Genomic DNA, 288358 nt, shown 5'->3' on the forward strand with positions numbered 1-288358 from the left:
ACAAAGAACCCTGCACTGCCCTGCTGGCCCCTCATTGAAAAGGTGATGCCTTTTAGGCCATCATAAGTTTAAACCAGAGGGGCAGGTCCATCGGATCTCACCACATCCCTGGATTGTGACGAAATTGCTCGTCATAGCGCCAGGCCTGGAAGAAGGGGGCCCCTCTTCATCCCCAGAACTCCACCCTCAAAAAAACTAAAAAAATGCCATCAGGTCTTGCCCTACTCAATATCCCAGTCAAGGCCCACTCTGGCCCATTCTGGCCCCCGTGGACATCGTTATTTAAAAATTGTCTAAAAACATGCCTACCACCTACATAATTATTTCATTCTTTGCTACAATGCTATTTAATATGGTTTATCCAGACAGCACTTAATTAAAATTTAACACACAAAAACATTAGGCAGCAAATTTTATTCTGTGATATTTTTCAGCAGTTTTTTCGTGCAAGTGATAACATAAAAAAACCCGTAAAATTTCATTTTAAAGAAAACATCATTACTACTTAGCAAAACTATATATATATATATATATATAGATATATATATATATATATATTAACCATTAAAAGCCCATTGTACACACTAAGCATAGAAAAACAAACCTTTTATGAAAATACAACCATGTATGTAGAAATATATTTATGCTGGTTTTTCTGTATAACCTTACAGTCAATTGAAAATTTTTATTACATTTTACATTACTTATTTTCTGTGGTTGCTCATGAGGTTTGTTCTAAACATATTTTGTGGATTTATTTTCCTGTTTTCATGTCAAATAGATTTACATGACAAGTAAACTTGGTAAACACACAATTCTCTGATGAAAAGTTACATTTTTCTGTAGCCAAATCACATCATGAGTGCATTGAATTAGAACATTTCTTTTTTTTTTTTTTTAGTATGAATTAAAAAAATCCTTATACATCATTTCTGCAACTAGTGCTTCAGTGAAGAGCATGTTTTTTTAAGACAATGTTGGTTATTTTTTAAAATTATTTTTCCTACATCTTAGGTAATAATCATTGCTCCCTTATTTTTGTGTAAGGCCACAGGAAAAAAATGTCCTGAAAGAGAGCTTTCTTAAGCTAGATTTTATATTGAACAATCCTTGTCAGATTTAAGTGCTTCCTCAATTTTGACTTCCGATGTGCATGTTTTATGCCCATGAAATTTCAAGCAACTGGCTGACTGGAGCAGAGATTCATCTGTAACGCTCGTTGACTTCAATGTGCAATTTTCAAACACGTCAGGTCTAAAAAGGCAAAACAGAAAAAGTAGATCCTGTGAATGTGGTTCATTGAAATATTATAGCCTCATAGACAGACTATTCTGCCATTAACTGTATATATATATATATATATATATATATATATATATATATATATTTACTAGTGATCTAAACCAGAAACAGGACCATAGCTTTGTGGACTGTGAGATAAACAATATCACAAAAATGTAAGACTTTATAACACGATATGACCAAGAGTATGTGGACACCTGATCATCATATCTACAGTATATGAGCTTGTTGGACATCCCACTCCAAAACCATAGGCATTAATATGGGGTGGCCACCTCTTTTTGGCCTCCACTCTTTTGGGAAGGCTTTTCACAAGCATTTGTGAGGTCAGGCACTGGTGCTGGCAATGCATGTCAAAGGTGTTCTGTGGAATCAGGGTCAGGGATCTGTGTAAGCCACTTCAGTCCTTCCATACCAAACTTTTCTGTCTTTTTAGTCTTTGCTTTTTGCACAGGGGCACAATCATGCTTGAACAGGAAAGAGCCTTCCACAACCTGGTGCCACAAAGTTGGAAGCATACTATTGTCTTAAATTCCCTTGTATTCTGTAGCATTAATATTAGCCCAAACCCAGCCCAGCCCCAGACCATTATGTTTCCACCACAAAACTTTACATTAGGTACTATGCATTCTGATAGGTAGCAATCTCCTGGCAGTTGTCAAACTCATTTTGGAATTTTGTAGCAAGTGATGCAAGTGAAGCAAGTGTTACGTGTTACGTGTTACACAGTCAGCACTCTGTGGCCTTGCTCTGTGAATGGTCTGCTACTTCATGCCTGAGCTGTTTTTATTCCTATACACTTCCACTTCACAAGAACAGTGACCCAGGGCAGATCTAGCAGGGCAGGAATTTCACAAATCACAAACATGTTAGTAATCTGTTTTGGGAAAACACCTAAACTCAATAATTAGGATGGTTATCAACATTCTTTTGGTCTTATAGTGTACATAGTTGCCAACATTAAAAAAAAAAATTCCAGGGACACTTTGCAGCATAGCTTGAAAATAGACCACACCCACTACCCCAAACCCCTACTTACTCTACCCAACCCACACAATTAGCATCATTTAACTCTGCCTGTTTATTATGGCACAGGTTATATTAACAGATTGCTACCAATACTACCTTACATCCTTGGTATGTGGTAGAAATATTTGCAGCATGTGCCGCATGTTAGGCAGGTGAATTGTATCACCTTTACAGAGGTTATGTTAAGGAAAGTAGTTAAATAAACTGCAGAGAATTAAAAAATAATAGTAAAAAAAATCCCCAAACTCCCACACTAGCATATTAATGCTAGTCAAGGCCTGAGCAAGTCTTTTTCATGAGCTTAATGGTATATTAGGGACAACGGGGCAGTAAAGTAACCTTTGGCACTTTAGAGGTTGTGTATTATAATCCCCATTATGCCTGTGCTGGTGTTATAGTATAGCCTTCATCAATACAGTGAAGGAAAAAAATATTTGATCCATTGCTATAATTTTAAAGATAGGTTTATTTGAACAGTGAGTGACTGTGAGGGTCTTGAGGGTTAGGGATGAGAAACCCAGTATGCAGGAATATCACAGCCAAGTAGAAGTAGTAGGGACAGATGCGCCACGTGCAGCGAGGTCCAGAAACGTAGTCAGGGTAAGCAAACACAGTCCAGTATACGAAGCCAAGGCTCAGGGTAGGAGAGATCAGCGAAGTCCGGATAACAATAGCCAGGGTCAGGATAATTGAAGTCAGCAAAGTCCAAAGGGAATCTGAGGTCAGCAACAAGATCAATCCAAAAACAGCAATACGCAGAGGGAAGCTCAATAAGGTACAATATCTGAGCACTGAGTACAACTCAGTGCTGGTTTATAAATCCACCACTAGATGTCGCCATGCCTCTTTGTACAGCGTCATCAGAGCGCGTTCCCCGCCATTCAAGGACTGGAAGGGTTAAGTTGAGGTGGGGGCGCGCGCCTAGAACAGACTGCAGATGGAGCCGGAGAGGAAGCAGGAGCAGCAGAAGTGGCATTGTGCCCGGCACTCACGGGTGCCAGGTATTCAGGTGAGTTGCTTCGTCGGGGTCTTAGCTGTGGACCCTGACAGTGACAGAATAACAACAAATAAGTTATAAATTGATTTGCATTTTACTCAGTGAAATAAGTATTCGATCCCCTATCAATCAGCAAGATGTCTGGCTCCCAGGTGTCTTTTGTACAGGTAACGAGCTGAGATTAGGTGCACTCTCTTAAAGGGAGTGCTCATAATCTCAGTTTGTTACCTGTATAAAAGACACCTGGGAGCCATACATCTTGCTGATTAAAAGACACCTGTCCACAGTAGCAATCAATCAGATTCCAAACTCTCCACCATGGCCAAGACCAAAGAGCTGTCCAAGGATGTCAGGGACAAGATTGTAGACCTAAACAAGGCTGAAATGGGCTTCAAGACCATCGTCAAGCAGCTTGGTGAGAAGGTGACAACAGTTGGTACAATTATCCGCAAATGGAAGAAACACAAAATAACTCAATCTCCCTCAATCTGGTGCTCCATGCAAGATCTCACCTCGTGGAGCTTCAATGACCATGAGAACTGAAGGCAGCTGGTACCATAGTCACCAAAAAAACAATTGGTAACACACCGCGAAGGACTGAAATTTTTCCCCACAAGGTCCCCTGCTCAAGACAGCACATGTACAGGCCTATCTGAAGTTTGACAATGAACATCTGAATGAATGAATTCAGAGGAGAACTAGGTGAAAGTGCTGTGGTCAGATGAGACCAAAATCAAGCTATTTGGCATCAACTCCCCATGTTGAAATGCATCACGTCAACAAAGACAACGAGGGGTTAACGACAACATTTGAGTATAACCCTACATTACCCTGGCCAGAAAACCCTTCTAGAAACATAACCTATTGAAAACAGAAACAAGCATAGTGAAAACACATCCAATAACTCACTGACAAGTTGCGACATAGCGAGTAAGAAAACCCTGCAAGGATCGTATGAAGAAGCCCAAGCGCATGCCTGAGCCCAGAAAAGGCGACCGGCAGGTGAACAAAGGATGTGGTAGGCAAAGCACCTAACCCTAAAAGCATCTTCTCTGCTGTTATGCAGCATAGTATATAAATATGTACCCTCCGAACAACCACAACACGATTAACAATAAACTCACCAAAAGGCACAATGCCGGAAGAAAACATGAAATCAGACTGTTCAAAACTAAACGAGAAGGAGCTACCGCATAGATTGACTCACAGCAAATGCCGAGGTGAGGGTCCAGGTAGAACATACAGTGAGGAGTACGTATTCGTAGGTGTAGTAAGTACCGTGCGTTGTGCGCCAGAGTAGGGGGTTTGAGAATATAGTATTGATGAGAATCCCTCCCTGCTGTTAGGAAGATAAAGGCGGGTTAACAAGTAGCTGAGTGTTCCGTCAGAGACGGACCGCCAATTGTATAAAAGTGTAAAACGACTAGCTTGCCCCTGAAGTGTGGATGTGATATAATCTTGGATATGGTGGGGGATTTTTTTTTTTTTTATATATATATATATATATATATATAAGCAGGTGCACTTTACCGGTTATGAGTATGCAGCTTCCAGTGGAGGTACTGATTAATCTTGTAGTGTAAGCTAATTATGCATTGTAAAAACTTAGTAACATTAGTTTGAAAATCGGTCAGCAGAGGACAGTGTGTAACCATAATATGCATTAAAACCACCGTGAAGAAGAAAGTAACGTGTTAGAAGCAGAAAGAGTGCACCGGAGCTTCTCCCTGCTACAGAACAGGTGTAGAACTGCTGGGAGGAACAGCTGCCTAAACGCCGTCGAGACAAACTGCTCCCGAAACGACAAAAAAAACCAAAACGCTGGACTGCCGGAAAAAAAGCGCCGCCGCAGTGGAACCACCGCCGAAGAGCCGGGATCAACGTGAGTATCCCTTCCGTACAGCGTCCTCAACGTCAGATGCTGAAACGTAGCTGTGGGAGGGAGAGGTGATGGTTAAATAACCATAGCCCCTCCCACAACTACAAGCTAATGTACATTAGCCTTAACATAAATCTCTTTTGTTAATATTATCCAATTGTTTTTGCGCCAATTTTTATTTGAGATATCCCAAGAAATAAGGAAAAGAGTGCTCATGGAACCCAGGTTGTGTGTCAACAATTTTTCAAGGAGGCAGTAGGTAACTGGATAAAATGTCCTGTTTATTTATCTCCTCCATAGCTTAACTGGCAGCTGCATGAGTCAAATGGATGATTTACTAGAGTTAAAAAAATATTTATAGTAAAAGTTTGCAAACATCAATAAAACTTTAAATTTTATGGCAAGACAGGATGCTTCATAATTGCATCATCTTCTTTACTAAAAACCTCCAGCAGCAAAGAAATACTTAATAACAGAAAACAAACAACCAATCAGAAATATGCAGCGTCCATAAGAAGGCCCACAGAACACTGTACTTCCTCTTAGTGATGGGAAGTTCGGATCAGTAAAGTGAATCGGATCATTTCGAGTCGTTCATTGAAATGATCCGATTCATCATCCGATTCATGATCCGAATCTTCTAATCATTCACTGTGACTCACAGGAGTTACTGTTTCCAGCAAATGTTTTGATTCCATTATGTCTAATCTCTGTAACTAATTTGGACTTTTTAACATTTAAAATTTGTCAAGCGAATTAAGACCAATCCGATATTACTGGGGGCCTCACAGTACCAATGTCTTAATCCTGCCCTGTCAGTAACAGTTCCAACAATCTGAGACCAAGGTCATATTGTACTCAAGAATTTACCTAAAAGTTGCATAGAATATTGGGTTGACTGTAAGGGGTATAGCCCTAAAAATATTTCTCCATGGGGTATTGGGTTTTGATGGACACCATGATCATATTCTATCATCAATGTCATTACTTTGTCAGTGTGTTACTACACTGAATGTGCATATAGAAGAAATTCTATAGAACTTACACCTTATTAACCTGTAGTATGCTCAGTGGCAAAACATAATAGGTGCAATTCTAACAGAACTTGAGGCAGGTGCTCGTTAGCCTAGTACTAAATGTACATCCTACAATACCTGAATAGTTCTGCATTTAAGGTCTCTAGAGTTTTATGTTCTTCTTTGACATTTTCTTGCTGAATACCATCTTCACACTTCAGATACTCCTACAATTATAAAAAAGATGATTTGTAGAACTGCATTATATTTTTCAGAATACAAGATCCATGAAAATTTTAAATGTTAATTCTATGAATACTCTCACATTTTTACCAAATTTTGGAATCACTTATGTGCATACCTGGGAACTTCTACTCGGAGCCTTCCCTTGCAGGACGTGGCCAGGACTGCTCACTGACGACAGCCGGCGGTCCCCCTGACGTTGGGGCGTTCCTGCTGACGTTGGGGGAGTTCCTGCTGATGTCGGGGAAGTTCCTGCCAATGGCAGCGGGAAACACCCCCATTTAAAGGGAAAATGGGCATGGAGCGGGGCGTGTTAAGACCCCGCTCCCGCGACACAGAGGATTTGGGTCTTGACACAGAGAAGCGGTGCTTCACCCGGCAATCTCCGGGCAAACCTGGAGAGTTCCCAGGTATGCTTATGTGTGTGGTCATGAAGAATTTTTATAAAATAGCTGTAAATATACTATCGGTCCCACCCGCATGATTTCTTGGGAGGATCCGGTTTCTACGCCCATGCTCACACTGTTACGTATTGTAGGACAAACGAAGGTATACATTACATACTGATGCAGAGGACCTGTGTATAAAGTTTTCCAGCAACTTTTGTTCTAAATTAAGTCTGCATATTTTACACAAGTGCATATTATAGTTGAAATTTCCAGGTTTACTACAAAATTAAGAAACTTTAATTTACAATTGGTTTAGGGATTATAACTAATCATATAGCAGAAGATACATTGTTATGCAAATGTGTTGTTATAGTTTTATAGAGATACAATATAAGTTTACCTTCTAAATTAATATGAAATTAATATAAAAATAATGTATAGACAATAATAATGATACTAGTGCTGTAATAAATGTAATCCAGTTTTTTTATTGTATACCAACAGAATTTTTATATATTACCTCAAATAGTGGGTTAAAATAGAAACCAGAACAAGCCTCAAAGTGAAATGCATCATAGTCTTCTTCTGAGTTGCAAACTGACTTTGCTTGAAGTGAGTGGTGAAGGCTGTTTGATATTGCATTTAGCCGAAACAAAAGTTCGTCAATTAGGTCCTCAAATTCATCCATGTAGAAATTCTTTTGGGAAATAATATACAGAGGCTCTTATATGAAGAATATGTGGTTTGTACAGCAAAACAACAAATGCCTAGCAATTACATTTTTGAAAACCCTTTTTTTTGCTTTGAGCAGCTAATTTGGAAAACATGTAACAGATCAAGAATTCAAAAGTATGATGTTACTGGTGCTCCCCCACTCTCAAACCTCTCCTCCTATTTATTATTACAAAGCAGGCTAATGAGTTTCTGTGGACAACAACTTCCATCACCCCAGCCAGAATGATGACAAGCAGAGTTGTAGCCCCAAAAAGTGTAAAAAGCTAGATGTTATGGACATGAAATGGTGCTATTTGTGCTTTTTTTTACTATTCTATTTAATGTTTGCATGTATGTTTTTTTTGTTACAATATGAGTGTTTAATATTTTGTTACATTACCTAACATTGCTTATTAAACATTATTAACTTTGTCGGTTCCTGGGTGATTGTTAAGTTAGTAAGGGTCAACTGCTAGAACAAGATTGTCACAGATCTGGCTAGTCCCACCGACTACCTCCGCTGACTTGTTCTCCCTTTAGCCTGGGACAACACACTCTTTCCCCGGTTTCCCAGTCACTAGCCGAGACTCAGCGTAGGGTATAAACCAAAACGAAGACTGATTTATTTTTCACACACAGGACTGGATAGATCCAGTGAAACACACATCAGCATAAAACAAGATATTGGGATACAAACCGCCCCCTAAATCTGCCTCCCAGAGACAACAGGGGCAGTAGCAGGATTAACAATACAATTGGTTCCCAACCTCCACTTACCGGCCGAAATCAGTTCCAAGGTTTGGCGGGGGTAAAAATGTCTGTAGTGGTGGAATTGGGTGAAGGGGTAGACTGACTTATACAACATTAAACTAAAACAATGGTGCTCACTCCCTGGTTGCAGATCCTGGCTGTCTGCCGGAGATTATCCCCTCAGCAAGTGATGGGATGATATACTGCTGGGGGTAGCTACAAAGTCAGGGCCCATAGTCCGTAGGGAGGAGGCTGGCTGTCAGGCCTCTCCAGTGGCCCCAGTGATGGAAGGTTCTGTCACAAAGATATTTGCTGCCAAAATACCTGGTACATCTTATAGTATTTCTTTCATAGTTGTACAAAACTAATCAGTGTTTCGGGCTGTTAAACGCATTTGGGTCCTATAAACTTAGATTTTGCCTTCTGCCTGAGTTTCACATGCTCGGCAGCCATCATGGGACTCTGAACGAAAGAGCACATGGTCAGTGGCCATCTTTGTTTAACACAGGAGCCCTGTAAGGCTGAAGCAGTACCAGGGAAGACAGATGGAAATCAGTGAAACAATCCCTGAATTGTTGATAACGGTTGTAGTTTGGCCTGCAATAAGCCCCTTTAATACTACTGTGTTTCCTGTAAAAAAATTGGTGTATGACATTAGATTAAAGGGGACTTAATAGAGTGGTACTGCCATTGAGTGATGCAGTCCCCAATATCGTCTCAGTTGTTGAGGACATAGCCAAACAGGCCAGGGAGCGAAAGTGATTGATCTTGGGAATGCTTTCTTTTCAATCCCATTGCACCAGAGTCACAAGACCAGTTTGCATTCACTTGGGAAGGGCGTCAATATACTTTTCAGGTGGTGCCCCAAGGATACTTACACTCCCCCACCATATGCCGTGGACATAGATTTAAGCCAACCAAACCTGTTTTCCACTACATCGATGACATAATGATTACCGGAACTACAGAAGAAATAGAGCAAGCATTGACTGTTTTGACTGATCATATAGTTGCCAGAGGATGGGCTGTTAACAAAGACAAAGTGCAGGGTCCCGCCTAGGAAGTCACATTTCTCAGAATGATCTGTGCCGGTCCTGTTCGCAAGATTCCCCAGCCAGTACTCGATACAATACAAAATACTACATCACCAAAGACCTTGAAAGATGCACAAAATATTGGAGGTCATTGTTTATGGGACTTTTGCTACGTCCCATATACAATGTAACACGCAAAAAAAATTCTACATTTGTTTGGGGCACAGACCAAGAAACAGCGTTTTCAGCAGCCAAGGAAGCAGTTTTACAGCACCAAGGTCTTGGTCCAATCAAACCCAGATTCCCTCTTCAACTTGATGTGATGATGACCAACAATGTGATGTTGTGGGGCTTGTGGCAGCCAAATGAAGTTAAAGGCCAACGAGCAGTACCAATTTGGTTCTATTCCAAGCAACTAACTGGAGCTCAGCAACGCTACTTGCCCCTGGAGAAGAACTTATTAGCTGCCTATACGGCCCTGCAGCATGTAGAGACTATAACCCAAAAGGCCCCAGTCTCTGTGAAGACAGACTACGAGATGAGGACGTACCCATATGTGCAGAGGTGGCCCAAAGTCAAACTCTTGTGAAGTGGTACCTACAAGAACGCGGTGGAGTGCAAACAGGTGAAGTGAATGATTTAACTTGTGACATACGAAACCTTGTCACATCCAAATACCTGCAAGATAGCTGTGCTTCAGCCTTCTCCCATAAAGACTGCCTTACCTTATGAGGAATTACAAGACTGCCAGAAACCAAATGCATAGTTTACAGATAAATCAGCTGTGATGACCCGCAAAGGAAGACAGCTATATCTCACAATCCAGATGGAGAGGTGGTGATCCAGGAACAAGGTGCAGGTGGCTAAAGCCAATATGTGGAACTTGTTGCCATAACCATTTTGCTTGAAGAAACGGATTCCCGGGAACTTTTCATTTACACAGACAGTTGGACCTTTTACAAAGCTTGTGCTACATGGAGGACTAACCAGTATGGGGAGGTGTTGAACTTTGGGAATTGATTTGGGCAGCTTCACAGACAAGACAAATTGGGGGAAGAAAACCCTAATAAGTTAGCAGATGTTACCTCCTCCGTTGTACCGCAGGCAGGGGAGCTGAGACGCAGCCCGTGTGCCCAGCCCCCAGCTCGTTCCGGGAGCCCCCAGCTCGTTCCGGGAGCCGCCGCTGGGTCCGTGTTGCTGGTTGACAAGCGTCCCCGCAGAGATCAAGGGATCTGTTATTTTCTGAGCATTGCTACATTCCTGATTCTGCTGTACATCTCCGTGCACTGGTTGCTGAGCTCTCTATCTCCGCTAGGAGGCGCCTTTTCCAATTTCTGTAGTGTGGATCCGCTGCCAGTACCGCAGTCTTGACAGTTATCACAGGCCCCAATATAGATCCCGCAGACTTGGCAAGGATGTCCAATCGTCAAGACAGACAGGATCCTAGCGGCTCATGCATCCCAGCTCCAATCCTTGGAACGGAAATTTGATGTTGCAGACCTTCTCAATGGCTTCTCAATGGCTTCAAATCTGCCCCCCACCATCACCCAAGGTGTATCATCTGATTTCTCACCTCCGGCTCCAGGATTAGGCACCTAAAATGCCATTGTCAGACAAATTTTCCGGTGATCCACAAGAGTGTAGGGTTTTTGAATCAGTGCACTCTACACTTCCGTGCACATCCTCAGACCTTCGCTTCTCATAATAACAGAGTGACTTTATTATAAATGCATTAGCATGGGTCTGTTGGAACAGAACTCACCCATTTTGGAAGATGCTGACACCTTTATTGCATTGTTTTTTATGCCCCCGGGATGCGAGAAGCAGCTGAATCCAATTTGATGGAAATTCAGCAGAGAAGAACTGTGGCCGTAGAATTTTGTACGTTAGCATATGAAATCAACTGGAATATCAGCGCTTAAAAATCCGTCTTTCACTGAAAATAATTTGATATCGACGTTTATTAGGGAGATAGGGCGATAGCTTTTTACGTCTTCTGGATTCTTATCTTTTTTTAGAATAGGAACGATGTTAACCTGCAGGATTTCTTTTGGGCATGTACCAGTGTTCGCAATTTCTTCAAATGTCCCTAATAAGTGATCTATTATATTTGTTTTAAACATTTTGTAAAAATAATTTGTGAATCCATCTGGACCAGGGGATTTGTATTTCTGCAGTTTATCAATTATGATACTTAATTCCTTTCTCTCCTGATCGGTCTATACAGAATTTCTTTTTGTTCAGCCGATAGTGCTGGTAAATTAGCCGTTTCTAAATAGTCGTCTATTAACTTATCATTTACTTCTGTTGGAACGCTGTAGAGTTTTTCATAATATAGCCTAAATCCTTCTGCTACATCTTCTGGAGACATTCTTGTTTTACTGTCCAATACGATTTTAGTTATTTTATAATTTGCTCTTTTTTTTTTTTTAAAGTTGGTTGCTCATTATCTTATCTGGTCTATTGCGTTTATAATAATAGTTTACTTTAAGTTTATTCATATAGTATCTTGTTTTTTCTAACTCTTTTTGATTGATTTTTTTCTCTCAGAGATTGTAGCTGGATTTTAATTTCCTGGGTGGGATCTAATTTAGCTTTTGTAGCTAATTTGTAGTATGATATATATAATTTGTTTAATGGCTGTTCTCTGTTTTTTTTTTCTCATCTTATTCTTTATTTTAATGAAATCGCCTCTTATGACTGCCTTGTAGGCACACCATCTAATAGCCTGAGTTGTTTGTTCTACTTTACTCTGAAAAAAAGGCTTTAGTCATCTGTGATATATACTTTCTGTTCTCATCGAAATAAAGACTATGATCATCCAGCCGCCACGTTGTAGTTGGAAATGGATCCCACCTATCTTTCAAATCAAATAAAATATAGCTATGGTCTGACCAGATGTTTTCTTTCATCTTTATTTGCACTACTTGGTCTATTGCTTTTCGGTCTCCAAAAATCATGTCTATTCTAGAAAAGGTGTTATGGACTTTTGAGAGATGTGAATAATCTCTTGTCACAGGGTGTTTCAATCTCCATAAATCATAGAGGTCCGCTCTTTGTATGATTTTGGAAAAGGATTTGTCTCTTTTTTTAAAGTTTTTTGTAATAGACTTATTTTTTCCAATCTTTTTATCTAATTTCTCATCTAAGATGCAATTGTAATCACCTGCCACAATAAGTATTCCTACTGTTATTTTCTCTACTTTATCCAAAATCTTTTGCAAATGTAAAAAGGGCTCTGTATTGGGGAAGTAGATATTTACCGATGTGTAGTTTACATCGTTTATTGTACTGATCCATATTAGGTACCGATCGTTACGACCTTCACTATCTTGTTAAAAAAAAATCATTTTGATCCGTACTCTATTGGAAAATTAGATTGCTACTCCTCTCTTTTTTTTTTTATCTGGTAATGATGCCTGATAAGTAGATGGATATAATCTGCCTCCCCATCTAATTTTGTCCATAGTTCTCCAGTGTGTTTCTTGGAAGAAGCCACATCGATTCTTTCCTTACGTAAACAGGAATACACTCTGTTTCGTTTGATCGGCGAATTCAGCCCCTGGGTATTCACTGATATACATTTAATCCCCATTTAAGTACAGGTATTTTGATCTTTAACTGGTCTGCTTCAGAGGCTGTTATTCGACCGGAATCATAACAAACTGTTGTAACCTCAAATAATACTACTCCAGCTCCATCTTCGAAGCATACATAAAAATGGTTAAACATACAAAGAATATACACAAAAAATTATACATTAACAAAGAAGGATGTAACTTATGTATCTTAATGACAGAAAAAATATCATGATACATACTTAAGTTCCAATTGAACCTAAAGGAGGAGTATGGATGGAAAACCAATCTGATGATATTATTCACAAAGGAATCCGTATATCTTTCAATTATATAAATAAACAGGAAAAGAGGAAAAAGAAAAAAAAAATCGAATTAAAATGAAAATTATAAATATTGAGGAGCAAAACTTTAGAATAAATTAAGAATGTTTGTCCTGTAACGATAAAGTGCTTATATAGTTAAGATAATACAAATTTACTTTACTTCCCCTAAGTTTGTTGATTATCAATTTCGAATATCATTCATATGAGTTTACTACCGTGACAATTATTCATTAATATCTTTCAAGATTTATCTCCATGATATAAACGTAATATAATTTATATATCATTTATATGAATATTTGTTGCCGTAGCATTTATCCTTGGTAACAATAAAGATTTATCTCCATAGTATCTACATAGTGAACTGTGCTTAAAGGAAGAAAAATCATATAGATATATATTTCATTGAACAAGAGAGAATGCCTTTAAAGATATTGACGTACCTATCTCTAACACCAATTCCAATATAAATATTACAGCCATACAGTGCTTAGAAAAGTGCATAGGTTTAATTTATTGATCTAAATTTCATGAAGTATTTCTGTATGAACTTACTTTATAGTAAGTAACAATGAACGGCATTACTGTATAGATTTTTTTCTACGTGATATATACAAATAAACGTAGTGGAATATAATATACTGAGAAAAAAAAATCACTATGGGTCTCATTTTAGTGAGTTTATAGATTGTTCCATATGCTTGAAATTAGGGCTGCAACTAACGATTATTTTCATAATCGATTAGTTGGCCGATTATTTTTTCGATTAATTGATTAATCGGATAAAAAAAATGAATGTAAATTTTTCATTTATTTAAAATAATGTAATAAACAAATGATGTTAAATACAAACAGCATAATAAAAAAACTTTGATAAAATACATTTCTTGTCTTTATTTCCCAACCAGCCCCCCCCAATTTATGCACATTTGAGCACAGGCTTGCCACGCTGCCTCCCAGACATGCCACGCTGCCTCCCACATTTGCCACTCCACGCTGCCTCCCACATATACCACTCCACGCTGCCTCCCACATATACCATTCCACGCTGCCTCCCACATATACCACTCCACGCTGCCTCCCACATATGCCACTCCACCCCCACATATGCCACTGTGCCTGATACGCCTTATACCCCCTGATACACCACTCCATCCTCCCCAGGCATGCCACACTACCTCCCAGACATGCCACGCTGCCCTCCCCACATATGCCACTCCAGTCTACCCCCAGATATGCCACTGTGGCCCCAGATATGCCTTATACACCCTGATACACCACTCCGTCCTCCCCAGACATGCCACACTGCCCTCCCTACATATGCCTTATACCCCCAGATATGTCACTCCGTCCTCCCCAGATATGCCTTATACCCCCCAGATATCTCATAGTCCCCTCATAGAGTCACAGACCCGTTCACAGCACACTGACACCATACTTTTTTAAATAAGTACTGGGTTAATCTTCACTGCCCCCAGGATTTAGATTCCCCTTAGTTTGGCCCCCCTTTATCTCTAACTGCACCTTAAGTTAACTTTATTAAATTAATCAAATTAACCCTCAGTCCTCATCATTAAATTAACCCTAAACACCCCATTAACCATAACTGCCCCTAAATTAACCCTAAACACCCCATTAACCACAGCATCCCCTAAATTAACCCTAAAGACCCTGTCAACCACAACAGCCCCTAAATTAACCCTAAACATACCATTAACCACAACTGCCTCAAATTAACCCCAGACACCCCATTAACCACAGCTGCTCCTAAATTAACCCTAAACACCCCATTAACCATAGCTACCCCTAAACACCCCATTAACCATAACTGCCCCTAAATTAACCCTAAACACCCCATTAACCATAACTGCCCCTAAATTAACTCCCACCTCCCCTAACTTTCAGCAGCCCAAATATTAATTTTATACTTACAGTTAGATGAGTGTCACAGCCATGTGGTTCTGGCCTTCTGAGAGAAGGAAGGGGCGGGGCCAGTTGTCACAGTGATTACAGGGAGGGGCTGGTAAGCAGGAGCTGCTGCTGTGAGTCAGACTAAACAGATTATATAATGAGGGGTATTTTTCAGAGCGTTTGCTCTGAAAAAACCCTCATTTTATAATCGATAAAAATCGATTCAACTAATCGATAATGAAATTCGTTGGCAACGAATTTCATTATCGATTATTATCGATTTTATCGATTAGTTGTTGCAGCCCTACTTGAAATCCAAAGTTATTATGCTACTCGATGTATCTTACCAATAGAGGGCAGCATTCTGCCCGAAGATATATTAGCCATATGGTAGTGTGCTCATTTGCATTTATAAAAAAAAAAAATATTCCCATGATCCTTTCGTCTAACAGTTTAATACAAAAAAACCCCAAAATAAATAGAAAAAAAAAGTTTGCAAGTTCGACAGAATTAATGTCCGCGAGTGCGGACATTTAACTGTTGCAGCGGGGAGACCAGCGGATCATGGGAATATATTTTAATAATTAATAAATGAAAATGAGCACACTACCATATATGGCTAACATATCTTCAGGCAGAAAATTCTTCTTTTCTAAAATCTAAAACTTTTGTTTTTGTGTGGTGTGACTGTCACTGTTCGTATAATAAACCACACTGATGATCACTAGATCCCAAACTTACACCTACAGAAATATCCGTTAACAAAACTCCATGTCAACACTAAATCCTATATGGCCTCCTTACGAGTTGGCTCCTCAACTCTTGTTTTAAAGATAATCCCAGTAGGGAGTTCAGTATATCTGCACTCCGGGCACAACCAGCTACTTCGGTTTTCCAGTTCACATCAGGGAGATTAAAGTCACCCATGATTATGACATCCCCCTTCACTGTCATTTTAGCTATTTCCTCCACTAGTAGATTATCTAATTCTTCTACTTGTCCTGGGGGGTCTATAAATCACACCTACACGAGTTACTCTACTTTTGCCAAATTGTACTGTAACCCAAACCGACTCTGTGTTCTCCTCACCAACTTCTGTTAAGTTACATTTTATGTTATTTTTCACATATATGGCCACCCCTCCCCCTTTCTGTCTTTTCTATATATAAAGAGTACCCCGGTATTGATATGTCCCAGTCATTTTTCTCACTATACCATGTTTCAGTTGCCATAACTGTTAGAAGTTCGTGGATCTTATTACCTAAACCGTGAGCATTTGCAGACATGACCTTTAGCTTGTCATTTAACACTAAAGCTGCAATCGCTTTCTTTGCTTGTTTTGGGGGGCAAAATATATGCTTCTCCCTATTATGTGTATAGACCAAGCCCTTTCTATACTGTCTAGCCTGTAATGTATCCCCCCCATTCCTAGTTTAAAATCTCCTCCAACCCCAAGCACATTGGACCCTCTTGCATTTAGGTCCAATCCTTCACGACTATAGAGATCATACCCCAAAGCAAAATCAGCACAGTGTTCTAAAAACCCAAAGCCCTCCTTCTTATACCAAGATTTCAGCCATACATTTAGCTGCCTAATCTCCTTCTGCCTTTCTGGTGTAGCGCATGGCACAGGTAGTATCTCTGAGAATACTACCTTGGAGGTCCTTTTTTTAATCTTACTCCCTAAATCCCTAAAATTACCTTTTAGGGCACTCCATCTTCCTCTTACTATGTAATTGGTGCCAATGTGCACCAAGACACCTGGATCTTCACCAGTCTCTCCCAATAATCTATCCACTCTGTCTGCAACATGCCGAACCTTGGGTCTCGGTAGACAGCAAACCATTTGGTTGCTGCGATCAGAGCTACAGATTACCCTGTCTGTTTTCCTAATTATAAAATCCCCTACCACAACAACCTGCCTGGGCTTCCCTTTCTTTCGGATCCCCTGCACACTGGATGAGCTGCTCTCCTGGCTGCTTTCCGGAAAGCCCATCTCTGAATCTGCCTCCCAACATGCTCACTTAAATGGGCAAATTTGTAGGGATGGAGAAACTCTGGGCTGGCTTAACTCTTACTCTTCCCTCCCCCACTGCAACCACGTCTTACTGTCACCCAGCTATGTGCCTGACTCCCTTCTGACTGATCTCCTCCCTCATTGCTAGGGGCCCTATCTAAACTCTGCTCAGTGAGGAAGAGACTCCTCTCAAGATTGCCAATCTCGCTCAGTGTTTCAATGTGCCTCTTCAGAGCTCCAACCTCAGCTTCCACTTGCCACAGCGATATAGACCCAGGTCAGGGAAGGGTCATCCTGCGGCTGGCTTCCTTCCAACGGCTGGCATCTATCCCGCAGTCAGCTAGCACCCCGTAACCAGCTATCTGACTCACGACCTACCATCCCTCCATGGCCTACCACCGCCCCACTGCCTACCAACACTTTGCGGTCTGGCAATGCCCGGGGAACTGCCGGCTGTCACACAGCGGCCTGCTTTCATCTGAAGAGCTAGTCTGCCCATTAATGGATGATTATTATTAGATGGGTTCTTGTCTGCCAAAACACATTCTATCCTAAGGCCTATATCATCCAATCCTGCAAGGCCTAGAATCACAGAGAAGCACAGGACACTTGGAGGGATCCCAACCACGGAGGGCTCACCTGTCAACACGGAGACCTAAAGGAGCTAAGGGAGCTCATAAGTCGTCTATCTGGCATAGTTTGACCAGAGAGTAAAGCGCAATACAGGAGCCCAAAGGCCACTGCAAAACATGCACGTAAATGAGGTTATCACCAGGGTCTTTCATAGTGCCCACAGTCAGGCCTCCGCTCACTTCTGTAAGAGACTGCTTATTTTTTGGGACAATACAAACGATCATTTGTTCAGAGACTATGTTCTTATTAAGGGGTGGTGAACATTTCTCTGTACTAGAGCTCTAGTTACCTGCAAAATGTATATGGATTGACGGTTTCACTAACATTTCAATTCTAGTCATATTTCTGATTGCAACGGAAGTTCGGGGTCTTTCTTTCTCCAACTACACTTTGCTGTCTCTAATGGTTCTTAATGTGAACAACTTGTGAGTAATGCTACATGGAGTTCGACAATGCTTTAGAAATATATATGTTTGACTGTAGGACCTCACGGGTTGTTACTTCAGTACACATAGGTACAGATGGATCTCTGGCTTCCCCACCGCTCCACTTCTATTCCTCTTTTTTCCCACCAATTTAATCTGCAGAGTCCTTCTGTATGGAGACTTCAGACATTGGATGGCTAACTGGAGGATATGAGTTCACACCCATCTGCACCTTTTCTTTGCAAACTCAGGGACAGTTAGCACAGATGGTGTTAGATTATTTATATCCTATTATGGAGGGAAAATTAGGTGAAATTCACCACACAATTGAAGCGATGAGACAAGATCCAAAAGCCACCATTGACATACTGGAGGAGGTAGTGAACCGGACAAAATCTTTTAAATCCAACCTTCAATACTGACAGTTCACCGGCAGGGATTTAAAAATTCCATGACCTAGGGGATACATCATTGGTCCTCAAGGACAATTATTTTGTGACATAACCCCTATGTCACCAGTCTTTAAGGGGTTAAAGATCTGTTTGTTGTTTAACTCAATTTAATTCTTTAATTGCTGTAACGATTTAATTGTTTAAGCAATCTTTTGATTCCTTAGTTTTCCAAACTATTCAAGTTTGGACAATTCACTTCCAATGAGACCACATTTAGTTTTACACAATCAATAATGTCATTGTGCAAACCCAGATAACATTAATTTTTTTTTCAAAATTCCAATACATGTTGCAGTAATATCGCAACATCCTTCAATTTTATTTTCGCTTACCCATAGAAGTGTTGCCATCTCGGTTAACCCCTTAACGACCAATGACGGGCCAGGCACGTCATGCAAAAACCATCACTTAACGTCCTGGCATGTCATGGCATTAAACAAGCTTAGGAAGTGACCTCTGATCACTTTCTATGATTAAAAGGTGTTGCTGTACTGCTTCGATGTCAGGGCATTCAGCAACACTGAGATTTCATCAGGGGCCATGTCTGGCTCCCCTCCCCGGGGCATTAATCTCCGACACACACTGTATGGAGGTGGACGCCCATTTTAAAAGAGTTTTAAACTTCAATGGTGTCGTTGAAATGCTCCAATAGCAAGGCATTCAGCAACACTGAACACCCACGCCAAGACGCGATGTGACCGTTCCAGAGAGTGGTCACAACTTCCACTGCGTGAGACTTTACCACTCACAAGATGCGGGCGCTTCCCTTAAAATAACCAATTTGTGAAAGTTTCAAAGAGGAAATAATAATAAAAAAAAAATATGGAAAAAAAAGAAAAATGTGGTAACATTTAAAAATAATTATGCAGTGATGTTACCATAAGGGGAAACATTCAGTTCCTGCAAAATGTAAAACAAAAGTCCAAAAATAATAAAAAAATAAAGTGCAAAATTAAAGTGTCTTCCCTGACATGGAAAGAGATAAAAGCATTTAAAATACCCAAGGGGTGTCTACTTTAAAAAAATTACCTGGTTCAAAGACAGGGCCAAAGGGGTATACACAGACTGACCAAAATGGGAAAAAAGCACACTTCCCAAATGTGGCCTTTTAGCCCCCAAACAAGCAAACATGCATGGGTGATATCACTGTAATTAAAAGATGTTGCTGAACAGATATTGGGGTGTTATTTGACAGTGACCAGGAGCTGTAAATTCACAAGGGAGGGAATTGATGGCAGGCATCTTAACCATGTTTCAATGAGTGCAAGGAGGCTGAGGTATAATCGATTATATGGGTTTTATTTGGTGGATTCTACATGTATGTCATATTTATATGCCTTCACTGAATTTAATAAATGCTGAACCAACTATTTCATACATGCATCTTGACAATCTATTATTCTAGTAAGAAGTTGTTTTATTAGTCAAAATTTTGTCTTATACCTTTTATTATAATTTCTAGCTTTAGGAGATCATCTAATTTGTGTTTTTTTCCTCAATCAAAATGTGATGAATTTTATATTTTATTTCAGCTAACTTGTTTCGTGGAAATGCTATGCTTTATTAATTTTGGATAGTTGATAATACTTTATTTTATTTTAATAAAATACTCTCAAACTTTAGCTTTATAAACACTCCAAACAATTATGTCCTTAACTATACCATTGTAATTTTTCTGAAAGAAGAAATCTGTGATTTATAAAATGTTGTCAATGATTTCTTTATTGTTCAATAAAAAACATTCAATCTCTATGAAGGTCTATATATCAGATTACTTTTATCCTTAATTTGCATTATGATAATATCGTTATCTCACCATATTGTCAATTTAAATTTATCGTTGCTACATTACCCAGAAACATATCAATCCGAGTAAGACTAAGAGCAGTAAGATTTTAAGATGAAGTCTCTCGAATGACTCAGTCTCCAAGGATCTAATAATCCTGCTTCGGAGATGATCTTTAAAAAGTTTTTGGCTTGATTTAAGAGATTACTATTTTTGCCTTTAGCCATAAAGGATGTTTTTTTTTATCTAAACCAACAGGTGTAACACAATTATAGTTACAAAACACATGTTTTTAATTCACATATTAAAGACAGAAGTGTTTTGGGTTTTTATTTTCTCCCTTCGTGACAATTGCTGTTAGCAATTTTGTAGTGCTCATGTTTAGCTGCAATTTTCTTCTTTCTCATTTACTGAACCCATTGAAGGACAAGAAGTGCCTTCTTTAGATACCATTATTTTGATCACATCATAGAATTAACTATAACAAAAAGTATAAAATATGGTAAAAAAATTAGAAAAAATGACTTTTTTCTGACTTTTACTTGAAATTTTTTTTATTCATATACAAAAGTTAATGAAAAAAACTGCTAAATAGATTCAACAATTTGTCCTGAGTTTACTGTAGTTTGGGGTAGCCGTATTATTCCAGTGTATAAGAATGCAAAAAAACAGAATGTTGCAGAATCTTGTAATACCTTTTTTATTGGACTAACAGTATTTAAAATAATAGACAAGCTTTCGGGAGTCCTCCCTTTATCAAGTCAAAAGCAGATTTTTTTAAAATCTAGTCTTACTGTCCCCATGTCCTATTTGGACAATTTTGAAACTGGTCAGTTCAATTTACACTATTAAACCATATATGTTTAAAAACTAGACACCCCAGGGTATTTGAAATACTAGTATTTTAACTCTTTCTGTGCACTAATTCTACCACCAACCTTTGCGAAGGTTGGTGGTAGTAATTTATTTACACAAAAAATGACTACTAAAAAGACTAGTGGTAGTATTACTGCATGGACAGTGTTGAAATATAACAATTTTCTTGCCCAGAAGATAAGCGACTGCTGAAAAAAGACACTATTTTATGTTCAGCAGTATCCCCAAGGTTAGTTTTGCTGCCCTCCTGTTCAGATCACCCCATATTTAAAAAAAATAGCCAGCAAGTACACTCTCTTTGAATTCTATGGTTTTACATATCGGGACATAACACCATTCATCATTTTCTTAGCAGGTCAAAAAATAAGGTAAATACCACCACAGATGAACAACGACACAAGACATATTACATTGTGTCATGATTTATTCAACAAAAATAAAGTCATACGGGAAATAGCTTTAAGAACCACCATTAGCAGCAATAACTTGAAGTAATCGTTTTCTGTATGACTCTTTATCAGTCTCCCACATCGTTGTGGAAGAATTTTGGCCGACTCTTCTTTACAGAGTTTATTCAGTTCATTGAGGTTTGGGGGCATTTGTTTATGCACAGCTCTCTTAAGGTCCAGCCACAGCATTTCAATCAGGTTGAGGCCTGGACGTTGACTGATCCATTGCAACACCCTAATTCTTTTTTTTTTCCAGCCATTCTCTTGCAGATTAGGTAGTATGCTTGGGATTATTGTCCTGTTGCATGCCAGCAGCCGCCACCAGGATCCTCCTTCTGCCTCTGACGCATGCTTTCTGGCACGAAGTGCACGCGCTCCGCCGTGTGGCCAATATGGGCTGTACGGAATTGCGTCTTCTCCAGGACCCGTATAGCCTCCTAAAGGGACATGTACCTTATGCATTCCATTTCAAATTCATGGCAGGGAAACCTAATGCAAGGACTATTTAAACCTGGTTCTGATGCTGTGTCAGTGCCTGTGATAGTGCCTTGTGAATTTGGCTTTGAATAATACATTTATTGATCTTTCCTTGATCAATAAATGTATTATGCCTTATTGATCAAACCTGGTTTGTTTGACGTTCCTGTCTGTTTCCTGCGTTTGACCTGGCTGGTTATTCTGTCCTTGTTTATCCTTGACCTTGGATTCGTGTACTGACTACGCTAACTGAACGTTTACGTGTTCAAGATTCGTTCAGCTTTGTGTTCATACCTGCCCTATTTACCTGGTGGTGTCAGGACCCAGGCAAGCAGGTCAGGCAGGAGCCCAGTTGCAGGGGATGCTAGAGGCTCTGTCATCTAGCCGTGACATATTATCACAGGCCTTACCATGGACCCCGCAGACTTAGTATGTGTTTCCTCTAATCAAGACCATCTCGATCAAGTGCTAGCATTGCATGCTTCTCATCTTCAGTCGCTGGAACAAAAGATGGACACTGTTACAGAGTTACTCTGAGTTCCATCTCAGAGTTCCATCACTTATGTCAGCGGCCTCGGCGGCAGCTCCTGCAGTTCCTATTTCTTTTGAAACAGACAGCCGGACAGAAAACCCCCTAAGATGCCTGTACTAGAGAAATATGCAGGAGATCCTCGTGAATGTAAGGGATTTTTGAACCAATGGCAACTACATTTCATTAATTTCAGCTTTGCGTTCCTGCCTACCCTATTTACCTGGTAGTCCTACACTGCTGGTCGTGAAAATGGTTCCCAGGTCCTGTGACCTAAACAAGCCCGAATCATCACCCTTTCACCATTGTGTTTGACAGTTGGTATGAGGTGTTTGTGCTGATATCCCATGTTTGTTTTTTCGTCAAACATGGTGCTGTGCATCATGGCCAAACATTTTGGTCTCATCTGTCCATGCAAACTTAACCCGTGGTGCCATGTTCTTTTTAGAGAGAAAAGGCAACCCTTCCAAACCAACCTTGTTGAGTGTTTTTCTAATTGTACTGTCAGGAACTTTAACATTTAACATGCTAATTGAGGGCTGTAGAGTATGAGAAGTAACTTTTGGTTTTTTTTTTTTTACAATTTCTCTTGATGCGGAGGAGAGAGAGGGGCGCCTAGCAACCGCTCGGCGCCCCTCATTCTCTTCCACGAGGCCTCTACCTCCGTCCCAGTGCCGGCACCAGTGAGCGGCTTTTAAACGCTGTCTTTTTTTTTTTTGATGCGGAGGAGAGCTCGGTGTCCCTCGTTCTCCCCCGCATCAAAAAAAAAAAAAAAAGACAGCCTTTAAAAGCCGCTCGCTGGTGCCCGCTGCTTCAGTGCAGAGCGCCGAAATATGACATTATATTAAGGCGCTCAGCAGTGAAGCAGCGGGCACCCCAGCAGTGCAAGAAGGCAGAAGCCTCGTGCTCCCGTCGCTGGACCTCAAGGTGAGAACTACAAAGGGGGGGAGGGGTTAGGGAGTGATAAGGGAGGGAGATGGGTTAGGGAGTGATAAGGGAGGGAGAGGGGTTAGGGAGTGATAAGGGAGGGAGAGGAGTTAGGGAGTGATAAGGGAAGGAGAGGGGTTAGAGAGTGATAAGGGAAGCAGAGGGGTTAGAGAGTGATAAGGGAAGGAGAGGGGTTAGAGAGTGATAAGGGAAGGAGAGGGGTTAGAGAGTGATAAGGGAGCGAGAGGGGTTAGAAAGTGATATAAGTAAAGAGTGGATTAATGTGTGCATGCATTGAGTGAATGAGGGAGAGCATGAGTTAATATGTGAATGTATTGTCTGAATGAGGGAGAGCATGAGTTAATGTGTGGATGAATTGTCTGAATGAGGGGGAGCATGAGTTAATGTGTGGATGAATTGTCTGAATGAGGGGGAGCATGAGTTAATCTGTGGATGAATTGTCTGAATGAGGGACAGCATGAGTTAGTGTGGATGAGTTGTCTGAATGAGGGAGAGCATGAGTTAATGTGTGGATGAATTGTCTGAATGGGGGAGAGCATGGGTTAATGTGTGGATGAGTTGTCTGAATGAAAGTGTGAATTAGTGAGTGACAGTATTTGTGTGTATCATAGATGTATAATTGTGGAAGGGCAAAGATGGCTCTAGCAGGAGGTTTGAGCCTTGGGGACCAAGATGGGACAGGCAGGGTGTATATGGGACAAAGATGGCACAGGCCAGACTGTTTGGGGACAAAGGTGACTTGTGCTGGGCTATTTGGGGACAAAGATGGCAAATCTGTGTGTGTAATTTGGGTGCTGGTCAGGTTCTATGCGGGCAGTGTGGACGCCAGGGCTGGCTTTGGGGTGTGCAACCTGTGATCTATGTCTGTAATTTAGGGGGTTTTAAATATATCTTTTAATGCCGTGTTTTTATGTGAATTCCAATTGATTTATACCTGCAAAGCTGGGTTTTTGTAGAGGCAGAGTGGCATTAAGGGGGTTAAAAGGCATTTCACAGAGCACTCTGCCTCCAGAAATGCCTTATGCCCCCCATTTAACACTCCCCCCCCAACTTACCGGTGCTTCTGACTTCCCTGTCATGTAGCCGGGGCAGCGTGTAGATCCCACGCACTTACGCTGCAGCCGGAAGGTGGCGTGGCTAGCAGCAGGGGTTGTCTGCATCCATCGCACAGACCTTCCCCGACTGTCAGAGATCAGAGTACCCCGCACCGGTGCAGGGAACTCTGATCTCTGACAGCCGGGGAAGGTCTGCGCGATGGACGCAGACAACCCCTGCTGCTAGCCACACCTCCTTCCTGCTGCAGCGGAAGTTGTCTACGCGAATCGCATAGACATCTACACGCTGCCCCAGCTACACACCGGGTCTCAGAAGTACCGGTAAGTGGGGCGGGGGGAGACAGGAGGATCCAGGTCCCCTGCAGCTGCGGGGGATCTGGATCTTAGTCGTCTCATAGTCAGACCTATTTGAGGTCTGATTATAAGATGACCCCGATTATAAGACGAGGGGTATTTTTCAGAGCATTTGCTCTGAAAAAAACCTTGTCTTATAATCGAGCAAATACGGTATTTATTTGATCTATACCTGCGATGCTATGTTTCATATAATATTATTGTATACCTGCAAATATAGGATTTGTATGTCTGATTCTGTTTATTTGATATATACCTTCAGTGCTGAGATCACAAGTGAATTTCAATTGATCTGGGTTTGTGTGTTGATCTATACCTGCTATTGGTGTATATATATATATATATATATATATATATATCGGCAGCAGGGACTAATATTTATATATATGGGCAGCAGGGGCTAATAAATGGGTTTTAGATATTTGGACAGGGGCGCAATTTCAGTGCTTGCCATAGGCGCTATTTTCGGTAGATACGCCTCTGATTGAGTGGAATATCACAAACTGCTGTTCTCCAGAAACGGATATCCTAATATAGAGTTATTACAAACAGAGCGCTGTTTATTTATCTTATGTTTGTTTTACTGTCACATAGGGGTTATGTGTTAAGTGCTGGCAGCTATATTTTATATTCACTTTATATACTTTATTTATCCATATATCTATTAGAAGTGCCGATATTAATTTTATTTTTGTACATAACTTCCACTTGGTGTGAAGGGGGGTGCTCCAGTAAGCGAGCTTTCTGTGATGTCACCCTTCCCAGGAGCATTCAAAAGAGTTCCCTGCTTGCTATAAAGGCACATGGTGTATTGTCTCCTAGTGTCTTGAGTTTGTGAATTGTTGCTGACCTGTATTGCTCACCGCTAACACTGATCTCGGATTGCTTTTTGGATTTGCTGCTTCTCTGGTGCCCCAGACCTAGGCTATGTTAATCATGTACCTGCTGTGTATCTACTGTTTTAATTTACGGACTGCTGTTATACCTTGCTGCACATCTATAGTGTCCTGCAACCAGGCCCTGAACGTTTAAACCTTCTGCTGCCAGCTACTTAAAACGTCCTGCATTCCTGCACTGAGCAGTTAACCCCTTTGTGTCCGTGTAAGTACCTTTCCGGCATACTGGGCTTCTTCTGAACTTTGATGTTTACCAACCAATGTGGTAAACCAGGATCCGCAAAGGATTCAAACCAGCAACCTTGTGGATTCCAGGTAAATCACCTATCCACTACTCCACCAAGTGGATCTGGGTTTGCTGTTTCTTTCTGCCTCTCCTTGGCCAAGTTATTCCGGCATGCTCTTGACACACCTGCCTCTTGTTCGGGCAGTTAGCACTCAATATAAACTGGGAATTATCCTAGCATCAGTGCTAGAGCATTGTGTTCCTGGCCTTGTACACTGAGCTACTGATTAGCTGCATCTGATCCGTCTTCTGCGTTCAACCTTTGGGTTTGGCCTCTGATCTCATTCTAGTGTTTGTCCCTTGGTACCCCACTGTGATAATCTGGTTTCTGACTTTTGGCTTGGACTGCGACTATTCTTGGGATCATCCTCTATACTGTGCATTGGTCAGCATCCACTACCACCAGCTGGCGTGCTGCTATCTGTCTGTTTCCTGCTGATCTGCTGCTGTCTGCCAGTCTGCTGTTGTCTACCAGCATCACTGCCAGAGGGCTTCTAGCTGTGCTCCTGCCATTTGCCCTGCTAGAGGTCACTAGAGTTTATTGATGATATGACCGCTGACACATGTAACCAGATGAATTTTGGAGTGTATATGGCTATACTATCAGATCAGATTCTGTCAAATGTTCCAATACTGATAGAATAGAGCATCAAAATACATAAGCACATCGACCCAAAACATACCGCAAAAGTAGCCAAAAGAGCTTTTCAATGAAAAGAACTTTTCAATGAAAAGAACTGGACTATTCTTCAATGGCCAACTCATTTACATGAACTCAACCCAATTGAACATGCATTTCACTTGCTTGATATGACTGCTGACAGAAGAAGCAGGATTAACTCAATTGCATATGACTATATTACCAGCTCAGATATTATACAGATGGACAATAACCCAAAAACATACTGGGAATAATGTATATTCTTCATGGGCTAAGTCACTCAATTAAACACACATTTCACTTGCTGAAGATAAAACTGAAAGCAGAAGGACCCACAAACATGACAGCTGCATTAAAAGCCTCCATCACTAGGGAAACCCAGAATTTGGTGATGTCGAATGACTTTGTTCATTGCAAAGGATTTTCAACCAAGTATTAAAAATAGTCATTTCGTTTATGATCTTGTTACTTTGTCCAATTACTTTTGAGCCCATAAATGGGAGGACTATTAATGAAATTCATACAATGATTTTGTTAAATCCCTTGAATTAAACCTGAAAGACACATCCATTGTGGTGGCATATAGAGCCAGAATTTTGAAACTTGTGTCTCTGGTCAAATAGTTATGGACCTGACTGTATCACTATTGTTGAGGTAGGGTGGAAACAATAAGAGTTGGAAAAAGACTTTGCAGGAGAGTTATGCTTTCTCTTGAGTATACATTCTGAAGGTCCAACTCCAAGATCTTCTGACTCAAATAAAGACCGACTAATCCTCTAAAAATGCATACCTCACTGATATGACTATGCATTATGCAGGGTCAGTTTAGCCCTTCTTGCATGAGAAGCTTGCTAGGGATGGACCTTCATAAGCCATGATGAATTTAGGGAGCAGAAACCACAACTCTCCTGCCCAATTCTCTTTAGATATCAAAGACTACTGCAAAAAAACTTGCAGACAAATTGTGATTTGATGACTCAGGACTAGGTGCTGTAGCAACTAAAGAAAGTTAATGTCAACAAAGCTCCAGGGTCTGATGGTATTCACCCACGAGTACTTAAGGAGCTAAGTCTGGAAATAAGTGAATCTCTGTTTCTAATCTTCTGGGATTCTTTTCTTTCAGGAATTGTACATGAGGAAGGCAGATGTGGTTCCTATATTCAAAAAGGGTTCAAACTCTTTGCCTGGAAATTATACACATGTGAGCTTAACTCCTGCGGCTGGGAAAATATTTGAAGAGTTATTAATGGATAATATTCAGGAATTCACTGGCAAAAATCAGCATGGTTTTATAAAATATAGGTCATGTCAAACTAATTTAATTGCATTCTACGAAGAAGTAAGTAGAAGTGTAGTTCAAGGTGTTGCAGTGGATGTAACTAACTTGGATTTTGCCAAGGCATTTGACACGGTTTCACACAATAGGTGAGTATTCAAAATTTCGAAAGAAATTGGCCTAGATGCAAATTCGTGTTCTTGGGTAGAACATTGGCTTAGTGATAGAGTACAGAGGGTTCTCATAAACGGTAATTTTTCAAGCTGGACAAAAGTGGTAAGTGGTGTCCCTCAGGGTTCAGTTCTGGGACCAATTTTATTAAACATATTTATAAATGATCTTGCAATGACACTAAACTCTGTAAAGTAATACAATATGAGCAGGATATTAGTTTGCTGCAGAGGGATTTAGATAGACTGGGGGACTGGGGGCACAAATGGCAGATTCAATTTAATGTACAAGCAATTTACACACTAAATGAATTAGAGATAACAAAAAATGAGAAGGATTTGGGAATTGTTATAGACAACAAACTAGGCAACAATGTGCAATGTCAGTCAGCTGTTGCTAAGGCCAGTAAGGTACTGTCATGTATAAAAAGGGTCATCAATTCACGGGACAAAAATATAATTTTTTCTATTTATAAATCAATGGTAAGACCACACCTTGAATATGCTGTGCAATTTTGGGCACCTATTCTAAAGAAGTATATTATAGCGCTGGAAAAGGTGTATAGGCGGGCTACAAAATTAATAAAAGGAATGGAACATGGCAACTGGATGAATATTCGCAAAAACATAATATTCAGGGATCTGATATTAAAATTTTGGGGAAACAGCTTCTTGATCCAATAAGAGATCTGACTGCCATTCTGGGGTCAAGAAGGATTTTTTCCCCTCTAGTTTGCTCTAAAATTGGAAAGAGCCACAACCGGGTTTTTTTGCCTTCTTTTGGATCAACAGCAAGCAATTAACAGATATGGGAAAGGCTGAACTTGGTGGAAGCATGTCTTTTTTCAGCCTATGTAACTGTGTAATATAACATGCGTATTGAGATATAGCATACAATATTGTAGGATAAGTGAATGCAGTATATATATATATATATATATATATATATATATATATATATATATATATATATATATAGCATTCTATATAAAGTTTATGGCATGTCACCTTGTTTATTACTTAAAGATAAAATAGTAGATGCTTACATTGCCAGTTACATGCATGCTGTCCACGGTCTTCGGTTTTGGAATACCAGTTAATAATACCTTCTCCTTTGTGAATGAAATAATCTCCTTAAATGTTGCCAAGTGTTTAGATGGATGAGCTTTCTTAACTTCTTTGGCCACTGCTATGAGGATTCCTCTTAACTAAAAAAAATATATATATATATATTAACAATCCTGTTTCATAACACATCCACGCTATAATTTTTTAAAATGAGTAATAATATTATTAACAATAGTAATGAATAATAAACAAAATATTGAAGAAATTATAGTGTGCAATCATTAGGTTATGTGGAAACTCCTGGTTGACCAGATGTCCAACCACATTAGGACCCAATGCACTTTTGCTGTTTATTCTACCACTATACCAGAATTGTTCTTTTCTGTGATAAACGCCAACTGCAATAAATTTTCAAAAAGAGATTTGTGGGACCTTGCACGTAACACACTCTTTCCATGAGAACAGGTTAATCAATGCCTAAAACAATAGTTTGTAATGGACTATGCACTAAATTCTTGACTACTTAATTTGCTCCCTCCCTCCTTGAAACCAACCTGTCATAAAAGATGTGAGTTTGGATTGAGATGGCCACAGCTTTATTACCACATAACATGAATATTTTACATAGTCTATTTAGACCATGTGCGCTGCAGGACTTCAGGGGATTATCACACATCAAGGCAGCAAGGGTTAACTTGGCTCCCGCTGCATTAGCTATACTGTAGGAAAATGATGTCCTCACAGAAAGGTTTCCTCACAGGAATGGTTGTACTTGTGGACAGTGTTTCACAGGGATTTTTTCCTATAAATAGCGCTGCACTAGGTCCATCTTTTCAAAGCCTGGAGGTGAACTGTACCTGCTTCTGACTAGATTATGGTCTAGATAGCAGCTACAAGAGAGCTGACAGCTGAAGAGGACTAAAGAGATAGACCAGCTCCTGGAAGAAATAAGAGAGAAATCAGCAGCAAAGGAGTTCATTGGCTCCTGAAGTGTATTATGACAGTCCCTTCAAATGATGTAGATCCCTGCCTGCTAAGCCAGCTGAGGAGCAGGCTGGTAGAAAGAAAAATTCAGAGGCGGGAGCTGCTGAGTGATAAGAGTCAGAGTGACAAAGAAATGCAGCACAGCTCTGGTAGGAGGAAAAAAGAGACTGCATGACTGATAAATTGTCAATTTTGTGGGCCCTGGATTTCCAATACCATAACCCCCAACCAAATAAACACATGGACACAAAACTGTTTGGATAGAATTGGCCACCGATTTTCATATGTATGGGAAACAAAACACAAACAATTATTAACACAATAAAGTCGTTGTCAGAATTGCCACAGACAAGCTTGAAACCACCACCCATTATTCCACCCCCACCTTACACTGATCAGCCCTGCCACTGTGACACTGATGAGAAGACCCTTGGTCACTAATAACAGGGAGGGTGGGAAGATTCATGTAAGAAAAATTGACTAGAAGTGACACAAAATGGAGGGACCTATTTATACAGGACCTCCCAATGTCCCTTAACCAATGTCCCTAAGTCCACCTCCTCACCCAGTGAAGGCCCTTCCACTTAGCTGCGCTGTTCCATGGGCTACAAACTCAGAACTCAGCTAGTCGTAGATATCAGGAATAACAACATGCCAGGCAGAGTCAGTTACATTACCTCTGTGGGGTGCCTCAGGGTTCTGTCTTGGGACCAGTTCTAACTTATTTAAGAATGATCTTGAAATAGATATTGGAAGTCACTTATCTTTGTTTGCTGATGACACAAAATAAGGTAAGGTTGTAAAGTCTGACCAGGATATAGCTTTTCTTCAGAATGATTTGGATAAACTAGGGGACTGGGCAAATAAGTGGCAGATGAGATTCAATATAGAGAAGTGTAAGGTAATGTACTTTGGTACCAAAATTAAGCATGCAACTTACACTCTAAAGGGCATTGCATTGGGAAAAGCAGAAAATGAGAAGGACTTAGGTATAACTGTAGACCATAGACTTAGCAACAAAGTGCAGTGACATTCAGCGGTCGCAAAAATCAGTAAGGTATTGGCATAAAGAAGAGTATTAAATCACGAGATGAAAATATAATTTTACCTCTTTATACAGCAATGGTGAGTACCAGTTTTTAAGAAGGATGTTATAGAGCTGGAGAAATGCAGAGGTGTGCTACAAAGTTAATTAAAGGAATGGATAATTTTAGTTATGAAGAAAGACTAGAAGGGGTTAATATGGGGTCAACCAATGAAGCGCACCTATGGTCTCCCCAGGCCAAGTTGCGCCGTCAGGAGTAAAAGGGCTTTGCGAGTGATTATATTGTTCGCCTGCAGGAGCCTCCTCTGGCATCGACCAGGACTCTCCGCTCTGAGAGTTAAAGGTCTGCACGAGCGACTCAATTGGTCGCTGGCAGACACCTCCTCTGCCATTGGTTGATGGCAGCCGAACCCCCTGCCGGCGACCAATAGAGTCGCTCGTACAGCCTTTAAAAATTCTTGTGCCACAACTTGGCTCCAAGAGATAAAGGTCCGTACGAACGATCAATAGAGTCGCTTCTACAGACCTTTAACTCTTGGAGCGGGGAGACACAATGCACAAATCTAGTTATTACTATATTTTTAGTCCAAGGCTCAACAATTTGGCCATTCTCCTGACACATAAAAAATGTATTTTGTCAACTACCTTTTTTAAAAAAGTTAACAGAATTGAAAATGAAGTTTTTTTCAGTTAATAAGGGTGGAAAAGACTACTGTTAAGAAGTTGCAGTCTGTTTTGGGCCTCTTGAACTTTGCTGCTCGATTTATGCCAATAGGAGTTTTTTTCCCAGAGATATGTTCAGATCTATTGCAGGCATGAACACCCCACATAGTCACATGCAAGTTTCCAAGCAGATTAAGGGGGTGTTTCGTATCCCAATATCTCGATTTACAGGTTTTGAATGTATTTCTTAAATGACTATGGTACCACTGTTTTGCAATGTCGAGCTTGAAGTTAGACGCTTTCTCAGGTGCAGGTGGTTCCAAGGGAATGGCTCTGGAGATTTGGGGGACTGACTCAGCTAATAAAATAATCACTTTTTACTGTAACAATATAGGGGTAGTGTGGGTTATTAAAGCTGCTGTTCCACAAATATTTGTTTCCAACATTCCTAGACTGCATTTAAAGTAAGCTTATTCCTTTTTTTAAACAATATTGTGCTGTATTTTGTTGTTGAAAATATTTCACTGGGGCCTCTGACAGGGGCGCACCTAGAGTATGTGGCACCCCCCCCCCACACACACACACTTTAAAACTGCAGAGCTTCTATCTTTATACTGGCGCAGACACTGAAGGTGGTACATCATTACTGTTATCATTATATACTGAGGCAGACATTGACGGTGGTACAGCATAACACCTTTCACTATATACTGAGGCAGACATTGAGGGTGGTACAGCGTAATCCCTATCACTATACATTGAGCCAGACATTAACAATAGTGCAGCATAACTCCTATCACTATATACTAAGCCAAACATTGATGTGGTGTAGGCCTACCACTTCACTGTCTGGCTTAGTAGTAGGGATGCACCAAAACGAATTCTAGACTGAAACTGAAAATGCAGCATTTACCTGTCCGAAAGCGAATATGACTCCCCACCATAAAAAAAATCTCACACTTTTATTTAAGGTAAGTAAAACACCAAAACAGGACAAAAAAATGTAATAACAATATTAATATATAAATATGATTGTTAACAGCAATCACACTCCTATCATGCCCAGGCATACCCAGATTCCAGCATGTACTAGCTGACTTGGCATGATAGGAGTATGATTACTAACATTAATGCATTCTCACAAACTCATTAATTATATCCCTCATTCAGACAATTCATCCATTCTCTCACTTATTCTCACATTCATTTATTCTCTCACTCATTCTCACTGTTTATTTATTTATTCCAATATACTATTTCTACCCCCCCATTTCACTATCTACCCCCTCCCCCTCCCTTTAACTGAATGCTTTCCTACCTTTCCTCTGTTTCTTTTCTCCTTTCAGCATTCAGCTCCTTTTCCTCTTCTTCGCTCTTCTTCTTCTGTTTTCTTCCGTCTTCTTCTGGTTCAGAGGGCACGGACGGCGGTGGGCGCAAGGGAGCGGTATCGGAGGTGCGGCTCCCTTGAGTGATTTTAAGCCAGATCTTAAAGGGAGATCCTGTCACGTACCTATACCCCGAAACTTAAAACGCCGCAACTTCACCCAGAGTGATACCAAATGGGAAGGCCCAAATGGAACACCAAGGAGGTATTGAGCAGCCAGAAGGCAGGGTATAGGCAAATAAATAAAAGCAGTCTCTGAGGAGTAGATGGCTGTAGCGCAGACAGTGGAGGTAGCACCGGAACTGCAAAACGGAGTGTAGAAATCAAGCCAGGATTCGGTACACGGAGGAGTTAATCAGACAAGACAGGATTCGGTACACGGAGGATTTAATCAGACAAGCCAGGATTCGGTACACGGAGGATTTCATCAGACAAGCCAGGATTCGGTACACAGAGGAGTTAATCAGACAAGCCAGGATTCGGTACACGGAGGAGTTAATCAGACAAGCCAGGATTTGGTACACGGAGGAGTAATCAGAGTAGGAGCAAATAGCAGCACGTCAGACTCGAAGACCACACAAGGGTAAAGTGCAGCAGACCAGCAGGCCTTTTAAATTAGGAGCCACACCAAGCCACGCCTCCGGAACTGCAATGGAGATTGCCCAAGCAACAACGCCCCCAGTCATCTCCCAGCCTGGTCACGCCCCCTCCTATGACTCACACGCAGGTTGCTAGGAGACATGTGGCTAGAAGCAGCTACACTAGGTTTGCTGCTATGCCGCAAATGTGAGGGACAGCGTCTGGACAAGGCTTCTCCGGAGAGGTAAGTTGTGACATTACCCCCCCTCTGAGGGCCGACCGAAGGTCGAGATGGCCCAGGTTTAGTAGGATATTTAGCATGAAAGTTCTTAAGCAGCATAGGGGCGTGTAAATCTTTATTAGATATCCAGGATCTTTCTTCAGGGCCATATCCTTTCCAATGGACAAGGTACTGTAAGGAATTCCGAACTCTCCTGGAATCAATGATAGACTGAACTTCGAATTCAAGGTGGGAATCGACAATTACGGGTTTAGGTCGACACTCTTCTTGTAAAGCTGTTACAGGTAAGAGGTTTGAGTAGAGAGACGTGAAACGCTCTTGGGATCCGAAGAGAATTAGGAAGGAATAATTCATAAACCACTGGATTGATACATTTTAGAACTCGAAAAGGACCAATAAAACGGGGAGCCAGTTTCATAGATGGAACTTTCAGCTTGACATTTCTTGTAGATAACCACATTCTGTCCCCTCTAGAATAAGAAATGGCCATCTGGCGATGACGATTGGCTTGGCGTTGATATTGTATAACCGTTTTAGACAAGGATTGTCGGACCTTATTCCACAGGGTAGGAAGTTGTTGTACATAAGTGTCCACAGCAGGCACCGAAGACTCAGGGAAGGAAACAGGTAAGTCCTTTGGATGATAACCGTAGGTGCAGAAAAAAGGTGAAATCTTAGTAGCTTCATGAGGCATGTTGTTTCTAGCATATTCAGCCCATGGAATAAGACAAGACCAATTGGATTGGTGGTCATTAACAAACAAGCGAAGAAATTGTTCAAGAGACTGGTTAGTGCTTTCGGTGATGCCGTTAGTTTGTGGGCGGTAGGCTGAAGAGAACGCTAAGTAGATATCCATGGAAGAACAAAATGCTTTCCAAAAGCGAGCCGTAAATTGAACTCCTCGGTCAGACACAATCTGAAGTGGAAAGCCATGAAGACGTACAATTTCACGGATGAATATAGGAACTAGTTCCGAGGCGGTAGGTAATTTGGGTAGTGGAATAAAATGTGCCATCTTGGAAAAACGATCGAATATAACTAAAATAACAGTATTTCCCTCTGACGGAGGTAGATCTACTATGAAATCTATAGCCAGGTGAGTCCATGGGTGAGTGGGGATTTCGAGCGGATGAAGTAGTCCCTGGGGGCGAGTGTGAGATGTTTTGCTAGTAGCACATGGAATACAGGATGGCACAACGTTGACGCAATCCGTCACCAAGTCTGGCCACCAAAAGTGTCTGGAAATAATGTCTCTGGTACGGCGAGCAGAAGGGTGACCCGAGGTATGAGAAGAATGAGCCCATTTTAACACGTTCAGTCTCTCAGAACTCGGAACGAACAAGGAACCGGTAGGCCATTTGCTGTGTACAGGCATGCGAGCTTGATTCTTTAATATTCGTTCAAATAGTGGAGAAGATACTAGAGTAGTGACTGTAGCAACGATGCGAGAGGGAGAGACTATAGGTTCATGGTCAAGCATTTCATTAGTATTATTGACGAACTGCCTGGATAGGGCGTCAGCTTTAATATTTTTAGATCCCGGGCGATATGATATGATAAAGTTAAATCTGGAGAAGAACAAGGACCATCGGGCTTGACGAGGATTCAGGCGTTTAGCTTTACTTAAATACTCTAGGTTTTTGTGGTCTGTGAGAATTGTAATAGGGTTTCTGGCTCCTTCCAAATAATGTCGCCATTCGTGAAGTGCTAAAATTATAGCCAGGAGTTCCCGGTAGCCAACATCATAGTTGATCTCTGGAGGCGTTAATCTCTTAGAGAAATATGCGCAAGGATCAGTTTACTCTGGAAGTCCTTTCTTTGAGATAATACTGCCCCAACACCGATCTCGGAGGCGTCTACCTCGATCATGAAAGGTTTGGACATGTCGGGATGGACGAGCACAGGTGCAGACGAAAACACACTCTTAAGCTTCTGGAAGGCCTGTATAGCCTCCTCTGACCAGTGGGAACAATCCGCTCCTTTCTTGGTCATAGACGTAAGCGGAGCCACTATTTTGGAAAAGTCTTTAATTAATTTTCTATAATAATTGGCAAAGCCTAAAAATCGTTGGAGGGGTTTCAGAGCGCCAGGCTGAGGCCACTCAGAGATAGCAGTCAATTTGGCCGGATCCATCTCAAATCCATCTGCCGTAATAATGTATCCTAGGAAGGAAATACGAGGAACTTCAAACAGACATTTCTCAAGTTTGGCATAAAGATGGTTCTGACGAAGGCGTTGAAGTACAATGCGTACATGTTTACGGTGGGATTCTAGATCAGGAGAATGGATCAGTATGTCGTCTAGGTATACAATCACGAATTGTAGAGCAATATCACGGAAGATATCATTAATGAATTCTTGAAATACCGCTGGGGCATTGCACAACCCAAATGGCATAACAGTGTTCTCGTAATGGCCCATACGGGTATTAAAGGCGGTTTTCCACTCATCCCCCTCACGGATTCTGATCAGATTATAGGCACATCGTAAATCTAATTTAGAAAATATAGTAGAATTGCGTAGGCGGTCAAAGAGTTCTGGGAAAAGAGGCAGCGGATATTTATTTTTGACAGTAATTGACGGTAATCTATACAGGGCCTTAAACCCCCATCTTTCTTAGATACGAAGAAAAAAACGGCCCGCAGGAGATGTGGACTTACGGATAAAGCCCTTGGTTAGGTTATCCTTTATATACTCCTCTAAGACAAGTGATTCTGGTAACGATAATGGATAAGTACTGCCCCTAGGAGGAATCGTACCAGGATATATTTCAATGTGACAGTCATAAGGGCGGTGAGGAGGAAGAACATCAGCTTGCTTCTTGTCAAAAACATCTTGAAAGTCAATATATGGAGTGGGTATGAGTTGCTGTTGTATGGATCCAATGGCTGAACTATTGGGTAAAATTTTTGGAAGACAATGGATCTGGCAGGTCTTTCCCCAGGACCTAATGTCTCCAGTGAGCCAGTTGATGGATGGATTATGCGCTTGTAACCAAGGCAGACCCAGAATTATGGGACATTTGGGAGAGTCTATAAGAAAAAATGACACAGATTCTTGATGTAATAGCCCCACTGTGAGAAGGAGAGGAGACGTCTGAAGGGTAATGGTGGCTTGGTGTAATGGAAACCCGTCAATGGCAGAGATGGGAATAGGAGGATCCACAGAACAATTAGGAATATGGTATTGTAAAGCAAAAGTCCGGTCAATAAAGGATCCTGCAGCCCCAGAGTCGATCATCACTGTGCTGGAAACAGAGCTGTTATTCCAATAGATGGAGACAGAAATCAAAAAACGGTCTTTAACTGATGTAGGAGCCGACATAGGCTCACCTAGGCTAGACTCCTTCACAGGACCTAGGTGCAGAACTTCTCCCCGTTTGTTAGGGCAGGAAATGGCAAAATGTCCCTTAAGACCACAATAAAGACAGAGTCCCATGGAACGTCTGCGTTGTTTCTCCTCCATGGACAGCTTAGTAGCTCCCATTTGCATGGGATCCTCAGTAGATGATCCAGATACAGAGGAGATAACGGGTTTATACATTGGGAACACCGTACGTCCCCACCTCTTGTTCCTCTGAAGGCTTCTTTCTCTCATACGATTGTCGATCTTTAGAGCCAGAGATACAAAGCCTTCATATTCTACAGGTAGATCTCTGGTGGATAACTCATCCTTCAGCCATTCAGAGAGACCGTCATAAAAAGCGTCTATAAGAGCCTCGCTTGACCAATTAACCTCTGCAGCAATGGTTTTGAATTCTATAGCAAACTCGGCCACAGTACGGGAACCTTGAGAGACATGCAGCAAAGATAGAGAGGCCGTAGCAGCTTTCCCCGGAACGTCAAAGGTCTTGCGAAATGCAGAAACAAACGAGGAACTGTGATAAATCAAGGGAGAGTCATTTTCCCACAGTGGAGAGGCCCATGCTAAAGCTCTTAAGGATAATAAGGAGATGATGTATCCTACCTTGGCCCGTTCAGAAGAAAACATCTGAGGAGATAACTCAAACTGGATAGCACATTGATTGAGGAATCCTCGGCAAGCATCAGGATCTCCATAGTAGCGACTAGGTGCAGGAAGTTTCAAGGAGGCTGGAGCAGTGGGAACAATCAGTGCAGAGAGTGTCTGGGTAGTAGTGGATCCAGGAGCTGTAGTTCCGGCAGAAGAGGTCATACCTGGATCTGACCTGGATAACAGGATCGGTATAGCCTGAGATAGTTGTTCCATCTTGTCCTCCATACCCTGGAAGCCTAACTCGTGTGATTGCCGTAACCGTCCTTGAAAAGCTAAAGCCTTGTCTAGCTCAGAGGGTACCATGACCCTTGTGTAATGTCACGTACCTATACCCCGAAACTTAAAACGCCGCAACTTCACCCAGAGTGATATCAAATGGGAAGGCCCAAATGGAACACCAAGGGCCAAAGAGGTATTGAGCAGCCAGAAGGCAGGGTATAGACAAATAAATCAAGGCAGTCTCTGAGGAGTAGATGGCTGTAGCGTAGACATTGGAGGTAGCACCGGAACTGCAAAACGGAATGTAGAAATCAAGCCAGGATTTGGTAGACGGAGGAGTTAATCAGACAAGCCAGGATTCGGTACACGGAGGAGTTAATCAGACAAGCCAGGATTCGGTACACGGAGGAGTAATCAGAGTAGGAGCAAATAGCAGCACGTCAGACTCGAAGACCACACAAGGGTAAAGTGCAGCAGACCAGCAGGCCTTTTAAATTAGGAGCCACACCAAGCCATGCCCCCAGAACTGCACTGGAGATTGCCCAAGCAACAACGCCCCCAGTGATCTCCCAGCCTGGTCACGCCCCCTCCTATGACTCACACGCAGGTTGCTAGGAGACGTGTGGCTAGAAGCAGCTACACTAGGATCTGTGGCAGATGTTTTTGAGAACCAGCTTTTCTCAACAAACTTTATCCTGCGTTCTTTGGGACCTTTACGGTTAGTGAGCTGAATTTGGTCAACTAGCGTCCAATTTTGCGACATTCACCTGCATGGTGATAATTTGCAAATCAACGTGCAAGGTAAGGGTCGATGTGTGCAGTTGGGCACCATTAACTCCTTAACGTCCAATGACGGGCCACATCATGGCATTAAACAAGCATAGAAGGTGACCTACGATATCGAGGCATTCAGCAACACCGATTTCAGCATCAGGGGCCATGTCTGCCCCTCCCTGGGGCGTCAGCAGTAGAAGACGTTTTAAAAGAGCTTAGGAGGCGATGAATGATAGCTTCCTAAAGTTAAATGGTTTAGCTGACATGCACCGAACACCCACGCCAGGACGCGCTGTGAACGTTCCGGAGACCGGTCACAACCACCATTGTGAGTGATTTTGCCACTCGCAAGATGGGTCTCTCTAGACTCCCCTTGCAGGTTGAGCACAGGTACTACATTCGGCCATGAAAGTCAAGGGAGCACAGCTTTCTAATCACAAAAATAAAAAAATATGGAAAAAAATAAAAATAGCTTAAAAATAAAACATGTGGTAACATTTAAAAATTATTATTCAGTGATGTCACCATCAGGGAACCATCCAGTTTCAGCAAAATGTAAAAAAAAGTCCAAAAATAATAAAATAAATTACATAAAAAAAAAATAAAGTTTATTATAATATTTATTATTATTAAGTGCTAAAATTAGCTCTGTGTCCTCCTAAGAATCTTGACATGGAAAGAGTTAAAATAAAAGCATTTCAAATACCCAAGGGGTGTCTACTTAAAAAAATAAAAATGAACGGTTTAATGGGGTAACTTGGAGTGGCCGGGTTGAAAGATAGGGCATAGGCACAGACTGACCAAAATGAAGAAAAAAAGCGCACCTGACAAACCCATGCATGGGTGGTATCACTGTAATCAAACGATGTTGGGGTGTTGTTTGACAGTGACATATACCAGGAGCTGTAAATTCACAATTTGTGTGATTAAAAAAAAAATACTACCACAATCTTTGACAAAGGCTGGTGGTAGAATCTTATGCATGGAAAGGATTAAAATACTTTGGGGTGTCTAGTTTAAAAAAATATATGGTTTGATGGGGTAAATTGAATTAGCCAGCTTCAAAGATGGTTCCAAGTTAAAACATACTCACTTCAACTGTAATCGAGAGATATTGCTGAACACATATTAGGGCGTCGTTTGTACATGCATTGCCGCGAAAACACCGTGATCGGGGGCTTTGCAGCATCCACGGAAGCCTCACAAGTGAGGCTGGCCGTGGATCATGAGAGGAAAGCCTTGCCCGGAAAAAAATGACAGCCGGCTAAAACAGAGCTTAGGAAGCGATCAGCAATCGTTTCCTAAGCATAATCGGTGTTGCTGACATGCTTCGATATTGAGGCATGTCAGTAACAGAACCTCCTACCCTGATTGCCTTGTGAATGCAACCACATGCGCCATCAGTAAATGGCAATCCCCTGACCCTCCTGAGAACTCAAGCTTCATTCAACCATGTAGGTCAATGGAACCCAGCTCACTAATCACAATGTGATTAGTAAAATAAAATAAAAAAAATTGGTAATATGTAAAAATAACCCCCCAAAGTCACAAAAAAGTCCAAATGTGTATGTGTATATATATATATATATATATATATATATATATATATAAAAACACAAAAAAGTTTTTTACGAGCAAGTCCTACAAATAGAATACAGTTCTAATACACTCCTACAGTTAAAATATTGGCATTTTAAATGCCCATGGGGTGCCTAGTTTAAAAAAAAATTATGATTTAATGGGGTAAATCGAATTGGCCGGCTTCAAAGATGTCCAAAATATGGGACATGGGCACAGACTGACCAGATGTCCAAATGCCAGAAAATGCACACCTCACAAAGTTCGCAAAGTATCTCCCAAATAACCCAACAAACCCATGCATGGTGGTATGTGACAGGGCCAGGCTAGCTGGCTCATATGTTTGTGTGAAGTGTAGCCAGTTCGTGATACCATGGCCCGGTAATATTTTATAAGGTGTTTTATTGTATAACCGGCCCAGAGACTGAGTGTGGCTGCAGCTCCAGCCTTCAAAGGAACAATCAGGTAACCTGGCTGGGGCTCTTAATCAGCCAGCACAGCCCTGTTTGCCCAGACGGCACCTGCACTACAGGGGGGATAACACAGGTGGGGGAAACCCATTGTATCCCTTAATCCCCTCACCTGATACATCGCCTGTATACTGATGGGATTTGTGATGGGATGTGGGTGATGGGATTGGGGGTTGGGTTCGGTGCACATTGAATTGAGATTATATATAAATTCTGTGTGTTTGAAATAAAGAGAGTCCTTGTTCTACTACGAATGGTGGTCTGACTGGATCCGTGGATCCGTGGATCCGTGGATAGCAGGAGCTATCCGTATGAGGGTACCGACTGGTGATTCCTCAGCCCTCAAACAGGGGTACCCAGCATTGGGTACGGTGACCCTGTAACAGGGTATCACTGTACCCGGGAAATGTTACTGAACATATATTGAGGTGTTGATTGACAGGGACATATACCAGGAGCCGTAAATTCATACCTGAATTAAAATGCGTGTGGAAAACGCATTAGTCTGCTTTGTCCCCAAACAGCCCGTCCCATCTTTGTCCCCAAACAACTTGCTTGTGCTATCTTGGTCCCCAAGGCTCAAACACCCTGCTTGTACACATCTATGATATGTAAAAATACTTTTACAGTCACTCACTTATTCACACTTTCATTCACATAATTCATTCACACAATTATTTATTCTTTCACTCATTTACACATATTCATTAATGCATTCTCACAAATTCATCCACACATTAATTTATACTCATTCAGACAATTCACGCACACATTAATTCATTCATTTTCTCACTCATTCTCACTCTTTATTTCAATACTCTTACTACCCCCTTCCTCACTAGCTACCTCTCCTCCCTTTCTCACTAGCTACCCCCCTCTCTCTTCCTTCTAACTATCTACCCCCCCCTTTGTAGATCACTTACCTTGTAGAAGTCTTGCGGTGGGAGCGCGAGGTCTCTGCCTCACTGCTGAAGCAGCATGTTGCTGAAAGCGGTTTCTGAAAACGTAACGTTAACAGGCTGCCCAGGACTTAAAATCCCATTGTGGGACTGTCCTGGGTAATCCGGGACATGTGGTCACCCTAACGGCATTTTATGAACTGAGATGGCTACTGGGGAGCTAAGAGGTAACAGCATGAAAACTGCTCTAAGACCATCAGGCGACCAATAGACTCACTCGCACGGCCATTTAACTCCTGATGGCGAACCTACGGATTTCTGCTCCCGTTAACCCCTGTGATGCTGCGTAGAAAACAGGAGCGGAAATCCGTAGGTTCGCCGCCAGGAGTTATAGACCTTTAACTCTTGGAGCGTGGAGATAGGCCAAGTTCCCCGTCAGGAGTTAAAGGGCCGTACAAGCGACTTTATTGGTTGATGCCAGACGAGGCCCCTGCCGGCGACCAATAGAGTTTATGGATAGATTTTTCAGGATGCCGAGACCAAAGGAGGCCCCAAGAGATATATTTTCCTGCTTTCATTCATATCGCTTCAAACAACAAGTGTATAAAACAAGCAAACAGAAGAAAATGTAATCACATTAACAGATATGTCGTATACTACAAGAATGAAGAGAAAAGCCTATGCCCCAGTTATGGCGATACTACGGAAAAATAAGATTCAGTTGGCGCTATCCATCAAAAATCTTAATAATTTATGGAAATTCTACATAGCAATTCATCTTTCCTGAAGAAGCCAAAGAATGGCTAAATTTGAAAGACATTAAATAGATATGCCACATGGAAAATGTTGGTTTTTTTTCAATACCGAAAATGACCTTTTTTTTTTTTTTTTTTACAACATTTGTGATGATAGGCGGCGAAAAATTTGCACTATGAGTTTGTGGCTTCATTAAGGCTATGCAGGTAATGAACACAGGGAAATGTGAAATGTTATGGATTGGCTTTTTTTCTTTTTTTCCCTTCAATATCTAAGATGAATTGAGTATTGTGTAATATGTATTACAGTAAAATGATGATATGTGGTGATAAATTCACACTTTGACTTTAGGGATCTATTAAGGCTAAATTGCATTTGAACACTGGATCAATTCAAAGGGAAAATGCTAAATATTGGGGTCCCACCCAATATCTAAAAATAATTGAGTATTTTATAATATATGTGAAGATAAGAGGTGATAAACCTGTACTATGAGGTTGTTGTTTTTACTAATTTTAAAATGTAAGTGAACACTGGATTAAGTTACAGGGAAAATGTTGGGTTTAGTATTTAAAATTATTTGACTAGTTTACAATACTTGTGATGATATGGCTCAATTTAGGGCTCTATTAAGGCTAAGATGCATTTGATTAATTCAAGGGGAAAATGTGAAATGGGGTTCTTTTTTTTCTAATATCTAAAATTAATTGATTATTCTATAATATTTTTGATGATAGGAGCTAATAATTTTGTATTATGAGTTTATTATTTTAAACTATATTACAATACAAAACAAACTTGGTACTGTACAAACTAGTGAGGTGTTAGGTGTTAGAAGGTAATAAATTTACACTATAAATGTGAGGCTCTGTTAAGTAAAATAATATAAGGATTAATCCTTTTATTAGTGTGATCCTATTTTTTTTCCTTTCTCTAATATTTAAAATTAATTGATTATTCTATAATATTTTTGATGATAGGTGATAATTTTGTATTATGAGTTTTTGGTTTTACTAAGGTTAAGGGGTAATTGATCACCGGATTAACTGAAATGGGAAATGTTGGCATTCATTACTTTATCTTCCTTCTGGCAATTATAATCTGGGTGGAGATTAGTTGGATCTTGTTTTCTGTCAGGTAGAGTTCTCCCTATTTTTTGTGAGGGAGTATGGGGAGAGGAGTAATACAGAGATAGCTATAAGAGTTTTGTCTCTTAATGTCCATGGACTAAATACCCCCCAAAAACAGGTCTGCTTTATAATACTTAAATAAAAAATAACATACAAGTGAGTTTCCTTCAAAAGACCCACTGGAAAAACACAGATAAAATACTACGGGGAGGAAAAAAATTCCCTACAATAATTCAGGCGTCCCTATCCGGGAAAAAGAGTCTTCAGTTGAGATCCTGATGGACGATTTATTATTCTTGTCTGTAAAATAGAAGACTCTATTTTTATGCTCATAAATGTTTATCTTCCATATAGGAATCCTAACTTGACCTTTCAAAAGATTTTTGATAGAGCAGAAAAGGTTAAAAAAGCATACTTACTGATTACAGGAGACTTTAATTGTATAATGGAGTAAAACACGCCAAAAAAACACTACATGCAACAATTCAGATTTATTTGATATATGGCATAATTTCCACCAAAGAGGAAGGGACTATACACATCTATTCCGAGTACATCGTTCTGTCCACGGTGCAGTTCGTCACCCGAGTATCCGCTCCTTGTCCGCCGCCTTTCCGGCGGTGCTGCCGCCGTTCTCCTGAGCAACCGCGTATAGCGGGCGCTCGCGAAGGCTCCTCCTCCTCCTCTGTGTGTCCTCTTCATTTGCCGGGAGGGGACAAGAGGGCGGGCGCGCTCACCACGCCCCCCTCTTATCCCCTGCCTCCATGGTGACAAAAAGGACGCACAGTGCGTGATGTCACTAACCGGGGGTGGAGCGAGAGAGCGGGACTTCTATTCAGTGCTCGGCTATCGTGTATGCTGTATCATCCAGTGATTCAATTGCTGTCTTGCTACTATTGTATCCTGCACTGCTAACTGGCGTACCTATACCTTGTGGGTCTGGTCTACTACACGGCGCTCATTATCCTACCTGACGTACCTGTACCTTTGTGGGCCTGGTCTACTACACGGCGCTCATTATCCTACCTGACGTACCTGTACCTTTGTGAGCCTGGTCTACTAAACGGCACCCCTTATTCTACCTGGCATACCTGTACATCAGTGGGCCTGATCTACTACATGGTGTTCCTGTTCTCCTTAAAGCCTTAAAGACTAAACAGTGTACTTTTGAACTTTGATCTGCTGTAGCCTTATTGTCTAGTGGCCTAATTGTCTTCAGCTGCCTAATAAATCTGTTTATTCACCACCATCCTCTGCATACTGGGTTCCTTCTCCATTACCAACGTTACAGGTTCCTATTCAAGGATTGACTTGCTTGGGATGCTCTTCAATTATCAAGAGGGTGAAGAAATCCAATCTAATAGAAAACATCTGGTCCTACCATAGCTTCAATGTCTTAGAGATAGGCAATAAAGTATTGGGATCTATGACGTGGAAGCTAATTGAGTTTCTATTAAGAAAAAAGAAACAATGGTATTTAATAAAGCTGTCTGACTGTTTCTTCAAAGAAAATATGACCCCAGATCTAGACTTTGCTAGAATCTGGTCAGCATATAAAGCAGTAATGAGAGGCTATATATAAGTAAACAAGATAAAAGAAATAAGGGTCTTGAATTAGCTGATTTATATATAGAATACTTTAAACTGACTGCAAGAAATAAAAACACCCCAAATGATGGTAATTTAGCCATTAGTGATTTGAAATTATAAAATAAATATTAAACTAGAAGAGAAAGCTAAAATGGCTCTCCATGAATTAAAATTAAGAAATTACTGTAAGGATAATAAAGCTGATAAAATTCTGACTAATAAACGTAAAAATAAAAGATCAACTAGTAGAATATTTAAAATTATTGAAGCACACAAAACACTTTCAAGCTCTGGATGATATTGGCCAGATATTTAATGACTTTTATGGTAACCTTTATAATTTGGTACAGAGGGCTTTAGCTAAAGAGATAGAAAATGACTGAAGTGAGCTAGATTTCCCAAAAATGTCAGAATATCAAAAGGAAAGCTAAAACCATCCAATAACCATTGAAGAGTTGGAAAAGACAAGATAATCAGATAGATAATCAGAAAACCCCCGGACCTTATCGATTCAGCAACAGCTTTAATAAAATCTTTAAGGATTCAATCTCACCATGTCTTTTGTTGTCTTTCAATGAAATAGCAAGTAGCTCTAAGGCTCCAGTGGAACTCCTTTGCGCCAATGTTATTCCGATTTTAAAACCTGATAAAGATCCTACTAACATAAGGAACTACAGACCAATATCTTTAATTAATGTTGACATAAAATTATATGCAGCCATTTTAGCGGATCATCTTAAAACAGTAATCCCTTCTATAATTCATTATGACCAGATTGGATTTGTACCTTATAGAACATCTTGTAATAGTACAAGAAAAATGTTTGATATATTAGATCAAGTCAGAAAATCGAAAAAGGGAGCCCCTGCTGACCATGTCTCTGGACGCTACCAGAATAAGACATTAAAAGCTTTTGGGATCGAAGGATAGTTTCATACAGCAATAAAGACATTATATTCTTCCCCTATGGCCAGAATGGTCAGCCCAAATATATGCTCAAATTAGCAAATGGAACAAGACAAGGATGCCCACTTTCTCCTCTCCTATACATAATATCAATAGAACAGTTAACAATAAGAATAAAAAATAACACTCTCATAGAAGGATTCCCAACCAGCAAGAGAGAACTAAAAATTTCCATATACACGGATGATGTTTTGGTTACACTTACTCAACCCTGATGACTGAGATAGCCAGTTATAGTTGTGTTTCAAATTATAAATTAAATGAGAATAAAACAACAGTTCCGGTAAAAATCATGATTTTGACTCACTGAGGATTTTGAAAAATTATTTTAACTTTATTTGGACTAATAAATAAATCATTTGGGCATCTGGATAGCGGCAGAACCAGAAAAACAAGTGGAGGTACATTTTATGAGACTGTTAAAACAGACAAATAAGATGTTAAGTGAATGGAGATACTTAGAAACATCTTGGTGGGGGAGAATGACTATAATTAACTATTATATTTTGCCAAAATGCATATATTTATTTTAAATTATATCATTCAAAATTCCAAGACCTTGGTTGGAGATGGTTCAATCATCCTTTGACACATACATTTGGAGAGGTAAAAGACCAAGAATAGCTCAGACAGTTTTGTTTAGAAAAATCAAGTAGGCAGGCAGCATAAACGATACTTACCCAAACAATATCAATGATACTTACCCAAACAATATCAGAGTGGAATGGAATAAAAAAAAGCTAGGTTTACAGAACAAAGTTGTAAAAACAATCTACATAAAGCATTACAACATAACTTAGAAGGACATTTTTTAAGACAGTGGTCTAATTTGAATACACTGACCATTTCAGATATTTGGGTGAATAATGAGATGCTACCATTCACAGATTTTGTTAGAATGTTTCAACTCTCCAGCAAGGAAGCATTCCTCTATTTAGACATAAAGAGTTTTTTATATTTTTTTAAAGTATATATTCTATTCGTCCTCTTAGTCACCTTCTCGAGCTTATATTTTCACACAAAAAAATAAACAAACTCTGAGCTCTGAGTAACGATTTAATAAGATCTAGTAATAAAATCCCCCCCCTTCCGACTTTAAAGGAATTGGAAAAATATTTAAACTTAAAAATACCATTAAAAGAATGGAATACAGCAGTGCATCAAGCAAATAACAAAATACACTGTCTGAATTTGGACTTGTAACTCAGTTTCTCCAATCTGGAAATATGCGTATGACTGATTAAGACAATTATCCGATAAAAAATTAGGATGGGAACCCAAGACCTCACTGTTTCTCTTAAAAATTAATAATATTCTAAAAGAATTAAGACCTCTGGCTGTTCGTTGTTTGGATGCTGTAGAAATATTAATTAGAAAGTTCACCACTTTCTTCCAAATAGACAATTTTAGAAAGCAGTTCCTACATTAAGTAAATATGGAAAAAGATATTAGCTGGTCTCTGGATAGTAGTGGGAGGACCGCCTTGGCCTATCAAAATTGGTTAAAAAAGCCCAGGACTTTATAGAGACCAAAAACTAATTTAGAAAAAATGTATCTCCTCTCCTCTAAGACATACCTCTCTCCCACGTTTTCCTTTGATATGTCTTAAGTTTGGTGTTGTTTTATTTGATGTATTAATATTTGTTTATTTGTTTTTATTTACATGCTATTTAAAATTTGAAATAAAAAAAAAGTACCGTATTTGCTCGATTATAAGACGACCCTGATTATAAGACGACCCCCCAAAATCTGAATATTAACTTAGGAAAAAAGAAAAAGCCTGAATATAAGACGACCCTAAAGGAAAAAAGTTTTACCAGTAAATGTTAATTCATGTAAACTATTTTTTTTAATAAAAGCTATGATTGAGAAAAATATTTTGTTTTTATTTCTTGTATTTTCCAGCCTGTCCCCCAGTTACGCACATCTGCCCCCAGGCTTGCCACACCAATATGGCACTGTGGCCCATGATATGCCTTTTAACCCTCTATATGCCACTGTGCCCCATGGTATGCCTTTTGACCCCCTATATGCCACTCTGCCTCCAGAAATGCCTTATACCCCTATATCCCATTCTGGCATTTAGGGGGTTAAAATGCATATTATGGGGCAGAGTGGCATATAAGGAGGTATAAGGCATTTCAGGAGGCAGAGTGGCATTAAGGGAGTTAAAAGGCATTGTATAGAGCACTCTGCCTCCAGAAATGCCTTATACCCCTATATGCCACTCTGGCATTTAGGGGGTTAAAAGGCATATTATGGGGCAGAGTGGCATATAGGGAGGTATAAGGCATTTCAGGAGGCAGAGTGCTCTATTAAATGCCCCCTTAACGCCACTCCAGAAATGCCCTATGCCCCCATTTAACTAACACACACACACACACTCTCTCCCCCCCCTCCCCTCCCCTCTCCTCTCTCCTCTCTCCCCTCTCTCCCCTCTCAGCCCTCTCTTACCGGTGCTTCCAGCCGGGGCAGCGGGTTGACGTCGCCTTCTGCTGCAGCCGGAAGGAGGTGGAGTTGGCAGCGGGGGTTTGTATGCGTCCGTCGCGTATACTTTCCCCGGCTGTCAGAGATCAGAGATCTCTGAAAGTCGGGGAAGGTCTACGCGACGGACGCAGACAACCCCCGCTGCTAGCCACACCTCCTTCCGGCTGCAGCGGACGTTGTCTACGCGGATCGCGTAGACGTCAACCCGCTGCCCCGGCAATACAGCAGGAAGCACCGGTAAGTGTGTATGATGGGGGGGGGGGGTGAGACAGGAGGATCCAGGTCCCCTGCAGCGGTGCGGGGGATCTGGATCTTAGTCTCCTAATCAGACTCTATTTGAGGTCTGATTAGAAGACGACCCCGATTAGAAGACGAGGGGTATTTTTCAGAGCATTTGCTCTGAAAAAAACCTCGTCTTATAATCGAGCAAATACGGTATATATGTTTCCCAACCCCTTAGCAATTTTGTATTTGATTTTGAGCCCAAAGTGGATGCACAAAACAATGACATCAATGCATTGGTACATATTGATGGACCTCCCCTTGTATACCTTTCTTTGTTTTTATGTCTGATTCCACACAGCCAAGCCAAGGTATGATCCAATAACCTAAGGAGCGTCAACTGGATTCTGTGACTGGAATTATTCGGTACATCTTAGGAAGAAAAAGTCCTTTTACAGGAGGGTTATGGCTATTCATAGTGAACGTTATATATCCTGCCTCATCTTATTTTTTTGTTTCTAAGGCTAAATCTGCCAAATGGCACAATTAAAATAAAACAGGTTTCTTCAAATAAAGGTGGCGAAAGATGAAAGTCTTCAAACTTTAACAGCATAGAATAAAATATCACAATGAAAAAGGAACAGGCATGTTTTGTCCAGAAAATGACTTATTCATAGGTATTTCAATTTCAGATGCCTAGATACAGAATATGCAAAATACCAACATTAGCAAAATTAAGTGCATCCATGCATAACAAATATCAGAGATTATACAGTATATTAAAAGTAAAACAATATAAACTAAAACAATGTAGCTTGTAGTCTAAAAAATAAATTTGCCAAATCCTAGCAATGAAATCAACAGAAACAGATAAAAGGGCAAATTAATACATGAAAGAAAATCATATATCAAAATAACTGTATGCACTAAGTAAGTAGGCAGGCAGCAGCAATTTGATGAAAATTAGGTTGTGTGTTTCTTATTTTAGGTCCTTCAAAAGTCATCCTGAGTTTTTATTTCAGCCTGTGTTGAAGACCATCATCAATGGCATTAAGAGTTTATCAAAGACGTGTTTCAAGGATATTTTCAATTAAACACTCGAGGAGTGTTGAAAAAACCAGGAAGTGTGTTTAAATCCTAACCTTTTAGTATACTATCGTATATCATCTTGATGTTGCTTCTTTTAGGTTAAAGCTAAGCAAGGTTTCTCATACTACATTAAATTTATTTTCTGTTGTATCCTTGTCTTGGAGAGTCAATGTGCGTTCTTGGAATAAGTGTAGTGTCACTCCAGTGAGTAGTCATAGTAGTGTTTGATCCAGAAATCTTAAATAATCTCAACAGCAGAGATGATAAAATAATCCACCAATCATGTATGTTGCCTAACCTTGTAGGCAGGTCCTTGTAGTAGGGTGTTGATTGTCTGAGACTGCTCATGTCTTGTAATGGAGGGGGTTGGTTGTCTGAGACTGCTCATGTCTTGTAATGGAGGGGTGGTTGTTTGAGACTGCTCATGTTTGATAATGGACGGGGTTAATTGAGACTGTGCATGTCTTGTAATGGTGGAGGTTGGTTGTCTGAGACTGCTCATGTCTAGTTATGGACAGGGAATGGCTCATGAATGTATATTATAATATAAATATAATACATTTGATATCAACATGTCTGAGACAACCGCTCTGAGCAGCTTGGTACAAATCAGAGCAACTTGGCCTGGGGAGACCAATGGCTTTGGCACCAGGATTTTTTAGTTTAAGACTATCTCCTCTTGTTCGGGTAGTATTTTTTCCTTTTAAATAAACTCTCTTCCTTTATCATGTTGATTCTTAAAGTTTCTATAATATCCCTCCTGTCACGTCTTTCTTCCAGGCTATATACAGTGGGGCAAAAAAGTATTTAGTCAGCCACCAATTGTGCAAGTTCTCCTACTTAAAAAGATGAGAGAGGCCTGTAATTTTCACCATAGGTACACTTCAACTATAAGAGACAGAATGGGGGGAAAGAATACAGTAAATCACATTGTAGGATTTCTAATGAATTCATTGGTAAATTCCTCGGTAAAATAAGTATTTGGTCACCTACAAACATGCAAGATATCTGGCTCTCACAGATCTGTAATATCTTCTTTAAGAGTCTCCTCTGTCCTCCACTCCTTACCTGTATTAATGGCACCTGTTTGAACTTGTTATCAGTATAAAAGACACCTGTCCACAACCTCAAACAGTCACACTCCAAACCCCACTATGGCCAAGACCAAAGCTGTCAAAGGACACCAGAAACAAAATAGTAGACCTGCACCAGGCTGGGAAGACTGAATCTGCGATAGGCAAGCAGCTTGGTGTGAAGAAATCAACTGTGGGAGCAATTATTCGAAAATGGAAGACATACAGGACCATTGATAATCTCCCTCGATCTGGGGCTCCACGCAAGATCTCACCCTGTGGTGTCAAAATGATCACAAGAACGGTGAGCAAAAATCCCAGAACCAAACGGGGGGGCCTAGTGAATGACCTGCAGAGAGCTGGGACCAAAGTAACAAAGGCTACCATCAGTAACACACTATGCCGCCAGGGACTCAAATCATGCAGTGCCAGACGTGTCCCCCTGCTTAAGCCAGTACATGTCCGGGTCCGTCTGAAGTTTGCTAGACAGCATTTGGATGATCCAGAAGAGGATTGGGTGAATGTCATATGGTCAGATGAAACCAAGGTAGAACTTTTTGGTAGAAACTCAACTCGTCGTGTTTGGGTCACGTTCTGCCCAGGCTGCGGAGCTGCGTATCTGTCTTGTTTCAGTTTCCCTGTTTTGCGTCGATCCATTCCTGGATTTCCTTTTGCTTTGTTCTGATCTTCCATTCCTTGCTTCTGCTTCAGCTCTTTGCTTCAGCTCTGTTTCCTTTATAAGGTGTGCCCCACCTGTGTGTTCTGTTTGTCTCAGTCTTCAGTCTAAAGGTATGTCTCAGTGCTATGTGTTTGGTTTACATGTTTGGTTTGTTTCGTACCACTGTTAGCAGGGATTAGCGTTAGGACCCGCCGTCATTGGAGTACTTTGGCGTAGTGGTGGGCTAAGCATACTATGGCCATATCATGTGACGGAATCTCCAATTGTTATCAAACAGTCTTAGGCTAGTTTCTGTATTCGTGTTTGTTTGTCTCTTATGTACCTTTGCCCTTCTTCCTTGTATCATCTGAGGATTCCGGTTCCTCTCTCCTCTCCCTTTGTCTTAGTTAAAATGTCCTATCCTTGCTTAAAGGAGAAGCGTCCAAGGAATCCGGCTCCTCACTCCTTCCCCTGTGTTCCTTGCCTTCCCTGTCCTTTGTTGTGCCCTGTATCATGTATATCTGGTCTAGTAATGTTTATTCCTTGTCTGGTTCACTGTAGTGCCCTGTAACATGTATGTCTTGTCTGGTTATGTTTCGTGCCTGGTCTCCCTGTCCCTTGCTTGTTATGTTTCTGCTTACCCTTTGCTTAGCTTCCATACTCCCAGCCTGCAGCATCCTGCACGTGATTCTAATGATATGCTTCATGCCTGCTCCAGGATGCCTGCAGGATATCACCTCGCTTCATTCTGGACTTCATCCGCTGCCATATCAGGGCGCTGGTGTTTGGCTGCACAACCCTAGGTGCTCAACACCTGGGTGAGTGTGGTCACCCTGCAACCAGGCCCTGTCCAAACTCCACTACTGCACTGTGACTCCTGCATATAATCATCGGGCGCGCTGGGTCCTTTCAGTCATCTGTTTGGACCCGGAGTCCGTGACAATGACCGCAGGCAAAAGGCCAGGAGTTCGCGGAGTGGAGTCTGCAGCATTCCAGCCCGGCCAGAGGGCTACCTATCATGCACCCCATCAAAAGGGGTTTCCTGTCGTGTGCACCCCATCAAAAGGGGTTTCCTGTCGTGTGCACCCCATCAAGAGGGGTTTCCTGTCGTGTGCACCCCATCAAGAGGGGTTTTCTGTTGTGTGCACCCCATCAAGAGGGGTTTTCTGTCGTATGCACCCCATCAAAAGGGGCTTCCAGCCAAGCTTGCCCTTTCCGGTGGGCTTCCAGCCAAGCTTGCCCTTTCCGGTGGGCTTCCTGCTAAGCTTGCCCTTTCCGTAGGGCTTCCTACCGAGCGTGCCCTTTCCAGAGGGTTTCCTGATGTGTGAGCCGTTTCCGTAGGGCTTCCTACCGAGCGTGCCCTTTCCAGAGGGTTTCCTGATGTGTGAGCCTTTCCGTAGGGCTTCCTGCCAAGCTTGCCCCTTCCGGTGGGCTTCCTGCCAAGCTTGCCCCTTCCGGTGGGCTTCCTGCCATGTTCCTGAGTTGCGGCCAGCGCCCCACTATGGACTCCCAGTATGAGTGCCTGCATCCGGGCTACCTTGGTTGAGTATTCTCCAAGTGGGCAACCTGCCATGTGCCCTGCAAGTGGGCAACCTGCCGTGTGCCCTGCAAGTGGGCAACCTGCCGTGTGCCCTGCAAGTGGGTTACCTGTCGTCTGCCCAGCAAGTGGGTTACCTGTCGTCTGCCCAGCAAGTGGGTTACCTGTCGTGTCTGCCCAGCAAGTGGGTTTACTGTCATGTCTGCCCAGCAAGTGGGTTACCTGTCGTCTGCCCAGCAAGTGGGTTACCTGTCGTGTTGGCCCTGTCAAGTGGCTTATCTGCCTTGCCTTCGTCTGGACCTAACAGTCCACTGTGTTCCTGTTCTCCTACCCCTGTTATGAAGAGGACCTGCATCTTGACCAGGGAATCCGTACGTGGTGTCTCCAGCCAGCAAAGCGGTAGTGCTGGTCGCCAGCGGTCACTCTTTAAGGGGGCTACGAGAGGTTCCCCAAGGCAAAGACACAGTTCCATCGCTATAGGTTTACTGCAACCAGCCAAGTGGTGGAGGATACCTTCACTCGTCCCAGAAAATCCGCTAGAGACAACTTCCTCATTCCTGTTCGGATATTCTGATTCCTGTTTTGGAGGAGATTGGTCTGCTAAGCGGCAGTGCTGGTCATTGAAGGACTCCTAAGTTTTTCAGACTCCGTATGCTGGTTCCTGGGTTGACTTGTTTCTTCAGTTCTCCCGTCAGAGCGGGCCTTCCTTCTGTTGCTGTTCCTGTTTGCGTCCGGAGGCCGCTCATTCGGAGGGGGATACTGTCACGTTCTGCCCAGGCTGCGGAGCTGCATATCTGTCTTGTTTCAGTTTCCCTGTTTTGCTTCGATCCATTCCTGGATTTCCTTTTGCTTTGTTCTGATCTTCCATTCCTTGCTTCTGCTTCAGCTCTTTGCTTCAGCTCTGTTTCCTTTATAAGGTGTGCCCCACCTGTGTGTTCTGTTTGTCTCAGTCTTCAGTCTAAAGGTATGTCTCAGTGCTACGTGTTTGGTTTACGTGTTTGGTTTACATGTTTGGTTTACATGTTTGGTTTGTTTCGTACCACTGTTAGCAGGGATTAGCGTTAGGACCGCCGTCATTGAAGTACTTTGGCGTAGTGGTGGGCTAAGCATACTATGGCCATATCATGTGACGGAATCTCCAATTGTTATCAAACAGTCTTAGGCTAGTTTCTGTATTCGTGTTTGTTTGTCTCTTATGTACCTTTGCCCTTCTTCCTTGTATCATCTGAGGATTCCAGTTCCTCTCTCCTCTCCCTTTGTCCTAGTTAAAATGTCCTATCCTTGCTTAAAGGAGAAGCGTCCGAGGATTCCAGCTCCTCACTCCTTCCCCTGTGTTCCTTGCCTTCCCTGTCCTTTGTTGTGCCCTGTATCATGTATGTCTTGTCTGGTTATGTTTCGTGCCTGGTCTCCCTGTCCCTTGCTTGTTATGTTTCTGCTTACCCTTTGCTTAGCTTCCATACTCCCAGCCTGCAGCATCCTGCACGTGATTCTAATGATATGCTTCATGCCTGCTCCAGGATGCCTGCAGGATATCACCTCGCTTCATTCTGGACTTCATCCGCTGCCATATCAGGGCGCTGGTGTTTGGCTGCACAACCCTAGGTGCTCCACACCTGGGTGAGTGTGGTCACCCTGCAACCAGGCCCTGTCCAAACTCCACTACTGCACTGTGACTCCTGCATACAATCATCGGGCGCGCTGGGTCCTTTCAGTTATCTGTTTGGACCCGGAGTCCGTGACAGTTTGGAGGAGAAAGAATGCTGAGTTGCATCCAAAGAACATCATACCTACGGTGAAGCCTGGGGGTGGACACATCATGCTTTGGGGCTGTTTTTCTGCAAAGGGACCAGGACGACTGATCCGTGTAAAGGAAAGAATGAATGTGGCCATGTAACATAGTAACATAGTTCATAAGGTTGAAAAAAGACCAAAGTCCATCAAGTTCAACCTATATACATATTGTGTCCCTACTGTGTTGATCCAGAGGAAGGCAAAAAACCCTTATGAAGCAGATGCCAATTGCCCCATACCAGGGGGAAAATTCCTTCCCGACTCCAAATATGGCAATCAGAATAAATCCCTGGATCAACGTTCTGTCCCTATTAATCTAATATCCATAACTTGTAATATTATTGCTTTCAAGAAACACGTCCAGGCTCCTTTTGAACTCTTTTATTGAGTTTACCATCACCACTTCCTCTGGCAGAGAGTTCCATAATCTCACCGCTCTTACTGTAAAGAACCCCCGTCTGTGCTGGTGTAGAAACCTTCTTTCCTCCAGCCGTAGAGGATGTCCCCTTGTTATAGATACAGTCCTGGGTATAAATAGGTCCTGGGAGTGATCTCTGTACTGTCCCCTTATATATTTATACATAGTTATTAAGTCCCCCCTAAGCCGTCTTTTTTCCAAACTAAATAACCCCAATTCTGATAATCTTTCTGGGTACTGTAGTCCTCCCATTCCCCTTATTACTCTGGTTGCCCGTCTTTGAACCCTCTCCAGCTCCACTATATCTTTCTTGTACACTGGTGCCCAGTACTGTACACAGTATTCCATGTGTGGTCTGACTAGTGACTTGTACAGGGGTAGAATTATTTCCTTGTCGTGGGCATCTATGCCCCTTTTGATGCACCCCATGATTTTATTTGCCTTAGCAGCAGCTGCCTGACACTGGTCGCTACAGGTAAATTTACTGTTAACTAAAACTCCTAAGTCCTTTTCCATGTCAGTCGTCCCCAGTGTTTTCCCATTTAATACATATTCCCAGCCTGGATTTTTCTTCCCCATGTGCATAACCTTACATTTATCTGTGTTGAACCTCATCTGCCACATCCCAGCCCAAGCCTCCAACCTATGCAGATCCATTTGTAATCGTGCGCTGTCCTCTATTGTGTTAACCACGTTACAGAGCTTAGTATCGTCTGCAAAGATTGATACTTTACTATGCAATCCCTCTACAAGGTCATTAATAAATATATTAAAAAGAATAGGACCCAAAACTGACCCCTGTGGTACCCCACTAGCAACAGTCACCCACTCAGAGTATGTACCATTAATAACCACCCTCTGTTTCCTATCACTGAGCCAGTTACTTACCCACATACACACATTCTCCCCCAGCCCAAGCATTCTCATTTTATGTACGAGCCTTTTATGTGGCACCGTATCAAATGCTTTGGAAAAATCAAGATATACGACATCCAGCGATTCACCCCGATCCAGTCTTGAGCTCACCTCCTCATAAAAGCTGATCAGGTTAGTTTGACAGGACCGATCCCTTGTAAACCCATGCTGATATGGAGTCATACACTTATTTTCATTGAGATACTCCAAAATAGCATCTCTTAGGAAACCCTCAAACAGTTTACACACAACAGAAGTTAAACTAACAGGCCTATAATTCCCCGGGTCACTTTTTGTCCCCTTTTTGAATATTGGCACAACATTTGCTATGCGCCAGTCCTGGGGAACAGACCCTGTCACTATAGAGTCCTTGAATATTAGAAATAGGGGTCTGTCTATTACATTACTTAACTCCCTTAGAACGCGGGGGTGAATGCCATCTGGACCTGGTGATTTGTCTATTTTGATTTTTTTTAGGCGGCACTGCACTTCTTCCTGGGTTAGACAGATTTTGAGTGAGATTTTGAGTGAAAACCTCCTTCCATCAGCAAGGGCATTGAAGATGAAATGTGGCTGGGTCTTTCAGCATGACAATGATCCCAAACACACCGCCCGGGCAACGAAGGTGTGGCTTCGTAAGAAGCATTTCAAGGTTCTGGAGTGGCCTAGCCAGTCTCCAGATCTCAACCCCATAGAAAACCTTTGGAGGGAGTTGAAAGTCCGTGTTGCCCAGTGACAGCCCCAAAAGATCACTGCTCTAGAGGAGATCTGCATGTAGGAATGGTCCAAAATACCAGCAACAGTGTGTAAAAACCTTGTGAAGACTTACAGAAAACGTTTGACCTCTGTCATTGCCAGCAAAGGGTATATAACAAAGTATTGATATGAACTTTTGTTATTGACCAAATACTTATTTTCCACCATAATTTGCAAATAATTTCTTTAAAAATCAGACAATGTGATTTATGGACTTTGTTGTCTCATTCTGTGTCTCATAGTTGACGTGTACCTGTAGTGGACATGGATTGTGTCGTCCATTATTAGTGGTTCACGTCACAGACGCAATATCTATCTCCCTTTGGATAAACCACTCCCCTAACTGTGGCATACATTACAATACCAATTAGTTCTATTGTTTAAGAAGTGCCTTAACTCTACCACCAGGTAGCACTAGAGCGTGAGTGATGATGTGTACATCTATTGTTTATCTAAGACCATAGATAACGGCTACCTACATGAAAAGCCATGTGGGCTATACCAGGAACAATGGGATATCAGGAACTCCAGCAAGAAGGGGGAGGAGCAGAGGAGACTGGAAGGAGAAGAAGGAAGCAGCATGGCAGAAGCTAAGGGAGCTGTGAAAGTTTGCCAGAGAAAAAGTATGAAATAGAAAGCTGCTCTTCCATCTTGGGCTAGTTAAGTGCCAAGAAGCTAGGACTAGTTTAGTGCCTAGTATTGTAACTAAAAAATTAGAAAACTACTACTGAAAGAATCCTTTTCATCTATCTATATAGAATATCTTCTATATGATCCTGGTATCTAGAGCCATTTTGGAAACTGAACACCAAAGGAGTCATTTGATATGCTGATACTCTCTGAAGTTAAGTACATATGTTTTTACAATGTTATTAGAATATAATTGTTGACTGTCTGTAACTTTGTTATGGTAACCTTTTTTCGATATATTGTTTTTACCGCTAGAGGTATTAATAAAGTATATCATTATATATCATAACATCTGTTGCTATTCGTCTTTACATAATTTAACTGTATTCCTGAATCAAATTTATTGTTGTATTGTTAGATGTGTTTTGTCTAAACTGTGTATTTAAATATTAGCATAATTTTGCATAAAACAGGCCACGACCACAACAGTACCTATGGTGAAAATTACAGGCCTCTCTCATCTTTGTAAGTGGGAGAACTTGCACAATTGGTGGCTGACTAAATACTTTTTTGCCCCACTGTATGTTAAAATCCTTTTGTCACGGAAGCCTCTGTGCCATGGGCTCCTGGAGGGGACTGAGTACCAGTCTCCTCCCTACAGACTATGGGCCCTGGTTAGGAGTGCCACATTATCCAAATCATAGGAGACCTCTATGGCCAGTATTTGCACCTGAATCTGATATCCAGCAGGTATCTTGGAGCTGCCCATGTTTACTATCCTCCCCCACAGACTACTAGGGCTGCAACAACTAATCGATAGTCGGTGCCAACAAATTTCATTATCGATTGGTTGAATCGATTTTATCGATTAAAAGATGAGGGTTTTTTCAGAAAAATACCCCTTGTTTTATAATCCGACCTATCACTTACAGCAGTTGCTACCTCCCAGTCCCTCCCTGCAGTTACTCTGATTGGCCCGCCCCTTTTGGATTCCCAGTCCCTCCCTGCAGTCACACTGGTGATTGGCCCCACCCCTTTCCTTATAGCGTCCACAGTGCTCAGCAACTTATCTAACGGTAAGTATAAAATTAATATTTGGGCTGCTGAAAGTAAGGGGAGGTGGGGGTTAATTTAGGGGCAGTTATGGTTAATGGGATGTTTAGGGTTAATTTAAGGGCACTTATGGTTGATGGGATGTTTAGGGTTAATTTAGGGGCAGTTATGATTAATGGGGTCTTTTGGCTTAATTAAGGGACAGTTATGGTTAATGGGGTCTTTAGGGTTAATTTAATGCTGAGGACTGAGAGTTAATTTAATTAATTTAATAAGGTTAACTTAAGGTGCAGTTAGAGGTAAAAGGGGTGGAAACTAAGGGGAATCTAAATCCTGGGGGCATTGAAGATTAATCCTGTATTTATTGGGAAATAAAAACAAGAAATGCATTTTTATCAGTTTTTTTGGGGGGGTATATAAGGTATATTTGGGGAGGACGAAGTGGCATATCTGGGGGTATAAGGCATACTGGGGTATAAGGCATATCAGGGGGCACAGTGGCATATCAGGGGGTATAAGGCATACTGGGGCAGCAGGTTGAGAAATGCATTTTTATCAGTTTGAAGATTAATCCTGTATTTATTTATGAAAGCTTTGTGTCAGTGTGCTGTGAACGAGTCTGTGAATCTATGAGGGCACTATGGCATATCTGGGGGGGTATATAAGGCATATCTGGGGGAGCAGGTTGGGAAATAAAAACAAGAAATGCATTTTTATCAGTTTTTTTTTATTCTGCTGTTTGTTTTTAACATGTTTGTTTATTAAATTATTTTAAATAAATGAAACATTTACATTTATTTTTTATCCGATTAATCCTACAGACTACAATAGAGACCCCCTACTAGGCTGAGGTGGGCTGAGTGCAAATACAGAGCCGTGTGCAAAGGAGAACTTTGTGTGTCTATTGGATGTAAATCAACCCCTTCTCCTGTTTAAATACCCCTGTGTGTCCAAATAAACTGAGTCCTCTTTTCACCTCAACATGAGTGCTGTCTGATGCTTGGGGTGGGCTGCTATGATCCCTTACTGTCCTTTTCAGGACAATAGCCACACTGTGTAGCTCAGCTTCAGCTAGCCACAGTGCTGGCACAGCTTCGGGCTGCTAGGATCATTTATTGTCCTTTTCAGGACAATAGCCACACGGTGTGGCTCAGCTTTGGCCACAGTGGTAAAGCAGCTCCGGTGCAGCGACGTTCCCCTCTTCTCTCTGCAACACTGGTTCTGTCTGGCAGTGAAGGGGTTAATTGTTGGTGTCCCAGCAGGAGGAAGCAACGCTTGGCAGGAGTACCCAGTCTGGGTACAGGTCGTTCCTGCCACATTGGTGGCAGTGGCGGGATGCTTCCATCCAAACAGGACATCCAAACCACCACCAGGATTGGTCACCCTTCGGGCAGAGAAGGAGCAATGCCACTGATCCTCAGCTATGGAAGTGGAGTTCAGATGGTGTATGCAGGAGACATGGGCTCAACCCGATGGACCTGTACCGGCTGAGGACGAACTGATGTGGAGGGATCGTATCCGCCAGCAAGTCTGGTTGGCGACTCTGCAATGGGAACAGGACTACCAGGGAGGAATGGGTGTCCGAGTTAGACAGGCTGGTCGAAACAGAGATAATGTGGGATAACGGATACAGGGCGTTACGATGGTATGCCGCCCAGGTGTGTGGGTGGCTGGATGGTACAGAACCCACGGAGGGCTATGACTTTGGCGGCCCAGGATTAATCTGGGATTGTCTTCAGGAGGATCCAGACTTCGTCAGTACAGCGGAGCGGCGGATTGGGGACATCTGTGATTTCAGGGAATTGGACCTCCCCGATGCACTCTGTCTAAGAGGTAATCTAGACTTTTTAGTTGTGCAGGAATGGGAACTGGAAAAGGCATATAAAAAACAGTTTGACCGTGTTCAGCAGTATGTCCCAGTGACCATGGATTTCACGGATTCTATTGAGTATTCATCCGAAGATGTTAACCCAGGAGGGGTGAATGGGATTACGTTCTCCACCTCTGAGTCACAGGGATACTGGGTGGCTAGCCCAGATCCGATACTGGGGCTGTGCTCCACAACCGGTTCCAGAGACTGTAGATCTGTAAGATTTTCTGTCCGGGGATGTTAACACAGGAGGGGTGGATGGGACTACGGTCTCCACACCTGGGTCCTTGGAATGCTGGGTGATTTACCCAGATCTCTTAGCTTCAGCAGACGTGCTGGCAACAGGGCAGAGCACCGCTGGTCTTCACCCAGCACCTACAACAGCTACAGGGACCCGGGGAGATGCGGCAGTCGGCCCACCATCCCCAGGGAGGGGGTGCGGGCGGCATCACTCCCCAGTGGCTGAGTGACTGCACGGGAGATGGTGCAGCCGGTCAGTCTCCCAGAGGCACAAGTCCGGGAGCGGAGGAACCGGTCCTCTCTCCCCAGCGGGAGATCCAAATTGAGGGAGCTGAAGGTATCGTCCCTCCTCCCCAGCGGCTGACAGATGACCTGGGAGATGGCGCAGCCAGCCCTTCTCCCCAGCAGCAGCAGGATCACCCGAGAAGGTGTACCCCAGCGGCAGCTCACAAGTCCGGGAGCAGAGGAACCGGTTCTCCCTCCCCAGCGGCAGATCCCAATTGAGAGAGCTGAGGGTACCGTCCCTCCTTCCCAGCCGCTGACAAATGACCTGGGAGATGGCAAAGCCGGCCCATCTCCCAGGCAGCAGTAGGATAATTCGAGAGGGTGTACAGGCGACATTACTCCCCAGCGGCAGCTCACAAGTCCGGGAGCGGATGAACTGGTCCTCCCTCCCCAGCGACAGATCCCAATTGAAGGAGCTGAGGGTATCGTCCCTCCTCCCTAGCGGCTTACAGGTGACCTGAGAGATGGTGAAGCCAGCCCATACCCAGTGGCAGCAGGATCACCCGACAGGGTGTGCAGGCGACATCACTCCAGGAGATGGAGCAGCCGGACAGTCGCCCCAGCGGCAGCTCACTATCCTGGCAGCAGAGGAACTTTTACTCCCTCTCCAGTGGCAGATGGGAGCACGGGAAGCCGTCATCCCTCCCCAGCAGCAGGCCGGACCTGAAGATCCCTTAGCCCCAGCTGAAGCGCTGGCCTCTGCCCAGCACCTGCCAAGGCTGCAGAGATCCAGGGAGCCATAGCAGATGGCCTTTCTCCCTGGCGGCTGAATACACTCCAGGGAGAAGGGGCAGTCAGAACTTCTCTCCAGCGGCTGTTATGTTCATCGAGAGAGGCAGAGGTTGGCCGGGTGAGCACTGCCCTTGTAGGGGCAAATGGGCTAGGGGACCAGTTGGGACCAGATGGACTGCCACCCTGACATATAGGGGGTTAAAAGGCATATCATGGGACAGAGTGGTATATAGGGGGTATAAGGAGTGCCTCCAGAAAAGCCTTATGCCCCCCCATATAACACTCCCCCCAACTTACCAGTGCTTCTGACTCCCTAGTGTCTGATGGGGGCAGCGGGTGGAGGCCGCTGCGGTGGGGTAGGTACGCGGACCCTGACGCCCCTTGATCAAAGGTCCGGCAGACCAGGCAAATCCACAGGTGTCTGCTGCAGGCTCTCCGAGTTGACAAAGTTCAAAGGTGCAGGACTTAGTTCAGGGAACCCTTTGTCAGAAGCATCCAGAGAGGGTGGGCCGGGGCACTGGTTGCCCAAAAATATAGTCAACAGTCCTCTGTGAATTGGAGGACGGTCCCAGCTCAGCCAGGAGCACATAGGTTTCCCCTTCACTGGGGTAACAGGGACACCTGGGGACTCTTGCTCCCTAGTCTTGGGCTTGGGGACTGGTCTGAGGCAGCTGCCGGGCCAGGGCAGTTGCGGGGAAAGAGAGCCCTGCTCATCAGGGCGGGGGCACTCGGGGAACCTGGGAAACACGTAGAGGTAGGAGAAGGGACCTCTGCCATGACACTTGAGGGACCTAGGGGGCACTCCCGGACGGGTAACTGTGTTAGCACGGGGATACCAAGGGTAGCTTTAGAGACCGGTGATTCTGCAGGGCTCTGTCAGGGGCACGGCAGGAGTAGGTATGTATAACGGAGTCCGGTATGCAGGACACAGAAACCAGAGCGAGGTATGAAGAAGACAAGGCCCAAAAAGTGGAGTTAGTAGCAAGCCGGGTCTGGTACACCGGAATCACGATAAGAATCAGCAGCATGAGGGAATAGCTGGGTCTGGTACACAGGTAGACACGGTGAACATAAGCAGCGTCAGGGAATAACCGGGTCTGGTACACAGGTAACAAGGTGAGTATACAAGCAGAGTCAAGGAATAGCCGGGTCTGGTACACAGAGATCACGATAATATCGCAGGAACAAGGATAAGGATAGGTCGCACAATAACTGAGTTGAGTGAGCGCGCCCTCTGCTGCCACCACGAGGGATGCAGAGGAGACGAGGAGAACCGAAGCTGCCGCGCTGGACCCGGTACCCACGAGCAGCGGGTACTCCGGTGAGTCGCTGCGCCGGGGTCTGGAGAACAGACCCTGACAGGCCCTGGGAAAAGCTGCCGGGGAACACAACCTCCTTTCCCGGGGCTACACTCCGTGCCGCTCCTGGGCCACCAAGCACCGTAGAAATAGGTACAAGGACCGGGGTCTCTACCAGGGTCTCTCTGGGCATGTCTGGAGCATTGTCAGGGCTTGGGGCCAGTACCATTACAGGGTTACGCTCAGCAGCTCTGCTGGGATCTTGGGCACAAAGGGGGGTACTCAGGGATAGGGACCTGGGTTTCTCTCAGGGTCTCAGGGAACACTTTGGGGATAGGGACCAGTGTCAATACTAGAGCACCAGAAGGGCTACGCAGACCCTCAATCTCCCTCTCTCGGATAAGTGCCGCTACCTGGACAGGAGGAAATTCAGGGGTACATTTCTGGAATGGGAACGGGGGCCTTTACGTGGTCACTGGGCATGCTAAGCAGCTCTGTGGGGTACTTGGGGGACCAAGGGGAATATTCCAGGTTAGGGACAGGTGCCAATATTGGACCACCAGGATGGCTAAGCAGACCATCGATCTCCCTCTCTGGGACAGGTGCCTCTATCTGGGCATGGGGAAAGTCAGAGGAACACTCTGGGATGGGGACTGGTACCCTGACGGAGTCACCGGGCGAGCTAAGCAGCTCTACTGGGATCTCGAGCCGAAAAGGAGGGTACTCAGAGATAGGGGCCTGGGTTTCTCCCAGGGACTCCAGGAACACTTTGGGGATAGGAACCATTGTCAATACTGGAGGGCTGGGAGAGCTATGCAGACCCTCAATCTCCATCTCTGGGATAAGTGCCACTACCTGGGCATGGGAAACATCAGGGAAACCCTCTGGGGCAGTGACCTGGGCTTCTCAGAGGACACTTGGGGAACCAGGGATTGCTTCAGGGACTAGATCCGGTGCCTGTATTAGGTCACCAGAAGGACCCAGGAAAATATTCAGCCCCTTCGGCTTCCTTACTAGTTCAGGGGCCTGTACCTCTCAGGTCACCGGTACTCTCATGGGTACACGCAGGGCCAGGCGGCTCTGCGTGAATCTCGGGGAGACAAGAGGGATACATAGGGACAGGGACCAGGGCTTCTCCCAAGAAACTCAGGGAATCAGGGGACACTTTGGAGGAGAACACAGGGATAGGAGCCAGGGCTGGCAACAGGTTACTGAGAGGACCTAGGGAACTCAGCAGCCCCTCTGGCATCCTCGCTAGGTCGGGGACCAGTGCATCTACCAGGTCACTGTGGACTTCAGAGGGAACCCCTGGGGCAGTGACCCGGGACACTTGGGAAATCAGGGGTATGGTCTGAGGCATACACTCTGGTTAAGGCAGGGGTTGCTGAACACATATTGGGGTGTAATGTCACAGCGGCATAAACCAGGAGCTGTAAATTCATACATAAAGTAGGTGTGTGGGGGAAAAATACACACAAAAAAATACTACTGCAAACTTTGAAAAAATTCTGGTGGTAAAATGTGTGCATGCAAAGAGTTAAAATACCAGCATTTAAAATACCCTGGGGTGTCTAGTTTTCAAAAATATATGGCTTTATTGGCCACACTGAAATGGCCCGGCTCAAAGATGTACCAAATAGGGCATGGGCAGTGGATCCCCAAATGCCAAAGTTCAACATTGAAAAATGCGCATGTCCCAAATGTGGCCCTTTTGCCCCCAAACAGCCAGGCAAAATCATTCATGTGAGGTATCGTTGTACTCAGGAGATGTTGCTAAACACATATTGGGGTGTTTTATGATAGTGACATATACCAGAACCTGTTTATTCATACCTAAAGTAAAATGTGTGTGAAAAAACAAATGCAAAAAAAATTACTACCATAACGTTTGACAAAAGCTGATGGTAGAATTAGTGCTTGAAAAGGGTTAAAATACTAGCATTTGGAATACCCTGGGCTGTCTAGTTTTCAAAAATATATGACTTGATGGGGTAAATTGCATTGGCCGGCTTCAAAGATACCCGAAATGGCACATGAGGGGAAGAATTACCAGATTTGGAAAAAATGGCTTTGAAATAGCAAAACGCTACCTGTACTTTTTGCCCCATAATGTGTAGAAAAAGCAAAAAAACATAAAAACATTGGGTATTTCTAAACTCAGGACAAATAGTAGAATCTATTTAGCAGGTTTTTTCATTACCTTTTATAGATGAGTAAAAGATTTTTCAACTAAAAGTTACAGGAGACAAGTGGAGTTTGAATGATACCTTTATTGGCTAACTGAGTAGATATAGATTGCAAGCTTTCAAGACCTCTCAGGTCCCTTCATCAGGCATGTTATACAATAATGTGAAAAACCTCTCTTTAAGTATCAGTCAAACAGTATGGTTACAATTGGGAAGCAGATAACATCAAAATGTCCAGGACAAGTTTCTTTGATCAGTCAATAGTGTTAAAATCAGAGGTGGATTGGAGTCATAAAAGGAGGTGTCAGGAGGTATTCACAACTCTAATGGGGTCAGGTTGTGTGCATGTCTGGTTTGTTATCTATAAAGTGATAACGGGATACAAATTCCCTATCCCGGTTGAGGCCAGTGTTTAAAGAGTTACATTTAAGTATTAATTTAACCTCCCATATTTTTCTCTCCCTCTGAGTTTTGAACAGTCCCATTAATACAGCCAGTCTGATGTCACTGATGCTATGTCCATTTTGGCAAAAATGTTCTCCCACTGGTGTCTCTGCTCTCTTGTTGTTGATGTTGAATCTGTGTGAATTAAACCTTTTATGCAATGGCTGGCCTGTTTCACCCACGTAGAGGGCTGTTGGACACTTTGCACACATAATAAGGTAAACCACATTAGAAGATTTGCAGGAGAAGGCACCATTGATCTTATGGAGTGTATTAGAATTTGGTATAGGCACCATGTCCACAGTGTGGATGTGTGCGCATGTTTTACACCTTCCTTGTAGGCAGGGGAAAGTGCCATTTTTTGTGGACTTGTTCAGGGCACTCCTGGTTAATAGTTGTTTAAGATTGGGGGGCTGTCTGAAGGAGAGTAGAGCTTCTACCTGGGGGTGGTAAGTGACAACCAGGGGCACACGGGTTCCAGTATGATGTTCTTTGTACTTTAGTAATTTTTTTCTGGGAATGTTGGTGGCCTTCTGTATCTGGTTGTCAATTATCCTGGCATTGTAGCCCTGGTTCATAAAGTCTCCCCTTAGTTTCTGGAGCTGTTTGTCGCGATCTGCTGTATCAGAACAGATGCGGTTGTATCTTATGGCCTGGCTGTATATGATAGAGTTTTTTGTATGTTTAGGGTGGAAGCTGTTGTTTTTAAGGTAAGTTGGTCTGTCTGATGGTTTGCGATACAGGGATGTGTGGATGGTATTGTTCTTAATGTTGATGGTGGTGTCCAGGAAGTTTATTTCTGTGGGTGAGTGGCTGATTGTGAGGTTGATGGTGGGGTGAAATGCGTTGTAGTTCTCGTGGAAGGTGAGAAGTTCCTCTTTGCTGGCGGTCCAGATGATTAGAATATCATCTATATAGCGAAGGTACACCAGGGGTTTTGTTTGGCAGGTGGATATGAAATCCTCTTCTAATTTTGCCATAAAGAGGTTGGCGTATTGTGGCGCCATTCGAGTACCCATCGCAGTCCCAGTTTTCTGGATGTAGAGGTCCTGTCCAAACCTGAAATAGTTGTGGTTAAGTATAAATTGAATGAGCTGCGTAACTGATTCGGTGTCCATGTTGTGTCGGTTCAGGTATTCCTGGCATGCTGCTATGCCATCTCTGTGTGGGATGTTGGTATATAGGGATTCAACATCCATGGTGGCCAGGAGAGTGTTCTGTGGGAGTGGGCCCAGGTCAGCCAGTTTGTTTAAGAGGTCTGTGGTGTCCTGAAGGAAGCTGGGTGTTCGTTGTACCAGGGGTTGCAGGGTGTTTTCTATCCAGCCAGATATATTCTCTGTCAGTGTACCAATTCCTGAGATGATGGGTCTCCCTGGGTTGCCTTCTTTGTGTATTTTCGGTAGCATGTAGAAGGAGCCCAATTTTGGATCTTCAGGTATTAGTGGTTTTAGCTGGTTTTTAATGGTGTATGGCAGTTTTTGTATTATCCTATTGAGTTGTTTAGTAAATTCCTTGGTGGGATCATCCTGTAGCTTCACATAGTGTCTTTCATCTGACAGTTGTCTATTTGCCTCATGTATATAGTCAGTGGTGTTCATAATGACAACAGCACCCCCTTGTCCGCCGGTTTAATAATAATATCCTGGTTGTCCTTCAGGGATTGAATGGCTTTATGTTCTTTGTGTGTCAGGTTGGGTGTTGGGTCACCCCGTTTCTCCAGTATTTCCACAGTGGCTCTGTTTCTGAAGCTCTCTATGTACCTGTCCAGTGTAGGGTTTCTGCCTGGTTTTGGGCTCCAAGTAGATCTTTTTGTGGGAACCCGGGTATTGTGATGTTGCTCTGTGGTGTTGGTGTCTTCTCTATCATGGAAGAATTCCTTGAGTCTGAGTTTTCTGAAGTATTCCTCCATGTCGCTGCATAGTGTAACCTTGTCCACAGGTTTAGTGGGACAGAATGACAGGCCTTTGGAGAGGACAGAGGCTGATGGATTCTGGTGTGAAACCTGCTTTGTTTCTCAGTCTCTGTAGTTTTTTATTTTTAGTGTTGATGAGGAGTGTTTGTAGTTTCCCGTAGTACTGCTGCAGGGTCTGTTTTATGTCCTCATAGTCTGGTCCGAGCTGTTCCTTGAGGGTAAATATCTCTGCTTGTAATTTTGATTTCCTATTGTAACAAATCCTAATGAGGTTGTTGCGTAGCCTTTGTGATGTTCTTGTGCACAGTTGTTGTGCATATCTGCTGTTGTATGTGTCCAGAGTGGGATTCTTCAGTCCAAGTCCTTTAGGGATAAGATTTTCCTTTTTGCATGTAGTAAGGAAGAAGATGTTGCTGTCCAGGTGTGCAAGTTTCTTCAAGAGGTCTTTTACATTTCGTATGGTGCGGTACATTGACAGACTCAGGGAAATTTTTCCACAGCCTCCCCTACTCTCCTTCAGACAGCCCCCCAATCTTAAACAACTATTAACCAGGAGTGCCCTGAACAAGTCCACAAAAAATGGCACTTTCCCCTGCCTACAAGGAAGGTGTAAAACATGCGCACACATCCACACTGTGGACATGGTGCCTATACCAAATTCTAATACACTCCATAAGATCAATGGTGCCTTCTCCTGCAAATCTTCTAATGTGGTTTACCTTATTATGTGTGCAAAGTGTCCAACAGCCCTCTACGTGGGTGAAACAGGCCAGCCATTGCATAAAAGGTTTAATTCACACAGATTCAACATCAACAACAAGAGAGCAGAGACACCAGTGGGAGAACATTTTTGCCAAAATGGACATAGCATCAGTGACATCAGACTGGCTGTATTAATGGGACTGTTCAAAACTCAGAGGGAGAGAAAAATATGGGAGGTTAAATTAATACTTAAATGTAACTCTTTAAACACTGGCCTCAACCGGGATAGGGAATTTGTATCCCATTATCACTTTATAGATAACAAACCAGACATGCACACAACCTGACCCCATTAGAGTTGTGAATACCTCCTGACACCTCCTTTTATGACTCCAATCCACCTCTGATTTTAACACTATTGACTGATCAAAGAAACTTGTCCTGGACATTTTGATGTTATCTGCTTCCCAATTGTAACCATACTGTTTGACTGATACTTAAAGAGAGGTTTTTCACATTATTGTATAACATGCCTGATGAAGGGACCTGAGAGGTCTTGAAAGCTTGCAATCTATATCTACTCAGTTAGCCAATAAAGGTATAATTCAAACTCCACTTGTCTCCTGTAATTCTACGGCTAACACGGTACCAATTCTCAACTAAAAGTTAGAAAAAGTAATTTTTTTCTAAATTTTTCACCATATTTTATACTTTTTTTAATAGTAAATAATATGATACAATCAAAACAATGTCATCTCAAGAAATCCCTTCTTGTCCTGAAAAAAACAATATATAATGTGTGTGGGTTCAGTAAACGGGAAAGAAGAAAATTACAGCTAAACACGAGCAGCGCAGAAATGTTAAAACGGCCATTGTCACGAAGGGTACAAAAAGTAAAATCAGCGTTTGTCACGAAGGGGTTAAGAAAGGGTGGTCCCCTATCTGGACGATCTATTGGCAGCAAGCTATACAGATCTCCTGATCCATCAGATCCACAGGACTGTTTTTTATTTAAGACCATAGATGAATCATACATTTTAGAAGTCCTGTCTTCTGCCCACCAGAACAAACTCCTTTCTGGGATTAAATCTACACACATTTTTGTCCACATACTTCTACAAGTTAATTTGCAAAGAGCAAGGTAGGCACAGAAGAAAGCTTAGCATTTCTTCACTCCAAGGTTGGGGAACAGGGCCTTGTTAAAAGATGATGCCAACCAATGTGCCACCCCAACGATGGAGTAGTAGCATTCAGTCAACAAGGAGGAGGTACTGTCAAAGGAGGATAACAACAACCCAGTGACTGTGCGATATTTAAAAAGGCTTCTTGAAAGACCTATGTACCATATGACAAAGCTTTGTTAGGAAAAGTAACGTAAAAGCTACAGGATACTGAATTTCTTAACTTAAACCCAAAATAGCTAAGGTCTGCTCCTTACATAATAAAATGACTGATTGGATGAGGCACAATAGATTCCACTCCTCGAAATGACAGTCACTATACACTGTGACACTATAGGATGACTTCACAAAATACTTAAAGACTAAGTTAAACTCCACAGTTTAACATCAGGCAAGATGTCAACTTCTCCACATAGTAGGTGACAGGCCAAGCTTCCAGTGTAGTGGCCAACAACTTGTTCTTTGAATTAAAAACCTAAGCCTCGTTTTGATAATTAGTCTCCTCTTTAAACCATTAGCAAAGCCATGTTATGGCTAAGGTGGTTACTATCTACATGTAGCTTAATGAGGAATATTATTAATACAAGAAAGGTGTTCAATGTTGTTTAAATGGTTGTCATGGGACTAAACAGTCCACATAAATTGCAATTGTTAGTAGTAAAGGCACTTTAACAATATGTTTTCCTAAATCAAGGTCCCAATTTTGCAAACACTACTTATGGGGGGAACCGCACTCCTTTTGGGCAGATTAAGGCAATTGTATAATGCCAATGGAATTAAAGCAAAATAGAAAAAGGCTCCAGGCACTCAAGGGTTCCATTAGACAGATTTATTGAAGGAAACGGACAACAACGTTTCGACCTCACAATGAGGTCTTTATCAATGGAATTAAAGCAGACATATTATGAGTTAGAAAACCAAGGCATGTGATAGCTAATTCAAAATCATTTACCTGTTACCTATTGCTAAGCAGATAGCAAACATGTTTTCTCTGTATTACAAATTATATTATTTAAAAGATGAGATAACTCACCAGTGTTCCCTTGTAACATTAGAGCACACCTAGAGCATTTTCAGATGGAAATGATAACTAAGAAGAGGGCTTGGGTTAGCTATTAAGTCTCTTGGCCTTGACAGTTTTTCAATATAGAATAAAACTTTCCAGAGACACTTTCTTTGAAGCCTTTCTGAAGGCAGTCAATGACAAGATATTTGTGGCAACTTTAGACCTATTTTAGTTTTTAGAGTAACTAACAATGGACTGTCATATTGAAGACAATGACATTTCTAGACTGTGATATTACTTTGCATTTCCCACAGCTCAATGTAACCCTAGTGATGTTTTCTTTATTACTTGCCGACGTTTAACTGAAAAAAATATTAATATGAAGATTAGAAAGTTAAGTGTAAGACAGTTAAATCATGTGTAGGAATAAAAAAGTGTTCTACTTACCAATCGAGTCCATAAAACTGTCATTAAAATGAAGAGAGTCCCATAAAAGCACACTAAAGCAACTTGATAATATCTCATTGAACTATTCAAGGCATTAGATTGCTTCAGAATACCAATTCCAAGGAGATGGACGAAAGCTGTCTGGAATGAGTTTAGCACTCTGCTAAACTGGTAATAATTTGAAAGGAAAGTAACATGCCCAAATGAAGAATAGCCCAGACAAACTATCTGCAAAAGAAGGGAATACATATAAAAAGGTAAACTGGAGCCAAGAAAGTATAGCATGGACAAAGGCTTACATTTGAGATATCATATTTTTCACATTCTATGTTGTTTTCCCTTGCCTACAGGAGTGTCTGCAATGACTCTCCCTTTTAATGTCATTTAAGCACGAGACAGGTATGAACCTAGAAGTAAACAATGCACATCTAAATAAATCTAGATATCTAAGGTAATCTAATATGGTGTTGACTCTATTATTTCCTCTGATGTTCCTGACAATCTTTAAAATACACTAAACAATTTAATTCCTTTACATTATAAAATAGGCGTCAGGAATTAGGTGACATATACACATACCTGGGAAGTTCTGGGCTCTGGCTACCCGGAGCCTTCCCTTGCGGGACGCAGCCAGGACTGCACACTGACGTTAGCGGGCGGTGGGTGGTCCCACTGACATTAATGGGAGTTCCTGCTGACATCAGGGGCGTTCCCTCTGACGGCAGCAGGAAACACTCCAATTTAAAGGAAAAATTGGTGGGGAGCGGGGCGTGTCAAGACCCCACTCCTGCGACCCTGGAGATTCGGGTCTTGACCAGAATAATCACTCCATCCAAAACCTAAAAAAATTAAGTACTCAAAGGGAATATTAAAGACTTCCAGGAAAGGAAGACAATTGAGATGAAAATAACATATTTCAACACCATAAAGGAGGGACTTAATGTGGATTCTGGTTTCCTGACACATTAACAGAACTTCATATGAACATACATCTTAATGTCCAATGCGTGTCTAATTGTTATAATTGTCTCTGATGTGTTTATTGGTTTTCCTTTGTTTATTTGTTCTGTAATTTGGTTATCACTCTACCACTTGCATTTTTCACCTCCAGGCCCATCATTTATGACACACTAGTGATGACACACGAACACATGGTTCTTTTGAACCGATTCTGTTCAATGATCAGGATGAATTAGTTAAGTAGACTGTAAATCATTAACTGCAGTTGTAATATGGTCCTAGAGTGAGTCACCTGCACAGCACACAGATTCAGGGATCAGGTTACAGCTTATGGATTCACCAACTCTTTCAGAAGCTACGAGTCTTCGGTTCACTGACTCACTAACTCGTTCAGACTCAGAGTCACTCTGATTCATCAGTTCACCGAGTCAAAGAACGGTTCAAAGCAGTTCTGAGCTACCAGTTCACTGATTCAGACATCAGATCATATTCAAATCATCAATATACAGCACACTGACACAATTAGGCGCTTAAGAATAGGACATTTTTGTATATGTTTATTGCAGATACATTGAAAAATAAAATCATCCACCACACATGCATATAACTGTATATACTGCAGGTAAACAACCTAATAAAATAAAAACTATGCTGAATAACCCAGAGAAATCTTAACCTTGGGTCATTTTCTCGGGGTTATTCAACTATTTATTTTATAAGGTAATTTACCTGGAGTACATGCAATTAATTAATACTTGTGTGGTATAGGATTTTATTTTTTAATGATAAGAAAATGTAAGTTTTACATTGTTGATCTGCAATAAGCATTTACAAAAATGTCCTATTCTTCAGCTCCTAGCTGCCAGTTAATATTGAACTTTATTGAGGTTAACCCTTTATTGTAGCTGCATCAGGATAGGCATATGATTATATTAAGTTACTAAGTAAAATGTTTTAAGCAGTTTACCTACACAGCTTTATTTGAATGAGAATGTATATCTAGTGTGCACAGAGCCGGCCTTAGGTGTTCTGGCGCCCTGTGCGGACTACTCCTCTGGCGCCCCCCCATCCCAAAAAAAGAAAGGAATAAAAACTTGTAACAAAACTTGTAACAAAACCCCAATCACTATATACTACGCCAAACATTGATGTGGTCTAGGCCTACCACTTAATTGTCTGGCCTAGTAGTAGGGATGCACCGAAACGAATTCTGGACTGAAACCGAAAGTGCAGCATTTACCTGGCCAAAACCGAGTATGACCCCCCCAACACCATAAAAAATCTAACACTTTTATTTAAAGTAAGTAACACACCAAAATAGGAGAAAACAATTAAATAATATTATATATATATATATATATATAGTCCAAAAATAGTTACCGGCACTCCAGGGACTTTCCAAATAACCACACAAACAACTTCGGTTTTCAAGTCTATATATATCATATATATATATATGATTAACAGCAATCACATTCCTATCATGCCCAGGCATACCCAGATTCCAGGATTTACTCGCAGACTTGGCATGATAGGAGTATGATTGCCCTATCTACCCCTTCTCACTCTCTTCTGCCGTATCTACCCCTTCTCACTCCCTTCTCCCTATCTACCCCCTTTCCCCTGTCTCACTCCCTTCTCCCTATATACGCCCTCCTAACTATCTACCCTTTCCCTCTTTGAAGTTCACTTACCTTTCAGGAGTCCTGCGGTGGGGGTGCAAGGCCTCTGCCTCCCAGCTCTGCCACTGTATGGAACAGTATAGAATGATGGGAGTTATGATGTACTTTTAGAGCATAATTAGATCATGAAAAAGACATTGGAAATGGTACAGCATAACACCCATCACTCTCACACATTTACCAATCCACACATATACTAATCCACACGCATAGCAATCCACACGCATACCAATCCACACGCATACCAATCCACACGCATACCAATCCACAAGCATACCAATCCACTCCACACATATATACCAATCCACACTTACCAATCCACACACATACCAATCCACACATATATACCAATCCACACACATACCAATCCACACACATACCAATCCAGACGTATACCAATCCACACGTATACCAATCCACACGTATATACCAATCCACACATATACACTAATCCACACATATATACCAATCCACACATATATACCAATCCACACATATATACACTAATCCACACATATATACACTAATCCACACACATACCAATCCACTCTCACTGAATGCTTTCCTACCTTTCCTCTTTTCTCCTTACAGCTCCTTTTCCTCCTCTTCGTTCTTCTTCTTCAGTTCTTCTGTCTTCTTCCGGGTCAGAGGGCACGGACAGCGGTGGGCGCGGCTTCAGTGTTGTGCGCCGGGATCTGACAACAAACCCCGGCGCACAGCAGCTGTTGCCGCGCGGATCACAAGGGAGCGGTATCGGAGGTCTTTAACAGACCTCCGGCTCCCTTGAGTGATGTTAAGCCGGGTTCAAGGGAGATCCTTGAACCGGCTTAAAATCACTCAAGGGAGCCGGAGGTCTGTTAAAGACCTCCGATACCGCTCCCTTGCGAGCCTGCTCCTCTAGCGGCGGACATTACTGTCCGTCTCTGGAGGGGTGCCGGGTGCCCCCCTGATGAGCAGCACCGGGTGCCGCTCGCCCCCGCCGCTGGGTACGCTGCTGGCGGCAGCGGTACGCTACGTTGGCGGCTGCGCCCCCTGGAGTGTGGCGCCCTGTGCGGTCGCACAGGTCGCACACCCCAAAGGCCGGCCCTGAGTGTGCATATTTATATGTCTATTATTATGATGACAAATATAGGGACTACAGATGAGCTGCTGGGGGGAGCTGTGGTCCTTCTGCCTGCCTTCACTGACATCAGCAGAATAGGCAGGCAGGAGGATTCATAGACTATAATGAAAGGGGTGGGGCCAATCATCAGTGTGACTGCAGGGGGGACTGGGAAGTAGAGGACTGAATTGGGAGGCGGGTCCTGGTAATCCCGCGCAGTCCCGCATGGCTGCCTTCTCGCTGCTCAATTACATTGTCTCCTATCTTGCTCCGCCCAGGAACAAGGCGGAGTCACGTGATGTGACATAACTTCCTGTGACTCCACCTTGTTCCTGGGCGGAGTAAGAGAAGAGACGCTGTGAAGGAACAACTCGAGGGCAACCTTGCGGGACATGCGTGGGAAATCAGGTAAGGAGGCGGGTGTGATTGGCCTCAAATGTGGCGGGAGCGGGCGGGATTGGCCACAAATGTGGCGGGAGCGGGCAGGAGGGGAACACCCACATAGCGGGAGCAGGATTAAAAACAGCGGGAGCGGGATTTAAAAGGCAGTCCCGCGCATGGCTCTACTGGGAAGCAGTAACTGCAGTGAGTCACAATGAGTGAACTGATGAATTGGTTCATGAATCAGTTCATTTCAATGAATCACTCAATATGAACCGATTCTCTTTACTGATCCGAACTTCCCATCACTATGACAACATTCCTTCCCTTCTCTAACACCATCACTTTCTTTAAGTGGTAACCTCTGTCATGTTGATTAGTATTGCTTCAGACCTGATTAACCCCTGGGCTGCTAAGCCATTTCCCACCTGGGTATTAAGCTGGTTTTCAGTATTTTGGTACATCTCATGTTTAAACGCATTTAGAAGTAAAACTCTTGGGAATAAACTATATAAACCATATATTGTTTTTTTCAGCACACCCAGCAGATTCCAAATATACCATTTTTATATGTGTATGTCTCATTAGGTTTGCAAAACAAAGCCAAAAATGGGAAAAAAGTATATTTTTTCACTTCCAACTCAATAAAAACTAGTTTGTAATTTTATTTTTCTAAACTCTAATATCAAAAGCTGTGTTGCTAAATATTTGTAGTAGGTAACCGGTCTAAAATAAACAGAAATTGAGAACAGTATTGCTAAAAAAGTTCAATTTACTAGACTATCACAAAAGACATCTTTAAATTTAATGCATGGCTGCCATCAATTAAACAGCTCTAGCTGCCTGGGATGTTAAAATATGCCAACAATAATCACACTTAAAAAAAAAATATTTAAAGCGACAAGTTCATTTATGTCTTGCACACTCCAGTCTTGTGCTACTAATACATGCAGCCCCTCATTTGATGTGCCAAGGGGTGTAGCTTCTACAAATGCATACTTTATGTACCATAATTTAACTTCCCAGTTGTCTAGAGATGTCTAATTGCAGGCATCACCCCTAAATGTTTTAAGACAATTTTTTAACAAGATTTTCAAATTTGCCATATCTGAAGTAAAAGTGGGTACATAAAGTAAACATTTCAAGAAACTACCCCGCTTGGAGCTTCAAAAGAGGGGCTACATGTATTTCTAGGACAAAAGTTAAGTGCACAAATAATGATGGAATATGTCGCTTTGGATAGAAAATGTTTTTTCTAACCATAAGCGACATGTTCATTTGTGTCTTGCGCACTCCAGGTTTGTACTAGAAACACATGCAGCCCCTCATTTGATGCGCCAAGGGGTGTAGTTTTTGCAAATGTATACTTTATGTACCATAATTTAACTTCTGAATGGGGAAGAAAGGGGATTTTAGTGTCTTTGAATGTGGCATGGTTGTTGGTGCCAGACGAGCTGGTCTGAGTATTTTAGAAACTGCTGACCTACTGGGGTTTTTACGTACAACCATCTCTAGGCTCCAAAAAAGAATGGTCAGAAAAAGAGAAAATATCCAGTGAGCGGCAGTTGTGTGGACGAAAATGCCCTTGTTGATGTCAGAGGAGAATGAGCAGACTGGTTTGAGATGACCATCTCTGAACGCACAACACGTCGAACCACATAATCTCAAATTGGTTTCTTGAACATGGTAATGAGTTCACTGTACTCCAATGGCCACCACAGTCACCAGATCTCAATCCAATAGAGCACCTTTGGGATGTGGTGGAACGGGAGATTTGCATCATGAATGTGCAGCCGACAAATCTGCAGCAACTGTGTGATGCCATCATGTCCATATGGACCAAAATCTGTGAGGAATGTTTCCATCACCTTGTAGAAAGTATTCCACGAAGAATGAAGGCAGTTCTGAAGGAAAAAGGGGGTCCAACCCTGTACTAGCAAGGTGTACCTAATAAAGTGGCCAGTGAGTGTATAAACAGCAAACATGATAGGATTAAAAGGTATAATCCCATTAACCACCAGACAGCCCGGCACCACTATACAGTTCTATACAGTAGCAATGCCCACCCGACAGACTCACTATTTCAGAGTGATCCTGAGAGAGTGAGAAAAATCCCGGGGTACCAATGGAGAGCTCGGAAACATCCTTGAGAACAGTTCGCATGGTAGCCGGGCCAGAGTTCCATAGCCGCGGCTGGGTAAACCCCGGTCCTAAAGATTGGTAATAAAACCAGGGTTCCCGAACGAGCGACACTGTTCCAATGTTCGGCGTTTTTGTACAAGGCTGCTCCATCCCCTGGACTCTGATGCTGTCAAGTGTGTAGCACAGTGCAGAGAGACACCGGGTAAAGTAGCAGATGCAAAACCAGGGTATAGTGCAACAGCTAAGGTTTTATTCCACTGTGCAATAATAAAAGGCAAAAACAGTACCATACAGCAATCCGTGGTCTGGGGTAGAGAGAATCAGCAAAGTCCATTAAGCAAGCCAAAGTCAAAGTCCATAGAATCCAAAAAATAAGTATCCAGCAGGAGATATGGGAATACAGGAAGGGACTTGAACCATCAAGCAATGATGGATCAGTGCTGGAGGTTTAAATAGCCCGCAAAAGCCTGACTCCTCCCCCAGCCCTCCTTCTCCTATATTCATAGTTAATGACCAATGATGACCTGTCCGTCACTGCTTATCCTGCCCCCTGGTCTGCCCTCCTGCATCATCGGACTGCAGGACACGTCCCCTGCCGTCACTCCTTTCAACAGAGGCCAGGGATGCGGCCTTGTTTTACCCGCTCGACGTATGTTAGCTATCCCGCCCTCATTGACATACAAGTCAAGCACACTGAAACAGTTTTGAGGTAAAACGTATTCTTTATCTTGTTTATTCAATTAAAGCATGCAATACATGGTCAATTAATCAATAATGAGCAAGCATCAATACATCACCGGATATTGTAGCATCACTCCTCAATCGGGGGACGATTGCCTTCAGGAGGATCCGGGAAATCACCGCAAGGTAGTCTAATAGACGCAGGCTCGAAGCCTCAGTAAGTCCCATGTTCTCCTGGAAATCCCCGTTCATTTATACTCCAACTTGTTTACATAAATGTTTCCGATTTTGTGCAGTGAATGATTACACAACTATGTTATCGCACATACATGCTTAGTATAACATTCTAGAAGATTCGAGTACATAATCAGTGTATGATAAGCATGCGCATTAAGTTGTTTTTCTCATATAAAATCATAAGACTAATATGAGTCATAATTCTGGATTCAACTGGTTCTGCACAACAAGTTCTGAACTATATTAACCTCTACATTTGTGATTATAACAGCGGGGAATCATATTAGTTACTATCCTTTTGGCTGACTGAATATACTAACCTATTCAATCACACCCCATGCTCGTCACATTCGTATCATAGGCCTAATCTTTGTTGATGTGGTCCACGACCTCGTGGTACGTGGATGAAGATGCCGGCACCCAGTGGAGTCCCCGCCGGGTAAAGGTACCCGCGGAGGACGGGGGACAAGGTAGGTTCCTGACAGATGCGTCAACCTCTAAGACAAATGGCAACTGTGGATCTGGATGTCTCAATACGGGAGCAATGATAAACGTATTCTTGAGCCATGTAAATGCAGAGATGGCTTCCGGTGACCACTAAAGGTGTTGGCAACCTTTTTCGTTAAGGCCGTTAAAGGAGCAGCAATCTTGGATTGGTCACGAATAAAATGTCTATAGTAATTAGCAAACCCCCCAAAAACGTTGAAGGGATTTCAGACCTACAGGTTGAGTAAGGAGGTCAGAAGAGTAGATGAGAATATTGCCCCTGAGACAGTAGTTGATGAATTCTTGGAAGACCGCTGGGGCATTGCACGAATGGCATAACAATGTATTCATAATGTCCAGATCGGGTGTTAAAAGAAGTCTTGCATTCGTCATTAGCTTGGATTCTGACAAAGTCATAAACTCCCAGAAGATCTAATTTAGTATGCCCCTTCGTAGCCTGTCAAAAAGTTCAGAAATTAGCAGAATGGGATACGTATTGCGTGTAGTGATCTTGTTAAATCCCCTGTAGTCAATGCAACGCTGATTGACAGATAAAACCCTGTCTCAGATTCTCCTCAATGTATGACTCCATAGCTTTGGTCTCAGGAATGGACAGTGGGTAAACCCGGCCTCTGTGTGGCATGGTCCCTGGGATTAAGTCAATAGGGCAATCATAAGGCCCGTGGGGGGTTAATTTCTCTGCCTCTTTCTTGTCAAACACGTCCACAAAACTCCGGTAAAGTTGAGGCAGAAGGGAAGTAAATGGTGGGGTCAAATTGTCTCTTGCGAAGGCATAGACCCTGCAGGCAACCAATAGAGTCATTAGCACTGCCCCTTAACCCCTGACAGCGAACCTACGGATTTCCGCTTCCGTCAACCCCTGCGATGCTGCGTAGATAAGGTAGGCTAGATGGGGAAGGCACCAGGGTGATTAGTAGACGAAGACGAACACGAAGATTCTTTGTGGTGTGTCTTTGTCTAAGTTTAGCCGCCGCCACCGTTGTTTCTTCGTTTTGAACGGCAAAAACGCACTATTCGTGTTTGTTTTCATGTTCACCCGAAAACGAATGCACAAGTCTAGTAAATATCAGGATTTCACACAGTACCTAGTGTAGGGTCTCTGTGCATAAGGCTCACAGCCTCATTACTCAGTCACAGTCAGAGGCACAAATGCCTTAGGAGATGTCTTTCATCCCTTTTAGAAAGGAGGAGACAATTACCTTTTTCTCCTAATTCTTCTAAATTGGCCTTTTGGTATGTTGTTAACCAAGCTTAAAAATTTAAGCTCTGGGAGCATATGTAACCATTTATATTGAATGGCTTGAAAACAATATTTACTTTTTACTTGAATAAACATCTATAGATCCACAAAAGTGATTTTCTCTTTACTCCATTCAATTTTTAAATGGAGGTTCCAATAATTCTTGAGATGGTCCAAAATGTATCTATGTCATACCCATAGATAGATTTCCCTCCCATTTATTTACATAATCTTAGTTAACATAATTAATCATATACTGTACAGATGGTAACAGAGCACTTTAGCATTTTTTTAAACCACTTGAAGAGTATTTTCAAGAGTGTCATACTAGCGTAATCCTTAGCATTGAGCCAACTGTACAGAATACCAGAATTTTGAGAATATGCAGTTAAAAAAACCCAGAAGATTCTTTTACCAATGAGTGTAAAATGCTTTTTAGAGGAAAAACATGATATAATTTTGATAATTGCCTTACCACTATGAAAGGTGTACCCACAAGGGAATGGTAAAGAAGATTCAAGCTGGGTTTCATCTCTTTCAAAATGCTAAGAAATCTCATGAGTTTTATTATCATGAAGACTGTTATGACCCCATGGAGGCAACGATACCACTAAAAGAATAAAAAAAAATACATTAATTAAAATTACAACATATAGTTAAACATGCAGCAAAATGTTAGTTTCAATTAGAAAAAATACTGTATTAGTTTTTGCAAAAAACATAATGTGAAAAGAAAATTGAAAAAAAATCATAGTTTAACCTGTGATATTTTGTACGTAATACTAATTAAAGGAAACTAGCCAAATATATATATTAGTGGTCAACGTGATTTGATTACCATGGAGAATATATGATAATATTTGCATAATTGTTTTGGAACATGCAAATAAGATGTGTTGCCTAGCTAACACTAAATCAAGTTCATAAATATGAAGGGATGCTTTTAGAAAGAAATAGATATCTGAAAAAGATCCCAAAAATGTAACGCAAACTGGATAGTTTCAAAGTTAGTTAGACATAGCTCAGTAAAAATACCCAAAATTTAATAAAGGTTTGCACTTTATTAAAATTCCACTTTAATGGAAATGCAAGCTTCCACTAAACATATCTGCATTAGTTAAGCATTTCAGACATATCCTATTTTGTTCTGAAATGTAGAAAACTAGGTTGGATGATAGCAGCGAAGGATAATATTGCAAGTCAGAGATACGTTTTTTTTTTATCACTCTAGTCAGAGTGTCAGTGCTTAGTGCACACCTTTTATCTTCTGCTAGTATGCTATAAATAAAAGGAGAATCACTTTAAAGGGTACTTAAAATGTAGCAATTTCAAGTATCCTGAGAGCTGTAAATTTTCTTTGGTTTTGACATGGCTTCACTAATTGCGAATTTCTACAATTCAGACAGTAATTTAGACAAAAATTGGGTTGTTCTCAATTAGTAAAACTACATTGAGGAGGACTGATGTAATTGCTACTGCAAATGTAAAATACTTTAACTGTCTTGACAACAATCTTATTTGCCTCTCGGTGGTTATACTAGATGTGAACTGCTACATTTCTGGCATAAAGAATTAGCAGTTTATCCAAGAGAGAGAGAGAATGGCAGAATGTTCTCACAGGCACTAAAAGTGTTAGGCAGTTTGTGCACTGATTGGATTCCAGAATGGTTGTGATTTATTCTTTTATTTATACAACCTCTATTTAAGGTCGGATTATAAAACGACCTTGAATATAAGATGAGGGGTATTTTTCAGAGCATTTACTCTTATATTCGACCAAACAGCAAATACGGTGTGTGTATGTATATATATATATATATATATATATATATATATATTGTAGGGGACAGCTCACGCATGGGGCGGCAATGACAGTATTCACACAGGTTTCAAAAGTCAAGCGTGTTTATTTAGATGCTGTAGGCACAGAGCACCTTGAAAATAAAACAAACTCTAAGCCTGTCCGGCTCTAACTAAACATCCGGATACCTCTCTACAAGCCTACGGTCTGGCACAAAGCAAAGTAACAGGTTTTGCATGGGTAAAGCTTCATACCTGGTGGGCTGCAATGCTGGCTGTAGCTGCTCCTTGCCTCAGTCCCTCCTCTCCCCTGCAAACCTAACAGCCCTCTCTTTTAAGGCTTCCTCCCCAGTAATGAGCTTAGGAAGCCTCACCTGAGGGCTCCTGGGTTTGCTACCGTGCCTGGCTGAGGAAACCAAGTGAGATATATATCCCATCAACCACTCTCCCATACACTTTACCACAATATATATATGTATGTATGTGGTGTGAAGGGGGAGCGTGTGTGTTATAACGAGTGTGTCAGGACTTTGGCAAGTAGGTTGGGTAGGAACCCAGTTGCAGGCGATACCAAGGGCTCTGTCTGTAACTACCTAAAGTGAGGGAAAAATTATTTGATCCCCTGCTGATTTTGTACATTTGCCCACTGACAAAGACATGATTAGTCTATAATTTTAATGGTAGGTTTATTTGAACAGTGAGAGACAGAATAACACATTTCAAATAAGTTATAAATTGATTTGCATTTTATTTTCTGCAGTGAAATAAGTATTGACCCCTTTCCAAAACATGACTTAGTACTTGGTGGCAAAACCCTTGTTGGCAATCACAGAGGTCAGACATTTCTTGTAGTTGGCCACCAGGTTTGCACACATCTCAGGAGGGATTTTGTCCCACTCCTTTGTTGCCTTGGCCATGTGTTTTGGGTCATTGTCGTGCTGAAATAACCATCTATGACCCATTTTCAATGCCCTGGCTGAGGGAAGGAGGTTCTCACCTAAGATTTCATGGTACATGGCCCTATCCATTGTCCCTTTGATGCGGTGAAGTTGTCCTGTCCCTTTAGCAGAAAAACACCCCCAAAGCATAATGTTTCTACCTCCATGTTTGACAGTGGGGATGGTGTTCTTGGAGTCATGGACAGCATTCCTCCAAACACGGCAAGTTGAACTGATGCCAAATAGCTAGATTTTGGTCTCATCTGACCACAACACTTTCACCCAGTTCTCCTCTGAATCATTCAGATATTCATTGGCAAACTTCAGACGGGCTTGTACACGTGCTTTCTTGAGCAGGGGGACCTTGTGGGCACTGCAGGATTTCAGTCCTTTGCGGCATAGTGTGTTACCAATTGTTTTCTTGGTGACTATGGTTCCAGCTGCCTTGAGATCAATTTACAAGATCCTCCTGTGTAGTTCTGGGCTGATTCTTCACCGTTCTCATGATCAATTAAAGTCCACGAGGTGAGATCTTGCATGGATCCCCAGACTGAGGGAGATTGAGTTATTTTATGTTTCTTCAATTTGGAATAATCGCACCAAATGTTGTCACCTTCTCACCAAGCTGCTTGTTAATGGTCTTGTAGCCCATTCCAGCATTGTGTAGCTCTACAATCTTGTCCCTGACATCCTTGGACAGCTCTTTGCAATGGTGGAGAGTTTGGAAGCTGATTGTTTGATTGCTTCTGTGGACAGGTATCTTTTATACAAGTATGTCAGGACCTGGGCAAGCAGATAAGGTAGGAGCCCAGTCGCAGGGGATACTTGGGGTTCTGTCTGTACCGCACGATGCATAATAACTGTGGGTTGATACAGACAGGCGCAAAGAAATACACCACAGGCAGAATACTAGGATATAGTCTGTATTGAGCAAACTGGCAGGACAAATAAGTACAGGTAATAAGTCTCTTGGCAGGAAGCCCACTGGCGGGGCACACAGCAGAAACAATACAGGGTCAGGTACAGGGCCAGAGCAAAACGGTCCAATCACATTAATGCAAAGGCCCTGACTGAAGGGCAGGCAGGTTTATATAGACAGGCTTAATCCAGGTAACAAGGCACAGCTGCTTGCAATCATGAGGTCTGGGTGCTCCGGAGTGAGAAGGGTGACCACCAGTGGTTGTAGAACAACATGAGCATAACAAAGAGATTAGGAGCACTCCCTGTATACCTGTAATAGTAAATAGAAATTAATTTATAACTTATTTGAAATGCATTATTTTGTCTCTCACTGTTCAAAAAAAACTATTAAAATTATAGACCGATCATGTCTTTGTCAGTGGGAAAACGTACAAAATCAGCAGGGGATCAAATAATTTTTTCCTTCACTGTACCAGTCATGATGCATCGTATGGTACAGACAGAGCAAATAAAGACACAGGAGGCTGGATAGATAACATAGCAGTCAAGAAAAGGTTAGAAATGGTGTATATGATAAAACAGATGGAGGAAGAAAATGCATAATGGGGAAAAAGGATGGCAGGGGTAGAGGTCAATATAAGACATAAAGGGCTGAAAGAGATGGCACAAATATGAAACAAAGAGGTAAAGAGGAGTCACGGCTGGTACACCAGCAGTGCAGGAACCCAACAGTTCAACCAGTTCAGCAGTGGACAGAATGCAGTAGCGGAACAGGTGAGGAACACAAAAAGCAAGACAAGATCTTTATCAAGGAAGGTCAGGAAGGCAAGGTCAAGTTAAGACACACAATAGACAACACAGGCACTGGAACAGTGTCAGTAGTCAAAATTCCTGCCTAAGGAATAAAAAATGAGGCTTGGAATGCATTGGGTGAAATGTACATTTAGGAGACTGCATGGAGCCTGGAGGAGGTGTGTTTCCCTACAGCTGGTACTTGCTGCAACGGGGCACCTTGGAGAGTTCACAGGGCATTTTGGCAGCAGAGATGGCATGCATGTTCCTGTATGCTTCACATCACTTTCTCCCTTTAGGTCTTATATTCCTCCATGCACCCCATTTCTTTCCCCTTGCCTTATATACCTCCACACCTGCCATCTTTTTCCTCAGCTTGATCATTCGATTAGGCCTTGGCATCAGGTTTCTCAACCCCTTGCATGCCTGTGCGTAATGTGATAATGACAGGGTTATGCTTGTGCCGTATTAAAGGCCTGCAGACGGCTTGCCGGTGTTGTTCTTCTAGCAGGACTTGAAGCTGGGACTTGAAATCTTCAGGCATGTTCTGTGTTTTGCCTGCCACTTTCCTGGCTGTGCTTCTGGTGCCTAATTTTGCAGTTAACTATCTGGTCTGCTATTTGGTATTTAGTATTTTGCAGAGCAAAATATCTGGGGAATGTTTCCAGAACCTTGTAGAAAGTATGCCTTGAAGAATGAAGGCAGTTCTGAAGGCAAAAGGGGGTCCAACCCAGTACTAGCATGGTGTACCAAATAAAGTGGCTGGTGAGTGTATTTGCGTTTTGAATACATATTCCAGATTTTGGAAAATCTGTTCCCTCCCCCCCCCCCATCAGGCTAGATTTGCTTAGCTGGAGGCACAACAAGTCCCAATACCAGTATACCTAATTGTTTGTAAAGTTGACATTTGAACAGAAAGAAATTATGGGTAACTACAAACACATCATGCTTTGCCCCACCGTGTGCCCCTACAATTGAACCGCCATTTCTTTTTTATTTATTTTTTGACGCGGAGGAGAGAGAGGGACGCTAAGTGGTCGCTCAGGAATAAGATTTCAGCAACTGCTCGGCGCCCCTCACTTTGTCTTGGTCGCGGTGCCGGCATTTCATGCTGAGCGCCGGAATATGAAGCAGTGAAGCAGCGCATGCCACGGCAGAGCAGTGAGACAGACTTCTGCAAGGTAAGAGAACTACAAAGGGGGGAGAGAAAGAAGATTGAAATAAAGAGTTGGAATGAGTGAGAATTAATTAATCAATTAATGTGTATTGTGTAAATGAGTGATAGTATGAATTAATGTGTGGATAAACAAGATGTTTACCATTTACAGATTCAACACCTCAAATTCAGGAACATCTGAAATTAGCCCTTGATAAACAATTTGAAAAGATAAAACAAGAAATTCATATACAGATCCAAGATCTTAAAACTGACCTCCTAGCGGTTGCTACTCGAGTGAAATTAAATGAAGAGAAAATGATGCTAATGATGCTGGATTTAATTTACCAGGATAACATTGAACGGAATAATATAAAATTTGACACTTTGGAACAAAAACTGGCAGACCTAGAAGACCAATCAAGACGTCTGAACCTAAGGTTTACAGGGATTACAGAAACTATCTCTAAAGATAACTTGGAAAAATACCTCAAAGAATATCTATCAAATATTGGAGTAAATCAAGAAGGGCAGGCCCCCATATGGGAACGCTGCCATAGGACAGTAAAAGCACCAAACTTATCACTGGAGACCCCGCGTGATGTCCTAATTAGCTGTACAGACTTACGTATAAAATAATTTTTTTTTAAAGTATATAGAGAAATAACTCCACAGGAATCATTTAACAAAATAAAGATCCTTCCGGACCTGTCTTATTATACGCGTATGAAAAGACGGCAATATGCGCATTTAACTGAAATCCTGAGGCAAAATGAAATCCGTTATAGATGGGCATTCCCAGTGAAAATTATCTTAACTTATGAGTACAAAACGTGGATGTTCGACTCGCCCGAGAACTTGAAGAAATGGATACAAAAACAAAAAATACAAGGAACTTTGAAAACCTAAGATCCGAGGGCAAAGTCCGAATAGTTTTTTGTTTTTTTTGGACAATTGAATTGATTCTTCAACTTTATGAATTAACACAAAACAGACTTTACTGCACAACCTACAATTCAGAAGAACAGTGTATACATCTGGATGTACCTTTCTGGATACCTGGATGTACTTTTCTGGACACACTAACTATGTGGACTATTATTCACTGCAACATAAATGCCAATTATAGGATGTATATAAAGAGACACAAATGGATGTGATGCGCAGAACAAATCTTACTTGTAGATGTTTTTTGTTTTTTTTCTACTACGGTAAAGAAATGATATGTATAAATAGATGTGAAAATAAAAATGCACAATATTATCAGACTGAGCAGCCCATTTTTATGAAAAAACATATATGTACATACATATACATAATACTTGGTCATTTAACATGGGAAGCATGAAGACACAATTTAGTACAACTAACCCTTTAAATATTATAGAGTAAATAACACAATACCTTTTGCACTAAATGATTTCAGGGCCTTGAATGTATTGTCCCCTGAAGTCACTAAAAATTCAGGAGGGCATTTTATCTCTGGATAAGTAAAAATGAAATAGTTCCTACTGTAAATTAAGGAAACAGATAACCAAACACACACACCAGGACAGGCTCTGCCACACTGACACCCAAACACACACCAGGACAGGCTTTTCCACACCGACACCCAGACACACACACCAGGACAGGCTCTGCCACATCGACACCCAAACACACACCAGGACAGGCTCTGCCACACCGACATCCAAACACACACACCAGGACAGGCTCTGCCACACCGACATCCAAACACACACACCAGGACAGGCTCTGCCACACCGACATCCAAACACACACAGACCAGGACATTTAAAAAAAGAAGAAATAGTTCAGCACTCAACTCCCAGGAAGCTGGGAGCTAGCAGGAAAAAAAGGGCAAAACATAAACAGAAAGCATAACAAAAATAGCAATGTTTGGCCGAAACGTTGCTTTTTTGTTTTGCTTTCTTTGAATAAAGTAACCTAAGGATTGGAAGCTGATTGGAGTTCTGAGGTTCTTTTCTGTGTACGTACACACACCAGGACAGGCTCTGCCACACCAACACCCAAACACACACCCCAGGACAGGCTCTGCCACACTGACACCTGAACACACACACTAGGACAGGCTCTGCCACACTGACATCAAGACACACACATCAGGACATGCTCTGCCACACTGACACCCAGACACACACACACACACACACCAGGACAGGCTCTGTCACACCAACACCCATACACAAACACACACCAGGACAGGCTCTGCTACACCGACACCCACACACACACACCAGGACAGGCTCTGCCACACTGACACCCAAACACACACACAACAGGACAGGCTCTGCCACACTGACACCCAATCACAAACACCAGGACAGGCTTTGCCACACTGACACCCAATCACAAACACCAGGACAGGCTTTGCCACACTGACACCCGCATCCGGAGGGTTTCCACGGACGGTTTCACTCAGCCTGACTGTGGCATCTTTGCCCCCAAAACAGCTTGCCTGTGACAACTTTGCCACCAAAACAGCCTGCCTGTTGCATCTTTGCCCCCCCTACACATCCATGCTATCACACACACACATATTCATTCACTCGTTCACAAATATTTATTCACTAATTCACAGATAATCATTCACTCATTCAGATATTCATTCATACATTGATACTCATTAATTCTCTCATTCAGATACTCATTTACATATACTCATTCACAAACATTAATTCACTCACTCTTTCACAGATACTCATTAATTCACTCTTTCATTCAATCTCACATACTCCATACAGCCTCCCTCACTCCCTTACCTTAACTGATGATGTACGTGCCGCTCGCAGACTTCCGCAGATCTGCACAGGGGAAGCAGACGCGCAGCAGGGTCATGTGACGTACGTGACGTACGTCACATGGCTCTGTTGGATTCTTGCATCCCCCCTGGCGGTAGAAGAGACGCTGCTCGCGCGCGTCTGCCAGGTAAGTAACAGGCCCGCTGCTAGAGTTGCGGGCCCGGTCGCAGTTGCCGCGGGCTTAAGAGGCAGGTGTCCCTTTTGCCCTGCGTTAAGGACGGCCGCATAGGCCCAGTCAGTCCGGTCCCGGTGTGCCCAATGGCCAGTACAGGCCTTTTTGGAGGTATTATGTTATACACAGATGATATAAATAAATTGTAAGATGAAAGAAAGAAAAAAAAAGGGGGGAAAGAAAAGAAGAGAAATTATAATGTCACTAGCATGGTGTGTATATATGTAGATGTATTATGCTTTATTTGGAAAAAAAATTTCCTCATAAAGGCAATGTAAAAATGTGTTACGACAATATAGTTCGGGATGTTTAGACAAGTAATTTATATTAGCGTGTAAATTTAGTTGGACTATCTACAAACACTAAATCACATGATGTATATAAACTGATGGGAAGATATAAGAATTTGTAACATTCCTTAGTATATTGTAGTATATACATGGAGGCTTTAGGTTGCTTATAGATGACATAAGTAATGTGATTAGTATGGTATATATATGTGGATACATTATGTAGCTAGATCTGCTGTATTATAGTTTTTTTTTTTCTGTGGTTAGATAGCCCTGGGCTCCAATAGCCATTTGAGAATGGCAAAAATATTCCGCAATAACAACATGGGGGTTGATTGTGGAAGCAGGAAGAGCCATCCGGTGATGCACTACCTGCATATTTATGTTGTTTATGTTGTGATTGATGGTGTTTTTATATTTGTTGATTCCAAGTCTTTGCTACACAAGATGAATTCGGTGTGTGATTCAAAGGGAGATAAGCAACATAATGATGGGTTTGATTAGATTTGGTACTATAAATACCCAAGGTTTAAATTCTATTCAAAAGAGATCATTAGTTCTTCAGAGACTATGGAAAGAGAAGATAAATGTCTGTTTTCTGCAAGAGACACATTGGCGACTAATGGATGAAATTAATATAAAAAATCAGAGATTCCCATGGTATATAGAAGCCTCATTGAAAACACAAAAAAAGGGGAGTGGCTATAATATATTCTAGTCAATACATCTATCAAACATGTAGAAACAGATCTAGATGGTCCATTTATTATAGCTGTAGTGGAGATAAATAATAAGACTCTAACACTACTTAATGTATATGCACCTAATAGCTCTCCAGTAATATATTTAACAAAACTTTTGGAATAAACTTTAAAAATAAAGCAAGGTCCCCTGATATGGATGGGAGACTTTAATTGTGTCTTAGATCCTCTCTTAGACAAAATGACATCTAAAAAATTAACTATAGATCGAAATGTCTCTCGACAGGCACATAGATTTCAATCCCTATTAAATAAATATGCTCTTTACAACGTATGGCGAATTTTACATACGACGGAAAGAGATTTTACCTGTTTTTCAAAGTCACATTGTGCCGATTTAATACTGGGTGAGTGTGGTCTAGTATCAAAAGTTAAAAACACTAAAATACATGATATTACTTGGTCAGACCACAATTTGGTAACAATGGATATTGAAGGTATGAGAGAAAAATTAAGCACCGACTGGAGATTAAATCACAATCTAATGAGGAAAACCACAGATATTGAATATACCGTATTTGCTCGATTATAAGACGACCCTGATTATAAGACGACCCCCAAAATCTGAATATTAATTTAGGAAAAAAAGAAAAAGCCTGAATATTAGACGACCCTATAGGAAAAAAGTTTTACCAGTAAATGTTAATTCATGTAAACTATTACATTTTTTAATAAAAGCTATGATTGAGAAAAATATTTTTTTTGTTTTTATTTCCTTGTATTTTCCAACCTGCCCCCCAGTTACGCACATCTGCCCCAGGCTTGCCACTCCAATATGGCACTGTGGCCCATGATATGCCTTTTAACCCTCTATATACCACTGTGCCCCATGATATGCCTTTTAACCCCCTATGTGCCTCCAGAAATGCCTTATACCCCTATATCCCATTCTGGCATTTAGTGGGTTAAAAGGCATATTATGGGGCAGAGTGGCATATAGGGAGGTATAAGGCATTTCAGGAGGCAGAGTGGCGTATAGAGGGTTAAAAGGCATTTCAGGAGACAGAGTGGCGTTAAGGGGGTTAAAAGGCATTTCACAGAGCACTCTGCCTCCAGAAATGCCCTATGCCCCCCCCCCCACACACTTACCGGTGCTTCCAATTTCCTGTTGTATTGCCGGGGCAGCGGGTTGACGTCTACACGATTCGCTGCAGCCGGAAGGAGGTGGAGTTGGCAGCGGGGGTTTGTCTGCGTCCATCGCGCAGACCTTCCCCGGCTGTCAGAGATCAGAGTTCCCCGCAGCAGTGCGGCACCGGCATCTGCACCGGTGCGGGGAACTCTGATCTCTGACAGCCGGGGAAGGTCTGCGCGATGGACGCAGACAACCCCCGCTGCTAGCCACACCTCCTTCCGGCTGCAGCGTAAGTTATCTACGCGAATCGCGTAGATGTCAACCCCGCTGCCCCGGCAATACAGCAGGAAATTGGAAGCACCGGTAAGTGTGTGTGGGGTGGGGAGTGTTAAATGGGGAGGGAGACAGAAGGATCCAGGTCCCCTGCAGCGGTGCGGGGGATCTGGATCTTAGTCTCATAGTCAGACCTCTATTTGAGGTCTGATTATAAGACGACCCCGATTAGAAGACGAGGGGTATTTTTCAGAGCATTTGCTCTGAAAAAACCTTGTCTTATAATCGAGCAAATACGGTGTATATATAAAAAAACACAACTCTTCTTTGTAGAAAATGATGTAAAAGAAATGTCTGCAGCAAACCTATGGTGCACTTATAAAGCCGTTATAAGGGGTCATTTTGTTAAATTAGGCGCATAAAAAAAGTCAGAAACCAAACTGTCTGATTTATATATTACTTTATTTCTGTTAAACAAAATCAACAAACAGACTCCTTCTAAAACCAATTCAGATAAAATTGAGGCCATAAGAACCAAGATAAAAAAAAATCTTATGAAAGGCCTAATAAAGCATTAATGGCCTTAAATGTTAAAAGATATTACAAGGGAAACAAAGCTGACAAGATGCTTACGAATCAGTTAAAAAAAAAAAAAAGAGAGAAAGGAAAAACATCCCTAGAATAATATATAAGGGTAGAACTCTCTACCCCTAACAAAATAGGTCAAGCATTTAATGAATCCTATAAGGCTTTATATAACTTACCGAATAACTTAGCAGACGCAGACTTAAAGGACTACTTTACAAAGAGATCCTTTACTAAACTCTCTGAAGAAACTTTATTCAGTTTAAATGGCAATATTACCTTGGAGGAGGTCCAGAACAGAATTCGAGAGCTGAAACAAAAAAAATCCCCAGGACCAGATGGCTTTGATGCAAGTTTCTACAAGACATTTATAGAGGAAATCTCCCCTTATTTGGTAAGGGCATTTAATGAAAGTATAGATAAAGGTGCCCTCCCAGAAGAACTTTTAAGAGGCAATATAACTCCAATACTAAAATCAAATAAAAATCCAGAAAAATTGACCAGCTACAGGCCTATATCCCTTCTCAACTTAGATGCCAAGATATATGCAGGAGTGCTCGCTCAAAGACTGAGTGTAGTTCTCCCGCAACTGATACATACAGATCAGGTAGGCTTTATTAAGGGAAGATCAGCTACGAGTCATGTAAGAGCCTTAGCCGGTATCTTTGAGAAGAATATTATAAAGAAAGTACCTCAACTGACCCTGTCGTTAGATGCCGAGAAGGCCTTCGACAGGGTCAGTTGGAAATACTGGAAGTACTGGGAGCTTTTGGACTGCATGGGAGAATCCACCGGGCAATAATGGCATTATATACTAAACCAATGGATAAAGTTGTGGGCCCGGAAATTAATTCAAACTGGTTTCCCTTTTCCAACGGCACCCGTCGGGGATGCCCCCTCTCTCCACTCCTCTATGTTCTATCTCTAGAACCACTTGCAAGAGATATTAGGGCTGATCAGAATGTGGTAGGTTGTGGAGAAGAGGGAATACAAAAGATAAAATTGTATGTAGATGATGTGCTACTGACTGTTAGGGACTCATTAAACTCTGTGAAACATATTATGAAGTGGATAGATCAATATAGCCTTGTGTCAAATTATAAATGGAATATTGAAAAATCGATCGTACTGCCATATAATCTTGATATTATACAAAGACAACAGATTGAGATAATGGGCTTTAACTGGGTTAAAGACTCCCTTAGTTATCTAGGAATAAGTATTAATACAACACCAAAATCATGGATGGGGATTAATCTTCTCCCCATAATTAAAGATATGAATGCCTCTTTCAAAAAGTGGCGATGATTATTTATTTTGTGGTGGGGGAGAATAAATGTAATTAATTCATATATTCTTCCCAAATATATATCTTTAGGATGATTCCTCATATGGTGCCGAACAGTTGGTTAGAATTAACGATTTATTAACAGATTCATATGGGGAGCTAAAAAGCCCAGGCTGAAATTACAAATTACAAAAAGCAGGAACCATGGCGGCCTAGGAGTCCCTTTGATTAGGGAATATGCACAGGCGGTGCTGTTCACACAGGCAGTTCTGACACAAAGTATTAACGCTGTGACGGGCCCGACCTGTACCCCGACTGGGTACTCCCGCCAAACGTTGCTTCCTCCTGCCGGGACACCAACAAGTAACCCCTTCAGCGCCAGGCAGAACCAGCATTGTAGATAGAAGGGTGCACTGGAGCTGCACTGGAGCTGCATTGGCACTGTGGCTATCCGAAGTTTAGCTACACAGTGTGGCTACAGCCCACCCCAAACATCAGGCAACACTCATGTTGAGGTGAAAACAGGACTCATTTATTAAAACCAAAGACAGAGCTATATATACACAAGTAAGAAAAGGGGCAAGACAAATATCACATGATCTAATTACCATGTCAGGAAGGAAGTAATTAGATCAAATCCTGCAACACAATATCCGGGGGAAGGACAGAATGACATGAGACATAAATAATTATATTAATTGGGGACGTAGACATGGAATGACGATAGACATATAATTGGCTTGACACAGACACTGGCCAGGACACAGGGATAACAGGAGCTCACAGGATTAACAGCTACCTGTTATGCAGCAGTGACACCTAGTCATACCTACAGGGGGTCTTAAGACAAGGGCTAAATCACACAATAACAGGGGAAACACTTCACACCTATACAATCAACAATGCAAAGACAATTAGCGTTCTTCCTACCACAGGATGTCCAGCTGACGTTACAGTTTTGAGACACTGAGTGCTAAAACATGGGGAACATCAGCAGAAACTGAACCCCTGTATCCACACACAGAAGTCTCTACAAGGCCTGGGTCAATAGAGAGGAGGCTGGCTCTCAGGCCTCTCCAGGGGCCCCAGTGATGGAGGGTTCTGTCGCAAACGCTACTCAGGAAATATGGTACAGGGGGGAACTATCAAGAAGCTATCCATATAAAGACCTACAGCCTCTGTTCTGGATCTCCTCCAGGAAAGCCATAGAACTAACAGACTTGGGAACCAGTCTAGCTTTACAACATCTTGTAAGAAATTGGCATTGGGTTAAATTTAAATTAGGACTCAAAGATATGATAATAACAAACCTTCCTTTACTTAACATAGAATATATGAACGGAGATTTAAACTTAACTAACTGGAAACAAAGAGGTATAAACCTAATAAAAGATCTGATGGAGGGAGATACACTAAAGTCATTTAACCAACTTCAATCCGAATTCAATCTTCCAGTGGGGGAATGTTTTAGATATCTGAGGGTTAAGAGCTTCCTCTTGAAAACGTTACGTCGGAACCCGAACTCTACAGCCCATAGTTTATTTAAACAATTAGCGGAAGGAGGAGATTGTAGAAAGCTACTGACAAAATCTTTAAAATTAATGTGTAAAACAGATCATATTCCCCCAGCATTAGCAAAATGGGAGAAATATTTAGAAATTAAAATAAACATGGAAGATTGGAATAGCGCATTAAACCTAACACCTAAAACCTAACCTAAAAAATATACACTGTCTAAATTTGAACGAGCTTCAATTTAAACTTATGAATAGGTGGTATCTAGTTCCCTCCGTTTCGGTAAAAATGTATCCTAATAATTTGCCAAATTGCTGGAGATGTGGAGCTGAGAGAGGAGATATGCTCCACATATGGTGGAATTGTAATCCAATTAAAAAATGATGGCCAAGTGTTTCACATAGATTGGTAAATAAATTTGAACAACATTGGGAATTAACCCCGGAAAGAGCTTTACTTCACTTAAATTTACCCAACATTGCAAACAAAGATACACAATTTCTTTTACACTTACTGACTGCAATAAAAATTGTGATCGCTAGAAATTGGAGATCTTCAGATTTAATCCTTTGGGCTAAGATAAAATCTCAATTAATACACCAATGTTATATGGAAAAGGCTCAAACCCTTTGGAACAGTAAAAGTTACACTCTCTGGGAAAACTGGATAGAGTTTCTGGTTGAATGTAATCTAGACTGATGAACAGAGAGTAACTTTAATGAGTAAAACTCCCCAAAAAATCACTCATACCGAATATTAAAAGGAACTATAGTAAAGACTAATGGAATCTTTGTATGTAATGTATGTACTGTATGTATAACTTATTGTCTTTAAATGTAGAAATGACGGAAATATATGATATAACTGTCTATGTATAGTATAATAGACATTGTACTAATTATCTTACAACTAACTGCATTTTTAAATTGTTGTTAATAAATATTTATAAAATAAAATAAAAAAAATGTGTGGATAAATTGTGTGAATGAGGGAGAGAATTAACAAATTTCTTAGAATGCATTAATGAATATGTGTAAATACTTTGTGTGAAAGAGTGACAGAATAAATGATTGTGTGAATGAAAGTATGAATTAGTGAGTGACTGTAAAAGTGTCTCACAAAGATGGCACTAACAGGGTTTTTAAGCCTTGGGGACCAAGGTGGCACAAACAGGGTGTTTATGGCACAAAAGGTGGCACAGGTAGCGTGTTTATGGGACAAAGATGGCACAGGCTGGGCTGTTTGGGGACAAAGATGTCATAAACTGGGCTGTTTGGGGACCAATCGGACTCATGCTGGGCTATTTGCGGACAAAGATGTCATGTCATATGTGTGTTATTTGGGTGCTGGTCAGGTCCTATGTGGGCAGTGTGGACACCAGGGCTGGCCTTTGGGATGTCCAACCTGTGATCTATGTCTGTAATTCAGGGGGTTTTATCTATACCTTTAATGCTGAGTTTTTATGTGAATTCTATATGTGAGTTTGTGTGCTATTCTGTTGATCTAAATCTGCAATGCTATGTTTCCATACATTATTATTGTATACCTGCAAATACAGGATCTGTATGTCTGATTCTGTTTATTTGATCTACACCTTCACATGTGATTTTCAATTGATCTATACATGCAAAGCTGGGTTTGTGTGTTAATGTGTTGATCTATAGCTATGTTTCTATACATTAATTATGTTTACTTGCAAATATAGGGTTTGTATGTCTTATTCAGTTGATCTATACATGCAAGTGCTGTTTACATGTGCTGTTTATTTGATCTATACCTGAACTGCAGGGCATAAAAAAAAGTATTGCTTAGTGAATGGGGGACAAAGGGACCTCATCTCTGCAGTTAGTGTTTTCTGTGGTAGCGGAGGGAGTGATTGCATGCAAGGGAAAGTGGACCGGGGCCCAAGGAAATACTTTCCTGGGGTCCAATTTTTTCAATATAAAATATATTGGCAACAGGGTCTAATAATTATCTATATATTGGAAGCAGGGTCTAACATTTATATATATATTAGCAGAAGGGTCTAATATTGATATATATTGGCAGAAGGGGCTAATAATATATATCGGCAGCAGGGGCTAGTATTAATATATATTGGCAGCAGGGTCTCATATTAATATAAATTGGTAGCAGGGTGTAATATTAAAATATATTAGCAGCAGGAGCTAACATTAAGATATATTGGCAGCCGGGTCTAATATTTATATATTTTGGCAGCAGGGGCTAATAATATATATATCGTCAGCAGGGGATAACATGATCCCTTTGATCATGGGGTTAAATTTAGCCAATGGTAGAGGGAGGCAATTTTTGAAATCCTGATGAACTGTAAATTAACTGGAAATATTATTATATTTGCAGCAGGAGCTAATAATATATATTGGCAGGAGGGTCTAATATTATCATATTACCGTATTTGCTTGATTATAAGATGACCCTGATTGTAAGACGACTCCCCAAAATTTTAATATTAATTTAGGAAAAAATAAAAAGACTGAATATATGACTACCCTTGTAAGAAATAATTTTTATACTTTTATTCTGTTCTACACACTTTAGGCCTGAATGCAACTTGAGTGTTAGGAACATATGTTATCAATTATGTGGGTAGCTTTGTTTTCTGTGGAATGCCAGTGGAATCCTATGACTGTTCCAATAGAATTCCATAAATTCATATATTGCCCATATATAGTAACAACGTATACCCTAATTGAGGGTAAAGGGGTATACATATTCATGGTAAAAGGGAAAGGTCTCTTTCTCCTCCATCTTACCAATGGACAACCTCCGCCGCTCACCGCACCTCCTCCCGGCTGCAGCGGAAGTTGTCTACACGTTGCCCGGACTAAGCACCGGGGACTCAGAAGCTCCGGTAAGTTTGGAGGAGGGGGAGGGAGTGTTAAATGGGAGGCATAAGGCATTTCTGGAGGCAGAGTGCTCTGTGAAATGCCTTTTAACCCCCTTAATGCCACTCGGCCTCTTGAAATGCCTTATACCTCCCTATATGCCACTCTGCCCCATAATGCCTAATATAGGGGTATAAGGCAATTCAATTCTGGAGGCATGCATATCATGGGGCACAGTGGCATTTAGAGGGTTAAAAGGCATATCATGGGGCACAGTGGCATATAGGGGGTATAAGGCATTTCTGGGGCACAGTGGCAAGCCAGGAAATAAAAACAAAATATTTTTCTCAATCATAGCTTTTATTAAAAAAAAATTGTTCACATAGTTTACATGAATTAACATTTACTGGTAAAACTTTTTTCCTATAGGGTCGTCTTATAATCAGGCTTTTTATTTTTTGCCATAAATATTCAGATTTTGGGGGGTCGTCTTATAATCAGGGTCGTCTTATAATCGAGCAAATAAGGTACTTTGTTACTAAATAAACCTGCTTAAGAAGACTTAGAAGCTGTGGTCTTGAATGCTGTTTGGTCACTGTAAAAATTTAGATATTCAAGACAAGGAATAATCTAACAAATTGACGAGCAAGTCTTCAATCAGTGTTTTCTATGGTGAGCCTTTCCTGCACGTTTCTTTATGAATTTTCATCTTCCAACAAAGGGGGGATATTGTGCAGTTGTTTGAAGAGTCAAATCCTCTGACTAAAGAACCTAGCAGTGACCAGAAGAGAGAGTGATTCAATACGACTAGACCACGTGGTGAGAAGGAAAGAGAATTCCAGAACCACGTACCGTACTGAGACCAGATTGAGGTTAATCAGCTGATCTACAGTAAGTATGGATTTTATTAATACTTTGTCTTCTGCAAGTAAACTTGAATATACATTTGTTCCTTATACTGCTAGTGACTCAACCTTGTGGCATGATTTATGGCGTCGATGTGAAGATGCAAATAATAAGATACTCTAAGATATTTTCTGTGAATAAGGAAAACAAAAGTTGAGAAATGTAATGAAAACGATAAAGATTTTTAATACATTACTTGTTGGTGGTGATGATCTGACTAATAATGTTAGTCAAAGTAATTCGCAGAGTAGGAAAGATGACAAAGGAATAGTCTAATGCCAGAAAATGTAGAGGATAAACCAGAGGTCAGTTTGGAACAGGAACTAAAGCAGCAAAATTAAAATTACAGATACAAAGTGAATTAATGAAATTAATTAAGGAAATACCACCATTTAACTCTAATTTGGATGCATTTGGTAATACAGATGTATTGAATCAAATACAGATAAGCATAGTTTGTCTGATGAACAAAAGAATAGATTGTTTAAGATTAAGACTGGCTGCCTACATATATGAGCAGGAGTTTGATAGCTTCAATAAGTTCTCCTATAGTGGATGATGATGAAATAATTCATGGAACAGATAAGGATAGACTTCAGCAGTTGACTAAATTTACACCTGGAAATGCTAATCCAACAATTGACATACTAGAAAATCTTAAACCTACAATTTCAGAGGATCCATTTTCTTTCTTATTAAGATTCTGATGATGACTGTCCTGCTTCTATGATTCAGGTGTTTGTTAAAAAGTTTAAATGACGTGACGCGTGTACGCGGACGTGCACACCTCGCAACATGTTCCGGTGCTGGTAGCCTGTTCCCTACCCTGAGAGGACCTGCTACTGGATGTCTCTTGTAGCGGGATGATCCCAGCATCTTCGCCAGCTGACTGCCGCCTGCTGCTTTCTGTCCGCCGCCTTTCGTCCACCGCCTGCTGCCTGCCGCCTCCTGTCCACCGTCTGCTGCTACCCGTCAGATCCAACCTGCCGGAGTGAGTCTGGGGTAGGATACGGACGCGGTGCGACTCACGTGGCTTAACTGCGCTTAGTGCGCGGGGGGGTTGGGCGGGCGAGTTTTTGGCGGGCGAGTTTGGCGGGGTAGACCCAGCTCCTCTCCGTGCGTTTCAGCACGGTATTACACGGGAGCTGCTGGCGTTATAAGTCTAGCTGGCGGGTGGGAGCCCAGTTTGATCTGCTGAACGAGAGTACCCAGTAACAGGGTCCCCCCCCTTACTTGTTTTCAGACCCTGATGGTTGGCTGGTGGTTGCATTTTTACACATTCTTATAAATTACCAAGAAGACTGAGGAAAAAGAAGGAAAGATAAACAGCAATGGGACATTACACTATTTGGTTTAATTTCAATATTATCTAAATGGTGTGGAAAAAAGAAAACTACCTAATACAATATAAGCTAATTGATCTCAATACTGACTAACTACTGTGGTGAAAGGAATAAACATCAAATGTAGTATATACTAACTGTTTATTAATACTGGCTATTGCTGACCTTCATATTGATTAATATTGGCTATTACTGACTTTCATATTGATTAATTGATGTGGGGGAAAAAAAACCCGAAATAATATCAAACGCAGTATATACTAACAACTTTCCAATACTGACATATTGCTCTGGAAAGGGGAAGGAAGGAAGAGAGAGACGAGAAGGGAAGAGAGGAGGAAGACAGAGGAAGAAAAAGGGAGAAAAAAAAAAAAAAAAAAAAAATTAATAAACATAATATATACTAACTGGCTTCCATTACCGAGTAATTGCCTAGGAAAAAGAATTATGGCTACTAGGAAAGATAAAGAAAAAGCTTTGGATAAAACAAAATCAATCAACGGTTTCTACTTGCCAAAGCGGTCAGAACCAGAAATGATAAACACAAGGAAATCCCTTAGTGGAGACTCTAGAGATGTAATAAAGTCAAGAAAATCACTTTCCTTGGAACAAAGGGCCACAGTTGATTCGAATCTATCCGAAGAAGAAATACCATCTCAGGAGATCACTAATCAGTCATTAGGGCTAATGCTCGACTCATTATATATTAAATTGAAACAAGATATGGATAAAAATTCCTTGGATTTAAAGAAAGAAATTGAATATCTAGCTGAAAAGTGGAAATCCAAGCAAATCTACTTAATAAAATCCAAGATGAAAACACGAATCTAAAAACTATAAACGGACTATTTGATAAGAGAATACATTTTTTAGAGACCAAGGTGAATGAAATTGAAGATCGCTCAAGACATAAAAACATCCGCTTTAGAGGAATTCCGGAAGCAGATGCATACCTTCTTGGAGCAATTTTTTAGTTCCTTTATACGTTTAGAGCAACTCGGCCTCCACCATATAGACAATTTTCATAGATTACGTAAACCTAAAGAAGTGGATCCGTCCCTTCCACGAGATGTTATATTAAGATTTGTAAATCTACATTCAAAAAATACTATTGTCCAAAGTTTTAAAAAGAATCTGAACTCAATTCCTCAACAATATAATCATATTAAAATCTTTCCTGATCTTTCTTTTGCTACGCGACAACTAAGAAAAAAATTTATTAATTCTATACAAATCCTTAAGAAAAACGGAATTAGATATAAATGGACATTTCCTACTGCAATACTGGTTTACTTTAAGGAAAATTCGTATTTCTTGAAGGATCCAGAGTCATTACAAGAAAAGATTATATTATGGAATCTGGACTAAATCTGGACTAAACTTTTTTTTTTTTACAATACTATATTCTCACTGACAATGTTGACACTTTGATACATTAATGAAGTAACTTGACAGGCGCATCGTCCAGTTAGGGCTAAAGGAAACGATAAAAACCCCCCAAACATAGACCAAATAATTGAGACCACACCATATATGTTGGAAAAAATATTGTCCACAGCTTTATTATAACCACAGAATTAAATATAATATATATATATATGATATAAACATACCAAAACATAACAATAAGTCATTGTCCAAACAAGATAACAATGAAAACCCCTTACACATTCCCACCTGTCAAAACACATAGACAATGACCCCCAAGATAACAGATCTAACAATAAACATCACCATACCTTTAAGGTACAATACCTTACCAAACCAACAGTAGGGGCATACCGTGACACCCCTACACCCCCAGGTTCTGAGCCACAGACCAGCTCGAAACCTACCATACCAACACCACCAACCAATCAACCCAAATTAACCGAAACATCCCAATTATACCCCGCCTAACCAAACCGGCACCGCCGCTGTGACAAAGCGAAGCCAGAAGAAAAACAAAAATATAGGGAGGGAGGGTGGGACAAAAGCAGGTAAGTGGCTCAAATTAAAAGTGACCGTTATCTAAAATGTCCGCCCATTTATAGCACCCGATAAGCCCCACCTACTAAACCCTGCAACCAACCCCAAAACTAGAGGCATAACACCAGCCCTCCTCCTAGCTCTGTCAAGGCCTGCTCCGCTAAGCTGCGCTGCTCCTCTGGCCACATTATGGAAAAATGATAATATGAAATGCACTTTGGTACACATTATATACACATGTTGATTGATGATTCTATAGATATCGTAGATACGTGTACTTGATACATAATAATCTATAACACTTCTGGTAATATAATCAAATATACTTGATAGGTATAAAAATAATTTAATGAATAGGCACTATTTTTGGTACTTTATCATTAGTTTTTAATTTACTATGAGGATTCATATTAATTTATGAGATAATTAAATACACAGTATTAAATATATAATTAAACCTATTTTTGGGGTCTAATAACCTCATTCACTTATAGTGGCACTAATAAATTGGTATTTCACTATTACTTATACTTCGGGTTGGAACCAGAATAATACTTTTTAATTTTTTTTTTTCTCTTTTCTCATTTATTATATTATAGTATTGTATAATTGTTGGTCTATATCGATATTTCATGCCACTAAATTTTTTACAGATGTAGGGGTATAGGTAAAGCATAATATTAAATATAGTTTAAATTGGGCCAGTGCAATCTAGTTACCGGAATATTTCCTGCGGCGGCTGCAGGATATGAGTTAATAGCTAATGATATGTTGCTTTGTAACTCATCTGCAATGGTTAATGATTGGCGGTATGTATGGTGGTTAATATGTGTATGTAGTGGGGGAAGATCATTTAGATGGCGATGGAAATGGGGAGATAGCGTCTACTCGAATGTCACTTAGAATAGCAACCCAGAATGTTAAGGGCTTAAACTCAACACAGAAAAGAGGCTGCCTATATAGATATCTATTAGAGAATAAAACAGATATAATGTTCCTACAGGAGACACACTGGGAGGAACAGCCTCAAAAAATATGGAAATTTAATAAATATAAAGAAATCTATACGGCATGTTTTCAGGCACAAAGTAAAAGAGGCGTTGCAATAATATTTTCAAATAAACTTAAGTTAGAACTAATACATGAACTAGTTGATATAAATGGAAGTTATCAAATTGCCACCATAAAAATTAATGATATATTGTACACCTTTTAAAATATATATGCCCCAAATCAATCACCCCTTAGATTTTTGAAGGAATTATTCTTAAAATTGGAAAACTATACTATTGGAACCTTAATCTGTGGAGGTGACTTTAATTGTGTGATTGATCCTAGAATTGATAAAAGCTATACTCAAAAAAAGGAACCTGATATATATCTTCAAGACACATCGACATCTCTACAAAAATTACTAATGCAATATACACTCTATGACTGTTGGAGAGTCTTACATCTTTTACTCAAATGTACACCAAACATACTCCCGTATAGATTACTTCTTAATGAAACCACAGGTATTAAGTCGCATTATTAAAATAGAGATAGGTCTAATATCTTGGTCTGATCATGCTCCCGTTATTTTGGAAATAAAAAATAATGATTTATATAAACTACATACAAAATGGAGATTAAATGAAAGTCTGTTAAATAATGAAAAAAATATAGATTATCTTCAAAAAGAGGTAGAAACATTTATAACACTTAATGACAATGATAAAGTATCTCCAGGGCAGTAGCGTACCTAGCGGGGGGCGGTCCGCACCGGGTGCTGCTCATCAAGGGGGTGCCAACTTGCCGGCACCCCTCCAGAGACGGACAGTAATGTCCGCCGCTGGAGGAGCAGGCTCGCAAGGGAGCGGTATCGGAGGTCTTTAACAGACCTCCGGCTCCCTTGAGCGATTTTAAGCCGGTTCCCTTTCAAATAAACTTAAATTAGAACTAATACATGAACTAGTTGATATAAATGGAAGATATCAAATTGTCACCATAAAAATTAATGATATATTGTACACCTTTTAAAATATATATGCCCCAAATCAATCACCCCTTAGATTTTTGAAGGAATTATTCTTAAAATTGGAAAACTGGAGAGATGTTGTCACACAGTTCGAATACCAACAGAAGATGGAGCAGGGCTTTTTTGGTTCTAGAGGCCAACACAATTTATACGAACAAATCTGGAGACCGTGGGAAAATTTTTCTAGTGATAACATAGATTAGATGCTCCCCGTGGGAATTCCTTCGCCTGAACTAACGTAATGTTTATCCCCATGTATATGTGATAGCTGAATGAATGATGTATGTACAACTTGAACATTGTATGTAAATTTGGCAATTGAGATGATAATGGCTTTTTACCTTCCTATAAAGTGGTGAAATTATGGAAAATGTATTTCTCCTTTTTATAATGATACTATGGAAGGAATGTACATCTCTGAAAATCTTAATAAATAAATAAATAATAATAAAAAAAGACGATCCTATAATCTGTATGGGGCTCTTAATCAGCCAGCACAGCCCTGTCTGCCCAGACGGTACCCGCACTACAGGGGGGATAACACAGGTGGGGGACACCCATTGTATCCCTTAATCCCCTCACCTGATACATCCCCTGTATACTGATGGGATTTGTGAGGGGATGTGGCTGATGGGATTTGTGATGGGATGTGGCTGATAGGATTGGGGGTTGGGTTCGGTGCACAGTGAATGGAGATTGTATATAAGTTCTGTGTGTCTGTAATAAACAGAGTTCTGTTTTTAACCTCAAACCATGAAGTCCTGTCTCATGATTGAGGGAAGTGCTGGTCTGTGACTGCTTTCTTCGGACAGCCACAGCATGTCCGCTTACTGGGAGAGGGAAGGAGCTGACGGGCGGATGTGTCCGTTCTGGGGCACAGGACGATCCGTCACAGCTAGAATGCTTGAATCCGATCGAGGTACTCATTTCACTGCTAAGGTTATGCAGTCTTTTTGCATAATTTTGGTAATAGACCAACGATTTAATGTTCCATATCACCCACAATCAGCTGGTATTGTGGAACTTATGAACAGAACATTGAAATCAAGACTTGCAAAAATGTTACTTGACAAACAGAATACATGGGTATAAGCTCTCCCAGCTGTTCTTATGGGTATCAGAAGTACAACATCATCAGCTACACAGTTTACACCATTTGAACTAATGACTGGTAGGAAAATGCCACTTGCTTTCCCTCATGAATCATATTTGTCCACACCACAAAAAGATGCTATAACTAAAACAAAATGTAACAATTGCTGCAAGATAACTTAGCAGAGCTTCTTCCATTTGCAGCAACCCATATGCAGAAAATGGCACCTCCAGATTTTTCATGATAAAAACTGGTCCATGGGAGGCAAATTGGGAAGGCTTGTATAACATTATAGATACAATGAGCAAGATAATGTTAAAAGTTCAACGACCATTGGATAATACGAGTGACAAACGCAGACAAACATGTTTTTGATTATTCCTGATATAGAAGTATTTCCTAATTCTTAGTGTTAGTGTTAAAATGTAGTACTGAGTCACCTCCTGATTCTTTAATGACATGGACTAAGGATGATGAGTTCCTGGGAAGTTTTTCCAATGCAAATCTGAGTATGATACACAGAGGTCTAGTAGGTAGAGTAGAATGCTCTGAGAGGAGGTTTACATTTCATCTATACCGGCCTACTCTCAACAACAATGGAAATTATCAGTGTTGTTTAAGATTGAAAAATTCTGAAAGGAAATGTGTAGATGTAAATGTTATCTCCCCAACAATATCTGTGTGTGAGAACAAAATCTTTAGAGAATTAAGTTTATTTCAGGTAAACTATCTCCATTCCAAACTTCTCCTTGTAGATGGTAAATTTATAACAATAATTTGGAATTTTAATATATCAGAGTGGAAAATTTAATCTAGATTTCCACAACACAAAAAAAATATATTAAATATGGAAAAAGGGGTTGATGTATGGTTTGGTAGAAATAATACAAATCTGAATAGGAAAAAGAGAGATGTAATACAAGGAATTTTAACAGGTGTAAATACAGTAAAAAGTATACTTAATACTATGGATATTAAGACACTCAAGTCTGATTTCGAAAAATGTAGGCTTAATAGGAAGTAAAGAAACACATATTCAACAAAGTTTAAACAAAATCTTGGAGGATATGATAGTAAAAACTAGACTTGCGCATTCGTCTTCGGGCGAACATGAAAACGAGCACGAAGAGGCCGTTTTTTTGTTCGTTCCGAAGACATGCCGAAGAGAATACAGTGCTGGCAAAATGTAGGAGAAGACGAAGACTCACAACCACAAAGAATCGAAGATCGTCTTCGTTTTTGCCGCGCAGCCGCCAAAATTTCAAACAGGAGTGAGCTGATCTCGTCTGTCCAATCAGCTCACTCTTGTGACTTCAAGCTAATGCCTGTGCTGCTGTTTTTTGAATTCTGAAGGTGCCTTTATAAGACCAGAGCTTGCCTGAGAGATCCATTCATTTTTCGCTGTGACTGCTTTGGCAACACTGCTGTGCTGCATCCGAGCGTTACAGAGAGAGATTGTTCTGTTCTGTGTGAGACTGGTAAGCCTTAGCCTGCCATTTCTCACAGTGTACTTCATCCTCACTTCAGTTCTACTTAATTAATATATTTAATAATAATAATTTGATGAATTTAAATTTTTTTTTATTTAATTTGTCATCAACTGTAGTGTAAGTGCTGTTGAGTTGACAGTGCACCCAGTGCCTCAGTGGCACTGGGGTGCCCTTGCCCTGGGCTGGCACTAGTGCATACTGCCTGTCCTGCTTAAATAAATTAAATAGAATTTATAAATAATAATTTAATAGAATCTATAATTTAATAGTACATTATAATATTATATATATATATATTTGTCAGTCATATATATATATACTATAGTATACTAGTGTAGAGTGTACTGTAGACATTCAAGACATCTACTAGTGTCTAATCTAAAATCAGTAATATTAATTAATATAATTAATAATTGAATACATTATAAAATTATATATATATTTGTCAGTTATAGTTAGTAATAGTATACTAGTGTAGAGTGTACTGTGGACATTTAAGACATCTACTAGTGTCTAATCTAAAATCAGTAATATCAATAATTCTATAATTCTTATCTTAATAGTTAATTAAATTGGCTATAAATAAAAGTAATAATATTAATTAATTACTACTAGCGTATAGTTCAGCTAATCTTATTAGTACTGGTGCTGCAGCTCTATAGTTTGTGCTTTGTTTTAGCAACAGCAAGAGACCAAGTCAATTTTTCTTAATAATCTTTCATTTTATTTCATTTGTTTTGCTCACCTCAGTCCATCAGTGAAGTGAACTTGTTGGGCTAGTGAGTGCAGCCGCATAAGTGCTGTGTTTTTTTTTGATCAGCAAGCAGTGACGTTAACTGTTTTGCACAGATTTTCTCATTTATTTTACATTTTATTTCAATTTTATTAAAAGTACCCTTAGTGTTTTGCTAACCTCAGTCCATCAGTGAAGTGAACTTGTTGGGCTAGTGAGTGCAGCCGCATAAGTGCTGTGTGTTTTTGTTCAGCAAGCAGTGAAGCTGTTTTGCTGTGACATTTTATTTTATTTCTAATTTCTTTTCAAGAAAAATTGACTGTGTTAAAACAACAACTGTACTAAACAAAGCTTCAAGATACTAGCTGTAGTACTAAAATAATTCTAATCTTCTTTAATCTTAATCTATAATATATTATAAATAATATATAACAATATAAATTCTAATTCATAATCTATAATATAAGTAATTATAATTCTAAATTCTAATTCATAATCTATATTCTTCTATCTATAATACATAATATATAAGTAAATTATTTCTAATCTATTAATATTATATAACTTAATATTAATTAATAAATCATATACTGAATCTGATTTAACCTCACTTTAGCTTAGTGGGTTTGAGAGCGTCTGCCTAGAGGTAGACTTATAGTAAGGAAATATAGCTTTAGGCTAGCATAGTAGTAGGCTAAGCTCTTAGGCCTGTGTAAATTCAAATTAAAAATAAAATACTGCTAGTTATATAAATAGTTAATCTTGAGTTAATAATTTAAATAACTTTAGCACTTTGGCAGATTGCACACAACAGCACAGTGCAGTAGTGCATAGTTTTACTTTTTAAGTAGCACTGAAGAGAACTTCCTCTAATTTTTTGGTCTTTAATTCGTTTTTTTTTTGTTTTTTTTTTATAGTTTTTTAAACACTACACTACACACACAACACAAAATTTGAAATGGATCCTCCTTTTGGGACTAAGGAGGGACAAGCTCCATCTACCACCACCACCAGCACCACCACCAGTTCTAAGATGCAGCCTTTGTGTCAGTCTAGTCGGCCAAGTAGGCCAAGCTCTCGCTTATCATTTGGGGAAGCATTGCTTGAAGGATCATCAAGTAAAGGAAAGGCACCAAAAGCAGGCAGTAGTAGTGCGGCTAGGCCCACAAGCTCTATGATTTTTTACGGAAAGCCTAAAGCACCAGAAGCACGTTCAAAGTTAAAGGGTAGCACAAGTAGTACCAGCCCAGTGACTAAAAAGAAGTGCATTTTGCCCCAAGCAGCATCTTCCCCATCCACAAGCAGCATGGAAGGTACCAAGCAGAGCCAAATTAGCAGCAAGACTCAGAGGGGTCCCAAACCAAAGCGATCTCATTCCTTTGTAGGGAAAACCACCACCACCACCACCACCACCCCCACCTCTACCGCTTCTACCACCACTAGTGCTGCGCCTACTGTTCCCACTGGTACCGATCTGGCTAATGAAGAACTAGACTATGAGCCAGAGGAAGTAGAGGAGATGAGTGGTCAGGAATCAGATTCCTCAGGGAGCAGTGTCCAAATGACTAGTGCACAATTTTCCCCTGAGCCTCCACCTTCTCCGCTACGATCATCACCATCACCACCACCACCAGCAGCAGCAGCAAAACCTAGCAAATCTAAAGCTAAAGCAATTAGCAGTCCCACTATGGCCAGTACTGTTACCACCAGTCCCACCACCACTAGTTCTGCCTCTGTTCATCCACCCCGAGCAGTAGGAGCAGCACCCAAGGCACACTCCAAGGCTATGCGCGCCCCAATTTGGGAGCACTTTGAAAATGTTGAAGAAGGGGGCTATGGAAAGTGCAAACATTGTGGGAAGCTAATAAGCAGAGGGGAAGTGTCTGGCCATTTTACCAGTGCTAGCATGAAGCATCACCTCAGCACTCAACACAACGCTGTGCTATTGGGGAAAGATGCAGAAGTAAAACTTAGTGCAGGCAGCATAGCTGGTGGCCGTGGAAAAACCCCAACAGCTTCTTCTTCTGAGCCAATAGCAGCAGCAGCAGCAGCAGCTAGTGCTGGCAGCCAGAGACCAAGGCAGGTTGGAACAATTTGTGGCATTCCAATCCAAAAGGTCAATGCCCAAACAGCAGGCCAATAAAGTAACGCGACTGATTGGTCAGTTCATTGCTGTTGGAGGGGCATCCTTCTCTATGATCGAAGGGGAGCCTTTCAAACAATTGATGGCGGCTGTGGCTCCACAATATACAGTTCCGTCACGTTCCACTTTCAGCAGGAACATTGTCCCCTCATTGTATCGGTCCTGTGTTGCAGCAGTGAAAGAGGAGCTTTCCAAGGCTGCTGGTCAGTGTGTTCATTTCACTACAGATTTGTGGAGTGCACCTAGCGGCCAGCATGCCTTTCTTTCTTTGACAGCACACTGGTGGCAGCCCGGTGTGTCTAAGGAAGCTGCTGCAGCAGACTACCGATCTTTCCTTCTCCATACAGAAGTGATGGATGAAAAGCACACTTCCCAAAATATTCTGCATGCAATGAGGAAAATGGGTGGGAGCAGAGGCGGGCACCAATGTTGAAGTTGGTTTTGTGGTAACTGACGGAGGTGCCAATAAGGTGAAAGCGCTGCGAGATGGTCATATTGTTGGTGTGCGCTGTGCAGCCCACATAATCCATCTTGTAGTGAAGACAGCAATGTCAGAAGGAACTAATGTGGCAGCAGTAGTTCTGTCCCGCTGCAGAAAGATCGCTGGGCACTTTCACCATAGTGTTAAGGCTAGCCAACTTTTGAGGGAAGAGCAAGAGAGGTCAGGTCTTTCCGTACACTGCCTACGTCAGGATGTCAGTACACGGTGGAACTCCACGTTAGACATGCTGGAGAGGATTTTGGAGCAGCAGAGGGAAATCCATAATCTTGCCTCAGAGCATAATATTGGGATTACATCTCCATTGAATAGGGAGGATTGGACAGTGATCGCCCAGCTAGTGGCAGTCCTTAAACCATTCAGGGATGCCACAGAAAATTTACGCTCAAACACTGCCCGTCTGGCCCAGGTAATCCCAGTGTTCTCCCATCTAGGCAGCAAGATGGAAAACCGTGAGGCTGTTCAAGGTGGCACTCTACATCCTGACGTAGCAGCCATAGTCAGGAAGCTGAAGGATCTGCTAAAAGTACACCTTCGCAAACGAATGGAATAGAGTCCCGAAATGATGCTAGCGTGCCTTTGCGATCCAAGAATTAAGGGAAAGCTAGCTTTGAAATTTAATGTTCTCAGTAGCTACCGGGAGCAATTGGTCAACAAGGTGCGTGACTGGCAGCGTAAAATGGGAATGCTGTCCGAGGAGGGAGAGGTGCAGGAGGAGGAAGAGATGATGTGGTCTGCTACTCCTAGCAGCAGCATCAGCAGCAGTGCCACAAGCAGCACAACACAGCTGAGTGGAGCAGCTGCGTTTTGGGAAGAGGCACTTGGGAGTATAGTTGGACCATCTGACAGAGCTAGCAGCAGAAAGGAGAGTAGTGGTGCTGATATGGTCAAACTTTACCTCTGTGAAGTTCCTTCTGCGCCTAATGTTGATCCTCTTAGCTACTGGGATGAAAAGAAGAGTGTGTGGCCTGAACTCTCATGGGTTGCGCAGCAGCTACTATCATGTCCGCCAACCACTGTTCAAAGTGAGCGTGTGTTTTCTATGACTGGAAACATACTGAGTCCACTTCGCTCACGCATGGCACCTCATATGATGGAGCAGATTGCCTTTCTTAAATTCAATCTGCCCAAGTTGGGTTACCCAGCTCTTAGCTTGGAAAGTTAATTTTTTTTTCTCTCTAATGTTTAAGGTAGTTTCTCCCCCTGGTTGCACGTGTTTGTGGTGTGGCAACGTCTGCTACCTCCGCCGGTGTAGCCAATTTACGCTAGGGCCTTGTGTCTGAGTTCTGTAAGTCCGCTCCCAAACGCCATGGACTGACAGACTTTCATGCTTTGCCCTGGGGTGAAACAGGTGAGCGGGTCGTCAATTGCCCACTCATTCACCTTTTTCCGTTTCCAACGCTGCTGCTGGTGGTGGTGCCAGCATCTTTTGCCAGTTCGCTTCCTGGCTGAAATCATGCCTCAAATGTCCCTAATGGAGAGGGTAGTTTCTCCCCCTGGTTGCACTTGCTGCGGTGTGGCAATGCCTGCTACCTCCGCCGGTGTAGCCAGCTTACGCTAGGGCCTTGTGTCTGAGCTCTGGAAGTCTGCTGCCAAACGTCTAAGACTGACAGTGTTTGGGTGCTTTGCCCTGGGGTGAAACAGGTGAGCGGGTCGCCACTTGCCCACTCATTCGCCTTTCCCAATGCTGCTGCTGCTGGTGGTGGTGCCAGCGTCTCTTCAATGCCAGTTCGCTTCCTGGCTAGTGTCATGCCTCAAATGTCCCTAATGGTAAGGGCAGTTTCTCCCCCCTGGCTGCCTCTGTCTGTGGTGTGGCAACGCCTGCTACCTCCACCGGAGTGGCCAGCTTACGCTAGGGCCTTGTGTCTGAGCTCTGGAAGTCTGCTGCCAAACGTCTAAGACTGACAGTGTTTGGGTGCTTTGCCCTGGGGTGAAACAGGTGAGCGGGTCGCCAATTGCCCACTCATTCGCCTTTCCCAATGCTGCTGCTGCTGCTGGTGGTGGTGCCAGCGTCTCTTCTGTGCCAGTTCGCTTCCTGGCTAGAGTCATGCCCAAAATGTCCCTAATGGTAAGGGCAGTTTCTCCCCTCTGGCTGCGTCTGTTTGCGGTGTGGCAACGCCTGCTACCTCCGCCGGAGTGGCCAGCTTACGCTAGGGCCTAGTGTCTGAGCTCTGGAAGTCTGCTGCCAAACGTCTAAGACTGACAGTGTTTGGGTGCTTTGCCCTGGGGTAAACAGGTGACTGGGTCGCCAATTGCCCACTCATTCGCCTTTCCCATTTTTCAATGATGCTGGTGGTGGTGCCAGCGTCTCTTCTGTGCCAGTTCGCTTCCTGGCTAGAGTCATGCCCAAAATGTCCCTAATGGTAAGGGCAGTTTCTCCCCCCTGGCTGCGTCTGTTTGCGGTGTGGCAACGCCTGCTACCTCCGCCGGAGTGGCCAGCTTATGCTAGGGCCTTGTGTCTGAGCTCTGGAAGTCCGCTGCCAAACGTCTAAGACTGACAGTGTTTGGATGCTTTGCTCTGGGATGAAACAGGTGAGTGGGTCGCCAATTGCCCACTCATTCGCCTTTTCCATTTCCTTTTACATTTCCATTTCATTATTTTCCTTCTGATACACAACCAACCAACCAAACATAACACACACAATAACACAAATAACACAGTGACAACACACATAACACACATAACACAGTGACAACACACATAACACACATAACACATACACGTACAATGCACAAATCACAAGGACCTTTCCTCTTGTTATTTGTCCTGGCCTTCACTTCTACACTCACTAGCATTAACACTATAACTCACACTTCATACTATAACATTTTTCCATCCACATACCTGCCAACAGACCCAACTTTTTCAGGGACAGTCCTGCTTTTTTCCTGTCCTGTCCCATCTAATTTAGCTAAGCTAGGTATGCAAATACACGTTGGTAGTTATAGCTCGGTAGGTAGCACTAGTATAAACATTAAATAAATATAATAAAGTACTAAATAATAAATGTAACTTTAAAATACATTTAAATAAACCCCTATTTTTTTTTTTAAAACCCATTAAAATTAAAATTAAATTATTATTTAGACATAATACATCTTTAACCAAACCAGTGCACTGCTACTAATCTTAAACATAACCGTACATTAACCCTAAGCTATTTTTTAGTTCTTGTCCAACATTTTTCCATCCGCATACCTGCCAACACACCCAAGATTTTGGTGGACAGTCCTGCTTTTTTTCCAGTCCTGTCCAGTAAAAGTTGGGTTGTTGCAAAGTATGCCATTGTAAATAGGTAGCAAATGTTAGGCATGTATTACAAGTGGTCCAAAATCAATTTAAAAATGTAAAATAATCCCTATTCTTTTATTAAACATCTATGGATGTGTGATTGTGTATAATAAAAACGGAGGCCAATTTCCTTGGAGCATTTGTCTCTAGGTCATTTTGTGTACAGTACACCTCAGTACGTGTGTGCAACTCTATTGTTCGTTTCGGCAGGGGGCTGGCCTGCCATCAACGAATGAAGTGCGTTCTGCAATTCACTCGTTGATGCCAGACCAGCCCCCTGCCGAAACGACCAATAGAGTTGGACACACGTACCTTCACGGCAGCTGCTGCTGCTCCGATGTGTTGTTAACCCCGTATTAACCCCTGCTAAACAACCGGGAGGGAAACGAAGATTAAACGAGCACAAAGAATGTCCGCGAATATTCGCCCGAAGAGAAGACAGGAACGGGCGAATATTTGCGGAATACGAAGATTTTTTTTTCCCCAAAGACGAGCACGAAGACGAACACGAAGAGCCCCCTGGTGCCCAAGTCTAGTAAAAACAGCTTCTGTAATGGGACCCTCAGTGCAACATCTCCAGGAAGCAACATGGCTTTAATGACTAAGGCTGACTTATCAGAAGTAGCCACAGCTTGCTTGGAAATACACATTGAATATTCTACTGATTTCAAAGTAATGGCACAAGCATCCCAAGGTGGTATCACTCCTCTAGGAATTCTACGTAGTTTATCTGAAGAATTTACATTTGCTGGAAATCATACTCATTTATGGTTGGGATGTAGTAATGATGTGGGTACATCTTTAATACCAATGGTAGGCAAAGAAGAAGCATTATTCCCTATGAGAGTATTGGGAGTTTACAATTTAACAAAAGAGCAATATTCACCCAGCCGCACTCTGCTTCTCCCAAATTATGTAACTGCCGCTGGGAAGAAAAGCCAAATGTGCCTTCTCCCTGGAGTCCTCTCAGCCTCTGGGGAGAAAACAGAGAGGCTGGGGTCCCTTCCATATGGGGTTCTGGGCTGACTGTCCGGCACCTCTGGGGACTGTAGGTGGCGACTGTAGTCCAATCCACCTGCATGGTATGAATGTTTGTATGATCCACTGGGAGGGGAGGGAAGCCACATGCATCCCCTCCTGTATACTCCATCTTCAGGGGAGAGATGTCGATCTGCCTCTCTCCCATTGCCTCCCCTTCTGCTGGTGATACAGGATCCATAGAAATCACTGCCTCTGAGCAACATTGCAGGGGTAAAGCCAATGCATCAAGGGGAAGGGGTGGGCAGAGGCCAGCAGCGCTCTACCTCGATGCCAGCATTTCAGCTGGGGGATCTGGCTGGGACATGCAGGGGGGGTCTCGGTCAGTTTCTGGGCCATATTGCGGGCAATAGGGCAAAGTGTCTGGGATGAGGAAAGGGAGCGGGCAGAGGCCTGCTGCGCTCTGCCCGGCTGTTTGTGCTTCTGGTGGGGGCATAATACTCACAGGATCCACTTTCTCTGGAGGACACTGCTGAGCACAGGCAAATAGTTCTCTGTAGGCCTGCTCCAGGATCCATTCTTGGTAAACCAAATAATCCAAAACAGCCCACAGGTCTGGCAGGTAACAGGACACATCTGCGAGAATCCATTCCCTGAACTCCCGGATCTCCTTGCACCGATACTTCGATGGGCTCCCAAATTCTCGGTCCTTCTGTAGGCTTTCTATTATCAATCCTGGGCCGCCAAAGTCATTGCCCTCTGGCAAGTAGTCATCCTTCAGCTCTGGACACCACTGTGCGGCCTATCAATACAGGGCCCGGTATCCACAATCCACACTCATTTCAAGTGGAAGCAACTTCTCCAATTCAGCCACCAAGTCCTCTTGAGGCTGCTCTCCCAGGTACGGCATTCGCCAATCTAGTTCAGGCCTCTGAGCTCTAAGGGTTCTGGGCTCTAGGGGTGACCCCCACTTGTTGTATTGCGTCTCTTAGTGGATGACCCCCAAGTTCTCATGCGGGTGACCCCCCTTATACACTCAAGTAACCCTTTCTCCGTTTTTGTGTTTTTCTATCCAGAAACACATTGGAGTAAGATGGCCGACGAATCCGACATGCAGATTCCTGCCGCTTTTCAGGCCTGGCTGCGTTCCGCACTGGCCGCATTCCTGCCCGTCGCCTTAGCGGAAGCTCAATCCTCCTGCCCTACGCAACCCTTCACCTCCCCGGCCCGGGGTGAAAGCTCAGAGGCAGGCGTCTCTCTCTTCTCTGCAGACCTGAAGGGTTTACGCAAACGAACCTGGGCCTCTATTGCTGATAAGGTCGAGACCCCGCTGAAGAGGGTTAGGAGCGTGGTTCTCCCTTCCACGCAGGAGCCTGACGACTCTCCATCTGACGATTTGGCCGCAGCACGGGCTGTATGCCAAGTTGGATAAATGCGTTTTTGAGACCCGCAAGGTGACCTTCTTGGGGTATGTGATTACTCCTGAGGGTTTCGATATGGACCCATTGAAGGTTCTGGGGATCAAGGATTGGCCACGGTCTACGGGTCTCAAGGCTCTGCAACGTTTTCTCGGGTTCGCCAATTACTACAGACACTTCATCCGGAATTACTCGAGGATTGTCGCTCCCCTAATGGACTTAACAAAGAAAGGGGCCAATGTGTCTGAGTGGTCCTCCGAAGCAGTGTCTGCGTTCACTCTTCTCAAGGAGAGGTTAACAACGGCCCCAGTGTTACGGCATCCCAATCCTCTTCTACCGTTTGTCCTGGAGGTGGATGCTTCTGAATGTGGGGTGGGAGCTATACTCTCCCAACGAGCTTCGTACAGCGGACCACTTGTCACGGCTAGAGGACCAGCAGTGTAGGAACCTGGTATCATCCACCGGTACGGGAGCAGGGCAGTTTACTGGTTGCAACAGGCAAAAGAGTAGTTGTTACACGGAGCCGAGGTCAGGAGTAGGCGAGGACAGGATAATCAAAAACAAGACGGGTCAAACACAGGAGATAGACAGGAACGTCAAAAACAAGCCAGGGTCAGAAGCCAAAATCACGAAGTAAGGTATTTAATAAGCACAGCCAACATGCACAAGGCACTATCACAGGCAATGAGCTAGTGCAACAGCCAGGTTTAAATAGACATGCTAATTGCATTTCCCGCCCAGCATGAAACAGAGGCTTGGAACGCACAAGGGTAGTGCCTATAAGAGGCCACACGGTGGCGCGCGAGTACACAGGGCCAGAGTCCATGCAGTCTGTGTTCAGGAAACCTGCCAGTGGCTACAGGCGTCGAGGGGTTTCAGAAGATCGGCGGTTCAGGCAGACGGAAGGTAAGTACCCCGCAGTTACACCACTACACCCTTGCGGCTACTTCTCCAGACACTTCTCCGCAGCCGAGAGGAATTATGATATCGGGAATAAGGAACTGTTGGCCGTTATCCTGGCCTTGGAGGAGTGGCGTCACCTGCTGGAGGGGGCCTTGGTACCTACCTTGATTCTGACCGATCCCAAGAATCTCCAATACATGGAGTCGGCTAAGTGCCTCAATCCTCGCCAGGCAAGGTGGGCTCTCTTCCTCTCTCGATTTCTGTTTGTGCTGACTTACCGTCCCGGTTCAAAGAACACTTAGGCGGATGCACTATCCCGCATGCATACGCAACCAGAAGAGGAAAGTAGAGAGCCTGAACCCATCATCCCTCCTACCAAGGTCGTTGCAGCCATTCAGTTACGGGGTTACGCTCCTCTGCTGGATCGCGTTACTCACTCTCAAGGTCAAGCTCCGGATTCCTTGCCTCCGGGGAAACTGTAGGTCCCTCCTAGTTTGCGGGTACCCGTTCTACGCACTCTACATGGTGCCAGGACCTCAGGACATTCAGGAGTGGCACGTACCAGGGAGCTACTTTCACAGACTTTTTGGTGGCCTCATTGGGGCAGGGACGTTACGGCGTTTGCTCAGTCATGTACGAGATGCGCGGCCAACAAGTCCTCTCGCACTCGTCCGGCTGGCCTTCTTCGACCTCTCCCTTGTCCTTCAGTTCCCTGGACTCATGTGGCCATGGACTTTATTGTAGAATTGCCTCCGTCCAGGGGACATACCGTGATTCTCGTAGTGGTCGACCATTTCTCTAAAATGGCCCACTTTATTCCGCTACGGAAACTACCCAGCAACACTACCTTGGCGGACATCTTCATCCGGGAGATTGTGCGGCTCCACGGAGTACCGTCCGAAATCGTGTCAGACAGAGGTACCCAATTCGTGGCAAGATTCTGGCGTGAATTTGCGAAATCCTTGGGCATCACGTTGGCCTTCTCTTTGGCATATCACCCGCAGACGAACGGTCTGGTGGAGAGAGCAAACCAACATCTGGAACAGTACCTGTGTCTCTTCATCAATGATCATCAGGATGATTGGGTTGATCTGTTGCCATTTGTGGAGTTTGCAAGAAACAACACGCTACAGGAGTCTACCAGGATTTCGCCTTTTTTCTGCCTTTATGGTCTCCATCCGCAGTCCCTCCCAGAGACATTACCAGTTTCGGTTGTTCCAGATCTGGAGGAGAGACTTGCTTCCATTCATGCCACCTGGGCTTTGGTACATTCTGCACTAGAACACGCTACCTCGCTCCAGCAACGTCAGGCCAACAAGAGGCGCTCTCCCAACCCCTCGTACCGGCCTGGCGATAGAGTTTGGCTGTCTACGCGATTCCTGAGACTCCGGGTTCCTTCCATGAAATTGGCCCCACTGTTTATTGGGCCCTTTCCAGTTCTACGGCAGATCAATCCGGTGGCGTACGTACTTGCACTACCCAGAACGCTTCGCATCCCTCGGGTATTTCACGCCTCATTGTTGAAGCCCCTAGTCTACAACCGGTTTACCCGAGGCGAGAATTCCACTACCGAGACTACCAAGAGGGCTTCGGAGAGACGTACTCCCCGGGTAATTCTTGATTCCCGACAGCAACAGGGCAGTTTACAGTATCGGGTACAATGGAGGGGTCTCAGTCCTGAGGAACGATCCTGGATACCTGCGGCACGCCTCTCCTTACCACGACTGATACGTGCGTTTCACGCTAGACGTCCTTCTCGCCCTGGTGGTCGCCCTGAGGGCGCCCTTTCAAGGGGGGGTACTGTTACTTACCTGCCCCCGGCTCCCACATTGCCTCCGCAGCCGCCACGCAGGAGAGGGAGACCCCCCTCCAACGCAATGCCACCGGAGTCGCCATGCAGGAGAGGGAGACCCTCCTCCAATGCACGGCCACCGGAGCCGCCACGCAGGAGAGGGAGACCCTCCTCCACAAACGGCCACCGGAGCCGCCACGCAGGAGAGGGAGATCCCTCTCCAACGCACGCCCACCGGAGCCGCCACGCAGGAGAGGGAGACCCCCTCCAACGCACGCCTACCACCGGAGCCGCCATACAGGAGAGGGAGACCCCCCTCCAACGCACAGCCACCAGAGCCGCCACGCAGGAGAGGGAGACCCCCCTGCAACGCGCAGCTACCACCGCAGCAGCCGCCTCGCAGGAGAGGGAGGCCGCCCTCCAACGCGGTGCCGCTTCCGCCGTCATCCTCTGAACTGCCGTGCAGGAGAGGCAGACCTCCTGGAACACGGCGTCCGGCTTATATGAGGGGATATATGAGGGGAGATTAACCACAATCAAGATGGTGGCGATTCCCGGACACTGGAAGTGACGTCATGAGGTTTGGCGGGAGATTTGAACTTCCTCTGCATCACCTATTTAAACCTCCTCAGTTCTGTCTGACATTGCCTTCTGTTGGTTGTCTATGCCCTGTGCTAGTACCCAGATAGCGTTTTGATTCTGTATTCTCCTGTATGATCCCGGCTTGTCTGACTTCGTTGATTTCCTGATACCTGACCTCGACTACGTCTACGTTTATCCTGTTTTCCTGAATCCTGACCTTGGCTACGTTATATGACTATCCTGCTCTCCGGAAACCTGACCTCGGCTTGTTTGACTACTTGTACGTGACAGATCCTACAGGAAAAAAGTTTTACCAGTAAATGGTAATTCATGTAAACTATGTGAACTATTTTTTTTTAATAAAAGCTATGATTGACAAAAATATTTTGTTTTTATTTCCTTTTTTCCCAACCTGCCCCCCCAGTTATGCACATCTGCCACCAGGCTTGCCACTCTGCACCAGAAATGCCTTACACCCCCTATATGCCACTGTGCCCCATGATATGCATTTTTTTTTTTAACAAGAGTGGTACAATGTTATTAGGTACAGTAAAGCAGCCAAATAGCAGTACAATAGAGGATGACAAAGCTGAATGGCAGTGCGACGTTAGTCTGCAGAAACAGCTTATAACCACAGAATGTTTGACTATGATGAGACGTAGAGATAATAACATGTTGAAAACAATGGGTAAGGAAAATAAAAGAAAACCTAAGGAAAGGTGAGGCAGAAATCTCTCTGGCATTTAGGGGATTAAAAGTCATATTATGGGGCAGAGTGGCATATAGGGAGGTATAAGGCATTTCTGGAGGCAGACTGGAATTAAGGGGGTTAAAAGGCATTTCATAGAGCACTCTGCCTACAGAACTGCCTTATGCCCCCCATTTAACACCCCCTCTCCTTACCGGTGCTTCTGAGTCCCTGGTGCGCAGCCGGAGCAGCGTGTAGAGGTCTACGCAATTCGCGTAGACAACTTCCGCTGCAGCTGGAAGGAGGCGTGGTTAGCAGCGTGGGTTATCTGCGTCCATCGCGCAGACCTTCCCCGGGGCGGGGAACTCTGATCGCTGACAGCTGGGGAAGGTCTGCGCGATGGACGCAGACAAATTATTGTTGTATACCTGCAAATACAGGATTTGTATGTCTGATTCTGTTTATTTGATATATACCTTCAGTGCTGAGATCACAAGTGAATTTCAATTGATCTATACATGCAAAGATGGGTTTGTGTGTTAATGTGTTGATCTATGCCTGCTATCGGCAGCAGGGTCTAATATTTATATATATTTATATTTATATATATATATATATATATATATATATATATATATATATATATATATATATATATATATATATATAATCGGCAGCAGGGACTAATATTAGGCCCTGAAATCATTTAGTGGAAAAGTTAAGGTATTGTGTTGTTTAAAGGATTTCAAGGATTAGTCGTACTAAATGGTGGCTTCAGGCTTCCCATGCTGAATGATCAAGTATTGTATTGTCCAATAACAAAAGTATCATTCCATAGCACATTACTTTTGGCAATATATATATGTGTGTGTGTGTGTTTTTTCAGTGGTATGATTTAATGGTGGAAATGATTAATGCCCCCCCAGTTTGACTGTGGTATCTTGTGTGCCCCCCCTATATATTGTTTCTAGAGTCGCCACTGCTTCAAAGAGATAAGTATATATTATGTAGTTAAAAATGCATGTCTAACGAATATATATATATATATATATATATATATATATATATATATATATATATATATATATATATATATATATATATATATATAGTGTATATGTAGTTTTATAATTGCCCCCCTACTTTGGTCCCTGTCCTCCCATGTGCCCCCCTAAATATGACACCACTGACTACAAATTTGAGTAAATGTATGATAAAATTGATATAAGCAGGGTCAAGATCATTGTTACTCTCTAACATGCCAATACCATACTCATGTGGAATATTGCTATATTTAACCCCTTCGTGACAAAGGCTGATTCTATTTTTTGTACCCTTTGTGACAATGGCTGTTTTATCGTTTCTGCGGTGCTTGTGTTTAGCAAGTTATATATTGTTTTTTTCAGGACAAGAAGGGCTTTCTTCAGACCCCATTATTTTTTTCATAACATGTAATTTACTATAATAAAAATAATAAAATATGACGAAAAAATTGAAAAAACCCCCACATTTACTCACTTTTATTTAGTAACATAGTTCATAAGGTTGAAAAAAGACCAAAGTCCATCAAGTTCAACCTATATACATATTGAAAAATCTTTTATTCATCATAAAAAACTACTGAAAAAACCTGCTAAATAGATTCTACTATTTGTCCCGAGTTAAGAAATACCCAATGTTTTCATGTTTTTTTTTGCGTTCTTCTACACGTTATGGGGTAATAAGTAGCGTTTTGCTAATTCAAAACCATTTTTCTATGAATCTGGTAATTCTGTCTCCGTGTGGTATCTTTGAAGCCGGCAAATTAAATTTACCCCACAAAACCATATATTTTTGAAATCTAGACACCCCAGCGTATTTCAGATGCTGATAGTTTAACCCTTTCCATGCATTAATCCTACCACCAGCCCTTGTCAAAGTGTGTGATAGTAATTGTTTTTGGTGTTATAGGTTGCAATTTGCATGAGATAAATTGCAACCTTCTTGTACCAGGCCTTTGTCTTTCTCATAATGAGGTAGGGCTGTAGGAGTTGATTTGACAGCTCCTCTTGACGTAGAGCTGAGGTCTCCCCCTTTCGTAGCCGGGTTCGTGCCAGATGTTGTGGGAAACCGAAGCGGTTCTTTTTTATAGTACCGCAAGCTACCGGATCGAAACAATACAGCAGCTTGAACAAAGGGACGCTTGTATAGAAGCTATCTACATACAAGTGGTAGCCTTTGTTCATAAGGGGGAATATTAGGTCCCAAACAAGCTTGGCACTGGTCCCCAGATGTTCTGGGCAACCTGGAGGGTCAAGGTGGCTATCCTTACCCTCGTATACCCGGAAGGCATGAGTATACCCAGTCTCGCTCTCGCAGAGCTTATACACCTTCACTTCATACCTAGAGCGCTTGGAAGGAATATACTGCTTGAATCCCAATCTTCATCAGGGATTCATCCACGCAGATATCCCTTCCAGGTGTATAAACCTCTGGAAACCTGGCAGCAAGATGGGTAATCAGGGGCGGATTTTATAGAGCCTTTTTAACTGGGGGTGCTCCTTAGGGTGGCACAGGCTGTTGTCATTAAAATGCATGAAATGAAGAATCATTTCATACCTTTGCCTAGCTATAGTCTGGGCATAAATGGGGGCACTACAGATGGGGCTGGTGCTCCAATAGGAGCGGATAGAGGGCTTTTTTATAATGCCCATTAACATTTTGAGTGCCCAGAATGTAAGAAATTCTGGCATGTCAATGGGAGTCCATGGCTGTTTTGCCCAAAAATAATTAGGGCTAGCAGCACGGTGCTGCTGGGCATAAAGGTTAGTTTGTGCGACAATGTCTCCCAAGACATCATCTCCCAAAAAAAACTGCACAAATTGCAGTGGAGTGAATCCTGTAACATCAATATTGAGGCCAGGAATTCCAGAAAAAGGAGGGATAGCTGGCTTATACCTATTAGGCGCTACCCGTGCACCTAACAGCCACAGATGCATCACTAGATGTATCTGTGAACTGACCAACGTCAAAATCTGACGCTGTATCAGTGGTTTCAGAATCTGAGGCCAAAATCGCAGCAAAAATAGTGGGGAAGGAAAGGGTTAATGGCTCTAATAAATGTCAGTGGAAAAAATTAAAAAAAAACACAGAAAAAAAGGAAAACAAAAAAAAAGTAAAAAAATAAAAATGAACCCCAAAAACAATTGCCACTATGCAAGATCACTGTTTGTGCAGTGATCAATGGCAATGAAGGGGTTAATATTGAATGGGTGGCTCTTATAAGAGCCTTTGAATCAATATATATATATATATTTTTTATTCAGAATACCTGTCAGACACCGATCTGTCTCTCTCCCTCACTAGAAGCAAGCGAAAGAGAGAGGCAGATCCAATACTGGTCAAAGGCAATGTTTAGAAAACATTGCCTTTGATTTAGCAAATCATGATCACTCTTATGGGTGATCTGACTGCTGGGGGTGTTAATCACTGGATGTCCATGACATCCAGCAACACCCGCCAGATGATGACAGCAGGCGCCGCCCCCCGGATTGATGTGTGCCGCCATCTTGAAACTCCGCGTGTGTTTCGAAGACGCCGGTACCGGGAAGGTAAGTTAAGCATTTAGGAAGCGATCGTGAGTCGCTTCCTTTGCTAAACAGGTGTTGCTAAGATGCCTCGCTACTGAGGCATCTTAGCAACACTAGCTAAGCGAAGGAAGTGACTCGCGATCGCTTCCTAAACCCGTCTTTTGGCGGCAGGTGCCGCCATATTTGAAAGACATGCAGTCTTTAATATAAGCTATTTTATTCACTCCTAGGAGCGATCGTACGGGGCCCAGAATTTTTTGTTTTGTGTTGCTCAATGCCTCGATGTCGAGGCATTAGAGCAACACCGTTTGATCACAGATCGATTTTTTAACCCGTTTCAACAAATGAGGGTCCTGGCACATCAATTGTCGTAAACGACTTGTTTTTCCGTTACGTGCCCGGACCGGCAATTGTCATCAAGGGGATATACAGCGCCTCCACATCTAGGCATGTTAAATCAGCATTATCTGACATGTAGATATTTCTTAATTTTGTGATGTATCCTTAGGATCTTGTATATAAGATGGTAATTTATGTATGAAATGTCTAAAAATCTTGTCCAAAAAGATTGGCAGGTACAGAACTGCCTTATGCCCCCCATTTAACACCCCCTCTCCTTACCGGTGCTTCTGAGTCCCTGGTGCGCAGCCGGAGCAGCGTGTAGAGGTCTACGCAATTCGCGTAGACAACTTCCGCTGCAGCTGGAAGGAGGCGTGGTTAGCAGCGTGGGTTATCTGCGTCCATCGCGCAGACCTTCCCCGGGGCGGGGAACTCTGATCGCTGACAGCTGGGGAAGGTCTGCGCGATGGACGCAGACAAATTATTGTTGTATACCTGCAAATACAGGATTTGTATGTCTGATTCTGTTTATTTGATATATACCTTCAGTGCTGAGATCACAAGTGAATTTCAATTGATCTATACATGCAAAGATGGGTTTGTGTGTTAATGTGTTGATCTATGCCTGCTATCGGCAGCAGGGTCTAATATTTATATATATTTATATTTATATATATATATATATATATATATATATATATATATATATATATATAATCGGCAGCAGGGACTAATATTAGGCCCTGAAATCATTTAGTGGAAAAGTTAAGGTATTGTGTTGTTTAAAGGATTTCAAGGATTAGTCGTACTAAATGGTGGCTTCAGGCTTCCCATGCTGAATGATCAAGTATTGTATTGTCCAATAACAAAAGTATCATTCCATAGCACATTACTTTTGGCAATATATATATGTGTGTGTGTGTGTTTTTTCAGTGGTATGATTTAATGGTGGAAATGATTAATGCCCCCCCAGTTTGACTGTGGTATCTTGTGTGCCCCCCCTATATATTGTTTCTAGAGTCGCCACTGCTTCAAAGAGATAAGTATATATTATGTAGTTAAAAATGCATGTCTAACGAATATATATATATATATATATATATATATATATATATATATATATATAGTGTATATGTAGTTTTATAATTGCCCCCCTACTTTGGTCCCTGTCCTCCCATGTGCCCCCCTAAATATGACACCACTGACTACAAATTTGAGTAAATGTATGATAAAATTGATATAAGCAGGGTCAAGATCATTGTTACTCTCTAACATGCCAATACCATACTCATGTGGAATATTGCTATATTTAACCCCTTCGTGACAAAGGCTGATTCTATTTTTTGTACCCTTTGTGACAATGGCTGTTTTATCGTTTCTGCGGTGCTTGTGTTTAGCAAGTTATATATTGTTTTTTTCAGGACAAGAAGGGCTTTCTTCAGACCCCATTATTTTTTTCATAACATGTAATTTACTATAATAAAAATAATAAAATATGACGAAAAAATTGAAAAAACCCCCACATTTACTCACTTTTATTTGAAAAATCTTTTATTCATCATAAAAAACTACTGAAAAAACCTGCTAAATAGATTCTACTATTTGTCCCGAGTTAAGAAATACCCAATGTTTTCATGTTTTTTTTTGCGTTCTTCTACACGTTATGGGGTAATAAGTAGCGTTTTGCTAATTCAAAACCATTTTTCTATGAATCTGGTAATTCTGTCTCCGTGTGGTATCTTTGAAGCCGGCAAATTAAATTTACCCCACAAAACCATATATTTTTGAAATCTAGACACCCCAGCGTATTTCAGATGCTGATAGTTTAACCCTTTCCATGCATTAATCCTACCACCAGCCCTTGTCAAAGTGTGTGATAGTAATTGTTTTTGGTGTTATAGGTTGCAATTTGCATGAGATAAATTGCAACCTTCTTGTACCAGGCCTTTGTCTTTCTCATAATGAGGTAGGGCTGTAGGAGTTGATTTGACAGCTCCTCTTGACGTAGAGCTGAGGTCTCCCCCTTTCGTAGCCGGGTTCGTGCCAGATGTTGTGGGAAACCGAAGCGGTTCTTTTTTATAGTACCGCAAGCTACCGGATCGAAACAATACAGCAGCTTGAACAAAGGGACGCTTGTATAGAAGCTATCTACATACAAGTGGTAGCCTTTGTTCATAAGGGGGAATATTAGGTCCCAAACAAGCTTGGCACTGGTCCCCAGATGTTCTGGGCAACCTGGAGGGTCAAGGTGGCTATCCTTACCCTCGTATACCCGGAAGGCATGAGTATACCCAGTCTCGCTCTCGCAGAGCTTATACACCTTCACTTCATACCTAGAGCGCTTGGAAGGAATATACTGCTTGAATCCCAATCTTCATCAGGGATTCATCCACGCAGATATCCCTTCCAGGTGTATAAACCTCTGGAAACCTGGCAGCAAGATGGGTAATCAGGGGCGGATTTTATAGAGCCTTTTTAACTGGGGGTGCTCCTTAGGGTGGCACAGGCTGTTGTCATTAAAATGCATGAAATGAAGAATCATTTCATACCTTTGCCTAGCTATAGTCTGGGCATAAATGGGGGCACTACAGATGGGGCTGGTGCTCCAATAGGAGCGGATAGAGGGCTTTTTTATAATGCCCATTAACATTTTGAGTGCCCAGAATGTAAGAAATTCTGGCATGTCAATGGGAGTCCATGGCTGTTTTGCCCAAAAATAATTAGGGCTAGCAGCACGGTGCTGCTGGGCATAAAGGTTAGTTTGTGCGACAATGTCTCCCAAGACATCATCTCCCAAAAAAAACTGCACAAATTGCAGTGGAGTGAATCCTGTAACATCAATATTGAGGCCAGGAATTCCAGAAAAAGGAGGGATAGCTGGCTTATACCTATTAGGCGCTACCCGTGCACCTAACAGCCACAGATGCATCACTAGATGTATCTGTGAACTGACCAACGTCAAAATCTGACGCTGTATCAGTGGTTTCAGAATCTGAGGCCAAAATCGCAGCAAAAATAGTGGGGAAGGAAAGGGTTAATGGCTCTAATAAATGTCAGTGGAAAAAATTAAAAAAAAACACAGAAAAAAAGGAAAACAAAAAAAAAGTAAAAAAATAAAAATGAACCCCAAAAACAATTGCCACTATGCAAGATCACTGTTTGTGCAGTGATCAATGGCAATGAAGGGGTTAATATTGAATGGGTGGCTCTTATAAGAGCCTTTGAATCAATATATATATATATATTTTTTATTCAGAATACCTGTCAGACACCGATCTGTCTCTCTCCCTCACTAGAAGCAAGCGAAAGAGAGAGGCAGATCCAATACTGGTCAAAGGCAATGTTTAGAAAACATTGCCTTTGATTTAGCAAATCATGATCACTCTTATGGGTGATCTGACTGCTGGGGGTGTTAATCACTGGATGTCCATGACATCCAGCAACACCCGCCAGATGATGACAGCAGGCGCCGCCCCCCGGATTGATGTGTGCCGCCATCTTGAAACTCCGCGTGTGTTTCGAAGACGCCGGTACCGGGAAGGTAAGTTAAGCATTTAGGAAGCGATCGTGAGTCGCTTCCTTTGCTAAACAGGTGTTGCTAAGATGCCTCGCTACTGAGGCATCTTAGCAACACTAGCTAAGCGAAGGAAGTGACTCGCGATCGCTTCCTAAACCCGTCTTTTGGCGGCAGGTGCCGCCATATTTGAAAGACATGCAGTCTTTAATATAAGCTATTTTATTCACTCCTAGGAGCGATCGTACGGGGCCCAGAATTTTTTGTTTTGTGTTGCTCAATGCCTCGATGTCGAGGCATTAGAGCAACACCGTTTGATCACAGATCGATTTTTTAACCCGTTTCAACAAATGAGGGTCCTGGCACATCAATTGTCGTAAACGACTTGTTTTTCCGTTACGTGCCCGGACCGGCAATTGTCATCAAGGGGATATACAGCGCCTCCACATCTAGGCATGTTAAATCAGCATTATCTGACATGTAGATATTTCTTAATTTTGTGATGTATCCTTAGGATCTTGTATATAAGATGGTAATTTATGTATGAAATGTCTAAAAATCTTGTCCAAAAAGATTGGCAGGTACAATCTGTCTTCCTAGTGGATGTACATTGTTCTTGTGTATCTTGGGTAGGTAGTAAAATTTAGTAATTGTTGGATATGTGAACATGAATTTGAATTCATCCTCTGTGATGAATTTATGAATGCTTGCATTTATTATTATTCTTAGACTGACTTAATTTCTCATAAATAAATTCATCAGTTAGATGTTTAGGGCACATTAGTTCATACTGAATAACATCCATCAACCCAATATGACCTCCCTTATCACTAGGTTTAATATTTAGATTTTTTGTCAGATAACAACTTCTCTAGAGCCATTCATTCTTCCCTGGATAAATTACCCGGGTGTCACGGCACAGCGTACAGGAGGAGACACCGTAGTCAGGTAGGACTGGCAAAGGATGGTCCAGAGAGCCGAGGTCAGGATACCGGAGAGCAGGATAGTCGAGGAGCAAGCCGAGGTCAGGATACCAGATATCAGGATAGTCGAGGAGTAAGCCGAGGTCAGGATACCAGAGATCAGAGTAGTCGTGGAACAGGCCGAGGTCAATAACAGGAACCAACAAGAACGCGTACTGGGAAGGCACTACCGAGATAGGCACGACCATCAGAAGGCAAAGTCTCAGAGTTAGGAAGTCTCTTAAATAGGCACAGGAAATTAGGCACTAATTGGAGATCTCCCGCCAAAATTCAAAGTGCCGATACGTCACTTCCTGCGCGGCCATCTTGTGGTTGGCGATTACGTAGTCTTCCCATATAAGTCGAGGTAGTACCAGCCGGCGCCACTTGGTGGCGCGAAGAAGAACGAGTCCGGATTCCAGAAGAGGACCCGTCTCCCGGCTGCAGCTGCTGAGGACGCACCGTGCAGGTAGGCGGTCTCCCTCTTCCTCGCAGCGGCGGCTGCTGTGTAGAAGCGGGGGGTCTCCCCCTTCTTCGCGGCGGCTGCGGCTGGAGTGCAGAGGCGGGGGGTCTCCCCCTTCTTCGCGGCGGCTGCTGCTGCCGATCCGAAGCGGGGGGTCTCCCTCTTCTTCTCGGCAGCTGCGGCTGCCGGACCGAAGCGGGGGGTCTCCCCCTACCTCGCGGCGGCTGCAGTTGCTGCCCGGCGGGTCCAACCGTCGGGTATGTGACACCGGGATGTCGATTTCAGTTGATGTGATTTGTTCAATTTTGCTAGTAACCAATTTGAAAAACATGTCTATGGCTGGAGAGTCTGAGAAATAGGGGTGTATCGACTTGAAGGTGTCACGCCTGTATAAAAAAAAATCACTTCAGCCGTTTGGCTCGAAGGCAATTCAGGGGGCCTTTATTAATGCGGAAAGGCATTCAGGGGACATTCCCAAAGGGGTACATCCCTGACACCATCTGGACTCACCTTTCATTACAGAAATAAAAAAACCTTCCCCCAGAGTAAGGACGGTCAAAGAGGTACAGCAGCAGTAGTAGTAGTAGTAGTAGTAGTAGTAGGGTACTAGGCCTGGGCAGACACAGACTGAATTTCCACAATATTATACAAACTGAAAAAAAAGGTTCCCTCAAAGTAAGGACGTTCAAAGAGGTGCAACGACAGAAGTGGTAGTAGGGCACTGGGCCTGGGCGGGCAGGCAGGCACTGGCAGATGATAAGCGCCGTGAAGGAGGACTGAATTTAACAAAAGTTACAAAAAATTATCACTCAGGGTAAGGAAGGAGACAAAGCAGCAGCATTAGACCTCATTTACTAATTAGAATATTGACTGTTCTTAATTTGGGAAGCTTGAGTTTCAAGAAAGCCATCTACTTAACCGAGTTTGGGGAGAGCTGTGTTCTCTGCGGGTTGCATATGTTACCTGTCACAAAGAAAACCCTCTCACTTTCAACACTGGTGTTAGGGCATGAAAAACTGCTGGGCCACTAAAGAAAGGTCTGGACAAACAACAGCTTTCTGGCCCCAATAATGTAGAGGATCAGTACCAGGAGGTAGTGGCAGTTCCTCAAGATAGGCTTTCACCATTTCAGAGGCGCTACTCTGACTTTGGGGAGCTTGGGTGGTACTAGTACCCACCAAAGTATCAAGGGCTGCTAACTGATGCTCCAGTGGGAAAGGGATTAGGATTGGGATATGTGGCTGGCACTACTGCCTCTGCTGCTAGGAATTTCCATTTCCAACTCCTGTATTTTGCTGTTTAGCAATTCACTTTTGGGGTGCATCTTGTGCACTCTATGACCAAGCATGTCTCTCCAACTTGCCCTTAACCCTTGGGTCATAGAGGGTGGAAAGCATGTACCCTCAAGATTGTAAGCTTGCGAGCAGGGCTCTCTCCACCTAATGTATCGGTCTGCCTTAGTCTGTCAATTCTTGTCTTGTCATACCCCTTGAATATATGTATTGTATTAAGCGCTGCATAAACTGTTGGCGCTATATAAATAAAAGATAATAATAATAATACTCTGAGGTTTCCATGATGGCTTGCATGCAACCTTTCAGCTACTCTATCAGCCTATTAATCAGCATTGCAATCTCCTTTGACCTTGTCCAAAGTGTCAGTGCTCTGGCTTAAGTCATCAGTCACATCCCTAAATTGCTTCAGGACTGCCATCACCTCAGAGCCGCTTTATTCAGCTGGCAAAGTGGGCATTTGCCCAGGGCCCACTAACCAGTCATACTGCCAGTTTGGGGCCCCCTCTGTGCTTTTAATCACCCGCGGCTATGGTGACCACGCATCCTGGAGGCGCCGAGCGGTCGCTCATAAAGTTTTCAGCAATCACTCGGCGCCGCTCCGTCTCCTTCGCGAGCCCTCTACCTCGGTTGCGTTGCCGGCGTGTCATGCTGAGCGACGGAATATCATGTCATATTCTGGCACTCAGCAGCAGTGAAGCAGCGCGCACCGCGGCAGAGCAGGGAGAAACAGGCTCACTGCAGGACTTCTGGAAGGTAAGTGCACTACAAAGGGAGAGTCGATTGTGAGAAGGGAGAGGGGGGTAGATTGTGAGAAGGGAGAGGGGGGTAGATTGTGAGAAGGGAGAGGGGGGTAGATTGTGAGAAGGGAGAGGGGGGTAGATAGTGAGGAAGATGGTTGTAAGAATATGGAAATAAAGAGCGAGATTGAGTGAGATAATAAATGAATTAGTGTGTGGGTAAATTGTGTGAATGAGGGAGAGTATGAATTAATGAGTGGATGAATTGTCTGAATCAGGGAGAGTATGAAATAATGTGTGGATGAATTGTCTAAATGAGGGAGAGTACTAATTAATGTGTGGATGAATTGTCTAAATGAAGGAGAGAATGAATTAATGTGTGGATGAATAGTCTGGATGAGGGAGAGACTGAATTTGTGGGAATGCATTAATGAATACATATAATTGATTTGTGTGAGTGAGAGAATAAACGATTATGTGAATGAATTATGTGAATGAAAGTGTCAATTGGTGAGTGACCGTTAAAAGTGTTTGTGTGTATCATAGATGTATAATTGATTTGTGGAAAGGCAAAGATGGCATAATCAAGGTGTTTATGGCACAAATATGGCATAGGACGGGCTCTTTGGAGACAAAAGATGGCAAGTCTTGTGTATTATCTGGTTGCTGGTTAGGTTCTATGTGGGCAGTGTGGATGCCAGGGCTGGCTTTGGGGTGTGCAACCAGTGATCTGTGCCTGTAATTTATGGGGTTATATCTATACCTTTAATGCAGATTTTTATGCAAATTCAAATTTATCTATACCTGCAAAGCTGGGTTTTGTGTGTTATTCTGTAGATCCATATCTGATATGCTATGTTTCCATACATTATGTATGTATACCTGCAAGTACAGGGTTTTTATGTCTTATTCAGTTGATCAATATCTGCAGTGATGTTTCCATGTGTTCATTTGATCTATACCCTCAGTGCTGAGTTTACATGTGATTTCCAGTTGATATATACCAGCAAAGCTATGTTTACATACATTATTATTCTATACTTGCAAATACAATATTTGTGTGTCTGATTCTGTGTCTTCGGTGCTGAGTTCACATGTGATTTTCAATTGATCTACACATGCAAAGCTTGGTTTGTGTGTTAATGTGTTGATCTATCCCTGCTATGCTATGTTTCCATACATTATTTATGTATGTAGTTATGTAGGTTTGTATCTCTTATTCAGTCGATCTATACATGCAAGTGCTGTTTTATGTGTTGTTTATTTGATCTATACGTATTTTTTGGTGCGTGGAGTGGGTTCCAAGGAAATGCTTGCATAGGGTCCAATTTTATCAATATAAAATGTATTGGCAGCAGGGTCTAACATTAACGAAACTGAGCAGTTCAGCTGTTATTTTGAAATCATATTTCAATCATTGTCTTTAGTTCAAAGAGATAAGTACATATTTAGTTCCGGGCTTCATAGTGTGGCCCGGAATGGCAGAAATAAAACGTGGTCACCCTAGGTCTGCGGTAGTGGAATTCGAAGATGGCTGCATGTCCAGCGGCCGTCTGACTGTAGGCCCCCCCCTCTGCTTTTCCTCTTCTGGCCACCTGCAGGCCTGCGGTGGTGTGGCGGACTAGGAAGATGATTTCAAAAGATGGCCGCATACTCTGCAGCCATCTTTAATTCTATAGAGATTGAGTGCTCGCCTCTGCCAGGCCCCAGCGGCACCTCTCATGTAAAATAAGAACCCAGCCAAGAGCACATTGGACCTCTATTTCATAAGGATCCCCCTCCCTGCTGCTCAAGGTAAGCCACAGGGAGGGGGAATAACTTTAATAACTTTTTTTTTAATACATTTTGTTTTGAATTTTATAATCAACAATATTCCCTCAGCCCCTTTTCCCCACTATATCCTTTATCCCCCCATAAAGCACCTATCCCCTCCACTACACTACCTATCCCCCCCCCACTACAGCACCTGTCCCCCCACAGTGGGGGGGACAGTGGCTGTAGTGGGGGGAACAGGGCTAGTAGGCCCTCCACTACAAGCCCCCTGTCTGTTCCCCCAGTTTTAGCATTTGATTGGCGGGAAGGCAGAAGGATGGGAAGGGGGCCCATTATTATATTGTTTGCACAGGGCCCACCAGAGCCTTGAATCGGCCTTGCATCACCTACCCTATAAATGCCCATTCCCCTCTGCCAAATGGGCTAGACTCTACAATGCTCTGCTCAAAGGGCATGGAGTAAAGAGCCCCTGCTGCTCTAGGATCTGCTTCATCATGTGCAGGGTGGAGTTCCAGCAGGAGATTACATCCTGAGGTAGACGGTGGTGGGGTAGGCCTACCTTCTTCTGCTCTTTCCTCAGCTGCTTTGCAGATGACACTAAACTCTGTAAAGTAATACAACGTGAGCAGGATATTACTTTGCTGCAGAGGGATTTAGATAGACTGGGGGACTGGGCACACATGGCAGATGAAATTTAATGTAGATAAATGCAAAGTTATGCACTTCGGTGTAAGGAATGCACAAGCAACTTACACCCCAAATGGTAGTGAATTAGGGATAGCAATAAATGAGAAGGATTTGGGATTTGTTATACACAACAAACTAGGGAACAAAGTGCAATGTCAGTCAGCAGTTGCTAAGGCCAGTAAGGTATTGTCATGTATCAAAAGGGGAATCAATTCGCGGGATAAAAATATAATTTGCTGTGCAATTTTGGTCACCTATTCTAAAGAAGGATATTATAGCATTGGAAAAAATGCAGAGGCGGGCTACAAAATTAATAAAAGGAATGTAACACTTTAGTTATGAAGAAAGGTTAATTAATTTAAATCTGTTTAGTTCAGAAAAACGGCGCCTCAGAGGGCATATGACAGCATTATATAAATATATGCGGGGCCAATACAAACCATTGTGTGGAAATCTAGATCAACAGCAAGAAATAAACAGATATGGGAAAGGCCAAACTTGATGGACGCATGTCTCTTTTCAGCCTAACTATGTAACTATGATTGATTGCCTAACTCCTTTTACACATGTGTAAGAGGGGGCATGACACAGGGAGGCTGTTTGTGGGCAAAGATGCCACAAGCAGGCTGTTTTGGGGGGCAAAGATGCCACAAGCAGGCTGTTCTGGGGGGCAAAGATGCCACAAACAGGCTGTTTTGGGGCCAAAGATGCCACAGGGGCAAAAACAACACAGGGGGGCTGTTTGTGGGCAAAGATGCCACAGGGAGGCAGTCTGGGGGCAAAGATGCCACAGGGAGGCTGTTTGGGGGCAAAGAAGGCAAGTACCGTATTTGCTCGATTATAAGCCGAGATTTTTTTCAGAGCAAATGCTCTGAAAAATTCCCCTCGTCTTATAATCGGGGTCGTCTTATAATCAGACCTCAAATAGGTCTGACTATGAGACGACTAAGATCCAGATTCCCCGCAGCTGCAGGGGACCTGGATCCTCCTGTCTCCCCCCGCCCGCCCCACTTACCGGTGCTTCTGAGTTCCCGGTGTGTAGCCGGGGCAGCATGTAGATGTCTACGCGATTCGTGTAGACAACTTCCGCTGCAGCCGGAAGGAGGTGTGGCTAGCAGCGGGGGTTGTCTACGTCCATCGCGCATACCTTTCCTGGCTGTCAGAGATCAGAGTTCCCCGCACCGGTGCCTGACAGTCGGGGAAGGTCTGCGCGATGGACGCAGACAACCCCCGCTGCTAGCCACGCCTCCTTCCGGCTGCAGCATAATTTCGTGGGATCTACACGCTGTCCCGGCTACATGACAGGGGAGTCAGAAACACCGGTAAGTTTGGGGGGGGGCGGGGGAGTATTAAATGGGGGGCATAAGGCATTTCTGGAGGCAGAGTGTTCTATGAAATGCCTTTTAACCCCCTTAATTCCACTCTGCCTCCAGAAATGCCTTTTTAACCCTCTATACGCCACTCTGCCTCCTGAATGCCTTAAACCTCCCTATATGCCACTCTTCCCCATAATATGCCTTTTAACCCTCTAAATGCCAGAGTGGCATATAGGGGTATAAGGCATTTCTGGAGGCAGAGTGGCACATAGGGGGTCAAAAGGCATATCATGGGGCACAGTGGCATATAGGGTTAAAAGGCATATCATGGGGCACAGTGGCATATAGGGGGTATAAGGCATTTCTGGGGCAGATGTGCATAACTGGGGGGCAGGTTGAAAAATAGAAGGAAATAAAACCAAAATATTTTTCTCAATCATAGCTTTTATTAAAAAAAATAGTTTAGATGAATTAACATTTACTGGTAAAACTTCCTATAGGGTCGTCTTATATTCAGGCTTTTTCTTTTTTCCTAAATTAATATTCAGATTTGGGGGGTTGTCTTATAATACGGTAATATGCTTCCAATTTGGGTGCTAAGCTGGTCCTGTGGATGCAATCTCGGTGCCAGGGCTGATTTGATACTAAAGGGGGGCTGGCTGGGTGGCATAAAAACACAATGTAGGGCTAGCTTGGGGCAATACACAAGGGTGTGGGGGCATTAATTTACAAGGGGGTGCTGGCTGGGGAATCACATCAATCAATACTAAAGGGGGGCTGCCTGGTGGGATAAATACACAATGGGAGTCTCGCTCGAGTGCATAAATACACGTGGTGGCATCAATACACAAGCGGGGCAGCTAGGGCCATCACATAAATCAATACCAAAGGGAGGGGCAGGTTGGAGGCATAAATATACAAAGGGCTGGCTGGGGGTGATTACACAACGGGGCAAAAACACAAAAGACATAAGCAGTGTGGAAAATAAGAAAAAATGACTGTTAACTTAGCCCGTCAGGATGCGGGTGTTCGTGTGGCAGAGTCTGTCCTGGTGTGTGCGTTTGGGTGTTGGTATGGCAGAGCCTGTCCTGGTGTGTGTGTTTGGGTGTCGGTGTGGCACAGTCCGTCCTGGTGTGTATTTAGTTATCCTGGCACTTTACTTACTGTCGGAATAATTAATAATTTTTACTTATCCAGAGATAAAACACCATCCTGAATTTGTAGTCACTTCAGAGGAAAAAAATTTCTAGGTCCAGAAGTCAGTGAGAAGAAAAGTAAAGGTTTTGTGTTATTTACTCTATTTCAATCTGCATATCTTATTAAAATATACAATGGGGGTCTCGCTCGAGTGCATAAATACACATCAGGACTGGCGGAATAAATACACAAGGGGGGCAGCTGGGGCCATCACATATATACCAAAGGGAGTCATAAATACTCATAGGGCTGGCTGGCGGCGATACACAAGGGGGCAAAAACACAAATGACATAAGCAGTGTGGAAAATAAGAAAAAAAATGACTGTTAGCCCATTCGGATGCGGGTGTCAGTGTGGCAGAGCCTGTCCTGGTCTGTGTGTTTGGATGTCGGTGTGGCAGAGCCTGTCCTGGTGTGTCCGTTTGGGTGTCGATGTGGCAGAGCCTGTCCTGGTGTGTGTGTGTTTACGTGTTGGTGTGGCAGAGCCTGTCCTGGTTTGTGTTTAGGTGTCAGTGTGGCAGAGCTAGTCCTAGTGTGTGTGCTTGGGTGTCGGTGTGGCAGAGCCTGTCCTGGTGTGTGTGTTTGGGTGTCGGTGTCATAGAGCCTGTCCTGGTGTGTGTGTTTGGGTGTCGGTGTGGCAGAGCCTGTCCTGGCGTGCGTGTTTGGGTGTCGGTGTGGCAGAGCCTGTCCTGATGTGTATTCGGTCATCCTGGTACTTACTGTCGGAATAAATGTAACTATATAATTTTTACTTATCCAGACATAAAATACACAATGGGGGTCTCGATTGAGTGCATAAATACACGTGAGCGCAGACGGCATCACATAAATTAATACCAAAGGGAGAACAGACTGGAGGCATAAACACATACACATAGGGCTGGCTGGTGGCGATACACAAGGGGGCAAAAACACAAAAGGCATAAGCAGTGAGGAAAATAAGAAAAAAATTAATGTTAGCTTAGCCCATCCGGATGTGGGTGTCAGTGTGGCAGAGCCTGAGCATGATCCCAATAGGAATATTTTAGTTGGACTGAGACTCTTAAATATTGAAATATAAAGTCATTTTGTTGTGTTCTTTCAATGTTACAGCAGAAATAACATCAAAGAAAAGATATTTTTTTATAATGTACAATATGTACAGAAATTATTGGTGCAAATAGCAAAATATAATTCAAAGGAAAATATTCTTACCTGTTCCAGAGAAACAATGATATTGAAGTTAATGAACTCCTTGAAAAATCCCTTCTGAAGACAATCAATAATATCAATAACATTAATATAATAGAAAATACGATTGAGGTAGCAACCAAAGCTGAGTCCTATGATAGAAATCTGCAAACAACAAAAAATCTTACTATTGTATATGATTTTGCATCTTGACAGGTATATATGCATTTTGCTCAAAATCATGATTTTAATGCTGCACTATATGACCAAAAATATGTGGACACCTGACCATCACACTTATATGAGCTTGTTGAACATTCCTTTTTTAAATCATGGGCATTAATATGTAGTTGACCTCACATTTGCAGCTATAACAGCCTCCACTCTTCTTGGAAGGCTTCCCACAAGATTTTTGAATGGGATTGTGGGTCAGCACTGGCTTAACTACCCTGTTTAGAAAGGGTCATTCGACATCGACCGCACCAATCCAGGCCAAAGAGAACGCTTGTATATGTATGTATATGTGTGTAAGTATATATATATATATATATATATATATATATATGTGTGTGTGTGTGTGTGTGTGTGTGTATGCATGCGAGCATGAATGTGTACTTGTGTGTGTGTGTGAGCATGGATGTGTATTTGTGTGTGTGTGAACATGAATGTGTACTTGTGTGTCTGTGAGAATGGAAGTGTAGATGTTTGTGAGCATGTGTAAGTGGGGTAAAAAGGAATGTGTGTTCGTGAGTATGAGTAATTTGTGTAGGTTTACATATGTTGTATGTTGGAAGGGAGGCAAGGGGCAAACAAGGCACAGTCAAGTTATTTGGGGGCAATTACGGCACAGATTAGTTGTTGAAGTTGGGGGACCTCAGGGCTTGGAGGACAAGCAGATGTTGTATGAGAAGGCCTGGTTCGCAGTTGGCATTTCAATGTATCCCAATGGACCTTGTTTTGTGCACAGTGGTACAATCATGCTGGAACAGGAAATGGCCTTCCCAAAATGTTGTATACAATTGTATAAAATGTATTTTTTATGCTGTAAGATTAACTACTCTTCACTGAAACTAAGGGGCCCAGCTCAAGCCCTTAAAAAAAACAGTCCCAGATCATTCATTATCCCTTTTCCACAAAACTTTACATTCCGGTATGTAGCATTCTCCTTGTATTAGCCAAACACAGATTCATACATTAGACTAAACAATATTGAAGTGTGATTTATCATTTCAGAGAACAAATTTTCACTGCTTCAGAGTCCAGTGACGGTGTGCTCGACACCGCTCTAGCCAATGCTTGACACTGCTCATGGTGATCTTTAGCATGTGTAAGCCCTTTAGCCATGGAAACCTATTTCATGCTTCTGACAGTCAGTGACACTACAGAGTACAGGTAATTTTCCACCCACTCTGTATGTATGCATGGTCCATGGCTTAGTGGCTTAGTTGTTGTTAATCCTAGATGCTTCCACTTCACAATAAAGGTGGCATCCTATGACATTGCAACTTTAAATGACACTGAGCTCTTACAACATATTATACTTCCAATATTTATCAATGGGGATGGCATGCCTATGTGCTTAGTTTTATACATGATAGCAACAGGTGTGGCAGAAACACCTAAACATTATAATTAGGAGGGGTGTCCACATTCTTTTGGTAATATAATTTATATAGTCATTCAATGGCAAAACAACTTTTATTAATGTCAAACTTAATTTCTCACTTAAACAGAAAAAAAGCTTAGAAATACAAAATAAAGTTCTTCAGAATTAAGTTCACTCCCCCAATGTACTCTTGCGAATGACATAATACATAACATCAAAAATGACATTATCAATGACATGGTGATTACATAATTAATGCCTTCATCAGTTTTACAGGAAACATTTTGAAAATTCAATGTAATTCATAATAAAAACTGTATGCACACAAAATAATAGAAACAGCATGCATCATTTCTAAAATAGTCTCTGCTGATTTTTCTTGGTCTCTAAATTAGATTTTTTTGGTTTATCTTTCTTATCTTCTATCCAGAGGACTGGACTGCCACATTTCTTCAAAGATACCCATTTTTCCACTAGCTTTATTTATGTTGTAACTCATTATACTAGTTAAACCTGCATTTTCTTTACTACTGAGTGGGCATGCACGGGTCATGCATGTTTTCCTGCTGGTTAAACATACATTTACACACATATAATGCATTCATGTACAAATATATACATATTCACATACTTGGGAACTTTTGGCCTTGCGGCACGAGGCTAGGACTACTCACTGACATCAATCAGTGAGCATTCCTGCTGATTTTGATATCCCCCCATTTAAGGGGGGAATGGGCGGGGAGTGGTGTGTGTCAGGATCCCGCTCTCTCTACCAGGAGGATTTAGGTGTCAACAACTGGCGCGTCTCCCAGAGTCTTTGGGTGAAACCCAGAGAGTTCACAGAAATGCATATTCATTTATACACAATGACACACATAGCCTGGGATTTGTGAAGCTCTGATGTGCTGTGCTCACCATCGCATAGACTGTACTGAATAAAGGCTGACCACCACATTTGCTAGGGTATATGCACATATACCGTATTTACTTGTGCCCCATGATATGCCTTTTAACCCTCTAAATGCCACTGTGCCCCATGATATGCCTTTTGACACCCTATGTGCCATTCTGCCTAAAGAAATGCCTTATACCCAGAGTGGCATTTAGGGGGTTAAAAGGCATATTATGGGTCAGAGTGGCATATAGGGAGGTATAAGGCATTTCAGGAGGCAGAGTGGCATATAGAGGGTTAAAAGGCATTTCTGGAGGCAGAGTGGCACTAAGGGGGTTAAAAGGCCTACAGTAATGCCTTATGCCCCCAATTTAACACTCCCCCGCCCCCCCCCCTCAAACTTGCGTAGGCAACTTCTGCTGTAGCCGGAAGGAGGTGTGGTTAGCAGCGGGGGTTGTCCATGTCCATCACGCAGACCTTCCCCGACTGTTGGCACTTACACAGTTAAATGTTATTTTTCTTTTTTTCTTTTAATCTCTTGCAATTGAATGATATTTAGTCTTTACAAGCTTGTGGGGACAAATATTAACCTCTTCAATGCCGCAAGCTCCTCACGTTGCTCTTTCATTAAATGTTATCGTTAAATATTTTAATATTTCTACCTTCAAAGTTTTATAAAAAAAAAAAATCCCAATACCTTAATGGCCCGGTGTTTTATATTTAAGTAAACAATCTATTGCTCTATTTTCTTCACTGTTAGAGATTGGATCATTTAATAATTTTCTTTGGTCTTTCGTGATCTGGGGGATCTTTGTCCATTTTAAATATGTTGATGTAGCCTCTGGGGTGCTTGTAAGTGGTAAATTATATAGATCTGTCACGAACCAAGTCCATACAGACGACTGTAAACAGGGCCGGCCCAAGGCGAAATGCCGCCTGGGGTGAATTTTAAAATGCCGCCCCCCCATCTACCCTTTCTCTCCCTCCGTCCCTGACGCCCCTCCCCCCATTATCTACCCTTACCCCCCCTTGTACTTACCTTTCAGCAGTCCTGCGGTGAGTCTCCCTGTTCGGTCTCGGTGCCGGCTTGTAATGCTCAGCATTACAAGCCAGCACCGAGACCGAACAGGGAGACTCGCCGCAGAGGAGAGAGAGAGGGGCGCCGAGCGGGTACTGACAGCGTGGTAAGTGAAAACCACTCGGCGCCCCTTTCTCTCTCTTTCGCTTTAAAAAAAAAAAAAGGGCTTGGGGCGGCAAAGTGCCGCCTGGAGCGGTTGCCCCACTCGGCTCCATTGTCGGGCCGGCCCTGACTGTAAAGACCCACAGCGCCCAAAGATTGTGTTCAGGAGTTACAGTGCAGGAGCGGAGTTGGACAGGGCCTGGTGCAGGGGACAGCACTCTCCCGGTGGACATCTAAGGTTGTGCAGCCACATACCAACGCCCTGACATAGCAGCTGATGTTGACAGAACAGAGCAGAACTTGGTGATATCCTGCAGGCACCCTGGATCAGGCATAAAACATAGCACTGGAATCATGTGCAGGATGCTGCAGGCTGAGAGTAGGGAAGCTAAGCAGAGTACAGGAGAAACATAGCGAGCAAGGGTCAGGGAGACCAAGCAAGAAACATAACAGACAAGATATACATAATACAGGGCACAACAGGGAACAAGACAAGGAATACTCAAGATCTGACACGAACAGGACAGGACACCCCTCTACCGGGGTTACAAGACAGGACACCCCTCTACCGGGGATACACGACAGGATACCCCTCTACTGGGGATACATGACAGGACACCCCACAGGTTACATCACAGACTGACACACCTAAATACAGGAACTAGCCTAGGACTATATGATAACTATTGGAGATTCCATCACGTTATGGCCATAGTATGCTTAGCCCACCACTACGCCAAAGTACTCCAATGACGGTGGGTCCTAACGCTAGGTCCTGCCTACAGAGGTACTAAACAAACCAAACACGAAATCCAAACACATAGCACTGAAACATGCCTTTAGACTGCTGACTGAAACAAACAGAACACACGGGTGGGGCACACCTTATAAAGGAAATAGAGCTAGACTGGAATCAAGGAATCAGAGGTTCAGGACAGAACATACAGAAATCCAGAAATGGACCACAGCAAGACAGGGAAACAAAAGACATGCAGCTCCGCAGCCTGGGTAGAGCGTGACAAGATCCTGATAAAATATCTTAAATCTTTCAGCTATGTCTTCTGGGATCAGGTATTCCTTATCTAAGTCTATAATTTTAGTTATTTTATTTTTAGCTTTATTTTTTTAGTTTATTAGCCATAATTCTGTCTGATCTGTTATTTCTATAATAGTATTTTAATATGAATTTTTCAATATGTTTAATTACTACATCTAACTTTAATTAGTTAAAGTTTTCCTGAACAGCCTTAATCTTCTCTGACCTGTCTTTTATTAGATCGTAAGGTTTGATTTGTTGAATCTTTTTTAGTTTGATAAAGTAACATCTGACAACAGCCTTGTACATGCACCATATAGTTTGTGCTGAAATATGGTCTATTGTTTTCTTGAAAATAATTCCTTGTTATCTCTGTAAAAAAAATTCTACTGTATTTTGTTCTTTATACAGCAAATAATAGTCTAATCGCCACGTTGTACAAGGAGTATAATTTTTTTTTATCATTTATACCAAAAAATACAAGGCTGTGTTGAGATCACACATTATCTCATTTATAACTTCTTTACCAACTTTTGTGTAGAGAGGTCACATAGAATCAGATCTATTCAGTAAGACCAATGTATCTTAAAAAAATGGGTAAAATCTTTATCTCCTGGATGCTTAGGTCTCCAGATGCCATATAAATTATTTTAATTAATTAATTATTGAATGTTCTCAAATCTTTTTTTTTTTTGAAATTTAAAGTTTTTATTAGGTTTTTGTTTTCCTATTGAAAAGGCACAATATACAAATTATACAGAAACAGACTGTCAGAACATACAGCAGCGAATACATAGCATCCCGAATCAGCACTTACAAACAATATGAGAAGAATAATCAAAGAACAGTCACAACAGGATATCCAGACATCTTAGCAAGGGCAACAAGTATACAGAATACATGCACAGAATAGTTGATAGCGAACACATAGTATCACAGTACCCGAAAAGTGGTGACAATAAACATATATGCAGACCGTACCACTAACAGCCTGAAAGCCGCATTAAGAGTGCCCCGGAGGAGCAAACCAGGACAACCAGGCGCCTGGAAGAACTGTGAAACAAGAAGATAAACCAAAACTTGACTCTGGGAGCAAGTACCTTAGCTGGAGAATGAGGTGTAATGTAGATTTACAGAGGTCATCGGGAATAATGAACAGCATCACATATAAAACTAAGAAGAACACGCTATAGGTAGGCCCTGCAAGGCGAGGAACGAGCCCTCTCATAAACCATGTCCTCAGCCAGCAGGCAACAGAAACATAAAAGGCGACTAACAAGAACGTCTAGAAAAAGTCTGGGCACGGATCGCCACCACCCGGGACTAGTCACTCTCCCAGAACGCGGCATCCCGCATGAGAAGCCAAGGAGACCAAACTTTGTCGTACTGAATCAGTTGATGGTCATTCCTGAAAGAGAGTTTTTCCATCTCGTGTACACGATCTAAATGCTGGCGTATAGCCGAGACTCGAGGTATCTCTGCGGACTTCCAGTGACGGGCGATCAGTAATTTAACAGACAAAAAAAAGTGTATAATTAATTTCCTATGAGAAGGAGGGAGATGGTCGGAGAACATGTGTAAGAGCGCCAGCTGTGGCTGAAAAGGGAGGCAAACCTCTAGAGAGGATTCAAGAAACCGAAAGAGCTTCCTCCATATCGCTAATATAGGTGGGCATAACCACCAGACATGTAACATTGTACCCTCAGAACAACACCCTTTCCAACAGAGGGAGGAGCAAGAGGGAAACATGCGCGAGAGACGTTTAGGCGTCAAATACCATCTACAGGTTAGCTTTTTTTGTAGTTCCACATGATTGGTACAGTGCGTCACACCCCTCATTGCCTCTTCAGCTTCAAGCCACAGCTCAAGTGGAAATGTAGTGTCCAACTCCTTTTCCCACGCTAACATATGGGGGAGTTTCTTCTCCCAGAGACCAGAGAGGAGAGAGGCATAGCACACCGAAATCGCACCTTTACGGGGCGCAGAAGCCAAACATAAAAGAATGATTGGGTGTGAGGATGAAATATCAACCGGCAAACAAGGTTTGTCGGATTGAAGTAAGTGCCTAATTTGTAAGTATTTATAAAAGTCCCGTGATGAAATGGAAAATGTGGTACACAAATCAGAGAACGGTCGGAAAGAACCACGATGGACAAGGTCACCTAAACGGATGGGGGAGAGAGACTCCCAAGCACGCAGTTGTAAGTGTGGGATTAACAGTTCTAAGGAACTTAACGGTGTAGCCTTAGTGAGGTGGTGAAGTGGAGGAAGCCGATTAGCAACCCGAGACCACGTCCACAACGTACAAAGCGTTGTGGGTGGGAGAGGAGGTAGAGGAGGAATATATCGAGGTGGAAGCCAAAGGAGCTGCGATACTGAGTAAGGACGCAGATAGGAATTCTCCAACAACACCCATCTAGGGATATAATCGCGGAAATGAAAAGCAGCCGCTTGCGAGAGAATCGCTGCCTTGTAGTATGCCACAATGTCCGGTGCACCCATACCCCCCTTAAACCGAGGAGAGAAAAAGGATTGTCGTGAGATCCTAGAGCGACCACTCAAATTAATAAAATCATTAAGCGAGATTTGTATGCGCGAAAGAAACCTAGAAGGCACAGCAACCGGGACTGCCCTGAAAACGTACAGCAGTTTTGGTAGGACCATCATTTTAACCGACGCAATGCGCCCGAGCCAGGAGATGTCGAATGATCGCCAACCATGCAGTGTGGAGAGTATATGCTTCCATAGAGGGACAATATTAAAATCATTCAATTTGGACAAGGACTTAGGTAACTTAATTCCCAAGTAAGAAAGATAGTTACGTCTCCAATCAAAGTTGTATGCGGCCCGAAGTGAGAAGGATAGGTGAGCCGGAAGATGCATGGGCATAGCTTGTGTTTTATGTACGTTTAATTTATGGTAAGACACCGCTGAATAATGTGTGAATTGGGCCAATAATGCAGGTAAGGAAACAGATGGGTCCGTGATAGCAGCTAAGATGTCGTCAGCAAAGAGACCAAGAATAGATTCATGACCCCCCGCATGTTGGAAACCGTGGACCAACGGATCAGATCGAATAGATTGGGCTAATGGTTCTAGAGCCAATGTGTACAACAGAGGGGATAACGGACAACCCTGACGCGTTCCATTAGAAATTGAAAACGGAGGAGAAAGAAAACCTGAAAACAGGACAGATGCAGAAGGAGAGGAGTAGAGGGCCATAATGGAGCGAATCATGGAAGGTGAGAAAGCAAATTTCCGAAGAACAGAGGAAAGAAAAAGCCAATGTAGCCTGTCAAAGGCTTTTTCCACATCAAACGAAAGGAAAAGACATGGGGTTTTGTGTCGCGAGGCCTCCCAGGAAAGGTCAATAAACTTGCGGGTATTATCATTCGCTTGTCTATGTCGAACAAAACCCACCTGATCAGAGTGAAGAAGGAGAGGGAGAATCGCGGAGAGCCTATCTGCTAAAAGTTTGGCATAAATCTTAATATCATTATTCAACAACGAGATAGGACGAAAATTCTCACATCTATCTGGTGTTTTGCCTGGCTTAGGAAGGGTAACTATATGTGCACGAAGGTTTTCAGTCGGAATACACCCCTTAGACATGAAAGAGCGAAAAAGAGAAAGAAGGTGAGGACCTAGAACGGGGAAGAAAGTTTTATAGTATAGACCCGTCAGGCCATCGGGACCAGGGGCAGATTTATTTTTAAGTTGGCGAGTGATAATGCGTATTTCATCCAAATCTATGGGAGCATCGAGGCTAAGCCTCATATCATCCGTGAGTGAGGGCAAGGAGACAGAGGCAAGATAAGCGTTAATAGAGTCGAGTGCAGGCTGAGGGGTAGAAGTGTCATTAGAAAGATTATAGAGAGAAGAATAGTAAGCAGCAAATTCGCTAGCAATCTGGGACGGGTCCTGTAAAACCAACCCTCGTGAAGATCTAAGAGAAGATGGACGCGCCAGGGCCGAAAAATGTCTAAGTTTATGCGCAAGCATAGTATCCGCCTTGTTCCCTTTGGAATAAAAACGTTGCCGGATTTTCAACATCATTAAAGCTGTGTGGCGAGATTGGATTTCAGCCAATTTGAGTTTAATGCGTCGAATCTCAACAGCATGTAGGGGAGACGGAGAACATTTATTCAGGGCCTCCAAGTCATATAGTTGAAGAAGCAAAGAGTCTTTGTCATCCTCTCTGCTCCTTTGTTTTTTCAGGTGCGAGGCCATGCTAATAAACCGACCCCGAATCACAGCCTTATGGGCATTCCACAAGGTCTCAACCGAGTTCACAGAATCAGTGTTCTCCTGAAAAAACATATCTAAGTGTGAATGTATTTGTGACGTAAAGGAATCGTCCGAAAGGAGAGAGTCATTAAGGCGCCAGGAGCCTTTGCCTTGGAAAGGATGCGTGACACGTAGCTGCAAGCGCAAGGGAGCATGATCAGACCAATCAATGACACCGATAGAGCAGTCCCGGATTGCTTGAAGCGTAATTTTATCAACTAAAATGCAGTCGATCCTGGTATAAGAATTGTGTGGTGCAGAAAAAAAAGAATAATCCCTTTCAGAAGGGTGTCGAAGGCGCCAAACATCATATAATTGAAATAAATGTAAAGTATTGGACAAGGAGTTAGCAAGAGATCTCATCTGCCTGCCATAAGTACCCGTCAGGGCAGAGGATGTATCGAAAAGGGGGTTAAAAAATGCATTGAGATCGCCGCATACAATAAGATGGCCACTTTTAACGGAGTCTACTTTAGCTAACAACTTCTTAAAAAAGTGTGACTGGGAGGTGTTGGGCGCATAAAAGGAAGTATAAGCAATAGAATTAATAACACAATTAATGATCAGATATCTACCCTGGGGGTCTGCCGTCTTTTTAGTCAACTGAAAAGAAAGATGTTTCGAAATAAAAATAGAGACTCCCGCCTTACACGTTTTAGCCATGGAATGGAAGTGCCACGGGAAATCCCTAAAAAAAAAATTAGGAGGGGAGGGCTGTTTAAAATGAGTTTCCTGCACACAGAGAATGTGAGCGTGGTGTTTCTTGGCCTCAGAGTGAAGCAATCTCCGTGTGTGTGGAGTATTCAGGCCATTTACGTTTAATGACAAAAGGTTAAGGGACGCCATAGTGATAGACAATAAAAGAGAAGGGACCTAATACGGTGATTGACATGAAACTGAGCAGAGACCCCCAGAGGAGAAAATCCCAAAGTGTATAATGGGATGAGCCGTGTCCAGAACCAAAAAAATAAAAAATAATGTGCAAACCTATATAGTGCCTGTAAGAGAAAAGAATACAAAATTGACAGAACCAAAACCATATGTAAAGCAGCATCCCATAAGTAGCAATGGAATAGATGCGCTCCCAGAGTAAAAAAAAGAAAAACACAAAACTGATATGAAACTCAAAACTGAAGCGGCCCATACAGCTGTGGGCCGGTGGGGGGGGGTGGAAACCTGTACCCTGCAGAGAGACTGCACAAGGAGGTAAAGGCCATACCCAAGGAGGGCTAGGAGACCTCCAAAATAGTTAAAAGAAAGAAAGAGACCCCAATGGACAACTAAAGAAAAACTTCGTGACTTATGTGAGAATATGTGTGTGTGTGTGCAGGCTAGAGAGGCGTGATGGTGCAAAAGAATATGTCAAGAGTGTGTCCTCTCTGCTTCATGTAAAAAGAGAGCACAGAGTAATATAAAATGGTGTAGTAGAAGGGAAGGCATGCAGTATTGTATATAAATGCGTAACAGTAGGTCAAGCCGACCTTTAACACCAGGCCAAATACAAAGTATCGAAAAGCCGAATGTAAATAAAGTAATGAAATGTATATGTGGAAAAAGTGAAAGTGTCGTGTAGGGTGATATGCAAGCATGGCAAGACTACATGAAATCAGAGTCATAAGCCGCCGAAAAAGCACATGAAAATAAAAAAAATAAATAAAAAAAATTTTTAAATAAGAGAAAAAAAAAAACAAACACCAAACAGACACAAAAAAAAAAAAAAAAAAAAAAAAAAAAAAAAAGGGGGGAAAGGTGACAGTATCACATAAAACAGCGGGTCTCACCACCGCAGCCCGGGAAGACGACCCCAAAGCCTTGGAGAGGCTCGAATGAGACGCACGTAGAGACCAAAATCCAAAAGAATAGATGAGAGTCTAACCAGTCCTGTGAAATAAAAGCTGCAACGAATAGGATCCGATGCAGGCCACAAGAGTCAGTAGACAACGGCGAACATCCATGCCACCAGGAGACAACCTCAGAAGGTGCGGTGGAGAGCAGGGAGGAGGAGACAACGGAACAACCACCCCGGGTGGAAGGAAACAGCGACAACGAGTTCACGCTGGAAGCATACCGGAGCCAAACAATAAAGCAACAAAACAACAACAAAAAAAGAAAAGAAAAAAAAAAAAAAAAAAAAAAAAGAAATAAATAAAAAAATTAAAAATTAAAAAAAAAATATTTAAATAAAGAAATGTCAAGGAGAACACATCGGCACGGGCGACAGCGGAACTTCATGCATAAGATGCCTCCGAGTAGCTCACGTATGTGTAGGAGAGCGCTTGGAGTGCACCACTTCCCATTCTCGGGCAAGCCGTTTAGGAGGAGACCTGGCGAGCGGGAGCTGAGCCCGCGCAGAGGCGAGTTGTGCAGGTGCTTCAAGCAGGCCCCAATCAGAGAGTAATTGAGAGCCTGCAGCCGGCGTTTTAACCAGGTGTGTGGTGCCATCTCGGTTGATGAGTAGACGAGTGGGATACCCCCATCGATAGGGAATTTTGTGAGCCCTCAGCGCAGCGGTAACGGCTAGAAAAGCCCTACGATGTTGCAGAGTATATTGAGACAGGTCTTGGAAAAACTGTAAATCACGGTATTGCTCCGGGAGAGCATTCTTGTGTCTAGCCTTCTGCATAAATTGATCCTTGAGCGCATAAAAATGAATCCGTAGGATAACATCCCGCGGAGGTGAGCCTTGTAACGTTTTAGGACGAGGCAATCTATGTATGCGGTCGATCAAAATCTCCGTGGACATGGGTAGCTCCAGCACCGAGCGGAACAGCGTGGTGACATAGGTAAGTAAATCCTCCGAGGCGACATCTTCGGGGATACCGCGGATTCGCAGATTATTGCGACGAGAGCGATCCTCTATATCGCTAAGTTTGAGACGTAAAGAGTCCACTTCATCCTGCAAGGAATTACAAGTGTCGACCACAGAGTTGTGTGCCGACGTGAACTCCTCCATCTTGTCCTCAAGATGTGCAGTGCGGCCTCCAAGTTCTCGGATATCCTTTTGGATTTCAGAGAGAGCATCTGTCATGTCATGTTTAAATTTAAGGCGCATTTCGTCTAACAGCAATTTCATCGCGGGGATGGTCAAAGCCTGATGGTCGGAGGCTTCTGCTGCAGGTGAAGGAGAACGCTGAACAGGAACGACATCAAGGCCTTGTGAGGCGTCTGAGTCTTCCCCTCCATCTTGGATCACCGGTAGAGCGCGGGACGCTGTCTTCCTTCTCGATTTAGACTCGAAAAAGGTAGGTATATTGTGCGCAGATGGTTTTGCCTTGCCTGCAGACATCATGGAAACCAGTAGAGTCGAAAAATCATAAGTCAGAACCGAAAAAAGAAATAAAAAGGGCCGTTGTATGAAAATGCTGGAGGAGCTCCACCACCATGCGTCCTACTCCATTGCCGACCAAGCCACGCCCCCCTCAAATCTTTTTTTAACCTGTTATCCACGTCTTTGTCCTAGCCAGTTTTTTTTAAACCAAGTCTACGTCCAAAACACAATTAAAATCTCCTGCCAACACAAGATTTCCGTTTTTAAATTTTTTTTCTTCACCTTTCCATTATTTTGGAAAAGCGAACAGTGGGAGCAGAGTTTAGGAGATATACGCTTAATAGCGTGAATAAAACTTAATTTACCATAACAACCAGAATTATATACCTCCTTGTCTGTTTCCTGATGTTGTATATGTATTTTTAGAGCCTTCGGGAAAAATAATCATTCCCCTTTTTTTTTTGCTAGCCATTGAAGAGTTGAAAACCCTTGAAAAAATCTTGCCGTTCCAACTTATTTTCTCTTTAAGAACCCAATGGGTTTCTTGTAGGAAGGCGATTTGTATTTTTTATTTCTTCAGGAAAGTATATACTCTGTTTCTTTTAATTGGTGTATTAAAGCCTCAACCCCCCCCCCTCAACGGCTACCAATAGTTAACATAAACAAAACATTTAAGAACATTAAGAGCCATAGCCCTTGGCTCTTTAAGCCCCCCCCCACACAAACATTTTATGATCTTGACTCTTTTTAATCTGACTCACGACTCTACGAGTATTAGAAAATAAAAAAAAAGAAGAAGAAAAGCTACCTTATGGTAATATTTCATGAATTGATAAACTAAAAAGGGAAAAAAACAAGGAGGAAAAATAAAATCGGATCTTATTCCCGTTAGGGTGCAGTCCAGATACGATGCTGAAATATATGCGATACCCAAATACTCATTGTTATTTTATCTTACTTTTACACCTACATTTAAAAAAAAAAAAATCTGTTTATACATAACTATTTTTTCTCATATAAAAAGGACAAATTATGTGATGTTGCTTTCCTTAATATACTCATTATCCCTTTATTGCACACGTCTAGCATGCATTTCTCATACAGAACAAGCAAATGCATATAACTAATTTATCAAACTTTCCAGAGGAAAAAAAACAAAGCTTTATATACAAATAGTAAAGCATTTCAACCTTCATCTGTGTATTTAACTCATATTATATATTGAAGACTATATTGGAATCAGTGAATTGACATTCATATCCGATTACTATTTCTTCTTTAGTCTGCACTAAAACATTATATATACAGATCAAAGAACAATTCAACCTCCTTCGGTGCAATTATTGTGTGATTAAACTAGGGTGACCAGATGTCCCTGGAAGCCGGTGTGGCAAAGCCTGTCCTGGTGTGTGTGTGTTTGGGTGTCGGTGTGGCAGAGTGTCACCCGCTCCCGCAGATACGCTGTCCCGTCGTCCTGTGTCCGTCCGTCCGGCTCCCGGTTTGCTGCTACACTTACCTCGTGGCGAGGTCAGGAGGAAGCGTCGGCTGGGTGCTCAGCATGGCGGTCATGCTCCCCCTGCTGGACACGCGCGCTACTGCCGCTAGTTTTAGCAGCAGCTGCCGTGTTCTGGCAGGTAGGGGGGCGCGCGTGACGTCAGCGTTGGGGGCGTGGTGGCTACCGGCGCCAAATTAAAAAATCCGGAAGCCCTGTTACCGGTACCTTGGTGTGGTCTTTTGCTGTCTACCTGTTCAGTAGCGTTCTATGGTGAATCTGACCTTGGCTTGTCCTGACTACCCTCTGATCTGTGATTTGGCTGTGTTCGTTCCTCCACGTGTATGACCTGGATCGTCTGACTACCCGCTTTGGATTTGACCCATCTTCTGGCTGACTACCCGTCCTGTGTATGACCTCTGGCTCGTCTGACTATGTGTTTGGTTTTGCTCTCCGCCATTCCCTGCACTTTTGTATCGCCTCATTTAGCGAATTGTGCCCTGACCAATTATCTCCGCTTTCCCTATTTTGTGTGGATCTCTCCAGCTATACCCAGAGACTATCTACCTCTCCATATCTACCTACTCCGGGGCCTCCTCACTGTTGGGATCATCGAATACATGGGGGTTGCTTCTCAGCGCACTCCTCCAGGAGAAGAACTTCCGCGGTGAGCGCTCTGGTTTATGGTAGACGTGACACAGAGCCTGTCCTAGTGTATGTGTTTGGGTGTCGGTATGGCAGAGCCTGTCCTGTTGTCTGTGTGTATGGGTGGCAGTGTGACAGAGCCTGTCCTGGTGTGTGTGTTTGGGTGTCGGTGTGGCACAGCCTGTCCTGGTGTGTGTCTGTTTGGGTGTGTCGGTGTGGCAGAGCCTGTCCTGGTGTGTGTGTTTGGGTGTCGGTGTGGCAGAGCCTATCCTGATGTGTGTGTCTTTGGTCATCTGTTTCCCTAATAAATTGAACTATTCAATTTATTTATAGTCACTTCAGAGGACAAATCTTTCTAGGCCAAGAAATCAGTTAGAGGAAAAGTAAAGGTTTTGTGTTGTTTACTCTATTTCAGTCTGCACATCTTATTATAAAGGATTAGTGACACTAAATTGTGACTTCATGTGTCTCGTGTATGACGACTTATTTTTTAGTGCATTGATGTCCTCCCAATCCCATCACATACGATTCTATTCTAAATTATCTGCCGAGCACTGATGTTCTCTTCATCCAGTACACATCGATGCCGAGTTTAGATTATGTCTATTTTTTTTTTTTATAAACTTCTTTTTAGTTCAAGTTTTCTCTTTTGTTTTCTTTGTTTTTCACGTCAAGGATACAGAAAGAAAAAATCCTCAGCACCAGGCCCATGATACTCTCAATGTGCCCAAAAGATTCTATTAAGTATTTTTTTTTATCTCATGGATGGAATGTGAGAAATAACATATATCATACAATCACTTCATAAACACAAACCGAATACACTGCATATATAGTTTGAAGAAAATATGCTTATAATGTGTTGGGGTTTTTTACCATTTGCCAATAAACAAAAAATTGTCCCTGGATTTCATTTAAAAAATCTGGTCACCTTAGATTAAACTATACTTCAACTCCATCTTAATAATAGATGATATTACAGTAAAGATAGTAAAAAAGTGTCCACAAATTACAGGTTTGGATAGTAGCATAAATATAGGCAAGTGTCTTAATCAACTAAACCCTACTCAGGAACAGGCGAAAAAACGTCTTCTCCAGTCCCTGTAATATACTAGAGTAGTACATTACAACTTCTCCAATCCACAGTAAAACAGTAATCTCAGCCTCTCTGAAGTCTCACACTCCTAACTCTCTTCAGTCTGTAACTGCTGCTACAAGTTTAAATTGTGTCACTACGCTTATATATCTAATCCTTGTCCCTTTCCCTTGTAAATGCTGTTTGGCCAGAGTGAAAAAGAACAAGGAAAATCTCCCACAGGTTGTTGGATACAACAACATGCTACACATGGCGAAAAATAGAAGAATCGTGACAAATTTTCTGCACTCTTGCAGTTCAATTTTGTCAGAGATGGTCCTCGTGATCGCTAATGCGTAAGAATGCACAACATTTTCGTTATAAGAATAAAGTTTGCATAAAAACAAATGCACTAGGCTAATCAATATCATTTTTGGACCTGGCAAGATTACATTTTAAATTAAACTACACAACCAAACCACAACTACAACCAACACAATAAAACCAAAAAAGTGGAATGGTACACACACCTTAGACATTACTACACAGAATAATTTATTGTTTTCTCTGTTCTATTTTGATATGTTATTGTGAGACACTTAGAGATTTGGAGCAGTTTTCTACACTAGATGCACACTCTGTGTATTCTTGTCCTATTTAAGAAGTTTTAAATACTATTCTCTATCCTCTTAATACCTACAACCTACTTCCCTTGAGATGTCCAACGAACTTTAAAGGTGGTTGCACTACTTCTATTGATCAAATGATCCCCATACGAACATTTTAGTTGGACTGTGATATTCTTTTAATGTGTGTTATGGTTTTATTCTTTGATTATATTAAAATATTGAAATAAAGTCATTTTGTCATGTTCCTTTTGTTACAGCAGAAATAACATCAAGGAAAATATAATTTTTATATAATGTACACTATGTACATAAATTATTGGTGCAAATAGCAAAATATAATTCAAAGGAAAATGTTCTTAACCATTCCAGAGAAAGAATGATATTTAATTTATGTAATGATATTTGAAATTAATTAACTCCTTAAAAAAAACTTTCTTAAGACAATCAATAATATAAATCTCATTAAGAAAATACTAAATACGATTAAGGTAACGACCAAAGCTGAGCCCTATGATACAAATCCATAAGCTAGAGTCCACGGTATGAAATGTTTAATAAAAATGCCATTCCCCCAGATCCAATCTGTTCCTGCTTGGGAAATCTGCCCTGATAAATAGACTGCCTTCAAATGACGTTGCCTCCCATCCAGGACCGGTTGAATTTCCATGATAAGGCAAAAACTTTGTGTACAGCCCTGGCAGTCCCATTGTCGATCCTCAGCTTCATCCTTTTGCCTTTCAGCCAATGGTTGAGCTCTTGTAGTGCCCTGAAAACTGCTCTTAATTCAAAAATATTGCAGGAGACTCAATGTACTGATTTTTGTAGTGGGTGCCCCATCCCGTATTGCTGGCATCTGTAGTTATGACTTCCCAGGAGATGCTGCGTAGGGGAAAACTCGTGGAAAGGGTTTGATGTTGATTCCACCACTTAAGCTCATGCTTCACCAATCTCGGAATCATTATAGGTGATCTTGGTGAAACTGGCAGAAGAAATGCCATTGAGGAGCGCAAAGATGTTACTAGTCTTATAGTAGGTGACGGGGAACCCAGAAGACTTGTCATTTCCTTTGCTACAATGCTTTGACAGGATAAAACATTTCTGATCTTCTGTAGTATTCTTTTTTTGGCATTCTGAGGAAAGAGATAGAGACCCATCTTTGGAGTCTGAGAGGACCCCTAAAAAGATAATCTGATCAGAATAAACCAGCTGGCTTTTCTGTATGTTGATAATCCAACAGCAACTTTGTAAAGGCTCATGCTTCATATGGCTCAAACCACCTACTTCAGTGACCTTCCCATTATAAGGATGTCATCTAAATAGCAAAACATTTTCATGCCCATAGGTGGAGGACTGCAATTAGTACCTTTAAAAAAGTTCTTGGAGCAGTACTGCGTCAAAACAGCAAGGCTCAGAACTCAAAATGTATTCCGGGCACAGCAAACCAAAGATATTGTTGATTGACTGTAATAGGTCTACTGACACATCCAATTTCCTGGTTGAGCAGCTGGAATGATAGATTCCAAAGCACCATGTAGGTTGCTGATCCAAATTTTCATAGCTCTAGGGATGATTTTTCAAGGTTAGAATCAGACATCTTTTCCATAGGATCTTTAAAAGAGATTGCATTGTCAATCAGCAAAGCAGCTCTACAGTCTAGGCGGCCCACGGCCACATATGTTTTTGAGCCAAATCCCAAATGAGCAAGTCCTCTTCCTTAAGTGGAAAAAACCTGGCAACTGGACCTGAAAGGGATACTCCTTTCTCCATCGTCTACCATTCTTCTGAAAATTGGTCTCTAACTGCATAATGAGGGAGAAGGAATGTAGATTTCTTCTTATGCAGTGTGGTGGTTCCACTCTTTACGCCGGGACTTTGTCTGCATTGTACCAGTTACTGCTAATCCACTTGCAGCCTCTGGTGGTCACTTAAAAACTTTTTGGGATCTCTGACTATAACTTGGTGGCGTCAGCTGGTGTCAGGATTCCACCCTGCAGTGTGTCCAGTACCCTGTCGTGTGTCCAGTACCCTGTCAGAGGGCTTTCAAGCCGAGTGCCCTGCCTGAGGGCTGCCTGCCATGTGCCAGCCGTGTTCCTTGTCTGAGGTGACCCCTATCCAAAGTCCGCTCCGTGGTCCCCTATCCCAGGGATAGGCAATCTGCGGCTCTCCTGATGTTGTGGACTACATCTCCCATAATGCTCTTACAGTCATAATGCTGGCAAAGCATCAAGGGAAATGTAGTTCACAACATCTGGAGAGCAGAAGGATGCCTAACCCTGCCCTATCCGAAGTCCGTATCCTGCCGTGGTTCATCTGCTTTATCACACTTATTGACTAGTCCTGTTTCTCCTGTTCTGTCAGCACACTCCAATATAGACTGTTATTTAAATACCGTATTTGCTCGATTTGCTTATAAGACAACCACTCAAAATTTGAATATTAATTTAGAAAAAAAAGCCTGAATTTAAGACTACCCATTAAGAAAAAAGTTTTATTAGTAAATAGTAATTCACATGTACATTTTTTTCACATTTATTAAAAACTATGATTGAGAAAAATGCATTGTTTGTTTTTATTTCCTTTTATTTGCCAATCTGCCCCAGTTATGCCTGATATGCCATATATCCCCTTTATGCCACTCTGCCCCCCCAGAAATTCCTTCTCCCCTCTATTTGCCAATCTGCCCCCGATATGCCTTATACCCCCTATATGATCCCCCGATGAATCCCCAGACATCCCCCATGCTCCAAGTGGGGGCAGCCAGTGGACTCCAGTGGACCCCTGCGCGGTGTGCGTAGACAACCTTCGCTGCTATCCGGGACGTCCACTAGGGCTTCTATGACTGAGCACTGGTATGTCATGATGGATCATACAAGCCCCGGCGAAGGTTGTCTGCGTGCATTGCGCAGACGTTCACTGGCTGCTAGAGAGGAGGACCCAAATCCCCTGCAGCGCTGCGGGGGATCCTCCTCTCTGGCAGCCAGTGAACATCTGCGCGATGCGCACAGACAACCTCCGCTGCTGCTGGCCGGTACTTCTGCCTGGGCATCTATGGTGGAGCACCAGAAGGTCATGTCGTGCCGCTGTTCCCTCATGGAAGCCCCAGATGAAGTGCCCCCAGCAGCAGAGGATCTGGACCTTAATCTTGTAGTCAGACCTCTATTTGAGGTCTGATTATAAGATGACCTTGAATATAAGACGAGGGATATTTTTCAGAGCATTTGCTCTGAAAAAACCTTGTCTTATAATTGAGCTAATACATTACATACCTACAGCCTCTTCTGTCTTTATTTGCCTTGGTATCCCCTGCAACTGGACTCGTACCCGACCTGCTTGACAGAATGCAAAGGTCACAAATAGTCCATGGGGTTATCCTTAGTCCTAGAAATCCTGTCTGAGTGTGTCTTAGATATGTGCAAATTAGTGAGAAGTGTGCTAGAAACCAAAGACCTTGTGCTAGCTTAAAACTTGAGCCTCTTACTAAAGAGGAAAAGCAGAAGAGGCATGAGGCTAATCTGTGTTTCTAATGTGGAGAAGAAGGCCACCGAATATTCTGTCCATGTAGACACGCTAAACCTGCTTCTCATGACAACCAACCCCAGGCCCAGGAACCTGCATGTGACATCAGCGATGTCTTGAAATGGGAGCAAACCCTGGCTCTTCCTCAACCTAGTGATCCTGGCTATACCCATTCCACAGCCCCTGGGAGTTCTGAACCCTCTGTAGCCATGTCAGATGATCTCCAGACCATGTCTGATACAAATGAATGGTCTAATATGGGCAGTGTTTTTTCAGACACTTCTGATGCGGATATAACGGACACCTATCAACCTGTGATTGATAACCCCAAGGTTGTTTTTGCGGTTAGGACTACCACTCATCATTCCTAGAAAGCAAAAGAGTAAAATGGTAGACCCCAAACTGCAAAATACTCTCTAGGGGCCCAGATCGTGTCCTAGCATCCGATGGGACAGTCGATGACAGAAAAGAGCTCAAACAATATTAGCAACATTGGCTTGACTAGAGGTCTGTTCTGCCCTCTTCCACTCCAGTCTCTACTCATTCCAGTTCCCAAACACCCCTCAACCCTCCATTGAACCTAGTTTCCTTGGCACCTTCATGGTACCTGGTGTAAGTTCAGTAAAGAAAGAACACGTACCTTTGTGCCCTAATCTGTTCATACAGTATCTGGTTTTGATAAACCCCAGGCCAGCACTACAGATGCTCTGATTTTGTAGTAAAGTAGACCTACAAGTATTTGAAGAAGCTCTACATGCTAGGGCTTAGCGTACTTACCCCAGATCTGGATACTGCCTCTCAACCAGAGGCGTATCTACTGAAAATAGCGCCTATGGCAAGCACTGAAATTGCGCCCCTGTCCAAATATCTAAAACCCATTTATTAGCCCTTACTGCCCATATATATATATATATATTAGACCCTGCTGCCGATAGCAGGTATAGGTCAACACATTAACACACAAACCCAGCTTTGCATGTATAGATCAATTGAAATTCACTTGTGATCTCAGCACTGAAGGTATCTATCAAATAAGCAGAATCAGACATACAAATCCTGTATTTGCAGGTATACAATAATAATATATGAAATGTAGCATTGCAGGTATAGATCAAATAAATACATGGAAACAGCATTGCAGGTATTAATCAACTGAATATGACATAAAAACCCTGTATTTGCAGGTATACATAAATAATGTATGGAAACATAGCATAGCAGATATGGAGCTACAGAATAACACAAAAACCCAGCTCAAACCCAGATCAATTGGAATTCACATACAACACGATATTAAAGGTATATTTAAAATCCCTTAAATTACAGGCATAGATCACATGTTGCACACCCGAAAGCCAGCCCAGGCGTCCACATTGCCCACATAGAACCTGACAAGCACCCAGACTACACACATAAGATTTGCCATCTTTGTCCCCAAATAACCCAGCACAAGTCAACTTTATCCCCAAACAGTCCGGCCTGTGCCATCTTTGTCCCATATATACCCTGCCTGTGCCATCTTGGTCCCCAAGGCTCAAACATCCTGCTAGTGCCATCTTTGCCCTTCCACAACTATACATCTATGATACACAAACACTTTTACAATCACTCACTAATTCACACTTTCATTCAGATAATTCATCCACACATTAACTCATGCTCTCCCTCATTCACACAACTCATGCTCTCCCTCATTCAGACAATACATCCACATATTAGCTCATGCTCTCCCTCATTCAGACAACTCATCCACATATTAACTCATGCTCTCCCTCAGACAACTCATGGTCTCCCTCATCCAGACAATTCATCCACATATTAACTCATGCTCTCCCTCATTCAGACAACTCATCCACATATTAACTCATGCTCTCCCTCAGACAACTCATGCTCTCCCTCATTCAGACAATACATCCACATATTAAGTCATGATCTCCCTCATTCACTCAATGCATACACACATTAATTCACACTCTTTACTTATTTCAATATTCTTACTACCATCGTCCTCAATATCTACCCCCTCTCCCTCTTTCTCACTATCTACCCCCTTTCCTTCCCTTATCACTTTCTACACTCTCTCCCCCCCTCTCTCACTATCTACCCCCTCTCATTCCCTTATCAATTTCTAACCCCTCTCCCTCCCTTTTCCCTACTACCATCTTCCTTAATATCTACTCCCTCTCCTCCTTTCTCACTATCTACCCCCTCTCTTTCTCTTATCACTTTCTAACCCCTCTCCCGTTTTGTAGTTCTCTCACCTTTAGGTCCAGCGACGGGAGCACGAGGCTTCTGTCTTCCTGCTCTGCTGCGGTGCCCGCTGCTTCACTGCTGAGCGCCAAAATATGACATCATATTCCGGCGCTCAGCATGAAATGCCCGAACCGGGACGGAGGTAGAGGCCTCGTGGAGGAGAATGAGGGGCGCCGAGCCATTGCTTGGCGCCCCTCTCTCTCCTCCACATAAAAAAACAAAAAACAGTGTTTAAAAGCCACTCACTGGCGCCCCCCTTTCAAATGGTGCCTATGGCACGAACAAGGGTTAAAGGCAGACTGCAAGTAGTCAATAGTTAAACGTAAATAGGGTCTGGTACAAAAAGGGTAAAAAAATAGAGAACGCTTCAGTATAGGAATACAATCTCAACTGATACTTCAGAAAAGGTTACTGGGACTGAAGCATTTAAATACGTTCAAATTTGGCGCCAAAATGACATGAGCATTTGAAAAGCGTTGCTACGGCAACGCTGGAGCGTGTCCTACGTACAGCTGGAGTCTGCCGGCAACTCTATAGAGACGCGTCTCCATGGCAACTAATGAGTGAGAGCCCCCTCCCTCCTGCTAACCTTCGGCTGCAGCTGTGGGGGCGTGTAACTGGAGAATGAGGCAGCGTTTCAGCGTGGGAACGCTAGCTAGGGTAAGTACCTGATTTAAGGGGTTAAAAAGCCACAGGTGTGGGAAAATAACCTTTAATTGCTATTTTAACCTGTGTGTCACCTTGTGTGTCTGTAACAAGGCCAAACATTCAAGGGTATGTAAACTTTTGATCAAGGCCATTTGGGTGATATCTGTAATCATTAGGTCACTAGCCTTACATAAAAGACATTTTTTTTGCATGATCAGTCATATTTTTTTAAATCAATGCCAAAATTTCACAATTTCTGCTAGGGTATGGAAACTTTTGAGCATAACTGTATATACTGGCCAGTAAAAATGAAAAAAATTATTAAAAAGGTACAAACCCTAAAAGGAATTTCACACAGTCAAATACTAGATTTTGGCACCAATATTTTTTTTTAGCAATGAATTTAATAAAAATTAGATAAGAGGAATAAGATTAGTTGAGATAATATGGCCACCTTGCGATAAAGTAAAACATTAGGAAACCCCATTGAGGGTGTGTCTATATAAGGCACACATACCGACTCTATGTCTTTTTTCCCCTCTAATGTATCTATTTATGGTTCCTTGGATAGTTTTAAGGAGTTTGACTGGAAATTTTAGAGGAATTGTTCTTAAAAGTTAAAGAATTTTTGGTATTATATTCATTTTAATTGCAGAATTTCTTCCAAACCATGAAAGGTTAAAACCTTGCCATCTTCTTATATCCGTTTGGACATTTTTCCATACATATTTTAAATTGCTGCCCGCTATGCTTCTTGTATTCCTATAAAGATCAATACCCAGATATTTCAAGTTGCTTTTTTGCCAATCAAAATTGTATGACTCGTGCAGTAAGGATTTTGTTTTTGTATCTAGGTTTAAAGTTAATGCTTGGGATTTGTTGTTGTTTATTTTGTGATATGATACTTTGTTAAACATCTTAAGGTCATTAATTAGGTGAGATAGGGACTCAATAGGGTTTTGAAGAGTTAGCATGATGTCATCTGCAAACATTGAGATTTTTTGTTGTTCAGCTTGGTTTGGTAATGTTACCGCTTAGGAGAGTGGATTCCCGATATAAACACCTGTGCCGAGGGTTTATTGTAAAGACTCAGAGAGATTTGTATAAATTAATCTGAAGAAAAAACAATATAATAGGCAAATTAAAAGAAATATATTATGCAGGGAGTAACAAAGCAGGGAAAATGCTAGCACACCTCTATTCCTTAGTTAAGATAACAGCAATACTAAACAATACAAACCTTCCAAAATGGGTGAAATATGCTTACAATTTTATAAAAAACTGTACAATATTAAAGACTTGAGAGAGGATTACCAACCATCTTCCCATGAAATTAATACATTTTTAAATAAAATACAATTACCCCAAATAACAGAATCTCATATAGAAATACTATCAAACAAAATAACAAAGGAAGAAATTGAAAAAGTGATCTCAGATATGCCAACAGTTAAATCACCAGGACCTGACGGGTTTACAAATTCTTACTATAAAACTTTCAAATCTGTTTTAATCGCTAATTTATTGAAATGTTACAGATAACTGCAATCCTTTCATCTGATACCTCAGGATATGAATAGCGCATTCATTGTAACCCTACAAAAACCCGGCAAACCACCAACAACTTGTGACAATCTTCACCCTATATCTCTACTAAACGTAGATTATAAATTATATGCCAAAATTTTAGCAGACAGACTAGCCAAAGTTCTCCCCAGTTTAATTAATTTGGACCAGGTAGGATTCATCAAAGACAGACAAGCTCCTGATGCCACAAGACGGATCATAGATCTCATAGACCTAAGTGATAGAAAACAAGTTGGATGCCTTCTCTTGTCACTGGATGCAGAGAAGGCATTCGAAAGATTAAACTGGTCTTTCTTAGGGGAATGCATGAGGAGATACGGTATCCCACCAATTAGCTGGTAGCGTAAATGCACAACTGTCTTAAACTAGAACTCAGGTTTTACATTTGAAACTAGACTTGGGCACCAGGGAGGTCTTCGTGTTCGTCTTCGGCAAAAAAAAAAATCTTCGTATTCCGCGAATATTTGCCCGTTCCTGTCTTCTCTTCAGGTGAATATTCGTGGACATTCTTCATGTTCGTTTTTTCTTCATTTTTCTGGTTTTGTATAAGGGGTTAATACAGGGTTAACGCGTACCGCAGCAGCTCTGGCGCCAGGAGTTTAAATGTCCGTATGAGCAACTCTATTGGTCGCCAGCAGGGGGCTCGTCTGCCATCAACTTGGTCGGGAGAGACCAATGGTCTCCGTGCTGCAACAGTTAAAAGTCCGTACGAACGACCAACAAAGTCGCTTGTACGGACGTTTAACTAACAGAGCAGAGAGACCGGTGGTCTCTGCCAGACAAGTTGCTTCATTAGGATTTTAAAATCCTGGTGCCGTAACTTGGCCGGGAGAGACCACTGGTCTCCGTACTGCAACAGTTAAAAGTCCGTAAGAACTACCAATAAAGTCGCTTGTACGGACATTTAACTGATAGAGCACTCTTCGTGTTCGTTTTCATGTTCGCCTGAAGACGAATGCACAAGTCTATTTTAAACTGAAAGACAGTCACACTGTGTGCAAGCCCAGTAAAATGCATGGTTTTGTCACCAATATTTATCAATGAAGAATAATATATGATATGTGTCACCTACCTGAGTCGCCAGCCGCCGGTATGGAGACCCCCTCCGTCACCCAGCAGCCTCAGCTGCCGGTATGGAGGAGGGGGAGACCTCCTCCATCAGCCAGAAGCCTCAGCTGCCGCCATGGAGGAGAGCGAGACCCCCTCAATCAGCCAGCAGCCTCAGCTGCCACCACGGAGAAGAGACCTCCCTCCTTCAGCCAGCAGCTGCCGCCACGGAGGAGGGGGAGACCCCCCTCCGCCAGCCAACAGCTGCAGCAGCTGGCACAGAGGAGAGGAAGACCTCCATCCACCTCTGTGTGCCCTCTGGTGGCAAGAACAAGAGCTCCAGGAGCCTATACTTACAGATTACGGTCTTGCCACACTCAAGATGCCTGCCAGAATCCACCAAATGGGAAGTGACATCAGACTTTTTCATATTTTGGCAACAATACCCCTAATTGGTGACTAGTCAGTTTTCATGCTATATAAACCCTCAGTGAACATTTAGACTTTGCGCTATGATGGTCGTGCCTATGTTTTTATAGTGCTACTCCTCAGTGCGCATTCTGATTTTGTCTTCGGGGTTTGACCTTGGCTTGTTCTTGTTTACTCTGACCTCCGGATTCCTTACCTCGGCTCGTTTATCGTATTTCCTGACCTCTGGAACCCTGACCTCGGCTTGACTTTGACCTTGAACCCGTCTACTCTTTGTATCCTACCTGCATCAGTGTCTCCAACCTTGTTGTGCGTGACAATATTATAGAAAAATTATAAAACAATTGTCCACAAATTACAGGTCTGGCTAATAACATAATCAACTACACACTACTCGGGAACTGGGGAAAAATGTCTGTTGCAATTCCAGTAATAAACTACAGTAGTCACTACAGCTTCTCCAATCCACTCTACATAAGAAGATTTTCATCACTAAAATAAACTATTAATTAACGTGCAGTATGGTAGGTGAGCAACAAGCATTAATCTCAGTCTCTGCTAAGATGTCACTGCATCATATTCCAACTCTAATCAGTCTGTAATTACTGCTACTGACAAGTTAAAATGGTGTAAGCACACTTATACATCAAATGCTTGTCCCTTATTTTACGCTTGTCCAGAGTTTAAAAAAAATAAAGGAAAGGTAAGGAAAAGCTTCCACAGGTTGTTGGACCCATAAATCATAGGTTTTTTTTTTACTACTTGCTCCTATTACTCATTGATATGTACCCTCCTTGTCACGAACCCACTACTCACCTGCTACCAGGATCCAGCGGTGAACAGAGGCTTCCTCTCGTCTCCACTTCTTCTGACACAGACGCGAGCAGGGTCTCTATGGTAACCTCTGCCATACCTCTGTGGCAGGTGTGAGCAAGTGGCTTCTCTGGAAGCTCATATTAGAGATCTGGAGAAGCAAATTGCAACTTTGAGAGAGATAGACAATCTTGAAAGGAGTCTGCTGCTCACAGAGCAGAGTGTAGTGGGGGCAGGTAGTGAAGAGGGAGGAGATAAATCAGCTGGGGAACAGGCATGTAGCTGGGTAATAGTTACACGTGGTGGTAGAGGGGAAGGAAAGAGGAAAGGTTTAGCTAGTCCAGACCTTGTGCAACCTAACAGATTTGCCCGCTTTAGTGAAGATGTTGGGTGCATCAGCTCAGGAGTAGCTATACTGGAGGAAGCTGTTCCTTCTACCAGCCGAGGGAACAGCCCCTCTAGTATGAGTGGGGTTGAGAGCGTAAGAAAGGCTAGACAGGTTGTGGTGACACGGTTCCACACAATAGGTTAGTATTCAAAGTTAGTATTGGCTTAGTACAGAGAGTTGTTATAAATGGTAAATGTTCAAGCTGGTCAAAAGTTGTAAGTGGTGTCCCTCAGGGTTCTGTTCTGGGACCAATTTTTTCGAACATATTTATAAATGACCTGGTAGTAGGCGTTGAAAGTCATGTTTCTGTGTTTGCAGATGACACTAAACTAGGTAAAGTAATACAGGGCGAGCGGGATATTACAGTGCTGCAGAGGGATCTAGATAGACTGGGGGACTGGGCACACAAATAGCAGATGAAATTCTGTAGATTTATGTAGATAAATGTAAAGTTATGCACTTCAGGGTACGGAACGTACAAGCAACCTACACCTTAAACTGTAGTGGATTAGGGGTAACGACAAATGAGAAGGATTTGGGAATTGTTATAGACAACAAACTAGGCAACAATGTGCAATGTCAGTCTGCGCTTGCTAAGGCCAGTAAGGTATTGTCGTGTATAAAAAGGGGCATCAAGTCGCGAGATAAAAATATAATTTTGCCTCTGTATAAATCAATGGTAAGGCCGCACCTTGAAGATGCTGTGCAATTTTGGGTACCTATTCTAAAGAAGGATATCATAGCACTAGAAAGGGTGCAGAGGCGGGCTACATAATTCTTAAAAGGAATGGAGTACTATAGTTATGAAGAAAGGTTAACAAATTTAAATCTGTTTAGTTTAGAAAAACGGCGCCTCAGAGGGGATATAATAGCATTATATAAATGTATTCGGGTCCAATACAAACCATTGTGTGGAAATCTGTTCATAAACAGGACTATGCATAGGACACGTGGTCATGCGTTTAGACTGGAAGAAAAGAGATTTAGTCTGTTATGGAACCAGAATATATCAGCAAGAAACGCTTATTGCTTTAATGAATATAAGCTGGCCTCGACCAATATAAAGGGTAACACCTCATGCAGATACGTGGGATACGCAAGTAGCAGTGTATTCAGTTATCTATGTTTTACTAACCACAAGCGCCATCCGGCTATATCTAGTTGCAGGAAAGTATCTAACATTTGTTTCTAACGGTTTTCTGCCTATTTCCGCATAGTTTCAGGATTAACCAATTAATAAGCTTTACGTAACCTGACGTCTCTCTTTCCGGACACTATATAATCTATAATATAAACAAAATAAAGCAGAGTGGTTTTGGACCTGACCCAGAGTGTGTCGTGTGTCTTATTTCTCTCTCCGTGCACGTACATTTATATTCACATAATTTGGAGCAGTTCAACAATTGAAAAAAGGCTTTATTGGAAAGCATCCAAAACAAAAGCAGAGGAAAGGGTTTTTTACAGTAAGGACAATAAGGATGTGGAATTCTCTGCCTGCAGAGGTAGTTTTATCAGAGTCTGTACAGACTTTTAAACAGCAACTGGATGGATACTTGGAAAAACATAATATTCGGGGATATAATCTTTAATTATGGGGAAACAGCTTATTGATCCAAGGAGATCAACCTGGTTAGTGCAAAATTGGAAAGAGCAAAACTGGGTTTTTTTTTTTGCCTTCTTTTGGATCAACGGCAACAAATTAACAGATATAGGAAAGGCTGAACTTGATGGATGCATGTCTTTTTTCAGCCTATATAATTATGTAACTATGTAATGCATCCTCTCCATTGCCAACGGAGGCCAGTAGGGAGAGGAACGCGTACAGGCATTGCTATGGCAACGTGCCTCCTCCAATGACGTCACAGTGGCGCCAAATTCAAATGTATTTAAGCCCTGACCTCCCATTACCCTTTGCTCAGGTATCAGCTGGATTCTACCCTATACCATAGGGTTGTTACTGTTTTTGACTACCCATGTACCCCCTTCTGTGAGTTTGACCAGTAATTCTTGCAGCCATCCTCGACCTTCCCTTTGTTACCTCGCCTGGACTCTCTAATAGGGACCAACCTGCTCCCCAGCTCACGGCATGCTGGGACACTCCTACACACAGTCCCTCCCACTTTACCTCATCAATGAGCGGCAAAAGGGTTGTAATGGTGGGGGCTACATGTACATAATTATGCCCTTTTCTTGTTCATTTTCGTCAGTTTCAACAACGATGGTATCGTTAATTCACATATAACAAGCAATCTTTCAATGTCCACTCCTATTCTTTCATAGGGAACTCTTACAACTAGGAGAGGTATTAATGTAGTCTTTTTATGCCATTAGGTGCAACTACCTGGCAATCTGGATACATAGTAACATAGTAACATAGTAACATAGTTCATAAGGTTGAAAAAAGACCAAAGTCCATCAAGTTCAACCTATATACATATTGTGTCCCTACTGTGTTGATCCAGAGGAAGGCAAAAAAACCCTTATGAAGCAGATGCCAATTGCCCCATACCAGGGGGAGAATTCCTTCCCGACTCCAAATATGGCAATCAGAATAAATCCCTGGATCAACATTCTGTTCCTATTAATCTAATATCCATAACTTGTAATATTATTGCTTTCAAGAAACACGTCCAGGCTCCTTTTGAACTCTTTTATTGAGTTTACCATTACCACTTCCTCTGGCAGAGAGTTCCATAATCTCACCGCTCTTACTGTAAAGAACCCCCGTCTGTGCTGGTGTAGAAACCTTCTTTCCTCCAACCGTAGAGGATGTCCCCTTGTTATAGATACAGTCCTGGGTATAAATAGGTCCTGGGAGTGATCTCTGTACTGTCCCCTTATATATTTATACATAGTTATTAAATCCCCCCTAAACCGTCTTTTTTCCAAACTAAATAACCCTAATTCTGATAATCTTTCTGGGTACTGTAGTCCTCCCATTCCCCTTATTACTCTGGTTGCCCGTCTTTGAACCCTCTCCAGCTCCACTATATCTTTCTTAAACGAAGAGCAAATTTCGGCTATATCCTTTATAAATCACTGTTCAAAAGAACCGGGCTAATAACCTAGCCAGTGTTTTCTCCCATTCCAGGTGGCCCAACAAGGGAACAACATGAGTCAATTTCAAAAACTCCTTTATGTGAGGTCCAGGTATCAGCAATTGTTGGTAGATTTCATTGATATTTCAAATAAGGACTGCAACAAATAATCCATAATGAAAATCGTTGCCAACTAATTTTATTATTGATTAGTTGAATCGATTTCATCGATTATAAGATGAGAGTTTTTTCAGAGCAAATGCTCTGAAAAATACCCCTCGTTTTATAATCCAGTTCATTCAGTGTCACTCACAGCAGTTACAATTTACAGTCCCTCCCTGCAGTCACTCTGATTGCCCCCCCCTGCAGTCACACTGATTGGCCCCGCCCCTTTCCTTATAGTGTCCACACTGCTCAGCAACTCATCTAACGTTAAATATAAAATTAATATTTGGGCTGCTAAAAGTTAGGGGAGGTGGGGGTTAATTTAGGGGCAGTGGGGTGTTAGTTGCAGCCCTAATTTCAATCTTTACACACCTGATAAGGTAAATTACCTTATAATTTCAAAGTGGGGAAATCTTATTGTCTGTTGTGGATCATTTACATTCCTCTCAACCACAAACACATTGGCATACACTCTGCTTATAATCCTGTTCTCATTTTGCATCCCCATGAAATCAGATAACCCAGTCAACATTTGAGGTTCCAAAACAGGGAATTCCCGTTCTGAGGGTGTATCTACTAAGTCTCTATCCATCTCCTGCTCAACTTACACTATTTTCCTTTTTGCATACACTACCCTCTTTCTTACTGGCTCTCCTCTCATGTTTGCTTTTTCTGGTCCTGATGTGAGTGAGGAGTATATTAGAGTCTTTAAAAAGGAAGATGTCTTCAATATTGGCACAATATGGAGAGGAGATTTACGATGTACAGTTGTCTCCAACACCTTATCAAAAACCCTCCTAGTCATGTCCAAGGATAAAAGGGTAAGGAAGTATTGGTGCCACACCTTTTCCTCCTGCAGGCAACACATTACTTAAATGCTCATGAAGAACCTGGGTGAATGTTCTGGGAAGGGATCCTGTTTGGTACTTCTTTTGCTGGTACCTTTCCCTGTAGGTGTCCTTTAGAAACGTCCAGACGGTCCAGTATAGCTGCACGTACTAGGTCATAGTCTATGGCATCTCAATCATTTAATGCACACTATGGTGCCTGAACATCTCCAGTGATCTGAGAGGCCAGGCAGGTGCCACTCACTCATCGCCCATCTTTGATAACTTTATGTCACAGGCACAAGTACTTGCGTTTAAGGGAGCAGTAGTAGTAGTAGATGCAGGGTGAGTGATCTGCTGCATAACCTGCTGCTAGGCATATAACTGTTCTGTCCTCTTTTGCTGTGCCTCCTGTTGTCCCCCTATGAATTGCTGAAAGGAACAGATGATGCTGTTGCTGGGCCTGGCTTTCCGCCATCCATTTAAGTGGTTTTTCCACCTCCATAGTGTCATCTCTATCCTTGCAGTCCCCAGGCACCTAGATCCCACCAATGCTACAATATGTGGTAGTGTGTGCCTCTGCAGGCTCCTCTCACACCAAGGACACACAACAGGACACAGAAAATCAATATAAAGTCAGTTTTATTTTACTCTGCAGCCGAATACACACATTAACAGCAGAGACTCCCAGCTTGTTAATAAACATAAAAGAAAACCAATTATCCTTACAAATAGGAGGCTGTAAAATCCCCTTCCATAAGTGTTACATTAAATTTTTTTGTAAAGCGCCGGCAGATTCCGCAGCGCTGTTACAGTCAGTAGAACAATTTATAAACACATACAATAACTAACTGGTGCAATGGAGAAGAGGGACCTGCTCTTGTGAGCTTACAATCTAGTCGGTGGTTGAGGGGGAAGTGAGACAATAGGAGAGGACTGCTTGAATGGGGATGAGTTGATCTGGTTCCAATGATTTGTTGAAGCTCTTGATTGTTCAGATAGCTTGATTGTGATGATGGTTTGGAGTAATGGGAAGGAATGTTGTATGCTTCCCTGAACAGGTGGGTTTTCAGAGAGGTTTTGAAAGTTGCGTATGAGGCAGAAAGTCTGATGGAACGGGGAAGGGAATTCCACTGGAGGGGTGCGGCACGGGTAAAATCCTGAATACGAGAGTGGGAAGAGGTAACAGTAGAAGATGGCCGCAGGTCGTGAGAGGAGCGAAGGGGGTGGGTAGGGGTATATTTGGATAGGAGCACGGGCGTAGGAACCGGGGGGGACGGGGGGGATGGATCCCCTCCAGGAAATCATGTGGGGGGGACCGATAATAGAGAAATCCCCCCCAGGGCTGTAAGTGGTGCAGGACTGGTTGGGGAGATCAGTATCACTGAGCGCCGGGCGATGGGATATGACGTTTATATCCCTGCCCCGACGCTCAGCATAAACAGCTGTGCGCAGCCGCACTGCACTGAGAGTGAGCGGCAAACCAGAAGGAGAGGATGAAGAGAAAGCAGAAAGGAAGAAGAGAAAGGTAAGAGATTTGAAGAACGAGGGGGGGGTTGAAGTGGAAAACGAGGGGGGTTTGAAGTGGAAAACGAGGGGGGGTGTTTGAAGTGGAAAACGAGGGGGGGTGTTTGAAGTGGAAAATGAGGGGGGGTCTGATGTGCAAAACGAGGGGGGGTCTGATGTGCAAAACGAGGGGGGTCTGATGTGCAAAACGAAGGGGGGTCTGATGTGCAAAACGAGGGGGTCTGATGTGCAAAACGAGGTGGGGTCTGATGTGAAAAATGAGGGGGGTCTGATGTGCAAAATGAGGGGGGGTCTGATGTGCAAAACGAGGGGGGGTGTCTTATGTGCAAAACGAGGGGGGTCTTACGTGCAAAACAAGGCGGGGTCTGATGTGCAAAATGAGGGGGGTCTGATGTGCAAAACGAGGGGGGGTCTGATGTGCAAAACGAAGGGGGGGTCTGATGGTAGATATGTGCGTGTGCATATACAAATGGTGAGGGCACTTGGGCAGGCATATGTGTGTGTGTGTATAGGGCAGGTGTGTATATGTGCGTGTATGGGCACGCGCATATAAGGGCAGTGTATGTGCATACATGTGTATGGGCAGTGTATATGTGTACGTCTGTATAGGCAGTGTATATGTGTACGTCTGTATGGGCTGTGTATATGTGTACGTCTGTATGGGCAGTGTATATGTGTACGTCTGTATGGGCAGTGTATATGTGTGTATATAAGGAGTGTATTTGTCTTATAGTGTATACGTCTGTGTAAGTATGTGCAAGGGGAGTGTATATTTATGGGGAGGCATGTGTGTGTGAGCAGGCGTGTATAAGGGTAGTGCATATGTGTGAGTACTGGCAAGTGTGTATGTGCAGGCAATTGCAGCGTATATATGTGTTTTTGTGGGCAGGTATGCATAAGAGCAGTGCATATGTGTGTGTATGAGCAGGCATGTCGTACTTAAAGGAAAGAGAATGATTCCCTGTAACACATGTTTAACTCAGGGGCACCTAGGGTTAAATCCAGGCCTATTTCTGGTTAAAATGAGTGTGTGTGTCACTGTATGTAGCATTTGGACACAAGAGAATATTGCGGGGTGCTACTTGGTCTAGGGCATCACTTATACAAAGCGCCACGTGTTAAATCTAGGGGTAGGCAGAGTAAGTGAAGGATGTGTTTGTATGTGTGTCTGGGTATGATAGCGTATGTTTGTGGGTATGTTATTGTGCACATCTGTTTTTATGGGTATGTTAGTATGTTTCCAGGTGTGTTATAGTGGGTATGTGTCTAGGTATATTAGGGTGGGATTGTTTTGGGGTGTATTATTGTGTGTGTGTTTGTGTGTTAGTGTGTGCATGTGTATGTATGTTATTCAAGTGTTTAAGTGTGTGGATATGTTCCTGTGTGCATGACGTGTTAGGAGTCTTAGATGGTTCCTTCAATACATCATAGTAGTCTGTGTGGCCGTGTCCAGTGCGGTCCATCTGTGGTTGTAAGATTTTTCTGTTTCTGTGGGAATTTTCTCCAATTCATCTAGTAGAACGTTTTATGAGCTGAAGGTGATATACCAAGACATTTTGGACAACACTATGCTTCTAACTTTGTGGGAACAGTTTTGGGGACGGTCCTTTTCTATTCCATCATGACTGTGTCCCAGTGTACAAAACAAGGTCCATAAAGGCATGGTTGCAAAAATTCCCCACAGAAACTCTCCAAAATCTTGTGGAAATCGTTCCCAGAAGAGTGGAAGCCGTTATAGCTGCAAAGGGGGACCAACTACATATTAATGTCTATGTATTTATAATGCAATGTCATAAAAGTCCCTGTTGGTGAAATGGTCAGGTATACCCTACCAGTAAAAATGCTATCCCCCCCAGATTTTTAGGGGTTCCTACGCCCATGGATAGGAGTATAGAGATGTAAGGGGGTGCAGAATTGTTCTATAGGCCAGGGTCAGAAGTTAAAATTTGATTCTGAAGGGTATGGGGAGCCAATTAAGTGATTGGCATAGTGGAGCAGCAGATGAGGAACGGCTCATGTTCGGGAGATGTTTTTCAGGTGAAGGCGGCAGGATTTGGTGAGGGACTGGATGTGAAGGAGAGAGCGGAGTCAAGGGTGACACCAAGGCAGCGAACCTGGTCTGTTGGTTGGATAGTGGAGTTGTCAATGGTAAGAGAGATGTCAGGAAAAGTGGACAGAGCAGATGGATTACCATGAGTTCGGTTTTAGAGATGTTGAGCTTTAGGTAACGGGACGCCATCCATTATGCAATTCCTGATAGACAGTCAGTTAGGCGAGTTAGAAGAGAGAGGGAAAGGTCAGGAGCAGAAATATAGATTAGGGTGTCATCTGCATATAGGTGGTACTGGAAACCAAGGGAAGAAATAAATTGTCCGAGAGAAGAAGTGTAGATGGAGAATAGCAGTGGCCCAAGAACTGAGCCTTAAGGAGCACCAATAGATAGCGGTAGGGGAGAGGAGCAAGTTGCAGTGAATGAGACACTAAAAGTACAGTCATAAAGGTAGGATTTAAGCCATGAAAGAGCCGTGTCATGGTTGCCATGGTTTGTAGGAGGAGGGGATGGTTGACTGTTTTAAAGGCTGCTGAGAGGTTTCTTTAGGATGGGGGAGATGATGGCATGTTTGAATGAGGATGGGAATACACCAGAGGAAAAGGAGAGATTAAAGATGTGGGTTAGGGTTGGGGTAAGGACACTATAAAGGAAGGAAATGTGAAGGTGCAGGGTCGAGGGGACAGGTGGTGAGGTGGGAGGACAACAGGACCTTGGAAACCTCAAAGGGTGTAACTGGGCTGAAGCAGGTGAGAAGGGAGGTTGAGGTACCATATGATTGACACTATGGGGGAGGATGTTGTCCCTGATGGTGTCAATTTCATTTTTGAAGTAGGTGGCAAGCTTGTGGAATGCCATGGCTGAGGTGGATGGTGTGGGGGTTGCGTACAGTTATAGGGGCAACCATATCTAGGGCTGAGGCTAGTGTATGGTTATACTGAGCTGTAACTGTGTTAGGACAGGAGGAGGAGGATATATTTGAGAGGAGTGGCCGTAGTAAGCTGTGGAGTGTTTCGGTTTCGGAGGTAATGGTAGGTTTGTGGTGGTTTCTTGGGTAGAGGAGGTGTGTGTGATACGTCAAGATTAAATGTAAGCAGACTGTGATTAGACAGACGGATGGGAGAGTTGGAGAAATGAGATGTGGAACAAAGGTGGGAGAACACTAGATCGATTTGATGACCGCCACAGTGCATTGGGGAGTTAGTCCATTGTGAGAGTCTGAGAGAGGAGGAGATTGAAATGAGATAGTCTGGAAGCGGCAGGTGAGGATGGGTCATCAATAGGTATATTGAAGTCCCCTAGGATTAGTGTAGGGATGGTGGAAGAAAGAAAGTGGGAAAGCCAAGCAACAAAGTGATCAAAGAAATGTGAGGTGGGGCCTGGAGGCCTGATAGATCACTGCAACGCGGAGAGCAACGCCGAGAGCAATCGGGGAGAAAAGACGGGACTTCGAAAGATGAGAAAGAGAGAGGGAATTGGTGGCAGACATTGAAAGGAGCGAGGAGAGAGGAGAATGCCAACACCACCTCCCTGTTTGTCTCCAGGACTGGGAGTGTGGCTGAAGTGAAGGCCACCTTAAGAGAGAGCGGCAGGAGAGGTAGTGTCAGACGATGTCAACCATGTTTCAGTGAGTGCTAGAAGACTAAGGTGGTTAGAGATAAAAAGTTCATGGACAGCAGTTAGTTTTGTCGGGATCAGGTGGAGAAACCCGGTATGCAGGACAGTAACCAACAGGCAGGGCTAGATCAGTAAACGCGGCAAGATCAGGAGCGGAAATCAGCAGCATAGTCGGTAGCCAAGGGTCAGGAACAGAGAGAGCAGTGTAGTTAGTAAACGGTAGCCAAGGAAAATGCACACTATAGCTCTGTACGTGGCATCGTTAATGCGCGTTCCCCGCCTTCCCCACTCAGGGAAGAATAAAGAGAGGTGGGGGTGCGCGTGCGCGTTCTTAGATACAGCCAAGAGGGCGGCAGATGAGCAGAGGCAGGGATGGCAGCGGCGTGGGAGCTGGTACTTGGGTGAGTCACTCCGTCAGATGTGGACCCCGACGCGGATCCTGACAAGTTTATTGCACACAGAGCATGCATTCCAGAGGGCACAGGAGAAAGGGGTGCCAGGGTTACAGTGTACTAATTTAAGATTGGAGGGATTGCAGTAGTTTGCTGGGGCGAGGGAGGTTGGGGCCAGGGTTGCGCTCAATGTCACCTGAGCATAGAAGGAGTAGGATACAGACAGATAACAAATGGGATAAGTGGGCATTGGATGCCTTCACTCGAGAATGGTTAGTGGTGTTGGGGTATGAAGAAATTGAGAATTCTTACCTGGGAATTTTTCCTTGTCCATTTCCAAGGTGGCACAGGTGAAGAAGGCTCCGTCTACCAGGTCCCATGGCGGAACTGACGAATGGAACCTAGGACGGAGTCTGCACATTCCTTTGGAAAATCTTGCGATCCAGGGATGGATAGCCAGGTTGTAATCTAGAAAACTGCTCAGGGCCAAAATCTGAACTTAAATAGTAGCTGGTGTGGTAAAGTGTATGGGAGAGTGGTTGATGGGATATATATCTCACCTGGTTTCCTCAGCCAGGCACGGTAGCAAACCCAGGAGCCCTCAGGTGAGGCTTCCTAAGCTCATTACTGGGGAGGAAGCCTTAATAGAGAGGGCTGTTAGGTTTGAAGGGGAGAGGAGAAACTGAGTGAAGGAGCAGCTACAGCCAGCGCTGCAGCCCACCAGGTATGAAGCTTTACCTATGGAAAACCTGTTACTTTGCTTTGTGCCAGACCTTAGGCTTGTAGAGAGGTATCCGGATGTTTAGTTAGAGCCGGACAGGCTTAGAGTTTGTTTCGTTTACAAGGTGCTCTGTGCCTACAGCATGCAAATAAACACGCTTTACGTTTGAAACCTGTGTGAATACTGTCATTGCCGCCCCAGGCGTGAGCTGTTCCCTACACTGGTTTTAAACCACTATCAAAGCCATCTCGGAAAAAATACAGCACCTCCTGGATGGAGGGGGAGGCTACCTTATTTACGTTGCACCAGGTTACAAACGTTCTCCAGATTTTCTGATATTTGGCTGAAGTTTTTCTTTCAGCTGGGGAGGATAATCTCTACCACTGATGTAGATAGCCCTTTGAAGTCAGGATCTCCCTTTCAGAAGCCATGCCGAGAGGTTGAAACGGGAGGGATCTGGGTGGAGAACAGGGCCTTGGAGGAGAATGTCCTTCACCTGAGGGAGATGGATTGGTTCGTCTATGGCCAGGCAGGTAAGGTCTGAGAAGCAGATTCTTCGAGGCCAGAAAGGAATGATTATAATGAACTTTTGAGGGCTTTCTTATATCTTCCGAAGAACTTTGGAGATAATAGAAATTGGGGGAAAACTGTACGCCAGATCGAAGTACTAGGTCTGCGAGAGAGCTTCTAGGGTTCAAGGCTGACCGTCTGGCGAAAGAGAAAAACTCTGCCTGCCTGTTTAGATTCTTGGCCATCAGGTCTATCTGGGAAGTGCCCCATTTCTTTGTGATGAAGTCGAATACTTTCTTGTTTAGGCTCTATTCTCCCGGGAGCACCGTTTGTCTGCTTAGGTAGTCCACCTCCTGATTCGAAGACCCATTGAGGTGAACAGCAGAGAGAGTGCAGTGGTTGAACTCTGCTCATCTGCAGATTTTTGCAGTCAGGGTCAGCAGGCATCTGCTTCTTGTGCCCCCTTGCTTGGCGAGATAGGCCACCACGGTGATATTGTCTGATAGAATCCCGATTGACCTGTGGCGCAGGGTTGAGGACCAGAACTTTAGGGCCCTCCAAACTGCCAGTAATTCTAGATAGTTGATAGCCTTGTGTAGCCTTGATTCCTGTGGAGACCAATTTCCCTGGGTGATTTCGTCCCCCATAACAGCTCCCCAGCCTCTCAAACTGGCGTCGGTAGAGATTACTATCCAGTCTCTTGTCTGCCATGGAAGACATTATGGATCTGATAGACACCTTCTTGTTCTTCAGAACCGAGAGTGCAAATTCCCTCAGTCTTCGGATCTTGTCTCCATGGAGAAACGTCTTCGGTTTCTCTGAATCTAGAATCATCCCCAAGAAGGTAAGTCTCCTGCTTGGAAGCAACTGAGACTTTTTTAGGTTGATTAACCATCCCACACTCTGCAGGATCTGAAGAGATACTGCTAAGTGGGACTGTAGTCGGGGTTCAGAGGATGCAATGAGAAGCCAATTGTCCAGGTATGGGACTACTTTTATGCCCCTCTGTCTCAGGAAGGCCACGACTATAGACATGATCTTTGTGAATATTCTTGGCGCTGAAGCTATTCCAAACAGAAGGGATTGAAATTGGTAATGACAGATTCTCTGAGGGGAGGGTACAGCCAGTCAGAGGAATCTCTTGATGAGGAACTGGAATTAGTGCCCTCTTGTGAATGAAATCCTTGAGTGTGGGTCTGCTGGGGGTGTGGATAGAAGAAATTGCCGGGTTGGCAGGCGAGTAAGTTCTAATGCGTAACCTTGTTTGATGATACGTAGAACCCAGGGGTCTGATGTTATCTCTTCCCAGGTGTGAAAAAAGGTCAACCTGCCTCCCACCTGAAGATGACTGGCATCAGAATCTTCTTGCTTTATCATCCTTGCCTCTTCCCCTACCCCTCTGGAATCTACCTCTTTAGTAGGTTTTGCCACCAAAGGACTGGAAATCCTGCCTTGAGGACTTAGACCTGTAGTTCTCCCTCTCTCTTGGTGGTCTGAAGTAATTGGGCCTGAAATAGGGCGGTCCCCTTCTCTGAGGTAACCAGTGCTTGTCCCCCGTAGTGGATTCCAGGATCGAGTCAAGTTCAGTCCCGAAGAGATAGTTTCCTTGAAAAGGAATGCTGCATAGCCTATGTTTTGAGGCACTATCTGCCGTGGCTTTTGCAGAAGTACGTACTGATACAATAGCAGCATCAGAGATAAAATCGACTGCTAAGCAGGTGTCAGACAAGTTTCTTGCGACCTGTTCAGTTCCCGGTATACAGGCGAGGTCCTCTACCGTCTGTTGGATCCAAATTTCAATCGTTCGAGAGGTTGAGGCAATGGCAACTGATGGAAGAAAATTTGCTGCAGCAGCTGTACGACCTCTTTGCAGCATTTTCAGCCCTCCTATCCATAGGGTCCTTGAAATGAGATGCGTCTTCCAAAGGAATGGCCGTCTTTTTTGTAGCCTTGGCAACCGCTGCATCCACCTTCAGAACTTCTCAGGCATCTGTGGCCTTCTTATCAAATGGAAATAATTTCTTAATTCTGCTGGATATAAGAAATCTTCTGTCTGGGTGTTTCCATTGATCCGAGATGATAGCCGAAAGGGAATCATTAATGGGGAAGGTCTGTGGTTTCCTGGAATGACCCTGAAAAAGTATCTGGTTTTGTTTCTGGTACTTCATCTTTTAGGTTTAAAGTTGATCTGACTGCTGAGATGAGTTTTCCCGTTTCTTCTACTGGAAAGAAGAAATTGTCCTCTTTCATTTCCGCTTCCTCGTCCGAAGACTGGGGGTCATTAGACTGGCAATCAAACTCGGTGTATGAAACCGGGTATTCATTTGGAGCATCTGGAGAGAAATATAGTGGGGCTTGTTGGTATGGCTCTCGCTGGGGAATATTCCCCTGAGAGGAGTTGGCCATATCTCTGAAGCAGTCAAAGGTGGACTGAAGTTCCTCTTTTAACCAGGAGGTAAATTTGGATGTAGGAGCGTCTTTGGCACAAGAGCAGGGGCTGCACAGCTTAACCGATGGGTTATGCCGAGTCTTATTGCAGGAAGAGCATGCTTTATGTTTAGTCTTCCCCATAGATTTCCTATGAGGAAAGCTCTCTGTCGGGTTGTCTGGATTTTTATCAGACATATCTGAGAATAAAACAGAAAGATATAACCAGCAGAAGGGGTAAAAAAAAAAAAAAAGAGAGCCGGCACATACTTGACCAAGGGCAAAACTGTCCTCAGGCACTAACAGGCACAGCAGAGAAAAACAGTAGATGCAGATATACATGCAAACACAGAGGACAAGGAGAGATCTCACCCATATTGGCGCTTTTAAAGGGCATTAAGTGTACAGGACCGGAAGTACACCATTTCCGGAAGGCCCCTGCCTCAATTTGGCCTTCCGTGACCTGTTCCGTTCGCTGGAAGTGACGCGCGATGGAAAACCCGGAAGCGGCTCAATGAGTGGTGCGAGTGCCAGAATCTGCAAGGAAGCGCTCTGTCCTGCAGTGCTTCGTCTCTCCGGAGTGGCGGAAGGTGCCCGGTGCCGATCGTTTTACCCAGGGATCCCCCTAGGCTGTGGGCAGTGTGCCAAACGAGGACTTCACCTCGTAAGTAACAGCCGCACACATCTGCGGTTCTGCTGCAGACACTGCTGCTACGGTTCCCTGGATTAGCTACGGGACCTCTGCCGGGATACGCGAAAACGCATGCCCCCCCCCCGGGGCTCCATGAAAATAAAAAAGGGTAAGAGCGAAGTTACCACCTTATACCTGAGTAGGGCAGGAAACAACACTGGGGAGGAAGGGGGAGGTCTCCTTTTTTATAGAGTTTTCTGCCCTAGCCTTCTTCACCTGTGCCACCTGGAATGGCAAGGAAAACAGAATGGCATATGAGCTAAGGTGGGGTGATAGCAGACGGGATGGAGATATGTGGATTGTAGAGGGGTTATCAAGGGGTGCAGAGGCTGCAGTAATTGTAAGATTTGTGGGAAGAGGACATGGTAGCATGTACAGGTTCATAGTAAGGATGGAGGTGAAGCAAGCAAGTGCTTATGTGGGTTACCTGCTTTCTGCAGTGGTACTTGGTATGTTGTTTCCCTCCACTTTAACTCCATTGTAACATAACCACCCACTTATAAGGCCACAGCAGCTACATTTCCAAGCAAGCTTGTTTCCAAGTGAGGCCTAGGAATTAATAGGGCTGCCTCACAAGTGGTCAGATAAGGTGATTGCATACAGGAGGCAGATGTTTCACTCCTTGGCTAACAAATGCAATTAAGCTAGACTAGAGGACACCAAATTTGGTGGCAAACAGCGGTAACCTGTTCTATAGGGAATCCATCGGGTAGCACCCAGTCGGAGCCGGCCTCAAGTGTTCTGACGCCCTGTGCGGACTACTCCTCTGGCGCCCCCCAAAAAAGGAAAAAAATCTTGTAACAAACAACTAGCTTTCATTAAAGATAGTTTATGTGCAAGTGCAAACAAGTACAGTAATATATAACTGGAAACAATAATATACAAGGAAAAAACAGCTAATCTGCTGTAACAAATTTTTTTTTTAAATATTGAAAAAATTGGACCCCAGAAAGCATTTCCTTGGGCCCCGTTCCACGCTCCCTAGCATGCAATCACTCCCTCCGCTACCACACCGAAAAAAGATTGCCACACTAACTGCAGATTAAGGGAAGTCAGTGCAGTCTTCCCCCCTTCTCACCCTGACCATTCACTAAACCATACCTCTCCTTTCCTTCCTCCCTGTGAACTATAGATCAAACACATATAAACAGCACTTGCATGTATAGATCACATACAAACCCTATATTTGCAGGTATGCATAAATGATGTATGGAAACAGAGTTTACCAGATACAGATCAACAGAATAACACACACCCAGCTTTGCAGGTATAAATCAATTGGAATTCACATATAAACTCAGCATTAAAAGGTATAGATCACAGGTTGCCCACCCCAAAGCCAGCCCTGGTGTCCACATTGCCCACAGAGAACCTGATCAGCACCCAGATTACACACATATTACAGCCCACTCTTCATGTGCCATCTTTGCATTTCCCCAAATCACTTAAACATCCATGATGGGCACAATGCTGCTCCTGCTGCTCCTGCTTCCTCTCCGGCGCCATCTGCAGTCTGTTCTAGGCGCTCGCGCCCCCACCTCAACTTAACCCTTCCACTCCTGGAATGGCGGGGAACGTGCTCTGATGACACTGTACACGGAGGCGGGGCGACATCTAGTGGTGGATTTATAAACCGGCACTGAATATCACTCAGTGCTCAGATTTTGTGCCTTATTGAGCTTCCCTCTGCATTTTGCTGTTTTCTGATTGATCTGTTCACCTCGGATTCCCTTTGGACCTTGCTGACTTCTATTATCCTGACCCTGGCTATTGTTATTACATATTTCGCTGACCTCTCCTACCCTGACCCTTGGCTTTGTATACTGGACTGTATTTGCTTACCCTGACTTGGCTACGTTTCTAGACCTCGCTGCACGTGGCGCATCCATCCCTATTACCTCTATTTGGCTGTATATTCCTGCATACTGGGTTTCTCATCCCTAACCCTCAAACTCTGCCCCTTCTCACTGCCTTCCCCCCTCTGCCACTTCTCACTATCTACCACCTCTGCCCCTTCTCACTGCCCCCCCCACCCCTTCTCACTGCCCCCCCCGCCCCTTCTCACTATCTACCCCTCTCCCTACTTCTCATTATTCTTACTTACCTTGTTGCCGGAGTCCTGCGGTGGGAGCGCAAGGCGTCCGTCTTCCTGCTCTGCCACGGTGCGCGCTTCACAGCTGAGCGCTGGAATATGACATCATATTCCGGCACTCAGCATGAAACGTCGGCACCGCAACGGAGTCACGGAGATTGAGGGGCGCCAAAAGGTTGCTAAAAACTTCACGAGCGACCGTTCTGTGCCCCTGCCCGGGACTTAAATTAAAACATCAGGGTTTTTTGGTTTGTTTTTAACTTTATTTAACATGGAGGATGTTAAATAACATGGAGCCCTGTGCGGACGTACAGGTCGCACACCCCTAAGGCCGGCCCTGCATCCAGTACCAACCTGGTGTCTTCTCGTAGGTTCAAAACTGCAGCAATTTTTTAACCCAATTGCTAAGTTTCTTTGAACAACATGTGCAGCTCCTGTCTGCACCGCAGACCTGACTCACAGCCTTTGTTTGGAGGCTTTAACCCATTGGTGCCTAGTTTTGGAAGGGTTTATACACTCCCTTACAATGAGCAATACAGCACTATTCACTACTGAGTGGATATTCTATGTTAACAGGATGCTCTGTGTAAAATTTATTTTTATTATTTTCACTACATGATTCTCCTATCCATATTTGATGAACCTGTACAAATTACATATACATCTGCTCAGGGGAAATTGGGCATTTGTATAAAAATCATAAAAATACATAAAACATAATTATTAGTGATAATAGATTAAAAAAACTTTTTTAAAAGGGGAGATCCTCCCAATCTGTCTGTGCTGATCACACCCAGGCCCTGCCTGCAATCAGCCAGCAGTTTATGGGAGAGCCCAGCAGAGCAATGAGAAATGTGTCTCTCCTGTTCTCAACTAAATTTCCAGTGGGTGCACTACAAATAACCTGAAGTAAATAGTAGCTAGCATAACAAATTAGTTGTTCTAAATACCTCAATCCAGTTCCAGGGATAATGCCAGTAGCTCTTCAGGCCTTTCAGTACCACAACACTCAGTTGGAAATAGAAATTAAAAAGTGTAAATCCCAGGAAGATCATCTGTAAAAACACAAAGGGAATATAACAATTCCAACTTGTCAAAATGTAAATCATGTTTTCCTATTTTAAAAGTGGTGTATATTTTAACTGCCATTAAGGCAGATAGATATATTTATTAACCGTGATGAGTGCAGTGGCCAGCACACATTTTTTCTCACAGGAAGCCAAGGCAATTTTCATTTTGTGCAATAGTCACATATAGGTGGAAACCTCAGAAACTGCTTACACTTTAAAATGAGAGACCAATTTCTATTTTTTCAGGGCATGTTAAGCTATTGATTGATACCTTATTTGAGGCAAACCATGTATCACATAAAACGATATAGTAGCAAAAAACAACAAATTACTATTATTTTATTAATAACAACTTTCCTTATGTCCAATACATGTCAAACCATAAGGCAGAGGTAACTAAAACGAAAGCCCACATAGGTCATAGTAAACATAATACCTCAGAGTAGGATAGTGCTATTCCACATAGACATTTTCCCAACTTTCCCAGATTCTTACATAGGTATGTAGTTTAAAGGTATGCATCTTAAATAAATGCAATGTTTTTAACATAAAATAACATACCCTTTTGTTTTATTTTTGAAAACATTTCAGCATGTCCTCGTAATAACTGCTCAGCTTGTCCATCTCTGATGTTACTGTTGTCACAACATGGGTGGTAGCTTTAAGGGCGCCACAAACACAATATAGATAAAGTAGAGTGCCTCTGCCAATTCCCCCAAATGCCTCCATACTGTGTGAAATTGTTTAGCAGGGGCTGCAGGCACATGTTAACCCATTTAAAATGTGTCCGCAGTCTCTTCCTACCACCTGCCTACTGTTTCTACCTAGTCTGTGATGCACCCCCAAGTGCCTCCAAGATAATACAGGGGATGTGTGATCTATCTGATCCTTCTGCAGGGCCGCTTTAAGCAGTGGACATATGCACAGGGCCCACTGCTGTAGGGAGCTCACCAAGAAGGACATTTTTTTTCTTTTGCAGTGAAGCAACGTGCACCATGCCAGAGACAGCGGCCTCGCTGTCCCACCGCTGGACATCTGCAAGGTAAGTGAACTACAAAGGGGAGAGAGTAGATAGTGAGAAGGGGGGAGAGGGGGTAGCTTAAGACTATGTCCTCTTGTTGTGGTAGTATTTCTCCTTTTAAATAAACTCTCTTTCTTTAACGTGTTGATTTCCTTTAAGTATTTAAATGTTTCTATCATGTCCTCCCTGTCACATCTTTCTTCCAGGCTATATATCTTAAGATCCTATAACCTTGCCTGGCAAGTTTTATCCTGTAATCCATGAACCATTTTAGTAGCAATTCTCTGAACTTTCTCCAACATATCTATATCCTTCTGGAGATATGGTCTCCTGTACTGTACACAATACTCCAAGCCAGGTCTCACCAGTGCTATGTACAACATCATGAGCACGTCCCTGTTAAATGCCAGTTGCCACAGCATTTTGCCAGTTTACCTAAATCATTTGCCATTTGGCTCATCCCTATAGGAACATCAACCCTGTTGCTAATTTGTGTGTCGTCAGCAAAAAAGACATACCTTACCATCAAGACTTTCTGCAATATCACTAATAAAAATATTGAAAAGAATGGGTCCAAGTACAGATCCCTGAGGTACCCCACTGGTAACAAGACCTTGCTCCAAATATACTCCATTGACTACAACCCTCTGTTTTCTGTCACTCAGCCACTGCTTAACAATGATTTGTTAAATAAATCAGTTAACGGTTTTGCTAGTACAAATTACGTCTTGTATTTGTAAAAATATACTTAATTTTACTACAATCTATTGATTTTGTCAATGGAAATTGACCTTAAAACAAAATCATTTATTTTGCGCTACTAAAAGCATAAAGCAAAATGCACAAAAGATAGTACCAATCAAAAAAGCTTTACTTTGAATATTTTAAACTTTCACTTTTCACTTCACAAAAACATGATAATTTTTTAAAGTTTACCTGAAATGACATAATGAAATAGTCTTGAATATTTGTTTTGTGGAATACTCTGACAGACTCAACGAAGGACGATGTTACTGCTCTGCTTGATGCTGCCAATTCCAGTTGCAGTGTTGCCATTGTAAAAATATTAAGTGAAGGATTATAGAGAACAAACTGTACAATAAGCATTCTGGTCCTCTTGTTAGACCATTGTTCTTTTTTTATATTAAGCAGAACTGAATAGGCTTCATGTCTACGTCCAGAGAAGAAATGTAAAAATATATTTTAGTTAGCACAGAAAAGACTTCTAAGGTTTCATTTAATGTATTAATTAACTAAACCTCTCTTACCTTGACCTTCCAAGGCTGACAAATCCCCCTTCTTTGTAAGATAGAACTTTGTCATAGTCTGGATTTATATTTTTATGAACTTCTGTTTTGTTATTAACATCTGATACATTGCATAATATAGCTGTTTGTATGGTTTTGGTGTAAGAGTGAACACAATCAGGGAACGTTGGTTTAAAGGATGGAATCTAGTCAGAAAAAGCAAAGATTTAGGTTATGTTATTTCACAAAGCTATACAGGCAGTTTTGCTTTAACTTTTTTGCACATTTTTTTTTGTAAATACACTATATGAACAAAGATATATGGACATCTGACACTTACACCATTACACTTTTATAACATCGCATTCTAAATACATAGACATAAATATGAAAATGGTGCCCTCTTTCTAGCTATAACAACAGCTCTTCTGTGAAGACTTTCCACAAGATTTTGTAGTGTTTCTGTGGGTATTTCTGCCCATTTATCCAGTAGAGCATTTGTGAGGTGAGGCACTGATGTTGGGTGAGAAGGCTTGGCACTAGGGTGACCACATTTTTTTTCTGCCATTCAGGGACACACTATAAAGAGCATGAGATTACACACACAGGTGTATATAATATATATATATATATATATATATATATATATATATATATACCGTATTGGCCCGAATATAGGCCGCACTTTTTCCCCCCACTTTAAGTCTTTAAAGTGGGGGTGCGGCCTATATTCGGGGTCTAGCGCCCGACGCCCGGGACATGCAGTCCCGGGTGCCGGGCAGGCAGCGGGGTTAGGATACAGAGCCCCCGCAGCGGTGCAGGGGACCTGTATCCTACTCTCTGATACGCTCAGACAGCCTCCCCTGCCGGCACTTTCCACGAGGGAAGTACCGGCACGAGAGGTTGTCTAAGCGCATCGCCGGTGAACGTCCCCCCCCCGGACTTACCAGAGCAGACTCCCGGGTGTCTTGCGGGGCCGGCGGAAGACATCTACGCAATACGCGTATACAACTTCCGGTGCCGGCACTTCCGCTGAGTGCCGGCACCAGGAGTTGTATACGCGATTTGTATAGATGTCCCCCTTCGGCCCCGCAAGATACCCGGGAGTCTGCTCTGGTAAATCGGGGGGGAGGACAGAGTGGCAGCATATCTCGGGGTGGGGGGAAGAGGACAGAGTGGCAGCATATCTCGGGGGGGGACAGAGTGGCAGCATATCTCGGGGGGGGACAAAGTGGCAGCATATCTGGGGGGGGAGAGGACAGAGGGGCAGCATGTTTTTTTGGTGCTTTTTTAAAGAAAAAACTTTCTTTAAAAAAGCACCAAACTTTTAGGGTGCGGCCTATATATACGTGGGTGGCCTATATCCAAGCCAATACGGTATATATGCGTTAGACATGCATTTTTAACTACATAATATGTACATATCTCTTTGAAGCCAGCTGAACTGGCAGTTATTTTTCATTCATTAATATTTGCTCCTGCTCTACCCTGCTGACAATATACATACCTCCCAACAATTCAAAATGTGAAAGAGGGAGACTTTTTTTAATCGCTCTCGCGTAACTCAAGCAATTGCACGTTCGCATCGCCACTTAAAACACGCTTCATTTTTGTCAGCACAGTCATGCATATTAAAAATAACCAACACATTGAATCCAATTTATTAAAAAAAAAAATATATATATATACCGTATTTGCTCGATTATAAGACAAGGTTTTTTACAGAGCAAATGCGCTGCAGGGGACCTGGATCCTCCTGTGTTATGCCCCCCCCCCCCAACTTACCGGTGCTTCTGAGTCCCTGGTGTGTAGCCGAGGCAGCGTGTAGACAACTTCCGCTGTAGCCGGAAGTAGGTGTGGTTAGCAGCGGGGGTTGTCTGCGTCCATCGCGCAGACCTTCCCCAACTGTCAGAGATCAGACGCAGACAACCCCCGCTGCTAACCACACCTACTTCCGGCTGCAGCGGAAGTTGCCTACGTGTCACGAACCGAGGACACAGGTTGATAAGGAGCCCAGGTGCAGGGGATACGAGGGGCTCTGTCTGTACCCCACGATGATTTATGGTCTGGGGTTGTTACAGACAGGCGCAGGAATAAACCACAGACAACAGATCTGGATCAAGAGTTGTATTGAATGAGGTGGTACAACAATATACATAAAGAGTCACGCGACTTGGCAGGAAGCCCACTTGCGGGGCACACGGCAGATAAGCCCACTTGCGGGGCACACGGCAGATAAGCCCACTTGCGGGGCACACGGCAGATAAGCCCACTTGCGGGGCACACGGCAGATAAGCCCACTTGCGGGGCACACGGCAGATAAGCCCACTTGCGGGGCACACGGCAGATAAGCCCACTTGCGGGGCACACGGCAGATAAGCCCACTTGCGGGGCACACGGCAGATAAGCCCACTTGCGGGGCACACGACTTGAAGCCCTCTTCCGGGGCACACGGCAGGTTGCCCACTTGCAGGGCACACGGCAGGTTGCCCACTTGCAGGGCACTCAACCAGGGTAGTCCGCTAGTGGGCAGTCATCCTGGGAGTCGCGATGCAGGGCACTCCTCTTGGGAGTCCACTTAGTGGGGCGCAGGCCGCAACTCAGGAACACGGCAGGTAATGGAACAAGGCAGGTACTGGAACAAGGCAGGTACTGGAACAAGGCACATGGCAGATAAGCCCACTTGCGGGGCACACGGCTTGTAGCCCTCTTCCAGGGCACACGGCAGGTTGCCCACTTGCGGGGCACACGGCAGGTTGCCCACTTGCAGGGCACTCAACCAGGGTAGTCCGCTAGTGGGCAGTCATCCTGGGAGTCGCGATGCAGGGCACTCCTATTGGGAGTCCACTTAGTGGGGCGCAGGCCGCAACTCAGGAACACGGCAGGTACTGGAACAAGGCAGGTACTGGAACAAGGCAGGTACTGGAACAAGGCAGGTACTGGAACAAGGCAGGTACTGGAACAAGGCACATGGCAGATAAGCCCACTTGCGGGGCACACGGCTTGTAGCCCTCTTCCAGGGCACACGGCAGGTTGCCCACTTGCAGGGCACACGGCAGGTTGCCCACTTGCAGGGCACTCAACCAGGGTAGTCCGCTAGTGGGCAGTCATCCTGGGAGTCGCGATGCAGGGCACTCCTATTGGGAGTCCACTTAGTGGGGCGCAGGCCGCAACTCAGGAACACGGCAGGTACTGGAACAAGGCAGGTACTGGAACAAGGCAGGTACTGGAACAAGGCAGGTACTGGAACAAGGCAGGTACTGGAACAAGGCAGGTACTGACACAAGGCAGGTACTGACACAAGGCAGGTACTGACACAAGGCAGGTACTGACACAAGGCAGGTACTGACACAAGGCAGGTACTGACAGGTTCTGAAACAAGGCAGGTACAGGAACAAGGCAGGTACAGGAACAAGGCAGGTACAGGAACAAGGCAGGTACAGGAACAAGGCAGGTACAGGAACAAGGCAGGTACAGGAACAAGGCAGGTACAGGAACAAGGCAGGTACAGGAACAAGGCAGGTACAGGAACAAGGCAGGTACAGGAACAAATCAGGAACCAAACAGGTAGTCCTCCAACTTCAATGTCAAGGCCCAGACTGCAGGGCTGGGCAGGTTTATCAAGGCTGACTTGATCAGGTAAGCCACTGCAGCTGGACCTGATAATCAGTCTGAGATGTCCTGATTGGCTAGGGCGGCCACTAGTGGCAGGAAACGTGAAATGAAAATGGAAAGTTTGAACAAGTCCAGCTAGCGCATGGTGAAACGTGACACTACGCGAATCACGTAGACGTCTACCTGCTGCCCGGACAACACAACGGGAGTCAGAAGCACTGGTAAATTGGCGGGGGTGGGGGGGTAAATGGGATCATAAGGCATTTCTGTATGCAGAGTATGCCTTTTAACTCCCTTAATGCCACTCTGCTACCAGAAATGCCTTTTAACCCTCTATACGCCACTCTGCCTCCTGAAATGCCTTATACCTTCCTATATGCCACTCTGTCCCATAATATGCCTTTTAACCCCCTAAATGCCAGAGTGGCATATAAGGGTATAAGGCATTTCTGGAGGCAGAGTGGCACATAGGGGATCAAAAGGCATATAATGGGGCACAGTGGCATTTAGAGGGTTAAAAGGCATATCATGGGGCACAGTGGCATATAGGGGGTATAAGGCATTTCTGGGGCAGAGTGGCAAGCCTGGGGGCAGATGTGCATAACTGGAAGGGGGCAGGTTGGAAAATAAAAGGAAATAAAAACAAAATATTTTTCTCAATCATAGCTTTTATAAAAAAAAATAGTTTACATAGTTTACATGAATTAACATTTACTGGTAAAACTTTTTTCCTATAGGGATCGTCTTATATTCAGGCTTTTTCTTTTTTTCCTAAATTAATTTTCAGATTTGGGGGGGGGGGATCGAGCAAATACGGTATATATACAACAGCAAAGGCAGATCAGCCTTAACACTGGTACTAATCCATGCTACTTACGCTGAACATATTTCTCAGTAACATGCATTTTCTATATCAGAGCCCGAGCCAAGTAATATCGCACAGTAACATGCATTATCATATATCAGAGCCCCAGCCAGGTAATATCACACATTAACATGCATTATCATATATCACAGCCCCAGCCAGGTAATATCGCACAGTAACATGCATTATCATATATCAGAGCCCCAGCCAGGTAATATCACACAGTAACATGCATTATCTATATCAGAGCCTTAGCCAGGTAATATCATATAAATCGGGACAGTTGGGGGGCCTGAATATACCGTATTTGCTCGCTTATAAGACAAGGGTTTTTTCAAATGCTCTGAAAAATACACCTTGTCTTATAATCGCGGTCGTCTTATAATCAGACCTCAAATAGAGGTCTCACTCTGAGACTAAGATCCAGATCCCCCGCAGCGCTGCAGCGGATTTGGATCCTCCTGTCTGATAACCCCCCCCAAACTTATGCCACTGATATGCCTTTCAACCCTCTAAATGCCACAGTGCCCCATCATATGCCTTTTAACCCTCTTTATGCCACTGTGCCCCATGATATGCCTTTTGACCCCCTATGTGCCACTCTGCCTCCAGAAATGCCTTTTACCCCTATATGCCACTCTGGAATTTAAAGGGTTAAAGGGCATATTATGGGTAAAAGTGGCATATAGGGAGGTATAAGGCATTTCAGGAGGCAGAGTGGGGTATAGAGGGTTAAAAGGCATATCTGGAGGCAGAGTGGCATTTAGGGGGTTAAAAGGCATATCATAGAGCACTCTGCCTACAGAAATGCCTTATGCCCCCCATTTAACACTCCCCCCCACTCCCTGGTGTGCAGTCGGGGCAGCGGATAGGCGTCTATGCGATTCGCATAGACAACTTCCGCTGCAGCCAGAAGGAGATGCTGTTAGCATCAGGGGTTGTCTGCGTCCATCGCACAGACCTTCCCCAGCTGTCGGAGAGGAGAGTTCCCCGCACCGCTGCGGGGTATTCTTTCTGACAGCCGGAGGGTGTATGCGCGATGGACGCAGACAACCCCTGCTGTTAACAGCACCTCCTTCCACTGCGTTGCGTACGCGAATCGCGTAGACGTCTACCCGCTGCCCCTACTACACACCAAGGAGTCGGAAGCACCAGTAAGTTTTGGGGGGGTGTTAAATGGGGGGCATAAGGCATTTCTGTAGGGAGAGTGCTCTATGTTCTTTATGGGAACAGTTTGGTATGTGTAGTAAAGTAACATTGTTATTGTCTTATTTTTTGGTAAATACATTTTTAACACATCATGATTGTACAGTATATGCACATGTAAAACGCTGTGTTGGAGTGGGTGTGGCTGTTTCTTTAATAAGCATACCAGCAGCACTTCTTGGTATTCAAAATCAGGGGGCGGATCCTGTATGTGGCACCCCCCAACACGCACACACACACTGCTTAAAACTGTGGTACAGCATAACACCTATCACTCTAACACAAGCTGTTACTGCTACAACACAGCATTATTCCGGTCCTTTCCACGGGAGCGTTAAAGTATTCTTATATGTAAGATACTACTTTTTTTTATTTATATTAAAGTTACTACTTTCTTTTAACTATCTCTCATCTGGTCTTTTCTGTTACACTGGTACAAAGAAGAAACTCCATTCCATTCCCCAGAAGGGGCTCTGTGGGCTTCCCAACAGAGGAACCTATTGAAGAATCCACTTAAATGAATTTAAGTATCATTTAATTTCCGCACATATTGTGGTGTCGTTTGTAAATCTTGCGCAGCACTTTACTTCTTTGTTTTGTGTACTATCTTTTACACACTTGTGGTCAGTGTATTGGTTCTGCAGCACCAAAGTATTATACTTGTTTAAGTTGTGTCATTACACCAGATATCTGGCATTTTTTTTTTTTTTATTATCTTTATATTTTTTATTATTTTCACAACAATTTCAACCTCTGCAGCAGACAATCCGAATACGATTACATTATTCCATAACCAAGTTGTAATTGCGTAATCATAGTGATAAATCGAATTCCAAACAATCATGCCTAGAACGGCAAGTTGGTCTATAGCCAGGTCGAGCAGGCTTATATATTATCAGGGGTAGAGAGGAAAGGATAAATAAATGAAATAAAGTTAGGACTTAATTGCCAAGGATGAGAGATTATTTTGTAGCAGAAGAAATTTCCCGCCATGGTAGCCAAATTTCATCATATTTTTTTATATTATTATGTACACAGAAAAAGTGCTTCTCCATTTTATGTTGGTAATCAATTTGGTTCCAAATTTGCGACTGAGTCGGAACTACCTCAGATTTCCAGTTCCGTGCCAAAGAAATTTTAGCAGCTGCAAAAATGGTAATTGCTAATTCTAGATTAAATTTGTTTTTCACAGGTATATCTCGCAGCTCGCAGTACCTAGTTCTAGTTTCATTTATTGGAGTTGGATCTAGCCATTTTGTGTAAAGTTGTGGGAACATAGTACCACCTATGCAGTAGCTTGAAAAATTGTTCATGTAAATTAATGCAGTGGATTGCTTTCCTTAAATTGTTCCAAGCGGAATGCCAAACTTCTACCGAATAGGAAATATTAAAATCTATTTCCCATTTCTGTATGGTGATAGGCTTTTCTATAATATATGTCTGTTCTAGCATGATTCCTAACCTGGAGATTAAGTTATTCTTGTGATGTTTTCCTATGAATCTATCTAAAATAGTTGGCAGATACCAGGTCTTAGATTTGATAAAACTTACAATTCTTAAGTATGAAAAAATTCATTATTTGGAAGAAGGAATTTAGTTTGCAGTTCTGCAAAAGAGTTTAACCCAGAAGGAGACCAAATGTCTTCAATTTTATGGATACCTTGTAACTGCCAAACTTTAAGATCAATATCTTTAATAATAAGTTGTAACAAACCAACAGGTTTATGGGATGACCATGAGTCTTTAGAGGCAAATTTTTCTTTAAAAATAAGCATATTATTCAAGATATTTAATATTAATGGCTTAAGCATGTCTAAATCTTTTATGCTTTTAGAATTAAGCCAATAAAGTTGAAATGGATCCAAGTTACGACATTTCCATCTTTCGTATTTATACCAAGGGAGATCAGACTCCCGTTTGGAGTCCCAGGCTAAGAAATGACCAAGCATGCAGATTTCATGTAAGTTTCGTATGTTAGGGAATTTAAGTCCGATCTGTGATAGATTTTTCCTTAATATGGAACGTGGTATTCTTGGCTTTTTATTTAACCAAACAAATGAAAAAAACGTTTTTTCAAATTGATTTAAGATTTTTATAGGCACTAAGAGTGGGACAGTTCTAAACAAATAAATGAATCTAGGTATGACATATGATTTTAATATGTTTAATCTTCCAAGCCATGAAATTTCTAGTCTTTGCCAAGCCGATTGTTTTTTATTAAGTCAGGAAGATTGTCATAAATTTTAATTCCTAGATAATTAATATAAGTCTGCGTTCCAAAGAATCCAAGAATCTTAGTTTTTAAGTTTTGTATTTAAGGTATTTCCATATTAAAGTTAATAATTTGTGTCTTGTCTATATTTAGTTTATACCGTATTTGCTCGATTATAAGACGAGGTTTTTTTCAGAGCAAATGCTCTGAAAAATACCCCTCGTCTTATAATCGGGGTTGTCTTATAATCAGACCTCAAATAGGTCTGACTATGAGACGACTAAGATCCAGATCCCCCGCAGCTGCAGGGGACCTATAAGACGGTGCGGGGAACTCTGATCTCTGGCAGCCGGGGAAGGTCTGCGTGATGGACGCAGACAACCCCCGCTGCTAGCCACGCCTCCTTCCTGCTGCAGTGTAAGTGCGTGGGATCTACACGCTGCCCCGGCTACATGACAGGGAAGTCAGAAGCACCGGTAAGTTTGGGGGGGTGTTAAATGGGGGGCATAAGGCATTTCTGGAGGCAGAGTGCTCTGTGAAATGCCTTTTAACCCCCTTAATGCCACTCTGCCTCCAGAAATGCCTTTTTAACCCTCTATACGCCACTCTGCCTCCTGAATGCCTTAAACCTCCCTATATGCCACTCTTCCCCATAATATGCCTTTTAACCTTCTAAATCCCAGAGTGGCATACAGGGGTATAAGGCATTTCTGGAGGCAGAGTGGCACATAGGGGGTCAAAAGGCATATCATGGGGCACAGTGGCATATAGGGTTAAAAGGCATATCATGGGGCACAGTGGCATTTAGAGGGTTAAAAGGCATATCATTGGGCACAGTGGCATATAGGGTTAAAAGGCATATCATGGGGCACAGTGGCATTTAGAGGGTTAAAAGGCATATCATGGGGCACAGTGGCATATAGAGAGTATAAGGCATTTCTGGGGCAGATGTGCATAACTGGGGGGCAGGTTGGAAAATAGAAGGAAATAAAACCAAAATATTTTTCTCAATCATAGCTTTTATTAAAAAAAAAATAGTTTAGATGAATTAACATTTACTGGTAAAACTTTTTTCCTATAGAGTCGTCTTATATTCAGGCTTTTTCTTTTTTTCCTAAATTAATATTCAGATTTGGGGGGTCGTCTTATAATCAGGGTCGTCTTATAATCGAGGAAATATGGTAATTAGAATATAGACCATATTCCTTTATACATTCTATCGCTTGCGGAATTCTGGGGAGGTAAGAATAAGGAGAATATCATCCGCATATAGTGCAATCTTGTGTTCCAGTGGACCTGTTATTACTCCTTTAATTTTTGTGGATTGGTGAATTATTACTGCCAAAGGTTCAATCGAAAGAGAATAAAGCAGAGGAGCTAGTGGGCATCCTTGTCTCGTACCATTGTTAATATTGAAAATATTGGAGTCTAAGTTAGCTCCTGATATTTTAGCTTGTGGGTTTTTATAAAGCGCTAATGTGTTATAGTGGAAGTACCTTATAAAAAAGACCATTTAACCCTATCGAAGGCCTTTTCAGCGTCTATTCAGCGGATGATTTAGTATTTTGTAGTTTCGTAGATAAGGTTTAAAATTCTACGCGTATTGTCTTCCCCATTCCTCCCCTTAAGAAATCCCGTTTGGTCTGGGTGTATTAATTCCCGCTTTACATCGTTTAATCTCTCGGAAAAGATTTTAGAAAAGATTATAATGTCTAAATTTATTAGTGAAATGGGGCGATAGTTTGTAACTTTACCTGGTTTGGGGATGTGGGGTTATCGCAGCCTGTAACATTTCGCTTGGAAATTTTTTCTTAATTGGTATCTCTATAAACATTCTTAATAGAAGTGGGGAAATAACTTGGTCCAGGAGCTGGTAAAAAGGGGAGGAAAACCCATCTGGACACGGAGCTTTGGATTTAGGTAAATTGCGTATAGTATTCTTTATTTCTGAGAGTTGAATTGGAGAATTTAATTTTGTCAATTTCGTTACAGAGAGTTTAGGTAAATTCAACTCATCCAGAAAAGAATTTATCTGTGAGTTGTTTTTGGTTGTATCTGATAAATTATACAGTGAAGCGTAATATAACTTAAAAGCTTCTCCGATTTGTTTTGGAGTTGAATACATTTTATTGTTTAACACAATTTTGTTTATTCTATTTCTATTCGTTCGATTTTTAACTTTATTTGTCAAATTTTTACTAGCTCTGTTGCTGCTGTAATACCAGTCTTGTTTAAGTCTTAATAAGCATCTATTAGTCTTCTCAATTAAGTTTTCTTTAATCTTAGATTGAATAGATCTAATCTCTGCAGAGAGCGAAACCAATGGATTTTGTTTATTGCTAGCTTCAAGTTTCGCTAATTTGATATAGAGGTCTGATAGGGTTGAACCCTTTAATTTCTTCACCTCTGCTCCATGTTTTATAAGAAACCCTCGCATAGTGCATTTGAAAGAGCACCATAGGATTGCGTCGGAAACTTCTCCGTTATCGTTAATTTCTATAAACTCTTTGGCTAGATTAGAGAGTTTTTCTTTAAATGTTGGAGATAATAATAACGATTCGTTAAGTCTCCAATTGGATCTTGTTCTAAATTCGTCTTTATTTTTAATTTCTATAATAATTGGAGCAACGATTAGTTAAGTCTCCAATTGGATCTTGTTCTAAATTCGTCTTTATTTTTAATTTCTATAATAATTGGAGCATGATCCGACCAGGTTTGGTTACCAATGGATGCAGAGTTGCAATATTCTATTGATTTACTATCTGTTAAAAATGTATCAATTCTGGAATAGGATTGGTGAACCGATGAATAAAAAGTAAAATCTTTCACAAAGGGATTATTTGTTCTCCAAATATCGTATAAATTATTGCGAGCAAGGCATAGTGAGAAAGATTTAGCTAGAGATTTCAATTTTGTATCGGGGTATAAACCATATCTTAATCCTATCTAATTTTACATCTTGAATGCAGTTCATATCACCTCCTATCACAAGAAAGCCTTTTGTTATTTCATTTGACTGTAGACGTATTTGGAGCGTATATATTTACTAAAGTATAGGTTACGTCGTTCACCTTGCATATTAATATCCCATATCGACCTTCACGATCACACTCGTAATGTAATTTTTCAAACTAAATTTTATCACTTATGAAAATTGCTATCCCTCTTTTTTTCTTATAGTCTAAGCTAGATTCGAAAACATATGGATATCTTTTATAAAACCAGCGGATCGGGGATCCTTTTTTCCAATGAGTTTCTTGTGAGAAACATATATCGATTTGTTCTCGCTTCATCGTGTCATATAAAAACGCCCTTTTGTGTGGGGAGTTCAAGCCTTGACAATTAATAGACATCAGTCTAAGTGTCATTTAATTGAGTTACCAACAAATCCTTTCCACCTCTGATAACCATTTGCCGTCTAAACATACTTTAACATACATAAAACAACCATTCATACAACTTGTACATGAAAATAAATCTATATATAGGGCCAAATCAAATCTATATATATAACTCTATATAGGGCCAAATCAAGCGTAGGTGCCGAATTAGAACCTCAAGAAAAAAGTTGAATCTCCGAGAAAGAAAAAAAAAAAAAAAGCCGTTCCATATTGTTGTGGTGTAGTGATCTCTTGTAGTGGTCACTCGTATTGTGCCTCCAATGTGATATAGGCTGTGAAAAGAAAGTCTTCTTAAAAAATTAATAATGTAAATCTGTCAGATGTTAATAGGTTGTGTGTGTGATGTATAAAAAAAAGTGAATAAGTAGATAAGTAGATAGATCACTTAAGGTGATCATTCGTATTGTGCTTCCAGTGTAAAGAAAGTCTTCTTAAGATTTAGTATTATAAATCTATCACATATTAATAAGTTATGTTTGTGAAGTGTAAGAAAGAAAAAGAAAAAAAAAAAAGAAAACGAGAGAAAAAAAATTAAAAAAAATTGTGCATCCATCATGACCTTAAGTGAGAAATAAATCTCAAGGTTTGATATAGTAAATCTACTTAATATTAGTAAAATGTAATATAAGGGTGAAAAAGAAGCATAGAAACAATTTCATGTAATGTTAGTATTACACATTATGAGATGTATCACTCATATTGTGCTTCCAATGTGAACCATTCCAATGTGATGTTAAGTGTGGAGAAGAAGTCTTAAAATTTAGTTATATAGATCAATTAAATATTAATAAATTATGTTTGTGATATGTAAAAAAAAGTGAATATATTGGGAGGAAAAAAAAATAAATTTGGATTTATTTGTATAATATATAAAGTTTGATACTATAAAAGTAAATTTAATTAAAAATTGTTCCTGTGCCAAAAGAGATTAGAAATTCCTAATCCCTATAGGATCAGCCAATATTAAAGCCTTTGATTCATGGAAAATAATAAGCTTAGAGGGAGAACCCCATTTATATTTAATGTTCGCTTCCCTGAGCTTCTGAGTACAGTCTCCAAGTTTTCATCTAAAAGTCCTTGATGCAAGTGAGAGGTCCAGAAGAAGTTTTAGATCTTTATATCTGCCATCTTGAGTATGTTTTTTATGAAATTCAGATATAAATTGATTTTTTATATGAAAATTGTGAAAACGAACCATAGCATCTCTTGGTACATCTGGATTTTTTAAATTCTTAGGTTTAGTCAATCTGTGTGATCTTTCAAGCGGTGCTATCCCTATGCAATCTTGTTGAATATAGGTTGCTAATGGATTATTTAAATAGGTTTCTAAATGTGCATTTGAGATTTCTTCAGAGATTCCCCTTATTATTACATTTTTGCTTCTGGATCTGTCTTCCAGTTGTATTAATTTCAGATCCATGGTCTGCATATTCAGTCTGAGATCCTTATTTTCCTTTTTAAGGATGTCAATTTCAAGCTGTAAGCTCTGCATAATATTTGATTGGGATGAAAGTTTATCTGAGATGCGAGGCATTTCTTGTTTAAGGGCATCGGTGTTGAGTTTCATCTCTGCCTTAATTTTGAATATAAATAATTTATATTTGTAATTCTGAACGGATGAGTTAACTCCATATGTGTAATCTCCGTTTGAGTCTCCAGGGAGGAGTCATTTGAGTCTCAGGAGGGTATATGAAGAGATTTGGATGTATTAGTTTCTGGTTTGGGAGAATAATATGTTGTTAAAGTTTTAGACTTCTCAACGCTTAATCTTTTGTATTTTTCTCTCTCTTTTTCCCTCTCCCTCTCTTTCTTAGGTGCCATCTTGTAGTCTTAAGGTTGCAGTTGTGTCTTAATGCCTATAAATCCTCACCTATCCTCTTTCTCTCTCCTCACTCTTATATCCTATCCCCTCCTGTTTATTGTAGAATCAATTTCTTCTGCAGAAAAGGTAAAATTTAATTTTTGTGGCTGAAGTTGCTCAAGTGTGAGTGTGTCTCAGAAGGCCTCTTAAACTTTGTAGGATTCCTTAGGGTTCTGGTAGAAAACACAGCGTCTTCGCAACTTATTTTTGTGATCCACATATGAGTCTTAAGCAATATACTTATGTTGAGCAATAAAGAAATCCAAGTAATTATTACTATGTTTTAAATGCCTCTTCTTGTATAAATTTAATAAAGAAAACAAAAAGAAAAGGTCTCAGAAGCTATTTCTGGTTTAGTGGAAGTTATCATGTACATCATATTCACATAACATGCACAGCATTATTGAGTGACCAGTCCAAAAAAAAAAAGTAGGTACAGATGGAGCTAAAAATGTATGCTCTTTATAACCATCCAGGAAACCATTAGAATTATAGATGTAAGTATGTTACGGTTACCACTTAACTTTGAGGAAAGATTTCTTTTCTTCCGATTGTAGGGAGAGGAGGAGGTATAAATTTATCTGAAGACAATCTTCTAATAGATTTCAGCTATGGTCGACATGTTGCTGGAGATTGTTCTGCATCGTCACAGCCACTCCACACGCCGGCTCTGTGCTCCGTGAGAATTATGTATCGGTTGCTTAACGCAGCCTAGAACAAGCTCCGTCAAGCGAGCTCCGTGCAGCTTAACGCGGCAAAAATCATAGGAGGAAGGCTTAAAAGCTTCAGCGCAAGATATCCTTCTCCTCCATGGGCTCTAGCCGTCCGTCGACCCAATTAGGGAGTGCAGCGCATCAGGTATCAAACCCTCGACCTGTTCGTGTTCGGCACCAACCGCCAGCGTCTCACGCAACGCGTTCGCGTGCTACGTCATCACGCATTCTCCCTCACTTGAGAGCTCCTGATGAGCCTGGCATTTTTATTTTAAGCGCTGAATATCACTCTTTTCTTTACACCTATCACTATATGTTGAGGCAGACAATGACAGTGGTACAGCATAACACCTATAACTATATACTGAGGCAGACATTGACAGAGGTACAGCATAACACCTATAACTATTTACTGAGGCAGACATTGACGGGGGGACAGCATTACACCTATCACCATATACTGAGGCACACAATGACAGTGGTAAAGCATAACACCTATCACTATATACTGAGGCAGACATTGACGGGGTACAGCATAAAACATATCACTATATACTGAGGCAGACATTGACAGGGTACAGCATTACATCTATCACTAGATACTGAGGCAGACAATGACGGTGGTACAGCGCAATCCCTATCACTATACACTGAGCCAGACATTGATGTGGTGTAGGCCTATTATGTTTGCACAGGTGAGGAAACCAGGATGCAGGGTATAAGGACTCAGTCTCTTTAACGTGCCCAACAGGTGAGGATGACCCCTGGGCAGGAGCAGAGTAGATAGTACAGTGCAACAATTGGTATAGTCCTCTGACCAGACAGAGAATGTTCAGGCAGTCCGAGTCAGGAGTAGTGAGATCAACGGGGTCGATATGCAAGCAAAGGTCGGTACCGGGTATCAGACAGAGAATGGTCAGGCAATCCGGGTCAGGAGCAGAGAGGTCAACGAGGTCGATATGCAAGCCAAAGTCGGTACCGGGTATCAGGCAGAGAATGGTCAGGCAATCTGGATCAGGAGCAGAGAGGTCAACAGGGTCGATATGCAAGCCAAGGTCGGTAACAGGAATCAGCATAGAACACCAGTAAACATTTAAGCATACAGCTTAGTTGTAAGAACATCTGAGCACTGAACAGGTATCCTTCTAGGCCCTTCTAGGTCCCGCCCCCAACTGTGACGACGTCCAATGGACGTTTCTTCTCCACGGGGGTGTGGGATCGGAAGGGGGTATGGCGTGCAGTGCCGTAGGTGTCCTTCAATTTGTGGCGGCTCGTTCTTGCAAACCACCGCGTATGAGGACACAGAGGCTCTGCATCGACCCTGGAGGGGTAAGTGGTGAGTAGCCGCCACTCGTGGGTACTCGTGAGATGTACCGGAGTGCGATGCCACGAGCACCCGGGCGACACGTCTCGGACGGGACCGTGATGCCACGGGCACTAGGGCGACACGCTCCGTAAGAGATCACGTCGCAGCAGGTACTCGGGCGATGCACTCCGAATGGGAGCGCGACAGCGCGAGTACCCCTGCAACGCGCTCCGGACGTGACAGGCTCCCCCCGAGGAGGGGCCTCTGGCCCCTCAAGGGTCCTGGTTTACTGGGATGTCTGGAGTGAAAGGCACGTATCAGGTCCTCAGCGTGTAGTTCGCGGGCGTCTTCCCATGTATCCCTTCCACTTTATAAGGTATTGAAGGGCTATTTCGTATTCCTCCGTATCGTCTACAGTAACCGGAGCAGATGGATCACGATGTCGTCCCGGGAATGGGTTGTCGTGCCAGGGTTTCAGTAACGAGACATGAAAGATAGGATGGATCTTCATTGTTGGGGTAGTTGCAATTCGACAGTCATGGATGAGGGTGTGCATGTCATGACATACGGGCCTATGTATCTAGGCCCCAACTTCTTCGTGGGACAACATAGTTTGAGATGGACGGTTGACAGCCACACCTTGTCGCCTGGTTTGTAGACAGGGGCAGTGGAACGAAGTCTGTCTGCTTGCGCCTTGTATCGTTCTTATGCACTAGTGAGGGTGTTGTGTAACATATTGTGCGTCTCGAGTATTTTTGCTATTCGTTCCGCCATCGAAGGGACAACACTAGGGATCGGGGACAGTAGAATCGTTTACAACGATTTTCATTATCGAATCGATTTTTATCGATTATAAAAAGAGGTTTTTTCAGAGCAAATGCTCTGAAAAACTCCTCTCCTTATATAATCCGACCTCAAACAGAGATCGGATTATAGCACTAGAATCCTGATCCCTGCAACGCTGCAGGGGACCTGGATTCCCCTCACTGTCAGCCGGTGGGTGTCCGTGCGATGCGCACAGACAATTTCCGTCTCTCCCTTCCACTTCCGCTGGGGCTTCTACGATGCAGCACCAGCATCACATAATGTAGAAGCCCCAGCGGAAGTGAAGGGGAGTAACGGAGGCTGTCTGTGCACATCGTGCAGACCCCCACCGGCTGACAGAGAATCAAAGTCTCCTGCAGAGGATCATCCTCTCTGTCAGCTGGTGGGGGTCTGCGCCATGTGCACAGGCAGCCTCCGTTACTCCCCTTCACTTCCGCTGGGGCTTCTACGAGTTAGAGTGGTGTATGGGGGGGTATAATGAATTTCAGAGTGGCATATCTGGGGGAGGCAGAGTGGTGAATCAGGGAATATAATGAATTTCAGGGTGGTGCAGGGCGTTTATGGGGGCTTATCAGGGTGCACAGTGGCATATAGGGAGGTATAAGGCATAAATGGGGGCATATTGGCATAAATGGGGGCATATTGGAAGTTATAAGGCATATCGGGGCACAGTGGCATATAGGGGGTATAAGACATATTGATATTAGGCATATCAGGGGGGCATAAGGCATATCTGGGGATAAAAGGTATATCAGAGGGCTCAGTTGCATATCACTGGCATATTAGGAGTATAAGGCATATCGGGGGCAGTTTGGTAAATAAAAGAAAATATAAACAAGGCTTTTTTCTCATAGTTTTTATTAAATATGAAAAATAGTTAACATATAAATTAATATTTACTAATAACTTTGTATTTAAATCTAGTTTGAGAAACACTGTGTTTGGGTTCTTGTAGCTTTTATTATCATGTCAGTAAAATAAGAAGGTGAATAGGGAAATGCCATTGTGATAAAGAGATAAAGTGTAAATTGAAAGTTTTTTATTACATTATTTTAAATAAAAAAATTTGCATTTTTTTTATCCGATTAATCGATTAATCGAAAAAATTATCGGCCAACTAATCGATTATTAAAATAATCGTTAGTTGCAGCCCTAGTTTCAAATACGCACTTCTCGGGTTTAACGTATAGTTCCTTTGCTCTGAGACGTTCCAGTACCCTGGAAACGTGTTCTCTATGTTCCAACGGTGACGGGGAGTAGATCAGTATGTCGTCCAGATAAACAACAACGAACCGATCCAACATGTCTCGGAACACATCATTCATGAAATGTTAGAACGTGGCTGGGGCGTTGCACAGCCTGTAAGGCATAACTAGGTACTCGAAATGTCCGTACTGGGATCTGAATGCTGTCCTCCATTCATGTCCCTCTTTTATCCTCACCAGATTGTATGCTCCTCTCAGGTCTATTTTGGTGAAGAAGGAGCCAGTGCCAACACGTTCCATGAGTTCTGGGATTAAGGGTAGAGGATAACGATTTTTCAACGTTACGTTATTCAGCTCCCTGTAGTCAACACAAGGACATAACCCACCGTCCTTCTTGGGAATGATTAAAATCCCTGCTCCAGCAGGGGAGGTGGACGGTCGGATGAAGCCTTTGGCTAGGTTCTCGTCGATGTAGGCCTTGAGGGTGACGAGTTCAGGTGCGGACATAGGATACAAACGGCCGAACGGGATAGGGGCACCTGGAAACAAGTCAATCGGACAGTTGTATTCCCTGTGTAGTGGTAATCCGTTGGCTGCTTTTTTCTCAAGCTGTAGTCGTGTGCTACATTGACAGAGGCGGCTTGTGTGAATGAGTGTCTTTATTGGTAAGGAACGACACAGAACTAGATTTCCAATCAATGTTAGGGTTTTGCGTCCGTAACCAGGGAAGCCCCAAGATAACAGGAAACACAGGAGAGGGAATCACGTTGAACGATATGTTCTCCGTGTGATCAGGGTTGACGTGCATGTGTAAGGGTACTGTCTCTGTGGTGATAGGACCGGACTGTAGAGGGCGTCCGTCCAATAACTGCAGCAGTAGCGGTGTCGTCTTCTTCTGGACCTGTATGCTGTGCTGCTGGATTACGCCTGTGTCGATTATGTTACTGCAATCATCGCTGCGAGAGCGATGATTGTGGAGAGGGACATATGATGGGGTGAGTGTGGAGAAACACTGTGGGTGGCAGGAATCGACAATGAGGGTAGCTTACCCCTGGATGGTCGTCTCCTGTTTCGGCACTCTTTGGCATAGTGGCCCTTGGTGCCAAAATAGAGGCAGAGGTCAAGAGACCGACATCGTTCCTTCTCGGCACCCGACAAAGGTCCTCGGATGAGTCCTATCTGCATAGGTTCCTCTGTGGTTTCTTTGGGTATGATTTTGGGTTGTGGTCTGGTGGTGGTCCATGCGTGAGAAGGAGATGACAATTGTTCAGCCTTTCTCTCCCGTAACCTCCTGTCAATTTGTATGCACAACATAGCAAAGTCTTCCAAGGAGGACGGGATAGCAGAGCGGGCAAGTTCATCCCGTATAGAATCCGACTGACCCAACCGGAACTGGGCATGCAATGCTGATTCGTTCCATGTTGTCTCTAGGGAGATACGCCGAAATTCTGCTATGCAGTCTTCTACCGGTCTTTTGCATTGACGAAGAGCCCTTAAAGCACTTGTAGCTGAAGTGGTCCTGAATGGTTCGTCGTATAGAGCATCCATTGCCTGCTGTGGTTCCTCGGACAAAATCGATATGATCGTATGTATCTTGCTGTAATCATTGGTATATTACGTTTGCACAGGTGAGGAAACCAGGATGCAGGGGATAAGGACTCAGTCTCTTTAACGTGCCTAACAGGTGAGGATGACCCCTGGACAGGAGCAGAGTAGATAGTACAGTGCAACAATTGGTATAGTCTTGTGATCAGACAGAGAATGTTCAGGCAGTCCGAGTCAGGAGTAGTGAGGTCAACGGGGTCGATATGCAAGCAAAGGTCGGTACCGGGTATCAGGCAGAGAATGGTCAGGCAATCTGGGTCAGGAGCAGACAGGTCAATGAGGTCGATATGCAAGCAAAGGTCGGTACCGGGTATCAGGCAGAGAATGGTCAGGCAATCCGGGTCAGGAGCAGAGAGGTCAACAGGGTCGATATGCAAGCCGGTAACAGGAATCAGCATAGAACACCAGTAACAGGTATACAGCTTAGTTGTAAGAACAACTGAGCACTGAACAGGTATTAGTGCTCAGTTTTTAAACTAGCTGCCCTTCTAGGTCCCGCCCCCAACCGTGATGACGTCCAATGGCGTGGCGTGCAGTGCCGTAGGTGTCCTTCACTTTGCGGCGGCTCGTTCTTGCGAACCGCCGCGTATGAAGACACAGCGGCTCTGCATCGCCGCGAGTATCCATGCAACACACTCCGGACGTGACACTACAACTTCAGTGTCTGGCTTAGTAAGTAGGGATGCACCGAAATGAAAATTCTGGACTGAAACCAAAAATTCAGCAGTTACTTGGCCGAAACAGGATATGACCCCCCACCATAAAAAATAAATCTCACACTTTTATTAAAAGTAAGTAAACATACCAAAATTGGACAAAAATTCAATAACAATAACAATATATATATATATATATATATATATATATATATATATGATTGTTAACAGCAATCACCCTCCTATCATGCCCAGGCATACCCAGGTTCTAGCATGTACTGGTTGCCTGGACATGATAGGAGTGTGATTGCTGTTAGCAATCATATATATATATATCAATATTATTATTGGTTACATGTAAACTCAGCACTGGAAGCATAGAATCAGACATACAAATCCCGTTTTTGCAGGTATACAATAATAATGTATGGAAACATAGCATTGCAGGTATAGATCAACTGGAAATCACACAAAAAAACTCAGCAATAAAGGTATAGATAAAACCTCCTAAATTATGGGATGACAGGTTCCAAACCCCAAAGCCATCCACACTGCACACATAGAACCTGACCAGCACCCAAATTACACACATAGGTCTTACCATCTTTGTCCCCAAACAGCCCAGCATGAGTCAACTTTGTTCCCAAACAGCCCGGCCAGTGCCATCTTTGTCCCATAAACAAAGATGCCTGTGTCATCTAATTCACACTTTCATTCACAAAATTAATTCACATATTTATTCTCCCACTCATTCACACAAATAATTTACACATTCATTAATGCATTCTAACAAACTATCTCCCTCATTCAGAAAATTCATCCACACATTCATTCATTCTTTCACTCATTGCCACAATGCATCCACATTCATTCATTCTCTCACTCATTCTCACTGTTTATTTATTTCAATATACTTACTACCCTCTTTCTCACTATCTACCCCCTCTTCCTCCCTTCTCACTATCGCTACTGTTCAAAATTAAACTGCTAAAATAGATTCTACCGTTTGTCCTGAGTTTAGAAATACCCAATGTTTCTATGTTTGCTTTTTTCTGCACGTTATGGGCAATAAGTACAAGTAGCGTTTTGTGATTTCAAAACCGTTTTTTCCAAATCTGCTAACTCTTCCCACATGTGCTATTTTGCATATCTTTGAAGATGGCCAATGCAATTTGCCCCATCAAATCATACATCTTTGAAGACCCCAGGGTATGTTAAATGCTGGTATTTTAACTATTTGCATACACACATTTTACCACCAACCATTGTTAATGTTTGCAGTAGTATTTTTTTATATTTACAGCTCCTGGTATATGTCACTGTCACACAATACCCCAATATGTGTTCAGCAACATCTTCCGAGTACAGTGACACCCCCAAATGCATGGGTTTGTCGGGTTGTGTGGGGACTAAAAGTCCACATTTGGGACATGTGCATTTTTCTAATTGGAAATAAGACATGTAGTCATCCTCCCCCCTGTGTTAATTGGGACATTGTTGAACCTGGCCAATTCAATTTACCCCATCAAATCATAGACACCCCATGTGCATTTAACCCCTTAAGGACCGGGCTCATTTTTCGTTTTGTACCCTGTGGGACCGAGGCTGTTTTGACACTTTTCTGGTGCTTGTGTTCAGCTGTAATTTTCTCCTCACCCATTTAGTGTACCCACATAAGTTATATATTGTTTTTTTCAGGACAAGATGGGCTTTCTTCAGATACCATTATTTTGATCGTATCATCTTATTTACTATAAAAAAAATTAAAAAAACATGGTGAAAAATTTAAAAAAAACACATTTTATGACTTTTATTTGAAAAATCCTTTACTCACCTAAAAAAGCAAGTAAAAAAAACTAGCTAAATAGATTCTACTACTTGTCCTGAGTTTAGAAATACCCAATGTTTTTATGTTTTTTTGCTGTTTTTTGTAAGTTATAGGGCAATAAGTACAAGCAGCGTTTTATGATTTCCAAATCTTTTTTAACAAATCTGGTCAGTCTGCCTCCATCTCCTCTTTGGAACATCTTTGAAGCCGGTTAACTCAATTTAACCCATTCAAACCATATATTTTTGAAAACTAGACACCCCAGGGTATTCCAAATGCTGTTATTTTAACCCTTTCCATGCACCAATTATACAACTACACTTTGTCAAACTTTGTAATAGTAATTTTTTTTATTTTTTTTTCACACAAATTGTACTTTAGTTATAGATATACAGGTCCTGGTATATGCCACTGTCAAACAACACGCCAATGTGTGTTCAGGAACATCTCCTGAGTGCAGTGATACCCGACATGCATGGGTTTGTCGGGTTGTTTCAGATTTAAAATGCCACATTTGGGAAGTGCGCTTTTTTTCTCCATTTTGGTCAGTCTGTACCTATGCCCTATCTTTGAGCTAGGCCACTCCAATTTACCCCATCAGCCATTTTTTTATATATTAGACACCCCTTGGGTATTTGAAGTGCTTTTATTTTAACTCTTTGTTGAGATTTTTGAGAAATTTTAGCACTTGCTCAAAATAATAAACTTTATTTTTTAATTTTATTTTATTTTTTTAATACTTTTTTTATATTTTTTTTTACACATTTTGCTGGTACTGGATGGTTCATCTAGTGACATCACTGCATAATTATTTTTAAATGTTAGCACATTTTTTTTTTATTTTTTATTTATTTTTATTTTTTTTTGAATATTTTACTAATCACATAGTGATTAGAAAGCTGGGTTCATTGACTTGCATGGTTGAATGCAGTACCTGTATTCAACCAGCAAGTGGAGCCAGTTCTCTAGAGGGTCTGGAGACCCTCTAGCGAACTTTTTCGTCTTTATTGTTTTATTTCCCGGGCCGCCGCCATCTTGCTTGATGGCGAAGATCACCGGCAGCGGCGGCTGTGACCGCTCTCCGGAGCGGTCACAGCCCACCCAGAGGTAAGTGTTTGGTGTCGCTGGATGCCTCCTGATCGAGGCATTCCAGCGACACCATTTAAGTTTAGGAGGCGATCGTTGATCGCCTCCTAAACGCTTTTAAAACGGGCGTCCGCCGCCATACAATGTATGGCGGCTGTTGACGCCCCGGGGAGGGGCCAGACATGGCCCCCGATGCCGATCTCGGCCTTGCTGAATGCCTCGACATCGAGGCATTGCAGCAAGGCCGTTTAAGCGAAGAAAGTGATCCTTGATCACTTTCTAAGCTTATTTAATTTTTTGACGGTTCAGGACCGTCAAAGGTCATTTAGTGACCTTCTTGTTATGACGGTCCTGAACCGGCAAAGGTCGCGAAGGGGTTAACATGACAGTATTACATGACAAGGGGCGCGCTGCCATCTAGCGAGTTTCACTTGCAGTGGCGGTGTACTCACTTTGGTTGCCAAGGTTTAGACATTAATGGCTGTGTGTTGAGTTATTTTGAGGGGACAGCAAATTTATACTGTTATATAGGCTACTTTACATTGTAGTAGAGTGTAATTTCTTTAGTGTTGTCACATGAAAAGATATAATAAAATATTTACAAAAATGTGAGGCGTGTACTCACTTTTGTGAAATACTGTGTAAAAGAAGAAAAACAGATTCAGATGCATATGTATTATTAGGTACAATCTGCGTCATAAGTCCAAAATGTACAATGCCCTGACTTTAGTAAAGTGCATAATATAAAATGTGTTCTCTTTATTTGCTATGATCCCACCAAGCAGTATATCTGTAAAGAACATAGGGCGCTAAAAATGTTCTATAGACTAAAGGTCAAGAAGCTCTAAAATATTAATTCTACTTATATCCCTGTCATGCCTTTCTAAAAAAATATCCAGACCCCCTTTGAAGGCATCTAATGTATTTGATAACACCACCTCCCTTGACAGTGAAATCCATACCTTTATTGTCCTTACTGTAAAGAATCCTTTCCTTTGTTGTCTATGAAATCTCCGCTCCATGTCTCAGAGGTTGACCTATTGTTCTTTGTACATTTCTGTTAACGAATAGGTTACTGAAGAGCTCTTTCTATTGGCACTGCATATATTTCATAATGTTATCATATCTCCTCTAGGATGCCGCGTTTCCAGTGTATATATTTTTTACTTTTTAGTCTCTATCTTTATAACTAATATCTTCCAATCCCTTTACAAATTTTGTAGCACTACTTTGCACTTTTTTTTAGTTCCGTAATATCCTTTTTAAAGACCAGTGTCCAAAATTGTACCGCATATTCAAGGTGATATCCTCCTCCCGTGAATCAATACCTCGTTTTATGCATGCCAAAACCTTATTGGCCCTTGCAGATGTTTAGTGGCATTGCACACTGTTGCGAAGTCTGTTGTCTACCATTATTCCTAAATCCTTCTCATTGGTAGTTTTCCCCAGGTATATTTTATTCATAGTATAGACTGCATTATTATTTTTACCATAATGTATAACTTTGAATTTCTCTATGCTGCACCCCATCTGCCATGTGCCTGTCCAGTCCCCAACACTGTCTAAATCCTCCTGCAAAGAAGAAACTTCAAGATTAGTCTGAATTACCCTGCTTAATTTTGTGCCATCAGCAAAAATTGTGGCATGGCTCTCAATGCAGCTTGGGAGATCTTTTTAATTTGTTTGTAAATGAAGAGGACACAGGACAGACCCCTGAGGCACTCCACTTAATACCGGTGTACAATCTGAGAAACATCCATTCACAACAACTCTGCATTCTTTTATCCAATTTTGATCCAGCAAATAGGACACGGGGACAGGATTATCAGCAAAAATGCTTTTGAAATAGCAAAACACTATTTCTACTTATTGGGGGGAAAAAAAACATTGGGAATTTATAAACTCAGGACAAATAGTAGAATGTATTTAGCAGGTCTTTTTCATTAACTTTTGTAGATGAGTAAAAGAAAATTCAAACAAAAGTAAGTAAAAAAGATATTTTATATTTTTATAGGACATAGGTGTCACGTACAAGTAGTTTGGAGACACCGTGGTCAGGTAGGACTCCAGGACAGAACAGTTCAGACAAGCCGAGGTCAGGATTCCAGAGAACAGGATAGCCGGTATACGTAGCCGAGGTCAGGAATAAGGAGATCAGGATAAACGATAAACAAGCCGAGGTCAGGATACAGGATAACAACGTAGTCAGGCAAGCCGAGGTCAAACACAGGAATCAAGAAGGTAAACGCTATCTGGGTGCTGAGGGGTTTAAATGGAGAACCGCGGAGGAAGTCTGAATCTCCCATCAGCCCCTCATGACATCACTTTCGGTGTCTGTGAATCGCGGCCATCTTGTGGATGGCGTAATCTCCCTTCATAAATTCCCGCAGTATGCGAGTTCGCCACTAGAGGGCGCGCACACGCGCGCAGCAGAAGGACGCCGTGTACCAGGAGGTCTGCCTCTCCTGCGCGGCACTTCAGAGGAAGGCAGTGGAAGCGGCCTTGCGGTGGAGGGGGGTCTCCCTCATGGCGGCTGCTGCGGAGGTGGCCGTGCGTTGGAGGGGGGTCTCCCTCTCCCTCGTGGAGGCTCCTGCGGAGGTGGCCGTGCGGTGGAGGGGGGTCTCCCTCTTCTTCGTGGCGGCTGCTGCGGTGGAGGGAGGTCTCCCTCTCCTTAGTGGTGGCTGCTGCGGAGGTGGCCGTGCGTTGGAGGGGGGTCTCTCTCTCCTGCGTGGCGGATGCTGCGGCAACATGGGAGCCGAGGGCAGGTGAGTAACAATAGGATGATATATGCCCTCCTTGTTCTAAAAAACAATATATAACTTGTGTGGGTAGAATAAAGGAGAGAGAAGAAAATTACAGCTAAACACGAGCACCGCAAAAATGTTAAAAGTCTCGGTCACAAAGGGTACAGCCTGGTCTTTAAGGGTTAAAATTAGGATACAGCAGCAACTAGGTTCTTATATGGAATGTGTATGTTGCATGTCCCTTTCGGATGTAGAATATAAGGATGTGGGGAATATGAGTGGTTAACTTTGTCCCGGATTAAGTGACAAATGTTGGAGGCCTGGAAGAATAATCCTTTAGCTAAGATAAACATGGCAGAGGGCATAGTTCAAATTGAACAGTTAAAACTGTTTATAAGTAACTGGCACATAGATGTGGGCTGGGGGTCAAGTTCAGGTTAAAGGGTGTCTACTTATGATGGTTGAAACCTACCTATAGGGTACATTTGCAAAAGGTGATCATTCTTAGCCTAATTTGTACATGCCTACCCAGAATCCCTCGCAGTCATGGCAGCACTACAAGACTTCTGTGGGAAAAGCAAGTGTCTGGGCTTGTCTGGTGGTTGCAGATTAGTGTTTAATAATGCTGGTATCAAGCCGCAAATTCATGGGAGTCTTGTTACGGAAGACCAGACAGGGTTTTCCGTTCACCCTGTGTCCTCCAATGAGCACACGGTTACTTAGACATAAGAGGGGAATCTGCAGGCAGGTACAGAGTCTCTCCAGGAATTCACCAGTACCCCCCTCCCAAACACAAACATACCCCCATGTATATATGAAGTACCTTATGGATACGCATGTTGGGAGGGAGGTCCAAAGCATAAGACACAGGGTTAACCCGGCAGAAAATATAGAAGTGACTCACGTATCAAGGTGCCTGTTTTTTGGGATGGCACATCCCATCCCACACCCCATGGTACACAGTGTGAAGATTGGGTGAAGATAACCAAACCTTCTCCCTGACCCGGTAAGAGGGTGCGAGTAGGTGGTGACAGTTGTCCTGGAGCGTTTGAGACCGCATGGAGAATTGTAGAGCCTCCTGGACTTGCACCCAAGTGGAATAGATTTGCTTGTACAAGGTCCTCCAATGTCAAAATCCCTTGTGGCATAAACAAGTCGGGCACTAGGAATGGTTACTATCCACAGTTCACCAGGAAATGGGAGACCCAGGAGGAGGCAAAGACAGAAACCCTGGAGTCATAGGCGTAAGGGGAACATGACCCTGCCAGCACTACAGGACGGTGCACATGGTATTAGGGCAGGAAAGGGTTAACTCAGCAAGGGTTAGCACGAGGTGAGAATGCACAGGGAACGTGGGGGAAGTCACAAGGAACGTGACTGTAGGGGGAAGGGGACAGGGCTATAAAGCCCCTCTAAGCACACGTGCAAGGGGCAATTACTGAACACCACAGGAGCAGTTTAGCAGTTTCCAGTCTCTTGTCTCCTGTCTCCCTCTGTGTGTGTTCGTTTTGTTTTCTTTCTTACCTTGCAGGTCTTCATGGAGGAGCTGCTGTCAGCCATCAGGGAAGAGGCTAGGACCCGTGGGATGGAGTGGCTCCGTGACCGCTTTGCTGATCTGGTTCCTCCTCCTCCTGCTGCTGCTGTGGCTGCTGCTGCTGCACCTCCGGTGGTTCCTGTGGAGCGTGGGCGGACGAGTTCCAGGGCCCGTCGGCCTCCTGTGCGCCTCAGCCCTGATGCAGATGTCGTCCCCAGTTCCCAGCCTGCACGCCGGTCCCGGGATGCTGCCCGGTCGCGTAAACGGCCGGCTTCACGGGAGCGTGGTGGCCCCGCACGGGCCCGAGGTTCGCATTCCGGGCCTCGGTCTGCCCGCTCCCCATCTCCTGCTGCCAGTGTGGTGTCCGTGGCGGCTTCCTGGAGCGCTCTGGATGAGCCTGACTTGGAGGATTCCCCCCCTCCCCCTGCAGCTCGTGGTGAGCAGCTGGCTCCAGCTGCTTCTTCTCGTCCTCTCATGTCTCGTGACTCAGCGTCTCCTACTCCTGTTCGTGTCGGCAGGACGCCCTCTGGTGGCCGATCTCGGTACCAGTGTTCTTCTACAGCGGGTCCTGGCTCCCTGCCCGCTCGAGGACGTCAGGATGATGATGCTGTTGCTGGTCCCAGCTCTGCAGCTGGTGCTCCTGGACGTGTGACCCCGGCAGGACCCGTGGCAGGCAGTGGCACAGCCCCCCAGCCTGGTGAGTCTTTGGGGTTTCCTGTTTTCTCCCCCTCTCTTTTTCCTCTTTCTTCACAAGCTGTTTCGGGGTTGACAGTGGGTGCTGGTTCTGTATTGGGGTTGGCTGGGAGGGCGAGGTGTATGTCTGTTATGAAGGGCCGCTGGGGGCCCATCTGAAGAGTGATGTGAGGGAAAAGATCTGGAAAGGTGAATACGTTGAGATTTTCTCCTTGCTTCCTTTAGAGCGTTTTAATTTGGATAAGCCGTTGAAGGGTGAGGATGCTAAGAAGATTGAGAAGGAGGAAAAGCGTAGACACCGGCTTATCCCGCGTACTTTTAGTAATTGGTTGCAGGCTTTTGCGATATTGGCTAGCGTCATTGGTGAAAAGGCGCCGGAAAATTGTTCGGCTTTGTTTTGTTATCAGGACAGTATTGGTGAGGCTTACAGGACGTATGGGGGTGTTGGTTGGTTACGCTATGATGAGCAATTCCGTCAGAGGAAGGCTGTTCGTCCGTCTTTGCGTTGGGATCAGAAGGAGATAGCTTTGTGGTTGAAGGTGATGACTCCCTCTAGGTCTGGTTCCCAGCCCTTTCGGAGTGGCGCCTCCGCGTCGGGGGCTGTCGCTGCCAAAAAGGGCATTTGTTGGCAATTTAATGACGGGCAATGCTTGTGGGGTAATGCGTGCAAATTCCGGCACGAGTGTACCGGATGCAGCGGCAGCCACCCTTACTCGAAGTGCTATAAGAAGGATAGGCAGCCCAAGTCGGGATCTGCTGGTAAAGGGGGTGTCCCCGGTGATCGTGGACGCGATGCTTCCTTGGCTTCGTGAATACCCAGATAGGGATGCGGCCGTTTTGCTTGAGCAGGGTTTTTCGTTTGGTTTTAGGATCCCTTTTTCTGGTGATTCTCGGGGTTTTGTTGCTAGGAATTTGAAGTCTGCACTTTTGCATCCTCAGGTTGTCACGGATAAGATTGCTAAGGAGGTGGAATTGGGGCGACTGGCGGGCCCCTTTTCTGAATTGCCGCTGGCTGACTTGATGGTTTCCCCGCTGGGTGTGGTGCCCAAGAAGGAGGAGGGTAAATTCCGTTTGATTCATCACCTGTCTTACCCAAAAGGCAGGTCGGTGAATGACGGCATTGACAGGGAACTTTGTAGAGTTTCGTATACTTCTTTTGATGCTGCCATACGTTTGGTTCGGGAGGCTGGGCCGGGTGCCTTGATGGCCAAGGCTGATGTGGAATCTGCCTTTCGACTCTTACCTGTTCATCCTGAGTGTTTTCGGTTGCTTGGTTGCCATTGGGCGGGTTCTTTTTATGTGGACCGTTGTTTGCCCATGGGTTGCGCGATTTCCTGTGCGCATTTTGAGACGTTTAGTTGTTTCCTGGAGTGGGTTATCAAGCGGATTGCGGGTGTCCATTCACTTGTTCACTATTTGGATGATTTTTGTGTGTAGGTCCAAGGGGTACGTCAGTTTGTTTGGTGTTGTTGGAAACTCTGCGTTTCGTTATGCGGCGTTTTGGTGTGCCGCTGGCCGAAGACAAGACTGAGGGTCCATGTTCTGTGATACGTTTTTTGGGGATTGAAATTGATGCCGAGCAGCTTTTATGCAGGATTCCTTTAGATAAGGTTATGGATTTGCGGGCTCATGTCTCCCGAGCGCGTGCTGCCACTAAGATTACGTTGGTGCAGTTGCAGTCTCTGTTGGGCAAACTGAATTTTGCTTGTCGGATTATGCCCATGGGTAGGGTGTTTTGCAGGCGGTTGTTTATGTCGACCTCCGGGGTGCGGTCGCCCCATCACTTCATTCGATTGACGCGGGAACTTAAGGAGGATCTCCGGGTTTGGGATATGTTTCTCTCTCTTTACAATGGTAGGTCTTATTGGATGGCGGATGCTGTCTTTAATGATGACATGTCTTTGTGGACTGATGCTTCCGGCTCTGTGGGCTTTGGTGGTTTCTTTCGAGGGGCTTGGTTTGCTGGTACGTGGCCGGGTGGCTGGTTTGAGTTGGGCTTCACTAGGAATTTGACGTTGTTAGAGTTGTTCCCTATTGTGGTGGGTGTCGAGGTTTGGGGTGACAGGTTTCGCGATGAGTGTATCACTTTTCGGTGTGATAATTTGAGTGTGGTCTTTGCAGTTAATAATCTGTCCTCTTCCTCTCCTCCGGTGATTCGGTTGTTGCGCCATTTAGTCTTCCGGTGTCTGCAATTGAATTTGTGGGTCAGGGCGGTGCATGTCGCCGGTGCTTGTAACAGTGTCGCTGATGCTTTGTCTCGACAGCTTTGGGACCGTTTTCGGGATTTGGTGCCGGCCGCAGATCCAGTGGGGGTGGAGGTTCCAGCCTGGATTTGGAGCGTGGTCGAGGATGGGTCTTGAGTCAGGTGGCTCGGTCGCTGGCTCCGTCCACCTTGTCGGCATACACCAGGTACTGGCAGGACTGGGAGGCGTCCTTGCGGGAAGTTGGTGGTCCTGCTTCGCGGGAAGGCAGACTGTCCGTTTTGCTGTTCGTGGTGGGCACGGAATTTTCTCGCGGGGTTTCTGTGGCGAGCATTACTAAGCGCCTGGCGGCTCTTGCTTTTTATTTTAAGATGCATGGGGAGGTGGATTTGACTAAGGAGTTCTTGGTTTCCCAGGCTATGAAGGGCTATCGGCGTGGTTGTAGACGGGTGGATAGTCGGCGTCCTGTCACTTTTGATTTGCTGGGGCGTTTGTGTGTTTGTTTGCCTGGGGTTTGCTTTTCTGAGTTTGAGGTTTGTCTTTTTCGTTTGAGTTTTGTTTTGGCCTTTTTTGGTGCTTTTCGCATTAGTGAGCTGGTTAGTCCGAGCACCACTACGGTTGGGGGGTTGCTGTTTTCTGATGTTTTGCTTAGGGATCGGTCTGTTTCTCTTTTGGTTCGTCGTTCTAAGACTGATCAGTTGGGACGGGGATTTCGCGTCTGTTTGTTTGGTTTGGAGGGGTCTGACCTTTGCCCAGTCGGTTGTTTGCGTTCCTTTTTGGCTGTGCGGCCGCCTGGGGATGGTCCCTTGCTGGTGCATGTGAATGGGAGTTCTCTGTCTCGCTTTCAGTTTTTGGCGGTTTTCCGCAAATGCTTGTTGGCGTGTGCCTTGAACCCGGGGGAGTTTGGGACCCATTCTTTTCGGATAGGCGCGGCCACCCAGGCGGCTAGGTGGGGTCTGGGTGAGGATGTTATCAGACGGATTGGGAGGTGGGAGTCTGGGCGTTTTCAGACTTACGTGCGTTCGCACCTTGTGTGACTTGTTAGTCATTTTTCTTTCCTGTTTGTCCTGTGTTTTTTCGTTGTAGGTTTCTCGGGATGCCTGATCTGGATTCTGGGCCATTCATATGTTTACTGGGCGGCGCGTAGGGCCAGTGTTCGTCCTCGCGGTCGGCTTTTGGGCCTGGATCCGGACCTGGTACAGGTCAGATGGCTTGGTTTTCGGGGCTTGCGGTGGGAAGGTGTGCGTTCTGAGGTGGATTTTCAGGTGCATCGGCACGGTGCCCCGCACATTTTGGTTCTTCATGCTGGTGGTAACGACCTTTGTACCAGGCCGGCCAGGAAGCTGATTAAGGACATTAAATGTGATTTGTTACGTTTGTGGGACAGTTTTCCTGGGATGCTCTTGGTGTGGTCTGGGATTACCCCTCGGTTGTTTTGGCGGGGAGCGAGATCTGTTGTGGGTATCAATAGGGCCCGTAGGAGGGTTAATCGGGCTGTTTCTCATTTTGTGGCACAGCATGGTGGCCTGGTGGTGTCGCATTCTGATATCGAATCTGACCCGGCTGGTTTGTTTGCCCGGGATGGGGTTCATTTGAATGCAGTTGGTATGGATTTGTGGTGTCTTGAGGTTGGGGCAGGATTGGAGAGGGCGTTTGCTGTGTGGCGGGGGCAAAGAGCTAGTAGGGATACAAGCTCATTGCCTGTGGCGGAGGAGTTCCCTGGAGAAGTTTGAATGATAATGGGAGTGGCAAGTTGATGGTTTTGGTTAGAGGTTAGAGTTAATGCCCTCCCTGTACAGGATTAAACAAAGCGTTAAGGTGGAGCTCCCCTATCCGACCCGCGGTCGCTTGGGCGATTGTGGTATCCGGCGGAAGGGGTAGTGTGAAGCCATTGTTTGGTGTTTAGGTTGGGAACCCTCAGCTGTTTGTACACAGGTGTACAGAAGACTGTATAGTATTTATACAGAAGTTATTATTAAAGTGTTTTATAATAATTTATATGTTGTTAAATAAAGTTATGTCGAGACATTTGTTAAATAAATGTCTCGGCCTTTTCTAAATCCAATCCTGCTGGTGTCTGTCTCTTATTTCGGGTTTGAGAAATGGGGAACCTCCTGGGTATGGGCAGTGCAAGGGTCAAGAAACCCTGGAGTCATAGGCGTAAGGGGAACATGACCCTGCCAGCACTACAGGACGGTGCACATGGTATTAGGGCAGGAAAGGGTTAACTCAGCAAGGGTTAGCACGAGGTGAGAATGCACAGGGAACGTGGGGGAAGTCACAAGGAACGTGACTGTAGGGGGAAGGGGACAGGGCTATAAAGCCCCTCTAAGCACACGTGCAAGGGGCAATTACTGAACACCACAGGAGCAGTTTCCCGCCCGCCCTCCCTCTTTTTGTCTTTTGCTTTGTGTTTTTTGTGTTGGCTTTGTGTGTTTTTTCTTTCCCCCTTTCCCTCTTTCTTTTTGCAGGATCCGTTTTCTTTGCTGTGGCGGAGGAGTTCCCTGGAGAAGTTTGAATGATAATGGGAGTGGCAAGTTGATGGTTTTGGTTAGAGGTTAGAGTTAATGCCCTCCCTGTACAGGATTAAACAAAGCGTTAAGGTGGAGCTCCCCTATCCGACCCGCGGTCGCTTGGGCGATTGTGGTATCCGGCGGAAGGGGTAGTGTGAAGCCATTGTTTGGTGTTTAGGTTGGGAACCCTCAGCTGTTTGTACACAGGTGTACAGAAGACTGTATAGTATTTATACAGAAGTTATTATTAAAGTGTTTTATAATAATTTATATGTTGTTAAATAAAGTTATGTCGAGACATTTGTTAAATAAATGTCTCGGCCTTTTCTAAATCCAATCCTGCTGGTGTCTGTCTCTTATTTCGGGTTTGAGAAATGGGGAACCTCCTGGGTATGGGCAGTGCAAGGGTCAAGCACTATTATGAGCAGGTTAGCAGGTCTGACCGGTTGTTCTGATGATCTAAAATATATCAGAAAGGCTTGGTTGGCTCGTCCGCAGCCCCATTCGATTGGGGATGGCAGGCCGAGGAGAAGGAGAGCTTGATACCCTTTGTGCACAAAAGGCCCACCAGAATCTCCACACAAACTGGCTACCACAATCAGAGATTAAAGCCTTGGATAATCCATGTAGTTGATAGACCTTCCAGACACTCCATTTACAGAAGGAAGTTTTTTGAAAGGGCTACAATGGGTCATATTAGAGAACCGATCAACAATCATTAGGGTCACTATGTTGCCATTGGAGAGTGGGAGCTCCATTATAAAATCCATGGAAAGATGGGACTATGGTGTCTCTCCACTAGGTATGGGCTGGAGAGGGCCTACTGGAAGATCTCGAGATGTTTTGGTGTAGTGCAGATTGGACACACAGCAATGAAGGACACAACATCAGTATGGAGACCAGGCTAACAAAAAAGAAAGGGAGGGAGACCAGATAAGCCAGTTTGTACAGTGATGATCTGCTGCTCTAGTATTGTGGTAAGTGTTAAGTACATTTGTGTGGCGATATACTGGTACAAAACAATTTTGGCAGAAGTATCAATTCGTGAGGCCCAGATCTTATCTCCGAGTGGATAAGTAATACTCGTACGTATGGTGTCCAAAACATGGTCTGGAGGTATCACAGGACTAGGAATATTCTCTTCTCTCTCTTTTTGGTCCCTGGAAGCCACAGCATTTGAGTCCCTAAAGGCTGCCTTTGCTGCAGCTCCCATTTTGGCAAATCCTAACCCCAGTCGAGTGTAACTACGAGATTGGAGACTGAGAACTATTGTCTGTAATACTGGCTCTCAAAGAACGGGGTTTACCAGGGCCAATTCTAATTGTCTTGGACCATAAGAACCTCATCTAACTATCAGAGGCGCGCTAGATAGGCCTTCTTCCTATCAGGTTTTAGCTATGTGGCATTTTATCCTCTGTGACAGAGCATCGGCACAGATAGATTACTTTAAAGCATTTTTTTACACCTGCCTAAAACTTCTGCACAGTATTGTATTTTGTACCTTTTGTCTATGCTTTCCATGGGCATTAAAATCCAAGCCCTTTTTAATCTCCCCCTTTAAATCAGTTTGTCAGTATTGATTACACCAGCCTCTTCCAACTTAAAAAAAATAAAATCTTGCATGTCATGGTCTCCCAAAAGACTTTGGTCTGTTTCTGCTGCCATTGTTTGTATATTTCCACAACCCATTGTTTGGAAGTTATAGGAAGTTAAAAGTTATAGTTTAGAAGCCTAAGAAATACATGTGAGTTCTGCTTGGCTTTTGTAGCTGCATTTGGACAAACAAGTGAATCCTGAGCTAGGGCGAATCATACTGACATCTTCTAAGTGTCATCTCTAAGTGAGGAGTTACAAGCAAAGGAGAGTATTTGTATTGCAAGGGGGAGCACTGTGTTTGGGTGGCGTTCAGTGTAAAGTTTTGTTTAAAAAAACAACAAACAATAAGGGGTAAGGGCTATTTCAGGTGTTTTGCTAATTAACCCCTTTACGACAAAGCCTGTACATGTACGGGGTAATTATGCACCGCATTAGTGACAAAGCCTGTACATGTACGGGCTGCCGTTTAATAGCTGCAGTGCCCCAATCGCGATCGGCGGCTTTGCAGGATCCACAGAAGCCTCACATGTGAGGCTGGCCGTGAATCATGGGAGGAAAGCCCTCCCCTGGAAAAAAAGAAAATGGTCGCCACCATCTTTGTTGATCAGACTGGCGGCGGCGGCCATTTTTTCCAGCTAAAACAGCGCTTAGGAAGCGGTAAGCAATTGCTTCCTAAGCATAATCGGTGTTGCTGACATGCCTCGATATCGACAAGCTGTTCTCCATGGTCCTGGGTCGGTTCGACGATCCTAACAGAAAACCTATTAAATTCGATCGGGCTCACAGATCCCTGCGGTATGGAGGTGGCCCTGGGGACCCTCCACGAGATATCATATGCTGCCCGCATAACTTCACCCAAAAGATCATGCAGATCATGCAGAAAGTCAGGGCCAAATGATTCTGGACATTTGAAGGGCACAAGATTTCCCTCTTCCAGGACCTCTCCCGCTACACACTCCAAGCTAGACGAGCACTTCGACCAGTCACGGCGGTTCCACAGGAGCACAGTGTCGCCTGTAGATGGGGTTACCTGCTCTGACAGCGGCAAGGGTACCACTTCGGCTATGGTGCGGACGCCTGCGGACGTGAGACCATTCTTGCGGGCACTGGAGCTACCGGAGGTGGATATCGAGGATTGGCTCAAAAGGGACCCGAGACCTGGACCACAACGGCCTACCCCCAGAGCGTTTGAGGACCGGCGAGCTGGACCCTCCCATCTAGTCGCGGTGGACGACGTCCAGGCCCTACCTCAGGAGTGACATGCACCCACCGACACGTCTCAACGGACTGACCTCGACGCCGAGAGGTGCACTGCAGTCTCTCTGGGGCCTTCTCTGGTGGGACTCGCTGGGACTTAACCACTTACCGCCATGCCATGCACATGGCTCACGTGAGCCGATATTTTAGTTTATTTTATTTTCAGCTCCTTTGTATACTATTTGTTCATTTGTTCATGCTCGGGTTGCCTTATTCGCGGTACTCCATGTGCTCGGTGCTGGCTCTTTACGCCATCGCAACAGGCTACCTTATTTTGCTGTTAATTTTATTTGCCTCATTGACATGAGCTCACCTACACCTCTATACACACGTACTTTTACTATCTCCCCCCCTCGCCCCCCCTTTTTTATTTTATTTTTTTCCTCTTTCCATACATGACTGGTGCCTATAGCTCCTCCACCACGCCATGATTGTCCATTTTTCCATGAGTGGTATGGGGGTCCTTCTTAAGGCTTCCCTTAGGTGGCGTACAGCTAATTTTTTAGCAATGGTCACCCCTCTATGTCCCAAGTCACCGCACACGTCTGACTGCAGTTGTCAGTTGTCCTTAAGTGGCATTGCTCCGGGCTGCGACTGGGCTGTCTGCCGCGCACTCGTGCGGACCACGCACTGCCAATCTGTCTACACCTCTACACATACGTACTTTTACTATCTCCTCCCCTCGCCCCCCCTTTTTTGTTTTTTCTCTCCTTCTGTCAGGTCCCTGCCGCGGTACTCACCTTGGTCCCACGCCGCGTCCTCCTTCTGACCCACACCGCCGATATGGCGACGCACGAAGAGGGGTCCGACGTGGCAGAACTGCTCACTCCCCGCCGTTGACGATGCCGCGGTCTTCTTCCCGGCCTGGTGATCTTCAGGATGGCCGGAACACAACTGCAGGGCCGTCCCAACAGAAACGGAGAACACGTTCCGTCTCTCGCACGCCCTCTAGTGGCGCGCACGCATAGAACTCCTTTTCTTAAAGGCACAGTCACAATATTCCCAGGTGTATAGAATCAGGTTAATCTGGACATCAGAGGGAGTATCCCTTCCTCCTTCCTATAAATCTGTGCCGTTTAGTTCATTCATTGCTCAGATATACTGTGCTCTCTACGTATATACGTCAGTGCTCCCTTATCATTGTTTCATTGGATATTGACCCTTCGCTTACCTTATCGTATCTGAACCTTCGCTGCCTGGACTGACCTCTGCTTATCCTGACTTCGTTTACGTCTCATCCCTATCGGTACCTCGCTTTTGATTCATCCACGTCTCCAGCCTTGCATATTGGGCTCCGACTACTAAACCCGACAGAATATCTGAGCCATACCATGGAGCTCGCTGAGCTGGCTGACGTACTGGATAACCTGACACGACAGGTATCCACCCTCACCCAAGCCGTCCATGATCTGCAGGCCCAAGCTGCGGCCCCTGCACCTGGATTCCCACAACCACCCCCGGTTGTGCGGGTTGTAAACCCACTCGAGGAACAGACAATCCAACCCTTGACTTATCTCACAAAAAAGGACGTCACATGGTGTTGGTCATCAGCCGCCCAAAAGGCGTTCAACACCCTTAAACATCGTTTCACCTCGGCTCCCATACTCCATTTGCCAGATCCCAAAAGACCCTTCTTCCTCGAAGTGGATGCATCCAACATAGCTACCGGGGCCGTGCTATCACAAAGAGACTGCGACACAGGACTCCTACATCCCGTGGCCTTTTATTCACGAAGATTAACCGATGCCTAATCCAACTACGACGTAGGTGATAAGGAGCTACTAGCCATCAAAAGAGCCTTCGAAGAATGGAGGCATCTTCTTGAAGGTGCCAACCACCCCGTCACGGTGTATACAGACCACAAGAATCTAGAGTACCTCAGAACCGCCAAACGTCTCAATCCCCGTCAAGCACGTTGGGGTCTGTTTTTCTCCCGCTTCACGTTTCATGTCACGTATCGTCCTGGTTCAAAGAATCAAAAAGCAGATGCCCTCTCCAGAATGCATGCCCCAGAAGAGGCAAAACCCAAACAAGAGGAGACAATACTGCAAACACATCACTTCATGGGTGTCACGACCCACTTCTTGCAGGATATCCAAAAAGCTGCTTCCTCCCTTGATCTCCCGACCTCACCAGAAGGATATCCCCTGTCACACGGGAAAATCTATGTTCCAGAACCTATACGTCCTCTTGTGCTGCAACATTGTCACGATGCCCTCACAGCAGGGCACGGCGGACAAAGAAAAACCCTCTACAACATTCAACGCCATTTCTGTTGGCCCTCTCTTTCCCACGATGTCAGGAAATATGTCACTTCCTGTGCCATTTGTAACCGTGCCAAGACTGCTACCTCCAGAATGGCGGGACTGTTACAACCCTTACCTATTCCATCCCAACCGTGGAGCCATCTCACGGTCGATTTCATCGTAGACCTCCCAGACTCACAAGGATACAACACAATCATGGTTGTGGTCGATCGGTTGACAAAAATGGCCCACTTCATCCCAACCAAAGGGCTCCCTACTGCCAAAAGAACAGCCACCCTCTTCCTTGACTCCGTATTCCGACTCCATGGCATACCCGAATCCATACCCTCCGATCGAGGCACGCAATTCACCTCCCGTTTCTGGAAAGCATTCTGTCACTCGTTGAACATCTCTGTAGACCTTTCCACTGCTTTCCATCCCCAGTCGAACGGTCAAACAGAGCGAACAAACCAGACCGTGGAGACATACCTTCGTTGCTACTGTACGTACCTCCAATCCGATTGGAAAGAACTGCTCACCACGGCAGAGTTTGCCTACAATACCAGACGACATGACTCCACGCGTGCCTCCCCCTTTTTTCTCAACTATGGATACCATCCCAATAGCCTCCCTGGCCTTCCACCGCTCACTTCTGTTCCTGATGTAACAGAGCGATTACGTCAACTGTCTCGCCACCTGCAACGGGCACACGAAACACTACGTGAAAGCCAACTGTCGTATAAACTATATGCCGATCGGAAACGACAAACACCACCCGAGTACAAGATAGGCCAACAGGTGTGGTTATCCACTAAGCATCTGAAACTGTCTTGTCCATCCAGAAAATTGGGTCCCAAGTACATCGGTCCTTTCACAATAAAGAAACTCGTCTCTCCAGTGGTGGTCCGACTAGATCTTCCTGATCGGTACAAGATACATCCTTCCTTCCACGTATCGCTCTTGAAACCGGCTGTTCCCGATCCCTATCCTTCTAGGGGCTCCACGCCTCCGGCTCCGGTCATCATAACAGGGGAACCCGAATATGAGGTGCAGGAGATTCTGGACTCACGTATCAGACGAAGAACCTTACAATATCTCATACAATGGAAGGGATACGGACCAGAAGAAAGAACGTGGGAATCCGCCACCGATGTCCATGCTCCAAAACTGATCCATCGTTTTCATCTCCGTCATCCGGACAAACCGGGTACCACATGCCTCCGGAGGCGGCATCCTAGGATGGGGGCACTGTCAGGTCCCTGCCGCGGTACTCACCTTGGTCCCACGCCGCGTCCTCCTTCTGACCCACACCGCCGATATGGCGACGCACGAAGAGGGGTCCGACGTGGCAGAACTGCTCACTCCCCGCCGTTGACGATGCCGCGGTCTTCTTCCCGGCCTGGTGATCTTCAGGATGGCCGGAACACAACTGCAGGGCCGTCCCAACAGAAACGGAGAACATGTTCCATCTCTCGCACGCCCTCTAGTGGCGTGCACGCATACAACTCCTTTTCTTAAAGGCACAGTCACAATATTCCCAGGTGTATAGAATCAGGTTAATCTGGACATCAGAGGGAGTATCCCTTCCTCCTTCCTATAAATCTGTGCCGTTTAGTTCATTCATTGCTCAGATATACTGTGCTCTCTACGTATATACGTCAGTGCTCCCTTATCATTGTTTCATTGGATATTGACCCTTCGCTTACCTTATCGTATCTGAACCTTCGCTGCCTGGACTGACCTCTGCTTATCCTGACTTCGTTTACGTCTCATCCCTATCGGTACCTCGCTTTTGATTCATCCACGTCTCCAGCCTTGCATATTGGGCTCCGACTACTAAACCCGACACCTTCCTTCTTGTACGGCTCTATTAGCAGTCTCTGATTTGGCAGTTGTTGTTACAATTGTCATGTATATGATACTTGTGTGTTACTCGTTACTCCAAAATTAGGGGGTTCCTGTCTCCCCCTTCTGGGGCGCGGGTTCTAAACCGGTAAACGACACATTCACCCCACGTTTACCTCACCCTTCCCCTCAGTTCCTGTTGCTACCTTCCCTCCCCCACTTTCTCCTCTCCATCTTCCTCACTTTACCCTTCTCTTCTCCTCCTCCTTGACCCGGGATGTCGGGTTCATTGCCCCCACAGATGGCTTACCGCTCGGCCCCTCTGACGATTTATACCGTGAACGCTAAGGGTCTAATATCCCCTAGAAACGTTCTAGCGCCCTTAGGGAATTTCGTTTACATAAAGCATCTGTAGTTCTGCTACAGGAAACGCATTTTAAAGAGGGCCAAGCTCCTAGCTTCAGGGACTCACACTTTCCCACGGGATACTTCAGCAATAACACAGAGGCCAAAACTAAGGGGACGGCTATTTTGATTGCCAACTCGGTCCCCTTCGTGCTTAAGGATACTCTGCTAGATAACTCGGGTAGATACACCTTTGTTAAAGGCCTACTTGCAGAGGTCATGTACACCTTTGCCAGTGTTTATCTCTCCAATAAGGGCCAACGTGCTGCCTTACGCTCTATCCTTGCCTCTCTCTCTGAGTTTCGTGAGGGCCTACTGATATTGGGACACCTCCTCGGGGTCCAGCTGTGTACCGCTGAGTCAGTTGCGCTCTATGCACGGCTCCTTGGCGGGATTACACCTAGTCGATTGTTGGCGCTCTTTGCACTGCGACTACACGTTCTACTCCTCGCCGCGTAACTGATATTCCCGTCTGGACTACATTTTCCTCTCCCAGTCCCATCTTGACCTCTTACAGACTTGCTCGATTCTTCCAATGACATGGTCGGACCACTCCCCAGTTTCCATGACCTTGGACTCACCTTTGTACAGACCTAGGGAGTGGACGTGGAGACATAATAACTCCCGTGTCCCGAACGAGGTTGGAACTGGAGAGGTACTTTAGTGAAAACAATACGCAGGAGACAGCTCCCTCCGGTTCTCTGGGAAGCTCATAAGAGCGTCATACGGGGATTCTTCATTCAACAGGGTGCACAACGGAAAAAAGCTCATAATAGGGAGATTGATAGGCTCACCACGCAAATCATGTACCTAGAGGCCACTCATTACAGACCCTGGCAGATGACACTTATTACGAACTAATGGATTTACGGGGTAAACTCAGTGACTTACTAAATTTCCGATTTAGGAGGGCCTCCCTGTATAGCCAGAAATTCTTCCAAGAACACGGCAACCAGTGTGGCAAACTGTTGGCTAAAATGATTAACCCCCTTAAAAGGGCCACACACATCCACAAAATACGGACGGCCGCAGGGGTCGTGTCCCCATTCCCTTCCAAGATAGTGGAGGAATTCCACACTTACTATACCTCCCTTTATAACCTGCAACTGGGGCCCCAGGCGGTGCCGCATGCCAGAAGCGAATGGATACACCAATATCTTACACGCCACATTAGACGTAAACTTACTCTGGAACAGGCGGACACGCTTGAGGAGCCGCTCTCTGCCGAGGAGCTATCTCTAGCTCTGAGGGCTACGCAAAAAGGGAAGTGCCCGGGTCCGGATGGCCTACCTCTGGGATATTATAAAACCTTCTCGGAGCTGCTGCTTCCACGACTGCTCACAGCTGTGAACTCTCTTCGGGAGAGCCATCGCTTCCCTCCCCAGACTCTGGCTGCGACAATCACGGTCATACACAAGGAGGGCAAGGACCCCTGCGTACCTCAAAGTTACACGTAGACCTGGTAAAACTGGCTGTCCTATCTGTCCAGGCTATACAGCCCGGTGTGTCCTGCCTGTCCCCTGAGATGTGTATCTGTAGTTATTCCTGGGGATCTGTATGTTCTTAACTGGGCTTTGTTTGATTACCATGTATGTACTGATGGTACCGTACGACTCATCGTTCTCATTGTTTCGATATACTATGCTTGCTCACCATGTCTGTATAATGTCATACATGAACTCGATTAACCCCCCCCCACCTCCCACCTAGGCCCCTTCCCCTCCCCATGGAAAATGTTGAAAATCACAATAAATATTGGATTTTGAAAAAAAAAAAAAATGTTGCATGGAAAAAGATAAAATATTGGCATTTCAAAAGCCCATTGGGTGCCTAGTTTAAAAAAAAATATGATTTGATGGGGTAAATCGAATTGGTCGGCTTCAAAGATGTCCCAAATATGGGACATGGGCACAAACTGACCAGATGTCGCAATGCCCAAAAATGCGCACATGACAAAGGTGGCCTTTACTTCCCAAATAACCCAACAAACCTATGCGTGGGGGTATCGCTGTACTCAGGAGATGTTACTGAACACATATTGGGGTTTTGTTTGACAGGGACATATACCAGGTGCAGTAAATTCACACCTGTACAATGTGTGTGAAAAAAAAATTACTACCATAAAGTTTGGCAAAGGCTGATGGTAGAATTAGTGCATGGAAAGGGTTAAAATACCAGCATTTGAAATCCCCCGGGGTGTCTAGTTTTAAAAAATATATGGTTTGATGGGGTAAATTCCATTGGCCGGCTTCAAAGATACCCAAATGAAATAGCAAAACACTACGTGTTATTGCCTAATAACTTGCAGAATAAAGCAAAAAAACATAAAAACATTGGGTATTTCTAAACTCAGGACAAATAGAATCTATTTAGCAGGTTTTTCATTAGTTTTTGAAGATAAAAGTGTGAAAAAGTCAATTTTTAACTAAAAATCACCATATTTTATCATTTTTTTTTATAGTAAATTAGATGATATGATAAACATAATGGTATCTAAAGAAAAAAACCCAATATATAATATGTACAAAATGAGAAAGAAGAAAATTACAGCTAAACAGCAACACTGAAAAATGTTAAAAGAACCTTTGTCCCAAAGTGTACTACGAGTAAGAAACAGTCTTGTCATTAAGGGGTTAAGTAACCTCTCTCTTTGAGTTCTGCTTGGCTTTTGCAGCTGCATTTAGCTTGGACAAAGAAGCGAATCGTGAGCTGGGGCGAATCTTACTGACATCTCCTAAGTGACATCTTTAAGTGAGGAGTTACAAGCAAAGGAGTTTAAAAGCAAGAATGAGGGTGAAGTATAAATCCTTGTAAATATATATATATATATATAGGGACATAGACAAAATGGAGAGGAGCTTACTGCTTACAGAGCAGGCATTGGCTGGGGCCAGTGTAGAGGGAGGTGGAGAAGGGGAAGGAGGTCTCAAGGGCAGAGGGCTGGGTTAGTTGTGTAAGTGCAGCAGGGGCCGGAAAGCTAGGGAGGCTTGTTCTGGTCTAGATCATCCCAACATGTTTGCCAGTTTGTGCATAGATGCTGGGGAGACCAGCTCAGAGGAGGCATCCCCGCTGCAGGCTGACTCTCCTAGCAGCCCAGAGAGTAGTCTCTCCAGCATAGTGGGGAGCCAGAAGGCTAGGAAGGCTAGACATGTGCTGGTGGCAGGGGATTCAATTATAAGGAAGGTTGATAGGGTAATCTGTCCCCAGGACTCCGAATGTCGAACACTATGCTGTCTCCCAGACCCCCGAGTAAGAAGTTTTACAAAAGATCATTGCATTTGTTAGATCTTTGTTAGATCAGGTTTGATCAACTGTTTTTGTCGTTAGATCTACTCTAAAATATGCAATATTAATAATCTTTTTCAGGGGGGACTAACCCGTAGCCAGCCCCCCTTAAAAATTTCAACGAAATGTTACTGATTATGATAGCTCTGCGTTAGATCAGGTTTGATCTGACCAAATTTTTGTTAGATCTAGTCTAATTACTGAGATATTGCATATTTAATGAGGGCTGGCCCCCCCTCAACTGAAATTTGGAAACAAAATTATGGATTTTGGTAGATATTCGTTAGATCCGGTTAGATCAACAGTTTTTTTCGTTAGATCTATCACGCAGGAGGCGGTATTCACGATCCTATTTTGTGTGCGGGGGATGGGTATACATACGAGTTGGCCCCCCCTCAACTGAAATTTGGATTTTTTTTAATGGATTTTGGTAGATATTCGTTAGATCCGGTTAGATCAACTGTTTTTTTCGTTAGCTCTATCACGCAAGAGGCGGTATTCACAATCCTATTTTGTGTGCCGCGGGTGGGTATACATACGAGTTGGCCCCCCTCAACTGAAATTTTGATTTTTTTTAATGGATTTTGGTAGATATTCGTTAGATCCGGTTAGATCAACAGTTTTTTTCGTTAGATCTATCACGCAAGAGGCGGTTTTCACAATCCTATTTTGTGTGCCGGGGGTGGGTATACATATGGGCTGGCCCCCCCTCAACTGAAATTTTGAATTTTTTTATGGATTTTGGTAGATATTCGTTAGATCCGGTTAGATCAACTGTTTTTTTCATTAGCTCTATCATGCAAGAGGCGGTATTCACAATCCTATTTTGTGTGCCGCGGGTGGGTATACATACGAGTTGGCCCCCCTCAACTGAAATTTTGATTTTTTTTAATGGATTTTGGTAGATATTCGTTAGATCCGGTTAGATCAACAGTTTTTTTCGTTAGATCTATCACGCAAGAGGCGGTTTTCACAATCCTATTTTGTGTGCCGGGGGTGGGTATACATATGGGCTGGCCCCCCTCAACTGAAATTTTGAATTTTTTTATGGATTTTGGTAGATATAAGTTAGATCCGGTTAGATCAACTGTTTTTTTCCTTAGATCTATCACGCAGGAGGCGGTATTCACAATCCTATTTTGTGTGCAGGGGATGGGTATACATACGAGTTGGCCTCCCCTCAACTGAAATTTGGAATTTTTTTTATGGATTTTGGTAGATATTCGTTAGATCCGGTTAGATCAACCGTTTTTTTCGTTAGATCTATCACGCAAGAGGCGGTATTCACAATCCTATTTTGTGTGCCGGGGGTGGGTATACATATGGGCTGGCCCCCCCTCAACTGAAATTTGGAAATTTTTTTAATGGATTTTGGTAGATATTCGTTAGATCCGGTTAGATCAACTGTTTTTTTCGTTAGCTCTATCACGCAAGAGGCGGTATTCACAATCCTATTTTGTGTGCCGCGGGTGGGTATACATACGAGTTGGCCCCCCTCAACTGAAATTTTGATTTTTTTTAATGGATTTTGGTAGATATTAGTTAGATCCGGTTAGATCAACAGTTTTTTTCGTTAGATCTATCACGCAAGAGGCGGTTTTCACAATCCTATTTTGTGTGCCGGGGGTGGGTATACATATGGGCTGGCCCCCCCTCAACTGAAATTTTGAATTTTTTTATGGATTTTGGTAGATATTAGTTAGATCCGGTTAGATCAACTGTTTTTTTCGTTAGATCTATCACGCAGGAGGCGGTATTCACAATCCTATTTTGTGTGCAGGGGATGGGTATACATACGAGTTGGCCCCCCCTCAACTGAAATTTGGATTTTTTTTTTTATGGATTTTGGTAGATATTCATTAGATCCGGTTAGATCAACTGGTTTTTTCGTTAGATCTATCACGCAGGAGGCGGTATTCACAATCCTATTTTGTGTGCGGGGGATGGATATACATACGAGTTGGCCTCCCCTCAACTGAAATTTGGAATTTTTTTTATGGATTTTGGTAGATATTCGTTAGATCCGGTTAGATCAACCGTTTTTTTCGTTAGATCTATCACGCAAGAGGCGGTATTCACAATCCTGTTTTGTGTGCCGGGGGTGGGTATACATATGGGCTGGCCCCCCCTCAACTGAAATTTGGAAATTTTTTTAATGGATTTTGGTAGATATTCGTTAGATCCGGTTAGATCAACAGTTTTTTTTCGTTAGATCTATCACGCAGGAGGCGGTATTCACAATCCTATTTTGTGTGCCGCGGGTGGGTATACATATGGGCTGCCCCCCCCTCAACTGAAATGTGGAATTTTTTGTATGGATTTTGGTAAATGTTTGTTAGATCTGGTTAGATCAACTATTTTTTTTGTTAGATCTAGGGCACTAGGTAAGAAATTTAGGCAAAGGACCTCCAAGGGAGATCAATGCGTGGCTAAGAGTGTGGTGTAAGAAAGAGGGATTTGGGTTTTTGGAGAACTGGGCAGACTTTGCAGTTGGCTACAGACTCTACAGCAGGGATGGACTGCACCTCAATCCCCTGCAGTGCTAGAAGAAAGGATGACTAGAGGAATGAAGGATCTTTTAAACTAGGTTCTGGGGGGAGGATAATGATAGTAATGAAGTGCTAGCTAGAGTAGACTGGAAAGGGGGTCTAGCTATGGGTAAAGGGGGTGAGAGCAGTGGTGGGGTTAGCATAGACAATATGGAGTTACATAATACAAAACCTGCAGTCAAGAAATATTTGTCAACTACCAAAAATGGGTGGTAACCTTAAATGTCTTTTAGCAAATGCGAGAAGCTTGGCAAACAAAATGGGTGAGCTGGAAATATGGGTAAGTGATGAACAGTCCCATTTGATCGGTATCATGGAAACGTGGTGGGATGATACGCATGACTGGTTAGTTAAATTACAAGGTTACTCGCTTTTTAGAAGGGACAGAGTAAATAGAAAAGGGGGATGGGTTTGTTTATATGCAAACCCTAAACTAAAGCCCAGTATTTCTGCTGACCTGCATAGAGATCGCAGCGTCTCTGTGCCTCATCGGAGGGCAGGATATCCCTGCTGGCTAATTTTAAGGAACCATTACAGCAAACATGGGACTGGCTGAAGCAAGAAAAAGTGCTCAAGCAATTAAATACTAAGGGAGACAAGGCCCCTGGACCCGATGGTATACATCCAAGGGTATTTAAGGAGCTAAGCCTAATTCTGGCCCAACCATTATCACTGGTCTTTAGGGATTCTTTCAGTTCAGTTCAGTGTTGTGCCCATATTTAAAAAGGGATCAAAATCTCAACCGGGCATTTACAGGCCAGTAAGCTTAACATCGGTAGTGGGGAAATTATTTGAAGGTTTGCTAAAGGTATACATTAAATAACATTTCTTGATCCATAATCCAATTAGAAGTCAACATGGATTTGTGAAAGATAGGTCTTGTCAAACCAACCTGTTAGCATTCTATGAAGAAGTTAGTAAAATATAGATCTAGGTGTGGCTGTAGATGTGATTTATCTGAACTTTGCTAAGGCATTTGATACTGTTCCACATAAAAGGCTACTCATTGAGAGCCATGTCACAGTTTTTGCTGATGACACAAAATTAGGCAGGGTAATTCAGACTAATCTGGATGTTTCTTCTTTGCAGGAGGATTTAGATAGAGTTGGGGACTGGGTATTCAAGTGGCAGATGCATTTTTTTTCTCACACATTTTACTTCAGGTATGATTAACAGGACCTGGTATATGTCACTATCATAAAACACCCCAATATGTGTTCAACAACATCTCCTGAGTACAGCGATACCCCTCATGAATGGTTTTGCCTGGCTGTTTGGGGGAAACAGGGCCACATTTGTGGCATGCGTATTTTTCAATGTTGAACTGGCATTTGGTGATCCACTGCCCATGCCCTATTTGGTACATCTTTGAGCCGGGCCATTTCCGTGTGCCCTATAAAACCATATATTTTTGAAAACTAGACACCCAGGGTATTTTAAATGGTGGTATTTTAATTTTTTGCATGCACGCATTTTACCACCAGCATTTTTTCAAAATTTGCAGTAGTATTTTTTGTGTGTATTTTTCCCCACAAACCTACTTTAGGTATAAATTTACAGCTCCTTGTATATGTCGCTGTCACACGACACCCCAATATGTGTTCAGCGATACCTCACATGCATGGGTTTGTCGTTTTTTTGGGGAACTAAAAGGTGACATTTGGGACGTGTGCATTTTTCTAATTGGAAATTAGATGTGTGGCCATCCTTCCCCCCGTGTTAATTGGGACATTGTTGAACCCGGCCAATTCAATTTACCCCATCAAATCATACATTTTTTAAAATATGGCAGTATTTTAACTCTTTCCATGCGAGAATTGTTTTAAGCTAATGTGCTAATTTTAGGACTAGCTCACAAAAATATTTATTTATATATATTTTATTTTTTTTGCCTTTTTTAAATTTTTTTAATTTTTTTTTGTACATTTTTTGGAACTTCAAGGTTCTCCTGATGGTGACATCAGTGGGAAATTATTTTTACATTTTACTGGGTTTTTTTTAACTATTTTTTTCTTATTATTTTTATTTTATTTTTTAATTATTTTTTCTAATCACATTGTGATTAGAAAGCTGGGCTCCATTGACTTGCATGGTTGAATGCAGTACCTGTATTCAACCTGCAAGTCGAGCCAGAGTTCTCTATAGGGTCTGGGGACCATCTAACAAACTTTTTCTTTTTTTTCTTTTTTTTACAGGGAGGCCACCATCTTACGGTTGGCGAAATCATTCGCAGTGGTGGTCACATCGCGTCCTGGGGTGAGTGTTTGGTGTTGCTGAATGCCTCGTGATCAAGGCATTTCAGCAACACCATTGAAGTTTAGGAGGTGATAGTTGATCGCCTCCTAAACACTTTTAAAACGTGTGTCCGCCGCCATACAGTGTATTGCGGACGTTGACGCCCCGGGGAGGGCCAGACACAGCCCCTAATGCCGATCGTGGGGTTGCTGAATGCCTCGAGGTCGAGGCATTACAGCAACACCGTTTGGGTGCAGAAAGCGAACGTAGATCGCTTTTTGCACCCATTTAAAGTCATGACGTTCCTGGTACGTCAATTGTCGTTAACCCTTCATTTTCGGGTGACGTGCCCAGACCGTCAATTCTCATTAAGGGGTTAAATGGACACCCCAGCCATCATATGAACTTGCATATGATTGCTGCGCCCCTTGTTGTCCATTTTGCAAATGCAAAATCTTCCAAATGCATTGTCCCTTCCCACACCCCAGCTACATTTCTTGCATGAGATATATTTGGGTGAACACATCTTCTTGCACTTCACCTCCAGTCAGCTCTAGTGCTGCCTAGGGCAAAGCTAGAGGGTGAAGGTCTGTTAAGATTTCAATGCACATTTTTCGAAAGTGCTATTTTGTATTTCAATGGAAGCATTTTTCTGCCACTAATTGAGTGCTTCAATCAGCCAATCAGAGACAGTAACAGTCATACCATGGAAGAGGGGGCAGTGAAAATGCTAAGCTTTGGCTTGTATGCAGCTGCTCGTCCCACTTCATAAAGCTCACAACACTGTGCTTGTGCTGATGCATATTTCTTAATTACACAGAAAGCTACATAACAAAACTATGAAGGCACAACTAAATATGAATAACAGTGGATGTTTTAAAGACTACTTGTTAGCCCAAAAGATCAGACTAGTGACTAAAATTGCACCCCAATTGAGCAACCACAGGAAAAAAAATAGTAGACAAGTCATTTGAGTGTTGGGACACATTTTAATGCATAGGAAGCTGGGGAGAGAGAGTGAAAACCTAAACTTCTGCAAAAAGAGACATTTTGAAATATGTGAAATTAAAGGTTTTTTTCCCCAAGAGTCACATATAAACTAAGGTACTGTATGAAATATTTTGATTTAAATGGTTAATAACAAAAGCAGATTAAAGTTGAAAATTGTTATTTATTCTTAATGTGGTACAATTTTAGAGAATTAAGAGAAATTTTTAGACTATTATGCATATTAAACAAAAATAATGTTCTTACCAAGTAAGATGCACAAAGAACAGGTATTCCCACAAGAAAGTACTTTCCACCAATAGGTCCAGTCTGGTTAAAAAAAACAGACATTAACACCTTATTCAGGGTCCATCATAACATTAATTAGTTAATGATCCTAAACAGCAATTCCTCACCATGCATAACTGAAACTCATACTTGTTAATACGTTTTAAGAATATATACATTTCAACTGTTGTGAAACTTACCAACAGAAACACAATTCCATCCTTGTAATACTTCCATCAATAAAGATGAAATTTTTTTTTTACTATACCCTTTTTATTATGATTTAACAATCCACAAATCATTGTGAAAATGTTGACACAACTGTTTTCGTGTTCTTTTGATTATGTAATGGACATGCCAGTTAACATGCTAAAATGTAAAAAATGAGCTTAGTTTACAGCTTCCTGCCATGGTCTTTTATTAACATTCAGCATATAGATAAAAACTACAAATACTGCCACTATTATTCATGTATGCATACACATTGCATTGTGTGGCAAAACAGAGTGCACTCTAGGTAAATGAGTATGCTCATGCATAGGGGAGGAAATTGGTTATTCCCTATCCCCCGTCAAATTTGGAACCCCCAAATTTGGAACTGGACACCAGGGGCAGACCAAGTTGCTGCCCCAAGACAGTTTTTCCGGATAGATTCATGGAGAAGGAGAAGCATTTCTCCTTCTCCACGAATCTATCTGAACCTCTTGTGCACTTCTACAAAAAAGGCAAAGCAATGGCAGTACAGCCTCTCCCCGTTCCTCTAATTGAGGGTGAGGGTGTGTCTGGAAGCTCCGCCCCTTTTTAGAAGCGTTAACAGAGAGGCAGGAAGGGAGAAGGAGGGCATGTATGGATGTGTGTGTGAACATGAATGTGTAAGCGTGTCAGAGCATGTGTGTCAGGGACCAACCTCTTCTTCTCGCCGTCCACCAGTGTCTTTGGCTGGGCGCCGCACCTCCGCCGGCGTACCACTTGATTGAACGCCAGGCTGCATCCCCGGCCTCTGGTACGGCACGCGGCGCGCAAGTGCCGGTAATTAATAGATGGCTGGGGGCGTGTCCTGTGGCCCGATGACGCAGGAGGACAGACCTGGGGCGGGATAATCAGTAAAGGACAGGCACCACTGACTATGACCTATAGGAGGAGGAGGGTCTCTGAGATCTGGGGGGAAGAGCCAGGTTTTGGTGGACTATTTAAACCCCCATCACTAATCCATCATTGCTTCATTGTCCCTTCCTGTGTTTCCCATCCCTTTTTACTGGATACTAATTTTTTGGATTATAATATTGGCCGGCCTTTGGGGTGTGCGACCTGTGCGACCGCACAGGGCGCCACACTCCAGGGGGCGCCGCCGCCACCGTAGCGTACCGCTGCCGCCAGCAGCGTACCTAGCGGGGGGGGGGCGAGCGGCCGCTCATCAGGGGGGCACCCGGCACCCCTCCAGAGACGGACAGTAATGTCCGCTGCTGGAGGAGCAGGCTCGCAAGGGAGCGGTATCGGAGGTCTTTAACAGACCTCCGGCTCCCTTGAGTGATTTTAAGCCGGTTCAAGGATCTCCCTTGAACCCGGCTTAACATCACTCAAGGGAGCCGGAGGTCTGTTAAAGACCTCCGATACCGCTCCCTTGTGATCCGCGCTGCAACAGCTGCTGTGCGCCGGGGTTTGTTGTCAGATCCCGGCGCACAACACTGAAGCCGCGCCCACCGCTGTCCGTGCCCTCTGACCCGGAAGAAGACAGAAGAACTGAAGAAGAAGAACGAAGAGGAGGAAAAGGAGCTGTAAGGAGAAAAGAGGAAAGGTAGGAAAGCATTCAGTGAGAGTGGATTGGTATATGTGTGGATTGGTATGTGTGTGGATTAGTGTATATGTGTGGATTAGTATACGTGTGGATTGGTATACGTGTGGATTGGTATACGTCTGGATTGGTATACGTCTGGATTGGTATATATGTGTGGATTGGTATGTGTGTGGATTGGTATATATGTGTGGATTGGTATACGTGTGGATTGGTATACGTGTGGATTGGTATACGTGTGGATTGGTATGCGTGTGGATTAGTATATGTGTGGATTGGTAAGTGTGTGAGAGTGATGGGTGTTATGCTGTACCATTTCCAATGTCTTTTTCATGATCTAATTATGCTCTAAAAGTACATCATAACTCCCATCATTCTATACTGTTCCATACAGTGGCAGAGCTGGGAGGCAGAGGCCTTGCACCCCCACCGCAGGACTCCTGAAAGGTAAGTGAACTTCAAAGAGGGAAAGGGTAGATAGTTAGGAGGGCGTATATAGGGAGAAGGGAGTGAGACAGGGGAAAGGGGGTAGATAGGGAGAAGGGAGTGAGAAGGGGTAGATACGGCAGAAGAGAGTGAGAAGGGGTAGATAGGGCAATCATACCCCTATCATGCCAAGTCTGCGAGTAAATCCTGGAATCTGGGTATGCCTGGGCATGATAGGAATGTGATTGCTGTTAATCATATATATGTATGATATATATAGACTTGAAAACCGAAGTTGTTTGTGTGGTTATATGGAAAGTCCCTGGAGTGCCGGTAACTATTTTTGGACTTTATATATATATATATATATATATATATATATAAAATATTATTTAATTGTTTTCTCCTATTTTGGTGTGTTACTTACTTTAAATAAAAGTGTTAGATTTTTTATGGTGTTGGGGGGGTCATATTCGGTTTTGGCCAGGTAAATGCTGCACTTTCGGTTTCAGTCCAGAATTCGTTTCGGTGCATCCCTACTATTAAGCCAGACAATTAAGTGGTAGGCCTAGACCACATCAATGTTTGGCGTAGTATATAGTGATTGGGGTTTTGTTACAAGTTTTGTTACAAGTTTTTATTCCTTTCTTTTTTTGGGATGGGGGGGCACCAGAGGAGTAGTCCGCACAGGGCGCCAGAACACCTAAGGCCGGCTCTGAGTATAATGACCTTGGCTTGCTTACGGACTTGCTGACACTCTCCTTCCTCAGACCACGGATTGCTGTATGGTACTGTTTCTGCCTTTTTGTCTATTACAGCTCAGTGGAATAAACCATTGCTGTTATACCATTCCCTGGTATTGTATCTGCTACTTATCTGGTGTCTCTCTGTGCTGTGCTCCAACCCCTACACACTGGACATTGTGTTTGTAAATGTTGGAGTGTGAGGATGGCTGTGTAAGTGAGAGCATGGATGTTTCTGAATAAGTGTGTATAAGCATGGATGTGCAAGTGTTTGTGTGTGAGTATGGATATATATGTTTGTGTGGATTTGTAAGTAGTGAGCACTGCTGGACCAAACAAAAAAAAATGGGCCATTTTGAAAAGTAAGAAAAATAATAGGAGGAGGAGAAGGCAAAACAATCTAAGATGGAAGAATAAAAGGTGGAGAAAGAGAAAGGGGAGCTGCAGGAGAGGAGACAGAGACACAGGAAAGGTAAGAGTGTGTCAGGCTCTTCATATCTCAGCCCTTACTGGATATTGGAGTCCAGAGCGCAGGAGAGTAAGAACGCACAGTGATAGAAACGCACCTCACAAATGAGACAAAAGATACATTTTTGAATAGATGTATATAAAACAAAACAGATACATCTCAACATAAGTAGCAGAGTAGGAGGCATATCAAGTATACAGACTGCTGGGGTGCATGAAGATAGTCCAGGTAACAATCCAAAAGGGTTTAGGACTGGTAGCAAACAAAAGGTTAAATCAAGTAAGTAGTCCAGGCAGGGCTGGGAACTGGCAGGCAACTGACACTGGCACCACCAGCAAAAGCAGCATTGGAAACAGAAAAGGTGAATGAGTGGGCAATTGATGACCCACTTACCTGTTTCACCCCCAGGCTCCATGACGTTTGGGAGTGGACTTCCAGAGCTGAAACACTAGTCCCTAGAGTAAGCTGGCTACTCTGGCGGAGGTAGCAGGCATTGCCACACTGCAAACAGATGCAGCCAAGGGGGAAGAAACTACCTTTACCATTGGGGAAAATTAACATTTCAAGCTAAGATATGGGTACCCCAACTTGAGCAGATTGAATTTAAGAAAGGCAATGAGCTGCCATGCGTGAGCGCTTTCCAGTCATAGAAAACACGTGCTCACTTTGAACAGTGGTTGCCGGACATGATAGCAGCTGTTGCGAAACCCATGAAAGTGCAGGCCACATACTCTTCTTTTCATCCCAGTAGCTAAGAGGGTCAACATTAGGTGCATAAGAAATCTCAGAGGTAAAAGTTTGACCTTTTCAGCAGCACGACTCTCCTTTCTGCTGCTAGCTCTGTCAGTAGGGTCGACTATACTCGCAAGTGCCCCTTCCCAAAATGCAGCTCCTCCACTCAGCTGTGTTGTGAACACATCCATTTTGCTACCTAGATGGTAGAACACTGGGATTACCTGTCCCAGATTGGGAGCGTTTGATCTTACATTTTCAGCGGCATCCCAGAATGGTTTAAGGACTGCCATTATCTGAGCGATCACTGACCAATTCTCCCTATTCAATGGAGATGTAATCCCAATGTTGTGCTCTGATGCAAGATTATGGATTGCCCTCTGCTGCTCCAAAATCCTCTCCATCATATCTAAAGTGGAGTTCCACCGCATACTCACATTTTGTCGTAGACAGTGTATGGAAAGACCTGCCCTCTCTTGCTCTTGCCTAAAAAATTTTTCAGCATGTTTCCACCGACGTCAGTTACCACAAACCCCACTTCAACATTGGAACCTGCCTCTGCTCCCACCCAAAAGGAAAACATTTCCTTATTGCAAAGAGAATATTTTCGGAAATGTGCTTTCCATCCACCACTTCTGCATGGAGAAGGAATGATTGGTAGCCTGCTGCAGCAGCTTCCTCGGACACACCGGCTGACACCATTGTGCTGTCAAGGAAAGAAAGGCATGCTGCCCGCTTGATGAAAGAAAGAAAGAAAGAAAGAAAGCGGAAAAAATGGAAACCCAAGTTTCTCTTCAGTGCTACTGATGAAAAACTATGCTCAACTGCACTGTGTTGTTGTGTGCAGTCATTTAACAATTGTTCAACCAAAGCCACTAAATGGTGTTTTTAACTCCATTTTTTTAATTTTAACCATTATAATACACTAACTACTAGTAAAATTACTAGCAATATTTTTTATTTTAAATTTACACAGGCCTGAGAGCAAGATTGATCTATCAGCCTCTTTCTTCTACTATTAGGCTAAAGCTTTTTGTCAGGCTATATTTCCTTCCTATTCTAAGTCTACCCCTACGCAAGGACATGAGGTAAAGAAGATAGCGGGTCTGAGAGGAGGCATAGCATGTCATCAGCAAATAATGACAGTTTATGTTCTTTACCGGCAAGCGACACTCCTTTAATAGCAGAGTTATGCCTAAAAGCATTAGCCAAAGGTTCCATGCTTAAAATAAATAAAAGAGGAGAACTGCACCATTCGACAGGGTGACCGGTTGAGAAAGAAATCCATTAATGGAGATTTTGGCGGACGGATTATAGTACAAAGTTTCAATGCAGCCTCTAAACATCGGACCTCAGCCTAGATGTCGAAGCACCTGAAACATATACTGCCAGGCCACCCTGTCGGAGACCAACGCTATTGGAATGCGTCTCTCTAGAACAGCCCCGTAGGGAAAGAATTGGACGGAGGGGGCCCCATGAATGAAGTGCCCGTTGAAAGCCTAGTGTTAAGGGTTAAGGCATGACTAGGCAAAATTTTAGCACCTAAGGTGTTAAGCCTTTGAGGCATGTGCAAGACCAGAAGGGAGGGGGTAATTGCCCTCCCTGAGGGGATATATAAAGGGGGGGTTTATGCTATAGGGTCAGCATTTTTAAAAAATATTTTCCCACCCATCCCTCCCTGATTTTTGCATTAGCCGGGGGCTCAGGTTTTTAAGCTGGTACGGTGCAGGAGTTAACCATCTAGGTGTGGTTACTTGTGGTGCACAGAGATATAAGTGCAGGACACTCCAGGGGCAGCTGCCCCTGTGAATCGTATGGTCGTGTGACTGCCGCGCTGGGGGACGCTGGCAGTTCCAGCAGGGATACAGGTGGATACGCCCATACCAGCAGGTTACTTCATGGTTATTATTGGTTATCATTGTTGTTGTTATTTTGACGGTGAAATGTTTATATACTGGGCCAAAATATGTTTGGCTAATAAACGGTTATAAAGTTATCAATGATGTAAACATTTAATAAAGGTTGAGTGTCGCGGTGCTGTGTTATATGCCGTCCGCACCGCGGACAAATAAAATCCATAGTTGACAATTAATAAAGTTTTTGAAATAAAGAATTGTCTCTTGTTTTATTTAGAAGGGGGGGAGGGACCGAAACTGGACGCTACTTCATTCATGGGCATATGATAGCACTTAAGCACCCGGGCAAAAAACAACTTGGTTTAAGTGTATAAGAGATAAGATTAATGGTTTTAGGCGAGTGGCCAAAATCTTAGCCAAAAGCTTAATGTTCATGTTGAGGAGAGAAATAGGACGATAATTTCCACATTGATCTCTACTCTTCTCCGGCTTTGGAATTACCGCTATATGAGCAGTATTCCCCCCTAGTGAGGCCATTAAATAAAGTAACTAAATAAGGGCCTAAGATATTAACAAATTTTTGATAATAAGGTTTTGTGAACCCGTCAGGACCGGGACATTTTCCATTAGTTAAGGATTTAATTACATCCTGCACCTCACTCAGACTTATAGGAGTCTCCAAAAGGGCAGAATCATCCAGTGATAAACGAGTTCTCAGATGTCTATCCAAATACTCCAGTAGAGAAGGTTTAAAAGAAGGAAGGTGTAACGATTGGATGAGGAGGACCCTGGATGGCGGAGTGAGCCAGGCAAACCGGAACCAGGAGTAGCCAGGAGAGCTGGAACTGATAATCAGGTCTGGTAACCAGTAAAGCGGGAAGCCGAATCAAATCCAGAAGAGTAGTCAAACAAGCCGAGTCAATACCAACGATCAGAGAAAAAGAGGCAAATCAGTAAACAGGAGCGAAGTCAGCAACCCCGGTCAAGCGAATAAATAGTCACAGTAACTCGCACAGGAAAACAGCAGAATACACCAACCAAGGGTGACCCAGAAGAGGAAGTCCAGGTTTAAATAGGGAAAGGTGGAGGTGTGTCCAGCATTAAGAGGTCACCAGATTTTATAAGAACACGTTACAGATGTAATGTATGTTTTAACCACACGGTGGCGCTGTGCTACGCGGTGAAGACTGCCCGGGAAGCCGTCTGAGGAGGAAGCGTCGCAGGACCGGCCACGGACCCCTGTCAATGTTTGCCTAACCATAGAAACTTTGCAGTTTTAAAGTGTGTGTGTGGGGGTGCCACATACAGTATATGCCACAGGTGCCAAATACTCTCGGTACGCCCCTGCATCATGCAGCAGTCAGACCCAATGGCTGTGCCTCAGCTCTTTGTCCCACGTCTTAAAAGGGGTGGTGCGGTGCGTGCACGCCGGCCCCTTTGATTTCATTAGGCGCCGGTGGAGTGACTGCCGCACGACAGACGCTTTCAATGTCGCTCGCAGCCGCTTTGGTGGCGCAATGGGCCAGTTGACTAGACTTGCCCCCCAGGCCTTGGGCTGCCAGCCCTCCCCTGATCGGGGTTGTCTTATAATCAGACCTCAAATAGGTCTGACTATGAGACGACTATGATCCAGATCCCCCGCAGCTGCAGGGGACCTTCGATCCTCCTGTCTCCCCCCCCCGCCCCACTTACCGGTACTTCTGAGTCCCCGGTGTGTAGCTGGGGCAGCGTGTAGATGTCTACGCGAATCGCGAACTTCCGCTGCAGCAGGACGGAGGTGTGGTAAGGGGGGGGCGGGGGAGTGTTAAATGGGGGGCATAAGGCATTTCTGGAGGCAGAGTGCTCTGTGAAATGCCTTTTAACCCCCTTAATGCCACTCTGCCTCCAGAAATGCCTTTTTAACCCTCTATACGCCACTCTGCCTCCTGGATGCCTTAAACCTCCCTATATGCCACTCTTCCCCATAATATGCCTTTTAACCCTCTAAATGCCAGAGTGGCATATAGGGGTATAAGGCATTTCTGGAGGCAGAGTGGCACATAGGTGGTCAAAAGGCATATCATGGGGCACAGTGGCATATAGGGTTAAAAGGCATATCATGGGGCACAGTTGGGCAGATGTGCATAACTGGGGGGCAGGTTGGAAAATAGAAGGAAATAAAACCAAAATATTTTTCTCAATCATAGCTTTTATTAAAAAAAAATAGTTTAGATGAATTAACATTTACTGGTAAAACTTTTTTCCTACAGGGTCGTCTTATATTCAGGCTTTTTCTTTTTTTCCTAAATTAATATTCAGATTTGGGGGGTCGTCTTATAATCAGGGTCGTCTTATAATCGAGCAAATACGGTACATCTTCCCTCTTCATCTCTCCAGGTATCCAGAAGCTGAAAGGGCAGGGACTTGTGCAGGAGAATCGCTACACCCTTCGTTTTGGAATCATGAGAGCTCGAGAAGTCTCTCACTGTTCAAATAAACCTACCATTAAAATTATAGACTGCTTATGTCTTTGTCAGTTGTGAAATCAGCAGGGGATCAAATTTGAACACATGAAAAATATAGATATATAAAGAAAAATATACAGAAAGAGAAAATAAAAATCATGATGTTGTGTCAAAGACACCTATTCAACTGAGGTTGGCAAACATTAGTAATGAACAAAAATTCACAAAGGTTTATAATAGAGGTGAAGTGGGAAGTGAGAGTATGCGAACACCAAAAAGAATACATATAAATATTGATAAGTCACTTGAGAGGAACAGTAATTTTGAAGAATATGTAGAAACAAACAAATGAAAGATCAGGATAGATTTATATGGAAACAAAAAAAGGACCAAGATACATACAATTGTGAACAAAGAAAAGATCAGGATCAATATGAAATACTGTCTGCATCTGTAGGAGAGACTAATAAAAACCCCTTCCAAGGGACAGACAAATGATAAAAAGGAGATCAGATTTATATATATACTATATTTGACCATCAATAGGGTATGGAGGAGGTGGATAAAATACTTCAAGATTGTCATGTACCTGCCAGGGAGATCCTCTGGGTCCCCTGCTCGGCAACCGCAGCCGCCGCAAAGAATGGGGAGATCCCCCGTTTCTGACCAGCAGCCGCTACGAAGAAGAGGGAGACCTCCCGCCTCCGCACAGCAGCCACAGCCACCGTGAAGAAGGGGGAGACCTCCCGCCTCCGCCCAGCAGCCGCAGCCGCCGCGAAGAAGGGGGAGACCTCCCGCCTCCACGCTGAGACCACGGCAGCCGCAGCCAGGAGACCAGCCAGCTCCGGTGTCCGGACTCGCTCCTCTTCACGCCACCTAGTGGTGCCGTCAGAAACTGCATCACCTTATACTGGGAGGTTACGAATACGCCACACGCAAGATGGCCGTAGAGGAAGTGACGTAACGGGACTTTGATATTTGGCGGGAAATCTCTAATTAGTGCCAAAACGCCTGTGCCTATTTAAGAGACTCTGAAACCTACAGCCATTGCCTTCTGATGGTCATGCCTATCTCAGTACGCGTTCCGTTTGTTCTCCTGTTGCTTACCTCGGCATATCCTACGACGTTCCTGTTCTCTGGTATCCTGACCTCGGCTTATCCCACCACGTTCCTGTTCTCCGGTATCCTGACCTCGGCTTGCATTTCTACGTTCCTGATCTCTGGCTTCCTGACCTCGGCTCTCTGGACTATCCCTTACCAGTCCTACCTGACTTCGGTGTCTCCTTCCTACGCTGTGTCGTGACAAAGATAAGGGACTTTTGTCCTCTCCTCAAATTGAATTCATAATCGAATGACTTGACATTATTTTAAAACAAATTTTCTTGGGTTCCTAGACACCTTCTATCTTCAACTACAAGGACCAGCTATGGGGACCAGGTTAGCCCCCATTTATGCAAATCTATTTATGGATAACTGGGAAGATAATATATATATCTGAGGAGAACATCAATGGAAGGGAAACCTGGTCCTATATAAAAGGTTTATAGATGACCTATTCTTTATCTGGAAAGGGGGTGAACAATCTCCAAGTCAATAATTGATTTTTTTTAAAACCTTAATGATAACGACATTATTCTCTACTCCACAGGTCAAACTAATAAACAATTTCTAAATTTAGAAGTATATGTGGAAGATGAGAATATTAAAACATTTTTTAAAAGGTTGACACTAACAATTATATAAATAGGGAAAGCTGCATCATATTCCTTGGTTACAAGGAGTCCCCAAAAGTCAATATACCTGATAATGGAGGAACTGCACAGATTTTTTTTTTAAATTAAAACAGGCTTACATATTAAAACAGAGATTTGTAGGAAAAGGATTTGAAAAAACGGATTTGGAGAATACCATAAAAATATTATAAAACACGCCCTAGGAAACTCTATTGGAATATAAAAACAAGACAGATACACAAGAACAGAAAATTCCAATAATCTTTGACTATAATAATCAATTGAAAATAATTAATCAAATGTTGTAGAATAATATAAAATGATGACACTTTAAAATCCATCTTACCTGACAATCCTATGGTTGTGTAGGGGCATCAAATTTAAAACGAAAATTAACAAAAAGTTTCACTCAAACAATAGATAGCAAGAAACATGAAAGACATTTCCTTTACGAAAAAATCAGGTTTTTATGTAAGGTATGTGTTCTGCATGTAAGGTAGCAAAAAAACAAAAAATATCCAATCACAGAAATTGTTTCACACACCAATTGCAAACATTAATTTACATGTTAGAGTGTGCCTGTGGATACCAATATATAGGACATACTTCAAGAACGCTGAAACAAAGATTTTAGGAACATATCAGAAACATTAAAAAAAGTTTCACACAGCGTTCGGTATCCAGATTGCCACCACAAAAATCCAAGTATCATTTTTTGTGCTATTGAAAAAGAAAAAAAAACATTGGCGAGGAGGGAATAATTTAAGGGAGATGGGAAAAAGAAATTAAATGGCTCTTTGAGCTTTAGACTTTGCAAGGGGTTAAAGGTTAATATTTTATAATAGAAACATATTATAAGATTAGAGTATTATGTACAGATTTATAAATTAAATTGGATATATAGTTGTAACACTGTCACGGCACAGCGTACAGAGAAGACCCGTAGTCAGGTAGGACTGGCAGGAATAGTCCAGAGAGCCGAGGTCAGGATACCGGAGAGCAGGATAGTCAATGAACAAGCCGAGGTCAGGATACCGGAGAGCAGGATAGTCAATGAACAAGCCGAGGTCAGGATACCAGAGATCAGGATAGTCAAGGAGCAAGCCGAGGTCAAATACAGGAATCAAGCAGGTAAACGCTATCTGGGTGCTAGCACAAGGCATAGACGACCATCAGAAGGCAAAGTCTCAGAGTTCTGAAGCCTCTTAAATAGGCACAGGAAGTAGGCACTAATTGGAGATCTCCCGCCAAAAGTTCAAGGTGCCGTTATGTCACTTCCTGTGCGGCCATCTTGTGGTTGGCGATTCCTCAATCTTCCCATATAGGTTGGGGTAGTACCTGCCGGCGCCACTAGGTGGCGTACAGAAGAGCGAGTCCGGACTCCAGAGAAGGACGCGTCTCCCGGCTGCAGCTGCTGGGAGGATCTCGTGCAGGTAGGTGGTCTCCCTCTTCCTCGCGGCGGCTGCGGCTGCTGTGTAGAAGCGGGAGGTCTCCCCCTTCTCCGTGGTGGCTGCGGCTGCTGGGTAGATGAGGGAGGTCGTCCTCTTCTGCGCGGTGGCTGTGGCTGGGGCTGCCGTGCGGGGGCAGGGGGTCTCCCTCTTCCTCGCGGCAGTTGCGGCTGGGGCTGCCGTGCAGCGGCGGGGGGTCTCCCCCTTCTCCGCGGCGGTTGCTGCTGCCGGTCCGAAGCGGGGGGTCTCCCCTTTCTTCGCGGCAGCTGCGGCCGCCGGACCGAAGCGGGGGGTCTCCCCCTACCTCGCGGCTGCTGCCCGGGAGGTCTAACCGCTGGGGCCGTGACAGTACCCCTCCTCAAAGGGGCGACCTCAGGGCGGCCCCTGTTAGAGCAACTCCGCCCTCTAGCCAGGAACGCACGCACAAGGTGAGGAGCATGAAATCGAGCCTCCGGTACCCAGGAACGATCCTCTGGGCCAAGTCCCCTCCAATGAACCAGATATTGGAGACTCCCTTGTTGCCTGCGAGACCTCAGGATAGCTTGAGGAGTACGTCCCGAAATATCTGTGGCCGAAGTCTCCGAAACAGAGGATCTGGTCGAAAAGCGGTTGCAAACCAGCGGCTTTAATAGGGAGACATGGAAGACTCAAGGAATACGGAGTGTCCTAGGCAGAGAGAGTTCATAAGCGACAGGGTTTACCCGGCGGACAATCGAGAAAGGACCGATAAAACGTGGTGCCAGCTTCATGCTGGGTACTCTGAGTCGCAGGTACCTCGTAGACAACCACACTCTGTCCCCAGGAGAATAGGCAGGATTCCTAGAACGCCGTTTGTTGGCTTGGAGTTCCTGTCGCTCACCAGCCAATTCCAGAGCCCTCCGCACCGAAGCCCACGTAGACTGGATAGACGTCAACCGCTCCTCAAGTACTGGATCAGCGGAAGTAGGGAAGGCGCCAGGAAAGGGTTGTGGGTGAAGACCATACACACAATAGAAGGCGGATTCTCCAGTGGACTCTTGTACCGCATTGTTGCGAGCAAATTCAGCCAATGGCAACAGGTCAACCCAATCGTCCTGATGATGGTTGATGAATATGCGCAGGTACTGTTCGAGGTGCTGGTTAGCCCTCTCCGCTGCGCCGTTGGACTGTGGGTGGTATGCGGAGGAAAAGGCCAGAGTGACACCCAGGGCTCTGGTGAACTCGCGCCAAAAATGTGCAATAAACTGAGTGCCACGGTCGGAGACAATCTCAGTAGGGACTCCATGGAGGCGGACGATCTCCCGCATGAATAAGTCAGCCAACACCGAAGCCGTGGGCAGTCTTTTCAAGGGTATCATATGTGCCATCTTAGAAAAGCGATCGACGATCATGAGGATGACAGTATATCCCTTGGAGTTGGGCAATTCCACGATAAAGTCCATGGCAAGGTGAGTCCAGGGCCTTGAAGGACGAGGTAATGGATGGAGCAGCCCAGCAGGGAGATTTCTAGAAGACTTGTTGGCAGCACACTTGAGGCAGGAGCGAACAAACAGGGCAGTGTCCCTGCTCCAGTCTGGCCACCAAAATGTCCTGGTCACGAGGTCCTTGGTACGTGCTAGCCCAGGGTGGCCTGCAGTTCTGGAACCATGGGACAGACGAAGCACGCGGGTACGGAGGTTAGCAGGAACAAAAAGTTTCCCAACCGGCAACGAAGCTGGAGCTTGGGTTTGTAATCCAGAAATGCGGTCAAGCAAGGGAGTCCGGCAACGAAGGTGTAGAGCAGCGAGAACCTTGGTAGTAGGTATAATGGGCTCCGGCGCACGACCCTCCTCCTCGGGAAGCACATGAATCCGGGAGAGGGCGTCAGCCTTGACGTTCTTGGAACCCGGACGATAAGTCAATACAAAGGAAAATCGGGATAGAAACAAAGCCCACCTGGCCTGTCGGGGATTTAGGCACTTGGCATTCTCGATGTACTGAAGGTTCTTGTGGTCCGTTAGAATCAACGTAGGAATCTGAACACCCTCCAGAAGATGACGCCACTCCTCCAGCGCCAGGATTACAGCCAGCAACTCCTTGTTCCCCACATCATAGTTCCTCTCTGCCGGGGAGAATCTCCTGGAGAAGAATCCGCACGGATGGAGAGGACCACTGTATGAGACTCTCTGGGACAGGACAGCCCCGACTCCGGCTTCAGATGCATCGACCTCCAGAACAAATGGCAACCGAGGATCAGGATGACGCAACACAGGAGCGGTGGTAAATTTAGTCTTGAGCCGGGAAAAAGCGGAAATGGCCTCAGGAGACCACTCCAGGGTGTTAGCCCCCTTCTTAGTAAGGGACGTTAAAGGAGCCGCAACCTTGGAGTAGTCACGGATAAAGCGTCTGTAATAGTTCGCAAACCCCAGAAAACGCTGCAGGGGTTTCAGACCCAGGGGTTGAGGCCAGTCTCTGATGGCTTGGACCTTGGATGGGTCCATCTCGAAACCAGAGGGTGTAATGACGTATCCTAGGAATGTCACCTTCTGGATCTCAAATTCACATTTCTCGAGCTTAGCATAAAGTCCATGGAGCCGTAGTCGGGACAAAACGCGAGTAACATGGGTACGATGAGACTGCAAATCCGAAGAGTATATCAGAATATCGTCCAGGTACACCACTACAAACTGTTGGAGGAAGTCCCGGAGGCAATCATTGATGAATTCTTGGAAGACTGCCGGGGCGTTGCACAGCCCAAACGGCATAACAGTATATTCGTAATGTCCTGAACGAGTATTGAAGGCAGTCTTCCATTCATCGTCCGCACGGATCCGGACGAGATTGTACGCACCCCGGAGATCCAGCTTGGTGTAAATAGTGGCCCCACGGAGCCTATCGAAAAGTTCAGAGATTAGAGGTATAGGGTACGTGTTACGCCTGGTGACGTGTTACTCTTGTTTAGACCACGATAATCAATGCAAGGACGAAGCTCCCCGTTCTTCTTTTTCACGAAGAAGAAACCTGCGCCCGCCGGGGAGACAGACCGGCGGATAAATCCTCGGCGAAGATTCTCCTCTATATATGATTCCATAGCTTGGGTCTCCGGAATGGAGAGTGGATAAACCCGCCCCCGGGGTGGCATGGTCCCAGGAAGCAAGTCAATCGGGCAGTCATAAGGCCTGTGTGGTGGTAGCCTCTCAGCCTCCTTCTTGTCGAAGACGTCCGCGAAGTCCTGGTACTGTGCAGGCAGAGAGGAGGTCTCCCTTGAAGAAGCTGTAACCGTGGCATGCTTAAGAGGGGTGAGGCAATGTGCTTTACAGGACGCACTCCAGGCCGTGATCTGAGTCGTAGTCCAATCAATAGCAGGATTATGTACTTGTAACCACGGAAATCCCAATATAATGGGAATGGAGGGTGAGCGGATGACGAGAAGTTGTAATCGTTCCTCGTGTACGATCCCGACGGCAAGGTTGAGTGGAGCTGTAGAGCGAGAAATCTGGTCAGGACGAAGCGGTCTGCCATCAATAGCTTCAACAGCTAGCGGTACGGGCAGGGATAGGGTGGGAATGCGTTGCTGCTCACAAAACACCGAATCAATAAAGTTGCCGGCAGCGCCGGAATCCAGGAAAGCCTCAGTGTCAACGGATCCAGCCTCCCAGACCAGACGGACAGGAACAGTCATGCGGGTGGGAAACACGTTAGGGGAATAATTCACCACACCTATGGTAGGTTCCCCTGGCCTACTGTCACGTTTCACCATGCGCTAGCTGGACTTGTTCAAACTTTGCATTATTCATTTCACGTTTCCTGCCACTAGTGGCCGCCCTAGCCAATCAGGACATCTCAGACTAATTATCAGGTCCAGCTGCAGTGGCTTACCTGATCAAGTCAGCCTTGATAAACCTGCCCAGCCCTGCAGTCTGGGCCTTGACATTGATAATGTTTGAGGACTACCTGTTTGGTTCCTGATAAGTTCCAGTACCTGCCTTGTTCCAGTACCTGCCTTGTTCCAGTACCTGCCTTGTTCCAGTACCTGCCTTGTTCCAGAACCTGCCTTGTTCCAGAACCTGCCTTGTTCCAGAACCTGCCTTGTTTCAGAACCTGCCTTGTTTCAGAACCTGCCTTGTTTCAGAACCTGCCTTGTTCCAGAACCTGCCGTGTTCCTGAGTTGCGGCCAGCGCCCCACTAAGTGGACTCCCAATAGGAGTGCCCTGCATCGCGACTCCCAGGATGACTGCCCACTAGCGGACTACCCTGGTTGAGTGCCCTGCAAGTGGGCAACCTGCCGTGTGCCCTGCAAGTGGGCAACCTGCCGTGTGCCCCGCAAGAGGGCTTATCTGCCGTGTGCCCCGCAAGAGGGCTTATCTGCCGTGTGCCCCGCAAGTGGGCTTATCTGCCGTGTGCCCCGCAAGTGGGCTTCCTGTCGAGTGACTTTCTTTGTAAATATTGTTGTACCACCATATTACAATACAACTCTTAAATCCTGATCTTCTGTCTGTGGATTATTCCTGCGCCTGTCTGTATCAACCCCCAGGCCATCATGCATCGTGGGGTACAGACAGAGCCCCTCGTATCCCCTGCACCTGGGCTCCTTATCAACCTGTGTCCTCGGTTCGTGACAGAATGTCAAGGCCATTACAAGGAGTTCGCGGGGAGACCTGCAGTACGGGAATCCGTGGTGAACACGAAGACCCAGACACAAAGAGACCACAGGTCCGCAAGCATCCGGAGGCTGCTCCTTGCAGTGGGGGTATGTCACGTTTCACCATGCGCTAGCTGGACTTGTTCAAACTTTGCATTATTCATTTCACGTTTCCTGCCACTAGTGGCCGCCCTAGCCAATCAGGACATCTCAGACTAATTATCAGGTCCAGCTGCAGTGGCTTACCTGATCAAGTCAGCCTTGATAAACCTGCCCAGCCCTGCAGTCTGGGCCTTGACATTGATAATGTTTGAGGACTACCTGTTTGGTTCCTGATAAGTTCCAGTACCTGCCTTGTTCCAGTACCTGCCTTGTTCCAGTACCTGCCTTGTTCCAGTACCTGCCTTGTTCCAGAACCTGCCTTGTTTCAGAACCTGCCTTGTTTCAGAACCTGCCTTGTTTCAGAACCTGCCTTGTTTCAGAACCTGCCTTGTTCCAGAACCTGCCGTGTTCCAGAACCTGCCGTGTTCCAGAACCTGCCGTGTTCCTGAGTTGCGGCCAGCGCCCCACTAAGTGGACTCCCAATAGGAGTGCCCTGCATCGCGACTCCCAGGATGACTGCCCACTAGCGGACTACCCTGGTTGAGTGCCCTGCAAGTGGGCAACCTGCCGTGTGCCCTGCAAGTGGGCAACCTGCCGTGTGCCCTGCAAGAGGGCTTATCTGCCGTGTGCCCCGCAAGAGGGCTTATCTGCCGTGTGCCCCGCAAGAGGGCTTATCTGCCGTGTGCCCCGCAAGAGGGCTTATCTGCCGTGTGCCCCGCAAGAGGGCTTATCTGCCGTGTGCCCCGCAAGTGGGCTTCCTGCCGTGTGCCCCGCAAGTGGGCTTCCTGTCGAGTGACTTTCTTTGTAAATATTGTTGTACCACCATATTACAATACAACTCTTAAATCCTGATCTTCTGTCTGTGGATTATTCCTGCGCCTGTCTGTATCAACCCCCAGGCCATCATGCATCGTGGGGTACAGACAGAGCCCCTCGTATCCCCTGCACCTGGGCTCCTTATCAACCTGTGTCCTCGGTTCGTGACACCTACCTAGGTGCGGGCGTTTCCCGGCTTGCTAGGACAGTGTCCGATGAAGTGACCCGAAAGTCCGCAGTAGAAGCATAATCCCTCCCGTCTCCGCCTGTTCCTCTCTCGTTCGGAGACCCGAGTGGCTCCCAGCTGCATGGGTTCCTCAGACGGTTCGTTCGAGGGTGCGGCAGAAGAAAACAGAGGCGAGAAGCGTGTAGTAGATCTCCCACCCTTGTCACATAACCTCAGACTCTCACGTTGAGCTTGTCTTTGGCGGAGACGCAGATCAATCTGAGAAACATACGAAATCACGGAGTCTAGTTCCGTGGGCAAGTCTCTGGCAGCAGTCTCGTCCTTGAGGGTCTCAGAAAGTCCATTCAGGAAGGCAGCCACTAATGCCTCATTAGTCCAGTTCACCTCTCCCATCAGGGTCCGGAACTCTATAGCATACTCCAGAAGCGGACGGGACCCCTGACGAATAGTAAAGAGCGAATTAGAAGCGGTTGCCCTTCTACCCGGAGTATCAAACGCAGCACGTAGACTGGAAACAAATTCAGCATAGGAGCGCACTGTAGAGACGTTCCTCTCCCAAAGCGGTGAAGCCCATGCCAAGGCTTTATCCGTGAGGAGTGAAATGACATATCCCACCTTGGCACGTTCAGTGGGAAAGGCATAAGGAGACAGTTCAAAGTGTATCTCACACTGATTCAAAAAACCCCGACAGGTTGCTGGATCACCATCGTAACGTTGGGGTGGAGGCAGGTGATCAGGAACCGTGGCTACTGGTAACGGCGGTGGCGTAGGAGCCGCCACAGGTTGAGATGCCTGCTGTGTAGGATCAGTACGCTGAAGCAAGGTCTGAAGAGCTTGAGCAAATTGATCCAGACGATGATCCATCTCGTCCAGTCGAGCCTCAGTGGACCCTTGTCCTACCGAAGCGGGTCTCATGATGGCCTTCTGATTCTGTCACGGCACAGCGTACAGAGAAGACCCGTAGTCAGGTAGGACTGGCAGGAATAGTCCAGAGAGCCGAGGTCAGGATAGTCAATGAACAAGCCGAGGTCAGGATACCGGAGAGCAGGATAGTCAATGAACAAGCCGAGGTCAGGATACCAGAGATCAGGATAGTCAAGGAGCAAGCCGAGGTCAAATACAGGAATCAAGCAGGTAAACGCTATCTGGGTGCTAGCACAAGGCATAGACGACCATCAGAAGGCAAAGTCTCAGAGTTCTGAAGCCTCTTAAATAGGCACAGGAAGTAGGCACTAATTGGAGATCTCCCGCCAAAAGTTCAAGGTGCCGTTATGTCACTTCCTGTGCGGCCATCTTGTGGTTGGCGATTCCTCAATCTTCCCATATAGGTTGGGGTAGTACCTGCCGGCGCCACTAGGTGGCGTACAGAAGAGCGAGTCCGGACTCCAGAGAAGGACGCGTCTCCCGGCTGCAGCTGCTGGGAGGATCTCGTGCAGGTAGGTGGTCTCCCTCTTCCTCGCGGCGGCTGCGGCTGCTGTGTAGAAGCGGGAGGTCTCCCCCTTCTCCGTGGTGGCTGCGGCTGCTGGGTAGATGAGGGAGGTCGTCCTCTTTTGCGCGGTGGCTGTGGCTGGGGCTGCCGTGCGGGGGCAGGGGGTCTCCCTCTTCCTCGCGGCAGTTGCGGCTGGGGCTGCCGTGCAGCGGCGGGGGGTCTCCCCCTTCTCCGCGGCGGTTGCTGCTGCCGGTCCGAAGCGGGGGGTCTCCCCTTTCTTCGCGGCAGCTGCGGCCGCCGGACCGAAGCGGGGGGTCTCCCCCTACCTCGCGGCTGCTGCCCGGGAGGTCTAACCGTTGGGGCCGTGACAAACACAAAGTTTATTGGTGACTGTCCCTTTTATATGTATTTTGTATACATGTTATTTTATATATATTTATATTTAATAGCTTTTTAATTCATTGATTTATCATGTATATTTATATATATATTTATATATGTATAATTTAAATTATACAAGTCCTCTTGTATTTGAGAATACCTTTTAATTGATTTATCATGCATATATATTTATATATATATATATATATATATATATATATATATATATATATATATAATTTAAATTATACAAGTCCCCTTTTATTTGAGAATGATACTTTGAAATATCAAATTGGAGGATTTCACATGACTGATGTAAACGTGATGACGTCAAAGCATTTGCATATGCAGATCCAGAAAGTACCGTAATTAGAATGGTGCCTTAACTTTTTTGGAGGCCAAAGGATTTTATTTGATGTTTTTTGTAGAAATTTTATTTGTGTTATTTTATTTTCTTTGTGGATCCCCAAAATGAATATATGTGTTTTGTATATTATTTGGAGATTTTGTGACAACATATTGAGGAAAAAACCATTCCATCCCTGCGGATTTATATATATATATCTTTCTGGGGGTTTTTTTCTACAAGATTGAAATAGAGTAAATAACACAAAACCTTTACTTTTCCTCTCACCAATTTCTGGGCCTAGAAAGTTTTGTCCTCTTAAGTGACTATAAATTCTGGAGGGCGTTTTATCTCTGGATAAATAAAAATGAAATAGTTCTATTTATTCCTACAGTAAGTAAAGTGCCAGGAAACAGACACCCAAACTCACACACCAGGACAGGCTCTGCCAAACCAACACCCAAACACCACTGTGATGAGACGGAGACATAATAACCCGTTGAAAACACTGGTTAAGAAAAACAAAAGAGAACATAATAAAATGAAAAAAAAAAGGCGAGGCACATAACGGCGTGTCATCATAAAAACAGCAATGTCAATGGAGAAAATAGATAGGCAACAGTGATCCAGGCTCAACTCACGGTAAGTCACCCAGTATTCCCCAGGGATATGGAGTACACAACGGTCGATAACGAATCAGGAAACCAAGACCGCGGAGAATGAGGGAGAGGAAAGGAATTTGTGCCACGGATACCACTTCAACTCGTGTTTGTGTGCAAGACCTTTAGCGGACATTAAGTCTTCAATTTGATGAACCAAGGACATTTTATTAAGCCAAACCGAAATAGGTGGGAAAATTGCTTGTTTCCAAAATTTCAGAATGACTGACTTGGCCGTGGTTAAAATAAGAAAGGTCAGAGAACGTTTGTACTTCCTATAGGAGAGTGGGGTGTGATGGAGAAGGACCGCTGCCGGTGATGGGGCGAATTGGGGATCATCGACGAGTCTAATAACTGCAATAATTTTATCCCAAAAGGAGCTTCCCAAAGGGCATGTCCACCATAGATGAAGGTATGTACCCGGCTCAGAGCCACACCTCCAACATGACGATGGTATCTGGGGGAGGTAATGGTGAAGCTCCGCCGGGACTTTGTACCAGCGTATGAGGAGTTTAAAAGCCGATTCTTGAATCGCGCTCGAGAGAGTCCCCTTATGTATGATCAGGAGAACCTCGTCCCAATCCTCAGGTTCCAAGGGGACATCCAGGTCCCTCTCCCACAGTCCCATGTAGAACGGTTTGGTTTGTGAGACTTGTTGTAACAGTAAAGCATAAATCCGAGAAAGAGGATGCGAGGGGTCTGAGTTACCAACACATAATTCCTCAAACGGTGTGAGAGGCCTACCAATCCGCGGGAGGACCCCAGAAGAGGAGAAAAAGTGACGAAGTTGATGAAAGAGAAAATGAGCCTGAAAGGGGACAGAGGGGGTGCGTACCAGGTCAGCAAGGGGCTTGAGAGAGTTATTACCCAACACATGATGTTCCAAACCCGTCTTAAAGTCGGGATTATCGACTAGAGGCAGGAGCGGACTAGGAAGGGAAGTGATGAAGCCGTTACGTGAGATTTTCCCCAGAACCCTAAGAGTTGGAGTAATTGTAGGATGCCCTCCACAGAGTGAATGTTTATGTGGATCTGCCAACCAGGGTACCACTGATATGGGACGAGAGAAAAACTGTTTCTAAGTCATAACCCATTGCTTCGGCACATCTCTAGTCCACTTGAGAAATTGCCTCAAATGGGAAGCCTGCCAGTATAATTCTATATCAGGGAGTCCCATACCGCCACAGAGGCGAGGTCGGATCATGTGGGCGAAGGCCAACCTAGGTGGCTTACACCCCCAAATGTAGTGTACAAATGTTCTATTACAAGATTTGAAGAATGACCTGGGGAGGAAAATGGGCAGGGATTGATAGGGATAAAGGAATCTAGGTAAGATATTCATTTTTACAACACCTAATTTAACTCTGCTAGCCTGGAGGTGTCAGAGGAAATTTGTAAGCCCAAGTACTGTAAAGATGATTCACACCACCTAAAGGGGTAGGAGCTTTTAATACAATTTAACAGAGGTGTCTCAATGTTGACACCTATAAACTCAGATTTCTGAATATTGATTTTATAATTAGAGAGACGGCCAAAGCATTCCAATTCAGAGAGTATGTGGATTAAAGACGTGATCGGATCCTCCACCATACACAGCATATAGTCTGCGTATATGGCTAACTTGTGGGTAGTGCCCTCGACCAACGTCCCCTTGATGTCCGTATTTGCCCTAATGGCATTTGCCAAAGGCTCCAGGGCTAAAATAAAGAGCAGGGGGGAGAGGGGACACCCCTGTCTCGTGCCGTTTGACAGGGTGACCGGCGAGGAAAGCGAACCATTGACTTTTATTTGGGCTGAAGGGCCTGTATAAAGAGCCCGAATTAATTGAAGAAAGCATGGACCCAAGCCCAAAGCCCGGAGAACTTTAAACATATAGCGCCAGGCCACGCTGTCAAACGCCTTTTCAGCGTCCATAGATACTAACAAAAAGGGAGATCTGGAAAGGCTAGCCATTGTCAACAGATTCAGGGCCTGTATGGTATTGTCCCTTGCCTCTCTACCTGGGACAAAACCCACCTGATCTGGGTGAATTAAGAAAGGGAGGAAAGGCTGAAGGCGAAGTGCTAAAATTTTTGCGAGAATTTTGAAATCAGTATTAATAAGCGATATGGGGCGAGAGCTGTCACATAATTCGGCGTCCTTGCCGGGCTTCGGGATCACTGCAATGTGAGGCAAATTAGCACGGGGATCTAAGGGAGTTCCCGAATGCCAAGGTATTAAACAATTTGACCAACTGAGGACCTAAAGTCGGTAGAAACTTGCGGTAATACATGGGGGTGAAACCATCCGGACCAGGGCATTTACCCTGCGGCATGGCCTTGAGCACCTCCTCTACTTCCTCCAGGCTAATTGGGGCCTCCAAAGACATACTGTCTGCAATTTTCAATTTGGCTCGGAGAAATTTGGACAAATAAGCGTCAATCGGGTCAGAATGGGAAGCAAGGTGGCCGGGGGCAGGAGATAAATTGTATAACTTGCTATAATAAGCATGAAAGCAGTCTGCAATTTTATCCGAAAGGAAATGCAGTTTGCCGGGCGTCACGGATTTTCGGAGGAAGCCCTCTTTGCACGAAGAGCCCTAGCCAGGGATCTACCCGGTTTATTGCCAAATTCGAAAAAATGTTTTTTAGTTAACAAAAAATTCCTCCTGCATTTGGAGTCGAGGAGCGTTGACAGCTGTGTTCTAAGAGCATTTAATTGGGTTTGAATCCCCGGGAGAGGAGTCGCTTTATGTCACTGTTCTAGTTCGGAAATGACCCGTGACACTTCAACAATCTTCCCATATTCTAGGCATTTGCGTTAAGCCCCTAATTGAATTAAATGTCCCCTTATAACAGCTTTGTGAGCCTCCCACACAGTGGGAACAGATACATCAGGGGTACAGTTCTGTTCAAAAAAGTTATGTAGGTGTGAAGTTAGGTCTGCACTAGCAGGGTCATTTAAGAGATTCTCATTCAAGCGCCAGCTCCAGGTTTTCCTGGGGGAAAGAGGGAATTCCAACACCATATGGACTGGGGCATGATCACTCATGACATGAATGTCAATGTCTGAGGAATATAGCAATGGAAGGTGGTAATGAGAAACAAATAATGTGTCGATTCTAGTATAAGGGTTGTGTTCATGGGAGTAATACGTGAAATCTAGATCAGACACGTGAAGAGCCCTCCAGACATCAGTAAGTTGGTTAGAGCGAAGTGAACGTTTGACCCGTTTAATGCGCGCAAAAGGAATATGGGATCTACCCGTGGAACAATCTCTGGCGGGATCTAGAGTCATATTAAGATCCCCGCCAAATACCGTCAGGCCCTCTTGGTAATCCGTGAGACGGGACAAGAGACGTACTAAAAATTGGGGCTGATTCCGATTAGGCGCATAAACGTTCGCCAAAGTGACCTTTTGCTGACCTATAAAACCTTTAAGAAACAGTCCCCAACCATCAGGGTCCCTCCAAATGTCTAAAAATTGAAAAGGGACCGATTTGTGTGTCATAATAGCAACGCCCCTGGACTTTGAGTCGGAGGCGCTAGCAAGAAAGACAGCGTGAAAATGCTTATTAGTCAGGCGGAACTCTTTCGAGTCTAAAAAGTGAGTTTCTTGGACGAATACAACATGGGATTTCATGGATTGTAGAACATATAATAATTTGGAGCGCTGTTGGGGCTTGTTAAGGCCCCGTACATTTAGTGTGGTAAACTTAACCCGGTTCGCCATAGTCGAGTATCGGGACCAATGGAAAATCATACAGAGAGTTGACACACCAAAGCCTCAAACAAAAACAAATAAAGTCAAACAAATAAAAGAAAAACAAGTAAACCAATAGTAACATCAACAAACATGTAACAAAGATGCTACATGGGTGCCGAAGAACTCTGTTTCTTCACCCCTCTCAAGACCTACTGGCGGATTCAGAGGGGAATCCCCATCCCCTGGTGCGTCAAGACCCCCTCCTTCTCATGGCCTGGACAGACACCTGGGCAGACAGCAGCAGCAATGCCCTTGCGATAACCAAGATTTACCATGTTTTACGCATGACGTACCAGGTAAGTCACAGAACCTACCTTGTACGTGAAACGGTTAAAGTTGGATTTTCAGAGTTTTTTCTTATAGGACTTTTTTCTGATGTCATATTCAGATTGGCTTTCTATCTCCATGTCTTAATCTGATCTAGATTTGAGTTATTACAAACAGTTCTGTTTAAGACATATTTTATCTCCCTACTTCTGTTATATAAATATTTCCTAATTAACCCCTCCAGACCCAGGGGTTTTTGGTACCTCAAGTCCTGGAGCAATGTTGCCAGTTTTGCGGTATGTCGGTTCAGCCATTATTTCCCTTTCCTGAGAATAGTGTACCCATGTAAACTATATATTTTCAAGGAGAGAGAGAGGGCTCTAGTTAGATAATTAGCTGAAAATTTAGGATGAGAAATTTAGTGAAAACTAGAATAAATTAGAAAAAAAACTAATTTCTTTTTATATATTTTCCTCTCTGAATCCTCACAAAATTAGGTAAAGTGACGGAAAATCCCCTCCAAGTTTATCAATTCAGGTGTCCTGATTTCAGAAATACATTTATATAGAATTTCTGGAGGTCCCATCTTTTCATGCCCATCTTTTCCTGATTTTCTAACGCATATTGATGTAATAAAGCTAGACAAATAAGATTCAAATGCAATGTATGTACAACTTGCACTTCAAGTAAATGTGATACATTCTATTTCTTTACGTTTAGAGATATGGATAAAGAATATTGGTTCTTATTTAAATTTTTGAAGAAAACAGAGGCCAAAAATTATTCCCTGTATAAAACTCCTACAATATCTGATCAAACGCTCAGCAAAGACCTCACCAAGGGAGAACTTTCCTTACAGTACCCCCTTCTCAAAGAGCGGCCTCAGTATGCAAACAGAAACACCAACAGAATGAAGGCCCACTCTCCGACAGGAGCACTGAATTAACAAGTCAACCCCAGAACTAGAATACCCAGGATACTGGAATCTCTGCAGAAGGAGTCGTTCGGCAACCAGTGCTTCCGCTAAGCGGATCGATTTCCTCAAAAGCAGGAGACCACTTTCATCCAAATGATGAAGTCAGCATATCTGAACGGAAATGAGGAAGTTGCCTCTAGTGGACTTTCAGCTCCAGGCAAAGATACTCTCTTCCACAAGGAGACTTTCAGACAGGAACACACTGGGTTGGTTGCAGAAACTATGGAACTGTGAAAAAGTCATAACAGGCAGGGAGCCCTCTTAGAAGGGATGAAGGCAGGGCAGACGGCTGGAAGCCCACTGGCAGGGCAGACGGCTGGAACAGCTGACAAGGCGAAAACGCTGCAGACTCCACTCTGCGAACCTCTGACATGTATAGTCTGAGGCTATAATGTCATGTACTGGGTCCATACAGACGACTGTAACGACCCAGAGCGCCCAAAGATGGAATTGCAGGAGTCACCGTGCAAGAGCGGATACACAGGGACAGATGCAGAGTAACCACACTTCCCTGTGTGTTGGACCATCGGGATTGTGTGGCCGCATACCAGGACTGTGAAATGGCAGCAGGAGGCATGCAGTACATATAACAGGATATAGAGATATCTGGAGCTAAAAACAGAAAAGGCAGAACAGAGCTAGAGGAGTAGAAGCAGGTTGCAGAATACAGGGACAGGCTACACACAATAAATACAGGACTAGCCTAGGACTATATGATAACAATTGGAGATTTAGTCACATTTTATGGCTATAGTATGCTTAGCCCACCACTACACCAAAGTACTCCAATATTCGGTGGGTCCTAACACTAAACCCTGCCTACTGAAGTACTAAACAAACTAAACACATATCAGAAAGACATACCTGTGGACTGCAGACTGAGACAAACATAACAGGTGAGGCACAACTTATAAAGGGAACAGAGCTGAAGCAAAGAGCAGAACTGGAATCAAGGAATCATAAGCACAGAACAGAGCATAAGGAAATCCAAGAATGGATTACAGTGAATGGGGAACAGTAGCAAGACAAGGGAAACTAAAGACATGCAGCTCCGCAGCCTGGATGGGGCCTGACAGGGAGTCTCCAATAAAAGTTGCCAAGCGATTTAAGAGACAAAAACATTTTTGGCCTCCAATACTTGACAGCAATCTGAGATGCCAGGTTGAGGATATGGCTATAGAACCAAATATAGACCGCACCCCACACTACCTTCGCAATCTGTGCACGTAGTCCCACGTATGCACTCCTCATATTTGCTGCACCATTAAATGATTCACCAGGAATTCTTTGGAAATCGAATCCAAGTGCATCAAAACTGGACATTAAAAGTTCATAGAATCCTTTTCCCGTAGCATCTTTAACAGTAAGAATCGCCAAGAGCCGTTCTTTAATGGCTTCATCTTTTGCATATCTTGCAACTATTATTGCTTGATCTACAATTCCAACATCTTGTGTGGAGTCGACCTGAATACTGAATCGTTTCTCTCCGATCTCTGACACAATTAACGTTTATTATGCATCAAACTATTGCTGTAAATAATTTTCTTACGGTATTATTGGACAACAATTTAACAAGAGATCCACGCCCTGTTGTCTGTTTTCCTGACATTTTTCTGTCTTTTCATTGCTATTTTCTTTTTTCACTGATTTGAGGAACATCATACTGCACAGGAAGTAGGAAAATTGCCAGAAAGTTGCCATGGTTCACTTCACGGTTATTTAAATTGTACAGTGCCATGGACACAAAATGGCAATCCCTGTTTTCCAAGCAGTTTTACCATATTAAATATACGATTCAATACATCAGTATTTTGAAGTATCTCCTTCTTTCTTTTGGAGGCATGAGCCTGATTTATTAATGTGTCAATGCTTCTATTCTTTTTCATAGAAAAATAAGCACTAACAGCATCACTATGGCTTTTCGAAGACTCATGCTTATTTACAACCTGGTAGCAATGGCAAAAATACTGTTAATGTATTGGAAATAAGCTCATGGGAAGTATAAAAGTTTTTACACTACCAGTAATAGAGTATGATCTTCTGTCAGTGACACAGATTCCACTTTCAATAAAACATTTAGAAGACAAGTGACTTAAATGTCATTTTTTTTTTATTGACAAAATGCTATTTTCTGGTAGGAAAGAGAAGCTGACAAAATTTCAAAATAATTATTTTATTCCCTATAATTTTTTCTCTAATATATCAGTGAATATACACTTCCGTAACTTAAAATGTTAGACCCAGAGGGGGCGGAGCGATGACGTGAACGCGTACCTCACATCATGACGTTCCGTGAAAAGGGGGGTAAGCTGCGTTTGAGCTGCTCCGACTGCCGAGGGAGGTGCTTTTGGCGCCTTTTTTCATGCTCTCTCCCGGGTTTCCTGCGGGTCTGTGGGCTCAGTCGGCTTGATACGGCTGGATGCTGCCGCCTCGGGTGCGGTCCGGCAGCGGTTAGGCTGCAGCTGCGGTGGGGCTTCCTGGGAGCCGGGTCTCCAGGGTCTCTGGCTGTTGCTGTCTCCCTGCCTGTGGCCATGTTCTATGCTGCTCCCGATGTCTCTGGTGTTCATGTGGAGCTGACGCTGCAGAAGAAGCTGGAAGCTGGAGATGTTTGAAACAGAAGAGCTCCCCCTGGCGTTTTGTGATATATAAAGGTCTTTTTTTTTTTTTCTTTTTTTGGGGGGGGTAAGCTATGAATGTTGCCCCATATGACAAATTGCTAACTATATCAAAGCATACTTATATTATCTTATGTTTATATTTAAGTCCTAGAAACCTGCTTTATCTGCTTTTCTACATTAGGATCTTATACCTTATATCTTACCTATATATGAGGCTAAGAAGGTTCCTGCATTTTATATTTGGCCAGTTTATGCTTTTATGCGGCCACACATCATAAAAAGCTGCTCAGAATTTCTTTTCTCCAATATGTTGTCCAGGAAAACCCTTGATAAACCCCTACGTAAAAGGGAAAAAAAGGTGAATAAAGGCCTAGAGCCTAACAAGAGAGACTCTTCAACGTTTTTCACCTGCCACCTCTAAAGGGGCAAAAGACTTAGCATCATCCTTAACCAACAAAGATTTTGATATAAATTCATCTCTTTATGCAACTGTAGATACTTCTCAAATGGAACATTCATCTCTTGAATCCTTCTCTGGGGTTTCTTCAGATCAATTGAAAAGCGCCCTTGAGCAAATGATGGTACAAAATGGAAATTCAATCTACCTCTAATGTTATAAGAAATTATATTTTGTCTATGAGCAACAAGGTGCTAAATATAGAAGAAAAACTGGATCAATCTTTTACACAGATCTCTAAAAAAAAGTCCAGTATAGATGTTTTGAAAAAAAAGCGGACTTTCTAGAACAAAAACTCTCAGATTTAGAATATTGTTCCAGCCGTATGAATCTACGTTTCAGAAACATTCCTGAGGATGTTCCTCAGGAGAAATTGGAAGAATTCTTACTTGAGTGTTAATCAGAATACATCGTATCTCAAAGCAAGATTTCATATCTCCAGAATCTCAATTATATGAAGATAAAGAGAAGGTGCTTAAGGCTATACACAACGCCCCTCCGGGAGAACGGAAATTCTCGAAATTACAGATCTTTCATATTATACCCGTCAAAAACTGAGACTTTTTTCAGAAATCACTAAGCAATGCCGCGAAAGAAAGATAAATTAAAATTGGGGTTTTCCATCTACTTTAATCATTTATAAAGAAGGCAAGAAGAAAATCTTCAAAACTCCCCAAGAAACCCAAGAATAGATAAAAAACACTTAAAATGCTGCCTATTATCATTATCATCTCAATGCGATTATACTATTAGAAAATTGGACTCTATCAACATTTATTGTAAAAGAGTGCTTTTGGGCTAGCTACATTTAATCTAAACCTGCTTATTGTACTGCACCGATCCTATTAGATCTTTCTATCTTAGATTATTTTTCTTTTTTTATTACACAATGGATATTTTATTCACTGCACGCATGTTAAAGGTTAGATTTTTGGCCATCTATTTTATACTTTTTTTTCCTTTTTACAGTGCATGCACTGGGTTTTTTTTATTGATATTGTCAAGCTCATATATGAGATTTCAATGTGATTATACTACCAGAAATTAGATCTTATTAACACTTATTACAAAAGAGTGCCTTTGGGCTAGCTATATGCAATTTCAAATCTGTTTATTGTATTACACTGATTTTTTTTGGTGTGCAAGCACTTGGGTTTTTTATTGATACTGTCAAAACTCATGTATGAGACTTCAATGCGATTATACTATTAGAAGTCAGATCTTATTAATACCTATTATAAAAGAGTGCCTCTGGGCTAGTTAAGAGTGCCCCTAAAGGATTAATACTTGGTATCCATATATGTTTTTTGGTTTTTTTTCCTCTAAGATAAACTCAGTGCTTAAACTCCCCCGTCTCCGGGTTCAATTGTAGAATCCGAACTACGTGCTTTTTTCTGTTAATAATAAGCATTCGTACAGAAGCTCATGATGGGTGCTGATCCTTCTGTACATTTTATGTTTAATGTCTTTTTGGTTTTGTGTATGCCGCAAAGTATGTTATGGGATTCGCTTCAGGGACTCTTTTTTCTTAAATCTCTTATGGTTAGATGGATGACGGTAAATGCGCAGGGGTTGAATACTATATATAACAGAGATGCTCTGTCAAAAATGCTGAAAAAAGAACAGATAGATGTTTGCCTAATTCAAGAGACCCATTGGACAGTAGATATTGTTAAAAAAACAAAAATCCAATATTCCAATCTAGTTATATAATCCTCTCTTCTAAAACAGAAGAAAAGAGGCGTTGCAATACTGATTTCTGAAAATTTAAGGTATGAACATATTCATAGTGAGACCGATCAGGAGGCAAGATCAATAACCCTTATATGTAAAATAAATGGACATCTCTATACGGTTATGAATCTATATGCTCCTAATAAATTCTCATCACTTTTTGTTAGAAAATCAAGGTTTATTTATCATCAGAGGGGATTTTAATATGGTGATGGAGACAAATTTAGACAAAACCTTTCAAAAAGGTATTACCTGTCCCAAGTATCTGAAAAAACAATCTTTGGCCTTCCAACAAATAATTTAAGAATTTGGTTTATATGATATCTGGCGAGCCTTTAATCCAGACCAAAAAGATTTTACCCACTTTTCTTATCCCCATTTATCTTATGCTAGACTAGACTTTTTTTGCGGACTCTCTGTTAACTAATATAGTATCTAAATCTTTCTTCAAGGATCTTTTTTGGACAGATCATAATGCTGTAGTACTATGGACAAAAGGCTCTTTGCCTAAAACTTCAAATTATAATTGGAGACTATATAATCCTATATAATCCTCTTTTAATGCCAGAAGAGAATAAAAAATATCTAGAAAATATAACACAGCTATTTTTTTTTTAAGAAAATAGGTCAACTGACATCCCTATTACCAAAATTTGGTGTGCCTATAAAGCCGTTATTAGGAGCCACCTGATCAATCTTAGCTCTAAGGAGAGGAGATATACGAAATATCTCACTCCCAGAACTATACATGTCCTTAGATCAACAAACTAAAAGTAACAAACATAATCCCACTCCGGGAGTATCCAAAAAAATTGTTGAAATAAAAGGCAAGATTAATATTTTACATATGTCAGAGGTTAAAGGAAATCTCACTAAATTAAGAACAACTTGGTATTACAAAGGCAATAAAGCTATTAACCAATAAAATAAAAAAGAAAACTGCCCAGCAGTGGATACTTAAAATAGTAGATAAAGGTGTTACGTACTAGAGCCGGAAAGAATTTGGTTCTGCCTTTGGTAAATATTATGAAGATCTATATAACATTCCTAACTCCCCTGATGAAAAATCAATAAGGAGGTACTTAGGTAACATCAAGCTCCCAACTCTAAAGAATCATCCATTAGAAATGTTGAACTCTCCATTCTCACTAGAAGAGATAAGGGTAGCTATTAAAAGAAATAATGTGGCTCCGGGCCCAGATAGATTCACTAATGCATTTTATAAAACCCCGATCTCAAAAATAGAGAACCATCTAGTAGACCTCTTCAATTCAACAGACTTTAACCTAGATTTCCCAGAAGAGATGCTCCAGGTTAACATTGTAACTATATTAAAAAAGGACAAAGACCCCACAGCAATTAACAACTATAGACCTATCTCTCTTCTTAACGTTAACATTAAACTTTATGCATCTTTAATAGCCAATAGGATGAAAGTTATAATTCCCACATTAATAATGACCAGTCCGGCTTTATAAATGGTAGATGCCCTAGCAATAATATCAATAGACTTATGCAAACACTAGATATATCTAAGAGACAAAAAATTCCTTCGTTGACCCTGTTTCTTGATGCCGAAAAGGCTTTTGACAGGGTTAACTGGAACTTTATGATGCACTTTTGGCTTTGCAGGCAAAATTTTGGATAAGATATCTGTTTTTTATAAATCCCCTTCTGCAAGAATTATTGGGGCTGATATCTCTTCTCCTTGGTTTACATTAAAAAAATGGAACACGGCAAGGCTGCCCTCTGTCCCCGTTGCTTTATGTTCTCACTCTTGAGCCTCTCACTCAAGGTGTAAGAAGTCAGTCAAATATTACAGGTTTCCCAGTTGGTCTTAAATCTCTTAAAATTACTCTAGATTCAGGAGGAATTGGGCTCCCAGACATACGTAAATACCAAGATGCCTTTATGCTAAAACATTTAATTAAATGGTATAATTATAAGTTTATCAAAGAAAAATGGTAACAGATAGAGACCCTTATCTTCAATGCTGAAGACTTGAGCTTTTCTCTATGCTTAGATTTTTGTAGAAGGGAAAAAACTATCTCTTACTCTAATTTAGTAATAGAGAGCCTTGTAAGAGTACAAGACAAATCAGTTTCATTCCTCTACCAAATGTTTCTCTAAAGTGTCTGGAATTTAACATCGATAATCTTTTATTAAAAAAATGGTTAGAAAAAGGTCTGTTAAAATACAAACAATTAACAAATGGCGACTTTATTAAAAACTTCTCCATGTTAAGGGCAGATTTTGATCTCTCTCCCCATGAAATATTTACCTATCTAAGAGTTAGGAGCTATTTTAGGGGAGCTATAGATGAGCCAAACCATACTCATAATGATGTACTGATTCAGATGTTCACTGAGGACCCAAAAAGCGGCCAGATATATCATAGCCATCTCTTTGATCTGAAAGATTTTCTCAAGTGTAAATCAATTGCGCAAAAAAAATGGGAGAGAGACTTAAGTATAGAGTTTGATCTAGAGTCCTGGAACAAAGTTATAGTTAATTAACCCCTTCAGGACCGGGACATCCTGGGACATCCTGGTACTTCCTGGTCATAGGTCACCGGTAGACCGGGACGTACCAGGTACGTCATCCCCAAAAACCGCCCCCACATCGCCACAATCGCGGTGACCACGGGGGCGCTGCTGCTGCTGTCTGCCCAGGAGTCTGGGCAGACCAGCACAGCCACTCTAAGCCCGACCCCAAGCCTGCGATCACTGCCACAGAGTGATTCTGTAGGATGAAACCGCGATTGCAGAAAAGCCTGCAATTGCGTTTTCACCTGTCACAGGGAGCTTCAGGGAAGGGGATGGTGTGTTGATTGGGTCCCCACACAAGTGTGGGGACCTGACACAACACCCCCCTGCTGCCTGATCGCTCCTTGAGAGCGTCAGCGCAGCGTTAACCCCTTCAATGCTGCGATTGCGGCATTTCAGGGGTTAATTCCCGTTTTGTATGGGGCTCTGCTGCTGGTGGTCTGCCTGGAAGCCCAGACAGGCCACCAACAGCAAAAACGAGCCCCCACAAGCCCTTTGATCAGTCCTGTAGGACTGATCAAAGAGACTCCTCCCCTGCAATCTCCAGTCTATGGGAGATTGTGTCCCAGCTGCCAGAGGCAGCTTCAGGGACAGGGAGACAGGGTTCTTCGGTCTCCACAGGAGCCCCCACCCCCTCCCTTGCTCAATTAACCCCTACCCCCCTCTTGCTCAATTAACCCCTGCTGCGATTGTGTATGATCCCCCTCGCAGCATTGCAGGGGTTAATATTAGTCCCCACAAGCTTGTGGGTACAAAATATCAGTCAATGCTGTGCTTCAATGGAGCATCAGCATTGAAAGAGTAATTTTTTTTTTTAAAAACAATAAAAAATAAAAAAATAATAAAAAAAATAACAGCACTGACCTGAAAGTCCAGGGTGCTTCCAAGTCAAATGCTGGGCTGGGCTGATGATTATCATATCACTCCTGACCAATAGGAGTGATCGGATCATTATGGCAGCCCATGGATGGCCCTGCCCTACAAAGAGAGAGGGGTCATCTATGGTAATTATGAAAAAACACAAATTATTAATAAAAAAAACCCATAATTATTACCTGATCACTTGTCGGTGACATTTTAAGTCGCTGATTATTGATCGTCTCCCTGATTGATGTCAGTGGCCTAAACCTGTCACTTACAAGTAATCTGATAAAAAAAATTTTTTTTAAAAGTTTAAAAATTGAAATGCGCATGTTCCAGTTTTGCCCTAGTAGATTCCTCAAAAAATGCATGAACCATGCATGTGAGGCCTTGTTGGAATCAGGGGATGTTGTTGAACAAAATGTGGTGTTTTCTTCCACTGTTACACATATGCTGTGCAAGAAATAAATTGCAACATTGAAATGTATGCATTAACAACGCAATAAAATAAATTTTCCGTGAACTTTGGCAGACATCAATGAAGAAATGGCTGCCTGAAAACTGTCAAAATTACCCTAGTTGAACACCTTCACTTGTCTGCTGTTCATAAATATACACTTTTATGGGGTAATTTACAGTGGGAGCTGCATTGGCACTGTGGCTATCCGAAGCTTAGCTACACAGTGTGGCTACAGCCCACCCCAAACATCAGGCAACACTCATGTTGAGGTGAAAACAGGACTAATTTATTAAAGCCAAATACAGAGTTATATATACACAAGTAGAAAAGGGGCAAGACAAATATCACATGATCTAATTACCATGTCAGGAAGGAAGTAATTAGCTCAAATCCTGCAACACAATATCCGGGGGAAGGACAGGATGACACGAGACATAAATAATTACATTAACTGGGGACGTAGACGTGGAATGGCGATAGACATATAATTGGCTTGAGACAGACAATGGCCAGGACACAGGGATAACAGGAGCTCACAGGATTAACAGTTACCTGTTATGTAATTGATAATTAGGTATGCAGCAGTGACACCTAGTCATACCTACAGGGGGTCTTAAGACAAGGGCTAACTCACACAATAACAGGGGAAACACTTCACACCTATACAATTAACAATGCTAAAACAATAAGCCTTCTTCCTACCACAGGATGTCCAGCTGACGTTACAGTTTTGAGACACTGAGTGCTAAAACATGGGGAACATCAGCAGAAACTGAACCCCTGTATTCTCACACAGAAGTCTCTACAAGGCCTGGGCCCATAGTCAATAGGGAGGAGCTGGCTCTCAGGCCTCTCCAGGGGCCCCAGTGATGTCACATATACAAAATATAATATGAAATCTAAAGAAACATTGCAACATATGCAAAAAAACTAAAAAAAAATTAAAAAATACCTCAAAATTTGCCAGCAATTGGCGATAAAATACCTGTTTGAAAAGTGTCAAAATGGCCCTAGTTGTACACCTTGACTTATCTACTGTTCATAAACATATAATTTTGGGAGGATAATCAGTATCTGTGACAACTATTGCAGTTATTAGACTACCATGCCAAATTTAAAAAAAAATACATTTTAAAAACGTGATGCATGCCTTGCAATATTTGCCCTATACTGGTCAAAATAGATGAAAATCCTGGCCATGTTGGGTGGTTTCCAAATCAGGACAAGTTAATGAATATATTTTGGATAATTTTTTCCCATTGGTTCAATGCCTGTACAATTTGTATGTATACAAAACTGTAAAAAAAAATGTTCCCAACTTTTTCCAGTTTATTTCAAACAAAACAATGTACTACCCAGCTTAATATGGTTTCAAATGAAAGCCCTACTTGTGCTGAATAAAAAAATATATGATTTGTGTGGGTGCACTAATTGATAAGAGAGAAATTACAGTTGAAGAAATACATAGCAAAAACACAAAAACGGCTCCGGTCCTTTAGCGACACCTTAGTATCAAAATCCCGGTCCTGAAGGGGTTAAAAAAAAATATTCACTGTCAAAATCTTATCGAACTTCAATATAAGCTCTCTTATAGATGGCATTAAGACCCAGATAAACTAAACAAATGTTATTTAAAAAAATACTTGTTGGAGATGTGGCTTAGACAAAGGCACTTATATCCACATTTGGTGGCATTGTTCTAGCCTATGCCCTTTCTGGACTATGTTTAATAACATTTTAGATTATCTGGGGATAATGGATTTGAGGCAAAATAGTGAAATGGTTCTTCTCCACCTAAACTGGCCTAGACTGGATAATATATACTGGGTAATATATATAATCACATTTGCTTTCCCATGCTGCTAAAATAACTATAGCTAGAAACTGGAAAAGCAAAAAAATTGCCCTCTGGTCTGAGCTTAAAGGTCAAATTGAATATCAACTACATATGGAAAAAGGTCTATTCATGGGGAAATTTTATATATTGGCTGATATGGGAGCTTCATTTTTAACTATTTTTTCTCCCTTTTTCCCCCACTTTTCACCCCTGTGGTTATAATTTCCATTAGTTTGGAGTCCCCCTATAGCTAACTGCTCAACACTATTTCTTATATCTATGAGAATTTATTGCATCAATAATAAATATTAAAATTATTACTTTGCTGTTTGTCTAAACTTGTATGTCTGTATGTTTTTTTGTACGTAATAAAAAAAAATGTTAGAACCAGCCTTAACTTTTGACATACCCCTAAAAAAGATAGTTTCATTTGCTTAGGATCTTTTCCTGCTAACCCAAGCTCTCTGGATCTTTTCTCTCGTGTTTTCTGAGCACCACCTTTTTCTTTAGATTTTGTTGGTTTACTCCCCATATTTCTCAATATGAAACCAACTGCAAAATGTGCTGAACACCAAAAGATGGCAATGAGTTACAGAAAACCAACTAACGTTTGTAACAGACTTAACTGTAACAGACTTAACTGTCATTTATGTTATAATTTGTTGTATGCATTAGTGATGTCCAGATCATGAACAAATCGTTAATTTGATCCGGTTCTTTTTAGTGATCCGGATGAATCGGTTCAGTAGACTGAACGATCCATTTGTAGCGGTTCAGTCTGTGAATCATTCAGCTGTAACCTGATCCTAGAGCTGTGAGTCATCTGCAGAGCACTCAGACACAGACTCTGGGGTCAGGTTACAGCTCATTAATTCACAGAGGAACGATGACTCAGAGTCAGAGAGTCGTTCAATGATTCGAATGATCCGAAGACTCGAATGATCCAAAGACTCGAATGATTCAATGATTCAAATGATTCGAATCTTACAGGGATCCGGATCTTACAAGGATCCGAATCTTACAGAGATTCGAATCTTACAGAGAATATTACTGATACCATACTTTTATAAATAAATAAGTTTGTCCCCCTTTACCTATAAGTGCACCTACAGTTAACTTTATTAAATTAATTAAATTAACCCTCAGTCATCAGCATAAAATTAACCCTTATACCCCATCAACCATAACTGCCCCTGAAATTAATCGTAAAGACCCCATTAACCATAACGGCCCCTGAAATTAACCCTAAGTACTCCATTAACCATAACTGCCCCTAAATTAATTGCATGTACTCCAGATAAATTACCTAATAAATTGGTATGGTTGATGGGGTCTTTAGTGTTAATTTAGGGGCAGTTATGCTTAATGGGGTGTTTAGGGTTAATTTAGGGGCAGTTATGCTTAATGGGGTCTTTAGTGTTAATTTAGGGGCAGTTATGCTTAATGAGGTGTTTAGGGCTAATTTTGGGGCAGTTATGCTTAATGGGGCCTTTAGTGTTAATTTAGGGGCAGTTATGCTTAATGGGGTCTTTAGTGTTAATTTAGGGGCAGTTATGCTTAATGGGGTCTTTAGTGTTAATTTGGGGGCAGTTATGCTTAATGGGGTGTTTAGGGATAATTTGGGGGCAGTTATGCTTAATGGAGTGTCAAGGGTTAATTTTAGGGGCAGTCATGGTTGATGGGGTGTTAAGGGTTAATTTTAGTGGCAGACATGGTTGATGGGGTGTTTAGGGTTAATTTAATAGTGAGGGTTAATTTAATTAATTTAATAAAGTTAGCTTAAGGTGCAGTTGCAGGTAAAGGGGAATGTAAATCCTGGGGGCAGTGATTATTAATGTATTATTTATAACAGTATGGTAATATTATCTGACTGATTCGAATCTCAATGAAGGCAGAGAGTCGTTCAAAGATCCGGATCTTACAATGATCCGGATCTTACAGTGATCTGGATCTTACAGTGATTAGGGATATCACTGTAAGGGATATTAGGAACGGCACTGAACATTTCGATCTTTATTTGCTATACGTATTAAGTGTCTTATTTCACGAGCCTTCTCTTCTCTCTAAAATATTAGCACAACTTACGTTATGCAGAGTTGAGTAGTTATTCTACACCCACTGAATTATTTTCTTCTTTATAAATCTATTAATGTGCGATTCGCCTTAGCACTGTTTGTACCAAGTACTTGAGTGTCTGTTACTACCTATACTGATAATACAGAATTGTCTCTTTCTTTTACACCTATCTCTATATTACGCTTTGACTTGTTTAAATACACCAGGCATATTCCGTTTCATACATTAATGTCCAGTAATAGGGTTTTTTTTTTGTTTGTTTTTTTTAACTTGAATATATAGATTGGATCTAAGCACCCCACTATGAGTTTGTGTAAGAAATTGTGAGGACTCTTTCCTCTCGTATACTCGTATATTGGTAATTGTGCTCACTACAGAATACATCGATAGTTATTAGTAAACTTGGGGTTGAATATAGGGGCCCCATAAGTTCCTCTTAGATACGATTTGGAATGTATCATGTTGAAATCCATGAATTTTCTTGGCACTTGATATACGTGACTTTTTTTTTTATTTATTTTTTTACATCACTATTGACCATAAGGCTCAAGGAGCTGTTTATACTGAACGGCACACTGTGAAATGTTGTATGATACATCCTGAATATTATGCCTCGATTTGTTCACCCGTTTATTTAGAATGTTATATTTAGGGGATGCTATGACGCAATCTAAATATCATGCCTTGATTTGACTATATAGCGTAAACGTAGGCACGTCACTAAGAAACTGTATGATATATACTGAATTTTTTGAACGACACATTGTGAGGTGTTGTGTGATACAATGTGAATACTATACCTCGACTTGACCACTTTTGTTTCAAGAAAGATACACTGAGGTGATGCTATGATGCAATTTGAACATCGCGCTTGACTTGTCTTTATAGCCTGATGTTAGGCACGTTATTAAGAAAATGTATGATATGCATTGAGCTCTTTGAATGCCACATCGTGAGGTGCTGTATGATACAATTTGAATGATACGCCTCGACTTGACCACATGCGCAATTAGAACGCTACAATGAGGGGATGTTATGATACAATTTGAATATCATGCTTTACTTGCTTTTATATGTTTTTTTTTTCTTCATTATAATACCTCCTCTTTTTCCCTTCCTCCCTACACAACTCCTGTGGTGGATACAGGAATTTTTAGGGGGTCAGCAACATAACTAGCTTGCTTGAACTCTAGAGAAGATGTATGTAAGTTATGATTGCTTTGTAAAATTGAAGTATGGAAGTAAGAGGAGAGAAGCATCAGGGGCAACATATCACCCTCCATGACCATTAGGGTCATTAAGCTAAACGCCCAGGGTCTGAACTCCCCGCAAAAAAGAAGTGCTCTATTTAAAACGCTAGATGACAATAATATTGATCTTGCTTTTATCCAAGAAACTCACTGGATTAAACCACCCACCTCCTTATGGAAATTCAATAAATATCCTTATATTTATTCAGCCAACTTGGAAGCTGTTAAAAAGAAAAGGGGAGTAGCAATAATTTTTTCGAGACAACTTAAAATAGATTCCATCTATGAGGAAGCAGATCCTAATGGACGTTTCCTGATACTAATAATTAAAATTAACGACATTACGTTTACATTAGTTAATGTCTATGCCCCAAATAGGCTTTCGGGCCGTTTCTTGGACAATCTTATTATTAAAATTGATTCTCTTCAGATGGGTACCCTCTTACTAGGCGGTGACTTTAATTCTGTTCAGGACTCTAAGTTAGACCGTAGCCATTCTAAGCATTACATTAATAAACACACTAATTCTTCTTATGGGATTCAGGATTTTTTATTGAGAAATTCTTTGTTTGACTGCTGGCGTACTTGCCACCCACTAGAGAGAGACTATACCTTTTTTTCAAATATGCACCAAACATACTCGCAAATTGATTTTTTTTTGACAAAAGCAAATTCCTTTAAAATGGTTAAAGACTCCAAGATAGGAATCATTACATGGTCGGACAACGGATATCTAATGCTTTCGCTAACTATTATAAAACCTTATATAATCTTCCTGAGGTCTCATACTCGGATTTGGAAATAAATAAATTCTTAAAAAATTTTAAACTTCCAAAAATTTCGGCCTCACAAATACAATTTCTAAATCAACCCTTCTCATTACTAGAAATTAATAAGTCTATAAAGGAAATGAAATTAGGAAAGGCCCCTGGCCCAGACGGATTCTCTTCCTTTTTTTATATATCACTACATCAAACGATTGCCCCGCTATTATTGCGAGTATTTTCCTCTTTCGCTATAAAGGCGCAACTACCGGCAGAATTCCTTCAAGCAGTAATAACCCCAATTCCCAAGGAAGGCAAGGACCCAACCTCAACGCTTAACTATAGGCCTATCTCTCTAATTAATTTAGATATTAAGATCTACTCTAAAATTCTAGCACAGAGATTAAAACAAGTGATTCCACATATCATTAATAAGGACCAGACAGGTTTTGTGGAAGGCAGAAGTCCTACGGACAACACCCGTAAGATTTTAAATCTTATACATAAGGCTAACTCCCTTCGAATGAAATCAGCTTTTTTGGCGCTTGACGCCGAAAAAGCTTTTGATCGGGTGAATTGGAGATACGTAGAAGCAGTGCTTACAAACTACGGTATCGTAGGAACATTTAAGAATTATTATGTCATGAATCTCTACACTAATCCAACAACCAAAGTGGTCGGCCATTTACAGGATTCAGACTGGTTCCCGATAAAAAACGGAACCCGCCAAGGATGTCCACTAGCCCCTTTACTATACATCCTTAGTATAGAGCCTGTTGCTGAACTATTGAGACAACCACCCGAAATATTTGGTATACAAATTAATTCGGAGTCATTTAAAATTTCTCTCTACGCAGATGACGTAATTTTGTCAATGACGAACTTAGAATCTTCTCTTCCTGCACTTTTTAAAATATTGGATAAATTTGGCCTAATCTCCAACTATAAAATTAACCTTGGGAAAACGCAGCTTATCACGACCAGCTTTACGCAAGACGAGATAACTGAGCTTGGGTCCCTGTGTTCACTTGATTGGAATTCACAAACTATAGACTATCTCAGAATTAATATTACAAAAGAACTTCCTTTGCTTATTAGTTTCAACTATAATAACCTAATCGATAAAATAAAAGCACAGCTCTCAAGGTGGAAAAACCTTGAAATTTCTTGGCTTGGCCGAATACATTTAATAAATGGATATTTAATTCCTAAAATTCTTTACTTTTTTAGAACAATTCCTCTGAAAGTTTACCCCCCTATTCTGAAACAGATTCAGCAAACTATCGATCACTTTATCTGGCAGCAGAAAAGACTAAGGATAACAAATAACGTCCTAACCAAGAAACCAAATAGCGGGGGAATATCCTATCCAAGTATCAATAAACTTCATGTTGCTACAATGTTGACCCACTATCTGGCCTGGGACAAAAAATTCTCCACGATGACTTTATATAGAGGAATCTGACATGGGTCTTGGTAATTTATATTTTTTGTTTTGGGCTGACACACTTCGACTGAAAAATATAAAAATCCTGAACCCCATAATTTACGATACACTCAAAACATTGTTTAAACTCAAACGGACTATGGGGATAAAAAGATCTCTTATGCCTTCTACCCCAATTGAGGCTATCCGTCATTTTATTAGAGATATAGACCTGACTAGATGGAAAAGATGCGGTATCTCCTGCATTGGAAATTTGTTAAACCAAGATACCATTGCGCCCTTTCCCCAGATATTTAAATCTTTTTCTCTACCACCATCTGAATTATTCTTTTTCTTGAGGATTAAGAACCTTACTAACCAGGCAGGAATTGAAAGGAATCCGGATCTAGAACATTGGCTTACAACACACAAAAAAAAGAAACAAATCTCAAGTTCATCTAAACTTCTACTATCTATGCAAACAGATGAGAAAGATCCACCGATCCTGAAGTGGGAAAGTGAGCTAAGTTTTGAGTCCTCCTTGGATCAATGGCGTCAGGCCTTGGTTCTCATAAGAAAGTATTTTCATTCAATAAACTTAATAGAGATTTACATTAAGATTATTTATAGATGGTATCTGGTTCCAACTAGACTCAATAAAATTAGTAGTATAAACTCAAACAGATGCTGGCGTTGCCTCTCCCATATGGGCTCATTTGCCCATATTTGGTGGGGGTGCCCGCAACTATTGAATCTAAGATTTCATTTATCTCAATTACTTGGCTCACTTTTTCACTTCCAGGATCAATTAGATCCACAGATGTTTCTTTTCCATCTGGGACTTGGGAAACTCCATTTAAATCATAGAATTTTAATTATTCATATATTTATGGCCGCAAAAATATGTATAGCTAGAAACTGGAGACAGGCAGGCCCACCTGAATGGAGATTAGTTATCAACCAAATTAATCATCAGTACTCAATGGAAAGAGGATTCTATATTAAAATCAATAAGTTTGATAAATTTGATAATATCTGGTTACTTTGGAAACACCTTCGAGATACTGATCTAGAGAATGTTAGAAATCCTATTATTTGAGGTCTAACTCTTAATTTCCCTCTCACGTCACCCCTGGGCGGATGTTATACTATATCATACCATGATCTAACCTATGACTAATAGCTAGCCCCCAAGTGCTTCTCATTGTCTCCCATGTGTGACTGTTTGATGTATGAATGTTATGTGTGGTTTTGTAATTGGCACTTGGTTGCCAAACCTACAGCCTATACCAGAAAATACGCTGTAACCTATTTCTTGCGCTTTTTTTCTTCCTATTTGGTCTGGCTAGGAGTATACTGTTTGTCTGTTTATAAAATTTCTAAATAATCATATAACACTCAGTAGAATGAAATATAGAAATGAATAAGGATTGGACGTCTTGTCTGTCTTGAGCAAGTGTTTAACCTCGTATAATTCCATTCAAGAATTCCTCACTTTTTTTCTTTTTTGTAATACCCTACACTGATGTAATTCAAACTTGTGAACAAAATGCTTAAAAAATCTCAAATAAAATAAAGAAAAAAAAAACAAACTAGAAATTCAAAAGTTTGAATTAGAACGGCTGCAGTTAGAAAAGGACTTAGAAGTTGCACGCTCCAGAGTAAAATCCTATGATGAACAAATAAAACAAGAAGCGAAAGATCAGTTGAACTTGTTACAAAATGAACATGAAAGTGAGAGAAATGAAATCTCTCCTACAACATGTTCACAATACAATGTTGTTCAGTCAACAACTCTTAGTGAAGTGGCTCACCTTGCTCAAGCAGTTCAGGACAGCATTGCCATCAACAGGTTACCCACACCTGAACCTACAGTCTTCAACGGAGACCCAATTCAGTTTGTGAACTGGAAAGCCTCATTTATGTTACTTATAGATAGAAAGGGCATCTCTGCAGCTGACAAACTTTATTATTTGAGAAGGTACGTGAGTGGCTCAGCACACAGATGTCTTGAAGGCACCTTTTATCGAAATGATGAGGAATCCTACAAAGATGCTTGGAACAAGCTTAACCAAAGATACGGAATGCCCTTTATCATTCAAAGAGCATTCCGGGAGAAGCTGTCAAAGTGGCCTAGAATACAGTCCAAAGATGCAGAAGGTCTGAGAACATTTTTAGACTTCTTAAATGCTTGCTTGCAAACCATACCTCATGTTAAAGGCCTGGAAATATTAAACGACTGTGAAGAAAACCAAAAGCTGGTACAGAAACTTCCTGACTGGGCAGCCTCCAGGTGGAACCGCCAGGTCACAATATCCCTTATGGATGGCAAAGAATTTCCAACCTTTAAAGACTTTGTAAAATTCATGTCAACGGAAGCAGAGATTATGTGTAATCCTATTACTTCCTTTCATGCTCTGCATTTACGTGAGTCACAAAAGGAAACCAAAAGAAACAAAGCAATTGTCTTTAAAACTCAAACAGCTTTAAACAATGATAAACAGACAAAGGCGAAGGGACAGTTAAAAGCACCATGCATGTTGTGTCCACATGACAATCATCCACTTTGTAGGTGCCCAAAATTCATGCAAAAGTCTCTGAAAGACAGAAGAGCATATGTCAAAGACAATAAACTCTGTTATGGGTGTATAAGACCAGGTCACTGCGCCAAAGAATGTCATCGTCGCCACACATGTGATGTATGCAAGTTGCGTCATCCGACATGTCTTCACGATTACAGCTATGAGACTAAAGGAGATAGGAAACAATCACTGTCCATGGTAAGCAATGCACATGTACAGGATGGTGAAACTACTAATGCCATGTCACTTAACATCACAAGCACAGGTCATTCAGTCATGACATCTATGATAGTACCTGTATGGGTGACGTCTGTTAAAAATCCATCCAATGAACAGCTTGTCTATGCTTTGTTAGACACTCAGAGTGACAGTATTTTTATTGACGAAGAAATAAGTAACTTACTTCAAGTAGATACTCACCCAATAAAACTTAAACTCACCACAATGATAGGAGACAATATGGTCATCGAAAGTAAAAGAGTGTCTAATCTTCGTGTAAGAGGGTACAATTCCTCAGTATATATCAATCTTCCGCCGGTATACACAAAGTATTCCTATTAATCATGATCACATACCAACGCAAGAAACAGCAAATAACTGGGCTCACTTGAAAGTAATTACAAACGAAATGCCACCTCTTCTCAGTTGTGAAGTAGGTTTACTGATCGGCTACAACTGCCCTAGAGTGCTAGCTCCCAGACAAGTCATACTAGGTAAAGAATATGAACCTTATGCTATTCTGACAGATTTAGGATGGAGTGTTGTGGGCTGCTCCACACCAAGCATCAAGGTATCATCAGCAGTCAGTCTTTGTCACAGATTAACCACAAAGGAGATACCAGCTTTGACACCTGTGGATGCAATCCGTATACTAGAGTCGGACATTAAGGACATCACAGCAGATGACCAGACAATCTCGCAAGATGATATTGCGTTCCTAGACAAACTGAAGAGCAGCATAAAGAAAAATGCTGAAGGACATTATGAAATGCCCCTTCCGTTTGAACAACGTCCATACTTACCTGACAACAGAGAACTTGTTAAAGTCAGACTTAATCAGTTGCACAAGAAGTTCTGTAAAAATGAAAAATACAAGACAGACTATATTGCTTACATGAAGGACATAATTGAAAGAGGTGATGTAGAAACAGCAAATGAGGATGAAAACCTAGCAGACAATGCTTCTAGAGGAAGAACAACAAATGAGTTACTCTCATCTAACTGGTTCGCTGGTCCCTCATTCTTGTGGAAAAATGAAAATACCAAACTCAAATGTTATATTGGAACTCCCAGTAGGAGACCCAGAAGTAAGAAAAATTCAGACTTTACAAACAAAGACCACAGAAAGTAAAGACCATTTGTCGAAATTCGCAACTGTGTAACCTGTAGAAAACTGAGAAAATCTGTTGAAGGCCAGAGGATGAGTGATCTCCCCAAAGAACGTGTAGAGCCTTCTCCACCGTTTGTGTATTGCGTTATGGATTGCTTTGGTCCTTGCAAGACTAAAGAAGGAAGGAAACAGCACAAAAGGTATGGTCTGCTTCTAACTTGCTTTTGTTCAAGAGCCATTCATATAGAAATGCTAGAAGATATGTCCATGGATGGTTTTATCAACAGTTTACGGTGCTTTATTGCAATTCGAGGCACAGTACGGCAGATCAGATGTGACCAAGGTTCCAATTTCATAGGTGCAAAGAAAGAACTTAACTTACCATTACAGGAGCTTAACTCAGAATGGCTCACTGCTTTTCTTGCAGATAAACAGTGTGATTTTGTTATGAATGTCCCTCATTCCAGTCATGCAGGTGGTGTATGGGAGCGTCAAATAAAAACTGTACGGGGTGTTCTTAATGCTACAGTTTCCCTCTCATCAGGCAGACTCAATGATGCGTCACAAAAGTTCACAAGAGAAGATGTGTATGGTGTACAGTACCTTACGGAACAGTTTTGGAGCAGATAGAAAAAGGAGTATCTTCTCAACATAGCTGGTAGGCACTGTTGGCATGCTCCCAAGATGAATTTTCAAATTGGTGATGTGGTCATGGATGCAGATGATAATTTGCCAAGAAATGAATGGAGACTTGGAAGGATTATAGATACCATAATCAGCCCAGATGGACTTGTAAGGATGGCCACAATAGCACTTGGTGATAAAACACTAAGCAAGAAAGGAGAACGGATAAACAAGATCTCAGTAGTAGAGAGACCAGCACAGAAGTTGATCTTATTATTGGAAGCTGAATGACCGAATGTTCAAAAGGACTTCACTATAGTTTACATACTTACCAAAGGGGTTATTAATGTGTTATTAAGTGGAAATTACTCATGTTTGGAAAACATGTATAATTTGGTGGGAGTGTAACAGACTTAACTGTCATTTATGTTATAATTTGTTGTATGCATGTTCTGATAGTTTTTTGCAAGTTTTAAATGTGGATAGGGTTTACACTGTCCATGTTGCAGGGGGAAGGTGTTTGGGGTAGGACTGTTACTCAGAAGGAAATGGTCTTGGGATATGCTGCTTCATACTGGTCACAACAGTAATACTAGAGAGCCAGCATATTAACAAGAGTTATCAGAGTCCATCCTCATATACAAGGTTGTTTAGCAAACCCCCTGAAAAGGCATAAGGTCTGTATATTTTTCACTTTGTATTAGTAATAAGCAAAAGATAGATAGTTTATGGATAAGTCATTAATGCATATTATTTGTATTTTGTTCAGCTCTTACGGTGAATTTTTGGAGTTAAAGGAAAGTGTACAATAAAGCTTCTTAAAACTCATCAGTAAAGTTTTGGCCATCATTCAGACGGGGTCTGTTACAACGTTTACTAATTCAAGAAATAGACTAGTACAACGGAAAAGAAACATATTGCTAATATTAAGGTATTTGCTCGATTATAAGACGAGGTTTATTTCAAATAGTCAGACCTATGAGACTAAGATCCAGATCCCCCGCAGCGCTGCAGGGGACCTGGATCCTCCTGTCTCCCCCCCTTACTTACTGGTGCTTCTGAACCCCTGGTCATGTAGCCGGCCGGGGCAGCGTGTAGACGTCTACGCGATTCACGTAGACAACTTCCGCTGCAGCCGGAAGGAGGTGCGGCTAGCAGCAGGGGTTGTCTGCGTTCATCGCGCAGACCTTCCCGGGCTTTCAGAGATCAGAGTTCCCTGCACCGGCACCGGGGAATTCTCTCTGACAGTCGGGGAAGGTCTGCGGGATGGACGGTATTTAAAAAAATGCATGTGTAACACTCAAGCTGCCCAAAACACTAGGGCACAAAATAAATAACCAAATTAGATAGTGTTTTTTGTAAACTGCATTAGAAGACATGAGACGAAGTGCTGTGGCACGGCCATTGGGCGGCGCGGCGCGTGCACGCCGGCCCCTTTAATTTCATGAACAACCTCTACCCGCCGCCCCCACCAGACATCAGGAAGCAGTGGTAAGTCGGGGGTAGTGTTATATGGGGGGCATAAGGTTTTTCTGGAGGCAGTATGTCCCATGATATGCCTTTCAACCCCCTTTATGCCACTCTGTCTGCAGAAATGCCTTTTAACCCCCTATATGCCACTCTGACTCTAGAAATGCCTTATACTCCCCCTATATGCCACTCTGCCTCCAGAAATACCTTATACTACACTCTCTATGATGCTCACCCAGCATCATGAAAGACTTTGCTGGCTGGGCATAACGGGGTCTGCAGTCAATACCAGATAAATATGGTTAGTACAAGTCCCATTATGCTCAGGCAGACAAAAGTCTCCCATTATGCTAGATGAGCATCATGGGAAGTGTGGTCAAATACCAGTAGGAAGGTTTTTTTTTAAATTATCTATAAGTATCCAATAACATAGCAAAGCTGCCATCACTATACAGAGTATAGGCCTCCCTATCACTATACATACACAGCAATGTGGACTACACTACCCAAGATGCTCATCCAGCATCATTTACATTTTTTGGTGAATGTTCATCATTCGAGATGTAGATCACAGCTAACACCTGTCATTCCATCTGTCAACTGCCACACATAGCAGCATAGGCAATGCATTAAAAAGCAAATATGTAGATGTTACTTTGTGAACTCATGTCCCCATGATGCTCACCCAGTTAAATGTCCCTCATGGTCCTGACTGAGAATTATGGGAAGTATAGTACACAGCAGCAGGGAAATTGTTTTAAGGCTAATTTGAGTACCCTACCAGGATCATACCTTAAAGTGGGCCCATACACTCTCAAACATTAAGGGCTGATGGGGGACAGAGCTGACACTGGGGAGCATAATGGAGACAGCGATGACACTGGGAGGGGCTGATTGGGGACAGAGGTAACACTGGGGAGCTGAACTTGTTTGTCTATATATATGTGTCTATACAAATATATATATATATATATATATATATATATATATATATATATATATATATATATATATATATAAAATCTCCATCTCCATTAATAAAAAAAATTCGGTTTTTCCCCCTCCACAGACACACCTAGACACACAGCCAGACACACTTACACACAGACACACTTACAGAAAGAGAACGTTACACATGCATATTTATTTTTATTTAAATAATAAAAAAACATTGTCCCCTTTCACAGACACACTTACACAGAGGCACTTACACACAGAGAGACAAATTTACACACACTTGCAGGAATGCAGAGGCAACCTTATACACACTTAGAGGCACACAGATTTTTTATTAAATAAAAAAGCATTTTGCTGTTTGTCCCCCTCCACTTACACACACAGACACACTTACACACACAGACTTAAACACAAATGTGCACACACACACACAACCATACACACAGTTTTTTTTTCTTTTTCAAGAATAAAAAAAAATGATGTTGTTTGTCCCCCTCCACAGATACACTTACACAAATGCACTTACACACACAGGCAGACTTACACACACAATCTTACATATACTCACACACAATCTTACATAGACTTGTGCATTTGTCTTCAGGCGAACATGAAGACAAACGTGAAGAGTGTGTTTTCGTCCCAAAGAAATGAAGAAGTGAAGATAGTGGCGGTAAAACAACACAAAGAATCATCGTGTTCGTCTACTAATTTCCCTGGTCCCTTCCCCATCTAGCATACCTTATCTACGCAGCATCGCAGGGGTTGACATTAACCAATTGGTTGTTCCAGAGGAGGACCCTGCAAGCGACCAAGAGGCTCACTCGCACAGCCTTTTTAACTCCTGACAGCGAACCTACGGATTTCCCCTCCCGTTAACCCTTGCGATGCTGCGTAGATAACGGGAACGGAAATCCGTAGGTTCTCCGTCAGGGGTTAACTTGGCCGGCAGAGAACATGCAGGCGACCAATAGGCTCGCTCGCACGGCCTTTTTAACTCCTGATGGCGAACCTACAGATTTCCCCTCCCGTTAACCCTTTCGATGCTGCGTAGATAACTGGAGTGGAAATCCGTAGGTTCACCATCAGGGGTTAACTTGGCTGGCAGAGACCAGTGCTCTCCCTGCTCCTAATAATGAATTAATAAAGAAATAAAAGTTTCTTACAAGAATATTGTGAAGAAGAATAATGTGATGACTGTTTTGTTCCACTGAATAAAATGGAACTTTTTCATCTAAAAATGTTTGCAGTACCAAATGTTTTGTGTCCATTATGTCTAATGTATTTCATTTATTAGAGCCTTTTAACACTTGTGCTTTCTGGCATTTTAATACAAATAATGTGATAAAAATAATGTTTTATAGTTATTTGTATGGCAAATAGTGTGACTCAGGTATGTATAAGGGGTGGGTGTGGGTATAAGAGCTCGAGATAAACTATATGGGGCTGGTCTCCAAATGTTTCCAGGGCTGCTTTTCATTCCCAGTCCGGCCCTGCATATAGTACCCTATAGGGTAGTATTTTTCATACATACGGCTTAACAGGTTTGGGGGTTGTGAACAGGGTTAGGGGTGTTATACCTTTTAGATGTTGTGTTAGGGCAATGGGATGTAAGGGTTTTTTCTTTTTTTGTATTACTATTATCTTTTTATATTTTTATTTTATTTATTTATTTTTATTTTGCACTGTTTTCAGTGCAGTATGGTTAGAGGTCTTAGGGACCCCTTGAACATGTTATTAATCACTTAATTTATTGTTTATTTTTTTATTTATTGTATTTGTGATTTTAAAAAAAACTTGGTTTCTCACTCTCCTCCCTGCGATCCCTCTGCACCAATCACACTGTGACCCATAGACTTGCATAGAGATCACAGTGCCTGTGATCAGTACCTTATCAGAGCGATTGGATTTCCCAGCAGGGTCTAGACAGACTCTGCAGGGAATATCTTGTCCTTGATGACCTTCCAGGTGACACCAGCAGTGATGCGACCCGGAAGGGAATTCCCGATTATACGATCGAGCATTTAAAACTAACAGTTTTCCGGCACTCGCGTCATCAGCTGTTAAAGCAGATCTGGAAGCAGAAAGCCAGCGATGCTGGCTTATGGTGACAGAGGGGAGCCCAGGCTGTCAAATGGCACATCCATAAGGGTTTCGTTTTATGGAAGTACCAGTACGTCCATAGGGGACTGAAGGGGTTAATGTAATATTTTTTTTAAAACCTGAGAAAATCAACCCCCTATAAAGGCCTGACAATGAGACAACCTCTATTTTCTTTCCATGGAGCAAAAGCATCTCCACATAGGTGCAGAAAGTAAATATAACTTAAACCCTACAGTAAACACCTATGTATTAACACTGAAACAGTATGTATCAACGCCTTTACATATTTTATCAATATCTTCTAAAGAGCATCTGAAAGTAAGCAATCCTTCAGCATAAAAATGATCCTAATGTTTTAAGGTAAATTCAAAAAATAAATGTATATAAGGTAGAAAACTTATTTTAAAAAACAAAATTGACAAAGTAAACATTATGGCTTCTTCTATATAGAAGGATTCAAAAAATGCATGCACCAAATAAATAAAACTGAGTGTGTGAAATAGTTCCACCCATAGAACACCTAATAAACTACAGGTTGTGTAAGGTGTTTTTTGAATGCATATGCTGAGTAAAACAGACCATAACCCAAAGGCTGACATGAATGTTGGATGTATACATTTTATACTTGTCTAATAAATTTTAAATTACAGTTAAATTACAGTTTGTTGGATTTTGAATTGAAATTGTATGCATCTTTTTCTGCCAATATTAATGACTGTCTTGGGTAAAGCTTTTTAATACGCCATTTAGGGCTGCAACAACTAATCGATAAAATCGATGATAATCGATAATGAAATTCGTTGGCAACGAATTTCATTATCGATTAGTTGAATCGATTTTTATTGATTATAAAATGAGGGTTATAATCCGTGTTATAATCCGTTTAGTGTGACTCAGAGGAGTCACAGCAGCAGTTGCTACTTACAGTTCCTCCCTGCAGTCACTGCCGATTGGCCCGCCCACTTCCTTTTTCCAGTCCCTCCCTGCAATCGCTGCTGGAGAAAGAAAGGGGCAGGGCCAATCGGCAGTGACTGTAGGGAGAGACAGGGAGGAAGAAAGGGGCGGAGCCAAACGACCATGGCTGCGACACTCATCTAACTGAGTATAAAATTAATATTTGGGCTGCTGAAAGTTTGGGGAGGTGGGGGTTAATTTAGGGGCAGTTATTGTTAATGGGGTGTTTAGGGTTAACTTAGGGACAGTTATTGTTAATGGGGTGTTTAGGGTTAACTTAGGGGCAGTTATAGTCAATAGGGTGTTTAGGGTTAATTTAGGGGCAGTTATAGTTAATGGGGTGTTTAGGGTTAATTTAGGGGCAGTTATAGTTAATGGGGTGTTTAGGGTTAATTTAGGGGCAGTGGTGATTGATGGGGTGTTTAGGGTTAATTTAGGGGCAGTTGTGGTTGATGGGGTGTTTAGGGTTAATTTAGGGGCAGTTGTGGTTGATGGGGTGTTTAGGGTTAATTTAAGGGCAGTTATAGTTAATGGGTTAATTTAGGGGCAGTTGTGGTTAATGGGGTCTTCTCTTCAGGATTAATTTAATGCTGAGGACTGAGGGTTAATTTAATTAATTTAATAAGGTTAACTTAAGGTGCAGTTAGAGGTAAAGGGGGGCAAACTGAGGGGAATCTAAATCCTGGGGGCAGTGAAGATTAATCCTGTATTTATTTATAAAAGTATTGTGTCTGTGAACGAGTCTGCAAATCCTATGAGGGCACTATGGCATATCAGGGGGGTATACGGCATACCTGAGGAGGACGGAGTGACATATCTGGGGGTATAAGGCATATAGGGTATATAAGGCATATGTGGGGAGGGCAGTGTGGCATGTCTGGGAGGGCAGTGTGGCATGTCTGGGAGGGCAGTGTGGCATGTCGGGGAGGGCAGTGTGGCATGTCGGGGAGGGCAGCGTGGCAAGCCTGGGCTCAAATATGCATAACTGGGGGGCAGGTTGGGGAAATAAAAACAAGAAAAAAATGTATTCTACCGTTTGTTTTTAACATCCTATGTTACTTTATTAAATAATTTAAAAATTTTATTTTTTTTATCCGATTAATCGATTAATCGAAAAAATAATCGGCCAACTAATCGATTATGAAAATAATCGTTAGTTGCAGCCCTAACGCCATTAACTGTGAGTTCAAAAAAGGTTTAAAAGTCTCAAGAGCACTCCCACCATTTTTTATTAGAGGGAAAAGAACAACACAGTGGAACTTGCTAGCCAATTTTTGTTTAAGTTGCATGGACCACTTTTCCCTACTAATCACGTGCAATTACTCAATTTTATATATTCTATTCAACTTTAACACAAATATTACTGATTCTACTTATTATATTTGCATAAAAATCCTAGTGCACAATCATAGCATTATCCTTCTCTCAAGTACACCTTCCAGTAGACTTGCGCAACGCGTTTTGTGTCAAATTTTGCAGTTTCGGCCTTTTGTCCATATAATGAACAAACGCAAAACAAAAACCTTCATCCATTAGTTTGTTGCCAAGTTCGTTAGTTCAACTTCTACGGAAATGTTGCATAAATTTCGTTGAATACAAAGACGGCTAAGTTCGTTGAATACTAAGAATTTTTTTCTGCTGAAAATGAAAACGAACACAAACTTTCCACTGGTGCCCAAGTCTACCTTCCAGTATAGATAATACAACCCTTAAAATGTAAATATGTATTATTACGACATGAACATAACAATGCTAAATGAGATTACCTCTTCTTTTGCAAGCACTTCATTGTACCATTTATCCCAGTAAAGTCCATCAATCAAAACATCAAAGGTCCAATTCCACCAATGATCTTCCGTCTTGATTTCAGCAAATGGTTGTTTGGCATTTCTGAAGGAAAATACAAGTTAATTTTACATTTTAATTGTGCATTACTGTCAAGACTCTTGTAAAACGACACTGTCACATCTAAATGAAAAAAATAATGAATAGAAATTGAATAGAAAATCAGAATATTTAACATTACTTTTCCCTTCAATATGGTAACGGTGTTAAGCATGAAAATAAGATTACATTTAAGTTTATTTTCCTTACACACATTTTTTATTCCATTCATAGAGCCCAAACTGGGGTGCACCAAGCTGAATCTAGCTAAATTTGCAGAGATGGCCACCCATCCTATTCTATCCTGTCCAAACTAGTTTAGTTAATTTGCTGCCAAGTAACAGTGGGTAGTGTCATCTGATATACTATAATAGTTCCTTGTTATCACAACAACATGTACAGAGCTGGAAACTCTCTGGACAGACCCTCCACCCTGTGCTTCCCACTTCTTAGAATGTAAATATTTTTCTGCTTTGTCTAAGGCTATCTATCTTTGTGTAAGATACACTTTTAATTGTAATTTGCAAATGTACACTATTTTGGTCGTCATGTGCATACCTGCATATTTCTGGGCTCTGGCTATCCGAGCTTACCCTTGCAGGGCGCAGCCAGGGTGGTACTGCTGACATCGGGGCGGTTCAGTTGATGTCAGGAGGTGTTACTGCTGACATTTAAAGGAGAAATGGGTGGGGAATGGGGCCTGTCAAGGGAGAAGCGGTACTTCTCCTGAAGTTCTCCATCATCATGTGACCATAAAGTTAAGGAATAAGGGAATATATAGGCAGCTGTATACCAAAACTTCATTTTATACTAGTAAGTTTATACAAAGCTTGTAGCTTATGAGACCTGAGGAAACTATATTTTAAATGCACTTCCATGCTGGAGGAAGAGCAATGGATACACAGTGATGAGAAGTCTCATCTGAGGAAAGAGGATTATAACTGTGTAACTGTGAGACACTACGTACATCTTTATATTCTGACTTAAAATATTAATAGGTTAGGTGAAAAAAGGGCTTCAAGCCATAGCGGGATGACTGCAAAATGTTACTATTTCAAATAATATCATTGCAGATAAGGTAAATTAAACTATTAGACTTCTTCTCTGTCAGCTTCCCTGGCAAGACATCATCACCACTTCCACTTTCGGTTGGCGTCCCCCAAGGTTCAGCCATTGGCCCTCTGCTGTTCTCCATCTCTCATGTCCTGTATTACCAATTGCTTGTCTGCTATTTCTTCATGGATGTCACAACACTACCTGAAACTTAATCTTTCTAAAACTGAACTCATTATCTTCCCTCCTTCCATCTCCACTCCACTACCTGAATTCTCTATCACCATTAACAACACGACTATCTTTCCTACTAACCAGGCCCGATGCCTTGGGGTCATCCTTGACTCTAACGTTTCTTTCATCCCTCACATGCAGTCCCTCGCCAGATCCTGCCGCTTGCACCTAAAAAACATCTCTCGTATCCACCCATTTCTCACCCAAGAATACACAAAAACTCTGGTTCACTCACTTATCATTTCCCGTCTTGACTACTGCAACACTCTTCTGAGTCTCAACTCTCTTCTCTACAGTCTGTCCTAAATGCCGCTGCTAGGCTTATCTTCCTTGTACGTCGCTCCTCTTCTGCTTCCCCACTCTGTAAAACCCTCCACTGGCTCCCAATTACCTTTAGAATCAAATTTAAAATCCTGGTACTGACATATAAGGCCATCCATAATACTGTTCATCCATACATTTCTGCCCTCATAAGCAAATACTCTCCTACTCGATCCCCACGTTCTTCCCATGGGCTAAGGCTCTCCTCCTCACTTATCACCTCTTCCTTTTCCCATCTACAAGATTTCACTCGAGCTGCCCCATATCTCTGGACTCTCCTCCCAAAGAACCTTCAGCTTTTACCCTACCTCCCAACATTCAAGAAACATCTCAAAACCCACTTCTTCAGAGAAGCATACCATCTGCTAGAACTTCATTGTCATTGATACAACCACCACACTACCTCTCACCCGTCTCTGTGCCTTATGTTTGTCACCTCATTCCCTCAAGATTGTAAGCTTGAGAGCAGGGCTCTCTCCACCTAATGTATCAATTTGTCTTAGTCTGTCAATTCTTGTCTTGTCATACCCCTTAAATTTATGTATTGTATTAAGCGCTGCGTAAACTATTGGCGCTATATAAATAAAAGATAATAATAATAATAATAAAGATAGGATTCTTAGTATGTGGTGAAATTTACACTGTTTTATCATGTGGAACTAATGGTAAGGGGCCTAAATGTGAAATTATTGTACATCTGTTAAATGCTCCCTATACTCGAATTGAATCATTGTCTAATGGTTCTTATCTAGTTGTAAGCAGTGAATGTAATAATTCCTTCTATGCAACCATCAATTGTTACAGTAAATAACTCTGCTGAATGTTTTAATACAACATTCACTCATTCATTGCAGACCCAGACTGTTACAACTACATTTTGTTTTGTAGCTGCCATATGACTGCATTTTTAGCGCATTTTAAATCTATAAACATAATCATAGGTACCACCTAGACTTGTGCATTCGTCTTCGAAGAAACGTAGAACAGAATACAGTGCCAGTAAAATGTAGACGAAGACGTTGAAGATCGTCTTCGTTTTCGCAGCGCACCGCCAAATTTTCTAACAGGAGTGAGCTGATCCTCGTCTGTCAAATCAGCTCGCTCTTGTGACGTCACGCTGAGGGTCTCGTCCAATGCCTGTGCTGCTGTTTTTCGAATTCAGAAACCACCTTTATAAGACCAGAGCTTGCCTGAGAGATCCATTCATTTTCGCTGTGACTGCTTTGGAAACACTGCTGTGCTGCATTCGAGCGTTACAGAGAGAGATTGTTCTGTGTGAGACTGGTAAGCCTCAGCCTGACATTTCTCACAGTATACTCTTCTTCACTTCAGTTCTACTGAATTAATAATTTAGTAATTTTTTAATTACATTTTTTTTCAGTGCTTCTGTCTGTCATCAACTGTGTAGTGCTGTTGAGTTGACTCTGGGACTCTGCCCTTGCCCTGGGCTGGCAGTGCCTAATGCCTGCCTTGTCTTCACTTAGTTGCTGAATTGTTAGAATTATTAAATAATAGAATTTATAAATAATAATTTAATATAATATATAATAATTTAATACGTTAATATTATTATATATATTGTCATATAATATAGTATACTAGTGTATAGACAACTACTAGTGTCTAATTTAAAATCATTAATATTTAGTAATAATATTATAATTAATTTTAGCTAGCTTAATAATTATTAGCTTATTTTGCTTGAGACAGTCTGTCAGGTAGAAGGGTTAATAATATATCCCACATAAAGATTAACCAGTCCACTACTACCTTTAAGATCAATCTAGAATTTGATAATTCATTTTATTATTAATAATTTAAAAAACCCTAATTATTAATAATTTAATAATTTTATAGTTAAGCTAATCTTAATGCTTTGTTTTGCAACAGAAAGAGACCAAGTCAATTTTTCATAATTAATATTTAATTTAATT

This window comes from Sceloporus occidentalis, unplaced genomic scaffold (genome assembly GCF_023333645.1).
Source record: "Sceloporus occidentalis isolate IW3139 unplaced genomic scaffold, rSceOcc1.0.p SCAF_290, whole genome shotgun sequence".
Lineage (NCBI taxonomy): Eukaryota > Metazoa > Chordata > Lepidosauria > Squamata > Phrynosomatidae > Sceloporus > Sceloporus occidentalis.